Consider the following 264,388-nt stretch of genomic DNA (forward strand, 5'->3'; position numbering starts at 1 on the left):
CAATACTTAGGGAGAATATTCATTCTTCTGTGTTTTCTGTGAACTTTTTGGCATCCTCAGCCATTTCTAAAGCTCATTCTGTTTTCCAAAATGCCAGAGCTGCTGTTTGCTTACAGAGGATAACTTTACTGATACTTGATGTATTTCCAGCTTTGTTCTGTGTCACAGGCAATCGTTGTTGAGAACTGTGAGTTCGTAAAATGTGCTGATGCCGGCCGCTGGAGATGGCGTTTTGTGCTTCTCAAGAAAGTATGTGCAGTAGCTGTCCAGACATCCCACTGGCTTTCTCTTACCTTACCCCGCCACAGAAGTGAACTTCAATCTCATGACTCTTCTGTCCCACAGTGTTTCCTCTCTGGCTGCCAACAGTGCAAAATACCTTTCCTGCCGCTCTGGTCTCCAAACGGAGCGATCAGCTGAGCTCCGTGCGAGTGTCCCAGGCATTTCTGTACGGGAGTGCGAATTCTTAATGGGCCCGGGGCTACTAGCAACAACAACACACAGGCAACCACGTAATTTCACATGACGGTATTTCAGGTTCATTTGTCTACTCAGAATCTGAAATGACAGCTCTTCCTCCTGCAGGATGAAGTGTTCGGGATAAATGTGCGGGGAGACATGGAATGATGATCTACTGGGATGTCTCTATGGAATTAGCATTTGAGGCCCTATCTGTGCCATCACTAAGAAGAGAAAGCATCACGCACAAGATACTTGAATATTGCTTTTATTGTGCACACATATTAAATTGTGGCCTTTTAGAAAATAAGCAAAATTAGACTGCAAATAAAATGACACATCTAATAATTTCTGTTTGTTTTCCAAGAGGCCGTGGAAGGCCACAGGACAGCTGCTCCTATAGGCTCTAAGATCAGAAGAATCAACTGCTTATTGCAAGCTATACAATGATTTGCTGCACCCCTGCTAATCCCGTGTCGCTCTTTTGAAATCAGATGAGTAGTGTTGGATTTCCAGCAGTGCAAATGGGAGGACGATATGGTCCTTAATATTTCATATTTGGAATAAGTGAAATCAAGTGGATGCTGTTTCACTGAATGGCTTCTACTGAAGTGGTATCAGGGTTAGCATTAATCAGTGGTAAATTTTCTCCAGCTATTGTTTTCTTTTTTCTGTCTTTTTCTTCATTATACCCCTTTGAATGTGGCTGAATGTATCAGGGGAGCTGCCAGATAAAGCGGGAAACCCTTTTGACAGACAGACTGGACAGGACAGGGGCTCCTCATTTTCCTATGTCTACCTCTGTTTTTTAAGCACACTGCAGAGGTGCCTCAGCTACCAGACAGCAGCGGCTCCTTAATGCACCCCCACGCTCCGTCGCCTTCTGAGGACAGACGCTGGTCTGCCCCTGCCTCTGCCAGAACTCCACAGCAGCCAACGGAGTTGCCCGTCACCTCTGCTGCGGCGGCCGCTGGCCAGGGCTGGCCTAAGTGACTGCGTTCTGCCAGAAAGCACGAATGACCACGGCTATCATAAGGTGTCTTACGCTCGGCAAGGATGCGAGGAGCACCAGTGTTAGGCCAAAGTCGCAGTCGGAGGAACTCCAGCACCTGCTCGTCGGTGCTTTCGACAGCAAGTTGTTGCCTTGGGCTCGAGTGCCACAGGCGTGAGAATTCCCATGCCATGTCACTTTGCTGGCACTGCAGGTGTCACAGCAGAGGCAAACACAACCAACCCGCACCTTTACAAAGGGAAGAGAGGAAGGGAAGGGGACAGGGCAGCAGCCACTGAGAAATTCCGGCCCTGGCAGCGAGAGTAACCATTGCTGCTGTTGTAAAAGGGCAGACAATTAGCAGATGCACTCAGCAAAGCTCGTCAGGGCTTTCTGACCGCTCAGAGTGTGTAAGCTGGAGAAGTACGCAACGGTCACATAGTGTTCAGTGGAAAATGAGGTCGCTGGAAGGTCTCCCAGGGCCACGGCTGTGCTGGCACGGTAACCTCCATAGCGCTGCTGAAAATGAGACAAGTCTGCGCAGCCACGGGGCAGCAGATCTCGCGTGCGTGGACTGTCTCCAGCAGCACTGAGCGCTCATTGCTTCCTGCAAAGCCTTCACAAGTTTCTCTTTTCCTTGGTGAAACTGAAGCAGCGCGTCAGGAGACGGGTCCTTTGACAGGGAGCAACTCTGCTGCCAGGCTGTGGCCAGGACATGCACTTTTCATGGGAATGTTTTAAATCCAGGTGCCCAGGAGGTAAAACGAGCCCAGCTGCACTGCAGCATCTCTCATTCGCTGGGTGCAGCTCCCTGGTACATCACAAATCAGGTTGATGAGCTATTTCTGGCACACCGAGTCAGAGGGAGAGAGAAGCTGCATCATAGATGAGTAAGAAACAGTTGGCTTATCTGCGGAGGAGAGCAAGCCAGGCGCTGCGTGCCAGGCTTGGGACAACCGCTAGCCTTTGGATTTGAGGCTAATGCTTCTTGACCATTCAGCACCTTGTCTGTGATGCTTTTTTGGGCAGGAAAGACAAGCGGCATGGAAAAACTGGCCAAACTGTACCTTCAGAACAGTGTATTGGGTCCCTAGCAGCGGCACTGAACACCCCTGAAAAGTGATACCCTCCTGGGAGCTGTCCCCAGCTCCTCCGGGAGGCACAACCTGCCCGGGCCCGCTCCTCTCTCAGAGCTGCTGCTCCAGCCACATCTCACGGCTGGGGGAAATGAGAAACTGAAGGGCCCGTGGGAGTTTTAGGGACGAGAACAGCTATTTTGCGTATGCTCTCTGCTATATATAGAGTCTGGCAAGTACACAGGGCTGGAACATGTTGCTTTTGTTGCTAAAAACATCATTTGGAAAGCCCATTTTAGGCAACTGCTGCTGTTTATTGCCAGATACACTAACCAGGTGCTGTAGACCCGTGCTTTGTCCTGGCGTGAATGTAAGAAAAGCTATTGTAACCAAAGCACGTGCTTTTAGAGCTGTTGTTACTTCCCCGGGAGCTTCAGAGCTTCTTCCTACTAAGGAGCTTTTGCCTCCTGGGGGAAGCTTGCAAATCTAATTACATGCTGGGTGTCGGAGCAGTCAGCAAAGACCTCAGGTGGCACCGGCTCAGTTTCAGATCCTGTCCCATCGTGCAGATGAACTGCAGGACTGTCAAGATTTGAGCTGAACCCTGCCTGCCCTTTGCAGACTGATCCCCAGGATAGAAATGCATTTTGCCACAGAGAATTAGTCCATATTTTAAAGCACGTCCTTTAGGTAGGTTGTGCAAGGCCAGGGTGGAGGGAACTCAGCCGTCTGGCAAATGGCAGCGACAGAACTGGCAGCAACCTGAAAACGAGACACTACGAACCAGTGCTGGAGCTGGCGGGAGGGCTGAACGGCTCCTGTGTATCACTGTGTTATTTGCATCTTTCTGCCGTGATTTCTAAGCTACTGCTGTCTTGATAATCCTGGGTGAGCCGGCAACTCACAAGCGGGGCTGTGGTGGGCTGGCCAGCTTCTTCTCCTGGAGGATGCTCCCAAAGAGCCTGGCTGCTGCCATGGCACAGCCCCAGTGGATGGTGATACCGAACCCGCCGTGGCCATAGTTGTGTATCACCTGGGGGAGGAGAGAACAGATCAGTTCTGAGAAAGCTGCGCTGGAGCCCTCTGGGGTGAAGGGCAGCAAGGAGCCATGACAGTGGCCGGGAATGTCCTTAGTGTCTTTGGATTGACTCTTCGATCCGGGAGCTCCCGGTGCACAGCTCAGCAACCCGCTGCTCTTTCCCTCCCTCCAAAAGCCACCGGAGAGGCAGGAGAAACTCCGCATGGTTCAGCAGGGCCCTGGAGCATCCTCTGCACCCGCTGCTCCAGCCACCCCGAAACGCAGCAGCGGGGCTCGCAGCCGTGTTCCTCAGAGCACACGTTGCATCCTACCTAGTGTTTGTTCCTGCCAAGGTAAATTACTGTGCTTCAGCAGGAGCCCTGACTCATCGCTGGGATCAATAGCTACACCTCTCCTGTGCCAAGGCAGCGCAGATCTGATGTGCTGATAGAGGAACAGAGTGATCCATAAATTAATGCAAATGCAGCATTGCTTTGAACCGTGCTCTGGGCCTTGCCTAAATACACCGTTTTCTTTCCAAGACTCTCCAGCTAAAAATTGAATATATTTTCATTACATTTAATTACATTTTGCAGTCGCCATCCCCTTTGGAGCTTTAATCTCTTCTTCCAAGCTGTACAAAGACATACGCATGCAATCGAATCAAGGATTCCCTCTGCAGGTCTGCTGATGAGCATTCAGGCAACAGCGCTAAGGAGTGATGTGGTCCTACATGAAAAGGTGCTGTGCTGAGGGTCCAAGAACAGATGGCACACTGAAACTCATGCCATCCCCAGTCTCCTTTCTCTTAAAAGGTATATTAGCAGCGCAAGGCGATTTAAAGAGCCATTGCCCTGGGGAAGTTTTACATGAGACACCCAGCTTTACCTACACAGAGGCTGCCCCACGGCAGCTACAGCCCCACCAGCGTCCCTCCGTGCCTTCACCATGTTTCATTTCATGCTGCTGCTGAGCTTCAAACTGGAAGAAATCTCAAGAAGCCCAATCTTTGCACCAACAACCTGGTGTCAGTGCTGGAGGCCTGGAGCAGTTTATTAAAAACTGCGTATTGGGTTTTATTAAACAGAGACATGAAGTTGCATGCACAAGGGCTGTACACTTACGGGCTCCCAGCAGAAAACCACCCTACTTTAAATGCTGACACCAAAACACGGTTTGCATGTGCCTTGTGTGTTCTGGGAGCAGCAGAGCCCGTGCCAGAGCTTTTCTCCCATATGGGTTTTTTGGTGTCTATTAAGGACTAAGCTCCAGCTGCAGGTTTTCCTTTGACAGGAGCGCTCCCTGCCCGCTCTCCCCATAAAATCCACCAAAACTTAATATCTTTGCCACTTGTCTCTGACACTGGGCTGAAAGTGGCTCAAAGAGTCACTCGTTATTAGACGGGAGACGGAGCGAGGAGCGATGAACGCAGGGCAGCGCGGCTGCGGGCTGAAGAGCAGCAGCGTTAGCTGGACATTGGTGCTGCACTGCCAAGGTCACAGTGGCTGATGTGCAATTAGCGCGGTGTTAATGGCACTCGGCGTCGGGGCTGTGCACGGTACCTCTGCCTGGAAATGCCCGTGGCGGACGGTCTCCCGCTCCAAGCGAACCCAGGGGCGCGCCGGTCTCAAGCCGCTCCACTCCCCTACGATCTTTGCTTTCTGAAAGCAAAACCACATCAGCGCCTGCACAACAGTTCTCCAAATTACAGCAGCCAAATGTCACCCCAACATCTTAGCTACGTGATCCATGCGACAAGGACTCTTGCAATGAGCGGGGGACAGGGGTTCCCCCATCCCTGCTGCCACACCGGCTCCTGGGATGCTGCAAGGGGCGGCTGGGCAGAACAATTTTGGTTCACAGCCCACACGTTGCCAGCCTGCAGCAGAGCTGGCGAGGCAAACCGCTGTACCAAAGCCCCGCACTGCCTTTCCTGCTGACCCAGGGCACAACGGCAGCGTCAGGACTCGATACAAACCAGCCTCACCACACGCCGGCATTTCTCTCATGCAGCAGCACCAAAAGGCGGGGCGGGGGGACGCACCACGACCGAAGGGCTGGGACCTTCCAACACTTCTGTTCCTATTTTTTACCAGCTATATCAGTAATTCCTTTTTCCTACAAACCTAGTCTCAAAAATAACGCCAGATCCTGACCCTGCCTGTCGACCAGCCAGGTGTACAGAGCCCAAGATGTGCATGATGAACACGGCCAGGCACGCAGAAACACCGAGCCCTGCCACCCCCCCTGTGTTTTACCCTCTCGCTGAGTGCTGCGTGCTGCTGTGGGGGTGCGTGCAAAAAGCCCAGGCTTACTGTATGTGCACGCTTCACCCGTCACCGGCGGGTTTCTCAGCACGGCGGCTGACACTGCATAAGCAATGGCCGCTTTGCAGCTCTCCTGGGTAGCTGAAGGCAGGTGCCGCGTGTTACTCGTATAAGACTCAGATTTTGTGGTTTGTCCTCAGCGTCCTTCCCCGGTGGCCTCAGCTGCGCCTGAGCACCCGGGCTCTCCGTGCCCCCTCCCTCCCCACCTCCCAGCAGCGGGCGCTGGGTCGGGGTCGCCCACCTGGAGAGCAGGGAGCAGCCTGCAGCAGTTCTCCCAGATGGTTTTGTGATCCTGGGCGCTGTTTTCTTCGTTCCAGTTGCCATGCTGATAGATCCCTCCCAAGACCGTGAACTCACTCCTGCACCAAGAGCCAAAGGAGATAAATGGTGGTGAGCGTCCGCAGCCGTCCCTTGCTGGGCCATCACACGGAGGGACTCTGCGTGCGTGTGTGATTTATGGATCCTGCTACACCCTGAGCCTGCAACATATTCCTGCTGGAGAAACTCTCACGCCATGCAGGCAAGAGAGCAGTGCCTGCATGTCTGCTCATGAGCAAGTCATGCATTAAATACTATCAGCACCCCAAAGGCCCTTCTCTGGGCAAACCAAACCGCTAATTTCATCTTCTATCAAGCAGGCCTGCTCCTGCCTGCCTGGGGGAGAGAGTTGGAAGGAATGGGATGCCTGCAGTGGGGACCACAAAGAAACAGATGTCCGTTGCTGCTGCCCCAAAACTCCTGCGGAGTAGCAGAGGACAAGAGCCGGGTTAAGGCGGGGGGGAGCTGGGGGTGTCTGTACCTGCTGGACTCTTCTAAAACCTTGCTTGAGCCCTGGGAAGCACAAAGACAAAAGGGCTGAATGCTGGGGCGTGCAGGAGGGGAGCCCCCAGGGCCGAGCTCTCCAGCGTGGAAGAGGTGTCCTCCATGCCTGGGTGCTGGACCCGGCTCCTCTGGGAGCCAGCCTGGTGCCCAGCCATGACAGCTCAAGCTAAAATAAACACCGGGAGAGGAATTCATATGTAGCTGGGACTGCGATCAGAAATCGCTTGGAATACTTTGCTTGGGGGCTGTGAGCATTTAAAGCTCCTATTTACATAATGGCTTATTGCCTAATCCTGAAATATTAGCACAATAGGAAGTGCCAGAAATGCAGCATTCAAATTACAGCTTAAAAACACCTCTCCATTGCCAAAGCGGGGTAGATGGCTGCTCTCAGGAGGAAACAGAGGCGGGATGAACAGCAGACGTATTTATTTGTCCTGCAGTTTAGCTCCCCGGGTACACGCATACGCTGCTGTCTCAGGTAGATCCCAGCTCCCCTCAGAAAGCTGCTGGTGGGAAGCAGGTGGAAAGTGCTGCTCGCTGAGCTCGGGAGATGGTGCTTTCGGGGCCAGGATCTCACTTCAGCCCTCCTCATCCCTATGGGGACGCAGAAATAAGGTTTTCCCCTGGGACTGCTCCTTGGTTCTCACAGGAAGGTGGCAGGGAGCCCTGTGTGGTGCTAAACTGAATGGGATGCCCCCAGGGGACATCTCACCAACAGGCTAACAGTGCTGGGAAGGCTGAGCTTTTTAGGGTAGGCTTTTATTAAAGTAAAAAGGATTCCTGCCACTAGTTTTAATGGGAGCAGGAATCAGAAGTGCCTTTCCCCACAATGAGCTGCTGTACAGCAGTTTTGTCAGCACCATTGATAAAAAAGATGGGTACAAATGTGAAAACAAAGGATCTCCCCCAAAATATTTGCCCCACTGTCAGAGTTTGGCTCTTTTGAGGACCTGACCAGGACTGCTTTGGTGGGATTTGCTCCTTGGAATAGGACAGGACCAGGGGCATTGAAGCCCCGCGGTGCTGCCTGATCCAAGAGTCCAGGAGCCCAGGACCAGCCCGGACCCGTCTCACATCCGAGTGCCGAGCCGGGGTCTGCGCAGGGAGCTCACGCTCTCTGTGCTGACCATGGGAGCTCCGTCACTTTGCCTGCCCACGTCCTTCTGCTCTTCTCCCACGCAGCAAATAAAAGCATCATCAGGCCAGGTATGAACCCAGGCCTGGGCTGCTGCAACAGGGGTGCTGCAGGGCAGACGTCAGCAGGGAGCCGCGTCCCAGCCGGTGCTTTAGGAGCGCTGACAGCAGAGCATCACTAACGCCAGCCAGACCCTGCCTTGCCCGCTGTCACCTACCCCGGTATGACGTACGGCGAGTTGTAGATACCAGATTCCATGTCGTGAGTGATGATGAAATGCTTCACCCACGGGGCCAGGACCTGGGAGACGAAAGGGAGAGGGTTAGGGAGAGCCAGAGAGCGGGGTCCCCGGCTCAGGGAGGCAGCAGGAGGGACGGGGGCAGCTTGGCGAATGTGGACACCAGCGTCCACACGTGGTGCCCTCCCTTCTGCTCAGGCTCTATGTACACCATGGCGCTGGCTTCCTTGCGCTGCCGCCATGGGAAGACAGGGAGATGGGCGGGCAGGCAGGCAAGCAGAGGAGCTTCCTACCTGGCATGAGTCTGTGTTTCCCCAAATAATCATCCTCTTCTCCCAAGGATTTTTTGTCTTTTTATTACTAGCATTACACCTCTGGCCTCCGAGCCGAGCCTTCACCTGACCAAGAAACAGGCTGGAGACTTGGGGCATCCCCACGGCTGAACCAGGAACGGGATCCAGGTTTTCTGCTCCAGCCTCCCTACACATGAGGGTTTTACATGACCACCATTTGCTGGGAGTCAGGACCTGGTCCCGGTGTGGGTCCAGCCCACAAGTCCACAATTTGCCCCAGAGGGCATATCTCATGAGGTGGCTGACAAATGGCTCCTCCAGAAAAAAGAGGGGGGGACACAAGCCCTGCACCCATCTCACCTTTATGACCTGTCCACGGCCAGGCTGTAGCTCCGGGTCGGGCTGCAGCTCCCCCGCACGCACCCCCGTGCAGTTTATTACAACATCCACACCTTGGGCAAAGATCTAATGAGAGACAGACGCGGCGCGGTGAGCAGTGCACACAGAGCGATGCTTCCGAGGGCGCTACCCACGGGGGGCACGAGATTCCTGCATCAAAGCCAAGCCAAGTACTCGGTCCAACAGTTTGGTAATGAATAAACCATAAGGGCTGGATCCAGGGCATAGCTTCCCCAGCGTGGCTCCTGCAGAGACCCCATGTGTGCAGGCAAGGAGAATGTTTGCAATTTAAGGGAAAGCCGTACTGCCGATGCTTGGCTGCATCTTCGCTCAGTGCCGGCCAAATGTGCTACCCCATCCCCTCTCAGCCATCTCTTGATGCTCAAGAGCCTTTCTCTTTCCTGGTAGAATTTGTTTCCTAGGTCTCGGCGTAGTCTTGCTGCTGTCCCCTGGCGCATCACTCATGCCAAGGGACATCCCGGAGCAGCACATGCCTGCTGGACGCTGCTTCTCCACATCAGGATGGGGCCATGCCCGCTGCCCCAACTTGACCTCACCACTCACCTGCTGGAAAGATTCAACCTTCTTATGGAAAAACTTCACTCCTCTCTGTGTTAACCTGGGAAGAACAAGTTCATTTGTTACTGGCAAATTAAAAGCAAATGTACCATTCAAATTAGCACCTGTAGCTGATACCCAGAGTAGGTACGGCTTGTTGCTCCTCGTAATAAACAGCCGTGGTTCTTCTCGGTGGTTCCTAACATTCTCCAGTCATTAGCTCATTTCCCTAACGGCCCAGAGCTACCGAGGGTGATCAGTCCTGCTAAGCCCTGCACCAGAGCCCAGGTCTTCTGCTGTGGATAGGGCACCCACTCCACGTTAGAAACAACAAGGACAAAACCAAGCCCCAAATACTCCCATAGCCAAAAGCCACGAAGTGCTCAGATACAGCTCGAATTATCCCATTACCTGAATTTTTATCATGCAAAAATACACTCTTGGCCTAACTGTTAAAGTGGGGAGGCTGTTACCCCACTGGGGCAATGAGCCAGAATTCCAGGCCCTTTTCCCCCGCTTCCCAGCGATGCATCCCCGCCTCCCCTCTCCTTCAGCTCATCCCGCCATGCCGTCGCCCCTGCGGGGCACGGGCTGAGGGTGGCTGAGAGCTGGGGAGGATGCTCAGGTCCCTGTGGGTGCTGTCACATGGAAGCCACCAGCACCAGCATTTTCAAGCTGAGCAGGTCAGAGGCACAGCAGGACACGAGGTGGCCGCCTAAAATCGGTGCTGCCTAAACTCAGCCACCAACTTGGCATGAGAGAAGGATCCGGGGCAACACCTGATGCGCAAGGATGAAAATCCACGCTTGCTTCCCACATCCCCGTGGCCAGAGAAACCAGGGGGAGCGGCAGTCTCCCGCACCAGCACAGCCGCAGCCCCAGAGCCGTGGCGGCTCTGCACTCACCTGTTGGTGAGCCACGGCAGGTAGCTCCTGCACTCCAGCATCAGCGCCGTGTTGAACCAGCCGTAGCTGAAAGCAGACGAGGAGAGAAAAGCCATAAGGACCCGCAGCAGCTTTATGCGAGCAGCCGCCTCCTGCCCTAATGCTCCCAACAGCCGCTGCAGCTCTGGGACCCCGATTCCCCCTTATACAACAAGTGCATAATTTTTTTCCCTCTGTTTACAGCATAAAACACCTGCTGATTTTCTTCCCCCAGTTTGACAATAGTAATAGTGAAGTAAGATAGGGGCTGGAATGGTTTCCATGCTGGGCTGCTGCTTTTTTGGCTTGTTTGAGGTGTTTCCTACTTATTTTAAGGGATGAAGCTGTAACGAAGCAAGGCCACTTCTGCTCCTGCAATTTCTTGTCCTCGCCACTCCTTGAAAGGGAGGCATCTGGGACCATCCAGCCATACCTGTCCTGCCTGGGGGAAAGCACATCAGAGACTCTCTGGAAAATGGACTGAAAAATACCTGTAGCCAGGGAAGAGCTCAAGCTCTTTTGGTGTCAAGTTCCTGAATCCCAGGACAATGTTCTTCCAAGACGGGTCCTGCAGTAGGGGAAAAAGGTCCAAGGCTCATTCATGAACCCGAATCGCCATGCCATCGTGGGACAGAAGCCATGGGGGGGGACAGCCCACCCCAAAGGAGGGCGGGCAGGCGGGCAGCTGCGGCACACCATGGCCGGCAAGGCTCTGCCGGCTCCCGCCCTCGGAGGGCTCAGCCCTTACTTCATACCAGTATTGCATCGGGGGCACAGAAAACACCGAGTCCCGGGCAAACTGTCACAAGACAAACTTGGAAGGATTCGGAAGCATTCAGAGCATTGTCTGGGAAGAAGTACAACCCTGCCCGCCCCCGGGCAGCCTCTGAGCTGGAGCCCTTCCCAGCCCTGGCTGTGACTTGCTCCTTACCGGCACCGGCTGCGTAAACAGGTTGTAGCCAGAAATTAGGAAAAGTCCCATTTCCTTCGCTGCCGGTGAGCCTAGGTGCCCGAGGAGGTAATCGAATGTCTCTTTATTCCAGAGCCTGTGATGAAAACAGGAGAGCGATGGCTCTGTCAGGCCCATGGAGCTGTGCCGGGGCAGCTCAGCCCCTCGTGCACTGATGGGCAAGCCAGGGCGGACAGGGCACCAGCCTCCTCCTCCTCATCATCCTCACTTACGTCTCCTGCAGGTTGCCATGGTCGCTCAGGTAGGGCTGCCACAAGCCGGCCGCCCCGTCGCTGGTGGTGTGGGGCGTGTAGCGATCTGCATAGACCTCCACCTCCAGGGAGGGCACCAGGCTGTGGTACTGCTCATGGATGCACAGGGCGGTGGAGAGGCCAATCACCCCGGCCCCGACGATGGCCACGCGCATGGCTCTGGCTCTCTGCAGGGGGAAAACACCTGAAGGGCAGCGCCAGGGCCAGAGAGCTGCTTGGATGAGCCAGGGCTTCCCGGGAGGGAGGGCATCAGCTCCTGCAGGACCCGACCTGGCCTCGGCTCTGCTGCCGGAGCAGAGCTGGGCTGCAGGGAAGGGGCTGAGCTGCTCTTGGTGCATTTGTGAGCATTTCTTGTAAAGCCTCCCAAGTCCTCTTCAACACCCGCCTGCGCTGACCAGGCACTGAAATCATGGTTGAGGGGGGTGTAGTTTGCCACCATGGCAGGGGAACGTTTCTCCATTGCTCGCAGCCCTTGTGCTCGGGGCGGCATCCCTGGCCCTGCCCTTGGGCATGCTATAGCTGCTGGTGAGCAGTAACGCTGCAGCTCAGCTGCCCACGGCCACGCTGCTCTGCCTGGCAGAAAAAGCCGCGGTTGCTTCATGCCCTGCGGCAGCGCGGGGCAGAGCGGCACAGCCATCGGCACCCTCCTCTCTCTCCCTTCCAGCAGCCAGCACGCCGAGGGCAAGCAGCCGGGGAGAGGTGGGTGCACCCACCCACTCGCACTGTCTCCCACGGGACAGCGCGAGCCCTCCATGCCCAGCGACCCAGCCCCGCTCCGGGGCACTCCTCATTCTCCCCAGCCCCTGGCACAGGTGGGAGACAAAAGAGGTGGGGACAGATAAAAGAAATGGGAAACAATGGGGGTTTTCCAGGGAGCAATGCCAGATGTGATAGATGCAAGGATGGCTCCTCGCACTGCTGTTGCCCTGGGGGCTGCCTGCACATGGGGGCGGCTGTGCAACACCCCAAACCCTTCCTGGCACCGGCTGGGAGAACTGCTGTTTGTATACGCCGACTGCAAAGAGGGTCTGCAGCCCCCCTCAGTGCCCTGGCTCTTCCCTCTCGACAGAGCTTTCCTGCCTCGCAGCCTGGAAAAAGCCCTGTGGTCACCGTCTGGGCAGAGAGTGGCCAAGGACCGATTTGAGGAAGGGCTGGGGGTACAACGGGGCAGAGCACCTCAGTCTGGGTCACAACCCTGGACACTCAGCTGCCAGCGCGTGGGTAAGGGGAAGGATGCCAGCAGCATGCCAGACCTGGTTCTGCGGAGCACGAGTAAATTCTAGCCCATAGTTTTATTTGGAGAAGGTGAAGCGCAGCATCTCTGCTCTGAAAGGCAGCCCACAGCGGGACTGACATTTGCTGGGATGGAGGGATGAGTCATTGGGACGGTGAAGCACCGAAGGCAGCGGGAGAGCCACGCTGCTTCCCATCTGCTGTGGTTTTATAACCTACGGCCGGCAGGAACTGGGGCTGTCTCCTCTACCTGCAGCCCCGGGGACTTGCCCCGGGCTGCCCCGGCAGCACGAGCCAAGGAGGTATCTGCCTCACTGGTCAATAAATAACGTACACACGCATTTTTCAGCAGCTTACCTGCAGAGCGTGTGGTCCTCAGGGCAGCTGCCGCAGTTTTCAGGGACTTCGACAGAGCCACCTTCTCAGGGCAGCTTGTTTACAGCCCAGCACACTGCCCGCAGTGCAAGGTCTAAGCGCCAAGGGCAGGGGGATCACAGCCCATCCCCAGGCAACGGGGCCAAAGTCTTTGCTCTGGACCCAGGGAGGTGGAGTCCCTGGCGCCAGACCGCATGCTGCTGGCAGCCGGCCCCGGAGTCGCTCCTCTGGAAAGAAAACGGGGTCGCCGCGGTCCATGGCAAAACACCATCGTTGACACTTGTCACCATGGTGACTGCTGGCTGCCCCAACGGGTCCTGGTGGATGGGGACATGAGGACGGGACACCCCAGCCACCAGATTCCTGTGGGATCTGGGAAAATTGGATGCTTTGGTGTTGATTTTTGCGTGGTAAGAGAGAAATGGCATTGCCTCCCCGCCGATAGACCCTGGGTGCTGTGCTGCCCAGCTTCCCCCTCTCAGGGGTCAGACGGCTTCATTTCTCATTTCTAAGCTGCCTCTCCCTTCACAAAACCCACAACTTTGGGTTCTGGGCTGAAAAGCCAGGTTTCTGTCGGTGCGGATATCATTACCAGCAGCAGAGGCAGCCCTGGAAGCACAGGGCTTAATTGTTGCTACAATTAAGGATTTTACTGTGCCTAAAGCTTTTATAAGAGAGGTAACAAGGATAAAAGAAATGGGAACTCATCTCCCACACAGTCAGGTTGCAGACACCTCTCTGGAGTCCCTGGCCCAGGGTTGCACCCATGCAGCACGACCCACCGCAGGTGATGGGAATTCGGCCCCACAAAAGGCGGAGGAAAGGCACGGGCAGGCGTACGCCAGCCTGAGCAGAAGGGTGCTTTACCCCGAGAGGCCAACGGGGATGGTGCAGGAGGGTCAAGTCTGCAGGTTCATAGGGCTTAAGCACCTGTTACCTTCAATGCTTTTGGTAGCAGAGCACCACTCGCACACATTTCCAACCCCAAGCATCGTTGCGGGGGCTGCCGTCCTGCCTCCCGCCGATCCCATCCAGGCTGCCTGGCCGAGGGTGGCAGCCGGCGAAGCTACGGCTCAGGATCCCGCTCCGGATGCCGTGAAGGAGGCGCCTGGTCCGCCATGCGTGCTGCCTCCTCATCGCCTCCTCCCAGGGATGCTGCCAGGAGAAAACCCCTGGGGCAGGCGGTGTCCGAGCCCCGGGCATCCAGCCCCTCGCACCCCGGGGTGCTTCGGCACAGCAGCGTGGCAGGGACGGAGGGGGAAAGGCAGTCACCCAAGGGCCTGAATTATTAAGGGCTTTACATACAATCAGCAAAGCCTCTTATACTAATTACCCCATTACTCGTCTGCCTCTTGCTTTTGGCACCGCTGACCCCTCGCACTTTCTTCGGTCCGGTTTGAAGGACGCTCCCGGCTTGCTGCGCCCCGGAGCCCTTCAGGTGCTTCAGGGGTGAAGCTCAGACCCTACCGACGCTTTTTGGGGCGGTGGCGACCGCACCCCCACCCCCCCCCCGTGCCGAGGGGCCGGACCCCCGGTGGGGTGGGTGGCCCGGGGGCGCGGCCGCCTCGCCCGGCCCAGCCCAGCGCGGGGTCCCCGGGCGCGGCCCGGCCCGGCGGGGGGACACCGCCCCGCCCCGCCCCGGGGCCGCCCCCGCCGCCGCAGCGCCCTCGCCCCTCCCCGCGGCGCGGCGGCCGGGCGGGCTGCGCAGCCGCCGGGGCGGTGGAGGCGGCCGGCGCCCCGCAGCCGCCGCTGCCGCTATAGCCGGGCCCCGCCGTCGCCGCCGCCGCTACCGCCGCCATGGCGCTGGTCACGCTGCAGCGCTCGCCGACCCCCAGCGCCGCCTCCTCGGCCAGCACCAGCGAGGTGAGCCGGGCCGGCCGGGGTGGGCCGCGGCGGGGACAGCAGGGCCCGGCGGCGGGGGAGCGGAGCGGGGCGGGGCGGGACGCGGCCCCTCAGCGCCTCGGCTGGGCCCCGCGGCCCGCAGAGCTTCACGGCCCCGCGCAGCGCCAGGCCCCTCACGGCCCCGGCCCCTCACGGCCCCCCGCAGCCCCCGGCCATCCCAGCCCCTGCCCCTCGCAGCCCCCCCCGGTGCTGCCCGGCCCCGCTCCGCCTCAGCCCCCAGCCCTTCGATGCTGCCAGGCCGGGTCCGGCCCGGGACCACCCAGCCCGCTCCCCGCTCCGCCCCGGCGCACGCTGCCCGTCCCCTCCTCGCCCCCACGCAGCCCCGTTTCCCCCCCAGCTGCCCCCCGCTTCAGCCCTCGCCCGGCAGCAGCCCGGGCTAGCCAAGCCCCGGGGCAGCCTGCTCCGCTTCGCTGCTGGGCGAGCAGCGTGCTGGGCCTGGCTTCGCGGGGCAGCGGAGCTTGCTGGCCCCTCGGCCCCGTACGTTCTCCCTCCCCGACACCCCACAGCCGCCAGCACCTCCTGCCCCGGGGATGCTCTGCTGCACCCCTGCGTTACCGCTCTGTCCCTGTGCAGCCTGTGCTGCAACGGCGCTGCCTTTCGCCGCACCCGCTGCAGCTTCTGCACCCGCTTTCTTCCCCAAGGCAGCCGCAGGCAGTTCCCCACCGCTGGAGCAGCTCCCGTCCCGCTGTACCCCGTACCTGTGCGACATCCCCACGCCGCGCTGTCTGCTGCCGCTCCTCGCTGCAGCGCAGCCTGCACCATGCTGCTGCCCTCTCCTCCTTCTCGGCTCTGCTGCTGCAGAGCCACGTACACGCCGCTTAACCTGCTGCCCCCGTAACGCTGCGCTCTGCGCGTCCCTGCCCTGCCGGGACAGGCACCCTGCGTGTCCCAGCTCTGCTGCGCCTCCCCTTCACTCTTGTACCCCAGAAACACCTTCTCCTGCCTCTGCCTGGCCTTCCCTCACCGCAGCTCCCACGTGCCATCCAAACACAGCTGCACCCTCCAATTTCTTTTCCTCCTTCCCCATGCATGCCTTTTTTCCTCCTAACCCGTCTCTTCTGTGACCCCCAAAGACAGGCCTGGTGTTTCCCTGCATATCCTCCCTGTGCATCCCTCACCCCCCGCCTCCCCCCGTCCTTTGGTGCTCGCTGCCCTTGGCTTCACTCTGTCCCTGTTCCCACCAGGTAAACAATCCTATTTGTCACCTGTCAGGTCCCTGTGACTCCCCCGATTAGCCGGTCCCGGGGGCAGGCAGGAGGGGGACGGTGCCCAAGGCTCACAGGTCCTCCCTGGGCTGCGGGGGTTCCCTTTGCACGGCCCTCGCCGGAGACGTGACTCATCCCTTCCTTTTGCCGACTGTTTTGCCATAGATCCGGGGCGTGTGGTTCGGGCTCCCGAGGCTGCAGGGACCCGGTGTTTGGACTGCACTGTGTTCATTGAGAAACTTGGAGACAGGACTTGTGCTTTTCCGAGGATTTTTCTGAAGGAATTTTGTTGGGTTGTGGTTTAGACAGAGTCTTAAACGAGACCTAGTGGCCACCTGATCTACATGGATGTCAATGAGCTGTAGCCCTGTTGCAGGATTTAGCTGGTGCAGGTGGGAGAGGAGTCAGAGCAGTATGCCTCTCACCTTGCCACGGACATCTGCGCTAGGCATTGCGTTGTGTAGGAGCTCTGCGTTCACTATTATTTTTTCAGTGGGTTGCCCATACGAGTCTCCCTTTCCCTCTTGAAAATGTTGTCCCAAACTTGTCACCTGGTTTTGTCCATGCCAGGGCACTTTTGCCACTGATGTCCCTGGCTCAGGTGTACTTTGGTGGCTCCCAGAGGAAGACATCAGCTCCCGTTCTGTTTCAATGGTCCCTTCTGGCATGAAATACCATAAAACTGTAAACTGTCCTTTTTCAAATTCAGCGTGTTGTTTTTCCAAAGTTAGTTTCAAAGAAAAATCCCATCAAAAAGTGCTGGCCTGCTCCTTTATGATCTTTCTTGCAAGGAAAATCAGGGCTCTTTGGGGCTTTTAGCCTATGCGAATAATTATTAGAAGATTTTTTTAATGGAAAATGATGACCATACCTCCTTGCTAATTGTGAGTATGCTGCTGCAGCCTCTCTTAACTTATGAGCCTGAAGGAATTTATAAAATGGATGCTGCCGCCTGCAAGAGGCTTGCTGCCGTGTTAACGTAGCGTGCCGTGAATTCTTAGGAGCAGAGAGTAGTTCATACACACTTGCAAACTTGCGTGCACTTGTTAGCTCCGCTGCCATCTCCCTTCCACACCACCTCCCGCTCCGTGCCAGGTCCTTCAGCCTGCCCGCACTCTGCACGGTCCCCAGGGAGGGATGCGGATGCGGCTGGGGGAGGTCTGGTGCCGCTGCCCGTGCCGTGGTGGGATCCACGGTGCTGGTGAGCAGCCACGGCTCCACGGCATCATGTGCGTGGTGCACCGTAAAACCTGCCAGCTTGGAGGGATGCTCTGACCAAAACAAGGCAGAAGGCCTCAGCGTGGCAGACAGCAAGGTTGCCTTGTTTTGGTTTTACTGCAGCTTTTTAATAGAAAATACAGGGAGAGTTGACTTTGAAAGCAAGTCAGCTTCCGCAAAAGATGAGCCTGGAGCAGATTTCAGGGGCCAGCTCTGCTGCTGAGCCTCAGCTGACAACATTCATGACCTCACAGTCACATTTGTTTAAAAAAAAAAAGTTTTTTCTCCCCCTTGTTGCTACGTGACAGACCCAAACAAACAGGAGGGTGACCTTACAAAGGCCAAAAACCTGCCAGACTTTCCCAGGGCTGGGGGGGTCTGCTGGCGGGGGGCACTGGGGCTCGGGGTGCTCCTGGGGCTCTGCCTGCTGCCCCGGCCAGGCTGGCTCTGCGCTGCCACTGCACAGTGTAAACAGGCTAAAAATAGCGATGGTATGTTTCTCGCCATCAGCTGCAGTCATTTTGGATGGTCTTTGTGTATCTCTTTTCCTCCAAATGGCTATATTTCTAATATCCCACCTGTGCGATTGCATTTGGGGTTTTTTCCAGGCATTAGTTGGTTCTTGCAGATTGTAAACAGAGCAGCTCCCATGTGCTCTGGCCTCCTGAGTCTTAACTTGGAGGGGTGGGGAACAGCCCAGGTCCTACATGCACGCAGAACTTCAAGCTTGAACGTTTTATGTGAAGCTGTTTGCTTATTTTTAGCTTCTACAAAATCACCTGGAAACAAGCAACCCTTATGGTGGCCCTTACTTGATGGGGGTTTTAAGCAATGGTGTGGTAAATAACAAAACATTCCCTGAGTGTTAGTGCTGATGGAGCACAGTTTCTTAAAGATTTGTGTCCCTCCAGCTTCATTAGGCTCTGGTGTCCGGTGTGGTGTAAGTTTGAAGGTTTTCCTATTGCAGGGAGACCTGTAAGGTTCCCACTTTGCTTCATGGGTCCGAACCATCTCCTCAGCACAACCTTGCCCTCTGAGGGGATGCTCCTGGCCCTTTCTCTTCTGTCTACTTCTGCAGGACCAAAGGAGGAGAACGATCTTTGAGCTTTTTTTTTTTTTCAGTCAGCTCTAGATGCAATTAGCCCCAAGTCTGGTTTTCTTTAATATGGAATTTAATATTTTTTTTTTTAATATGTCCAGAAGCTACTAGAGAAGTTGAAGGAGGTGGCTGGAAAGCACGGCAATGTGAAAATGTTTCTCTTGGAAAGTAGGCTTAAGTCAGCTAGCACACTTCTGTTTTAAGGAGAGTAAATGAAGTGTAAGGGCCAGTAAAGTCACCTGAGCAGCCAAATTTGCTTCCAGGGAGACTTCTCCACCAGTTTCCAGTGGAAAAGTGGCTGGTTTAATACATGCCTGCCATCAAAGAAGGGTGTTTATGAGGACAGCAGCAGACGTAGGACTTGTTGATGACTGGGCGACCAAGTGGGCATCGTCCTAGCCTTGGGACACATCTTCTGCCAGCACCCAGGTGGAGGTGGCCTTGTTGGCGAGGCGGCAGCTCGGGGACGGCGGAGGGGCCCCGCCGGTGCGTGCGGTGGAGCTCCGCATCGGTCCCAGGTTGGGGTTCAGGTGCTGGAGGCTGGGGCAGTCCCCGCTGGGCAGTTTTGGCTGCATCCACTGGAGGGCACTTGTGCTGTCGCTGCACACCCTCAATTACTGCATTAATTTGTGCCCAGCTCCTCGTTAGCAGTCTTTCGCTCGGGACAGCTTCTGCCCTCACGTGTGCGCTCAGGGGGAGCGATGTGTGTGCGGTCTTGGTGACGTCGAGGTTGGCGATCTTCAAACCAATCTGCGCTCCAGGACCAGCTTGCAGGATTAGGACCTAATAGCTTTAAAATCCCTGTGAGCCCCTTTGTCACCCGGCACTGGGCGCTGATGGCATATACGGCCAGGGAGTCTCATTTATCCCTGGCACCAGAAAGAAAAACCCCATGGAAAGCAGCCACGCAAAGCCTGTCATTGCAGGGGTGGTTTTAAAAAGCGTGGGGATTTTTTTAAAGTTGTCGTATGGAAACAACCAGCATGTAACTTTCTCTGTATCCTTCTTTTCTCCCCTCAGCTGGAGGTTGGCAGTGATGAAGAGCGCAAATTAAATGTGAGGTAAGCAGAGCTATTTGGCTCTAAACATCATTTCCACTGTTGTTAATTGTCTGCCATGTAGCTGAGTCCCGATCCCGCACAGGACTCTGTCCTCAAGCACGTACGCTTGTCTGGAGGGGATTGCATGGTCTACAGAGAGCGAAACGCTGGGGATGCTCTCTCCCTTATCACTTCAGTTTTGAGATGAGTGTATAATGAACTGAAAGTATAAAAGAGGGCTTGTGGGTTTTTTTCCTGGTGGGAAGAAACTGGAAAATTGGTCGTCAGCTCTGGCCGCAGCACTTGAGTGTTACCGCAGCCTCTCTGCCTCTGCTGCTGCTCTCTGAGGTTGGGGCTCTGGGTCGGGAGGGGGGGTACGCTCCTAGGGCGGGTCGGGGGGAGCTCTGCTCATTCCTGGGTATTAACCGTCAGGAATTTGACACCTTTGATACTGGGGTTGCGTAGAGCCGCTTGCTTCATGCGAGGGGGAAGAAAGGGCTGAGATATCCTGCTGGAGAAGGGAAAGGCTTCTCTTGCTGATATTGTGCAGAGATCAGAAGTAGTAACGATAAAGCGGGTTTGGTGGGACCCTGGCCTAATGGGGCTCTGAGTAATTACGTGGATTGTTCACTCTAAACCCAGCTGTTGCAGACAGCTCTTACCCTCTAACCTGTAAACCGCAATCCAAGAGATAGTGTAAAAGCACCACAGTGGTTCAGCAGGCTTGGTCTATTTTCCTTGTTACTGCTTCCTACTTTAATTATCCTGGTTTCAAGTAAAAGCAAAGCCACTCATGCTGCTGCTTGGAGTTCGATCTTGTTGTTTCCATCCCATTTTATGCTTTGAGACCTACTGTTGCAGAGATGTAAAACGCAGACACCGGTGGCAGTGGGTTTTCTGTTGCAGTCTGATGGACTAGGACGGAGTGGAGTTGATTTGAAGTCTGGTTTACCTTGTGGTTTTGGGAGCAGCAAGTGGATGTTAGGGTATGGACCGTCTTTAACCCCGCAAGTGAAGCCAGGGAGCAGAAAAGCAAAGTTGCTCCTTTACAGAGCAGGAAAGCGTTAGGCCTTGCCACTTCTGTTTCCCAGGGGTGATTTGTCGTGGCTGCAGCCCATCTGGGAAGCTTGGCGTTCGGTAGCTGTCCTGCTTGCATGCATGCGGGTCAGAAGCGTATGTTTGGTTGCTGTGTGGTCTCCTGTGTACAGACATTTAATGGCAGTCTGTAATGTCATCCGTTAGCTTACTTTCTGGAGAATGCATTTTGTATCGGTTAAAGCAAAATTCAGGATTCCTGTTTCTGCTCCCAGCTTGGTTGTGGGCTCATTGTACAATTCAGGGCTCAAGCAGGAACCTGCTGAAGTCATGAATAGCAATGCATCCTTAATTCTTGTGCTTTTTCCCATGTTGTATTAAATAGTAACACTTAACCAAGCAGTACGATAGCCTCTTCTTTTGTATGTACGGTTCTTGTGCTGAAAGAGGAAATACAGCTTTATGCCTCTTCACTACAAATGAACTCAATGACAATGTACAGATAAATCGTTGGAACATCATTGGTTTTGTGGCTGCCTTTGGTCTATCTGGCCTTTTTGCCAGCCAGCCATGTGCATCCATCACTGACCAGAGCGATCGTGGGGGTAGATGTAGTGAGGCTGCGCTTAAAGGCAGATACTTTTCTACTGGCCATTGAAAAATGCTGCAGCGCTGACTTTAGATACCGAGATCCCAAGAGCTTCCTCTGGCCTTTAGTCTCTTGGGGCTGCTCTTCCACATACGATTTTCAGGATAAGAATCTGGTAATTAAATCACTAGATAGACCTCGAGAATAGGATGGCTATTGTGCAGAGCCTGTGCTGTGCTTGGGGGGAAACACCGCCAAGGACTGAGGAAAATGTGTGGTCCTAGTGTGGACACAGCGTAGATGATGAATGAAGCTGCTCTTGTGGGGAGGTGGGTAGATCCGGTCCCCTTCCCGATGGCAGCTGCTCCGCATGGTTCGGTGAGACTTTACCCGGTGCCCATGGGGTGGCAGAATTGTTCAACTTCATTGTGCTGCTTCCCTAACAGCTGAGTTTAGGTCTCCTCTGAAAAAAACGCAGGAACGGGCTATGATGATATTTGTGAATCTTTAAATCCTGGTCTAGCCTTGGTGGAGACTTAGGTGACAGCTGTGCTTTGTCACATGTGCCCTGAGTGCAGGGGTCGGCAGTCCAGTGCCTGACTTTGCAGACCTCAAAGATCCTAATGGTTAGAAAAAGGAAGGGTTGTTGGAAACAAGACCCCATCTTGCTGCCAGCTCAAGCTGCGTTACATCGATACAGGATGAATGTGCTATTACACATTTATGTCCTAACTTACTCATCCGCTTGCTGAACAGATTATTTTCATTCATTCCAAAAAATTCCAGGATTTTCATTTGAGACTGCATAGTTGGATCTGGTTATATGAGCTATCTGATTTTTTTTCTTGGAGGAGTGGGTCTGTATCATGGTTTTATAACCAGCCACATGTCTTGCTGCTCTCCGGTCTAGGAGTAGCAGACCTCACTTATGGTTTCTGTCATTCCAAAATGCTTTTCTTTCTGTTTTCTCCCTGAAACAGCTTCTACCCTAAAATAGACTGAGGGGACATGTTCTAGGTTCAGCTTTTCTTTCAAAGATGTTATCTGCATTTTCTTAGACATTAATGTGCTTTAAAGTCTTCCTTTTCTTTCTCTTTCCAAAAACTTCGCAGAAGCCTCGATAAGGTAACATCCACACTGATTCCAGCAGACAGCCAGGAGTCCATTTTGCTCCCCAGAGGGTCAAGATTCGTAGCAGAAGAAAAAGTAAGAGCACAGACTCAGATCTGACAGCCCAGTTGGGCTCGGTGCAGCTGGTGCAGACAAAAGCTTTCATGTCTGATTCTCTGCGTTATCTGCGTCTGCTGAAATCTTCCTTCCTGAACGCCGATCAGCCATGGGACCCTGTGGCTTGATCACTTTTTTTCCCTAATGATGCAGTGTGCCCACAGGACCTTGAGACATCTCACCCAAATCATAATAAAACTGCTGGCATGGTTACATCAAGTCCATGGGACTATGCATTAGCTTAGAGTTAAGCACAATCTTAAGTTTTACAAGATCAGGGCTCACAGAGTTCAATGCGAGCCTTGTGTGCGTGGTGCCTGCCACCTTATCGGAGAGCCATGTCGTGCTTTTTGAGCTCAGAGCAACCTCAGAGAAGATGATATCAAGTGCAAGGGAGACTGAGAGCAGAGCTGAGCTCTTTTCGAGCAGGCTGCTCAGGGAGAATGGGGTATGTGCAGTTTTTCCTACACTGCTTTTTGGTGCAACTCGACGACTTTCATCACTCGCCACTGGTTTGCTCTCTAGCACCGAGTCAAAGGAGATGTTTTACAAAGCCAGTCATGTTGTGAGTGTTGGCTGTTTGTCAGACGCAGTTGGCAAATGCAGCAAGATAATCACTGGTTTTAATTACAAACACAAGTAAGTTTGTTTAGCCAGTCATTCTGTAATCTTTGCCATTATTGGCTTTCCAATCGCAGCCTGAATGCAGTCAGAAACAGGGCCGGGTGAGTGTTTTCGGGCACCTTCTGCAGGGAGATAGAGGTTGAACTGCTGCAGAATGGCCTGGGAGTTAGTTGTCTCCAGCCTCTGATCAAGCCTGAAGATTGTTATGGAAAGGACTGTTCTTGTTTGGCACCACTGAGCCCAGTTTTAAGAGCTGGCAAGAGCAGCTGTGGGAGGTAAAGGTTTTCAGGATTGGGCCTGTGTACATTTGCAGAGCCTTTTAATGGCATACGCTGGTCCGCTGCCTCTGCGTGCCGCGTGGCCACGGCCCAGCGTGGAGACCCTGCCTTGAGAGCGCTGCCCGGAGCATCCCGTGTCCTGCGGAACAGAGAAGTGGTAGAGGAAGAGGAGGAGACTGGGGGTCTTCCTCTCTTTGCTGATGCCGTCCTCTGTACCTTGCTAAGTTACTTAATGTTCCCCAGCCCCTTTCTCCCATCTGCAGCCTGGCAGATGACTATTAGCTCATCTTCTGAAACCCTCAGAGTAAAGCGTTAGGTCTGTTCGGTTTTATTCAGCATTAAAACCTTTCAGCTGTAAGAGTCGTATACAGCTTTTGAGCTCTGAGGAACCTGCGGCTGGTTGTGATGGGTAAAAGGCACCATGTCCCCCGTGCTTTCCACCTTGCTTACTCACCTTTGTGTTTTGCGTGGTTACCTGGTCGGAAACGAACGTGCTCCACCACGCTGGTTTGATAACCAGCTCTACAGTTCCTTCAGTTACTGCTTTTTTTGTTGTAGCTTAATGAGGGAAAGTAATTTTCACTTTTGAAGGTAGTGGAGTTACACTGGGCATTGGTTTGACGTGGTTTTGCGTTCGCTGCAGGAGTTAGGTGGAGCCTCAGGTTGATTAAAACTCCCTTTTGCAGCTCAGTGATCAACAGGAGGAGTAATTGCTGCAGACAAACTCTTACAGAGCATCACCCTGGCTGGCACGCACCAGAGGACTCGTTATAAGGAGGCCGTTTGGTTAAAATCACTGTAATAAACCAGATTCCTTGCTGGCGCTACGGCTGGCCTCTTCAGTATGGAAACATACTTTATCGTATGTTATATTTTAATGCACCAAAAGTTATTTTTTAACACCTCGGTCTTTAACTTTTTCAGGGATTTATGAGCATGTTTTGCTGGAGGCAGCATTGAGTGGCTGGCTTGTACCCGCAGCTTTGAGTGGCCGTGTTTATGGCACTGGGAAGGTGCACGGGGCGGGGGTACACCGGGGCAGCTGTCTTGAGGATTTATTTTTGGGTCAGCGACTCATTACGTACTTGACGAGTCCTGCTCGCCGCAGTATTTATTGTCTCCCAGTTATTTGGTGGGAGATCTTGGGGCAGAAGTTGCTGACTTTATTAACTGTTCAAAACAGGACGCTGAATCACATCCTGGCAAGGCTGCAGCATCCTGCCTTAGCGTGCTCCATACAATGGGGAGGCAAATTCACAGGCTCGTGACCCTCGGTAACTTTCTGGCCCATAGGTGTGGCTGTGGAAGCCGATGGAGATATAATTAGGCCTTTACTTTTGCAGTGGGTTGTGTGGGGACGTTCAATGACCGTGGAGCTGAGGAAGCATGCACTTAGTTGACACTTATTTAAGATCTGGCCTTTCCAGGAAACTGTTGCTGACTTGAAGTTGAGCAACACGAGGAGTTTACTTGGATGTAGGTAGAGTAACAGCAGGAGGCCTGCCAGTTTGAAGATGTGGTGATCAGACCCTTTTTGCAATTATATATAAATCTTTTTTTTTTCTTCCCCCTCCCCCCCCGCCCCGAAACCTCAGCAGTTTGGCAAAAAACAAAACTACTGGCCCTGTTATCAAAGGTACTGGCTTTGCGCTGAACATTTTTCTCTGTAAAAGGCCAGTGTGGTTACTGTTTATTTAAGTGTTAGAGCTGGGGCAGAAAAATATTTCGGTTCCAAATGCCTCTTGATTTTAAATACCTTAATCTTTGATAATCGATTGCCAAGATCTGTGAGTCAGGGATTTCTCATACAAATCAGGGCTGTGGTCTGCCTGACAAGTGCTCTTCAGATGTTTTTGGAGAATGTGAAATGGGCAGAACACTTTCATAGGCATGGCTTCACTTTTAATGAGGAGAGTGTCGAGCTTTTTATTTCCCAAACATTTATGCATCCCTCTGCAGCATTTGAATCCCTGATGCAGAATCACTTTACTACTACACAAGAAAATCCGAAAGCAAAATAAGCCCAGCCTCAAATGGATTAGGATGCAAACTGCATCTGTTAGTCGTTTAGGTTTATCTAGGATCAGAAGGACTCTTCTCTGCAGAGCTTGCTTTCCCTCTCTGAAAGTTTTAGAGTTGCAGTCCAGGCAGAAGTCAACGGTGTTGAGCTTGTGCAGCCCAGACAGATCTGCATCATCTCTCTGTAACGTGAGGTATGAACGTCCATAATCAGGGTGTGAACTGGCAGTGGTTAATGGCTTTGCCGGAGCTGCTTGTCCGCATAGACATCTTCCCCTTGCAGCCAGTGCAAAGGTTTATCTTTTGCCACAAGAGGGGTAGGTTTCCCTGTCTCCTTCCTGGGATGGCAGCAGGAACACAAACCACACCTGCGGAGCAGCTGGCGTGCTACGTGTTCATATCCACCTCAGCTGGTCCTCACCATTGGTATTTCAAGGTATTGCCCATTGCACCAAACTCCTCAAAGTCCCAGTTTAACGTTTGTTGTAGGACCTGGAGTCTGTGCCTGACGCTCATCTCACTACACACAGACCCTGTGCAGAGGGACTCGCCCAACTGACAAACCTGCCAAAACCACACCAGCTCAGCTATGTTTCTTGAAGAAATCCTTGCTGCAAGAATCGCTAGTGAAGGCAGCTGCTGGGGGATCTGTGGTGGTGTGCTGCTGACCGCTGGGCAGAAAACCTCTGGGGCTTAGCTTCGGGGGCCAAGGCATCCAGAAATGCAGGGAACAGGACAAAATGTCCCTTTCAGATTTTCCGGAAAGCTGCCAGGTTGCTTGTTTGCCCTGTCTGCCATCCAAATGGTCACATCCAACACTCGCATTCCTGCAGAGACCACTGCCTGTGGGGCTGCTCGCAGTGTGCCTGCGTGTGGGCATCTCCTTCCCAGCCCAGTAAAACTTCTTGGACTACAGATGTCTGCTGCTCTCTGCAACACCGATTCTGCTTGTAAAAGATGGGTTTGGAGTGGAGGGGAAAAAGAAGGATGATCCTTAGGTTTTTACCAACGCTTTTCTGTCTTGAGGTAGCTTTGCCCCTGGCTGGCAGTCTCCTAATTTCTGGGGTGTGCCTCCTCCCCATGGGGTGCTGGCTGCATACCCTGGGGGGAGCTGGGGAGGCAGGCTGCGGTCTAGCTGAACACTAGAGGGGGTGTCGGGGTTGAGCTAGAACTTTTCTCGCTCTGCTTTGACCCTGCGTGATCCATCTAGATTTATTTTATTTTATTTTTACGCATTACCAATGTGTCAAGTGCTCCCTGGACTCTGCTGCCTTTTTTGGAGTCATTCTGAAACCCAGCAGCTAAGCTATTTTTTGGGTAGCTGTGCCACCACTGCCTGTAGGGTTCTCAGTCGGGCTTCCTATGCTGTTGCCTGTGTCCTGGCTGACCTTCGCACACGCCGCGTGGAAGCCGCTTTCTTAATCCTCAAAACTATTATTCACCATTTCTTTTCCAGTGGCGCCTTTGGAGAGTTTCCACTTGTTTCTCTGGCCTGTCTCTGGGAGACACCACTGAGTGGGTGAAGTGGGGTGACTTCATAAAATAGTTTAAAGGATTAAAACAATGAGTTGATGGGAGGAATGCAGGAGGATCGGCTGATGTGCCGACAGCTCGGCTGGGGAGGAGGACGGGAGCAGGATCGGCTCCTGCCCGGGAGTGTGGGTGGGAGGCTCTGCCTTTGATGTGCCCTCCATGGCAGGAGCCTGGGGGCCAGCATCGTCCCACCTCTCCTTTAGCTTGGACCACAGCTCTGAGACACCTCCCCAGCACTCCTGGGCTTCTGGTCTGTCCTCCTCCCTACCTGCGGTCACGGAATAAGTATGTCGATAACATGGCAACAACAACATCCAAAAACGTGACTTGCAGGAAAACACAGGGATCTTTTGGTCTTTTAGCATGGGGGAAGAAGGGAGCCAGTGTTTTGGGAATAGTCGGCTTCGCTCAGACCACCAGGATGCTGCATGGCAGAGGGTGCACTAGGCTGAAAACGGTGTTGTTGCTAATGCTGGGACCTCTGTATATGCCTCTCGTGCTTCCCTGTGCCGGCTGCCACCTTCCCTAGCCCTGCCCTTTGAGTCCGTGAGTCTAGGCAAGCGTGAGCCGCTCCGTGTAGCTGTATGGAGAAGCATTGCTTAGCCCTCGCCGCAGGGTGGGCGGTCACGGGGCTGCTGCAGAGGGCTGGGTCGGTCCCTAGGCGCACGCTGGGGACACGGATGCTGGGAGTCTCGGTGGGGTTAATACTCCTCTCCTAAGAGTGAGAGAAAGGTTTCTTTATAGCAGCTGAATGGGCAGTCGTGCAAGCTGAGGTTCGGAGAGGATCTGGCCCCGGCCTCCTGAGACAGTGGCTATCACAAAAATGATGTCATGTTTCGGTGGGAATCTCAGAAATGCTCCTTGGGATTCAAACTGTTCGTTCCAAACGCATCGCGTAGCTGGGTGATGCTGTGATCAGCTTGGTGCCTTTTTGAACTCTGCGATTAATGGGATGAGCAAAAAGGGTTTCTTTTTCCTTGTGAAACAATCTTTTATTTTATTTGGCTTTTCACCATCCAAGTACTAGGGATTCCTAGAATTTTCTCTTTCCTGGCCATTTGGGAACTGTTCTGCTAACTTATTTTGCGCAAGTCTGCTGGAACGGGGAGCAAGCCTGCTAATTGGTTTGCTTCCCTTTTCCTGCCCGGGTCGTGCTCTGCCCTCGGAGCTGTGTGCCGCCCCAGCGTGGGGGACGCACGGCTGACCCGGTTCGGCTCCGTGCGGAGCTGGGGCGATTGCTGCCCGAGCCCGATGCATCGCTCACCCCGTGCGCAGGAGCGGCTGGAGGCACATCATCAGCAGTCTATTTATGTTAGGAAATTAGCTTTTGTGGGCTTCATGATTGATTTCATTTTTTTCTTTTTCCTCTTTGTGCTCGAGGAGCGTTTGTATCTGGCGCTGTGAATGGCCCGCAGTGTCTTGAACCCTTCTTAGCATTCTTGCGCTGTGGATGTGGCCCACGCCTTTCAGCCGAACAATACACGCTCAGACTCCCCTTTTGTTGCTGCGCCGCTAAAAACACGAGAGCGAAGCCTGCCGGGTCTTCCTGCCTGCCTGACCGTCTCGATCTCCTTTGAAATAGATGGGGAGATGTCTGCCCCTGCGGGGATGCATTACGAGACCCCCCCAGCAGGGGCTGCTGCCTGACCCCCTTGGAGGCAACTTTTTGCCAGTGTGTGATGGTGCCCTGGCTGCATCTGAGGAAGGGGAGATGTTCTCCGTGTGTCTGAAGGAACGTCAGACCTTGCTGTGGTTCGCAGCTTGTGTTTGGGGTATCTTCTTGGGGTGACTTGTCTTCTGCTCAGGAGGTCTGAGAGTGATGACTTTTTATAGCCCAACAAAGCTGCACCCTAACATAGACATGAGTACGGAAGCAGCTTTCCTGCCTCGCATTTTTTTGTAATAAAATAGTATTTCAGAAGACGAACATTTCCAAAAGTTGCCCTGAAGGTAGCTGCCTCCACCTGAGATGCATCACAGAGAATTCAGCAGAGGTAGAGCACCGCAATCCAAGCGATGCTGGCAGCTCTCGCCGACTTTAGCAGGTGTATTGGGCACCTGCAGTTCTGATCAAGGTCAGTTTATCAGCGTATCACAAAGTCTACGCATGTATGCAATAGCAATTTGTTTTAAAGCAGCATTGCACGTGTTGAAACTGGGTCTCTCCTGGTCCTGCTGCGTGGGGAACGCTCTGCTCGTCCGTCTGCACAGCAGCCCACTCCGTCTTGGGTTAAGCAGGGATGGCTGTGGCGATACTCTCAGCTATATTTGTAAAGGTGATTCCTTTATGTTTCATTTAATCTTTCTGTGTCGCTGGACTCTGTGTGACTGGTGTGTGACAGAGCAAAGGCCACTTGGAAACACACAACGTACTTTTTTTAAAAGCATGAGAAATGACCTGCTGCTGCTTTTAAAGCCTCTCACTTCTGTTTCTCAGGCTGTACAGTAGCATGTGAGCGAGTAGCTTTGAAGTTCATTTTTCCCTGGCGCTGTTTTGTGTCACTCAGACCCCTTCTGAAGGCCCCTTTCTTGGTCAGGAAGCGTTCGTTATCTGATGTGCCTCCTATCAAGCCAAAGCAAGCGGTCAGCGTGCTTTAATTGTCGGCTTGGCTTGGAAAGCAGGGGCCGCGCAGCTGCCGCCTTGTCTTCCTGCTATTTCTCTCCCCGCATCTTCCTTTCTATTTGATGTGCTCATTTCCAGTTTAGTTTATGTTGCTATTTCGGTATGACTGCATGATTGCCCTGTCTTAAAATCCACCTTCTGGCATGTCAAGGGCCTGGCCGGGCTGCGGGAGCATCCGAGGGGACTGGCTCGGTCCCCGAGCTGCGGCACCGCGGCAGAGAGGTGTGCCGGGGAGGCCCCTCTCCAGGGCTGCGTTTCGTGTTCTTGCTTAATTGCCTTGAGATGGCTGGGCTTTTTCCAGACTGAGCAGAAAATGGGGGAAGAAAAGGGGGGGGGGGGGGGGGGAAATGAGTTCTCTTCCTCCTTATCAAAGGGGCTGTGGAAAAGGGAAGTGTGTTTAATTTTGTGGAGCTTGGGAGGCCTGTTTTTTTTCCTCACCTTATCAGTTTGGAAACGTTTTGAGCAGAAGATGCCATAAAACCCAAGGAACAGGGAGGCACTACCATGTTCATGCCTTTGTAAAATTGCAACCAATTTTGAGAGAAGTGAATTTTTTTTTTTTTTTTCCTAAATCATGGACCTGGTTGCAGGAGGGCAGCTCCTCTGGGCATGGGGAGAGGTCTGCATGCAGTGGTTAGGAAGGGCAGGAGAAGCGTGCCTGCTCCTACCCATGGCGTTGATGGATGCTCGGGCGAGGGGGTGTCCTGCTCCGAGGCTGGAGGCTGGGCAGTCTGCTGTCAGATGAGCCCAGAGGCCATCGCTGTCCCCCGAGCGCTCTGGCTCAGCCCCGATGGATAGATGACCTTCTCTGCCCCCGCACCGCATGTATGTTTTGTTTCATTCATGAGGGGGAAATTAAGAAACTTAATTTGACAGAGATTTAGTGCCCGGAGGGCATGGTGGTGTGGCCCTGTGCTGGGGCAAGGCTTCATCGCAGGGCTTTTCTGGAACATGGAGCTCTGCGCCTGAGCTGCGCAAGGACACGCCAGGTCAACGACGTGGGAGTTGCTCAAGATGAAAGGTTAAAGAGAAACAGAGAAAGCTTCAGGTGAGAGCCGATATCTTGAAAGGACATCTGGAATATTATCTCTTTGGGAGAGGAGGATATAAATGCAACAGCCAGGCAGAGGTGAGCTCTGGGTGTTAACTGAAGCAAGCTTTGACCCATCAGGTGCATGTGCCTTGGTCCTCTGGTGATGCTGGGGGTCTGCCGAGGACAGCCTGTGCCTGGGTGTGCGAGGAGCAGCTCCCCTCTCTGCTCCCGGAGCTCCCTGCCCTCCGATCTGCCCCTGGCTGGAGCGCGGGGCTGCCCGTATCCCTGAGGAAAAGGCAAAGCAAAGCCAGGCAGAGTGGAATTCTGCTGGTGTTCACTATGTGAACTCATCACTAAAATATGCTCTAAGAGTAGAGCTGTAAGCAACTGGATCTGAACAGCGCTTGCACTAAATGGGCCTCTTGGTTGTGGTCAGCGGCAAACACAAAGATAACAAGTTCATTACGGCTCCAGAAGTACCGAGGGTTGTTGCAGGTGTGGTGATAAGCCAGGCTCCTTGGGCATCCCGTGCACCGAGCAATCCTACGGCAGTTCTGGGAGCAGCAGGGATACCCGGCCAGACGCAAACTCGGATGTTTCTGTTCTGCCTCTTTTAGCTAGATACTATTTTTTAATTCTTAGACTAGCAAGAGACTGCTGAATCAACCTCAGGCTTGGCTGTGTCTTCCCAGGGAAAGTGGTTTTCTCTCTACTAACTTCTGTGTATGGATATTTATTTTGAGATGAGTTATGTAGCTGTAAGATATATTAATAGAGCGTTTTCTTGTATCCTGCAAGATGATTACGTCTTATGTGAGATTTCCCACTAGAACAGGGAACTCAAATAGCCGAGGCGTACAAGGTTTTTTCCTGGGACACACCACAGCCTGAGCCACAATGGCAAAGCAAGCTGCTTAGGGAAAACTGTTCTGCAGCTGGCTTCCCGCTCACTCTGTCTGTCCAGTAACACAAGCAGCTCTGCCTCTTGTTACGAAACCCAGTATTTTTAACAGATTGCTTCTTGCCGTTTGTGGACCCGGGGGGCGGCGTTTTGTAACGATTAAAAGGCACTGCCTATTGTGTTCTTAAGCAACTTGAAATGTAATTGATGTGTGTTGCAGCCACGCTCTTCTGGAGCTTTCCCAAAGGGGAAGAAATATTTCCTTTTCAAGTTGAGCAGCACGGAGCCAACGGATGGGGCAAGGGACAGTGAAGCAGGAGGCGCTGGAGCCCGCTCGCAGTGGTGCCGTGGCCATTAAGCACCCTCTCCTTGCCAGCCTCTGGGTGCAGAACGGCCCCTGCTTTACGGACAGCAAAACACCATAGCTGTCTGTACCTTCCCGCTGACACCCTCAGCACTTCCCAGATGCTTGTACACATAGGTTTTTACCCGCCTTAGGGGGTTAATGCCATTAGTTTGGTAAGCTGAGGTTATGGAGTGGAAAGGGGACTGGTCTGCAGCTGTACTGGAGCACTATGGAGCTCCCGGGACTGTGACAACGTCTGTGGGCTCTGCGTTTATTTGAGAGCCTGAAGTGACTCCTGTAAAGTAGCTGTGCTGGTCAGGACTCCTGGAAGGGCATCCAAGGAATGGGTGGGTTCTGTTGTGCATGCCAGTGGGGCCGGGTAAAAATTGGACAGAAAGCTGCTTCTCCCCCTGGTTAGGCTAGTGGCGCTGGTGAGACGCGAGCGTGTGGTTATTACGGCTTGTGCCTAGAGAAGGAATTAGTCAGGGGCCTGTAAGAAACGAGTCTTCACTGAATTTGGTTATAGCCAGCCACTAACAAATAAAACCAAGCCGCCTGAAAGACTTTCTTGTTCAGTAGTAGCTCAGTAACTCGCGAGTCACTGAAAATCAAACCGTGGGAGCTGTACAGTCACTGAAGAAGCATGTTAATTTGACAGCTAATGCCTTTGTCATATGTATATTACAGTGGTGGCATGCAGTGTTTTAATTGTAAAGAAACGAACCGGCATGAGTCGTTGCAGTGCTTTTTATCTCGTCCTGTCCAGGGAATATGGACGTTCCACCGCGACGGGCTGCTTTGCTTTGCGGTTGCTGATAGGCGCTGCGTTGCCTTTGGAGCATGCGGGAGGAAGCAAACAAACAAACAAGTCTGGAGGAGGGAAACGATTAGACGAGCCTCAGCTGTTTTTTTCCCCTCTTGAATGGCCCTCTTTCATCAGGATATGTTAGGACAAGTGCTTTTTCAAGCCAGGATATCAGTGGAAGACACAGTGTTCTGTAAAAGTCATCCAGTTCCTGGGTAGCATCAACAGACGCGATTTCTCTGCTCCGCACAGAATATACGGTCAACCTTTTCTTTTCCTTCTTTTCTCTTTTTTTTATGGGTTTAGAAGCAAAAGGATGTGAGTTTTACAGCTAGTTATGAATCTTTTCGAATTTACTGACTTCTGTCTGACTCTTGGGCCAGCACAATGCTTCTGCTGTTCAAAGAAAACCAGTCCAAATTAGTATGTATAAGCCACTCGTTTTTATGCTGCTAACAAATGCTGCTTACTAGGGCATTTATCAGTGCTGCCAAGGGTCAAAAGTTGGGGATGTTCTTTAATGATAGGATTTTTCTGCTCTTTAGGAGATTTTTTTACAAAGGCTGGAGTTTTAGTTGTTTACTGGAACTGCAGGATTTAAAGGGTTTTTTAAAACTGGGTTGGAATACTGTGCCTTGCCTTTTTCTCACTTTTATTTTGTTAGCTGTGTTTTAGAGCAGTTGTGTGAAGTGACTGAGAGCAAAGAGCGTTCCTAGAGCGGAGATAAGGGACGGCGTCGGGTAATGTTGCTGTTTGAGTATGGTGTAAAATACGAGCTTTTGCAAAGAGGCACTCGGATGCGTTACCTCTGTACGGCACCGTGCTGCTCCTATGGAAATGGGAGCTTATGTGGGAATCGGGGAGCACGGGGAGTGCTGGGGAGGAATGGGCAGTCTGAGTCACAGCAAGCTGCGCTTAGTAAGGTTAGTGCGCAGTTTTAGGAAACATTTAAATTAAAAGAGAAATCTTGCTCTCAACAGGTTCTTTGGCTTCGCTTTCCGGTTCGTTTCCATGCAGATGAATACACGGTGACAAAAGTTTTGCGATGTGGGTTGTCCTTTTCCTGCAATCGCTTTCTGCTCCTGCAGCGCAGCTTTCTCGTTTGCCTGCAACTGGGAATATTCTGCTTTATTGTAAAAGCTTTCCTGACTGCAGGAGAGGAGGACATCAGGCGAGATGAACCATCAGAGCAGGAGTTACCGACGCCTTTGGGAAGGAGATCTGTACCTTCCAAGGCTTTTCATGCTGTAGAAATCCCAGTCAGTACTTTATTAGGGATAAAAAAAATATCCTTTGGGATATTTTTTCACTTTCCCAAAGAAATATTTCCCCAAATTCTTGGGACAGGAACACCGTGAATTATCTCCTTGTGCATTATCTAACCATTCCCTTCCTCTGGCTGAAAAAACAGATGTGTGCGCGTGAAGCTGGTATCTCGCCGAATATCCTATACGTTGTGTTGGTGTCGCTGCTTTTGTGTAACTTCTGGCCACTTTTTAACGCTTTCCTGTGAGATCTGGTGTGCGAAGGAAACAAGACTCTTCCAAATTCCCGTTTGCAGAAATTCTTGCCGTTAGCTTGCGTGCCAGGCAGAGCAGAGCCGGTGTTTCGGATCACAAACAGCCTCTGCATGGCTCCTGTTCAGACACAACTTGCTAGCGAAGTGAGTGGTGAGTGCTAGAATACTGTGGGAGTGTAAATGGAGAAAAGCTTGTTTTAATTAGAGTGGAGTTGTCCTGCTGGCATTTTATTGATCTGATATATGGCTTGTGGAGCCTGGAACTTGGGTGAAAACTTTAGTTCACTTTTTAAAAGCAGCTGAAATCTCAAATTTAAACCTGATACAGATTTTTCTGGGAACTTTGCACCTTGAAGATTCAGCTGAAAAACGAGGAAGCTTTGCCTGGGAACCTTGGCTGGGTTCTCAGAGAAGGGAAAAGCTGAACTTGAAGCAAAAGCGGAAAAGACATGAAATTCATGTTTGTCTTCGCAAAAACGCTAAGGTAGAATGGAGCATTTGTGCTCGCTTCCACCTAAAGGCGAAGACCCCAGATAAAGTACAGAATAGACGAGTGCTGGGAGTAGTAACTCCTGTGGGATTATTTTCTGTAGCATAAGTAACTCCCATGTAGCATAGTCTCGTAATGGAGCATTTATATTTAGTAGATAGCGGACAGTAATTAATGATTATCTATGTTTGGAAGTGGAGGGCGGCAGAAAATTGGGCTTTGTAACAAGCAATGTCTCTTGTGATGTTTAGAGCGGTGTAGGAAATGCAGTGTAAGCAGTTACTGTGGCAACTAAAAGGTAGCTTAGTAGATGTTGATTTTCAGCCTTGTGGGAAATGCTAACTTTACCGCTTACGTCCAAGTCTATTTCTAAAATGCTCGCGAGTGCATTATGGCACTATGTAATTAGGCTTGTGCTGGTGCTTACTGTAACTACTGATTTTGTTCAGCCTTCTCTTTAGTTATGTTCTGGGGCCCGTGTGTCATTTGACTCTGTGGAAATATCGTTATGTATTTGCACATACTGCGACCTGCCTTCTTATCAGCAGTGTTTTCCAGGACGGCTGTATCCAGCCAGAGCAAAGCAAAAGCTTTGCTATTGTGTCGGTTGGGTTTTCCCCTGAGGTTTTCAGTGCAGTTTCCTCTCTCTTGAGATGCGCAGGTTTCATCTGCCCTCCCTTCCTCTTTAAATCTACAGACAATTTACGGTTGCATGTTCTTGGTTTTGCATTCCAAAGAAATCTCAAGAACTGAAATTAGTAGGAACTGATTGACTCGGAACCTGATCTTCAGTGATTTTACAGGTCTAAGCCTGTAAAAAGCCTTACCCTCTACTGGTTTTAAGTTGCAGAATTTGATAATCAAATGATAAAGTCATTTCCAGCCCACGACAGCTCAGGCAAGTATCTTCTGCAATGGCCAAGTAATAAAATGTTGGTGGGAAATGACACATGAATAATCCATGAATAATCCTGGAGCCATGCCGTGCAAGTGGCAGGATCAAACTTTGGGAACAGCTTCTGATGGCAAAATCCTACTACGTTTTAGTGAGGGGAAGCCCTTCCTTCCCTAGCTTACGGACCTGAGCACGTATTTTGCTGGTATTTCCTTTCAGTTGACTTCCTCTGTCGTTTGTTTTCCAGCCTAAGCGAGAGCTTTTTCATGGTGAAAGGCGCAGCCCTTTTCTTACAACAAGGAAACAGCTCCCAGGGCCAGCGAAGTCTCCAGCATCCTCACAAACATGCAGGTAGTGGATTAAATCACCTACTGAAATTCCTTTTCCCTCTTGCTGTGCTGCTCATCCCGTCTGTGCGGACAGGCTGATAGCACGCCCGGGTGGGTGGATGACACCTCTGATTGTCATAGTGGGCCTTGTACAACCTGTTGAGTAAAACCAGGTTTTCAGCCCACTTGATTCGAATGGGAACGTGTGATTATTGAGTCTTTGTTTAAACTTTTGTCATTATCTCGGAACTGTAACTGGAGTAGAAATTTATTCTCTGCAGACATTATAGCATTCAGCATGGCATTCTTTAGGCAGGGAAGCCTGCTGAGCCAGAAGGTCTGTGCTGAATATGTATCCCTGTTTTCCGCAGCTGCGGATGAAGAAATGTCAGTTGTGCTTCAGTGATTTGGTCTTTGCCTTCCCCTTTGGCCCGTGGGGAGGAAAGTTGGATGGGCTGAGTCACAGGGCTCTAGCACCTCTTCTGTACTTGTCAAGGTCCTGATTCAGCACGGCAGGGGCTTTTCTCCGAGTGCTCTCCCAGCCTCCAGAAGTCTGAAGCTTGGGACTTTCAGTGCCAGCTGACAGCATTTGTTCATTTGAAACTACCTGTTGCTGGTTTTGTTTGATGTTGCCCGTAAGAGTGAGGAACGTTTTAACAGGATTTGGGTTTCTGGATAGACGTATGTTTCTTAGCTCCTTATATCCCCTTTCCTGGTTTCAGGAAAATCCCCTTTTCAGTTAACTCATCACAATCTGGCCTGTAAGAGTTTATCATGGTTTAAGAACAGACTGTCCTTCTTCCCCCGGTCCCCTCCAGTGTGCCAAACTGGTGGGAAGAAATGGTAGGAAGTTGTATGGTGAACGTACATAAGGATTGATAAGCAGATAGGGGGTTCAGGAAAGCGGATTCTACTTACCCGGTGTTTTCATGCCTTCTGTCTTTGACAGTTTTGGAATAAGCGATTACTGGGAAAGAAGAAATAAGATCATCGGGGCATTTTGAGAGCAGGAGCATGTGGGAAAGGCACAGTGTGGTACTGTGTGTCTGCTGCTTAGTAAACACTCCAAGCACAAAGAGGGTGTTTGAATGCCAAGCTTGGCTTTGGGTTTCTTTAATTGTCAGCAATTTCATATACCCAGCAAACATCCTACGGAAGGAATTTTATCTTGTGTGGAAAGTTATGAGTGCATTACCGAGTTATTAGATGTGAACTTGTTTTGCTTTCTTGTAGATTCCTTGTTCCTTTCACTTGCTTTCCCCAAACAGAAATGTACCCACTGTTCTAGAGCCTATGGGACTTGTTGCATGCATGCATGGGCAGCACTTTGTTTGAGATAGAAGGGATCCATCGCCCAAACCGGGCCGCTCCTGCAGCCCTTCCTCCTCAGGAGTTTCTCATGTTCAGATATACCCTCCATAAGGCCAGTGAGGCTGATCCCACGATGCTATGTGTGTTTCACAAGTCAGTTTTTCTTTTCTCCCTTGTTCTTTTTTTTTTTTTTTTTTAACCAGAGTTGTTCCTCCTGTCCTCGGTGCCCATATCTTTGTCTTCTCTAAGGTGCCGGAACAGGAAGAGTATCATCATTTGTGCCAGTCACGGGTGGTCTCCATATATTTGGTAGCTTCCAAATACCGTAAGGTCGAGTTCTCACACAGCCAGATAACACTCATCCAAGAAGCTTGCTTCTATTAGTATTCTCTGGGACAGCAAAGTTCATTGGCCTCCCTTAAATGGTATTTTTTGACTTGGAAACATCCAATTTCATTAAAGGTCAAGACTATGCTGATTTTTGGTGCAGCAAGTGAGCGACCCTTTCTGATTATTTCTCTGCTTTCTCTGCAGGTGATTTGCCCCAGCACCTCCAGGTGATGATCAACCTTCTTCGCTGTGAGGATAGGATCAAACTGGTAAGAAAGGATGCATTTTGCTGCTCTCCTTTTCTGTTGGAAGTGTTTGAAACAGACCTGTAGAGGTTCATGAAAAGCATCGGCAAATCCGAGGTTTCAGAGTCAGCTGGTTGCCAGCCCTACCGCGTTTCCCTGTCCACTCCTTTTGCCCTGGTCCTTACGTCCACATAATGAGTTGGGTCAGGAGACTGATCTGTCTGAAGTGTGTTTTGTTAGATTTAATTTTCCAGTCAGCTGACAAACACTAATACAGGAGAAGAGACAGGAGCTCGCTGATGCTGGTGGACACTCTTAAGTCAGTCTTGAAATTGCATCCAAATGGGGCTGGGCTTTCTTTTAAAGAAATCTGCAGAGGCTATAAAAGTTGCTGCAGAAAAGTCTGTGTCAGTTTTCCCCTCCAGCATGACTAACATACTTCAGTGAAGGCTTGTGAGTGGAAGAATCCTCTGAGCCTGCCTCTGTTTTCAGTTCAGTGCACGACCAATGTTTTTACCAGCTTTCTAGTTGGACCTCTTTAGAACAAATCTTCAGGTTATGTTTTGTAGTATTTCTCTGAACAGGGGCAGGTAATCTAGGCTAATCTCTCCACCCAATGCCAAGTCAAACTGGCAACCAGCCTTGCTGGAAGATGGACTGTCTCTCCCTGTGTCTTTCATACTGCAGCTAAATAAAGCTCGTGGGTACAATTACACCTTAAAAAAATACTAGGCAGCAATGGAAGTCATAATTGTCCAAAAGCTAGTTTGCAGAGCTTGATGACCTTTTTCTAGGCTGTCCGTTTGGAAAGTGTGTGGACGGACCGAGTCCGGTACATGGTGGTTGTATACAGCAGCGGACGACAGGACACAGAAGAGAATATTCTGCTGGGTGTGGATTTCTCCAGCAAGGAGAGGTATGTCTGAGGCGAGGCTGGGCTTGGAAATCAGGCAGGCTGGGTTCTCTGGAAAGGCTGTCAACGCCAAACTGTCCCCAAGCGGCTGGTTTACACATATCTGCAAATTCTAGCAAGAGAAAGGACATGTGTTGCGTTTTCTGACCAGTTATGAGGGCGAGAGGGTGATTTTTGTTCCAGAAAGCTTTCGGTCTCCTTGGGCTCTCTGGGCAGTTGTGGGCAAAGTGTTCACGTGTAATCCATCTGTAGGGCTGTGCTGTCTACCTCATCTGTGGTAGTTTGCTGTCTGCTTGCTACAAAATGCTCTTGCAGGCACATTTGCAGAACTGGAACTTATTCTATCCACCAGACTTGAAGTCTGTTGATGGTATGATGCAATGGAGCTGGTTTTTTTTTTTGGGGGGGGGGGGGGGGAGTAGCTTAGTTGCCAAATAACATCAAAAAACAATACTGCAAAAGTACCTCCAAAACCAACAAACAAATGTGTCAGTAATGAGCTGTTTCTTTTGTCTAACTGATAAGAGCACATAATATTTTGAAAGGCAAATAAAATATTTTGTTATCTCAGATCCTCTCGCATTATTCCAGTTCTAGGTGAGTAAACCAAGGCAGAAAAGCTCTTGGCTCAGAGAGACAGGGCTGGTTTGGCAGAGCTGGAGTTAGAAGCCAGAGCTTCCAGACTGTTGTTTCTGTTCTCCGATGATTTAACAGGCTCCCGTGTTGTGCTGGTGCAGCGAGTGTGACTTTTGTTTTCTTTTTGGAAAACCTTAGTGGTTGTTTCCATTGCTATAAGTGGAAGGGGAGAGCTTTTGCGCTGCAGTGAGACCTGTAGGGAAACTCCTAGCTGTGCCTTCCTAAAAAGATTATTGTCATGGGCGTTGATGCTGCCTCTTGTATCTGCTGTTAAATTACTGCTGTTAGTGTTACGGAGGAAATTCTAATGTAGTGTTTCCTTATGGCACACTTGGTGTGCAACAGCAGTGAATGTTTGCTATGTCATCTTCAAATCTGAAGCAAGCTTGCAGTAATTTGCTCCTGGTGATTATTGATGTGAGACAGGAGGAAAGATGGAAAAGTTAGGACAAATCCATCCTAACTGTAAGGTTAGCTCCCATTTCAGTTACCGGCTCCCCTGAAAGCCAAAGTTTTTGTTAATTAAGGGCAAGTCTCACGCATAAAGTCGTCAGTTGGCATTAGCAACTTCATTGAGTGACTCCATGGCTCCGTGTTGGGGCTGAAATGTCCCTGCTGAGCTGTAAGTGTTCTCACTGCTGACAGTTTGACTGGTCGGGCGCTTTTGTGGGTTTTATTCCTTTTACACGTGTTTAATAAAAAACATTTTTACTCGCAAAGCTCTAAAGTGCACATTGTCCACATGTGTGTTCAGACTGGCCTGTCAAATCCTTTGATCCGCTGTGGAAAGTGGCTGAAGGCTTAAAAGAGAAAGGAAAAGAACAAAACAAAACCCGAGTTCTTTGCTAACTGGCTGTTGCTGTATGCATCCCAATTTCCTTTAAAACTTTAATATCTCACTAGCTTAATTATTTACTAGTTGAAAGTTACTGGCCCCCTTTATAGTATGGTTTTCTTGCCAGATTGCATCTCTGAAATGAAAGTGTTCTTTTGGGTTAGGTAAACTCATCAAATCCGGTTTTGTCTTTTCTACCAGCCAGAGTGATGAAGGGAAAATCGAACATGCAGTCCTTTGAAAGGCCCCTTGGGTCCTTTTCGGGAAGGGCAGGCGGCTGCTCCGCCACCTACCCAGGCTTGCTTTCTGCCCGGCTTTAGCGAGCTGATCTCTGCAGCCAGATCACTGTGATCTGCTTTTATGCCCTGTTAGGGAGCTGCCTTGAACTGAGCTCACGAGGGTGAGAGAGCAGGAAAGGCGATGGGGCAAATACTGCAGTGCTTTCTGGCAGGCTCTGGAGGGGGAGAGGAGGGCTGGTAATTTTGATTCTTGCTTCTCTTATGTTTCTCCAGCCCTGTGGAGCAATCGGCATGCTAATATCAGAGCAGACCTTTAGACTTCAGCTGCCAGTCTCCTTGTGTGTTATGCATTTGATGGCCTAAGATATTATGAGGAATTACTAGAGCAAGACTTGAGGATTTTAAAAATTGAAGAGTATTAATTATTTAGGATATTGGTGTGACCACATTGTGGCCTATATTTAACATCCTGTATTACAATCTCTCTTCCAGTAAAAGCTGCACTATAGGAATGGTTCTTCGTCTGTGGAGTGATACTAAAATCCATCTTGATGGTGATGGGTAAGAAACCACATTAAAAGGATAAATGTGAATGTCCTTCCCTACTTGGGGGCTGCTCTAGGAGAGATTCTCTATCACCTTGCAAATGAAGTTCCAATTTTGGATTCATGGCTGCAGTCCGCTTATTCAGACAGTGAGTTTTTGTCTTGCTGCCCTCAAGCTGCTCGGTGGAACCTGTGATACCCAGTGAACGTTCTCTGAAATCCCACTCGAGGGCTGGACCTCCAGTTCCTGGCAGCCTACGCCGGGAAGGGTGTCCGCTTGCCATTCTTATTTGGGAGGATGTTGGAAAATCGGGGATACAAATTCTCATCCCTGATTCTTTTTGACTGTGAGTGCCCCTATAGGTGCCTTGCGGTAGCTGTTTGTAGAGTGCAACTTGTGATGCAGAGAAGAGCAGTTTCTGACTGTTTTTTTTTTTTCCCCTCTCTCTTTTAGTGGCTTCAGCGTGAGCACTGCAGGGAGAATGCACATCTTCAAGCCAGTGTCTGTGCAAGCCATGTGGTATGTGTGTTAATTAGCTTTATTGAGAAAAAGACTGTCATTTCTGTGAATAAATTAAAAACAAATAAACTGCATTTCAGCATTCTCCATAATTGGCGTTTAGTGAGCTGCAGCAGAGATGCTGCTTCCCTGTGTCAGCAGGTAGCAGTACTATAAAGGGACTGTGAGAATCCTGATCCAAAACCAGGATCTTCTGCTTCTGTTCAGAGCAGCTATGTGCTCTTCAATATAAGGGAAACGGCACTAGTGAGATGAATAAATATGAAAGACCAACTTGAATTCATCAGGCTGCAAACCCAGTCTTTCCTCTCTCTGCATATTTTTCTAACTGGCTGAAGGAGGAGTCTCGGGACCCATTGCCAATCTGATGGCGTTCCCCATCTTCTGCCTCATTCCTGGGGCCAGGCTGGGGTTCCTGCCGCGCGGAAACTTGCCGTGCCGCCCCGGGTGCCTGTTCACCTTTCAGCTCCTGTCACCCCTCCCATGTGCAGGGATTCCAAAACACTGAAGCAGAGGTGGCTGAATCAGCAGCAGCTGTGCCAGCAAATTCCTCCTCGAAGAGGCTGCTACTCAGCCCCGCAGAGAACAAATGCATCTTTTTTGGCCTGGTCAGTTTGCTGGCTCCTGTTGGAGCCTCGAGAGATCCCTGTCTTTGCGGCATCTGATAGGGAAAAGATACAGATGTAGAGAAGGATGTCGTGCTAGGGATGATTTGGTACAGAAGCAAATGAAGCTCTTGTTCCTGTCATTTTTTAACTCGGCCCCTCCTGTTGGCAACCTTAGATGTGGTTAATGTATTCGGTACAATGACATCTTCGGAGCAGAGCCTTAAAAAAAAGAAAAGAAAAAAAATGAGGAGGGAAGGAAGGAAAAAGTAATGCTAGAATTTGCAAAAACAAATGACCCAATCTGGGCCTTGTCCCTGGAGCATGTCAGGGGCCAAGAATGCTGGTAAATATGTATTTGACTCCTTGCTGAAGGTGGTTTGAAAATTGTCCACGTTCTTTATTTTTCTTTGGTCTGGCTTTACAAGTTAGCTAATGATTAGATCCCAGAGTGACTTGTGCTTTGTGCTTGCCTGTTAATCAGGAGAAGATTTCAGCCTCTGCCTTGGACTGGCTCTTGAGAAGGCCTCCAAGGTGCAATTTGTGCCCTCTTTGAACTCTGATACAATAAATCTGCTGCTCTTAAAAAGCAAACTGCAACAAGCAATGCTGAAAATCTTCTTTTCTCTGTGAAAATCTCTCAGATCCTGCTCTGTCTGTTCCTGCTGCTCACATCTGCACAAATTTGTTCTCCAAACTTGCAGGTCTGCTTTACAGATCCTCCATAAAGCCTGTGAAGTTGCAAGAAGGTACAACTACTTCCCAGGTGGGATGGCCTTGGTCTGGGCCACGTACTACGAGAGCTGCATCAGCTCCGACCAGAGCTGCATCAATGAGTGGAACGCAATGCAGGACCTGGAGTCCACCCGCCCCGACTCTCCAGCCCTGTTTGTTGACAAGTCAGTTCTGAGTTATATTAGAAAAAGTTGGTTTGGCTCACAAGACAAATCTCCCCTTCTCCCGTTTCTTCCTCCAGTGGTTCGTTTCCTTTCTTTTTGTAAATGTCTTCAAACGTTTTTCTTCCGTTATTCTCATAAAAATTGCTTTTAAAACAAGTCTTTGCCACCACTCCTCTGTACTGCTTGAGTTGTGCCATATGTTTACTGCCAGCTTGGAGACATCCTCTCCCTTTCCTTTTCAGGCCAACTGAAAGGGAACGAACAGAACGGCTCATTAAAGCCAAACTCCGGAGCATCATGATGAGCAAAGACCTGGAAAATGTGACTTCTAAGGAGGTAAATATAAAAATTCCTGTTCTCTTATTCTTCCTGCTAGATTCCTTTTCTGGAGAGTGCTGCACTGATGAAGAGACACCATATGACTCGGTGTCACTGGCTTTTGAGTGTGTATTTCCAACTGTTCTGTGAAGGCTCTGCTCTTTGCCTTTGCTATATCTGTTTCTCCAGCAGGGAAATCGGGGTATTACCAACATCGGAGTGTGTTTTTTCAAGACCTTAGTAACAAGTATGTGACTTTCAAGTGCATAGTGCCTGGTTCTCTGCCAACAGAGTGGCATCAGAGGTGATGCCTGCATTACAGTTGGTTGCAGCACACGTAGGCATGTCCAAGCAATGCATCGCAGCCGCTTATTCCTCAGTGTATCCCTGGGAATTACGCAAGCAAAGGCAGTGCTCAAAAGTTGAAGCAGGTGGCTTGAGGCCTCACAGCTGTGTTAGATGAGTGTCCTGATCTTTGCTTGCTCATGGGCAGCACAGAGCAAAGTATATGCCTTCCTTTCTCCTTGTCGGCTTCGTTTTAGGGTTTTATTTTCTTTGCTCCTGAACAAATGTCAGAGGCGCTAGCAAACAACATTTTGCTAGGGAGTTTATGGATGGAGAATCACAAGTCAAGGCTAAAGCTGGTTTCGATCCATCCCACAGGCTGGTGTAAATACATCTAGCCGCAGTGCAGACATACTCGGAGCAAATGGAAATAGTTCTTTTGGGGTTGGGTTTTTGTTTGTTTTTCAAGGGAGGCTATTAACATGCAGGGCTTTCCTTCCTAAAGCTTAGCGCTGAAGGCTTCAGATCCACTCTTGTGTAACAGCAGCGTTACAAGTTGTAGGCGTAAGCTGAGAACTCGTCTGTCTGTGTGCGTGTTCTTAACTCGTGGTGCAGTCGAGATGCTTCGATTTTGCTGCAACCGTTTTCCATAGTGGGTTAAACAAAGTTGTGCTGCTTTGCACCGCACCTTCCTGCAGCTGAGGTGCAGTGAGAGGACTGTATGTCCGTGCCCTGGCCTTTTAAAAAGGGAGAGTACTGGAAATCTCTCTTCACCAGCACTGCTGCCATTATTCACTCCTTGCTTGTAATGGGTTTCACGTTTGTTTGTTAGCTTCTCTCCAAGGTCTTGTTTTTTACCTCTCGAATTATTTTTAAGAAGCAGGCACCCCAAAATATAGGGTTTGTACGCAGATGTTACCTGAAGCTTTATTTACAGATCTTAAATCTGTGGGCCTAGGATACTTGGAGAGATGCCACATAGTGAGATTTCTTGTCTCCAAAAGGTCGAATCCCTCTTGCTGTTTTTAATGAAGGACAGAAAAAGCGTTTTGCAGAGGAGTGCCAACAAATGTTCCGTTGAACAGACATGATTCTAGGTGGCATCCTTTGTTTTCTTCTCCGCAGATACGAAATGAGCTGGAGAAACACATGAATTGCAACTTGAAGGAATTCAAGGAATTTATAGACAATGAAATGCTGCTTATCCTGGGTCAGATGGACAAACCATCTCTGATTTTTGATCATTTATATCTGGTAAGCTGCTATGTTAGGAGCTCCAGAATAGCAGGAGGCTCAGTGGGAGTGATCTGACAAGTCACTGGACTCAGGGGAAGCTGGATTTGGTGTCAAGGCTGACTTGTGCAGCATGAGCAAGAGGTACAGCCCGCTATCCTGCCCTCTGTGCAGACTTTACTCCAGGACCCCTATTGCTTGTAAAAGCCCGCAGTAGAGAAGCCCTTTTTTCTAGCTGCGTTCCTGTTTCTGGGACTTGATATGATGGTTCTTTCCTGGCAGGTTGATCCTGTTTCAGGACATACCATGGCATAGCTCAAGTTCTCTCTATGCACGCTCTTTTTCTGTTTCTAGCAGTGGAGATTTTCTTTTACGACAAACAAAGGGTCTAGCTGTGGATGCTGCCTCAGTGCTCTTTGATTAGGGTCACTGTATTGTTTTTCTCGACGGAGCCTATGAAGTTCTGTTTGCATGGCCAGAACTGTGTAAATAAGGTTGAAGGTGATGTGCTGTTCCAGCTTGTGCAAAAGCAGAGCGCGATGCGTGTTTCGTCTGATCTTTTGCCACTAGATGGTACTCCAAGCAAAACCAGGCACTGCCATCTGGAACAAAGACTTGCTTGAGATGAACACATTTCATGCCTGTTATGCTTGGTTTTGTTTTGTTTTTTTTCTTTTCTGGAGAGACTTAGGGGAAGTGCTCATGTTTGAGGGCAAAACCTGCTTTTTAAACCCTTTTTAGCTTTCTGTTTTGCAAGTGGGGGGGGGGGGGGGGGATTCAAGGTGTAACCACACCCATAACTTTCAGGATTTGCCTCACTTCTCATATACCCGTGATCCCAGTCATGCCACACATCATCGTTTTCTTTCCCTGCATTATTTATCTCTGTGGTTAAAAACCCAGAGTGGCCGGGGGCAGTGATTTGGGATGTGCTCTGTGACATGCTGGCCGAGAACTAACTCCTTAACTGAGGACGTAATGGCCTTGTCCCCTCCTTCAGGAGGTCCCTGCCTGTTCAGGACAGGGCATCTCTGTGCTGAGCTGCAGCGCTGGCTGCAGTGATGCCATGCTGCTGTTTCAGAGGGTGTTACCAATATTTCAGCGAGGCTGGGGGATTGCGGAACCTTAGGAAAGAGGGAAGGTCTCGGGCTCCTTTGAAACATGTGGTTTGTGGCTGTTGCAGGGGTCCGAGTGGAACGCCTCCAACCTCGAGGAGCTGCAGGGCTCGGGGTGAGTACTGCACCTTTCAGGCACCAGCCTTAGACTCTGAAACCTCCCGTCGTTTGCCTTTCACTTACATTCAGGTCTCTTGAGCTGCTCTACAACGTTGGTGGACTGTAGGGATGAGTTTGGGCCCATTCCTAGCCATGTGGGTAACTTACCGGCACGACCTTGGTCAAGAAATCTTTCCTACCTCGTTTCTATCAATCACATGTAGAGTGGAAATAACAAAACTTCTCGTTTGTGAAGTACCTCAAGATCTCTGAACCCCCCCAGTGTGTAGCAGCCGAGCGTGAAATGGCCATACATGTTGTTGTGTCAGGTGTGAATTCCTGCAGGCTGCAGAAGAGCAAATATTGCAGCGCTAGGCTTAGGAAAAAAACTCTATCTAAACGGAGCAGAACTTCCCGTGGATGAGCAATCTCCATCTCACCTGCCCAGACAGGCAGCTGCAGGGCTGTCTTTCACCACGCTCTCATCACTGCACCACTTCTTGGCTTGATTTACTTTCACGCTTTTTGGACGAGTGAGAATTTTGTGTATAAATATTTGTTGCTTGCCCAAGGCATACACCAACCCTGATGTGAGAAACTGAAAAATATTGCTCAACAGCATGACTAAAAATATTTAATTTGGAGTCCTTGAGAACAGATGTCTGAACATCTTTGAACAAGTAAATCAACCAGTGCGCTAATACTTCTGATCTACGGGGAAGGCATCTTGACATGCAATGTCTAAAAGTCAAAGCTGGACAAATTCTGAAACAAATATCCTGTGTCCTTGATTTGTCTGAATGATAGGAGGTAATAAATCAATATGGGCATTCGTTCTGCCCAAGTACATTGTAATCCCTGCTGTAATATTTGGCAGGAATCAAGAGATACCATGTGACTTTCATTTCATATTTTTGGTCAGAAAGAAGAGAAAAGGATGGTTTTGCAGCTAAAGCCTGCAGTTGAAAATTGCGATTCCCAGGGTGTGTTCCCAGCTCTTGCCCAAACGAATCACTTGCAGCTGATGCGCTTTTCTTCTTTCAGCAGCCCAGGAGCTGTGTGTGGCACACAGTGAGGAGTTTCTGATTAGGTTACAAAGCCTCGGCAGATGGGATAAAATAAACTCCCTCCTGTGCCCAAGGTCTCTTGTTGCTTTGAACGGGATGTGCCGGTGGTGAGAGATGGGTGAATGAGCAGGCCCCGCACCTCACGTGCGTGACCTGTGGCACTGGGCATCCCGGGGGGTTCGGGATTAGGGCTGTAGACTAAAATCTTACAGTTCGTGTTGTGTCAGATTTCATGGACTTCACAAGGTGTGCCAGTTCCCTTTCATGACCATGGCACTTGAACTTTATTTTTCTTTTCGTTCTCCACAGCATTGACTACATTTTGAATGTGACCAGGGAAATTGATAACTTTTTCCCCGGTTTGTTCGCCTATCACAATATCCGAGTGTATGACGAGGAGACAACAGACCTCCTGGCTCACTGGAATGAGGCGTACCACTTTATAAATAAGGCCAAGTAAGTGAGCTGGGAGACACAACTTGGTGTGAGAGCACATCCGAGCCACGGGGTCTGACACTGCCCTGCAGGTTTCATCCAGCGCGGAGCTGGGCCCCCCCTGAACCCACACCACCACTGAAGGAGGCAACAGGGCATTTGCGTTACTGCTTTTGCCAAAAGTTTTCTGTGTCCCTGGAACTTCCCCGTACCACGTCTCTTCCTGTACTGGCATTAATCTGTTCTTAGCCTATGATGTTTTTTATTATTATTATTTTGTTTTGCTTCCAAAAGGAAACGAGGACATTTCCTCTTCTCAAGAAGTCCTGGAAATACTCCAACACGTGTCTGTGTTGCACGAGCCCCAGCTGTCTCTGCACTCAAGAGACGGTGACAGAGCCCATCAAACTTTGCTGGGCTCTTACACTCAGGTTGTTCCTGCTTATCCCTCTATCCAAAGACTCGGGCAGGCAGGAGGCTTCGTGGTGGTCTCTGAAATGGCAGCATGATTGAAGTTGCCCTTCTCTAACTCCTGACTTTTCTGGAGAGAGATTCTTCTCGTGGCCCACTGAGTCCAAAACATTTCTCACCTACTGAGCCGTGGTGTTAGGGTGGTCAGGAGGACAAAGTACTGTCCCTCCACTGTGTAAAATGGTAACAACAGATACCGTAACCAGAAAGATAAGACATATTTTCCCGTTTGTCCTTCTGCAGAAAGAATCACTCCAAGTGCCTGGTGCACTGCAAAATGGGTGTGAGCCGGTCAGCATCTACTGTTATAGCTTATGCAATGAAGGAGTTTGGCTGGTCACTGGAAAAGGCCTATAATTACGTGAAGCAAAAACGCAGCATTGCAAGACCGAATGCAGGCTTCATGAGACAGCTTTTGGAATATGAAGGCATTTTAGATGCGAGGTAAGGTGACAGGATGAGTGGAAAGGTGACCTGCATGAAATAAAGGAGCTCATTGTAGGCAACCTCTCGTGTTTTTGTATCACAAAACATTAATTGATTCTCCATGGAGTTTCAGGCAACAGGTTCTTCTGATGTCTTGCACACATGCGTGTCGTGCTCAAAGGTGCTGTCAGAGTGTGCGTGGTGCTGTCGTCTGAAGGGTCCTTTTTCAGAAGGGTAGATGCAGAAGCCTGGGCTAATTGTGTTTTTCTAAACCTTTTCCATGCCAGGCCTCCCTGAATGGAAATTAGCTGTCTTCTAGGGCAATCTGCTCTGGTTTAATTCAGTGAGGGTTTCTCTGCATTTGGGAAGCATGTTCGTATTTCTCAGCAGCCAGTACTGTTCAGCGAAACATTGTTCATGTTTTATGAGGCAGAACTGAGCTCAGGCAGTGTTGGAGGCAAATCATTTTAAGTTCTGGGTGACCATGCCAATCACAAGTCTTTGTCATTGCAAGTGTTGTGGCATCTAATAAGGGTTTCTGCATGCTCCGCTTGGCCTCTGCTCTACTGGGGGAGGAGGAGGAAAAATTTTCACTGTGGTTCAGCAGGAGCTGTGCCATGAGACGTGCAGAGATGTTGGTTCAGAGTGTTTTGCTCTGACAGAGGGCTCTGTGCCCCTCTGCCCTGAGGGACTCCTCCCCAGGGCTGTTCCCATCGTGGGGCTGCGAGTCTGCTGGGCCACAGAGACTCTGGAGCGGGCAGGCAGGAGGGACAAAATCCTGATGCTAGAGATGGCTTTGTCCAAGTGGGACCGCAGGGTTGGACCCAGCGGTCAGCCTTTCACTTCCAGGTTGTGGAGAGGGAGGGACGTTCCTAGAACCGAGTATCCTACAGTTCAACAGTAGTCACTTGTGTCTTTGTCCTTTCCCCCAGCAAGCAGCGCCACAATAAGCTGTGGAAGCAGCAGGCAGAGAGCAACCTACCCCAGAACACAGATGGCACCACGGGGTCAGGCGACTTCTTACTCGAGAGCTTAGACATCGACCTAGAAAATCGCCTGGCTGACCTGGACACACCTTCGCAGTCAGCGTACCTGGACAACCGCGCCGGCACAGATGTGTCTGTGGGGTTTAATTACTGCTTCCGTCGCCTCTCGGACACGCTGCTGGAGAACAAGATCCCCAGTGACAGGGAGGGCTTTTTCCACGTGGAGGAGCTGGAGCGAGATGTGCTTGTGGAGCGCACTGCCTCGCTGGTGGGACAGCCTCCATCCGCACCCTCGGAGAGGAGGCTGCTGGAAACAGCAAAAGCCCTGGAGGCAGCGGAGCCGCTGGCAGAGCTAAGCAGTTTCAGTGAGAAGGAGGTGAAGAAGAAACTGGACTTCAGCCCCAGGAAGGGAAGGATAGTGCTGGGGCCCGGGGACCCAGGGGAGGACGGTGTCAGGGAGGAAAATCCAATGGAGAAGTGGAAGCGGCGTTTGTCCATGCACAAGGAGGAGAGCAGGCTTAATAGAGAGAACTTGAATAACAACAACAGCAAAAGGAGTTGCCCAGAGGATTTTGAGGTGCGTATGGAGTTGAAATGTAGGTGATTAGCATGGCTGACTCTACTGCAAGTGAAACTGCTCTTCTCATCTTCATAGCACAGTTTCATTTGACTTGGATAAAGCCTTTCATTCCATGATGAGCTTCTTCCTTTTCGAAGTGCTTCTGAACATGGCTTTGCTTGCCCAAGCTATGGATTTAGATGCCAGAGAGAGAGCGCACACATGTGAGTGCCCTATAAACTGCTTTGGGCAACTCGCTTGCATGACCATCACTTGAAACGGTAGGTATTCTTCCATTGAAGATACTGTCTGCTGAGAAAGTACGTGGCTTTTGTTCCTGCTGCAGGGCCTTAAGAGAAGTGGAAAGGGGCTTCGTTTCAAATCCGTGTGGCTGTAAATATATTTTGTGGTCTGTGCCTCTCGCTCTGCTTATTGCTGATGTCTTGTTCTGTGCATGTTTATCTGTACCTGTTTTCTTTTTGCAGCATGATGCCGTATTTGGGATCCTCAGTAAGGTCAAGCCTTCCTATCAGTCTTGCACTGACTGCATGTATTCCTCGGCCAGTTTGTCTCCTGACTCCTTCGGGGAGCAGTGCGAAAAGTTGAACCCCGGCACCGCGCGTCGCAGCACCACCATCTGCACGCAGCCAGCCCTCCTCTCCCACATCAATTCCAACTTGGCGGACCACCTGCCCAGCAAGGCGCACTCAGAGGAAGCAATCAGAACTAAAAATAATGAGGCTCCGCTTCCTCTGTCAGCAGGAACTGGTACTTTGGAGGCTGGCACTTGCAAATCACTCGATCAACACTGCAGCATTTTGGAGAAAGAAAAAGATGCACCAAAAACCCCGGTCAAAACTCTGCGGCCCAGGAGAAACTCACACTGTGACAAGAGCCTCCTTAACACAGAAGTGGTAAAAGAAGAGTCTCTAGCCAGAAAAGATAGCAAACCTACCAAGGATCTGAAGTACTTGTTGTTCAGCAAAGACTTGGAAAAGCCGAGTGCAAACAGTTACTTGATGCAGCATCAGGAGTCTCTTATTCAGCTGCAGAAAGCAGGCTTGGTTAGGAAACACACCAAAGAGCTGGAGCGGTTGAAAAGCCTGCCCTCGGATGCCTCGTCGCTGCTCAGAGAGAGCCCCCTGAGCAGAGTCGACTCCGGCATTGCGGAGGAAGGCGAGGGTTTGATTTCACATCACGGCCTTGTACCTCTCCTGGGACCAGCCCCGTTGATACCCGAAGATGCAGAAAACGATGTGGAGAAGTTAGAGGCGAAACGCGTCTTGGAGGGGATCTCTCAGAAAACCTCCACGCCTGTCGTGTGTCGGTTGGAGCACACGAGCAGTTTCACCAAGGACTTCCTGAAGACCATCTGCTACACTCCCTCCTCCTCCCGGAGCTCCAACCTGACGCGCAGCTCCAGCAGCGACAGCATCCACAGCGTGCGGGGCAAGCCTGGCCTGGTGAAGCAGCGAACTCAGGAAATTGAGACCAGGCTGCGGCTGGCTGGCTTGACTGTGTCTTCTCCTCTGAAAAGGTCCAATTCTCTTGCCAAGCTAGGATGTCTTAACTTGTCCTCTGAGGACTTATCAAGTGACATGGATGTGTCAACCATAACGGACTCCAAAGAGGCCGTTTCAAGCGAGTCTTCCGTGCTCTGTGAGCCACAATCCACGCTGAGGAGTGCAGACATCGCCTCCAAACTGGCAGCGAAGCCAGCGGTTGGAAACTTGAAGAACACACCTTGGATGGGCAAAAGTTGATGCCTTCTGCGGGGGGAGGAGGGGGGTGGATTTGGGAGGTTTTATGGCATTTATTCATTGCACCGATGCAGTTTTGTCATCTGACTTGCAGTAGTTCATCTGATGCCACCTCTTCTTTCCCTCCTTGTACTCTAAGTGGGGAGAAAAAAAACATAATGGGTCATGGTGAATGGCACAAGGGAAAATAAAATGTATTGCATGGCTTAGAAGAGGACTTTGTGTGTGAATTGCCTGTTGTCCTGCAGGATGCTATTTCTAGTACTGTTTGCCAAGTATAATAATGTGTTTTTGTGTGTGTGTATATATAGATAGATATTTGTATCTATTTATCTATCTATATATATAAAATGCTGAAATATTCTGTTTCAAAGACTCAACAAAATAATTAGTCATGACTTTTTTTTTTACAGAACAAACACAAGTCTCCAGTTAAAACAGGGCACTTGTGGAAAAATCCTTAAAATGGTGACATGAACACTACCTCTGTTCTTGCTGACTTTTAGTCTTGGTTTGTTGTTTGGTTTTTTTTTAAAAAAAAGGCTTTTCCCACAATACTTAGTGTTGTTTGAAGGTATTCCCTTAACGTTAACTGTAAAGGGCCTGGAGGAGTATGGAGACAGAGGCTTTACCGCACCGAGTGACTTAGCTGTGAAGTGAAGGAGTATCGAGCTGTGTTCGTGTTGACTGTGTGACTTGCTGGCGTTAGTCCGTCTTCGCTGCGTGACCGGGTGAATTGTCATAGTCTCATGTTGGTGCCGGAGTGACACCCAGGCTGTGTCGTTGTCGCAGGCTTACGCTCCCGTGGAGAGGCGTCTTGTTCTTTGGGTGTTTTTGCTGTCGTCGTGGTTTGTAGTGTCCCAGTACTAATGACGAGCCTGGCCAGTAAGTGACCGTGGACCCTAGTGAAGCTTTGTGTATTGCTGTGTCAGTGTCGTGGATCCTGTCTTGGGGACCCTTCTTCATCGGGCTGTTGGTGGCATGCCAGGGCAGCGAGATGGCCGAGGAGGGACGGCTCTCCTGGTGTCCCACGCGTTCAAAATCCCAGTAGGCAATAGGTGAACGTGTGTCTTTTCTGATTATTGCTGTTGGTTTTGGTAGAACGGTTCCTGCGCGTCCTTGATTTGCCAGCAGCCTGGGAAGCTGTTGACGAAGTCCAAGGGGTTATTTATGCTGGGTGTCAGGAGGCTGGGTGGCCCCGGCGTGGGGAGCCGGGGCGTACGTGTCCCAGCTCTTGCAGGGCTGCACCAGCCTCCTGCCAGGGGTGACAGAGGCATAAATCCTGCTCTCGGGAGGGTGCATCCTCTGGGGCGAGCAGTCAAACAGAAATATGGGCTCGCTCCAATGAAAGAGAGGGATATTGAAGGTGCGGGCGAGATCTCCTTTCAGAGGAAAGCTGACGTGACCTGCAGGGGTGACAGCGGGGCTGCCCATGCTGTCCCTCGGTGAGCCCATGGTGCTGCATGCTCTGCAGCAATCGTAGCCGAGAAGGCGCATCCCTTCCCGTGCCGGAGGTCGGCTCTCGGCGACCGGTCTCAGACCGGTGTCACCATGTACTCCTCTCCTTGCTGCCCTGCTGTGGGAGATGCTTGAAACACAGCAGTTCACCAATGCTATATGAAATGCACGTTTTCTTAGAATATTTTGGGCAGCCAGCAAGGTCGAGAACTGCTCTGGGCGAGATGCCTTGGCCAAGTCAGGAGGGAAGAGCTTGAGAAGCGTGTAGGGGACGTGCTCCAAACCTTGGTGCTCTCCGAGTCCCATCTGAAACTGTGCTGGCTGCTTGTGCCTCCGGGGTGATATTTTGAAGCAGGCTTGGGGGTCAAAACGGGCCTTGGGCGTCAGTGATAGCAAACGGATGGATTTGCTCGTTTAGCGACCAGGCTGTGAGCAACAGATCTCCATCGAAAGCCATTCTTAAAAAATCCCCTCCCTGAGGTGAGGGAGAGAGCAGGGCTGCAAGCAATCGTTCTCAGAGTCTGTAGTCATCAAAAATCCACTGCCTTGAGAGAGGTTCACCGTCCGAAATGCCCAGAGGTTCCCTTTTTTTCCTTAAGCGTAAGACCCCACATTTTTATATTAACAGTGTGAGGAACTGTAGGGACTGGCAATCAGTAAATAAACGTCCCTCCTTAAAGAGTCTTAAATTTGATGTACATTTTTAGCTGGAGGCACGCTTCCTGTTTCACCCGTGAAAGCTGGTTTGAAGCAAAAGCTGCTGCGCGAGGGGACCCTGGCAAATGTGCACAAGCTTTTGCTTTTTAGTGCTGAGAAAACACTGGGTCGTCTTCAGAGTAGGACTGAAATACCCTCTACCCGATGGCGGCGTACCGTGGGCGCGTGTGCAAGTCCAGACCTGCAATAAATTTCCTAGCTTTGTATCATCTTTACTCTCCTTGCTTACACCCAGATTCTGATTTGTGAAAAGGAGCAGGCAGTGGGGGCACACGGGAGGCCCCGGGGCCGTTTGATGCCCGCGGGGCTCGGAGCAGCCGCCTGCGAGGGCCTTTGTGCCTCCTGCCCGGCGAACCTCTGCCTCGCAGCGCTGCGCTCAGGTTTGATCCCAGCACAGTTCGATCGTCAGCCTCGGCTTGCAAGGGCTGTTTGCACGGTTATTTTTCTCTGCTGTGTGTTACACCGGCACCTTTCTCAGCGCTGCAGACGCTTCCCATTGCTGCCCAGCCAAGGGAAGAAAGGGGGTGGGGGGGTCGGATTTGAATACATTCAGAAAAATTCCGTTAACTGATGCAAGCGAACATACCTATTTCCTTCCTGTTTTCTTGAGTGCCTGCCAAGTTCTGCCGTGCACAAACCACTGCTTTCCCGGGGCATAGCTCAGCGCTGACCGCCTTCCCCCTGCCCGTCCCTCGGACTCGGCTCTCGCTGGACCAACCCCACCGCTCCGCTCGTTGGGCTTGGGGCTCAGTCGCTGCGTCGTCGCGACGCTGTCGGGATAGAGGCACGGTTTAGCGGGAGTCGGTCTCGAAGCCAACGTGCGCTAGAAGCACTAGTGTGCCATTTTGAAGGTTTTTGTAGCCAAACCTACGATGCTTGCAAACTTCATTAGATTTGTTGCATGAGAAGGTAGATGTGTTTGTCCTCTCCCACGTATTGTAATTGTTCTTTTACAATTGAGTGCCTTAATAATAGTTTACAAATACTGTGTATTTATGCTGAGCTGTTAAACTCTGCTGTTTGCTGTTCTCTTTTTTTTTGGTGTTTTCGGTGGCAGTGAGACCGTTACTACTTCTGCATATCAACCTCCCGGCCCCGCTGAGCTCAGCACCGCTAACCACTTCCCCTCTGCTCTCTCTATGGTGAAACCAAAGGGCTGCGTCGAGACGCGGCCGTGCCGGCTGCAGCGCCCAGTGCCCCCATTTATCTATGCATTGCTGCAGAAACGCGGATGGGGGGAGGGGGGGGTGTCCGGGGAGATGTCCCGTCGACGGCCGCGCTTTGCTCAGCGGATTGCCAGGTGTGAATCCACACCCAGTCCCGTTCTGCCAGAAAACCCCGAAATGCACAAAACTGGCACCTTATTTCCAGTCCAGGCTTTGTCGGTCTGTGTGATAGCAATAGCCGTCCTCCTGGTTGTCCTTTCCATTACGCTGGTGGTTGGCTGGGTCCCATCCCGCCGTCGCCCTTGCAGGCATCGCCTGCTCTCTGCCGGGGAGCCGGCTCCCGACCCGGGAGGTGGAGACCGTCCTGGTTAGACCCTGACCACAGACCCGGAGAGGAGGGGTGGGTGAGTAACGTGTAGCTGTTCCAGTGCATTGCTGTACTCTATGATAACAATGTTCCTTTTATTTCATGGTATTTCTTAATTCCGGTTTTATATTTAAATATGCAGTATCTTTTGTACTGTACGTTCGCGGTAGGGGATGCATAATGCACTTTTTTTTTACTTTTGTTTGTAAAAATGTACTGTATATTTTATGTGCTTCTTGTGAGAAAAATAAACTTTTTTGTTTTCCTTTTACAACTGAGTTTTGCAGCGTTTTTGGAGGTGGGGAAGGATCAGCCCGGCCGTGGGGAACTGGCCCCGCGGGGGCAGGAGGGAGCGGAAAGAAAAGGAGGCGACGGGTGCGTATCATGGGAGCAGCAGCCCGGCTCCCGCGGTCCCCTGCCCCGTGTTATCTCTTCCCGGCTGTCCTGGCTGCGCTCCCCTTTTTTGGGGTCCTGGCTGTTTTCTGCCGCCCCTGAAGGCCGGGTCAGGAGATGCCTTTGTCCCTCTCGGTCGTGTCCGTGCAGCGCTGGACGTGTTTCAGCTGCCCCGCTGGGATGGTGAGCGCTGCAGAGCCACCCGAGCCGCGGCGTGGGCTCACTTGCCGGTTTTTTAAGGGGAGAAGGGAACAAAATAGAAATATGCTTAATTCCTGGAGGCAGGAGTAGAACTGAAATTTGTAATTCTCTGCCTAGCCTCTTTTCAGAGACCCCAGGCTGGGTTTAAGGAGAAGCGGCTCGCGCTGCGGTGCGCGTTCCCCGGCACCGAGCGGATGTTGGCAGCGGAGCCGTTGCGCGTGTGAAAGCGACGCCTGCACTGCGCTGAGCCCTCCCTGCGCGGCGCACGGAAAAGTACTTATTTGGAGAGGGGCTTGGTGCTACCGCAGCGACGTGGGCTTTTTGATTCCCACAGACCTGTGCTACAGTCTCCTCCGAAAAGCAAATCCCCAGCGTGAAAGCCGAGGAGCTAAATCCTGGGATGCGGCTTCTCTGCCCTGAGCTGATCCTGCTGCCGCCCCACGATCCACCCGAGGTGGGACCAGCCCTTCCCGGGCATTCACCAAATTTTGCCTTTAAAGGCAAACAGCGAGCATCTGTCTCGTGTGCCTGCGAGGAGTCTTGTTACTGCCTGGGATTGTTCTTGCTCTCAAAGCTGCTTCAGGGAGGAACATGTCAGTGTTTACCTTGGCAGGGTAGCAAAGCGCAGGCTGGGGATGCTCTCCAGCTTTGGCGCACTTGCTAATTGCCTCAAAGAGTCGTTAACCCCCACCAGAAATATTTGCTTTTTAGGGTTCTTCTGGGTTGATTTGGCTTGGAGTTGGCAGCTGACTGTCACCCATCAGTCGAGCGCAGCAAAGCGTGATTTACTGCCTGCCCTCCCTGCCCCGCGCTCAGCCCGGCTGCCCCGAGGAGCTGCAGCCCCCTCGCCGGGTCCGGCCAGCCGAACCTGGGCAGGAACCGGCATTTGCCGCTAACTTCATGATGCTCGTTTGCCAAATCCTCACGTGCACAGAGCTCAGGCCACAAACGCATTGCGGCGAATTAAGTGACTTAAGCCCTACCGCAGCCTTAGCAGAGGCCAGGTTTGATTCTGGAATGATGTGGGTGCAGCGATGCGCTGTGTGAGAGCAAGGGGCTGGGGAACGTCTGCCTGTCGCCTCGCAGCTGAGTGTCACACTGGAGCCGTACGTGGCACGTGCTGGCTGATGCCGCTTCGTGTCGCTGGCACGTTTCTGGGCTGCACGCACAGCTTTGCAGGGACTCACGCTGGGAAAATAATCTGTAAATGATGGAGGACGGAGCCCTGGGCTCCCTGGGATGGGTTTGTGAGGGTTTTGGTCTTCCCCTTACAATCGAGCGCGTCTCCGGTGGAAGCGTGGCTCTTCCCCCAGGTGCAGGAGCAGGGTGCTGAGCCGGTCTGGCGCTGCGCAGGCAGGTACCCGCTGCGGGAGCTGCAGCATCAGGAGCTGGAACTGGCGTCTGACACCTCCCTGATCAAGGACAGAGACCCTGGGCTGAGTCGCCCCGGCACGGAGCACTTGGCTTTGTGTCAAGGCCTTCCGAGAGTTGCCCAGACATGCTTACATGCTGACACACGAAGGAAAACAGTGGGAGCGAGTGTGTGTATGTACATACAACTTTTACACCCTGGGGTTAACTCTCCAGCGCTGAGCCACAGCAGAGCTGGAAAGCTTGTGCTGTGCTGGGAGCCCCAGAGGCTCCCGCACGCCAGAGCTCCAGTTTGGGGAGACAACAGCTTTCTCGCTGTAGCGTGCTTTTGATGTCCTTGGGACAGAGTCTGTCCCTTAGCCAACGCCATTTTGGGGTCAGATGTTTGCTGCTAGCTCATTTAATTCACGCTTCCCATGGCTGATTCACAAGACGATGCTCCTTGCTCATCTTGGCTTCCCAAAGGTGGAGATCTCCCCACCGTAGCTGTTTGCAGGTTTGCAGCTCAAGAGTTGCACATGAGAGGTTACACGTTGGAGGGGCACCACGAGGCAGGACCGTGAAACGGCTGGAGGGGGCCCTGTGACTGCTGGTGAGTTTGTGTGTCTTTTTTTTTGTTCTTGTTTTGATTGAAAGTTGGTTCTTTACGGAGCGGTTCTTGTTATGGCCGAATGTTACATCCTGTTGTGATGTTGCTATGGCAAAGCCAGGCAACATCTGGAGCAACACAAATTCTCTCTGGCGACTCTCGGAGGGTTTATTTATAGCCTCGCTGGCGAAAGGAGATGCCTGAGCATGAAGCCTCCGTGGACAGCCCATGGTGGGAGCAGCCTGGCACGGGGTGCCCTCCCGGTTGGGACTGGGGTGACAGGAAGGCGGGAGGTCTGGCCGGGCCCCTCGCCTCACCTGCCCGGTGGAGGAGCCCGCAAGCGGTACCGAGCAGTAATCAGAAAGGAGCAGATCTCCTCAAGGACCCTCCGACTCCGTTCTTTGCTCCTGATGGGAGGAAGATAGCTCCCTACCAGCATTTCCAGTTTCACGTTGGGGTTGGGTGACCGCAGGGGGGGTGAGCAGCTATTGTAATGATGTTATTGGGGGACAAGATGAGGTTTGGCAGGTGAGTGGGGCTGTTTTTAGTGAACAAAGCGATGCACACAGAGAGGGAACAGGAAGGATGCAAAGGGCCACCGCTGCACTTCGACACCAGCAGCCTGCTGCAGCAAAGAGGAGGAGCTGCTGCTCCGGCAGTGGGTCTCCAGCTGCCTGCAGCCCCAGGATGATGCCTCTCTCTCTATTTACACTGAGTCATGGCTCAACGGCCATGCTGGCCTCTAAAGAGGTAGAAATGTAAATATTTTTCTAAGCAGAAACTGAGAGTCGGCAGTGCCGATGTGAGAGGAGCTGGTTCCTGCAACGGATGGAGGGGCAGGGGACGCGGGGCTGCAGCAGGCGCAGGCCGAGCTGCGCTGCCCGTGGGGCTCCCTCCTCATCCAGCCATTGCAAACGTGCTGGCGTGCCCGCGGTGGCAGGTCCTCTCTGTCTGTGCACATACGCACGCGCGCGTTTCGTATCAATAGCAGCAGCTCTGCTGCTTCAGCCATGGGAGCTGCTTGGCCGGGGAGCAGCTGATGAGCCCGTCGGGTTTGCTCCAGCCTCGGCCCTCGCTCTGGGCGTTGCATATTCCCTAAAAGTCTCTTCCTCTCTGGTTTGAAGGATGGGTTGGGGCAATGCTGGTGCAGCTGCCATTTCCTTTTATGCAGACGGTTCAGGAGCAGAAACCGCGTTGGTGTCAGGCTTTCCCGAGTGTTTAATAAGCAGCTCGCAGGAAAGCGGTGGAAAATGCTGCAGAGCAGGGCAGGGCAAACCCAGGTCCAAGGACCCAGCTGTGCAGCTTCCACACCAGCCCTGGGCTCTATGATCCCCATGCAGGGCAAGCCAAAAAAACCAAGACGGTATCCCTAAATCAGGATGGTTTGTGAGGAACCCAAAATGTATTTGGCTTTGGCATGGGGGGCCAAGGGCATTGGCTCAAGGGGAAGAACCCCGAATTATTGATCAGGTCATCGTGCCAATGTCAAGCGTGCCTGAGTCTGGCGAGTTTATCCCACAGAGAGGTGACTTGGCTTTAAAATTCATCACTCACGCAACTGTTGGTAAATCTTGCTGCCGCATTTCACTACCTGGCGGGATTGGTGCCGCGAGGTCCCTCCTCACCGCCGGCATCAGCAGGGAGCATCGCCTGCTCCTGACGCGGCTCGGGAGCCCGGCCGCCGGCCCCGGTCCTGCTGGGAAGCGGTTGTGTTTGTTTTGGGCAGCCTCAGCAGGGATTTAAAACTTCCAGTAGTAACAAATGGTGTTTTGTCTCGCTGCAGAGTCGCTCTGCAATGTGCATTGATAAAAAACCGTCCCTGTGAGGGGGCCTGGTTGGCTCCTGGGCTGATAAGGGCTGGCATAACCGTTGTCCCTTGCTCCTTGGCAGTGGCCGGCGCTCGCTCCTGAGCCGGCTCGCAGAGCAGGGGACAAGATGGTGGCATCGCGAGAGACCATGGTCCAGGCATCACCCATGGTGGCATCGCGAGAGACCATGGTCCAGGCATCACCCATGCAGCCCGTGTCGGCTGTGCTCAGAGGGCTGCTGGGGTCCCTGGGGGTTCTGGATGAGGCCCCGGCAGGATTTTCCAGCCCCACCGAGTGTCGGGGGGATGCCTTTAGGCTGGGGCTAGCAGGCAGCTCGCTGGGGGCTGGTTGCAAACTCTTTAGGCTGGCACGGGGGTAACTCAGCCCCTGCTGGGAAGCAGCTCCCAGCTCAGCCCCGGCACCGCAGAGGTGCCCGTGCAGGCTGTGCCGCTGCCTGCGTCTCTTTAGGGACCGTCTAGGTGTTTTGCTGCATCCCACCTCGGGATGCTTCCCCGGATCGGGCTCAGGCAGCCGGCACCTCGTGCACCATAAAAGGCAAAGCACTGGGCAAGAGCTGCTGGGGTGGGAGCCGTGGCGGCCGCCGCGGCTCGCTGCAATGCCAGGCATCCCGGCTGTGTATAAACGGATTAGAGCCCTCCAGCTCTCCTGCTCCCCCTCCTTCTGGAGAGTTTACAGGAGCCCGTTTGGCAGAAGGATTACCCGAAGGGAGGAACTTTCTGCTTGGAGGGTTGTTTAGACAAATGCCCAGAGCGTTAATAGGGATTTTTGATAAGTTATGTATTGGAGTCTCCTAAGGGAAACTTGTTTCTGAAGCTGCTGTCGGGCTTCTCTGTTTATCTCGGGTAGTCTTTTTTGTGTCACAGCAATTCCCTTAGCAATAACATATTCCCTCAGATCATTCCAGCTGATCCGTCTCTGCCCTGCATGCTCTGTGCAGGCAGTATCTCTCCCCGAAACACTGGGACGCAGCCCAAGGCTGCGCGCTGCTTCCAAGGAAGGAGCGCTGGGGGAGACGCTCTGTGTCCGTCGGGAGCAGGGCAGGGAGGCAGGGAGGAGTGCCAGGGGCACGGATGCGGGTTTCCAGGCTCTCCGTGAAACCCACGGAGGAGCTGGCGGAGGTGATCCTGCCCAGGCGAGCTGCAGCAGATGACCTGGCAGTAAATCACTCTGGAAGCAGCGAGATCAGAGGGAAGCCAGGGAGGATTGGTGCGCGGGACTGTAGGGAGTTATTGCTGCAGCAGGTTGGGGAAAAGAGGCGAGTCCCTGAAGAGAGATGCAGATGGGTAGCAAGTCCTGCCCGTAAAGTGCTATGGACCAGCAAATTAGAAGCTGGGGGGTGCTTTTACAGTTATTCAGGTGGGATATATTTGGGTAGGGACCAGCGTAGCATCAGCTCTGACAGCTGTTGTGTTAGGAGAGAGCCTCCTGCCCTGCCGCAGAGGATGGGCTCCATCACGCCAACGTGCATTTTCATCTCTGCTGGCCATGAGGCTAAAAAACGCCGATTCACATGACCCAGGCACGGAGGCTTCCAAGCTGCCTCCGTCTCTCCCAGTAGCGGAGGAAGGAGAAGGCGGTGCTGAAAGTCTGCCGAGACCCAAGGTGGGAAGAAATCTTGGCCGGGCAGTTTCAAAGCATTTGGACCAGGAATTACGGTGACTGAATCCCGGCCATGGAAGCCTCCACCTGGCAGTACTATGGATATTTACAGGATGACACAAGTAAGGCGAGGGGGAGAGACTGCACTGCTTCTCGAGGAGCCTCCTCGGGGACCTGTGAGGATTATACTCTGCTGCAACTCGGCCAGGAGGGCCTGGGGCACAGGCTGGAGAGGGGGGACCTTCCTGACCCCGGGAGTGACGTGCAAGCCCCTGCCAAGAAGTCAGAGATGAGCAGCGGCGGGCAGAGAGGGCAGCAGGGGCTGGCAGGGGACCTGCGCTTGGAAGACCACCCCGTGTCGAAAGGGTGCAGGAGAGGGGAGGAGGGAGAAGCCCCTCCGAAGGTGTACGAAATGGAGGTTGGGCACAGGCGAGCGGGCACCGGCAGGATGGTGACACCGGTGGTGTACAGGCTGGAGGAGAGTGAGTACAGGCGCCTGATCGAAGAGGCAGAAGCAGAACCTGAGGAGGAGTGGGAAGTGACAGAGCACAAGGTACCCGTGATTGAGGAGGGCTACCCAGGGGACGGGAAGGCGGCAAGTCCGAGCCTAAACAGGCTCAATGCTTTCCAAGGAGTCCTGAGGAGGCAGATAAGCCGTTCGGACTCGGAAAGCAGTGTAGAGAGCAGGCAAGTGAATAAACTGACCCTGAACTCTCCCTCGGAGAGAAACAAGCCGAGTGTCCCCATCAGGTCGGATAGCTTCGAGCGAAATGCCATGCTCATGGATTACATTTTGCAAAGCAAACAGGAGGCAGCAACATCTGTTTCCTACGTCCCCAGAGAAAGCAGCAAGGCAGCTGAAAGCTTCAGGCAGGCGCTGAGCTTTGCCCCCCAGCCTGACGGCGCTCCGGACCTTTGCCAGAACGGCCAGACTGGTGAGGAGGATCTGGCCAGGAAGCCCGAGCCAGACAAGCAGGTAGCGAAGAGCCTCGAGAGAATGGTCTCTGCGGTTGCAAATTATGCTTCGGTGGCCAGAGACACTGAAAGGCTTTCGAGACAGAGCAGCAGCCAGCTCCTTGAGAGCAGGGAACAGCTCGGAGGTGAGGCAGATGCAGGGATACTCGATTCATACGGCCAGAAGAAAAACCCACCGGCCCCTCCTGTCAGGTCCCACAGCAAAGAGAGCCTGGCTTTGAGTATGAGCAAGACTGTGGCAATGACGGAGGCGCTGCTGGAGCCCCGCGGCGATGCAGCGAAGCCTGCCAAGGAGCCGTGGGCAGCTGCAGGCACGGAGCAGCTAACTGGAGGCAGGACTGCAGGAGGAGGGGGCTCGGAGGAGCCGGAGCGGAAGGGGAGGAAGAGTCAGGAGGATGAGAAAGTGCTTAAAGTTGCCGACGCAAAGAAAACCTTCGAAAAGCCCAAGCCGGCAGAGGGGAAGGCAGCGACACCACCACCCAGCGCTGCCAGAAAAGGTGAGGTGTGACGGCTTTGCCGCGGGCCGGCCGGCAGACCCCAGCTCTGCCTCGGGCCGGCCGGCAGACCCCGTCTCTGCCTCGCGGTGCCGCGGGGCCCGGGTGGATCTGGAGCACGCCGCAGCCGAGGGCTGGGCAGTGAGGGGAGGTGGGAACACGGCGGTCCTGAGGCTTTTCAGAAAAATACCCGCCTTGTCATAGCCAAGCGACAGACGGGATGCGCTCGGGGCGCGTTTAGCGATCTATGGTCGTAACGAGGCAGGATGAAAATCCAGCATTGATTCGAGTCTACTAGCAGCCTGGTAAAAGTACTTCTTGCAGTGAAACTGTTTCCTGAGAAAGGGATTTGCTTTTTAAGACTCTCCTGTATATAAGTATAATATCCAGTACTCCTATACTGCTTTTCATGAATCGATACAGTGCAGAAGCGCCCATACGATACATTCTCTTACTGTCATGTGTGCCTATTTGTCTCTGTCTCTCTAGGCATTGGGTGAGCCAATATAATTTTATTTTAGCTAGGGCATAAAAAGGAGGCATTATTTTCCTTAGGTTCTTTTTCTCCTGCACTGTGACTTAGCTGAATAAGCCTTTCAGGAGAATGACATCAACTTGGAAACCCTTACACTGAAAACCTATGGATAAATGAACTTTGCTGAAGTTTTACTGGTAAAGCAGCAGTTATGCAGAAATAGGGAGAGATTAGAAATGAGTGTTTGTTTGAGAGTTTGGATCCTGCAAGGACATATCAGACCCATGCTGGTTAACTTACAGCTTCTGTTTATTGACAATCTGCAATTGTGGATTCCCTTACAAGGGAAAATAAATGTTTTAAGGCACAGGAAATCTGTGCTAGCTTTGAATTCAATAGCACGGTTACTTAAAAAAATAGGTGTGATTATCCCACAGCGCTTGGTACCTTGCGCTGTCATTTACTCTCATTCACAGAAATCACGAAACCAAGTCAGAATATGAACATTGCCACAGAGTTTGTGTGTGTGTCAGTGATGATAAAAAGCCTACAGCGATGAAAAATAGATCCTGTCCTCTCAGAAAGCATCTGAAGACACATTATCATTCTCACGATGTAAAGAAATAAGGTTGTGAAATATTTGTCACTGCAAACGATCTGCCATCGGACAGACTTAGGCTCTGTACGTGAAGCAGCGCTAGTACGGGCATTATCGGGGTGTCTGGATCTGCGCAGCCTCTCCACTCCTCCTCGAGTGGGAGATTTGTCTGATTAAATGGTACAGCTAATACGGTGTGTTTTCATCAGCCAGATCAGACGGAGGGATGTTTTTATCAGCGACGAGGCGTGCGTCCTTTGCAGGGAATAGAAGGAGCAGGTGGATGCAATAGGTGATCTTACAGAGGAAGGGGATTAGAAGGGATGACAAGAAATCGTGTTGCATCCCTAAGGCAATACTGGCTACAGCTAAATCACTCCTGACAGATGTTTACCTACTTGTTCTTCAGAAGAAACAGGGAGGGAGGGCCAAGACAATCTATTTTGGTTCTGAACTGTGAAAATGCTGCAATAAAGAAGAGTAGGAATAGCTTCTCATTCTGCTATATCTGTGACACAGTCTGTTGGTTTGTTTTTTTTTTAAATCTGTTTCTGAACATGTACCTCCCCAAATCTCATACAGCCTAACTGAACACGAACATCTCGCGTATATTTACCATTACATGATTCCTTTCTTATACCTCTGATTTTTCCAGCACCTTTGGTCCAACTTCATCCTAGACGGCAGGGAGAGAAACAGAACAAGATGGCAAAAGGATTCAAAACGGGTTGAATAATGAGGACAAGGCTAGGATATGTGAAAAGTGTAACACGGAGCGCTACAGGAATCACAGCGCCAAGCCTCACATTACCGCTCACTGCTCAAAGCCCCTGCTCATTACGTGGTGCCTGGCTGGTTTTTTCTGCTATTCAGAATGATAGGAAGTGTCAATCTCAGGATATTAATGTTGTAAATAAAATACAGCTTGCTTTTTTCTTTTTTTCTTTTTTTTTTTTTTTTGCGTGTGTGTTCTGCTTTCTTGTCTCTCTCTTCCTGGTTAATTATCTGGCATAGTGGAGATGACAGCAACAAAGAAAATCCCATCTGTTGCAACTAATTGCTCTATTTTTATTTGGTGTCCCAACATTTTAATTAGGTATTGGGACCACCTTCCCTTTATCGCAAAAATGGGAGAAAAGAAAGAAAAATATATTTCAAAAAAACATATATGGAGAAGAAAAATACACAAGGAAACAGACCAGCTCAAAATTAATTTAGAGATTTCCTTTTGCTGTAAAAACTGTGGACAGCACGTATTTCTCTGCCTTTCCTGTAGATGAGTTGGTAGGGATGACATCTGTATTACTGCAGATAACATGCGTGAGAGTGTGTGTATGCAGTAATAAATGTGCTTTATGAAATGTATTTTAAATCATTAATAACAATAGCATAAATTATTAATACCCATCCTGACCTAATGTTCGCTTATTATTGCTTGTCAGTCTCCAGCATCTTCCATCCACGCCAAGCGGCACAGAAACGATGTCAGTGCAAGTGCTCGCTCGCCGCGGCGGATTTTCATGTCCCTTTGGGGAGGGGGCTTGCGATCTGACCCCAATTTACCGGGTCTGGAAATAGCACAGGGACCCGCTCGATGTCACGCAGAAAGGTGGGGCAGAGCTGGGAATAACACTAAGGGGTGCCGACTCCTAACCCCTCTGCTTTAACTCATATATTCCTCTTTCCTCCTTGCCCACACGCTCTGATACATTCATACGCTTCTCCCTTCCTGGCTGTTGTTTTAAAAATCTGATTGAACATCTTGCTCTCCTTATCTTCATTCCATAATTCTACAGCTCCCCTTTCTGGCCAAGGATTGAATAAGGCCAAACGGAATGGATTTTGCTCTCTCTCTCCAGACGAACACTTTCCGGGATCTGGGGAACAGATGAGCACAGGGCAACACCTCCCTGGGCAGGACACGTAATCCCGTCCAAGAGGCAGAATTGATTAGCCATGATCAAGAGCTGTTACGTGGTGGCTCTTAGTACAATTCTGTCTTGGCTGCTGCTCAGCATTCGATGGTCGTTGAAATGTCCCTTAAAAAACAGGCTTTCAAGCAGTTTAATAAAGCTACCCTCGCCATTCAGTATGTGCCCAGCGGACGCTGACAAAACAAGGCCGAGAGTAAATCTAATGCTATTCCACACACAGAAATGGCTTGCGTTTGGGTTGTTTTTTTTTTTTCATTGCAATCAGTTCAGATTTCCCTGCATAAAAAACCCACTGCATTCCAGTAATGTTACGTGAGACGTAAACTCACATCACTGGTTTCAATGGGAGCAGCTCTTCTCAACGCTGCTGGATCTGGCTTTGCGTATCTAAATCATGAGAGCCATAGAAGAATAAATATAAAAATATGCAACTTTCAAGCGGGAGAACCTAGTGCTTCCTGTAAAGTTATTTAAATATAATAATAAATCAAAAGGCTTCAAGCAATAAATAGATAAATAGCGGACACAAATGTCCTTCAAAGTTGCGTACCTTGGATATCTGCAAACCCGCGGTCTGAAACAGTCACGTCCGGCATATTTTGCGTGACTTAGAAGTTGAGCTGCAAAATAACAGGACTTTAAATTGCTGATCTTTCTAAACCCTCTGTAAGCCTTTTCCTTCATTCAGAATATACTTAGCAATGAGGATTTAAGCAAATTGAAATGTTCGAGACAAATTCATCCCTCGAGTGGCTTTTCTGGTTCTGAATGACTGGGTTGCCGTGAATCTAAGATTGCTCAGGGACTCGAAGCCGAATTGCATAATATCAGCTGAAGGCCAAAGAAGCCACCAAAATTTCTCCTAGAAAGAGGTGCCTCAGGTGTTTGTACCTTTCTTTACCTTTTTTAACAAATAACACCGCACTGGCAAGGAAGGCTGTGGGGCATACCGAACGCGTTACTTATAAGGCATGTCAAGATCATCATAGGAACAAACCAGCGTGATTTATTGCAGTGATGGAATTGCTGCATATTTGCAAGCAAGCTAAATTTAGCTGCTGACATAAGTTTCAGAGGTGGAGTCTGTAGACATGGTGCTGTTTCCGTATAAAGGCTGTGAGATAGACTGTTTGCCGCAACCGTGCATCGATATAGCAGAGGGTAAAATATGTGGGATGGATAAAACCAGCAAAATGTATTTTTGAATAAATTCTGAACCTTTTCTGCAAAATTTAATAATCAGGCGAGTTGGTACTGATAAAATAGAAGGACAAACTTTGTTGTGTGGTTCCTTGTAGCTGCAAGAATTTGGTAAGAGGATATTTTCCTTTACAAAAATTAGAAGTTGTGACATATTTTGACAAGTTGTTAGGCTTACATCACTCTGGCTATAATTTAAGTACTGTTTGTTAGAATGATTTTAGTCAGCTGAAGTGATGAAGATTACTGTTTACAGTGGAACCAAAGAGCATGTGTAAAACCTTAGCCATTCCTTCCATTGTTGAAGATTTCAGCCTGAAATTCATGTCATTTCTTCATCACCGTGTACGGTGAGCTGTTCCGATCTAAACGGCTCATTAAGCCAGGTCAGGATCGGAGTGAACTTTGGAGCATTTCCATCCAAACGTTGAAGGAAGCGCTAGCAAAAAATTCCACAGGTATCGTTTCCTTCTGAGTCCATCCTCAGTGACTCTTGAATGACGTGTCGAGTCTGCTGTGCTGCAGCAGTATCCATCCCTGCAGAGACAACGTGAACCAGGAACCAACCGTCCCGGCGGCAGTTATTGAGAGGATTAGGTTTCAATCACATTGCTCAGGACAAATTTCACTTTGCGTCCTCTGCGCATCGCGCTCTTTTTAGATGGATACCAAAAAAAAAAAAAAAAAATATCTTCCTCGGTTTCTCTTCCCAGCTGTGGGGTAGTGCTGGGTACTCTGCTGCCTTCGCTGTTGTTTTTCAGTCCAGGCTAAAGCATCGGCTGGTACATGATTAAAATATCATTTCGAGCTTGCCCACTGTTTTGAGCTAGAAGGAGCTATACATATGTATATTTTAAGTACCATTTTATAGGCTTGCATTAATAGTTTTTTGTAAAGTTTTAAGCCACATGCGCAGGTTCGAGACTCCTAATAAATTAATGGCCGTGGGACTGGCAGTCAAGACACTCAGCTCTGTCACTGACTCATTGTGTGACCTTCAGCAAGTCACGTACCTACGCGGAAAATATGAATCACAATCTAAACCCACTAAACTACAGATTACCTGCAGGTCTGCTCCCAGGCTGCCAAACTGCCTTTGTTTTCTTCTTTTTTAGCTTTAAAGAGATTGTTTGAGCGAGGAGGGTGGAGAGCAAGTGTGCTGGGCTGGCTTTCAGAAGGAAGGTATTAATTTCATGGTAATTGGTGCCGCGGGCGGTACGTGACAGGGATGCAGGCTTGCAACTCTAATCTTTGGGTGTATAATTTTTTTATCAAGGTGTTGCTCAGTACGTAAGAGAGACTTCCTCGCTTATTGAATCAGTGGTTAAACTAGTGTCAAATGTTGGGTAACACTTGTTTGTTTCATTTGTAGCTACTGTGGCATTTGATGTTTCCATCAGCTGTAATCGGTCAGACCAGCAAGACCCTGACAAATGCAGCTGAGAGGCTTCCTGCACCTCTTAACACCCAGCTATCACTTAACAGGGGTAGTTCACAGCCCTGTCACAGCTTCATGGGGGAAGGAAGAGGCGGGTTCTCAGCTCAGCCCATCGCGACACATATTTCTCCAAATTCTGAAGGATTACAAGGGGAGTTACGGGTGTGTCGCGCCCCTGAAAAATTAGGCCCCTTAAGCACCTAACCGCATGCAAATGAATTTGCAGATATTGGCCAAAACGTATAAGGAAGCTTGAGTAGCTTTTGGTTTTGGCCATGTATGGTAAACAGTGTGCAACGTGGGCACTGATCTAGCATCATTCATCCGCTCTTCAAGTTCCCCGGCGGAACAGAAACAGGCTGTCTTTGAGAGTGGTGTTGCCCCGCGCGCCTGGAGGCATTTGCTACAAAGGTACCTACCGTTTTACTGTGTGCTGTGTTAATAACCGTTAGCCTCTTTCACTGAACAGGGGAGATAAAAAAACCCTCTTTACAACCGCGTAAGCCAGCATCCCCAAAAGCGGCTTTACTTTTAGCGCAACGGGGAGAATCTTCAGTTTCAAGCTACCATCCTGCGCTTCTCATTAAAGTGTGATTTTTAGCAGGGGCTTAAGCTCCCCTTTTGTCCCCGTCTTGCTGGCAGTGCCGTTTTCCACGGCAGCTACAGGCCCCAGCACGCCGGCATGACAAAACGAGGCGACACGCTTGTTTTTCTTGCAGAACTGTTGGTTCTCCTCAGCGCTGCCTGTGCCGACAGCCGGCTCTGGCTGCGCCCCGCTCGGCCGAGGGCTCGGGAGGAGCCGCGTCCGCGGGTTCGTGCCTCGTTCATCGCATCGGCCCTCGCAATTTTTTGGTTTTGCTGCCGTCGTGCCCCAAACCCTCCCTGTGCTTTTGCCAGTACACCCCCACCTCTGCTCGCACCCTGGGTATCTGAAGCAGAGGACGGGAGGGCCGCCCCGGCAGGGAGTCGCAGCTGGGCCTGTGAGGGAGGAGGCTTGAGGCTGGGGAGCAGCGGGGGGCGCCGACCCGGCAAGGGGCAAAGCGCCTGAGGGGAGCCGGGCTGCCGCGTCCCCGCCGGGGCCGTGAAGGGGCGAGGGGCGGGCGGGGGGCCCGGAGCGCGGCCCCGGCCCCTCAGGGGGGTCCCGCTGCCGCCGAGGGGCCGCGAGGGCCGCACTGGCCGGCGGCGGGGAGGGGACAGCGACAGAGAACGCCCGACCACGCGCGGCGGCGAGCGCCGCGCCGCCATTGGCTGGACGGGCCGCCACTCACCTCGCCGCCCCCGCCCTCCGCCGAGCCAGGCGGGACGGGAACGCGCGGCGCCGAGGCGGTGCCCGTGTGATGGGGCGTGGCCCGCCGTCGGGAGGGGCGGGGCTTCGCGGCGGCGCGGCCCGCCCCCGCCCCGCGGCGGTCGGTCAGTCGGGCGGCGGCGGCGGCGGCAGCGGCAGGAGGCGGAGGCGGCTCCGCCGGGCTGAGGAGCGGACGCGGGGAGGCGGCTCGGGATCGCGGTGCGCGGCGCGGCGGAGGCGGGGGGGAGCGGGGCGGCAGCGGGACGGCGCCCGGGTGGCAGCTGGCGGGGCGGGCGGGCGGGAGGGAGGGAGGGCGGCGGCGGCGGGCGCCGGGGCCGGGCAGGGCAGGGCAGGGCAGGGCGGGCGGGTTGGGGTCCGGTCGGGCGGGCTCTTCCTGCGCGGGGCCGGCCGCGGCCGCCGAGCCCTTCCTGAGGCGGCGGCCGCTGTCAGCGCCCGGGCCTGCGGCGGGAAGCGCCCTCCCCGCGCCGGCGCTCGGGCGCCGCGCTCAGCCCGGGGCTTCTCCCCCGCTCCCCTCCTTATTAGGTAGCGGAGCGGCTCAGGGTCGCCGCGGGTTCCGGCATCCGGCCGGGGCTCGCAGGTTGCCGGCAGGGCATGCCCGAGGCGGGACGGCCCCGCCGCAGCCCCCGCCCGCCGCACACCTGGTGCCCGCTGCCAGCCCCGGCCGCCTTCTGCGCCCGAGGAGGGGGCTCCTTTTGTTCGGCAGGTTTTTTCCTTCCCCCCCCCTTTTCTTTCCCTCCATGGCGATGCAGCAGCCGCCCGCTGGCACCGGCGTGTGTGCGCCTCGCCCCCGGAGCGGCGCGGCCCCGCTGCCCCCCTGAAACGTTGCAGAGGACAAAAGATGACCGGAGGGTTCAGTTTTGGGTTGTTTTTCTTTTTTTCGTGTTGGCTGGGTACATGTCACCCCGATATTAATGGCTCTTACGAGTCTCGTCGGGAGATGCGTAAAGTCCCGGGTGGTATGACATCTTCCTGGGGTTTGTTTTTCTGTGCAGAATTGTTTCAATAGCAATATGTCGAAGGCTAGAATTTAAAGGTTAGGACTTATATCCCTGCTTTGTGAAATTAGCTGCTTCTCTGCTCAGGATACGTGGAAAGGCGTCCGACGTGCAGCCGTGCAAACGTTCAGCTGTAGTACCCGGGTCTAGACAATGTGATGCTGTGGCTGCGCAGGAGACAGGTCTGGAAAAAAAAAAAAAGGGGACTGAAAGCTGACTGGAAACAAAAGTAGAACTGATTGATGCAGTTTTATTGTTCAAGATAAGTGATATGCATTAGTGATGTGGCTTTTTTTAATAGCTGTACTTTCAGTCTTGTACATGTTTGTTTGAGCACGTCTGTTCAGCCTATTCATGCAGATGGGCGTGTGGATTAGTACAAGCAAGACCAAGGATGTTGGCAAAATGAAAGAGTGACATTTTGAATATCCTAGGCCGTGGCTGGTTTTTCAGTTTGCCGATACCGATTCTGGTGTAATTTTAGGCCAGGCTGTATCCAAACTACCTGCCGCTGTCCTCTCCCTTCGTGTGCCTCTGTCAGCGCACGCAGGAGAGGAGCTCTGCGCCTGCTGGAAGTGTGGGAAAATGGTGTGAACTGGCACGGTCCGTCCTGTAAGAAGCGCGTTCGGATGTGCTGAATGTGCGACGGCTAGGGAAAACAGCGGGTATCTTGTGCGCGAGGCAGGAGAGGATATATTCGATTTTCATTTGAATAACAAGCATTGAATCATCTTTTCTGCTCAAGGGAAAAACCAGATGGCTGTGCACTCACTGAGACATTTTATTGCAGCTAATATTTGTGTTTGCTAAAGACTGTACACAAAGGTAGAAGATCAAATACTGTTGTGATAAAGTCAGTGCATGTTTATTTTGTGTATATATGCTTTTAGTATTTTCAGTAGCCATAGGAAGACCTGATACACCCGGGTAATGTCAGGGAGCGTTTGCTTTGTGTTAGTTTTAATATAGCCCTTCATAATAGTAATTTTTCAGTGGCCACTTGTAGCCTTTTATACAGATTGCTTTAATCAGCATTTGTGTGTCTCTCTTTATGTTCTCTGTTGGCATTACTCTATCTTCTAGTGAGCTGCCTTTTCAAACATCATTGGATTTTTTCAAGTTAAATCTTCATGCTTATTGCATCTGTCACTTCTGGGATTCACTCCAAGCAAAAGGCAGAGATTCAGTTTAATGGCAATGAGAAGGAATGCACAGAAGGGTAAAATATCAGCTTTCCTGAGCGATACAGGAAAGACGCTGAGAGATCTGCCCTCGGTAACTGTTTCGTGCATCATGTTCAAGTTTAATACTAGACTTTAACGACAGCTTCATAAAATGGCTCATTAAAGCACAACGTTGCATTTTGATCGTTAAGGGGATTTATGTTATTGGTTTTCATTTGATTATCGATTCGGAGGAATATGACTTGGATGCCAGCTTCCTATTTTGAAGATAAGAGCAAAACACTTCCTGGCCTGAGCCTGCAGCTTGGTGAGGTCATCAGCGCACCACTCCCAGGGCTAGGAATGTCCTTTTAGGCAAACTCACAGGCACATTCTCATTTGACTTTTAAAGTATGGGTTGGTTTGTTTTGATTTTCTTTTACTGAGGCTTTTGTGATAATCTCAGTCCTTCTCTGAGGATGTGTCAGAACAGAAACTCACTGAGGATTTGAAGTGCCCCAGTTTAAGCGTTTACAGGGCATGTGAACAAGAATTAAATGTCTGTGTTCTCTTCTAGCTCTTTCCCTGTAGTCTCCCCCACCTAGTATTTTTGCTCTGCTTATATTCTGGTTGTTAGCTCTGACATTAGTCTGATTAGAAACTGCTTACAGCTTCAGTTTACAGTCACCCTGGTTATGTAGCCACATGTGAAACGTCAGATTGTTGGTGGCTGTGGGCTGACAGGATGTGAACTGATATTTTTTTATTTTTTTTTTTTGTCCTGATATGCACAAATGGAGGTGGTGGTGGCAGCATTGCTGGAGTGAACGCCAAGTTGAAACTAAGGCAGAAAGGTTAGCTGAAGTGACTCAGGAAAGCTAGCAATGAAAGTTGATTATTCTGGATGTGTTGAATATACCAGTATAGTTGGGAATTGTTTACTGGGCCCTTTCTTTCTATTTGTTAATAGGATTGTTTTGTTCTATTTTTCCTCATGTGAGTAACTATACTAAAAATGGATTATTTGTTTCTTTTTGAGGTTATAATCATTCAGTACGTGACTTTATATGTGCTTTTAGATGATAGCATCGGGCATGTAAAAAAAATACCAGGATGGCACTAGAATTACCCAGCTTCTCGGCGTAGCAGTGACGAGCCCGAGGGGTCCCACCGGCAGGTCTGGCTTGGCGCTGGAGGGCTCTCTGGTGCCGAGTCTGATGGTCCTCAGAGGAACAAACTGTCTGGAGAGGTTCCTAACGGAACGTACCAGCCATTAGTTGTATTACCAACCCGTAGTTGTGTATGTGCCTGTACGGCTTTGTGTAGGGAATACAAATCTGATCAGAATTAATGGCTGGATGTGGAGGTAATGACGTAGCTATAAAGTAGAAGGTGACTGTTGGGCAAATAGATAATTTTACTTTACACCTCTGCCATGCAGTTCTTCATGCCAGTAAGACAGACGTAATCTCTTTACAGCAGGCATCTTCGTAACAAGTCACAAAGTGCTCCTGAAATGGAAGAGGCTTTTGTAATGGAACACCATAAAAGCTCTAAGGTCCCACTCTGCAGGTCAGGAACTAGCAAGGAACTTGACAGAGAAATAATGAAAACGGTATCTGCTGCTGCCTCGTAAGGGGGGGGGGGGGGGGGGAACCCCTGTTGTTCTTTCGAAGGCTGCCAGCCTGCTGGGCTCATGGCGCTCGTCGATAGAAGAGGTCTCCTTGGTTTAGAGGTGACAAAGTAAAACACGGGCTCTTTGACCATTTATCCTTTGCTTTTCTTCGTTAATGAGTTAGATACCAAGGTAGAATCACCTGCATTGGAGAAAGGACGATAGCATTTCTTCAACGTTATTTGCTTTGTCTTATCCCAGTTTTGTTGATGATAACAATAAATGAGATATAATACGCTTTTTGGTATGAGCATGTAATGACTTTTGAGGTCTGGCTTTCAGTGGGAGAAGCTGGACGTGGTTGAATCGGTTATAGTGACTCTGACATTGAGCTGGGCCTCTCAAGCCATTATAATTAGATTTTTCTTGTTTTCCCTTTTAATAATTTAATTTGAAAAAGGAGTGGAGATAAAATTAAAACAGTGGCGGGATCTGACTTAAAGTGATTAAGGTTGAGCCTGATGCGGTCAGGCGCGCTGAGATGAGCTCGCAGCTTTCATCTGGAGTGCTGCTGAGCTGCGCTTAAGGCCAAGTTAAACCATGATCCTTCAGGAAGGATCATGGTTTCCCTGTGGCTCTCCAAGTCGTGGCCAGCCATAGCATCTTTGTATGTAATCTATGTAGGTACAAGCCTATATGTAATCTATGTATAATTCTTCTTAGCTGAATATTAAGACAACCATTTCTGCAGTCTTATCAAATATGCCTGAGCAGGATTTCATAAAACTGGATGGGGATGGTGTGCCTAAAACTACACCTTGAGTACATCTATGTATGAATCTAGGGAATACGTTCACCTGCAGTTCCTGCTATAAGTAGTCCCTGGAAAACGGACTTCAAATCACTCTGGTTGGAGTATTTAGAAATGTGGGAACTTCCCCTCCCATCCCCCTAGTTCTGCATATAGTTGCCATAGAGACTGTGTTCTGGAGTCCTTGAAAATCCATTGTTTATCTCAGATAAATGTATAAACCTGCTGTATTGAAACATCACATTTGGAAGCATCCTGTTCCCTTGCAGACCTGATAGGGACTTGCCATCCTACAGTGCCGCAGATTTGGATATTGGACATGCGTCAGGCGCAATCAGACAAACTGATAACGGGTATAATTAGCACCACCAGGGATTAGCCGGCAATAACAAATTCAAGCCATAGTAAGCACTCTGTCCCTTGGGAGCCGGGCAAACTGGCAGTGCTGGGCAGATGATCACTTGATATGGAAGACAGTCATCAGCAAAGGCTCGATGGGGAGGGCCTCAGCTCAGTGCTGGTGTTACCTCTTGAAATTTTTTTTTTTTTTTCCTTTAAGTCCTTAAAAACTTCCCGGTGTGTTAGTTCGTGCTGGAATCTTGAACTCTGATGGAATTGGGGTATACGCTTGGCACTTGCTTGGCATTTTTCATCGTACGGTGGCCAGTCAGCATTACAGTTGTTTCTTGCAGTTACCCATGTGAAACAGATTGCTATCCTTGTTCCCACATTGGACATGTGAGGTTGTGTTTTGCTCAGGGTCTTGCAGGTACTAGTCTGGGAATACTTCTAGCTTATAATACTAAGTGTACTTGTTGTTTTACAGATGGTTCGTATATTTGTACCAGCACACATGGTGGGATGTGTGTATGTGTATAAATGGCCATTCTTACACTTAGCTTTTCAACTGTTAATTTCTAACTGCAGTACTTACATTAATTATACTGTATGTTGGAGGCTGGAGTAAATAGGCACAAGGCTGTCTTGTTCAGACCAGGAGGTGGATTAAATTTTTTTAAGTTTTCAGTGAATATATATTTTTTTTAAGGTTCATTTTCATTTTTGGATCTGCTGAGATCGGTTTGCAAGGCAGGAAAAAATCCTGAGCCAACTTAGACAAACACGAGTTGCCAGACGTACTTCAGCCATACATACTTCTGCTTTAGCACAGCGTGAAGTGTAGGCACAAAACACTTCTAGCTGAGTGTCGTCGTGCCTTCCAGCATCTTTTTCCTGGCCACTGCTGCTTTCTGGAGCAATTTGTTCAAGTTCTGCGTGGTGTTTTAAGGTGCTGTTGTTTAAAGGAGGGCTGCCCTGGTTTGGCCTCCTGTTGCCCCGTGCTTTGGATGCACGTGTGTTATCTCTATACACTTCACTTTGCTCCCTGATGTTTCTTTGGGGGTAAAGGTTATCTTTTTGTTCTTTACATGCAGTGCTTGCCACATTGATCTTCTCGTCTAATAGGGGAATTCTTAAGCACTATGAAAGATCACATAAAAAGCAGCTGGGGCTTATCTCAGCGTAATACTGCCTGTTGTTTTGGCTGGTCTCCTCCAGAACTGCTGTAAATGCCACAGGGACTCTCAAAGGGCTGGAAGTGTGAGTTGCACGTGCAGTAACATGACTGTCAAGCCAACAGGTAAGTAAAGCTTAAAGGTCATCACACACAGGCTGTAATTCTTCATGCCCCTTACTGAAAACAAGTTCCCCAGCTGAGAGCAGCCAGCTGCAGGTCCCGTCCCCAAGAAATCGGCCTTTGCCCAGCGCGTATCAGGGTGCGCTTCTTCCCGTCAGGTAGGCAGCGAGCTGCTGGGGGTGTCTGGGACAGCAGGTACACCCCTCGGCCTTGGCACAGGGAGCCTGTGGGTGTAGGGCGGTGTTTTTTCTTCTTGCAACTGAAATCTTTCTTCGTAGTGTAGCAGGAATGTTTATTAAAGCTGCTTGCTAAACTGAACGCACTTTTCCTAAGTCAATTTTTTTTCTTGCCTGCCTAGAGAGGCGAGAAAGGCGGTAGTCTGACACCCGCTCGCCCAGGTTGCTGCCCTCTCAGCTGCGGCATGCAGCGGCCGGGGCTCTGCTGCAGCACAGGACAGCAGCCGTGGCCTGAAACGGATCAGCGACAAAGAACATCTGTAGGACAGAGGAAATGTGTTTGAACTTGGAACCCTTTGCTGAAACAGATGTTTGAGGGGCTGTAATTGGTACCACAAGATAAGGATTTAAAATCAAGTTAGCAGATTGAACTGTCTGGATTTGAGTTTTAGCCTCCTCCAGTCCCTCCCTCCCTCCCCCAGCCCTGATTTCAAATTGCATGTTACGGAAACGGGACAGAATGACAATGGTACTCTTTGAATTATAGGCTGCTTGGCCAGAAGAGCTGGCAGGACAGCAAATGGAAATCTGGAGAAATACACACCAGTTCCAACTGTGAGAATGGAGATTCATTTTGCAGCTTATTTGTACAGCATTAAAATCTGAAACGTGTTTGTGTCGTCCGGTCTGAACCTTCTGTGTTCTTCTATGCTGAGGATATTGTCTTGTCTTTGACAGTTAACCATTGTTGGTTTTATTTCGAGAACGTCAGACGTTCAACATGAGTGCCTCGCCTGTTGGATGGGTGTTACTGAGAAGTGAAAGTTGCTACACTGGGCTCTGATTTAGCCAGCATTTGAATGAAGGTGTTTCTTAGGATATGCTAATGAAGCCCATTACTACTTTTTGGAGTAGGGAGTCTCTCCATTCAAAATTGCAGTGTGATGGACCACACTGGTCTGTGCTGTTAACTCTAGTCTAACCATGACATTGTCCAGGTCTCTGGCCCATCACGTTTGCCATTACAGGGCTGGAAACAAACTTCAGGTGCCATGACAGCAACTTGTGGCTGCAGTGCTGGTCCAAGAGGCGATGCTATTGCGCTTGGCCATCCTCCTCCTCTCTGATGGCATTCCCGAGGCAGCGCTGTCTTCTCAGCGGGCTCCCGGCAGGTCTGGGTGTCGTTGCTCCATCCAGCAGACCAGCGGAGCGGTTGTGGTCAGGCAGGGCCATCTGGAGAACGCTGCATCCTCGCCTGGTCAGTCTGACTCACACTTGGCCGGTCTATTTGTGAGCCTCGGTTGTGCTGATCTGTTGTTTCTGCTTTATTTCTAAGTTGTGAGGAATTTGTGTCCCAGCTAACTTTATAGCGGAGGGCTTTCTGCAGGTCTTGGTTTCCTGATGGTGGCTCTCAGGCTGTAGTGCTACAGCACTCTTGAAGAACTGGGACCTGCGACCTTTTATGTACGAGACCATTTATCTCCTTAAAACATCTGTACCACTTATAGTTTCTTCCTGTGGATATCATGGCATGTTGTAATTGAGGAGGAACAGAAAACAGTTTATCAGGTCCTTTGGAGATTTCTCCTTTTGATAAATCTTCTTGTCATTTTTCTAAGGAATGATCCAATTAACTGTAAGCAAGGAGAAGCAGTGTAATGTTTCCAATATGTCTTAAAGCCACTGGAGTTTAGCAGGAAATGTGCTTACCTTAGAAAATACTGTGTTAATCAAATTACCGTCATGTCTGCACCCCTTCTTGACTTTTACAGAGTGGGAAATCCTGCCCGTGTGTTATTCTTTCTGTGCTTTAGGCTTCCAGCACCGGGGTGCTGCGCTCTGCTTGGCTTCTAGCTTCAGTTCATCACTGAAGAGGACAGAATGGATCCTGTGTCGGGAGTTGAGTTTCGGGTCTAGTGGCTACCAGTGAGCTCCTCTGTAACATACATAGAAAGACTTAGTTTGCTGTTTTATTTCATTTGAGTGTGTTTGATTGCTTCAAGTTGTAGGAGAAAACGCAGTTGTTTTCTGCTGTTAGCACTTCGTCACGTTAGGAAAAAAGTGGTTGTGCCTTAGCTGGTTAGTTGGGAAAGGTGGGACCTGGTGGTGATTTGGTGAGAAATTAATGAAGCTACGGTGGGGGAAGAGATCTTCCTCCATTCGTAACCACCATCCTTAGCTGGTGCTAAGCTTTTGCCCCAAACCAGTTTTTTTTTTTAAAAAAAAAAAAAAAGCTTGTGTGTCTCAGGAATATGCTCTGGAAGAAGCTTGCATGTAACCTTCAAGAGAGCAGAATTCAGCAAATGGGGGTAGCAGCTCTGAACAGATTGGTACTTCCTTGTTAGCTCTGTTGCACTGATAAGAGAACTAGGTCAGCTCTGGAGAAAGCATTTTATCTGCATACTTCTCTGAACTGGAACCCTGGCGCTTGGCTGTTGTAGCAGGCTTGCTGACTTGCAGCTCTGCACAGGGGGCTGTGCTCTCCGTCTCGTGTTTTCTCCGGGGTCAAAGTGTGGTCTGAAGCCCTGTTGCTTTCCTCTCCGTGGCATGTGCTGCTTTTACTGTGGGGGCGATGCAGTCGGTCCCCAGGGGTGTAAGTAGCATCTTCCATTAGGCTGGTGTAATGTCTCTGGCTGGAGTTCATAGGGCTGTTGTTCAGCTCTGCAAGTATATTGCTCTGTCTCTTGGCAGTGGATACGGTGTGCGAAGAAGCATCTCTGGTGTTTATTCCAGTGGAGCAAGTGGAGGAGCACGAAGGCTCTTGGAGGGGAGCATATGAGAGGCTATGGCCTTTTGTGGTCAGCTGCTGGAACAGCGGTGTCTTAAGGTGGGATTCTGTCTACTCCAGTGCAGGGTTTCCCTTCCCTTATCCAGTAAAGCTTGGCTGGTGCCCACGACTGTATACTGTCTCCGGTGGCAGCAAAAGTGGAAGCTGAAATGCAGAGATGCACTGAGGCATCTGGGATGCTTAATCCACAGGTACCCTCGTCCTCTTTCCCCCATGTATTCTCTATGTTACTTGCCTTTACAAGGTTTTGTCTTGGGTTTCAATGCTTTTTTCCCTCCCCTCTACTTTGCTCTCCTCTTTCTTCTGTTTTCATTTTTACCAACCTTTTTTGCTCAGCGTGTGTTGAACTGCCATCATCTCAATATCCGCCAATACATCACCCATCACCACCTATGAGGTTGGCAGCTTTAGTGCCAGCTGAGAGAAGATGCTGTAAAAGACATAAACCCAAAAGAGGAGGTTGATGTGGAGGCTGCTGCGCTGGCACCCGTTCCTCCTGCTCAGCTGCCTCGCCATTTCAGATCCAGGGTTTGCGTAACTGCTGTAGTGTTTCTCTTTGCTGGTTACCCGTACCATTATGGCCGCCTGATAAATTATTTTGTGTAATGATTTTTGTGTGCATTCATTGCTCTAGCTTTATGGTAGATGACACAGATTAAATGAAGCCAGACAATGCTCTCTTTCAGGGTAGTGACTTTCAACTGCAGTGTCCTTTTGTCACTGTAAATTATGGTAAATGATGTAATTTTAGACTGTAAAGACACAAGCTACAGAATGGTATGAGTAGTAAGATCCCCCAAGAAGATGAATTGCATACCTGGAAATCTTTAAGTGAAAATATCCATTGCATCCCTGTGTGCGCATGAAAGGAGTGTCAGCCGCAGCACGGGAGATGCGCGCTTGAGACAAGCATGCGCAGGGTAGACACGTGCTTCTTGATGATGCCTAGAAGATTTAAGCATTATAGGCACTTCTGACTTACTGTTCTTCGTATTATAATGGTCTTAGTACGATTGTTTCAGGGTACAGCTCTGAAAAACAGAATCGTATCAAGTATTTCACAGGTTTGAACCAACACCTTGCACTTTGTCCAGAAGAGCAATTTCAGCTTATTTTAAGTTTGGGTTGTGTTACATTTTTGAATGTGCTGGGCTCCCTAGTTGAGATACAATCGAATTCTCTGGTAGTTTGTGGTTTAGGTTCCCATCCCAAAATAGAATCTTGCCAGTGGTATAACAGCTGGAAATTTCAGTATTAAGTTCATATTCCAGCTTTTTGTCTTTAAAACGAAGTGAAATCAGATGGCAGGGTCTTGCTCAACCTAGACTAAAGTAACCAAAGACTGAAAATAATCTGTGCACAAATATGATGTATTTTGGAATTGTGACCATCTGTAGTAGTGTTCACCCTTGGTTTAAATAACTCCGAACATCTGAAAACAAAAGTTCTGTCAGCAATGGGCTTAATATGAATTGATTTGAAATGGTATACCATAGAGGGAATAGCATTATGTTTAAAAGTAGAGGACTGCGTCAAGGTATTCGTGGCTGTTCCTTTTTTCTGCCAGAGGTTTCATGTGAAGTTGTAGGGTGAGCTGAAATTCTTGCGGCCATGTGATTTTTTTTTTTTTTTTTTTTCCCCCTCCACTTCCTCCCTTGCCCAGATATTGCAAGACTTACTATCACGAGACTGAGTTCACTGATTCCCTTGATACTTGGAGAGGGAGATGAAGTCCTCCTTCAGCCTTGCTGGTGGCATACTGGTTCTCCAACATGCCAATGGTGGCAATTTACTGCTCTTGTGGTCTAATGCCAGTTGTGGCCCTGAACTTGCTGTATGACACTATGCTTGCTGTAGGCCTTGGTCTCCCGTGGTGGTTAGGGTGCTCCTTTGGGGCTTGTCAGTCCATGCTCATTTGGTTTCAAAGAATGGGTGGACTTCACTGTCCTTGCTATCTGCATGACTCAACTGGTGGAGCCAGCAGCAAGCACTTGCCTCCCCCACGGATGTGTCTCTCTTTCCTTCCTTTCCCAAAGGTGTGCTCAAAAATGCTGTCCTTAAAATGATCTGGCAGACTTTTTCTTCTAGGTGAGTAAGTCTTCTGAGACATTTGTAAGACACTGTCCTGTGCAGTATGGTAAGGCCGTAAGGTATTTACGTGAAATATGTGTGCAACTAGACTAAGCACAAGGCAGCGTATGTCCAAAGGCACGTATATATTATATTGGATATTAGGAAAAATTTCTTCACTGAAAGGGCAGTCAGGCACTGGCACAGGCTGCTCAAGGAAGTGGGCAAGTCCCCATCCCTGGAGGTATTTAAAAGACGGGTAGATTAGGGACATGGTTCAGTGGTGGACTTGGCAGTGCTAGGTTAACGGTTGGACTTGATGCTCTTAAAGGTCTTTTCCAACCTAAACAATTCTGTGATTCTATGGATGTGTGTTTGGGCTTGGGTACAACGTGCCATGCACGCGCACGGGTTACAGAGAACCCGTGGAGGTTGCACAACCAAGCACTCTGAAGTTAGGAAATGCCAGAAGTGAGTGATTAGGAAATAACCTGGGTAATATTTGTTCCCTTTTTCACATGCGGCGGGGTACGGCTGTTAGCTCAGTCCCTGCTCCACCAGCCCCTTGCTCTGTTGCGCATGAGATGATGGCCACAGCGGTGGGATGGAGTCCTCCTTGCCGGTGTGGAGCAGGAGGTGCGATGGGATGGTGGTGTCTTTATGGCCTTAAAATGTCTGAATGCTTATATCCTCCATTCCATATGCGGCTCTGTACCTTATCTACCATATGATGTTCAAAGTGCTCTGAAGAGCGAATTACTAGATTCCTTGTGGGCTTTTCTCTGGTACTTATCTCCGTGATGGCCAGCTGCTCTGCAGATGTGGCTCAGCCCTGCTGTGAGGGAGGGTGTTTTCTCCATACTGGGGGCACATAGGCCTCAGGTTGAAACACCCATGGCCTCATTATTGACTTAGGATTATAAAATACTTTCTATTTTTCTTTTTTTTTTTTTAAAAAGGTTTCAGCTCTGAGCACTCATCGCTTTTGCAGGTGAGGCCCAAGCATCTCAGCCCAGGTGTTCAGAGGGACCTTGGGCTGCGCAGTCAATGCGCTGGTACTCGAGAAACCTCTGGGCTTCCCCGCATCAGGCGCCCGTGGCGTGGGCTGTCCCGTGTTGCAGTGACACCGGTGGGACTGTCCCCTCTCCCTGCCAGCCCCAGCACCCTGTCCAACCCATAACAAATGAGGCAGGTGCCCCCTGGTATTAATCATCATTCATAATGGGTGCTGGTGGCATTGCCTATAGTGTATCTTTTTTTTTTTTTTTTCCCCTCCTTATCTGATTTGGTGATAGTTATCTGAGACCGTACATTTATTCCAAAGCTGCCATTGAAGTGTATGCAACCTCTTCAATAAGGCTCTAATTCTGAGTTTGGGGGCTCGCCATCAACAGCTGCAACTTCTCTTGACATTTTCCACTTAAGGAAGAGCCTTTCCAGTCCCAAGTACCAACCTTTCATAAGTGCCGTTCTCCCTATCGAGCGGGTTTGTATCTCCTCGCCTCCCCTTTAACAGTAGCCTACGGCTGCCTGTGACTTAAACTAGCCTTTTATTTCCAATGTCTGTCTGTCCAGAAGGGATCACAATCACACGGGCTGAGCAGGATTTTGCCATTAGTGGGGGGTTTTCCTGTAAGTGTTCCCTAGCAGGATGCGCTTCCTCTTGCATAAGCAGGCTGAAAACCCTCCGAAGCCACAGAAACACATCTGTTGGATTCTTGAGACAGATAAATCCTTTATAAACAGGAAAATGGGCAAACTCATGGTAACTCTTGTGACACATCATGATGGGAGATCAGAAAGAAATGGAATGAAAAGTATCACTGTGCAAGCACGGCTGACGGCATCCTGCATTTCTAAGGTCCTTTTAAATGCTGACACAAAGGCCAGCGGCTGAGCTGTACGGCAGGCACAGGCGGTGGGAGATGAAGTTAAATATTTGCTAAAATTCAGCTGGAAGTCACTTGACATTCTGGTGGGGGAAGAAAAGTTTTGACGGCTCTTTCCGATGTCCCCCCCAGGACGTGTAAGGTGCCGTGTGTCGCGGAGCGGAGCAGGATCCAGGAGATCAGTGCAGTCGTAGATCTGTCAGCACTTCTATTGTAGTGGCCTTTGCAGGGTGTCTAACGCTTCTGTTTTAATTTTGCTGAGGGCTGTAACTCTGGCAAAATTTAAACTCCTTTCAACTCCCAGTTGTGAGGTTTTAAATCCTCCAAATTTGTACTTCACAAAAAAAAGAAAATATTTCCTGTCTAGCAAGTGTATGGAGATCGTTCCAGCTCCTTAGCTAAGATTTATCAGCGCAGACAATGATCTAATTAACTTCCTTTTTTAAAACTCTTGCTCCAAGTCCACTTCCTAAGAGTAAATCCCTAGCACAGCCCCGTTGGCCATGGATGTGCTTCCTTGCCCACTCGGGTATTTCCAAAGTCATTTTCCAAAGGACCCAGGTCATACTTTTGCCTGTGATAGAGGCTGAATCAGTCTTTCCTTAGGGTGAATCATCTCAGATGTTGGTGTCTCACCTGATAATCCAACCAGTGGCCAACCTGGGGGCTCCTGCCTGCAGCCTGCCTGCACCGATGGCTGCACGTGGCCCCGTTGAGAGAACCTGTGGCAACCAAATTCAGCTGTGGTTTTCTTGCAGATGGTGGAGGAGGGGATCCTTTGCAGTACTGAGAAACAAATGAGGATACTAAATGCTCTTCACGTTTTAACTAGAGGCTGGGGTAGGGAGAAGATGACTTTTTTTTTGGTGCTCAGGATCAAGCTCACCCTGTTTTGTTTTTCACCTGCTCGCTTTCTGCGGCTTGCTGAAAGATCCGCAGTCGCTGCTCTTTATAACTACAGCCTGCACATTTTCTTCCCCCCCTTTCTCTTTGGAGAGCAGCCAGATCAAAATGGCTGTGATCCAATGCCAAGAATCACTCCCTTTGCTATGGAAATGAGGACTTGGAGGCTGCTCGCCATGTGTTCATCAGAGTTCCTGCTAAGGATGATGAGCTGTAGGTGGGGAAGAGGGCAGCGAAGGTGTGCTCGAACAAATCCGTTTGGAACAAATAAGGCTATTTTTGGATACATCTGACTCTTTGCATTTTTTTAAAAGTCATTTATAGAAAACCGAAAAATTATCCTTTCCATCAGATGGTAAAAACGAGGGAGATAAAGCAGTGGAATTTCACCATAGGATAAAGGGTGTTTCTCTTCCCTTAGAGTGGCAGGGGTGGCAGACCTCCCAGTATCTGATACTTGAGATAAGCATTTTTTGCTGGTGTTCTGGTATTGATCAAGTGAAGGAAAGATATAATTACCCAAGCTATACACATAATCCTTCCTTTTAGTTATCATATCGACATTGCCAGCATTAAAGCGGACAAATTGCAAAAACCCTGGGTATATGATACATTGACACAGGGCAATTTGCTGCGCGTTAACTCGGCAAGGCAAGTTTAAGCTTTCGCTTTACCTCCTTCTCAACCATCAGATTTTAATCGTGATGCACAGTGGGATGGGAACATTGCCGGTGGGTGAACAGTCATGAAAATTGACTGTGCACAGTAGCAGGGTACTTTTCCCTTCTCCTAGATGAGTTACACACCCCAGGCAGATGACTGAGTAGGGTTTTGCTGCAAAAAGACCTGCGAGGTGTCTTTTCAGAAGGGAGAGGGCTGAGCTGTTTGCAAGCTTCCTGCGGTGTTGCAGCACGTCGGGCTTTGCAAGAACACCCCTGCTTCTTCGGGGTGGCCTGGTGTGACCTCGCGTGCCGGGGAGGGGGGACGGGGGTGATGCCGCTCGGGCACAGCGCTCGCTGCGGGACTTGGCAGAATCGAAGCCGCGGGTGCGAAGGTCTGGGCAGCAGAGCCCTGCCTGCCGTGCAGCGCCCAAACAGCTTATGGCTGGGAGGAGCCCTCTCGGGATGAAAATGTCTGACAGGTATCTGAATGAATCGACGCAATAAATTAGTAACTGGGTGTGGAACTGCATTTTTTTATGATGTATCTTAATTGGGCCTCGGGCAGCTTGATAATGCAGTGTGTTTCTTGTCTTTCGGGGATCTTTGAGTTGAAATTCACCTTTGGGCGTGATTCGGTGGGGCTGGGGCTTGGCTGGGATCATGCTGTGGATCCACCCAGGGAACGGGGCCGGTGCCCTTGGCCAGAGCCGTGCCCTGCCTCACCCTCCCTCCCCGCCGGGGACGGCCACGCGTGCGTCCCCGGGGAGCCCACCCAGCCACCGGCGCTGGCAGCGCTCCACCTCGAGGCACGACGTACCATCTGCTTCGGCAGAGTTTCTCCCATCCATTTTGGATAACTTAATCTCTTCCTTTGCCTGAAAACCAAAAAAAAAACCCACCTGCATTGCACTGTGAGTGGAGCAGTTGTGTCGTCCCCCCCCTCAAAACTGGCTGCACTTAATTAATCACTGCCAGGTGATTATTTATCTGTCCCGTGTGCGTAATGGTTTGCTCCTAATATTTCATAGTCCCCTTGTATGAAAGGTGCTGTCTGCTCTACGGCTTCAGCTGCTCCATCCCGTTCTGGAGCTGAACGTGAACTCTCGGGGTGTTGCGGTGCGTTACGAGCATAAACGGAAATCGGTGTCTGGATCTTGCCCTCTTACCTGCCGGCTGGCGCTGGGGAGCAGCTCCTGGTTTATGACTTCCCATTGCACTTTGGTGTCACCGGGTGCGTCCAGCATGGAACAGGCCTTTTATTTGTGCTGTAAGTGAAAGAGCTGGCAGAAAGTGTGTTACGCAGTCTATTAACTGATGTTGAGTGCAGAGGAAGCTTAAGTTTGTCTGTAACATGACAGTAATCGTTAATAATTTATATATAGCTTTTTTCACGTGGACTTAAATACCCCAATCATTCACAAAATTTTGCATTTAAAAACTACACCTGTTTTCTTAAACTGCGTGAGTTCTTAATAAAATGGCATTTGTGGCACTTCTGTAGCTTTGAAATAATAAATTGGGGAGATTTAACAGGACATGAGTATAGAAACGGTACCGTGAGAAACGCGGTGGGGAAGACCCACCTACTCGCAATGGCTGGAAATAAACGCAGAGCCCTTCACGCCTGTGCCGCCAGCTCGTACAGTTCAGGTCACCGGTGGCTGAAAGCCATTGCCAGCTGCGTGGCCCGTGTGAAAGGGGTCGGTGGCCTCCACCCCACGCCCGGGGACAGATGTCCCCATCGCAAAAACGACCCCGTAATCAGTGCATTTATTATCTGTGTCTGCAGAGAGGCTGGCTTTTCCCCGAACGGGTAACTCGCTGCCTGGGCTGTGACCCTCGGTCTGGGCTTTGCTCTTGCCATTGTGCTGGTGGCTCTGGTGGCACGTCCACCGCGGCAGCGGGTCGGTGTCGGCAGCAGCTGCCCACGCTGGAGACGGAGCCGCTGTGGAGATGGCCAGTGCCGATTCCCAAGTGCTTCAGTTGGACGCGGTCGGGGGGGAGCTGGTGGAAAACAAATACTCTATTTTTTTCTTATCTATGTGGAAACCAGAACATTTCACTCCATAGCTGTCTGTTATGTTAATTGTAACATTTTTCTCCCCTTCAAACATATTACGTGACTGCTTATTTCCCAGCTCTGATGAGTGCTTTCCTCTAGTTATTCAGCTTTTTGTTGCTGTTAATTTTTTTTTTTAACCTCCGAGACTACAAAACAGCAATCATTCTGAAGTCTCTCTTTCCCTACGCTTTCATGCAAAGCCTTTGCAGTTAGAGACAGACGTACAACCTTTTATCACTCCTGCTGCAGACAGGCTGTGCAGAGGGAGTCGTGCTGGAGCCGCGTTCGGAGTCTCTCACTTGAGAGTGTCAGGCTGGTGGGTCTGGAGCAAGAAGCTCCGTGGAGCTGAGCAGTTTTTCCCAGCCTCTGCATGTGCTTGGGGACCTACTGGAAGGCAAGATAGGAGGTGGACTCTGCATATTTTAATTTTTTTTGCTTCCCCTAGAGACTGGGGCAGAAATATTTTTCTCATATGTAAAAGCAGGATGCTATATGGAGGTTCCTCGTTCTCCTGCAAGCCTTGGTTGAGGGAGAAAAATCTTTTACAATGGGAAAAGTCCTTCCCAGATGTGAGGGCTCCGTAGGTTGCATACACGGAGGGCAATACAGATGCTCGCTTCCAGGGTTGGTGTTCGCACACGGTGGTGTGCCCATGTCTTCTTCCAGGGCTCGGGTGCTGGAATTTTCCACGCAGTCCCTTTCCCTCTATTTTAACTCAAGCCGTCTTGAAAATTATTTTTCTCAAGAGAAGGAGAAGTGCTACGGACACACTAAGTTAATTTGAGTCATTAACTTGTTTCCATTACTCCTATCTGCCTAGGAAACTAATTTTATTATTTTTTTAGTGAGATTTTGGAGTTAGAAGAAAGAAATGGAAGCTAGCGAACATGTGGAACCACTTCACAGGAACACTGGATTTTGAGAGCTTGCATTTTTATTTACATCTCCTGGACCCTGTCTGACTTGAAAGTAAACAAGTTCAATCTGAGACCAGATTTATCCCCGAAAATATGGGGAGACTTGTCTAAAAACTGCTTTTAGGATTAGGAACTTCCTTTACTGCAATAAGAGAATACGTTTACAAGGGGAAAACTGATGCTTAACTGGCAAATTCTTTCTGTAAAACACCCTTGGAAGCGCAGTTCAGTTGTGTTTGGTGCAAAAGAGCCTGAAACTTTATTTAAAAAAAAAAAAAGAAAAGGCTGGCTGAGAACTTGGCAGGTCTAAAGCAAGGTGCAGGAACAGCGCGTGAAGCCGTATTTCTGCGTCACTGGAAGCGGGGTGATGGTGCAGATGAGAGGGGCCTGCGGAGGTCCTTGGCAGGCATCTTCTGGGCAAGCAGGAGGTCCCTGCACCTGTAACTGATCTCCTTCTTTTGACGTTCCTCTTCTCCGCAGACACAATGAGGCGAGTGGTACGACAGAGCAAATTTCGGCACGTGTTTGGCCAAGCGGTGAAAAATGATCAGTGTTACGACGACATCCGCGTCTCCCGTGTTACTTGGGATAGCTCCTTTTGTGCAGTAAACCCCCGATTTGTTGCAATAATTGTAGATGCTAGCGGTGGCGGAGCGTTCCTGGTGCTGCCTTTGCACAAGGTAAGTGCTTTTTGAAAGTTTCTCGCTATTACATGCTCAGCTTTGTTGTCATTTCGGCACTTGTTTATGAATAAGATTAAGGCTGTGAAGTCTGTGCTGTGTTGTGACAAATGCTGCTCAGTAGTGCCATGTAAGAATCCATTTAATGTCTCTGTAATCAGTCTGATGCTTCCTGTACATTAAACACAGTAAATAAGCGTTTGCTTGACTAATCTGAGCCAATTCTTTATGGCAGAAGCGTCTCCGTAGAATCGTACTCCTAAAGAAGCCTCTTTTATGGTAGCAGCGGTCAGGTTTTTCCACTGTCAGGGATTCAGGTCTTTGAGCTCTGCAAGTGTCACTTAATTCAGGAATGCACCTGAACCTCATTACTCCTCGCAGCCCGGTATCAGAGGGATGGGCAGGAACGAGCTGGTTCCAAGCAGGGCATTTCCATGGGCCTCGTGGTCCTGGCATCGGAGCTGGTCTAGGCTGCTGCCAGCCCCTTCAATTACTCCTTCTCTATACGGTATAAGACAATAATCTCGGTAAGAAAACAGCTCCTCCAAGTACCATTGCAGCTGTCCCGTGGTTCTCCCAGATCACAGGGCTGTGTCTAGGCTTTAGCCAGATCTTGTTATCCCCTGCTACCTGACATACTGAGGCGAAGGGCTTCATCTGATCTTGGGCAGGGAACACCCCTCACGTTCTCTGCTGTGCAAAGTGCCGCTGAGTCTCCAATAAATAACCTTTCAGTGAGCCCGTATATATACTCTGCTTCTTTCCCTTATACTTTGAATTTATTTGTAGAACCCCAGGGGCGTGCTTTGCAAAACACACAGAGAAGTTAGGTTCCTGTCCCTCAGCCGTGAGAATGGCCGGATCAAAGATATGGAGGGAGGCTGAAAAGATGGGTACAGAAGCCTTCCTGGCAGTCTCTTACAATGCTGTGGTATAAACCACACAAATGAGCAGGAGCGGTGTCTCAGACTGAAATAAATTCCTGTTGCCCCTGATTCTGCATGGAAAAATCGCAGAGCATCTTTCTTCCACCCTTGTTGGAGAGCGGTGCTCTCATCTCCCTTTCTGATGCTCAACCGGCAAATTCTTGTGATGACAGTCTTTTTCTGTAACATTAATTACTTTCTTTCTGACCCTCAAGCTTCTCTTAACTATACACTTAAAATGTCCTCAGTCTGTCATCAGCCCTGTCCTTTTTTCCTAGCTCCGTTTGCAGATCTGCCCTGTTTATATATAGAAATAGTGACCAGAATTGAATATAGCATCCCACATGGCGAGTGCATTACAGGGACAGAGGCAGCAAGTTCTCACTTATGCCTCGGTTGTGCTAAGTGAAGCAAGCCAAACCCCGAGCCTCCTTAAATAGCTCTCCACTTTTCTCATCTTATTAACAGCCCTTCTTTGCAAGTATTCTGGTGTGCGCTCATCTTCGGTCCACGTGTCCTGCCCTTGCCCAAGCCACGCACGATGGCACAGATCTCGATTAGAAATTCCTTGCTCAACACAGCACGCAGTTGCGCTCGTGTTGCATCACGGCGCAATCAAATGCTGATGGCGGAGGATGCGCACCCCTCTTTTTCTCTCATTTCTCCATGTTTTCTCAGTCCCTGGCAGAAATGCCTGCTAATCCGGAGCTAGGTAGCCTTTTGCATTTTTAAGTGCCATCTTATGTTTGTTTGGTTTCTACGTTTATGCAGTTGTTCTCCTGCCCTCCTCTGCATTTGTCATTGCCTTTGCGTTGTCACTGATGTTCCTGTCTTGTCTTCTACAGCTACTTAATATTTACATATGACAAGGTTTCGTGCAAAGCTGGAGGAACTCTCTTCCTAAGCCCCCCAGCCTGACACGTTCTTTTGCAATGCAACACGTTGCTGGCTTTGCTCTAACCAGTTCCTATGTTCCTCATTTATTTTTACAGCCTTGGCTGATGAAAGTGTTCCTTTAGTTCCTTCATCACCCTAACATTTTGATTTCTGTTTGAGCCCGCTTAGCAGAGGTATTCATTGGAGTTCCCACAGCAAGATCCTTGCTGTTATATTTGGGGGGGGAAGGGTTAATTTTAAACCATGGTTTTGGTATGATTTTAAAATTGACCCATAAAAATACACTTGCTGCATGTCAGAGCCTTGAGGAGGCTGCCAGGGTCTGCAGGGGAAATGGCCCTGCTGCAACTTCATTGCATCGTGCCCGCTCGAACCTGGCGCTGTGCGGGTCACTCTGAATTACTTCTCATGTGGCTTGACCTTCCGCGAGGGGTGAGCCGGGCCTGCGCTTCAAAGGGCCTGAGTAATCACAGAAAAGGGAGTTTTTACTCATTTTAAATGGCTTTTTCCTTTCCAAGTTTCAGCAATATTGTGGGGTTGTGGCGGTGGCTTTTTGCTGCCAGGCGGGCGGCTCCCGGCTCCCTCCCCGGCCACGGGCAGGGGCTGGGGGTGCGGGGTGTGATTTTGGGGCGGGACGGGCGCCCCGGGACCCGCACCCAGCGCCCGGGGGACACCCGGGGACACGCCGGGCTTCCCGCCCCCGCCCCGCCGCGCGCGCGCGCGCACCCGCTCCCGCCGCAGCGGCACTGCGGCGGCCGCGGCTTTTTACCTTATATGGTCATGGCAGCGCTCGGGGCCGCCGGCCGCCGCGCTGATTGGCGGAGGCGGGGCGCGGCAAGTGCGCGGCCGTTAACCCCTGCGCCGCCGCCGCCGCGCGCCGGGCCCCGCCGCTCCTCCGCCCCCGCGGGGCGTGGGCAGGCGGCGGCGTGAGGGGTGTCGTCCGTCCCCCGTCCCCCCCCCCCCCCCCCCCCGGGTGGGGGTGTGCGGAGAGCCGGGGTGCCCTCCCGCCGCCCTGTACCCTCCATCCCCCGGGGCTCCCCGCAGAGCCCGGTGCGGAGCAGCAGCAGCCGCCGCCGGGGCTGGTGCAGCTGAGCCGGGGCTGGTGGCTGTGGAAATGCTTTGTCTGAGCTTCCTGTTTTCTTGCCTGCACATGTGCAGGGCCTTTGCCAGGAACTCGCCATTCCCATGCTCCAGCGAGAGCCACGGCTGCTGTCTGAGTTGCTGAAATATTGCAATTCCCACAGGTTGCTTGGTCTGCAGGGAAATGGCCTCCGTTGGAATGAACCATGTATTTTTAAAAAGCTGAAATTTATGTCACTTAATGGTGTGTAAATGCTAAGAGTCAAGCTAATCAGCATTAGCTGTACACACCAGGGAGAAACACTGAAAACTTGCCTGCTTATTCTGGGCCGTGGGTGACTGGTGCTGAGCAAAGCGTTAATGTACAATATTGCTATTAAACTGGAAGCTTGCAGACTTAAGAGTTGATTTTCTTTGAGCCTTATGCCAGGTAAAACAGCGGGTGCACAGGGAAGGAACCTCAGGATAAAACTCTTCCATCAAGTGGTGCACGCCTCACCCTCTGCTTGCTGGCGGGCACGTGCTGCTAGATGCGATGGAGATCACCTCCCGCCTGGCAGGTAGTCGCCGTTAGGGAATTAAGGAAGAGTCAGGCAGGTAAGGGAAGACGCCATTCTGCTCGCATCCGCCGGGGATCTCCGGAGTGAGCGGGATGGGTGCGTGCCGCTGCCGCGGTGGCTTTCGGCGCGACTGGCGGGGCGGGCGCTTTCACAACGGCGCCGTGCCAGGGACGAGAGTCGGTCGCTCTGCCTTGCCCCTGCGGCCCTCCCGTGCTCAGCCCGGACGGGGCGGGTTGCTTGGCGTTGGGGCGGTGGGCTTGGCATCTTTGCTTCTGCACATCATCCCCAGCGGAATGGACTCGGGGCTGCAGGTTATCTTCTGGGATGCTGTTGGGAAGGGCTGTGCCCCTCGCTGTGCCGTGCTCGGTGTGCTCGTCTCCCTTGGGACGATGCTTGAAACTGCGGGGCGATCTTCCCTGCCTCTGCTGTCAAAGGAGAGGGGCTGTGGGGGATATACTCGCCCGGCTCGATGGGTGATCCCTGTTTTACAGCCCGGATGAAAATTTTGTGGGTTTCTCGATGCGCTGGGGAAAGTGACTTGCAAATACCTGGGCTTAGTGCGTGGTTCTGGTGCTGGGTCTACGTTACAGCAGAACTGGATACAATTTTTTTTTTCCTTCCTTGAAAAATCTTTGCAGTTTTTATCTAAAAAGAAAAAAGCTGCTGCAAAGGGTTCCTTTTCGTTGCAGTTCATCGAGAAAGATGCCTTCAGCTGAAAGTCACGTTATGTAAGGCCTTTAGGAGAGGCTTATTCAGTCCCCTTTGGATATACCTTTTATTAGATTTTCCATTTGTGTGCCTGACTTCTTATTGCGCTCCCTTTACATAGGCAGCGTTCCTACAGAAGCTGGGATCGGATGGGTGCCCTCGGAGGCAATTAGCGTGTGGGTGGGTGAGTGCACACCTCGGGAATGATCTTCTTGAAGGAATATGTTGTTCTGCAAGTGACATGCCTCAGTGTTCAACCATGGCATATGTAAGTTGTTCATCAGCTGTTCCAGATCCTCATTCCTCCAGGAAGGACTGGGGGGGGGGGGATCATCCTTTTCTGAATTGTGTGTAAAATAAAATCAGGAGGTACTGCTGTGATGGGTTCATTGAGCCTTTCCAGCAATTTTAGTTGGAATGTGGATGGAAGGATTGAATTAAAATGAGTTACTGTCGTCTTGACTTCGGCTGCCGTGGAGCCCCTGTCGGTACTGGTGCTGTAGGTCTTTCTCATTGCAGTGTCCCTGTGAGAGAAGTTTGCAAGGTTGAAGACTATGAAGGATATTTCCCCCTAAATTTTGGTCAGACTTCCATGAGCTCCAAGTAGTTTTGAGTGTTGGGTAGGGGAGATTAAAATTCAAGACAACTCTGCAACAACTGAGTAAAAAAGCAAGACATTGGTGGTTTTTAAAGATCTAAGTTACCCATGACCAGCGGAACTGCTAAAACCTGGTTTCTTGCAGATTTTTCCTACGTCCACTCTGCATAGAGCAAGTGTTCCCCAGCTCCCTTACAGGTCCTTTCTCTCTCGGCCCGTTGGCACGTGCCCACCTCCCACGGGTGCCTCGCTAGCCCACCGGGGGTGCCCGTGCCGCTCAGGAGGGACCCGGGCTTGAGTTATAACTGCACCTTCCCTCCTGGGGCACTGATTTGGATTTCTTTCTTTTATTTCACGTTGGGTTTTTCTCTAAAGCTGATTTAAAAAAAAAAAAAAGTTTATATTTATCACTGTCAGTTTGATTCCAATGGATCATCAGGTTCTAGTGTACTAGGGAAGAGAGGGCAGGCAGTGTGGCTAATGAATCTCATTTCTCTAGGAAAGCAAGCAGCAAATACTCTCCCCTGTCTTACAGTCAACCAATGGTTTGTACAAATATTGCTGCAGTTTTAAGGCCTTATCAAAACATTTTCATTATTGAACAGTTTTGCCTGCAAGCAGCTACAAAAGAGAGATTGCACTTGTTGCACTACGCGTGCTCCACATCAGCCTTCTTGTCTGTGTGCAGTGGTTTAAACGGAGTGTAAGGAGTGGAGTAAGTCCTCATAAGTTGTGTATTTGTCCAATATTCAGGTGAAAAATAACGTTGCTCTACCAGCAGCATGAATTTCTGTGTTGTCTGCATGGCATAATGTCACTGGTTTACATAGAATACAAATATATATATGCAAACCATCCATATAAGCACACTTAGAGCAGGGCTGCAGGTGGGCCTGAAACGGAGGGTAAAATCCTGCTTAAAACTTCTAACTAAACTGCAATCTTGGAAGCCCAGGGACAAAATGAGTTTAACAGAAACAGCTGGAATAGAATGGCTTCTCCCCGTCCAGACTTTCTTCTGTCTCCTCCTTCCCCGTCTGCCTTTTTACTGGTCCCAGTTTGTTCCACTGAGCGTGGCTGATGCTGGAGTCCCGGATCATCTGTTCCCAGCTCTTGGGGATGAGCGTGTTCGGGGGACACGAGGCTGTGGTTCCCCGTGGATCCTTTCTGGGCGCTGCCTCCTTGCTCAGCACCTCTGCCCTGCCTGGATGGGTGCTCATCTTCCACCACCCCCTGAACTGCAGTGGGGTTTTACCACTTTATCCCAGGACCCTAAACTTTTAGGACACCGATTAGTTTTCCTTCGCTTGGAAAGGTAGTATGCCTATTTTACTAACAGGGGAAGTAATTGCCATTGAAATCATACTTTAGGGATGGAACAAAAGAGCGACTGTATATCTTGTTCGTTGTAATGTAATTTCTGGGCACTGGCAGGTCTCTCTGCTTTGAATCTCTGCATCTTCTGCCCGAAGGGCTTCCTCAGCTGAAAGTTTGCTGAGGCTGAAATTTAATTTTGAAGTGCGTTTAGAGCTTTCCTCTAGAAACTGGGACGGACATCAGCTGAAATGCTGGAGTTGTGCTGCACACCCAGCTCTGAGTGATAGGAGTTAGCAGTTTGGGTTGGGTTTTGGGGGGATGTTTCTGTTGGTTTTTTTCCTTTTTTAAAGCCAGCATGCGAATAGCTGATTGCTGCAACTAATTCTGTGAGGGATTCTGCAGATAAGCAAGACTTTTCCAGGATAAAGCATCCTGCAGTTGCAACCAGCTCTTGTATCTCCATTCTCCAGTCAGCTGCGAGCACCCGCTGCAAACCATGAAGTCCCCCAGCTGCTGCAGCTCCTCTGCCAGCGGCGTGAAACGAACCTCGCCGTTGCTGCCTGCTCCACCCGGCTGCCCACGCGCCCGAAACCCTCCAAACTGTGCTTTGAGCAGTGATGCCAAATCTGCTGGGCTCGCACAGTGCTGTGGTTTTTACAGCCCTGCTCTTGCTGCTCGGGTAGGGTTGGCTTTGTGCAGGATTCCTGTCCATCACCGCGTTTTTCTTCCCACCTCTTTATGCATCCGTTTAGGTCTGGGCACTCCGGAACACGGACCTTTGTCTCCGTTCTGTAGCAGCCTGTAATGTCTACTGTAATGTCGCAGCCCTGCAGCTGTCAAGGTGATAAAATGAGAACAGGAGCGCTGCTGAGGAATTTTTGGAGGTCACAAGCAATGTTTATCATGGTCCAGGTTGAAAGCAGTATGCAGTTACGAATGCCTGAAAGTCTCTTTATTTCATGACATTACAGTAGACCTTTTGGGAGTAACACTTTTCATAATCTTCCGAATTAGTTATGGATGCCTTGATTGGTTTGCTGGGTGACTAATGTCTATTTGTCATGGTCATGAGAGAGCAATGTGCTTTCATTACATCCTACTGCAGTATTTTCTCCCCACTGCCTCCTGCATGACCAGCTGCTGCAACCAGAGGTGGAGGCTCGGTGGCCAGAGCACATCAAAACTTCACTCAACTGGAGTTTGTGAAACTTGAGTTTGCTGTAAGGAAAACAGACAATTTAGCTAAGAAAAAAAGAATATCCTCTTTAACAGAGAAAAGGTACCAGTCAGTTTGTATTTCAAACTTTGCAGTTGTGACCCGATTTCCTTCCTCAAACTTCTGCAAAGCGAGGGTGGGGGAATTGCTTTTGCTTGTGCAACTTGATGCCACTTCCCTATTTTAAATGGCGATCTTAATGAGCGCAACCATGGCTTGAGGGAAGCAGCTGTTCTCCATGGCATCTCTACCATAATCCATGAGCTGTTTCCTACAACCAATTGCCCGTTTCTGGCAGAGAAGTGGTCATAAGACAGTCAAATTAATTCATAAGACTACTACTTTTAGGAACAGTTTTCCTGTGCTGCTTATCTGTCCCTTCTGGATTTAATAATTTTTTTTCTTCTCATCTGTCTGTTTTTTCTGATCTGGGATACATGAAGGCACTGAGTGAATTCATTTGGTAAGGTCAGCTTACCACCTCTTGAAGGACCTGAATATTGAGGGTGCTTCTAGTCAACGCCATCCAGCATATTAATACTAATCCTCAAATTCACCTTGTTGGCTAACGTTTTTATCAAATACAACTCTGAGTTTCAAAAGTTGTTACTGTGATGTGTTGCTCAGCCAGAGTCCTAATGGATTATGAGGAGGATTTAATTTCTTGAAGTCGTACTGAGTTAATTTTAAGCTGTGTATCAGCACTTGAGACTTATTTTAAATCCTTAACTAATTAAAAGATTACATTTTAAAAATAAATAAATAAATCTTCAAACCTGGGAGCATTATGGTAGCATGAAAACGCACCCATCTGGCGGCAAAGTTGCAAACCTCATGGTGTTCTTGTGGGAGAAGCATTCCTTTTAAAAGGAATAGTGTTTAGAAACGTTGAATTTGGTAATTTTACAGGCTGGCAGTTTTTTGTTTTGTTTTTTTAATACCGTACTGCAGGCTTCCTGGTCTTTCTCTTTTGGCAAAGCCCCCCAAATATTGTTTTTAAAGCTCTTCTGTGCACAGCTAATCCCGCACGATGCCAGGAATCAGGATCCCCTGCTCCGGAGAGGGGAACGCGGCTGGGAGGAGGAAGCCTGCGGTGCAGCCTGCATGGGCAGCATTTACAAAACGGGCTTAGAGAGGTGGTAAAGTAACACATCTGAGTTAAACCCAGCTCCTTTCTTACCCTGCTGGGTGGCTGAGGGGAAGGTGTGCTGGGTCAGGCCCTGGGGTGGTGACATGAGTTATTGTCCTTTGACAGCCCTCCCGATCCCCTTTGAAGGGTCACGCTTTCTAATAACAGTGGTGTTTTTTAAAGTGGAGCAGATCAAGTGCCTTTAGAAGCATTGCTGAGGAGAACTCTTGCTTTTTCTTACGTGTTCAGGAAAGCACCGTGGCTTCCTCTGTGCTATGAAGGCGGTTTTGTTATTTCTGACCACAAGTCAGTAACTTCTCTGAAAGTGGTTGGACTTCTGCTAGCTGAACTGCAGCTTCGAGCAGCAAAGCAGCCTTTTGGCCAGTAAGCCCTTCTGTCCATTTACATCCTTATTTCTTCTCATTTTGCTGTTTCGATGCTATTCTTTGTCGACCCTGGTGAGCAGCCGCGTTGGTCCTGTAGCGCAGCAGTGCTGTGCCCGAGGGTAGAAGCTGATGCCACTGGGCTGCGCGTCTCCCCTGGCGTTGTCTTCCTCTGCCAGCCCCTGGGGAGCTGTCGTGTTTGCAGGCAGCGTGACATCTCCTTCTCCTGTTTGTACTCTGCTTGCTCGGTTTTGTAAATTTTTGTGAATAAATATGTTTGAGGTTGCTTGAAGTTATTGCATCTCCCACACTGCTTCTACATAACATCTCGTTTTCCCCATCCTTACTCTGTTCCCTTGTTAGAAATGGTTTTTGAACGTCACTATCCACATCCAGGCAGGAAAAAGGTGCACTTTAGATGCTTCTGCATCATCTGTATTCACCTGTAACATGGTACAAAGATATTTCTGCTCAGTTTGGTTTAACTTCCCCTTTGTGCATCTGCAATTTCTTCTTGATCCAGATGGCTCTGGCCCGAGAAACACATGCTGTCCTCGTCCAAAACAGCCGTGCCTGTGCATCCATCTCAAGTTCCTCAGCTTGATGACAAGACTGGGTTTTATTCTAGCTTAGTGACAAGACTGAGCTTTACTCCAGCTTGCTGCTTCGTCCGCCGAGGGAAGGGGACTCGCTCCTCCGTGGCAGCTGGAAGCCCGTGGCCGCGCTGGTCCCTTCTGCTTTCGGGCGTCGGGAGCTCTCTCTTGCCACGGGTTCACACAGAGCCTCTGTTGTCTGGTTTTCCTCGCTGCCCTTGGAGCACTGCCGTTTAGTGAGCTAATGGAAGTACAAGATAGCTGGTTTAAAAAATGAGCTTCGTTTTAGGTGATCAAAAGCAGGCGGTGGGGTTGCCTGGTCCCTGCGGTCAGCTGGCTGTCACAGGCAGTTGGCTGCTGCTGCTCGTACTGTTCAGGTTCATCGTGATCAAAACTGAAAGGTGAAGTTTGTGGCTTAATTTGTTCAAATTGATTTTTTTTTTTTCCTCCCTCCAGTAATGAATTACTGTAAAAAATCTAAACTAAACTGACAAGCACTTGTGCAGCCTGCAAATAATTACCATAAGCTCCTCTTAGAGGATTGCTCTGAGCCCTGCGTAGGAGCAAGAACAGGTAGTCACTGACATCTCGCAGTATTAGTCGTATTTTTTTCTTTTGGTTTAGGTCTATATTTGTATTTGGCCTGTAATGTGACTTCTGAAATATGTTCATGCGCATATGCTCTGCATGGTTCTTTTTTAATTAGATAAATTGCAACGGATGGGCTATACATGTCAGTTGGGTGTATTAATTTTTAATCCTATTTCACATTATGGCATCCAAGAGGGATTACACAGACTTTAATTTTTGAATGTCTGGTTTATGGCTTTTCATCTACAACGCTTTCACTTTTAATAATTTCAAAAGCGTTTGAATCACTGAGTCTTTTTTGAAACCTAAATTTGGCCATGGCCATTTAGGAAAGAGTGGTTATTTTGTTTCTGTTACTTAGTCTTTTTGGGTCTGTATCTTGTTTTGTTGCTAGTAGGGGTCTTCAGGTCAGTAGTCTTCAAAAGCCAGTATCCAGCATTATTCTGATCCTTTGTACATAAGACAGCGTTGAATAGGAACAGCCTTCTACATGGAGATGGGTAGGAGGCATATATTAAGAGATGTAACCTCCAAGGTTGGGGAATGTCATCACCGAATGGCAGAAGTGAAATGCCAACCGTTTCTTCTGCATGTTTAAACACGAAAGAAGACGACCCCGTCCCAGACCTCTCCCTCCTGCCTCTCTTCTCCCATCGCTCATAAAAAGGCCATCGCAGCATTCCCTGGAAACAAAACACCTCGGAGGGGGACCCAGGTTCTGGCCCTGGGAGCGCAGGAGTCTCCTGCTCACCCTGCCACTATTGCTGTGTGTCTTTAGTATTTTAAATATTGCTTCCCATGTGTGCAAGACTTGACCAAGAGAGAGAATGATGATTAGCTAGAGTGATTATTTCCTTTCGCACAGAGGAAGCTGGGTACCAGGTGCATCGGCAGTTTGGGGGGGTCAGGTGCTTCAGGGTGTTAAGGGGCTCCATCAGTGAAATGTAGACCCAGTTGGCAAAGTTGGTGTCTTTGCAACAACTGCATTGGCATCACTAGATTTGTCTCGGTTCAAATGGGAACATCTCGTTAGCTTGATTTCTTGGAAAGTTCATCTATGTAGTGAGCTTGACTTTGGAAGCGGGCTGGTGGCCGTGGCCCTCCGGTGATAGAGGCGCAGGTGCGGATCAGGGGTGGGTGGCTGTGGCAGTCTGTGTTGGCAGTATTTATTCCTAAAAACGGTATTTTACTCTGCACAACTGTTTCCTAGAAACTTTCCATCTAAGCAAAATACTTCTATGATGAAAACAAGCAGACTTGGTAAATTCAATGACCAGCAGCACCCTTCAATTAAAATTTTAGCTTGGTTATCTTTAGCTGTTGCTGGCCGCCGTTGTGAAGCTCAGACAAAGCCAGAGCTTCACCGTGCGGGCAGAGCCCTCCTCCCGAAACACTGGGGACAGACAAATGGATGGCGTTGCAGCAAACACTGAGATACAGGCAGCAAAGCATCCCTGCATCCGAGGGGGGGGCAAAGCCCTCCCGTGCTGAACCTCTGAACCCTTGTCCTGCACCAGTGGGAGTTTCCAGCTAGTTGGTGCTGGAGAAGAGTCGCTGGTTCATTTCCTCTACTGATGCATGGTGATGATTCAAATTTAATGGAATTGGGAATACTGAAAGAGTTAATGGAGAATTAGGAAGCATCTTCCTCTGCTCTGAGAGATGTGCTCTGTGCTGTCTGTGTATTACAGCTCTCTTCCTTGTTTTGCCCCTTCAGACAGGCAGAATTGACAAGTCCTACCCAACAGTGTGTGGCCATACAGGACCGGTGCTGGACATAGACTGGTGTCCTCATAATGACCAGGTCATCGCCAGTGGCTCTGAGGACTGCACCGTCATGGTAAGTGTATTTAATTTGTCTTGCGGGGAGGCATTTGCTTCATGCTCAAAATGCTGCTGCAAATGACACTTGTATTTGTAAAGAGATCTCCTGTACCGACGCCGAGGGCAGAGTCCTTGCTGATGTGAGAGTGGTCATGGGCATTCTGCAGATCACATTCTGTCTCGGCTTAAGAAATGATGCTATCTTGGCTGCAGGACCTAGGTAAAAATTGGAGCAGAAATGGCAGAGCAAGCTTTATTACCGGCGTAACAGCAGAATTTGGACTCACCCAACTGGCACTTTCTTCTCACATTATGTTGGAGAAGGTGCAACCTCAGACTTCTGAGAAGAATCTCTTCAGTGCTGAGATGGCACTTTGAGTAGTGCACTTGGCCTGTGTCTTCCTGGCTTTGTCTTCAGTTGCTCTTCCATTTTTCCTTCCCCTGGGGATTTGTCTGATGTTTGGGAAGAGGAAAGAGAAGAAAGAGTGCCAGTCAGTGGTGAGGTGTTTTGATATGTACTGCTTTTCAGAAGACTGAGGTGGTTCCTTACCTCAAATATCCTAATGGATGTAGTGGTGTGTGTTGGTAAGAGGTGGGGATTGGAAGGGAACGAGCCCATCAGGCTTCAGAATTGCTTCATCTCTTGATTTAAGGGTGACACTTTCATTTCTCCTGTATCTACAGGTTGTGAGTAGATGTCAAAAGGGGTTTTTTAAATAAATAAATAAAAAATAATCCGAATTCTGCACCTGCAAACCTTGGTCCTGAGACCTATTTTACCTCAGCCAGAGCCCACTGAACAATAGGCGACCTTGCTCCATGATGGATGTGGAATCCTGTGTATGCAAACACAGCAGAATAAGTGAAAGAAAATCCTTGTAAGATGAAATAATGCCAAATAACTTCAGTGATCTTTGGCCATATTTAGAAATGCTGTAGGCTGAACGTTATATTGAAATCTTATTATAGATCATGTCAGATAAATTCCTTTGCTTCTGTTCATCGTTAAAATGTTTGGGAGGGGATTCATCCCAAGAGGCTTATCCTGGGACAGCTCTTGCCTGTGATCTCTCAGTCTTGGAAGCTGAAGCATGTTAACAAAATGTACTATATTTAATATTAAACAAAACAACAAGCTTCTGTGTTTGTAATGTTCACTACTGGGCTAGAACTAAGCTTTGAAGGATGCAGGAATATTCCTCCAGAAACCAGGATCCAGAAGGGCTGCGAGTCGGAAGGAATAGTCTCTGAAACGTGAGCATCAACAGCATCAGGCGAAGCTGCCTTCTTGGAGGCAAAATAAGTCTCTAATCCAAGTGCAATGAGAAGTATGTTGCGAGGCTCCAGAGGGATTGAATTATGTAGAAAAACCAACAGTGTTCGATTACAAGTTGTCCAAATGCTCCTAATGTAGACACAAACTGTCTGTGAGAATCCGAGCCTACAACTGCGCAAACAAGCTCCGCAGGGCGTGGGTTCACGGTAGGTTGTCTGCTCTGCGGTTGCTGCTTATTTGCACACGCTGAAGCGGGGGGCAAGCTTCCCCTCCATCCCTGGAGGCAACACGCGTGTGGACAGACACCGCGGTGTAGCTGGCTGCCAGTTTGCACACTGGTGTTCGTGGGTGGTACCTGTTGGTGTGACCGTGTCTTGAGTGGAAGGGAGCAAGCAGCTGGGAAGGTGAAATGAGTCAGTCCTTGCTGCGCTTGAAGGAACAAGCATACGCAACTCATGATTTGGAAGATGTTAGGTGCATGTTAGCTGGAGGTTTAAAATGCAGTGAAGCTGAGTGCCGGCAGTAGCGATGAAGAAAGCAAAGAGGGCTAGCTGAAGGCCTGAGTTGAATCTTCTGTTAAGTATCGCATAACTTCTGATGGGAAATGATGTATCCCAAATCATTTGGGACAGTTGTTAACTGGGCTGGACAGAGCTAGAGTTTGTAAAGAACAACCCTGGCCTGGGCTATTTGGAAACAAACTGGATGATCTAATAAGCCTTCCCATTTTTAATTGCTTTTCTGTCCTGGCACGGGTAATTTAGCATCCTGTTTTCTTTGGTTTTCTTCAATAAAGGGTTTGGAGTCCTGCTTCCTGAACAGCCTGTCACTGAATAAACTCATCTTACTTTAGAGGACAAGTGGTTGGTTGGTTGTCAGCTCTGAACTCTTCATTAGCCACCATGAAATGAGAAAAAGTTATGTGACGGAGGAGATCATGTGGCTTTCTGCAGAAGTGCCAGCTGCTTTTAAAAAAATACCTTATGTTTTTAAAGACCATCTGTGCCTTGGCACTTGAGGATTTAGGATCTTAGCCTCGGCCACAACAGATCTCATCAACGTCAGCTAGACACATACTGAAGGAGAGAGCATGGCTTTGAGATGCTATCTAACCAGTGTCTCCGAGATGAAGAGGGCTGATTCCCTGCAGCCATAACTTTGAACTGTCTGCAGACTTTGTGTTGCACAAGGAAGGTTAACTTGGCCCTTTCAAAAGCTCGAAGCATTTTCATATCAGATTTGTAGAAGGTGGAAATACCCTGTGAGCTGCATATAAACCTTGAACAGGTAGGGTACTTGAGATCATTAGACTAGGGGTTGAAGTAAGGGACTGGGAAAGAAGACATCTTTTTCTGATGCTTTGTAGCTTGGACAGCTTTAGAGGTTTTAGCTATTTGCAGCTGCATCAAGATTTGTCTGATGAAAGGCACTTGATAGGTGTGACCTGGCAGTGTCAGGTGATACACTCATTACTGCTGTCGCATCTGATGCATTCAGAAATTATTTGGAGGTAGAGAAGAAAAAGATGGTGGGGGGCAATGCTTAGGACAGGTCACCCTTGCAGGACCACCTTTGTGCAGGTCACGGTGCCGGTGGGTATAAGCACATTGCTGTCGGATCCCAGCAGAGGAAAAAGTAGAATGGACCTCTCCAAAACACCGCCTGCTTTCTTCTCTGGGGGAGCGTAGGCTCGTGGAGGAGCGAGTGCTCTTCCTTCATCCCACACTGGGTAGTCCTTGGGGCACGCGTCGGCCTCTGTCCCCTCCTGCCCTCGCCAGTTGGAGTGCGAAGCCAACAGATTCCTTTTGAGTTGGCAAATGCAACTCGCTTGAAGTGGTTCGAGCTATAATGAAATACTTGTAGTCTGCAAGTGTTTAAGTATTTCCTCTTTATGCCTTGTTCTCAGTTCTTCAGAAGGTGGCCCATTTCATACGTCCGATGTAGCAGAAGAGCCGTAATCAGGCATGCGATGCCATGTAGGTAATGGCAGTAGCCTCTGCCCCGTTTGCTGTTTTTTTGCCGAATTTCTGTCGTCTTTTGCAGAAGAGCGGGAGGGGGAGTCTCCATCTCCTCTGCTCTGAATTGCTCTCAGAAAGGCTTCCTTTGCAACGGCGTGGCATGCAGATACCTTCTGTGGCCTCTTCTGGTGTTCTCTTTGAAGAATGATTTCCTTGTGCCAGCAAATGAGGAATTACTTAAATATTCATGCTTGATATTCTGCTGAGTGGCTGTAATGTACTGCAGGTTTTTTAATTCAGCTGGAAAATGTTTTATTATATAAAGGCTTGTAGATGGTATCAGCTGGTCTTTCTCAGGTATGGAAAATTTGCTTCATCAGAAGGTGAATACTAATGAGTTTGCATGTAATGGCCAGAGTAGGGTTCATTTGAGCAAATTGTTTTAAAAATTAAACCAGAGCCCTTGCAATGACCTGGGTCACCAACCTGTTAGCAGACAGTTAAGATGTGGTACCAGGACAGGATGAACCAGGACCAGCTAGCTGTGGAGAAGGTCTTATAGCCATCAAAAATGGATGCACAAAGTGCCTTTTCCTGCAGCGATGCAAGAGCAGGGACGCAGATAAAACCCGGGGCTCAAACTCATTTAATTCCTCACGTAATGTGAATATAGGAATTGATGTTGTTTCTAGAAATTGACTTAATCTTCTCTGCAGGTTGGTGCAGAGCCAGAAGAGACAGGTTTTGATTCTCTTTAAAGTGTATAAAAAAAAAAGCGCTGGAAAAATTTGCTTTATTTTCTTTCTCGCGTGCTGTTTGTGCAAAAACCTTTCCCCCTCCTGCTCTTCCTCTGAGACCCAAACCTCTACGCAGCACCGTGGCGTGACTTCACTTCCTCGAGCACAAACAAACCAGCCATGTCAACGTAAAACCCCCACACAACCGAAAAAAAAAAAATACCCAACAACCCAAAAACCCCCACAACTGGGAGAGCTGACAAACTGTTACGGATGTCCAATTAATCTTGCAATATCTTAAGGTTTCCTTTGTGTGCTGATCCTGAGTCCTCACCTTCAGCAGGCTGGGTCCTGCATCCAAAGCGAAAGTTCCTTAATTTGCCCTGTGAATCTAATTTCATCCCACGCTGAAGGCAGGCACCCCACCCTGTGCAGGAATGAGTGGGCCAGGTCGCTTGGGAGCATACCCTGACCTTTCACACTCCTAGGTTTCTGGGTTTTTTTGGTTTTGGGGGGTTTGTTTGCGATACCAAGCAAGATTATTAGGTCAATAGTTTCTGTAATCTGCAGAGGATTACACTGGTCTGCAGCTGCTGTAAACTATAGGGGCTTCCCCTTATTGAAAAAAAATCTGTCTGTCCTCCAGAGGCTTTTAAAAAAATCCTTTTCTTTGGTATTTTGCCTCTAATACCTCCCTTTCCTCTCCCACCCCCTGCACTCGCTGGCTCACGTTTAAACTTGGTCCTGGAGTTTTCTGACTCACAAGTTACTTTGCTACGAAGCTGCGCTTGCACAGAAGGGTCCCTGCGCCGTTCGTGGCTGAGACAGCGCAAAACAGAAACGGGGAATCTCGGGGACCCGGTCCCTTTGCTCCGGCTGCCCCTCGGCAGGGAGGAAGGTTGGTTGCAGCTGCAGGTGTAGAAGCTGCTCTGACCCCTCTGCTGTCCCTGCGTGCTGCTCCTGGGTCTTTTTGTGAATAAATTAATTTTTCAAAGCTTCCCCCGCAAAGAGGGTGAGGCTGAGTGAGTTGGGGCAGGGCGCTTTATCGCACCGTTTCTCTCAGGGGGAGAAATGGCTGTGTTCATCAAGGCTTGCCATTTTTAAGGGCTCCTCAAGACTCTGGAATAACCAGATGTCTGGCTTCCTGCTTAATCCTCGGCGTAACATCAACTTGCGTAGGTCAGTGTTGGCTGTCGTGGCCTTTTCATCTAGTGGAGAAGTGGTTTTGGTGTTTTTTTTCTGTTTCTCATCCCCATGTCAGCTGTGCCCCAGCATCTGCCTGCCAGGCAGAGCTCGTGTTGAGCATCCTCTGCCCCTGCGCTGGTGTCCCCTAATGCTCTGCTGGGTACCTCCCATACCTCTGCTTCAGAGCCCCTGGCTCTCCTGCATCGCCTCTTCTGCTGGGGTCTCCCTGCTCTCCTGTGATCTTTCCAACTTTCTTACTGGTTTAGGTGATACCTGTTTTCTGCAGCATTGCATCAGTGCTTACAATCGTGAGGGGTTTGGAGGCGGTTCATCTGAGAGACCTGCATGCCGTTACAACGTGAGGTGCAGGTACCAGTTTTAGCAGACTGATGTTCAAGTTCCCCTGTCAGCAGACGCGTTTTAAACTGTTGCTACTGTCAGGTTGTTATTCCCCAACTGGCAAGAAGAAAGCTGCTTCTATAAAAATTGACGGCTTTGTAACCCAGTTTTATCCTGTAATGGGCAGGTGAGATGATCTGTTGCAGTTCGCAAGGCTTGTTGTGTTTCAGCACGGTCCTCTGAGAGCGTGCTGTGGCTGCAGCCGCTAGCAAAGCCGGTGTTGAATTGGAAGCGAGCAGGACGACGCCCTGCTTCTTCAGGCTGACCAGCTCCACTTTGCAACCCCATTTTTAAAACGCGATTGCTGGTAAAAGCCTCAGTTTATGTCATCTCGTTGCTAGCACTGTTCCATCAGGCAGGAAGAGAAAGAGGGATTTTTCAACCCTTGCAGAGAAATTCCCTGCTGAGGTTGCGTGCCCGTCGCAGGTCATTCCTCCTGGGATGCTGAGGGCGCTGGGAGGGACGGTGCTGAGAGCTGCATCAGTGAAAAGTGAAATCATTTTAGGAATATTTAGAGGGGAGCTGGTACGCACTGAGAATTTTTGCATTGCAGTGGGTTTTGTTTAAGCAGCAGCCATCCCTGTGAGAAGGGAGAAACTGGGATTAGCACAAAAATCCATGTCACCCTCATGCATGTCTGTCTGCCTTGCTTCCGAAATCCGCTCGGCTCTCATCTGCTGGCTCTGACAGCTTGCTTGGGCATCGTGGGCAGGGTCTGGCAAGCCCTATTCTCTTAAGTCCAGAAAAAGCAAACAATAGAAGGCGAAGCAAATGTGCTCTGATGCTGCCACCTATCTATAGGTAGCTATAATTGCTCACTGATGGACTTTATTTGATTTTTTTAATGCACTATATGTAGGTCAAATTGAGTTCAAAGATGATTGTCCGGTGCTGAATTGCAGGAATAGTTTTGGTAGGGCTGATCCTGCCTTGGGGCATGGGGTGATGGGTTTTGTCTCTCCCGTCCCTGGTCCCTGCCAGTTGCAGAAGCCGCCTCCTTTGGTGCATAAACCTGCTCTGACTCCACAGCTGGAATTGCAGTGCCCTCAGGTCCTTGGGGGTCTGTTCCTCCTGAAGATGCTTGCAACAGAAGGGTTGTGTAACCAAGCAGGCAAGAAGCGAACAGGGGAGTTTCCTGCATTCAAAGGTAGTTTCTGCAATGCTAACTTGGGCTGCTTTAACCTTTGCCTGGACCAAACTGCTCTTCCCCAGTTAAACGGCATCTGAAAGGAGGCTCTAAACATAATGTGAAAACTAATTGCCAGTATTTCTAAAGAAATAAAAAGTAGGCACCAGTATAGTTCCAATATTGTCCCTCCAAGGGACAAGCATAATTTGGAAAGACAGCAGCTTGTTCAGATGGAATTTGAGCTGCAAGGGAAATTTTTTTGCATCCTTCTCAGGCAGCATCTGAGATGAACGGATCTCTGGACACAGCAATAACGGGGCGTTTGCAGCGTAAGTAGCCGGTGGTTATGTGCTGACAGCCTGAGCTAGGAAGGATGTCACGCACAGATCAGCTGAAGGTTTATTGGTGGCTGGGAATGATTCCCTCCCCGATTCTCTCTTCCCGCTTATATTGAGAAGCGACAACTCAGCCTTCTGCCATGGCATGGTACAGGATGCCAGAAGCAAACAAGTAACGCACTCTTCAGAGGGCACGGCCCTTGGCTAACCATCTTTCCTTTCCCCTTTCCAGGTGTGGCAGATTCCCGAGAACGGACTCACCCTGTCCCTGACAGAGCCAGTGGTAGTGTTAGAAGGCCATTCCAAGAGAGTCGGCATTGTGGCTTGGCATCCGACGGCACGCAATGTGCTGCTCAGTGCAGGTACGGTGTGTCAGGGCTGTGGGGTCAACAGGCATCTCTCCCTCACCTTTTGCTTGCACACCAGGTATTTTGGAGAAGAGCTTGTCGACTCCTTTTCCTTCTTTCCTCTCCCAGCTGCTTTAGGGCCAGTGAATCACAAGACTAATGGCAGTCCCTAGGAACACGGACGCATGGCTCACAGCCCCCTCCTTATCTTGGCCTTTTATTATCTTCAGTTTACAGGGACAAGAACCAGGAAATTGTCTGGAGGCATGAATTGCAGTATTAAAATTGTTCCAGACTTTATTTGATCTGGAAATTTCATCCACTGATAACTATTTATGTCTGCACTCTCCTCATCCCTGTTTTCATATACTTTTGTAAAAGGCCCAACTGTGTCTCCTTTTCACTGATCCCTGCAAGGTGTCTCAGAGTCCGGCTGTTCCTTCCACAAGCTTTCATTTTCAGCATTTTCCAAATTGTCTCCTTGACTGGTATGGTCTATGCAATGAGATTCTTTTGACCACTGAAAAACAGTCACATCATTATGGAAATAAAATGGATAAGTCATTATCCATTAGCATGGTCTGAGGCTTTCATAGCATGACCTTTAGGTTGGAGCCCAAGAAAAGAAGCCAGTCCTTTCAGCTGGACTGTCAGATGAGCTCTGCATTTTCTGTTGATACAAATACCTTCTGAGGTACCAGTTTGGTTTTGGTCTGGTTTCCCCAAAAACGCTTGGATTTGCAGACCTTGTGGCAGTTAATGTAATGAAACTCAGTGTGAGAACATACAAAAGGAGAAGGTGATTTTTCTGACGTAGCTTCCTCAGACTCCTGTACTCACGAGCACCAAGATGTGTGTGTCCAGGCAGTCCGGCCAGGATTATTCTTACGAAACACAGAGGAGAAGGGATGCTGTCAGGTCATTGCAGTCTCCAGGGTTCCTCTTGGTGACAACAAACTGATTTTGGATGTCTTTCATGCCCTTTGGGAGTTCAAAGTGATGGTTATCTTTTGCCTTGTTACATGTTTTCACCCCTCTGGAGCCTTAGGAGAAATTGCTCTGTCACGCATTGTGCTTTTCTTCCCTTACCTGGTCCTCCAGTCCTGTTCTTTATTTTGCTGTCATCTTATCTTAGGCTTTATTCTTTGTCTTCTTGCTGTCTGGTCCTTGAACAAAACCACCCGCCTGATGGTTGTAGTCCTTGTGAAACTGCTGACCTCAGCTTTTGCTGTCTGCCGTTCTTTTTTCTCCTTGTTCTGATGTTTCTCCTGCTGTCACTTGCCTATGTTCCATCCGTGCTGCTTTTACTCTTTCTGCCGCAAATCCCTCTGACCTGAGAAGGCAATGACTGGCTGCCAGCCAGTGTTCTCACGTAGAGTTGTAAGAACATCGCCTCTTTGCCCTTGGCATCTCTTGCTCTGTGGTCCTGCAGCTGAGCCGAGACCCAAGTGCTCCTACACAAAGCTCCTGCAGTAGCAGTGGCCAGGGCACCCTCCCACACAGCCCCCTGTGGGCAATACGTTGGCTGGGGTGGTGGCCAGCTGTGGGAGCAGTGCCCAAATACTCCCACATAAAGTGCCTTTGTTTGGGACAGCTACAGCACCTCTGAGAAGGTGCTCAATGCTTTCAAGGGAGGAGCTTTGTGCCTTCTCTGACTGCTTGGTCCCCGCTCTGAGCCTGTATTTATCATAGAATCACAGAATGCTTTGGGATGGAAGGGACCTTTAAAGGCCATCCAGTCCATCCCCTCTGCCATGGGCAGGGACATCTTCAACCAGATCAGGTTGCTCAGAGCCCCATCCAGCCTGGCCTTGAATGTTTCCAAGGATGGGGCATCTACCACCTCTCTGGGCAACCTGTTCCAGTGTTTCACCACCCTCATTGTAAAAAATTTCTTCCATATATCTAGTCTGAATCTACCCTCTTGTAGTTTAAAACCGTTACCCCTTGTCCTATCGCTACAGGCCCTGAAATTTGTATTCAGGCCTGTATTGGCCCTGCATTTGAGTGAGGATGTGCTGTCTGGGGGTCCACGTACATGATGGTGCACAGAGCATGTTTAAGAGATGGCATCTGAGGCTTTGGAGCTGCAGCAGGTTTTATTCTTTGTTCCCTGCTGCTGGGTTTTTTCTGTATACACCAGTGTTGTGACTTTAGCTGTTATTTTCTATTTTAGGTTGCGATAATGCAATCATCATCTGGAATGTGGGAACAGGTGAAGCCCTCATAAACTTGGATGACATGCACGTGGATATGATTTACAATGTGAGCTGGAATCGCAATGGCAGCCTAATCTGTACAGCTTCCAAAGACAAAAAAGTTCGAGTTATTGACCCCAGGAAACAAGAAATTGTTGCTGTAAGTTTGCATGATAATTAAAGAAGCAACTGGGTTTCACTCCAACAGAGAGTTAGCAAGAGCATATAGAGAAAGAACCTTCTTACTTAGTATATGTACCATGTTTAGTCGTGTTTTTCAAAGTAAGGAAAAAATTACAGAAGGGGTAGCAGTGGTTGAAGGATTTGTCTGGGTTTATTGGGATTAGTGTTTGAACTAGGATTTTAGGGCTCGGTTTTAAAACCTGCAGGAGTGTAATTCCAACTCTAATCCTTTTGTATAATTACAGTTCCAAAGTTGTGTATGCAAAGCAGAGATTTAGCAGCCTGCATATGTGTTGTAGCTTGCAAAGAAATCTTCCTTCAGCCTTGCTAAAGTCTGATAGGCAAAGCCAAAATGAGCCAGGAATGACCACTTCTTTTGTAGTTCAGCAATTGGTTTCTTCCCTCAAGCATCCGGCAAAGATAGTTGGATGTTGCTCCATGTAGTCGGCGTCCTGCATGGAGGAGCGGTATGTCCTGCCAGCGATTCTGTGCAGCTAGAAGAGAAGCCGCCACCAAGTGGGCTTTTCTGTTCATTGCTAGAGGCTAACCTCTAAATCTCTTTCAGGAGAAAGAGAAAACCCACGAGGGAGCCCGGCCCATGCGTGCCATTTTCCTCGCCGATGGAAACATCTTCACAACTGGCTTCAGCCGCATGAGCGAACGGCAGCTTGCCCTTTGGAATCCCGTAGGTTCCTGTCCCATTACTACTTTGCTGTTGTAACATCCGTTGAGTTACTAACCCAGACCTGTAGTCACCCACTAAATTCATAGTTCATATGCTTGAGCATATTCCCTCTTCCATCTACTGCCTGCTCCTGTGCAGGCTTCCCGTGCCAGAAGGTATTGCCGTTATTTAGGCTGGATGCTCGCTCAGTAAAGGAGATGAGTTCTCTTGTACCAATCCCTGCCTTACCAAGAGCAGCGATGAAGCTGGGAGCTGCACGTCTGAAGTGTCTGAGAAGATGTACACAGAGAGCAGTATGTGAAGGTCACTTCATTCGATACGTTATATGTGCAGAGTGAGACAGCAGCAATCCCATCACACTGGCACAAGGCACTGGCTAACGTGACTATGTCACGTCTTTCCCTTGACTTTGTGAATTTTCTTGGGTCGTGCATTTATTACATTTTGTGATTAAAATGTCCTTGGGGAATGAATAAGCTTGTGAACATGGACAGCATTTGTTATTGTAACACACAGATCCTTCAGGGTGGTGAAGACACTGCTGCATGTTCACTAGCTACAAAGAACTGTTAATAATTCAGATCCTATGTTAACTTGAGCTTTTCCATTCTTCCGTAACATCCCTGGCATTTTTTTATTTCCAGAAAAACATGGAGGAGCCAATAGCCCTTCATGAGATGGACACCAGCAATGGGGTCCTGCTGCCGTTCTACGATCCAGATACCAACATTATTTACTTGTGTGGCAAGGTAAAGAGAAGCTTTTGGAATGACTGGGTGTGTTTAGAGGGAGATTCCTGTTGAATGAATGATGCCTGTGAAATGTTTCCCAAGTGTCTCGATTGAGAAAGGTAGAACCAAAAAATTAGCACTGCAGCAATGGTCAGGGCTGCAGACAAATCAGGCTGCTCTGAAATCGGTTTGATCCTCACTCTGCAGGACCATACGGAGAGCCTGTGAAGGTCTGGTATGTAACTGGGTGCTTCTTTGAAATGGATTTAGTTAGGTAAAGCTGCTCTTAACGCAACAAGTCAGATACCATCATCAAAACATCTCTTGTTAGTGTTGACCCGAATGATTGTACGTTAGTGTGGGAGGAAGGTACATTTTAGATGTTATCCTCCTTGTGCTTGAAGGTGATGGAGCATGTAGCAACACTCACTGTAATTTTGCGGGGATAAATAATAGAAAACTGGAATCACGTGCTCCTTTCTAAAAGCAATTTGTAGGTATTAAGTGCTCTAAAGTGCCTAATTCTGATGCCACAGCTTTGGACTTCCTACAAATAGGAGCCAAAGACAAGATGAACAAGTAATTACAAAGGAGGATCCATACAAGTATGTTCAAGAATCCCATCTTTGTAAACAGCTAATGAGAAATACTTGTTTTATGTCTGCTGCCTCTTCTGCTGTTTCAGAGATGCTAGTGAGTAGAATTGCCTGGAATCAAAGAGAAACTGGTTTATAGCCTTGCTGCCTGACTGTGGCAGAAAATTTAGCTTTTTCACAACAGGAGATGTGGAAGTTGACCCCCCAGTGTTGAAGCACAAGCTCAGGTCAATGCACCACGGTATTTTGAAGAACAGCACTTACCGCTGAGAAACTGTTCAGCCAATGTACTTGGGTTACAGTAGGGATCTGCTTTATGGTAGTTCTGCTGATGCCATATGGATAGTGAGAACACAGCAGTGCGCTGTCTGATAGCGGCTGCCGTGAGCAGCCCGAGATGAGACATATTCAACTGGTAAGCAATGGAAGTTTTAGCTTGAAAAAAAAAATAGCTATGAACTGCATTGCTCTGTGGCTGCATTCCTGGAAGGAAAGGCTACGGGGGGAGACTAATGGCTGCCTAGCCTAGCAGGGAGCCGGAGTGCGGGCACGGGGAGCGCTGGCCTCTTCAGCCTCTGGAGTGGTCCTCCTTTCATTTCTTGCAGGGTGACAGCAGCATTCGCTACTTTGAGATCACGGATGAATCCCCCTATGTTCACTACCTCAACACCTTCAGCAGCAAAGAGCCGCAGAGGGGCATGGGGTTCATGCCAAAGAGGGGCCTTGATGTGAACAAGTGTGAGATTGCCAGGTAAGGAGAGAGGCTGTCAGGGTGGGTCGTGTCGTCCCAGCAAGCCACCCCATCATGAGCTCAGCCGTTCAGAAATGGAAAGTCCTGCTACTGCCCCTGGACAGTGCAAAACACGTTCCTGCAGCGCACGTCAGCCAGCTTTCTGCAGGCAAGAGAGGAGTATGGCAGGAGGGGAAGGGGCTGAGAGCCCTCTGTAAAACCCTGGTGTGTGCTCCCCGCTGGCAAACCAAGCACTGCTGGGTGTAGGACCCCGCTGTTGGAAAGACCTCTCTGCCACACTACTGCTTCTGCAGCGTTTGTTGGGACCTGTGATAGGAAGCGATACTTGTGCTGGGCATAACATGATGTAACCTCAAATTATGCTGGGACTTAGGCTGAGTCTGTTCTAAATGAATGAGTGATATCTAGCAGAATACATTGTCTGCAGAAAACTTGGCATGAAGTTGGTTACAGCCTATGCTGTCAACAAATTGGTGATAAACTTTTGGTGCCTAAGCCTGATAGCAGTCTCCAGCTTGTACGCAGCAAGCAGGTTGGAAGCTGGTTTCAGGAATTTAGAGAGTAGTTAAAGCAGCAGTGCAGTGACCACAGTGCAGCTGTGATTCAGAAAACATGGCAAAGGGAGAAAGCATCGGGTTGCCCAGAGAGGTGGTAGATGCCCCATCCTTGGAAACATTCAAGGCCAGGCTGGATGGGGCTCTGAGCAACCTGATCTGGTTGAAGATGTCCCTGCCGATTGCAGGGGGGACGGACTAGATGGCCTTTAAAGGTCCCTTCCATCCCAAAGCATTCTGTGGTTCTATGATTCTATGATCTCAGGAAAGCAAATTTGTGCCACTGCAGTGGCTCCTGGCACGCTGCTGGTAGGGAACATGCTGGATGTTGCCCCTGAAACCTTTTGATCCTCCTTCGATTATTAATGAAAGCAGGAGCCCCTGAAAGGGAGCAGAGCCTGCACTTGCCTGAAGCACGTGAATATTTGAGCAGCGGTGCCCGGTGGCCAGGCTGAGGACATTGGCGTTTGTGGCACTGGCCCAGAGCAGGACTGCAAGGGGTGACCGGAGTGTGGAGACGTGTGAGTGGTGAGCAGAAGGCTGGCTAGTGTGTACCTGTACGTCACTGGTGTGGTGCTTGTCTGGACGGTCCGAGCAGTGGGCTGTGCCTCGCTGGCAGCCCCTCCTGGCCAAAGTGTGACCCTCTGAAGTCACCCAGTACCTAAGAGAGGAGCTCTGCACGCACCCAGGTGGTTTCGTCCAGCCCTCGCAGGGCCCTGCAAGTCCTAGCACAGCCCAGCTGTGACTCCGTAGGGTTGCTCGTTTCCCATCGCCTCTGTCTCCCGGTACGCTGCTGTGCACGAGCGGCAGAACCGAGGCCTCCTTTGCACAGCGTGTTGGCTGTCCTCACGTCCAAGTCGCACCTTTTCTTTCTTTTTGAAAGGTTCTTCAAGCTTCACGAGAGGAAGTGTGAGCCCATCATCATGACGGTTCCTCGAAAGGTGAGCACTACATGCTGGTTATGTGGTTTGAAGCCAACTCGTGCCTTCCAGCCCCAAAGCACTTGATCAATTCATCTCTTCTGGCTTGCAGTCGGACCTCTTCCAGGATGACCTATACCCGGATACAGCTGGCCCAGAAGCAGCTCTGGAAGCAGAGGAGTGGTTTGAGGGGAAGAATGCTGATCCCCTTCTCATCTCCTTGAAGCATGGGTACATTCCAGGCAAGAACAGGGATCTCAAGGTGGTCAAGAAGAACATACTGGACAACAAACCTGCCGCAAACAAGAAAAGTGATCTCATAAATGCTCCAAAGAAAGCAGCTGATGCCTCAAACTCTGTGAGTAAAATCCACAAGCTTTTGGGGATGGTGGTCTGAGATGTGATTACCAGGGTGCTGCATCTTCAAAAACAGTTAAAACAAAGCTCAAGCATGTATGACTCAAGTGCCTCGGGACTTAGGTGCCAGTGGGTGACCTGGAGTTTAGGTGGTACTGGAGTTGTGCCGTTCCAGGTGAGGCTGTGGTATATGTGGAAGATCACTGGGAATTGTGACACAAGGGAAAGCTTGGCTTGTTACTCCAGCCACCCACCTGCCTGGGGACAGCTTCCATGCACCTCTTTTTTGTGTAAAACCCAGCACAGACAGTGGGACAAATGAACCTCAGACTATGCAGGGCCAGAAGAAGGTCGTACAAGTTCATAATTGGGGGCTTTAGCTAACGTGGGGTATAGTAAGCTGCAGAGATTTGGAAGTGACAGCTGTCAGTCAAGTAGGTCCTTAAATGCTGTTAAAGAGCAGCTACTGGTCCAGTACATCCTTGAAGTTGGCATTGCTGCCGCTGAAAATGCTGGTCCATGCCCTGAGCATCACAACTGCCACAGTGCCTGTGCCAGACGTGTAGTGCATGCTCACCCCGCTTGCCTGTGCGCCCTGGTGCGCTTATGGCTCTTGAGAATCCCATTCAGAGGAGCCGCTTGTTTGGAAAACTCCTGTCTGCAGAGGGTGTCCCGCCAGCTCTCCTAACAAATACATGTCTTGTCTTGTCTTCTAGCAAAACGAAGCCAAATTGGATGAGATTTTGAAAGAGCTGAAATCTATAAAAGACACGATCACCAACCAAGACGAGCGCATTTCCAAGCTGGAGCAGCAGATGGCAAAGATTGCGGACTGAGCGGGGTGAGCGGCGCTGGCCCCGCTGCCAGCCCAGGCACATTCCAGTTCCCCAGTTCGGCAAGCAGCAGCCTGCAGCATTCCAGTACGAGCTTTCCTGTTCTCCTAAATTCACGTCAACGAGAGCCGATGATTAAAAGCCAAGCTTTTTAGTGAATTTTTTTTTTCCTGATGTTTTAATGAATTTCTGTGACTGTGTCAAATAAGTCAGAAAGAATAAGTGCTACTTTTACAGTCTTTTTTTTTCCAGATGTTATGAATTCCTAAAAACAAATCCATTCTGACTTTCAATGTTGTGCCCAAATATCTTTTTCTAGATTTAGGGACCAATGCCACATTGTTCTTAACCATTTTTTAAAGTTGCCAAAAAAAAAAAAAGTTGCTTTTTATTTTTCTTATTTGCCACTTTGCAGTATTTGTGTTTTAAATTTAAAGGGACAGCACTGCGTGCGTGTGCGCGCGCGCGTGTGTGTGTGTGTGCGCGTGGTGGGTGTTTATACTGTTCAGAGAACAAAACTGAAGCTATTTTGTATAAATCTTCAATTTCGAACAATCAGATCGGTTTCCTTTGCAGTGTGGCCGAGGCTGCTGCTGAGACCCCTCAGAGATCGTACAAGCTGCCTTTCCTGCCTCCCTAACGTGTCCCCATCACCACTGTCTGACAGTTTAAAGAAAAAAACCGTAGTTCTGAATGAGGTGATTCATCCCACAAAATGCCTCTTCTCCTTTTACAGAACTTTTAAACTAGCATCATGCTGCCCTTTTAAAATAGTCCCATGTTTTGGATTCCTCTAGCCCTGTCCAAACGGGCATGTTTTATTTGCCAGTCTGTCTTTATTTTGAGGCAGAAGTTACTTTCGTGCAGGAAATGTGTTTACGTTTATCCATGGAGTACAAAGTGGAAGGTGTGCCATGGGAGATGCGAGCCGTGGGACACCGGCAGTCACCAGGTTCTCCGTGGTGTCCGTTTCAGCTGTACGCGTTGCTGTAAATACTTGTTTCTGCACCACCACGCTCTTTGGCTCATTGACTTTAAGAAGCTTTTAAAAATCTGTGAGCTTGCAATTCTCTGGCCCCCCACTTTATGCTGATGTTAGAAATTTAGACTCTTGCTTCCAAAGCAGCGTTAGCAGTAGATAGGTGACTTTATCGTGACGGGTCTCCGGAAACAAAATGCCTCTGCTATTTTTTACAGTATTTTTTTTTCTCTTTCCATCATTCCTGCCTCACCACCCCACCCTGCTGTAAAACTTTGCAGGAAATTACTTGTTCCCGGATCAGATGAGTGACGTCCGTCCCCAGACCCCCTGCACTCCCAGGCCTTTGGAGTGCAAGGGACTGGGGAGGGTGGTTTTGACCCCAGTTTGGAGAACTGGTTTCTCACACAGTCCTTCGAGATCCTCAGGGGAGAGACCTCATGAGCACGCTGGGCTCGTGAGCTCCTCATGGAATTTCTTGGATGCCTCAGCTCAGCAAACCTCTGCTCAGGTGAGGTCTCCCCTGCCAGGGGGGCTGCCTGTGTGAGGGACGGGGCAGGCACGGGTCCCTGCTCGCAGGCTGCGTCCCTGGGGCGTCAGCAGGATCCGTGCCACCCCGGCAAGCTGGGCCAGGCTGGATTGGTGCTGCCTGTCCCAGCATAGCCCGTCCCCACAGTGCCAGGGAAATGTCGGCAGCCCGCGTCGAATCCAGAGGTGCGCAAAGACTATCAGGTGTCCGAGAGCTATCGGCTGAGGAGCCTCACTGCCTGTCCCAGCTGGGGATCCATCCTTGACGCAGCTCACTGCATCCCCGATGTGCGTGCACGTTTGTGTGCTTGGGAGCCGCCGCACCAGAGCAGCGTCCCCCCGCCCAGGGCATCCCCGGCGGCTGCCGCTCGGCATGGGGGCGCGTCCCTTCATCCAGGCTGAAGTGATCCTTTTTTTTTTTTTTTTTCCCCCCATTAGGTTAGCTAGAAATCTTCGAATTCTCCATTTTTTCCAATGTTTGCATGTTCAGAACTTAAAGATTAAGGATTCTCTGTTCTGGAGGGATGTCTGTGTGTGTGAAGGTGAAATCACACCGTCGGGACAGCCAGGCGACGTAGCTGGAGAGGCACGAGAATGGGACGCAAAGAGACAGAGGATGTGTTATAATTGCATAGCATGAAACCTTCATGAAAAGTGGGTTTTCTTTGTTTTAAGTGGCGAGCACAGCGGGAGGGACAAGCGTCCCCTGCCCTGTGGCCGTGACCACTGATGCTGGATTCACAGTCCAGACGCTCCGGGTTATTTGAATGTTTGGTGATGTTTTTGTATTGCAGTAAATGGCTGAGATGATGTGTATTTTTCTTTTTTTTTTTCTTTTTTTTTTTTTGGGAAACAAAACCAAATGTAATGCTCCCCCAAATGGTGATCTCTGTGTCGATTTGTATGTGTGACTTCAGGGTTGTGTGCTCGGGGACCTTTTGTTTTATCTAATTGGAGGGAAATAAGTTTTCTGAGGTGCTGGATTGAAATGCCCAGAGGAGATCGGTGTGTGGTAGACGGTCCGAGGAGGGCGGAAGAAAGGCCGCCCTGGTTTTTAGTTTATAGCCTGTATTTTATTTAAATGAACTGATGCCTAGCCAGGCTCAACCGGAGTCAGTGCCTGAAGCTTTTTGTAGCCGTGATATCCCAGAAGAGAACCAGCGAAGTCCTGAAAGATGCGCTCTTATAGAGCGGCCATAGTATCTGTCCAAATATTTGCTTCCATTTTCAAAAGATAAAAGTCATTGATTATAAACTTCCTCTGGTTTGCTTTTTCTTTGACTCTCTGCGTCCTGCACCCACTGCTGCCCGTTACCACGTTCGCTTTAGGTTTTATCAATAACCAGGTTATTAAATGATGGCACTACCCTTAACCACAGCGATAGAAACCCGAGCCTGTGGGGTTGTGGCTGAGCGGGGCCGGTCCTCTGGGACTCCTCCGTTCTCGTCTGCTCTATCCCGGGAGAGCCGGGGCCCATCCCCGGGGTCACACGTGGACTCGCTGGTGATTTCCCTGCAAGCGAACCCAAGAGCTTGGCTGGATGCGGGACTCGATGGCACGGACTTGCTGGGGGGGGTCTCAGGGTAGCGGGGACCGGGGTGGTGCGGTCTCTGGAAGGAAAGGCACCAGCTGGGGGCTGCCCTGGAGCTGGGGGAGCTCATTCTGCTCTTCCCCAGCTGAAACCTGCTTCAAGGGCGCAGGTAACCCTGCAACAGCAAAGAGCCCAGGCTGGAAATGGTATCGCTCAGTCCCCGTCCAGGTTTGAGAACCTTCCCCCAGCGCAGCCTCCGCGGTGCTGCAGCGTTTCACCCTGCATTTCACAACCGCCCTGGTACACCCTGACCCCAGCACAACCCCGAAGGCCCGGCCGTGCCTGGGACGGGACAGGGATACTCTCGGAGAGGCGATGCTCCCTGGCCACCCATGCACGCCCTGGACCCATCCCAGGGGATGCTCATCCCGCAGCCGCTCCTGCAGACCTGAACGCAATTTTTTGCGTGTGTTTTCCGAGTGATCTGGGGCTGGCAAGAACCAGGACGCTCTTCCAGCCCCCATAGCCAGCAGACTTGGAGAAGGGATGGGGTGAATCCGGCCCACGGCATGGGGAGTTCACGGTCCTGCCGGGGGGCAGGCGGAGGCGGTGGGGCTGTTTACAGCCCCCAGCAGCAGCCGCAGGGCGTTTGCTGCGGATGTGCTCTTGCAGCACCCTTCCTGTGACTGCACCTCCCGCCTGCTGCCGCGCCGGTGCTTGCGGTTAGGGCGGGGTATTTCCCAGCCCGTGCAGCGCCGTGCAGCCGGGACAACGCTCGGCGGCCCCTGCAGCCCCTCGAGAGCTCCTTGGCTGCAGGTTGCCATCTTGGGGATGTTGATGCCGAGATAAGGGCCCCGGCCTGAGGGCTCTGCAAATGCATTGAGCCAGGCCCTCACCCTCCTCCTCCTCTTCCTCCTCCTTGTGTGCGATAGCTGTTTCCTGGTGTTGGGGTACCTCCGTGTCCCCTCTCGGGGCAACATGACCTGCCCCCCCCATCCTGTTCATGCCCACACCGTGCCCAGGGCGGCTGGTAGCCCTGGCACCAGGTTTGCCGTCACTTCTGCTTTCGGGGCGGCGTGAGCCCCAGCACGCAGCTCGGCAGAGCTGCCGGTGGGGCAAAGCTGGCCAGGGGGCTCCCACAGGGCACCCAGCACGCTGGGGAGGGGTGGGAGGCTCCTTTTTGGGGGGGCACCCCACGTCCTGACCACCCTTCCTGGGGGTGCACGCAGCCCCCGGCCCTCGGTGGCCCCGCTCCCGGCATGACGTTCTTCCCCCGCTGGGCTCTCCGAAACCGCAGCCGCTCTTCCGCGCCCGCCTTTCCTTCCCTGCCAGGGCAGGAGGCACAGGCGGAGGGTGGCCTGCAACGCCCCTCGAGCTTTGGTGGTTGCCCGGCCCCGGGGCTGCCCTCGTGCCCCCGTGCCAGTGCAGCTGGGCCCTTGCTGGTGATGACTGCCGGCGCTGCAGCTCGGCGTCCCGCGGCGTCTCCTGGCAGAGGTGAGCCTCGGTGGGGGGGTGCCGGATCGGGGCTCAGCCCCCAGGGATGGTGTGGGTGCAAAGGGGATGCTCGGGGTCCCCCTTGGGGCGTGTGTGGGTCCCCACGGGGTGCCACCCTCCATGCAGTGCTGGTCCCTGGGGTTTTTAGGAGGCAGGTGGGTGCTTTGGGGATGTGGGAGCCTCTCAGGGATGCTGGGTGCTGGGGGAGCATCGATCGGTGTTTGAATGCTGTTGGGTGTGGGGCCTCCACCCACCGGCGCTGCTGGTGGGCGGTTGGTGTAACAAGGGGGGATTTGGAGTGGGTTTGGGGCGGGTTTGCTTCTCCTCCTGCTACACCGCAGATGCACAGGCACATGGTGGCCTCTGCCTGGGAGCCCCACACCAGCCCAGCCGGCAGAGGGGGAGGACGGGCACCCCAGGGGGGTCGGTTCAAAAGTGTATGACATCCCTGAGGTTTCATTTCTGCATGGGAAGTCATCCTGCAACTGCCTGTCCCACAGCAGCTGTCTCCATCACGGCTTATTTCCCATTTCCAGACACTCAGCTTCCGTTTCAAAACTTTCTTCTCAAGTGGAGCCGGCGGGGCTGAGCTCCCGCAGGTGGAGGCAGCTCGGCTCTGCCGGCCGCGGATGGAGGAGGTCGGTGTTCACATCCTCCAGGCCCCCAAAACACAGAGCCCCTCTCCAGAAGAGGAGGAGGATGCTTTGCTCATGTGCGATCCCTCCTTGGGGCCATTTCCAGCCTGAACGATGGAGCTCAGCATCCTCTCGCAGTGAGCGGGGCCCCGATTTCATCTGCCCCATCTTTTCCCCCTGCAGGTCCCATGGCACCAGGCTGGACCGTGCTGGTGATGCTGGTGCTGGTGCTGAGCACCCTGCGGGTGTGCGGGGCCGTGCCGCCGCCGGAGCCGGGGCAGCATCGCGGCCTGCAGTGGGTCTGGGGGGTGGCCGGGCAGGCGCAGGCTGAGCCCCTGCCGTTCTCCCGCAGGAAGAGGGCTGATGGCGGGCAGCAGCCCAGCGCCACCGCCGCCACGCCGGGGCATGGCCACGCCGCCACTGTGACGCCCAGCAGCGACGACACCGATTCCCCCGAGCCCGACCTGCTGCTGGGCTCTGTGCCACCAGCAGAATCTGGCTCCAATGCGAGCCTGCACAGGGTACTTGTGGTGCTGACCACAGCCGATCCCTTGGATGAGACCGATTCCCCTGATCCTGACCTGCTGCTGAGCTCTGCGCCACCACCAGCACCCAGCACCAACACCAGCCTGCACCGGGCACTGGCAGCGCCGACCACAGCCGATCCCCTGGATGAGACCGATTCCCCTGACCCTGACCTGCTGCTGAGCTCTGCACTGTCGGCAGCACCCAGCACCAATGCCAGCCTGCACTGGGCACTGGCGGTGCCGACCACAGCCGATCCACAGGACGAGACTGATTCCCCTGATCCCGACTTGCTGCTGGGCTCTGAGCTGACGGCGGAGCCTAGCAGACAGGCAGCACCCCAAAACATCACCACCATCCCCAGCCGGCTCACGTTGCCCAGCGAGGAGGGGACGGTGGCCGGTGACATGGACAGCAGCTCCTCCACGGAGCCACACTCGGCGACCTCCCCAGCCCTTGGCCCCATGACCACGGGTTACAAGAAAGGCAAGAAAGCCGGAGCCTCCCCCGCCCCGACTCATTCAACCCCTTGGGACAAGAAGCCCAGGGGGACCGCAGTGCCGGTCCCCTGGGACCCCAGCAGGGTGATGGGCAAGTGCCTGCTGGCCATCCTGCTGCTGGCGCTGGTGGCCGCCACCTTCATGGTGTGCACGGGGGTGCTGGGCGCCCTGCTCTGGCGGCGGGCGCGGACGGCACACCGCCAGCTCAGCCACACCGAGATGGTCTGCATCTCCTCCCTGCTGCCTGACGGCGAGATGGCCGCCAACGGCCCCAAGCCTGGCCTGGCCCGGCGGCCGAAGCTGCTGCTTGACGGTGGCTCCGAGGCCGACGGTGACAACCTGACGCTCAGCAGCTTCCTGCCAGAGCACTCCTGAGCTGCGGGAACAGGGGTCCTGCATCCCAGAGCATCAGGGGCCTGCAGCTGCGCCGTGGGCCCGGTGCCGAGTCCCCTGTGCTGCTGCATGTGGAGCCACAGGCAGGTGACTCCCATTCCCTTGGGTTTGTGTTTTAACTTGCACTGGCGTGATGGGAAGCTGCTTTCCTCCAGGGCAAGCTCAACCCTCAAGGTTGACCCCATTAAAGTGTTAGCAGGACATGGTGGTCTCTTCCTGGTGGGGACAGTGCCCGCCAGCCCCCCGGCCCCCTCCCCGCTCCCCCGCCTGCCCACATCCCTCTGCCGAAATTTCACTTCTCCATCCTCCCCCAGCAGCAGCCCCAGTCCCCTGGGGGGGAGCAGAAACAAAATGCGTGGCCACCCCATGCCGGGCAGGGGGCCAGACCCCAGGGGCTCGGGGACCACAGCCCCCCAGGACCCCCTCCCCGCCTGGGGCTTGGCCTCGTGCCACGGTGTGGGAGCGGAAACAGTGGCAGTGCCGGGGCGGAAACACCGGGGGCGGGGGGACGGGGACGGGTGCACTTCTGGCGTAACATGTTCCTGCCCTGTGGTCACCTGCAGCGAGGCAAAGGGACGCCTCCGGGACCGCTGCTGCCTGTCAGGGTGGTCCTGCGCGCTGATGGTGCGCCCAGGGCTCGTCCCCGGTGAGCAAATGGCGGTCACAGGCTCTCGGCCTCGTAGGGCGGTGTTGGCCCGGGCTGTCCCTGCCTGGTTGTGGCTGGGGCAAGGAGGGATGGGGAGAGCAAAGCCATGAGTGGCCACTGAGGGTCCCACCATCTTGCCTGTACCCGGGGACTGAAGAGGACTCAGGTTTGCTCCCAGGTCCCACCCCTCCCCGGTGTCCAGGTGTCAGTCACCCCTCGAGCCACCAGCCTGACCCCTTCCCTGTGTCCGGCCCTGGGGGAGCCACCCAAGGGAGCAGAAGTGGCCCAGGACTGTCCCTGCCCTGCCAGGCCTGGTGTTTCCACGTTCCCATCCCTGTCCCAGCCAAGCTCAGCATCCCCATCTCTCCATCCCCATCCCTGCCCCACCAGGCTCAGCATCCCTGTCCCCATATCCCCATCTCTTCCCCAATTTCACTTGTTGTCCCCATCCCTGCATCCTTATCCCTGCTGTGGCCAAGCTCAATGTCCCCATCTCTCAATCCCCACCCCTGCCCTGCCAGGTTCAGCATTCCCACATCCCCATCCCCACCCCACCGGGCAGCTTACGCCTCCCTCGATGTTTGCAGCGCACACTTGGGCAGCAAAGCGTTTCGGTGCGCACTCGAGGCACCGCTGCGCCGCCCCGTCCCGAGCTGAGCCCTGGGTGCGCAGCTGCCTCAAAAGCCGCTTTCAGGGGCGGCTGTCCCGTGGGCGGGTTGGCAGCGCGGCGGCTCACCTGCACCCCGGCCTCCCTGGTCCTGCCGTCTGTTTACATTCACACTGTGCTTCGGATATTTTCCATCTGGGGCCGAGCAGCCTCGCTGGCCCCGCTCCCTCCTGCAAATGTAAATGTTTACGGGTGAGTCAGAGCAGGCGAGGGGATCCGCAGCCGGCAGCGGTGGCCGGTCCCCGGATGGAACGCCCTGGCCACAGGCTCCTGGGTGATGCCACCCTGCTCTGACCCCACGCATGCGGATGCCAGCACCCTGCCATGCCAAAAAAAAAAGCAGATGCAGGAGTTCATGGCTCAGCCATAACGGGCATGGAGGCTTATGTGCCCCAAGGCTGTCAGGGCCAGGCTGGGGAACGGGAGCCTGCAGGGACCACTGTCACCCCCAGCCCCACTTTCTCTCGGAGGAGAAGGGATGCTTCCATCATCTGGCTTCATCCCACAGTGGCTCATCCAGCCTCTACCCCTGGCCCAGGCGAGGGTGAGGCTGGTGGGTCCTGAGAACGTGGGTGGGTGCAGGTCGGAGGGATTGTTCCTGCTCTCGCCCAGCCCTGTGCCTGCCCTGCCTCTGTTCTGGGAGCCCGACGAGCAGCGAGGATAAACTTTCCTCCACCGCCCAAGCATGAGCCGGCTGCCAGGAGCCGGGAATCGCCCTATTTGGCATAGTCAGGAGGTCCTGTCGGGCTGCCATCTCCCAGCTCACGGCAGAGGAATCTGCAGGAAGCCAGCGCGCGTGGCCACGGTGCCGCCCGGGCTCCAGCCGGTGTCACGGCAGGATCCTTGGGGCACACCGCCCCGGCAAGCCTCTGTGCCGTGCAGTGGGAGTGGGTGGCTGTGTGTGGCACGGGGCTGGGCTGTGCATGGTGATCTGCACGCCGTGGTGCAGCTCCGCAGGATCAGTCCCCTCTGGGTATTTTGCTGGCACAGCAAAGCACAGCCCCACAGAGCAAATTACAAGCAGAACAGGGCTGAAATGTCTCAAATTGCAGGTTACCTCGGGCTGGCTGTGCCGCAGAGCCGAGCCCTGTGTGTCCCCACGTTCCAGCTGCCCCAAATTACAAAGCGGGGCCCAGGCGGCACAGCCCTGCCCAGCGCCGAGGGGCCAAGCCCTCCCCAGCCGCAGGCAAAAATGGCATCGTAATGGCCAGTGTGCGCTGGCACCAGGGGCTGCCCGTCCCCACACCTCCGCCGCCCTGGGGAAGAGCCCGGAGCAGAGACGGGGACCCTGGATGGAGGCAGTGGGGACCACAGCTTGGGAAGGGTGGGGACAAGGAGGGATGGGGACCCTGGCCAGGATGGGATGGGAACCCTGGACAAGGAGGTTCAGCCCAACGCCAGCATCAGTGGGTGCACGGAGCGGGGAATTGCAGCCCCATCCCCGTCTGGGCTGCAGGAGCGAGTCCGGATGCCGCTGGCACTGCTCCAGGCCAGCTCGGCTCAGCAGCACGGCCGCCCTCGCACCCCTCGGCCTCCCCTCGCCTTTCCCCCTTCCCCTCTAAGATTTCAGGGCTGATCACTTAAGGCCGGGAAAAGCCGTTCCAGCAGCTGCATGGAGCCGCTGGCTGCAGACAGACGGACGGACCTGTTATTTCTGGGAGCCGCGATTACGTTTGGCGACGCCGGGAGAAACCCAAATGGCGCCGGTTCCCCTCTGGTTTCCCGGTGCCCGTGGCAATGGGAAGGGGCACCCTCACCCCCAGCCCCATGGTGGTCGCAGTCCCCAGGCGCTGGCAATGGCTTTTTTGGGGGGATCTGTCCAGGTCCCCGGGGAGGCGTGCGGAGGCAAATAGCAAGAGGATGAGGTCACCCACCGGCTGCAGCCTCTTGAGCAACTCCAGCCGAGGCGGAGGGGACCGCAGCGGGGTGGGCAGAGCGATGCCGGGCAGGGGGCCCCAGGCGATGTCCCCGGATCCCCCATCCAGAGACCGTGCCCTGGGGAGCTGTGTGGCCACCGCTGCTGCATGGGCCTGGGGAACTGCAGGGGCAGTTTTCTGCATCCCTGTCTGCATCCCGAGATGCTTGTGCTGGAGCATTTCCAGGCTGGGGTGTTTAGGAAATGGTCTCCTGAAATGAAGGTGGGGGGGGTCCCAAGCCCTGTCTGCCCCCGTGCCACAAGGCCAGCCTCCAATAATGCCAGGGCACCGAGCCCGACACCCTCCCCACCCCCCTCGGCCCCCGGGCGCTGCGTGGCCTTGGTGGCTGTGCCCCACCGGCTCGTGCCTGTGCCCTGGTGGGATGGCCGGGTTTGGGCTTGCAGGGCTGGGCACGGGGGCAGGATCCAGCCCTGGGCTGGGGTGCTGGGGCCCAAGCACACAGTGAAAGGCAGCTGGGTAGGAGCTGTGCCCGCTTCCAGCATGGCATCACTGGAAGGCATTTTGGGGGTGCCAGCACCCCCGTTCCACCCCGGTGGCTCAGCCACATGGCCACAGGATGGAGTTTTACCTCCGTTCTTATGGGCAAAAACACCCTTGCAGCAGACCTCCCTTGTGACCCTCTTCCCCACTTGCACCCCAAAAAAGCGTTCCCTTCCAGCAGCACTGAGAGGATGATGGTGGGCACCGGGGCTCCCCCCTTTGCTGGCGGAGCAAGAGGCTGGGAAGCCCCCCCAGCCCCCAGCTGGGTTTCAGCTGAGAGGGGGCTGGGGGCTGCCTGCCCCTCGCCGGCCTCCTGCACTCCCTCCCCAAACCGGCCCTAATGAGAACAAGCTGGTCCCAGGCTGCGGCGCAAGAGGAGGAGAAGGAGGAGGAGGAGGAGGAGGAGAAGGAGAAGGAGGAGGCTCCATCCCAGCAGGCAGCAGAAAGAGGCACAAGAAGGCGAGGTGTGTGGGACAGACCCCGTCCTCCCGGCTCCCTCCCACCGACGCGGCGGCTGCAGGCAAGGTGAGGATCCCGCCGGCAACGCCAGCCTGGCCCCCCAGTCTTGGGGTGGCTCCTTAGTGGGGCTCGGGCTGCCCCATGGCCAGGGGTGCTGCGGCAAGGGCTGGGCATGGTGCCTGCGGCAGGATGCGAGATGGAGCTGGCCGTGTGGCCGTGCGCCTGGGCATGGATGCTGCGCCTGGACAACATCAAAATCGTGACTTTCCTGTGTGTTTGGGGAGCGGAGCGGAGCGAAGCGGAGAGGGGTTTGCCTGCGTTCGGCCAAGCTGGAGCTGGGGACGCGCCGTGGGTCTGGGGGTGGGGAAGGATGGGGATGGGATGGGATGAAGATAGGGATGGGGATGGAGGGCTGGTGTTGGCTGCAGCGACAGGCCCTGCTCTTGGCACTGATTTGGGCTTCGGTCAGCCCCTCCGTGGCCATGGCTGCTTGTCAGCTCCGCTTGCTAATGGCGAATCAATGCCTTCACCTTCCCTGGGACCCTTCTCCCTGCTGCAGCCAAGGGGCCCCTCTCTGCAGTGAAGGCAGTGGAGGGGGAGGATGGAGGGGCTTGTCCCAGCACCCCAAAAACCCTCGTCCTGGCGGTGCCACCATTACTGCAGCGAGCCCAGAGCCCACGGCAGTGGCAATGCCACTGGGTTGGGGGTTCAGGGGTCTGGGGGTGCCTCCCACCTCCGCTGCCATTTGTTTGCTCTGGTTTAATGCAAACCAGATTTTGCAGCCGGGAAGGAGCCTGAAAGCCAAGTCCCGCTGCTGGAGTCCCTCCCGGTTTGCAGTGCTTGCCAGGTTGGGTTTGTCTGGGGGGAAAATGGGAGGTGGGTTGGGATATGGGGCGCCTGAGGTTGGGGGAATTGTCCTGGGGGTCCCCACCAATGGACCCAGGGAGCTGGTTCGCGTGACCTTCCTGTGGGGCTGTGCAGAGGGGAGAGCTCTGGGAATGGCTCAATGGTGTTGCACAGCCGAAACACGCTGCTGTCCCCCGGGGATGCACCACGAGGTGCTGGGGATGGTTGCACCCCTCTCCCGAACCCCACAGGGGTGCGAAGCCTGGCTGGGAGCTTGGCCCGGCTCATCGCTCTGGGCTGCGTGCGGGGATGGGAAACACTCGTCCCATGTCCTACCACACACCATGGGCTGTGGCTGCCAGCATGGGGCAGATCCAGCCCCATCCAGCACAGAGTGCGGCATGGTGAGGGGATGGAGCTGGCCTCCACCCTTCACTGGGGATGATCGGGCAGCCGGGACCCCCTGTTCACTGCACCCCAGCTCCAGGGCTGCCCCTTTGCAAAGGCTCTGGGTGGTCCCGCGCCCCATCCCAGCACCGCAGCGGCACTGGGGTGAAATCCTGCCGCCAACCTATTTTTAGCTGCGCTCAAGCTGGGAATCGTTTGCAACGGTCCGTGCTGGGACAAGCGGTTGGGAAATGCCGCTCGCGCCGGGGGCTGGCCCATCTGCAGCGTCGCCTGTGTCAAAGTTTCCACTGGAAACCTCAATTTTTCAGGAATTTTCTAATCAGCCAAATGACCGTTGTCTGAAGCTGGCTGTTGGCAGCGGTCCCAGTCCCCTCGCCCTGCACGCAGCATCCCCCAGGCTTGAGCAATTCGATTCAGCTGTTTTCCATCTATTTTTACAGTGCGCCGTTGCAAAACAAACGCAGACCCTTGCTCAGCGTCGGGGCGAGGAAACCAGAGCTGCATTTTGCTTTTCATAAGGAAATTCAGCCGGGTGAATACCCCAGCTAACCGTCGGTGGGTCGACGCTTGTACTTGTCCCTCCCTGTCAGAGCCACAGGCAGGGCTTGGGGTGGGCGCACCATGGGGTTTTGCTTGGGGCAGGGCTCGGGGGTCTCGCTCCATTGGGGTGTTAATGTTTCGCCCTCCCCTCTGCATCCTGCAGGCCGTCGTGCACGAGCCCCAGGGGAGATGGCGGTGCGGCTGGCGATGGGCGCGTGGCTGCTGCTGCTGCTGGCGGCAGCCCCAGCACGCTCAGCTGCGCCCCGGCACACCGCGGTGCTGCCCGATGGCGGGGGTAGCGGGGACGGTGAGGAGGTCTCGGCCACACCACCCGTCCGCCGTGTGACTCCGGGGACCGGCCCGACAGTGGGGGACGTGGCGGGGACCACAGTCACCAACAGCTCGGCGCCGGGCAGCGTGCTGGACGGGCTGGTGGACTTCTTCAAGGAGTACATGCTGCTGGCGGTGGTGGTGGGCTCGCTGGCCTTCGTCCTCCTCTTCATCATCTGCGCTGCCGTCATCGTCCGGCAGAAGCACAAGGCGTCCGCCTACTACCCCTCCTCCTTCCCCAAGAAGAAGTATGTGGACCAGCGGGACAAGGCAGGGGGAGCCCGGGCTTTCAGTGAGGTGCCTGAGAAAGCCCCCGACCCCGGCGCCAAGGAGCCCCTCGACAGCAACCAGCAGCTGCAGGCAGACATCCTCACCGCTGCCCAGAACCTCAAATCCCCCCACAAGGCACCACTGGCCAACGGGGCCCGGGCAGAGCAGAAACCTCCCCCCGAGGAGGAGGAGGAAGGAAGCAAAAAGTTAGGTGACGAGCAACCCGCCGAGCCCCCTCCCCAAAATCCAGGCACCGAGGAAGCGGCGGGTGTAACAGGAGCAGGGGGCGAAGGGGCCCCCAGCGCAGCCCAGGACGGCTCCCCGGCCCCCCCCAGCATCTAGGGCAGGGACTCGGTCCCGGGTGAGCCCGAGGAGCCGCCGGCTCGGGGGGACGCCCCGCGGACACGCGATGGACCTGATGGTTTGTTGCTCCATACGTACGTGGCGGCTCGAGGAAGCCCCGATGAAGTCCCCCCCGCTCCCCCCCCGAGCCCACCGACCCTTGCACCGGCGGGATGCTGTGGCAAAGCCATGGGTTTTTTTGGCAGATGGTGGTTTTGGGCAGTGCTGGAGTGCCGCCAGCCCCATGTCTCCTGCTCTCCAAGGGGCTTTTCCCATCCCCAGGCACTGTGTGGGTGCCCCCCTCCCAGCTCCAGCTCCGCCCCTCGCCCTCTGCCACACACCGCCAGCTTTCTCCCAAATGTAATTTTACTCATTAGCAGCATCCTGGTCCCTGCTGGGCGCCTGGCCGGGAGCTGCATCCTCCGGGCAGAGGCATGGCACCGCGGCCGGGGGGGGTCTGTGCAGCCACCCCGCTCTGAGGGGAGCGGGTCGGGGGCTCGACGTGACCCAAGGCACGGCGGGCTGGCTTCGCTGAGCGCTGTGACCACCGAGGAAATGACGATGGGACGACCTTGGCCATCCCTGCCCAGCTAAGGGGAGCAAGGAAGAGGATTTAGTGGCAAGGACCTGTCCTTTCATTTTTCTGCCCCAAAGCCTGACCCAAGGGCAGCCCAGAGCCCAGCTGGACTTTTGCCTTATTTTCTTAACCCCTTCAGCTAGTAATAAAGACGTTTCCTACGCAGACCTCCTCTCCTGTGTGTTTCTGCAGCTTGCGGGGCGGCCAAGGCCCGCTCCCCATATCTGTTTGCTCCCCAGTCCTTCAGAGCCCTCACAGCATCGTGCTATGTTGGGGCGCAGCTGGTTTTGGCCTCAGCCCCACGGGGTCCACACGTGCCCCCAGCGCCCGGCAGGCGCAGCCGGCCTGGCCGTGCTTCGGGGTGAGGGTTATCTGTGTGGGTGAAACCCCGGGAACCGGGGGAACGTGCTTATCGCTCAAAAAATCTGTACGTCAACACACCATTTCTGGGAAACTTTTATCTTGCGGCCCGCAGCCGAGGGCGGGGGGGCCGCGGTGCTGCCGCACATCAGCACCGGGACACAGCTGTGCCCGGCGGGGATGTCAGGCAACCCCGGAAGGCAGAAGAGGCAACACATCCCCGTATCCCTGCATCCGTGCGTTCCCACGTCCCTGCACCTGCACATCCCCATATCCCTGCAGCCCCATATTCCTGCATCTGTGTATTCCCACGTCCCTGCACCTGCACATCCCCAATATCCCTGCAACCCCATATCCCTGCATCCGTGCACTCCCACGTCCCTGCATCTGCACGTCCCCATATCCCTGCAGCCCCATATCCCTGCATCCGTGCATTCCCACATCCCTGCACCTGCACATCCCCATATCCCTGCATCCCTGCAACCCCACATCCCCCTAACCCCGCATTTCGCCCCAGCCCCGGGGCAGGCAGGGATGCGTCCCCACGTCCCTGCACGGGGACCACCTTTCCCCTTGGAAGGGCGCGCTGGCTTTTATCTCCCCTCTTGCACTTTGTCGAGGGGCTCTCGCGAGCCCAACGAGCCCGTTCTGCCCCAAAGCAGGCGTCTGAAGTTTCCCTGATTTTTTTTTTTTTTAACTGGGAAACCGCAGGACTGTTCCCAGGGAGCAAGGCACATTCCTCGCTGCAGCAGACAGGGGCTGTGCCGAGGGCCAGCGTCCGGCAGGCGGGATGGTGCCAAGCTGAGGTACCGCAAGAGCGGTCTTGGGAGGAACAAACCACAGCGGCAACACGTGGCCTGCTCCGCATTGAAAAAAGAATAAAAATGTTGTGGACAGACACATCAGAACGAGCCACTTATTTTTAAATGTGGTTTTTAATGTTTTTAAAACACCTTAGGTATGAAAAAAGGAAAGTAAGGTTTCTTGGGTGGTTTAAAATCTTAAGAGCAGGCAAAGTTTTCAAATGTGTTTTCTGTTTGTTTTGGAAATCTATGGGAATGCTCCCCTGGAAAAGAGCAACCACCAGAAGGCACAGGAGGGCACGGTGGCCCGGAGCAGAGGCTAAGCCGTGCCAGATCACCACAGAACGTTTCATTTTCCAGCACTGGTGTGCCCCCAGCTCCCGGGGAGCCAGCTCGCACGCTCAGCCTGCGCACCCTCAAGCAGCTGAGATCGCCCACGCTCTCCCCACAACCCACCCCTCGGGCACGGCGCAGCTGAACCGCGCCCCGCGCCATGCGGGGGCATCGTCCCCGGGGGGCACGGCCCGACCCCTGCTCCGCCGGCAGCCTCCCCTCAGCGCTGCGCCCCAGCTGCGCTCCTCCCCTCCTGGGTTCAAACCCGAGGGTGCGTCTACTCTCTTTTAACAGAGTACTTGGCCAAGCCAAGGGTTGACTCCTTACATAAGACACGCCAAAATTAAGATTGTTCCTCTAATGGGAGCTTCAAAACCAAAAACCCACAAGCATCAGACGTGACAGGATCGGGGTCTGCGCTCCCCGGAGCGGTGGCACCCAGCACCCAGCTGGCCAGTGCCCCCTAGAGCCCGCCGAAGCCTCCCGGCACCCCGGGGAGCAGGAACTCGCACACGGATTGCCAAATGAAACTCCGACACAGCCGTAGTTTGCGGGCAGACGCGCCGCCCCACGTTTGTATACCGCACCGATACACAGACTGATCTGCAGTTCTTACATAAACATTAAGACCAAGGCAACGTTTCCCCGCTAAATTCTGTCAAATATTAGGCAAAACTATACATCTTCCAAAAAAGTGCAGCCCTTCCAGTACGGGAAGAGCAGGATTTTTCTCTCCAGAGAGAAGCCACTGAGTTCTCTGCAGCTGAGCAGTTTTCGTTCTAACATTTCAAACACAGTCGTGACGGGACACCGGCTGCTGAAATACCCACATCCCAGGCGCGCAAGCACTGCGAGAGTGGCTGTACACACACGAACAGTGAGACGGTGTGCGTAAGTTGTGCGTATCTTACAGCTTCGTTTAGTAGTGCACAGGATCCTACTAATAGCTAGAATAATTGCACTGCAAATTTAAGTGGAATGAGAACAAGCGTTACAGTCCGTTTAGGCATTGTTTGCTTTCTTCTCTGACTCTTCTTTGTTTGGATCCTGCTTTAACTTGTAATCAGCCAAGGCAGCCTTGATTGCGTCTTCAGCCAACACTACAAACAAAACAAGACAAGTATTTCAAGGACAACAAAAAGTTGTTTAGAACAAAAAACGCCGTAAAAACAAGAGCAGCCAGCAGTGAGCACCACTGCAGGTAGCGCCCGTCAGCATCTCAGAAGCAGAATGTCAGAAACTGAACGCTTATTATCAGTCTGCTGAGCTAGAGAGTCCAAAAGCTGAGAGAGATCTGAAAACTCTTAAAATAACCCTGAAATCTGAACGTAGGCAAGTTTCTCTTGTGGGCCAACCTTAGCTGTTCCTTGTGCAGAAACTTTATTTGGAAAACAACGTTCAGAAGCATCTGCGCTATTCCCAGAAGCCTCCCTCTCAAAGACAAGTTTGTGCTTGAACTTTCACCGTGTGGTCCTTTACTTACTAGAGCAGTGCAGTTTGACTGGAGGAAGGCAGAGTTCTTTAGCGATATCCGTGTTCTTGATTTTCAACGCTTCGTCAACCTGAAAGGCAGTTAGTGTGCAGTGACCGGTCGCGTGAGGTACAACACAGGCTACACAGGCGTTTGCTGTCAGAGTGCTTTAAGGCTCCAGAGCCAACAGAATCCACACGGAAGAACATCTCAACTGCCAGGGGCAGTGAGGGATGTCGGAATTAAGGCATCAGACTGAGCAGCGGTGGGAATGAACCAAGGCGTACCAGCGTTACAGACTAAGTGCCACTGGGGGGATTGTTCTGTGCTTACCTTTTATCACGACACAGAAATGCATTTCTTATCCGGCAGAAAAAAGTATAAATAAAGACACTCCATAACTAAACTTTCTCTCAGAAATCATGATCAGCGTGGTTTTGCTTTCTGCCTAAGACACAAAGTACGTCCCTGCAGATTAATGGAGGTTCTTGGAAAAGTTAACTATTGCTCTAGAAGTCAGACCGCTAACAGGGCTGACAGTCGCTGCTTTCTAAGCTACTGTACCACACTGCACGAAGTCAGCGCTGGGATACCCAGGACACTGCTTCCTACGCGGTCCCAACAGAGAACGCAAGCAGGTCTGAAGCTCTGAAGGCTTTCCGCGGTGTCACCTCTGACTCCGGCAGGAGCCCTTACCGTTTTCCCTTTGACCCACTCCGTCGCCAGCGAACTCGACGCGATCGCTGACCCGCAGCCAAAGGTTTTGAAACGGGCGTCGACGATCTTCCCGTTCTCGTCCACTTCCACCTGCGAGAGCATCAGTGGCACCTCAGCGGCTGGCTGGGATCCGCCGGGCGCCCCAGAGCCACCCTCTTGGGCCCAGGCAGGGCCCTGGCTCCCACTCGGGAGCGGGACAGGGCCTGCCCAGGCCGCGGGGGACACTTCAGGGCGGCGGGGGGGCGAGGGAAGGCCGCGCTGCACCCCTGAGGGGAAGGGGGCAGGTTTGGGCCTGGCAGCAGCCCCAGGCGACCCCCTCCCCCGCTGCCAGCGTGTCCCCAAGGTCACCTGCAGCTTCATGACGTCGCCGCAGGCCGGAGCACCCACCAGGCCGGTGCCCACGTTCTTGGCGTTGCGGTCGAGGGAGCCGACGTTGCGCGGGTTCTCGTAGTGATCCACCACCTGCCAGGCCACCGCGTCACCAACACCCACCGCGTGTGTCTGTGTCCCCACCGCCACCCCACCGCCCCTCGCCCCTCACCTTCTTGTGGTAGCCCAGCCTGGCGGCCGCCCCCCCGCGCCCCGGCCGCAGCAGGGCCGCCCTCGCCGCCCTCAGCGCCGCCATCTTGAGCCTGGCGAGGCGGGGCGCGCCCGCGCCGCCCTTTTATAACCTCGCGCGGCACAGCCACGCCCCCTAGGCCACGCCCCCGCGCTGCCTCAGGCCTGGCGCGGCCGGGCGCCCAGGTTTTACCCCGAGCGTGGTGCGGGACGCGGTACAAAGGGGGTGAGCGCTGAAGGGCGCCTGCGGGGGACAAAACCCCGCGCTGTCGCTAAAACGATCAATAAACGCTGTTTCCAGTCACGACGCCGTGTTTATCGCGACACCCGGCGCATGTGCGGGCCGCGGCGGCCACACTCAATATGGCGGGGGGACGGCGCCGCGCACGCCCCTGCCCTCATCGGAGGCCCCCTGACAGCCAGGCCCCGAGGTGCCCGCGGCGCTGCCGGCGTCTCAGCCGAGAAGAGAAGGGGTCCCGCCCCGGCGGCGCTCACCGCAGCGCGGCTCCGGTGCGCGACCGAGCGCTGGATCCTGCGGGAGGCGGCTCGCCCCTCTCCTCGCAGCGGTCGCCCGGCGGCAGTGCGCGGCGACGGGACAGGCGCGGCAGGGACAGCCCCGGCAGGCGGCGGAGCGCGGCTGGCTGCGAAGGGAGCTGCATAAGATGGCGGCGGCGGGAGCCGAGGCGGCTGCGGTGGCGGCGGAGGAGGAGAAGCGGCTGCCGGAGGGCGACCCCGAATCGGGGGGCGACTCAGAGGATGAGGGCGACTCGGACTCGTCTGGTGACGGTGAAGATGAGGAGAAGGAGAATGAGGCCGAGATCCAGCGGCTGGAGGAGCAGGTGGGGCCCGCCTGGGCCGGCGGCGGCGTGGGGAGGGGGCGGTGGGGCAGCACCGCGGCCTCTGCCCGGTCCCGGCCGCTGGCCCAGGGCAAGCGGTGTTGGAGGCCAGGCCCTGCGCCTGTGGCCCGCCCGTGGTGCTACAAGAGATGCGCCGGCCCCGGGCGCTCCGCGGGAGCGGCCCCGGGGCTGTGGGGAGGGCTCGGCCCGGGGAACAGAGGCCTCTCCTCCGGGAAACCTCGGAGTGGGGTGAGACCCGGCCTCCGTGGGGTCTTCCTTTTTGAGACTGCCTGCTGAATGGCCGCGGCAGTATTGGAGAAAAATCCATGGCTGCTCGTGTAGTTTGATGCTGGGAACTGTCAAGATGTGAATGTTTGGAGTCTGAAGTGGAAACGAGGCATTTTGGGTTTTTTGAGAGGGAAATTAGAGAGGAGAGCCCTAGTGGGCAGTTTGTACTCATCGAAAAAAGCTTTGCTAGCTGTCTGTTTGGGTTTTTTTTTGTTGCCTATGAAGAAATTAAAACACGTTTGGCTCTGTTGAAGAAGGCTTTCTTCGTTTTGCACTCCTGGGTCTGTTTCTGCAGCTGGTAGCTGCTGTACTCCTGGTGCTGGCATTTACACGGCTGAGCAGTAATCTTTAGAGCTCGAGCTGTAGGCTAAGCTCTAAGCTTAACTTTAAAGCTCTGTTAAACTTGGAAGCGTTTTTTATAAATGTCTGCTTGTGACCCGAAAGCATCTCGCAAACAGTAGTGAAGTTTGGTGCAACTCTGTGCAGGAAGGTAGGTGTTGTCTTGGCTATGTGAAGACATGACGAGATTTGTATGCCCCAAAAGACAGTATGATGTCCTGTTCTGCTGAACGTTTTCTGATTTCTTCATGTCTGTTGCTCAACAGTGCTTTTAAAAAATAATTATTTTTTTTAAAGCTTTCCATCAATGCTTTTGACTATAACTGTCACTTGGATCTGATAAAGCTGCTGCGCCAGGAGGGAGAGTTGGTAAAGCTCAGAAGAGCTCGTCAGAAGATGAGTGAACTCTTTCCGCTTACCGAAGGTACAGAGCATTTTCTGCTCATGTTGCAGCCAGTACTGCTTAAGCATCATCCATGTAAAATACTGTTGTTTCAGTAGTGAAATAATGTGTTTGTGCCAGGCTTCAACAACATTGTTTGAGTCCAGAGAAAGTTAAAAGAACAGGTTTGGGACTTTTTAAACTCTGAACGCTGCTGCTGTTAATGGCCAGCATTGAGCTTGGCCTCTGGCAGATGCAGCGTAGCGAGCCTGTTGCAGGAATTCGAGTTCTTGCCCCTTGTAACTGGGCCATCCTGCCCCGTCCTCTGCCAGAGGCTGCTGCGGTAGAGTGGAACTGGCGTGGGGGGGTGTTTGTGTGTGCCCAGCTACTCCGGTCACTGGTCTATCCATCTGTTAGCTGGGGGAGTTACTGCTAGGATGCAACCTGCTGTAGCCTGGGGACAGGCATATGTTTGTTTTTGCTGCCTTTTTGCTGTGGGGCTGATAACATACAGCTGTGGGATGGCAGCACTGAAAGGGCTCCAGTCACTTAGCAAATGTGACTCAGAGCCCAGACAAACTCCTGCCAAAAGTTAAATTTCGCAGGCAAGCAGCAAAAAATATTATGTCGGTGGAAGTAGCAGGTAGCCGTCGAAATGGGTGTTTCTTTTTTATTCATAACACAGAGGCAATGTAAATATTGCAGAGGCTGTTCTGCCAGTGTGCTTTTAGCCTTGGCAAGGGAAGGTTTCCTTCTATGCGTGTGGAAACTTGCAGCCTCTAAAGCCGTTTACTGTTTGTTGTAAAAGTGTGAGGAAAGTTGTACCTCTGGATGCCTCTTTGGTTACTGGTGCGTACTGATCCTCTGCCCACGGTGCTGATAAATTGCTGCTTGCAACTTCTCTTGTTAAATAGAAGTGTGCTTGTTTAGTACTAATTTGAAAAGGCCTCTACCAAACTTTTCTTTTAATTGTGAGTAGCTGTGGAGGCTAAAATTGCTCTCTTCTCTCCCCATTTTGAAGTCTGTTACTAAAAACTCTCATAAAAAATTCAACAAGTGGATTTAACTTACTTTCTCTGAACATTGGTGATGTATTCCAAACTTCTTCCTTTCAGAAATTTGGCTGGACTGGTTGAAGGATGAGATAAAAATGGCTTCTGAAAGCTCCGAGCGAGAGAAAGTTTATGAGCTCTTTGAGAGAGCTGTGAAAGACTACATCTGTAAGTTGTTAATATATGCTATAAAATGTATTGTGTTGCATTCAGATTATGGCTTTCTTTTTCTAGAAAAGTTTCTTCCTTCTGTTATAATGCAGAAATTGGGTCAAAAATATTAGTCTGAGGCAATCCTCAGTTTTTCTGAAGCATTGGAGTTAAAGGCCATTCAAAGGCAATGCTTTAAGTATTATTGCAGTCTTTAAGATCTTCTAAACAAATGTTGTAAACAAGTTTTAAATGCATGTTTCGCACTTCTCTAATCTCTAAAAGCAGCAGGTATTGCGCTCCCTTAGGGAATGCTTTCTCTGTTACCCATTATGGCTTAAAACTTTTAGCTTAAAGCACTGAGTAATTTTGGGTGTTGTGGTGAGGTGCTGAAAACACAAAGCCTGAAGAAGCAGAGAGGGCTTGGTAGCATTGAGGCGAATCCCTTGCATAAGGGAACAAAATGTCACGTTACAGCACCGGCATAGTTGGCCTCACAGAGTGTTGGTGATTGTTCAGGAAGAAGGAATGGAGAGGTGGAGAACTGAGAGGGAACTGAGCAGATCCTCTGGATCTGCTGGTTTGGGGTTTGGAAAGACAAGTTCTGGAGCCCGAGATGTGCAATCTGACATCCGTTGGTTGGATAGTCTCTGCTGGGGGTCCCTGAACCTAATTTGCTCAGATACTGCTGTTGGTGGGAGAGGTGCCAGGCAGCTAACGCTCTTCTAGCAAACCCTCCTCCTTCGTAGTTACGCTGCTTAAGTAGTTGCTGAACAGGCAAGTACAGGAGCCTGGAAAGAGAAGAAGGACCTACTTTAGTCTGAGTTCTGTAGGACTGCAACAGCTTTGTGGTCCTAGCTCTGCACATGTGCTCAAGAAAAGTCAGGTTGCTGTTAGGGGGGTCTTGATGCATCTCTGATGCAGCCCGTGTACCAGAGGTGGCATATGGGAGTCGGTCTGTGTCAGGAACGGCCACAGGAGTGACTTCTTTCAGAAGACAATTGTAGTAGCTGGGACTGAACCAAGAGCATAGAATAAAATATAAATAAATACCATAAAATAAAATACCATTCAGGGGAGTAAAGAAAAATTAAAGAAAATTGGTGGGTGTTGGTCTATTTGTGGGTGTTTGGGAAGCAGAAAGATGCCTTTTTTATCTTTGAGGGGATTAGGTCATCTATTTCTCATAACTTTGTTTAGGTCCTGAAATCTGGTTGGAATATGCCCAGTATTCAATAGGTGGCATTGGTCAGGAAGGAGGAATTGAGAAAGTTCGCTCAATATTTGAGAGAGCGCTAACTGCGGTTGGACTGCATGTGACAAAAGGAACAGCTTTATGGGAAGCATACCGTGAGTTTGAGAATGCCATACTGGAAACGGCACAGGTAAGGCCGGTCTCCTGGACTCTTGTGAGAAACAAGTTGCCATGTAGTTTCTGAAGTCATCTTGTGCTGCCCCCTCATCAGTCTCTTCTGAGAAAAGAGGTTGTAATGGCACACAGTTGCTTCTTTTCAGCTGTAGAAATTGACCCTTTGGTCTAGGAAAAACATTTGGTGTATTTAGTTGATGTAGTAATGGATTTGTGTTTAAATAAGATCATAAAATCTCTTATCCAGGAGCAAAGTTCCACACTACTTCTTTAGCTTGAGCTGACAAGAATAGCTTTAAATTGAGTAGCTTCATTATGAAACAATGTTCCTGCCAGCAAATATTTTTGCACATAGTCAATCATGTTTGTATTTCTAGACTGTTTTCTACTTCAGCTTTTAACTCATTCATTATTTCACTCTTTTTGTGACTTTGGGATGATGGTATGTTATCCCTGGAACATACTGTTTGACATCTGCAAAAGTACTTTTGCAAGATGGCCAGAATGTGAATATTTGGTTTTTTTGTCACATAAGATATGGAAGTTAAAAGATGTCCCTGCCCATAGTGGGGGAGGGGGTGGAACTAGATGATCTTTAAATGTCCCTTCCAACCCAAACCATTCTATGAAACGCTCTAACAAAGGAGTAATGGGAGAACACCCTTTCATCCACAGACAGAAAGCTAGCTGGAAGTTTTAAATCATCTGTGCATGCACCAGGGATTTATTGAAAAAACTATTTGGCAGCCCAGTGGGGTTTGTGAAATGGCATGATAGCATGCGGCTTACTTTTTTTCAGGTTATCACTTCCCTATGCATATGTCAGCTTTCGGTGAGGAATGCTTTTCACATTCATCCAGCTTCTGAGTCTAGCAGCTTCCAAGTTTTAGCTTTCGCAGCAGCAACCTGAAGTACACGTTGGCTGTGTCTGTTCTTCAAGGATCGTGTAGTCATTTGGAGCCCAGACCCCCAGCCCATAAACAATACCCCATCATGTTCATCAGCTCAGGCTCGAGGGAACTGATTACATTTCAATCCTTTTGTTTGTAGCCAGCTCCTGGCAGCGTTCCGTCGCCTGAGCAGCAGCAGATGCTCTGCAGCCAGCTTGAGAAGATCCACATGCTGTTCAGGCGCCAGCTGGGGATCCCGCTGTTAGGTAAGAGCCGGTGCGCTTGGCGAGATGGCATGGATAAGCTGTGTTACGGCGATCCAGGCATTAGTCACGATTATTCTTTTGGTAGAGCCACACAAACTGCAGCTGTAGTATTTGTGAATTCTTTGTTCCATGACATTTGCCTGTCTTTAGGGCCTCTTGAATGATGCACAGATCCCTTTTGTTCAGAAATATTCTTACTTATTAAAACTTGTTTTTTCTGTTTTTTCAGTACATAATTTCAGGCTATTTAAAGTACAAGTGATGAGCACAAAACATGACTATTAGGGACTAGGAATTCAGCTGTGATGATCACTACATAAGAACCTTGCTTGGTAGGGAACAGTACACGCTGACAGCTGGACTGTCAGAATTCTACCGTATCTGCTTCGTTCTTTGAATGCCTTGAGTCCCTTTTCTTGTGGCTTTGCTTATAGGAGAAAGTTAAGCACAATTCTTTGACTTCTTCGTTTGCGTATTGAAAGAATTTGGGTTGGTCTCTTTTCTTTAAAGCCTTGGGAAAATCTTGCCGCTTTGGTTTTCTAAATCAAAATCAGTAGCTTTAATATAACTTGTCCTGAGTTTGTGTTGTAGTGCACTGTATAAGATGAAATGTCTGAACTCTATAAGCATGCGGTAGTGTGACAGTTAAGATACAAGAGTGTAAATAGAAATACAAATATGTTAGAATAAAATATAGGTTGAATGTTGACTATTTAGCCCAGTAAGTTATTGATGGGGTTTCATGTCTATTTTAATAGATATGGAGGCTTCATATGCTGAATATGAGGAATGGTCAGAAGATCCAATACCAGAACCAGTAATAAAGAATTACAAAAAAGCTCTACAACAATTGGAGAAGTGTAAACCGTATGAAGAGGCACTGGTAATGCTGTTACTTATACCTTGCTTTAAAACTAAAAGTTAATTTCTTCGGGGTGATTTTTTTTTTCCTCAAATCTTGGTATTTTTCTAGTCACAAAGATAAAGCAGCTGTGTATTGGTAGGTGACTCTCTCAGCTGTGAGCAATGTGAGACAAGAAGCCTCACAACTGGGTATACTGGAAACTATTGAATCTATTGACTGTGTCAGGCCACCCTAAGGTGCACATGAGTACTCTGGCCATTCATTCCAGCATTGATGAGCACACTGGGCTAAAAGGAATAAAAAGTAGGGATCTGAATGGCTTCAGAACCAGGATGGTATTTTTGAGATATGTGAAAATCAAAAGCTGTTGATATTTAGCGGCCAAGCTCTTGTGTGAAATTTTGCATGAGACCTACTCTGAGTGACAATTGAACTGTTTGAATTGTGCTTTGTTGAGAAGATTTTAATTTTTTTGTATTTCTGTTTTATAGCTGGGTGCTGAAACACCAAAACTAGCAGAATATCAAGCTTACATTGATTTTGAAATGAAAGCAGGTGATCCAGCTCGCATTCAGTTGATCTATGAGAGGGCTTTGGCTGAGAACTGCCTTGTGCCAGATCTTTGGGCACGCTACAATCAGTATTTGGTAAGGAAAAAACCCAGGTGTTTGCCATTCTATTTTCCTGTTTTTTTTTTTTTATCTTAGTGGCTGATAGATGAATGACCAGTAAGTTCTACCTCAGTCCTGTCCATTCATATTTAAATTTTTCAGAAACTGATTTTCACCTCACCTTTTGGCTTCTTCCTGTTGTCAGTGGTGTGTTTGTTGATCAAGTGAGCATTTGCTCACTTTTTCCTCCAGTTGTGTGTTTTCTCTGCAGAATTAAACTGAGTGTGGGCATCGAGGCTTGTGCTGTCTGGCAAAGAGTTGACTAGTGTAACCAGTGGTACTGTAAGGCCTGGCGTTGTCCCTGGTAGCTAGTCATCCAGAGGCATTGCTTTTGAGGATGTCCCTCCTTTTCTTCTAGCTTTGGTAGGCAACGCAGTTCAGTGCTGTCTGAATCACTGGGGAGCCTGCCTCTCCTTCAGGAGACACAGATAAATTAATGACAGTGCTTGTTTGAGGGCTGCCAGTGCTCTCCTGAATATTTTACAGTGGAGAACAAAGAACTAATTTACCAACAAGCCAAAGAAAACCCAGATGTTTAGTCTGTATTTCCATGTGGGCTAGTTAGTGCACTTTGAAAATCGTATCGAACTTGAGAGGCAGGGTTTTCATGTGGACAGAAGGTTGGTCTATTGAGAGATCAGTGTAACTCACTACAGGAAGCTTATCTATCATCTGGGTTAGGTGAGAGATGGATTGAGAACTGGCTGAATGGCAGAGCTCAGACGGTTGTGATCAGTGGCGCACAGTCTAGTTGGAGGCCTGTAGCTAGCGGGGTTCCTCAGGGGTCAGTTCCGGGTCCAGTCTTGTTCAGCTTGCTCATTGATGACCTGGATGAAGGGACAGAGTGTAACCTCAGCAAGTTTGCTGATGATACAAAACCGGGAGGAGTGGCTGATCCACCAGAAGGCTGTGCTGGCATTCAGTGAGACCTGGACGGGCCGGAGAGCTGGACGGAGAGGAACCTAATGGAGTTCAACAAAGGCAAGTGTAGGGTCCTGCACCTAGGGAGGAATAACCCCATGCACCAGTACAGGTTAGGGGTTGACCTGCTGGAAGGCAGCTCTGCGGAGAAGGACCTGGGAGTCCTGGTGGACAACAAGGTAGCCATGAGCCAGCAATGTGCCCTTGCGGCCAAGAAGGCCAACGGTATCCTGGGGCGCATTAGGAAGAGCGTGCCCAGCAGGTCGAGGGAGGTTCTCCTCCCCCTCTACTCTGCCCTGCTCCTTCTCTGGAGATATTCAAAACCTGCCTGGATGTGATCCTGTACAACCTGTTCTAGGTGAGCCTGCTTTAGCAGGGGGTTGGACTGGATGATCTGAGAGGTCCCTTCCAACCCCAACCATTCTGTGATTCTGTGATCTAGGCTGAGTTGCTCCGTCATGTCTTGATCTTATCAGCTTGAGACAGCAGGTTGCAGGTGGAACGGTGCCTTACTCCCTTGAGTAGGCTGTGTGTGCGCCCTCTTTCTTGTATCCTTTCCTCCCCTTTTCTAAACATACTAAGAACAGCTGGGAGTTTACTTGGTGTCTTAATTATATTTCTCTCATTGGCAGAAAATACCGAACTGGCTTGTTTAGAAGCAGACAGCTAGGTATTGCAGACTGAATATGGCATGGAGTTCTTGTTTGTGTTGCTCCTGAGCATATCCTTTCTGTTTTGAAGGTGTTCACTGGGTTTTTAGACGGAATTTAAAATACCTACCTGTTCTTAGCTTTTCAAATAGAAAATGGAAGTACTGTTTTAAGGTGTTGGCTCTTTATAAGCTGGTACGTCTGAGACGGGCTCTCTGGCTAATAGGAACTGAAAACTTTGTTTCATGATTATTTCAGGACCGGCAGCTGAAAGTGAAGGAGTTGGTCTTGTCCGCTCACGACCGTGCTGTTAGGAACTGTCCCTGGACAGTTGGCCTGTGGATTCGATACCTTTTGGCAATGGAGAGGCACAGAGTTGATCACGGCATTATTTCTGGTAAAGAAAGTCCATCTCAGCAAGACTTCCTTACACTACAGAACCGCTCTCTGCGCTCTGAATAATGTGTGACAAACAGCGACCTGTCGGACGCTGTAGGATTTGTTTTCATCCTGCTGCAACAGTCTTAAAGCTGAGGAAATGTACAGTAGCGTGCTTCTAGGGCAAAGCTGCTTTTGTTGAGCGGCTTCAATTCTGAGCGAGCAATTTACTTCAACTTTGCATGAACGTTCCTGAATTAAACTGGCTTTTACATTCATTTCCTAAACCAATTTAGCATATGTAGGATTTCTTATGTTTTCCTGTCTTCCTAGAAATGTAAGGTATATGTACTTTGTGCTATATGCTGTAGCTTGCTAATTTTGTCAAGATTTGAAAATATTTGTTTGTGTGACTGTTTTCCCCATTTCTTTCAGAAATGTTTGAAAAAGCTCTGAATGCAGGTTTTATTCAGGCAACGGACTACGTAGAAATCTGGCAGGCATATCTTGATTACCTGAGAAGAAGGGTGGATTTTACACAAGGTATATATGATATATGTGTGAATAAATATTTAAACTGTTTTCTATGTACCTCTCTGAAACAGTGGTATTACTTTTTTAAAAATTTAACAGTAGTTTCATATCTTTCACCAAAATTACTTTCTGGCCAGTTAGTGTCTATAAAATATATGAACTTGGTTGGTTTAAAGCAGCTCCTTGCTGACAGAATAGATTGTGCTGTTGCAAAAATGCCCTGCCTTATATTTTAGGTACTTGATGTTTTTTTATTATGCATGTAGTGAGTTTTACTGAAGTAATAAACTTTGGCTCCCCCCTCCCCCCAATAAAATTGTGGGTGTTAGGGAAGAGGTTTTAGTGGATGGGAGATGAAAACTAAATTATTATTTTAAGGCAATTCTTTTTTTTTCTGAAGACTCAAGTAAAGAACTAGAAGAGCTGCGGTCTGCATTTGCACGTGCTGTGGAATATTTGAAACAAGAAGTGGAAGAGCGTAAGTTAAATCATGCAATATATTGTTGTTCAAAATAATTTTTATAAGACTAGTTCTCCACACAGTGTTTAACTTGTCTTCAAGTGTCTTGAATGTTTTAAGAAAGCTACAGATAAACATTTTATCTACAGTGTAGAACGTGTTTAATAAACACTTTATTTCCAAGAGCCATTCAGAAACAGTATGTATTTTTATTCCCAGGATTCAGTGAAAGTGGAGATCCATCCTGCACCATCATGCAGAACTGGGCAAGAGTTGAGGTGATGTTTCTACCTGTTGTATTTAAATGGCTGGACTAGAGAAAGTTGATCGTTTTAACATTCCAACCACAGAATGCAATCCTCTTGTACTTTGGCATTTTGTCTGGGTAACTTCAATGAGTAAATCTTGCTTCTTCCACTCCTGTGTCTGGACTGGTCAAGCACATAGTGTCGCTTCAGGCTTGAAGCGTGACATCCCAGGAAAGAAACAGCATTCTCTTTGAGAAAGTTGTCAGGACTGCTAGCACGTTTATACTGCTGTGACTGCAGTGTGGTACAGAGATCTGTGAGCAGCTTGGTTAGCGGGCTAGCCACAGTGGCTTGGAACTGAACGCTAAGTCGGTAAACTGCCTTGAATCCTGCCTAATTTAGTGCTGCCTACACTAACTAGTTTCAAACCAGTACAGGTATCAACGTGCTGGTGCAATCACTGCCTGCGAGCGGATGTTTTATTTTCCTTCCTTTGCCACAGGCTCATACAAATCAGGATAAGTCGTGATATTTCTGTGCTATAATTTCTCTGGGCGTAATGCATGGGATGGCTTGCCGAAGTCTCGGGCATTGTAATCCTGAACAACATGGGTCTGAATCTGAATTAATTACTTTCGCTTTCTGTCCACTTAGTGGAGGGAGAAAGTAGGTACATCCAGGTGTGATTCAGCTTATGCTAAAGCAGTTCTAGTAAGTTGGCTGTCTAGCGTACTCAGGTACCTCTACAGTTAGATCAGGGGAATCCCACTTGGGTGTCTTAAATAATTTCCCCTCTTCCCCTGCTCCCTTTCCTAAGCACTTCTTTTAGACTGAGAACTGGGTTTGTGTTTAAATGCTCTATTAGGTACACTCATGAATAATGACAAAAGGAAAAATTCCAAAGCAACTATCTAATTTTTTTATAATGACCAAAATGAAATGTGTGCGGGAGCCAGAAACCAAGGCTGATGTCACAGGTAGGCAGGGAAAAAGTATTCGGTAGTAGGATTGCATTAGGTGTTCACTTTGATCACTCTAAGGAGCAGATGTATCTGCCTGGGTCTGTGTGCATCATCTGTGGTGTTTTCGTGGTTTGGGGGGTGAGGGGAGGCAGGGGGGTAATGGTGTTGAGCAAATAATCCTAAATTATACTGAGTGCTTTGGGTGCTCTGTTTCAGGCCCGCTTATGTAACAACATGCAGAAAGCCAGAGAACTCTGGGACAACATTATGACTAAAGGAAATGCCAAATATGCTAACATGTGGCTGGAGTATTATAACCTAGAAAGGTAAGCGCTTGGCTGGTTGGAAGAGTTAATTAACTTTTTAGTTTCCTCAGCGGAGTGAGACAAGACTTAGATGCTTAGCATGGATATACTTCATATGGGTTCATAATGCGCTTTTGAGGTTCTTACAGCAGCTCTGCAGTATATTTCAGAAGTATTACAGCAACAATGTGTAGCGCGAGCTCAGTGGGGAAGGAGGGAAAACATATGCGTAGAATGTAGTTAACCGTCCTGTTTTGTAATCTGGATGTGGAGGATTGGCTCCTTACTGCCACGGTTTCCCTACTGCAGAGCCCATGGTGATACTCAGCACTGCAGGAAGGCCTTGCATCGGGCTGTGCAGTGCACAAGTGACTATCCAGAGCACGTCTGTGAGGTGCTGCTCACGCTGGAGAGAATAGAAGGTAACTAACTGCACGTCGTCTCGTTTTACCCAGTCTAGTTAATGTACAATGATACAGAGTGAATTTTGATCTAGTGTTTTGTGTTGTCGGGAAGGCGTATTTTCTTTGCACTACTGTATAATACACAAGCAGCTCTTCTTACTACTTTTCTGGCCTGACTTGGCACCTGCTGAAATTACTGGGTTTTTCCATGCCTTTTTGGAGTGTCGTATTATAAATGACAGGTTTCTGCCCTGCTTGGTTTTTGTTTTCTTTTTTTTTTGAAGGCTACTCGCTATATTTAGGACTTTCATGTGTAATGGTTAATATTAAGAGCAAGTTCCATATACTCATTGACTCTTACTCTTCTGGAATTGTATTTTCAAATTATGAGAAAGCTAAATACGAGGCTTTCTTTTTTTATCCTTTAGGAACATTGGAAGACTGGGATGCAGCTGTTCAAAAGACAGAGAACAGATTAGCTCGAGTTAATGAACAAAGAGCAAAGGTCAGAACTTTCTGTGAACTACCTGAGCAGTTTATAGGAGATACCTGTATTAAGGTCATGCTTGTCTGAATGTCAGATTTCTACTGTTGGTTCCCATAGACAAGCCTGAATTGTCATAAAGCCTCAGAACTATTGATTTTAGTTTAAAACGGTGGTTAATTTCTTCTGATGCTTTTAATCTTTTACCTTTTGACCCTTGGATGGATGCAAGAGTAACATGCACTCCAGGAAAGCTATAAGAGAAAAAAAAATGGAGATGTGCTTTAAATGATGATCCCATTAGTGCTGTGTTTCATGGAGCATAGGAGAAAACTCTCCAGGTTCAGCATTCTAGAAAATAGCGTATAAGAACGCTCTGCGATCTACAGTCACTAGAAAAAAAAAAAATCTTCCCTATTTGTAGGCTGCTGAGAAAGAAGCTGCTCTGGCAAAGCAAGAGGAGGAGAAAGCTGAACAACGAAAGCAGGCTCGGGCAGAAAAGAAAGCTTCTAAAAAGGCTAAAAAAGCCCGGATTGGAGACAAGCGCAAAGCAGATGATGATGATGAGGGTGAATGGGGACAAGAAGAAGAAGGTAAAAAACAAACAAACAAACAAAAAACCAAAACAACACAAAAAACCCCACACACAAAACAGAAAACCACCCACAAACGAAAAACCCCTGAAACTTCAGACCTCTAGCAACAGAGTTATCGGTTGCCTCCCTTCAGTTGGAGGCAGATGAGGAGGTGCCATCACTGGTGTCTTCAGACCTGCTGTCTGTTCATGGTCTCTTTCTTCTAGGAGATCTTTGTGGTAGTGAAATGAAAGCAAGGCTAAATGGTTCTGATCAACAGAAGAATATGTTTGTAAGGACTTCTGTAACTTTTTTTAGGTTTTTCTTATTTCAGAGATAGTGATTTTATTTTTCTTCTTTGTTTAAAATAAAAAAGTCATTATCCTGACTCATCCAATGACACTGAAGCATGTGTCTAAATTGGGTTGTTCAGTATTGTAGCAGTCTCTTGGAAGGTGGTAGCAGAAGATTTTAATAGATTGCTGCCCTGGGAGTTTTGGGAGCTTTTACATTTTTGTGTTTCTTACTTTAAAAAAAAAAAAATCCCATTAGACAAAGAGAATGAACATGAATCAGTAGTTGTAACTGACAGAAAAAGGGGAAAAATAGCCCTGTTGCTTTCATCTAAATAGTTGCTGTCTTGGTCAAATAATCTGTTGTTACTCATTCTTAAAAACCTGAGGGAGACATTTATTTTGTGTCTTTAAGACCTGTCATTGTATTTGTGGTTTCACATGCTATTTCCAAACTCCATAGTCATAATGGAGGACAGCTTAATTTCAATGGTGGGTGAAATAGTATAATTTTTTCTAGTAAGGCTTTCAATTTCATTATTCAGCAGAGCAGCCCAGCAAGAGACACAAGGGAGACGGTGATGGCGTACTTCTTGAAGAAGACATGGAGGTCGAAACCGGGCTGTTCGGAAGAAGTGGACCTGAAAAGCCAGATCGCCCAGCAAACCAAAAGGAAAAGGCATCTACCAGTCGAAAAGACATCCCCAAAGTTTTACATGACAGCAGTAAAGATAATGTCACAGTCTTTGTCAGCAACCTTTCCTACAACATGGCAGATCCTGAAGTGAAACTGAAAGAGCTCTTTGAGAGCTGTGGGGAGGTAGTGCAAATCCGTCCAGTGTTCAGCAACAAGGGGACTTTCCGGGGCTACTGCTACGTAGAATTTAAGGAAGAAAAATCTGCTCTCCAAGCTCTTGGCTTGGATCGTAAAGTTGTGGAGGGAAGACCAATGTTTGTTTCTCCATGTGTTGACAAGAACAAGAATCCAGACTTTAAGGTAAACTTTTATTCTTTCAAGTAATAGGTTGAACAGTGGGACTCCGTAGGAAAGCTGGCACAATATGTTGCTTCCAGAGGGCTGGCATCTAATGAATTCTTGTTGTGCTAGTTTGGAATGGTAATGTTATGTCTTAGCAGTAAAACTGTTTTCTGGGAGTTCTTGCATCTTATGGTACTTTGCCATAAACCAGGATTGACATTAGGAGATTTCTGCAAACCTTGAGTAAGCTGATCAGAGCAGCTTGTTAATGGTGTGAGGTACCCAGGTTCTTACTTGAGCATCTCAATCTGTAAAGTACTTTTTTTGTTGAGTCATACAGCTTTGGGCATTTATTACACAACCCACTCCTTGTTAATGGTCTGTACTAGATATCGGTTGTATAATCAGCTGTTTTCTGCATTACAGAGTTACTGTACAGGAAAACTTAATGGTTCAGATAATGACAACTGAACAAGAAGACGTTATCGATGGCCCTTCTCGTTGTGAAGGAGACATAGGCGTTTAGAAGCGTCTCTGTTCTTAGAATTACTTGCAAGTCCTTAGTGTATGCCTGCATGTTTATATGCAAATCTCTTTCAAGACAGTACTCATGCCTTGAAGGTGTTTTTGTATCACACAAATATGAAGTACTCCGATAAGCTTTTGGAGGTGTAATAGACTGAAATCCTTGGAGTCTCTGACTGGTTTGGTATCTAATGGCCTTTTTTTCATTTCTTCAGGTGTTCAGGTATAGCACTACCCTGGAGAAACATAAATTATTTATATCTGGTTTACCATTTTCCTGCACTAAGGAAGAGCTGGAAGATGTGTGTAAAGCACATGGGAATGTGAAAGACATTCGGCTGGTCACCAACCGAGCTGGGAAACCCAAGGTAGGCATCCTTAATGCACCCTTAAGAAATCCTTCAGAAAGCAGCTCTTCGTGAGGTTTGGATACAAAAAAGTAAGCTTTGTATTTTAAAAGTTGCCAACCTGGCTTTGCATTAAAACTTGTGGAAATACTTGGACTTATGCAGCCCAGTGTGCCTTTTTGCCAACAAATAAGTAGGAGGGGAAGAGGAATTTTTCCAAAATACTTCTTAAATTGCACAAGAAGAATATGGGATGGAGGGGAAAATGTTTACAGCACTTTCAGTATAGTAAAAACAGGCATTAGTAAGTCTGCAAAGAATATTTGTTTTTAAAGTAACTGACTAGATAGGGTTCTCCTGGTATAAGTGAGTCCCCTCCTCCCTTTCTATAGTTTCTTGAGGCTATTGTTCATAACACCTGCTGCAATAATAGATTTGCCAGTGAGAAATGAGCCACCTCTGTCTGACAGGGCTCATTATTTACATCCTGGAATAAATGACTCCTTGTTAAATAAAAGACTCTAAACTAGCTGCTGCTCTGCCAAAATTCTACCTGACACCTCGGCCATGTCTGCATGTTGGGCACTTCTAACAGGTGCCATCCTGGTGATGAGGTGCGTGTATTTTTAAAATGTATTTTCTAGCTCTTGGCAATATCTCAAGTACAGTTCCTGTTGCATGCATACCTTGTAACGAGTGCTTTCCATGTGTACCTCAAGTCTTGCAAGCCATGTTCTCAGCTTAGTTTGAGCTGGGATTCTGTCTAAACCACAAATAAATGTACTTTGAATGCTATAGAAAATCTGATGTGTTTCCTGTGAAACTGGATAATCCAAAAATACAGCTTAAGGGTTTGAATGGCATTTAGAAGACTAACAATAGTAGAACTAGGAGGTAATGCCTCCCAACTCGTGTACTCGCTGTAGGAGCCTGCTGTAGCAGATGCCGGGGGTGCCCTTTTGTGCATTTGCTGGAAATAAGACCCCGTTACTGACGGTGCACCAGCAGCAGTTAGCAGCTGGTTGCCAGCGTGGTTCGCAGCTGTTACTTCGTGAAGTCAATGCAGATCCACTTCCTGCAAAGAATGCTTTTGTCACCAGTCCCTGTCCTCAGGGCAGCAATGCCCGTCTCTAAAGAGACACTGCGGGGCAGTTCTGTTAGAGCTGCTTAAGATGGGTATGGCTGCTCTTGAAACCAAGGTGGCCGCGATGGCCCTGTGCTAGCGGACTTGATTCCTTAGGTACAAGTTGTAGCTTAGTGAAGAACCACAGGAGAGTTTGTGTGGATCTTTCTGTTCTAGCTCCATAGATTGATTTATCTTTTCTTCCGCTATGAATCCAAATCTGTCCAATACCAGATTCAGCCTGGATATATCTATAATATACATTCAGAAGCGAAGACTTGCCACTGATGCAGTACTTCATGATATTTACTTTATTGGGATCTTGGTTTTCTCTTCTTTTTTTAATACCTCTTCCACAAATTAGGGCGTCATGAATGAGAGTCAAGAAATGCAGGTTGTAGATTTGTGGTGTTAAGAATTCTTTTAGCTAAAGAATACTGGGCCTCTTAACGATGTTTAGGTCTGCTTTCTGTATGGTTTTGTTGTCAGTTGGCCAAATTATTAGCAAAAGCTGTCATGCAGAGAAGGAAGCCCTAAAACTAATGTAGATTACCCCTTTTCCTTACTTAGGGCCTGGCCTACGTGGAATATGAAAATGAAGCTCAGGCCTCGCAGGCTGTGCTGAAAATGGATGGCCTGACCGTTAAGGAACACGTCATCAAGGTGGCGATCAGTAACCCACCTCTCCGAAAGCTGCCAGACAAGCCCGAGGCCGGCAGAGCCTCGCAATTTGCAGTACCACGGCAGGTTTACGGAGCGTAAGTATTGGTGAGGGAGATCGCTTGGCAATGCTTAAAAAGAAAACACTGGGTTTCTTTATATGCTACAGTGTAGGAGTCTTCTCTAGAATATGAGAGAACGTTTAAAAGGTGCTGAACCGTAAAAGTTTGGGTTGCTGGATTGATGAGGAAAAGCAGGTTTTCTTCTTCTTTACATTACCAATAGAAACAGGTCTGTAGTGACTGAGAGTATCAGGTGTTAGACATCCCGTTGGATCTGACATTAGCACCTGAGCACTAATAACTTCCACGTCCTCTCCTTCTGGAGAACCAGCTGTTGTTCACAGTGAGCGTTAAGGTTGCTCTTTCGTCTTTCAGAGTGCTCCTGCTGCTTAGCATTGCGTTGGCGCTGTATTGCACGGGCCTTGTAGATAAACACGGAGCTTCGATTTCTGGGGACTGTCGGGCAGTTGTTTTCTGCGAGGACTTAGGTATACTGTTTCAAAGGGCACCCATTGAAAGCTTTGCACTACTTATTACCGAAACAAATGACAGGAATAACATTTAAATGAGCGTTCCTCATAGTGAACAAAGTCCTCCTTGTTTTTCCAAGCTAAAACAATATGTTCAAAGAGCACTGGGATATCTTTAAATGTCACTTTTTGTTCTCCAGGCGAGGGAAGGGAAGGACACAGCTTTCAATGATGCCTCGTGCGTTGCAGCGCCAGAGTAATCCTGTGGCTAAGGCTGAGAATGGGATGGTCCAGAACTCACCAGCAACTTCATCCGAACCCCCTGAGGAGCCTAAAAAGATGTCCAATGCTGATTTTGCCAAGATGCTACTGAAAAAGTGAGCAAAAAGTCTGCAATCAGCGGGTCTGGTAAAATGTGAAATGCCTTTATGGAAGCCATGTTGTGTCCTTATGCTAGCAAGGAGAGAACGCCAGTCACAATCATGTGTAAATACTGTTCTGGACTACTGCATTCATCGGGATCAGTGTAGGATGGTACAAATCCAGTTTCTTCCTCTGTTTCTAAGAGCAATGAGTTATACTGTGTTCTGGTAAAATGGCGTTATATGATCCCTCATATTGAGGGTAACGAGGGGGGAAATATTTCCTGTACGGGTTGGTTGCCACATCAAGTTTTACGAATACTTTACAAATACTTCTTGTTCATTAACGAATGAGATGCAATGTGAAAGCCTAGGGATAACCTGGTCAAGCTCCACTGGTCAGTTCAGATTGTGATTGCAGTCATTCTCTCTGACAACAAACCCATTTTACACCCAAACACACACACGCAGGGACATTCATCTCCTTCCATTAAGAGTTAAATGGCAGATGCTAGTAACTTCACCACAATGGCCTATTTTAGTACTGGGAGAGTTTCTATACATATGTGTGTATATGTATATACACAAATATACATATATATGTATTCAGTTAACGTTCTGTTTGAGTTGACCTGTTTTTTATATTGTGTATTTGTAAAAGACATTCAAATTATTATTTTTAAGTGTCATGAGATTATACTTGGATCTGGTAATTTTTGTTTCCCATGAAAGCTGTACATGCTGTTGCTGAGGACCATTTTTTTTGTTGTTGTTTTTGCTAGCTGGCTCATACGTCTTTTGCAGGTGGTTTCTGTATGGTTTTGTACAAATGTGAAGTGCAAGCTGACGTTTCTTGGTTTATTAAACTCAAGTTCTCAAAGGTTTTCTATAAATACTGTTGCTTCTGTTTAAATGTGGGTGTTGGAATTGCACTTATCCTATGGCAGCTGGGTAATACTGCTGTACCTCGCCTCTCAGGTGCACTGGGATGCATGGTGCCACTTACATACCTTTAAGTAGCTCATTCCATCTGGTATGAATATCCTGAAACCACTTCAGTAATCGCCTCAGACTTTCAAATAATCTGGTACGTGATCTTGGATAGGAATATTACTGCTTGTCAGCTAAAACTGCTGCTAACTCTGGAAGTCAACACACGCAGGGGTTGAATGTGAGGGGGGACCCCAGCACCAAGTTCACTTGTACAACACAAGCACTGCTGCAAATAAACCCTGTTTTCAGTGCTTACATTCTGTGCTGCTTTGACTTGGCTTTACTTCGATAGGATGAGTCCACTTCGTAGCTTTGAACCACGTAACATCGGCAGCGTTCCTATGGCTGCTGGGGTTGGACTTGCTGCTTCCAAGCCCCCCCCCCCCCAATGCCCCCCGCTGCAGCGCAGTCGTACGCAGCTGAGGCAGCCAGGATGTGTACCGTGTCACCTGCTACTCCACGAACTGAGCTGTGACTGCTTCTTAGTTCATTACAGCAGAAAAGTGTTTTGAGAACAGCCTATTCCAAACAAAGACTTTAATATTAAAATAGTTTATTCATCTGTTACTAAAATAACATTTTTTTTTTTTCCCTCCTCAGAGCTCTAAAGTGCAGATTGTATTTATACTCCCCTTGCCCTGGAAAAACAAGCACACTTTGTAAGGACAGAACCACCTTCCTCATTTATTGTTTGCTTTCCCTGTCAGCAGTAATCGGTACATAAGCATGGAGCAGTGCTGTAGGATATACGTAACCCCCAGTCTTGTCCTGTTGTCTGCTTGTATAAAACTTGTCCTAACTACCTGGCAGGTAAGAGAGAGTTAGAAGGGAAGAAACTTAACACTGGCCTGGGACAGTCTTAACAGCTTATGCTGTTTTGCAAAGGGTTTAAGCTTAACAGCACTCCAAACTGGATTGAATCGAAGTTTTCTGAACTTAGAGGTGTTGGGATCAATTATGCTGTTACACAGCTGGCAGGGAGGGGTGTAGGCAAGCTCTTCTATGTTAGGCTGCAGGTGCTTTTACCTTAAAAGCAGAGAGAAGGTTCACTGCTTTGAATTGCATGGCAGCTTCCAGGTTCTACGCTAACTGCCACTGCAGCACAAAAAGGCCTCGTGTGATTCTTAACGCATTTATCACAGTAATAATGTGACCTAGTAATTAATTGTGAAAAGTCCTCTTGTGTAGATTGAAGAAACTTAAGTTTTTTGCAAACTGGCTACACGCAAGCAGCACAACTGATAAAGGTTGTCTCATGGTTAGGTATAACAGCCTTTGCAGAAGCAAGCTCTTTTCAAACCCTGAACTGAAAGGTAGGACAGCTGCAGCTTCCCGGGGACCCTGCTCGATGAGGTGGGGTCTGAGGCAAGGCCTCGGGGCGCTTCAGTAGTCCTTCTATCTGAAGTACAGCAAAAGCACCTCACAGTTCATTTCTTCTCTTGTTCCAGTCACATCATCTGTAATCTTACACCAAGTACTTCCCACTTGTACAAAACTCAGCCTGGGAAAGGCAACTGAAAGTAAACGTGCAAAGTGCTACTGCAAACAGAAATGGGAAGGGAGAGATGCCTTTGCTGAACTGGAGTTCAGCCTCCTTCCTGATCAGCCCTTGTACGACTGACAGGAAAGAGCCTGATGAACTGGTCCGGGGGAGTGCTGTTACTGCAAGGGTTGTGCTAGAGGTTTTTTTGAACAACGGGGAAGAGGTAACACAAAAGCTACAACTGAGTTAAGACTTTGTCTTGCCTAGCAGCTCCTTGACAAGGTGAGACCGTGCAGCTGACCCACCAGGTGAAGGGTTGTGATTGAAGCGGCTTCTCAAAGCTTAATTTTAAGGAGAAATTAAATTCTACTTCAGCTTGTTGAGCCCCTCTGACAACTCTCCCCACCTCCTTCCAGTAGCACAAGCAAGTTATAGTGCACAGTCAACATCAACAGTTCACATTTCAGCTTGGCATAATGTATATAAATAAATTATATTAATTTAATCAAATGTAAGACACTTTAAATAAATGAAATGCTAAAAGAGTGACACCTCCTGTCGAGTTATTTCCCAGCAGGAATACTGAGCGGCTTGGCGTGCTGTTCTCCCATGTGTACGTTGGCTCCTGAACGTCCCCAGCCCTCAAGTCTTGACGGGGATAGTTTGTTTGCAGCCAGCAGTGCTGCCATCTGCTTCAGGTAAGCCCACAGAGTATTCTGTGGTGGCAATGAGCAACATGTCCAGAGTCGTCTCAGCACACTTGGCAATAAAGCGTATGAAAGGCCTCACGTCGCCCTCGTTGGCTACTTCTAAGACGTGATAATACTCGGCCCGCTGCTCCTTGCGGATCGTGATGGGCGGGTAGCCTGCCTGCATCAGTATGAGGTTCATTAACAGGCGCGAAGTCCTTCCGTTGCCATCTACAAATGGATGGATGTAAACCAACTTGTAGTGGGCTAAGGCAGCAAATTCCACAGGGTGCAAGCTCATGGCGTCTTCCGAGTTAATCCACTGCACAAACTCCTGCATCTGTTTCTCAACGTCCTGGGGATGCGGGGGTATGTGATGTCCCACAAACACCTGAGTAGTCCTGAACCGCCCGGCCTCCACCGGGTCGGCGTAGCCCAGCACTCTCCGGTGGATCTCCAAGATGTCACTGATGGTTACGGAGCCTATCCGCGATACCAGCGTGGTATTGACATATTTCAAAGCTGCGTGCATGCCAATCACCTCATTTTGCTCCACTAAGCTTTTTCCAGGAACAGCGTATCTGGTCTCGATGATGTGTCGTATTTCTGACAGCGTCAGAGTGTTTCCTTCAATAGCAACCGTGTGGTAGATGTGGTGATAATAGGACTCCTCCATCACTCGGCGCAGGGCAGAGTTGCCTTTGGGGATCGCCATCACTTTTTTAACCTTGCTGTCAATAATGCTAAAATACCTCTGATCTATCTCTTCAACTAAAGGTAGCGTCCGGTCCCGATTGATCAAAGCCTTCTCGTTGCAGGGAGAAATGGTCAGAGCTTTGGAGTACAAATAGTCGGCTTGAAGAATGTCTTTTTCCTCTTCGGAAAAGATACCAAATTCATTCAGGGCATCCACATAATCGGGGTCCATTTTGAGGGCGTACACAAACAGTTTGTGGGCTTTCTCCCGCTTTCCTTGGCGCTTCATTTCGAGGGCTTGGTTCAGAGCCGCTTTGGCTTCTAACTTCACTTCTGAAACGCAACAATAACAGTTAGATAACAGGGCAGTGAGTTTTACTGAAAACGTCTGGACACCATCACTGTCCACCGATACAAAAATGAAATAAAGCAAGCCTACGAGAACTTTATTCCAGCCTTTGCCGGGCTACAAGCGCGGAGGCTTATGCCACGTTTACAGGCTGAGTACGCGGCAGCAGAGCTGTTCCCGGCGGGAAGCGTGGTGAGGCAGGATCTGTGAGCAGCACGGCTCAAGCTGGCCGCAGGCGTGTAGCCAGCCCGGCAAAACCCGCTTTGGCCACCAGGCTGCTTTGTGTTGGAGGACACAGAGTCTTAAATACATTCTCTTGGCAATAACGGCAGTTCTCTTGCTAGAAGCACAGCCCACAGCTGCTAACAGCACTTCTATCCCTTTTTTCACTGAACTCTCAAACATCTTCCCAGCAATAATAGCTTTAATGCGAACAAAGATACAGTGCTGGAATTGTAATGATGCCTTTGAATGTTTTCCAAATTAATGTCCTGGCCAATGAAGGCAACAACCACAGCCTGTCACTGCCAGAAAGGCTGTTCTGTGGCAGCCAGGATTTCAGGATTAACACTGTGTATCCCAGGTTACCGTGTATTAAAACACCACTCCGTATTCCTTTTACCTTAACAGAATTTACTAGTACCAAAAGCATGAGGAAAAAGTTCTGAGAGACAAAGCAGCGACAGAACGCCAGCGCATCGCCCTTCTACAGCGCAGGGCAATGGAATGCAGTCGGGCTGCTGCTGGCAGCCAGGCTGGCGATGGCGTGTCTGACCTCTGAGTCATCTACAGCTGACGTTAATTAGCAGTTGAGCAGTGAGAGTTCGTTATCGTTATGGGGTACAGGAGATCATCAGGTAGAGGGTATGGATCTCCAGATGTGAGTTGTTACACAGCAACACAGCTGCCCGCCCGGGGACACTCTTACCTGGGGAGGCTTTGCCTTTCAGCACCAGCAGCTCCAGCCCGTTGGAGGTCACGCTCAGTCCGGTTGTTTGTCCTGCGTATCTGCTGACCCCCGAGGAGCCCGTGCCCAGTTTACTTTTCAGGAAGGAGAGTCCTTTGAGCACTGCGCGGCACTGGTCTTCCACAGCAGCCAGCGGGAGCAGCAGCATCACGAGCGAGCCCAGCAGGAGCGCGAGCACGGCCGCCCACCTGATGCGGACCCACAGGGTTATCCATTTCAACTCGGGATCTGTCGCCATAGACACGAGATTCATCCTGCTTCCAGCGCAGACACGAGGAACATCTCCTTTCCTGCTGCTCCCACCTGGGAACAGAAACAGCTTTAGCCAGAGCTCCGTGCCATGGGGCAGGCGTGGTGCTGGGGACGTGGCACCCGAGTGGACTTGAGCATACGTGCTCCGGGTTTCGGTCACAGCTGTTAGGGGTTATCCCAGGCACCCACCTTTCCCTGCCACCTCTAAGCACATCGGGGCAGGGCGCCTGCAGCGTTCAGTGTAACACAGATCCTCGTAACACAGATCCTTATGGGATCCGCTATACGTTAATGCAACAGCAGCAGCACGACGAGACATTGATGCCCATGGGCAGCGTGGGCACCGGGCTCTGCCAGCCCGCTCTGCAGGGATGAAGGAGCTCTGTCCCGCACGCCTATGGCACAGCCACCCAGCTCCCAGCCCCCTCCAGGCCTGCGACCCCCGAAGCCAGAGGCTCCGGCCTCCTGCGCGTCCTCCCGGTGTGGAAATCCCTCCCCAGACCCCCCCCCCCCCCCCGCTTCCCCTTCAGCCGCCGCTGCTCCTCCGGCACGGCTCCCTCCCCAGGTCTCCTTCCCCCAGCCTGGCCCCCCTCACCCCAGCTCCTCGCCCCCGCCCCGGCCCGCAGCCCCCCCCCGGCCTCGGTCCCCCCTCAGGCCAGCACCTCCCCGCCACCGGGCCCGGCTCCCCGCAGCCCCCAGCCTCCCCTCAGGCCGGGGTCCCGCTGGCCCCACCAGCACCTTGGGGCGCCCCCTGCCCCAGGTGCCCCCCTCACCCCCGAGGTCCGCCCCCGGCCCGCGTCCCCCCATCACCTTTGCCGCCTCCCTGAGCCGCCGGCTACCGGCTACAGTAGCCCCGCCCTCTGGGACCCCGCCCTCCGCGCCCTGCCATTGGCTGAGCCGCCCCTCTTCTCCTTTTCTATTGGTGCTCACAGCGGATCCTTCTCTCTTATGTTCCGCCCCCTTTCCTGCCCTCGGCTTCCTGTGGCGTCTTCCGGGTAGCGCCACGCCCCCGACGGGGGAGAGGCTCGTGGAGGGTGAGAACTGGCGGGCACTCACGCCAATCATAGGAGAAATAGCCAATGAGAAGGGAAGATGGAGGAGGGGCGGACTCCTAGGCGTTAAATAGCAGGTGGGCACGCCCCCTGTTGCTACGCGACGGCGGCGGCCTAGCGGGGAGCAGGCCGCCATCGCTCTCCTCAGGCCCGGGCCCGCGGCCGCCGTCGTTCCCCTCAGGCTTGGAGCAGGGCTCCGGGGAGGCCCAGCCCGGCTGGGCCGCTTGAGGGTGCAGGGCCGGGAGAGGGGAGCTGCCTGGCTGGCGCGGCCTCCTCTGTGGAGAGGCTGGGGATGGCCCGGGGCTTCCACCAGCCGGGCTCTGTTGGGGCAAGGTGGTGTGGGGAGCGCAGCAAACCGTCCTCAGCGCTCATGGCTTGTTTGTTTGCATGGTAAAATACCTTTTCTGTTTGATAGAAGTGTTCTTGTCACCGATCCCTGGCCTTTCTTTTTTTTTTTTCCTTTGCCTTAAGGCAGCAGAGCGTGCCAGTAAGCAACGTACCTTGGTGCTCCGCAGCAGGGCTGTGCCTCTCCCCTCCCTCGGCTGGAGACTAGGAATGGGGAGAGATTTGACAAAAGCTGAAGGAAAAGAGAATGTTTTAGGGAATTGCAGGTAACTCCCTCAGATTTCAGTACCTAGCAAGATGATAAGACAGTTTTCTACCAGATGCTTATGCAGCAAATCATCACTGGCAGGGAAAAATAACCTGGTTTGTCAGAAATAAATTGTGGGAATTTAAACTATTTTTCTTCTTTGTGGCTGACAACAGTGAAAAAGCAGGTACGGTAAATACAGCTCTTGTGTTGTGAGGGCTTGGAGCCCTCCCGCGCGACATGCCCAGAGGAATGCTAAAGAAGATGGGCCTGGATTGCTTCCCTGCAGACGGTGCACACCGTGCTTCTGTGCGGCACACGTTTTAACAGCCGCCTTCAGCTGCGATGGCTCTTCTCCCTGGAGGGTATTTCAGGGGGAGGTTTTACCAGCAACTGTCCCTTCTGCTTTTGCTTTCTGTTATAGCACTGGCTGGGGTGGAGGAATAAAGAATGTGTCTAAAACTTGCTTGTGATACCGGATTGGGTTTGTTGGCAAGAACTTAAGAAGAAAAAGGAGCAAATTTAAATTATTTTAGTAAAATGAACAAGTGTTCTGAAACATGAAGTTCAAGAAAAGCGAGTGCTGCAGTCAGAAAGAGGAAGTCAGGCCCAAAACGTGCCTGCCCCACAATGCGCCCTAATGCCTGCCCCTGTGTCAGCCTCTGCACGGGCTGCCCGTTGCGAAGCCTCGGAGAGGAGCCAGCTCTGAGTTCCCTCCCAATGTTTTGAGCACAAATGCAGTATTCTTTCCTTCTTGGATACTGTTCCTCACAGCCTTGCGTTTCCCTCAAGCCTGTTGGGAATACACCTTTCCTGAGCAGTGTCTTGAAACCAAACCTTTCAGAGGAACTGTTGCTTTGGTGGTCTCTTTGCGTGGGGGACTTCCAATGACGAGGACAGGCCACCTTTGTGCCCGAATGATCAAGGAATACACTGCCAGCACTTAAGTAAGAGCATAGTATGGGGCATGCTGTCCCATAGTATGGATGCTGTCTGGATCCTGATCCAGGTTAGCTTTCTTCTGCTTCCTCTGCAAATGATGTTGCATTACATGGAGGTTTCCAGAGACAGTCTTCCTTTTCTTGCTTGTTTTCAGTGGGAAAGGCAGTAACCACTCTGTCAGTGCTGGGGCTCTCTCAGGTGTTTATTGATTTTACCAGGATTGACAAAAGCATCTTGATGAACTCAGTTCAACCAGCGTCCCTAAAAAGAGACTGACAGCAACCTCAGCTCTGAGACCACTCAGCAGCAAATGGAGCCCAAGGCGATTCCTGCAGCACAAAATTATCATGTCCTCCAGCCATTTGGAGCCTGCCAGAGCCCTTTAATGCTGAAAGATAAGTTTGGGGGATAATTAGCATTTGAAGGATGAGCAAATCTATCTGCCCTTCAAGAGGAAGCTTCGACAGAAATGTGTATTTTCTTCAGTGCCAGTGATATCACACACAAGCCTAATTACGCAATAATTACAGTGAGGATGTATTTTCCTTTTAAAAATGGTGAGAAGCACATTTAGAATCTGTTCACCAATTAAATCTGATCCAACAGAGGAGAACAACATTGATAGCCAGGAATGCCTGGCATCTCATCCCGGCTTCGACACCTCTCGGTAGCCTTGGAGCAGTACTTCTTCATGACTACTGTGGTAGAAGCCAACAACGCCATGCCGTCCCTTGGCAGTGCCAGCAGTACTGCTGATACTTGGCATTTCTACAGCTCTTCCTCAGCATGGATCCGGGCTAGCTCAAGGGTTGCCATTGCCAGTACACCGTACATCGCAATTATTTACGGTTTTGTCAGGAATAGCAAGGGGATGTCCTGATGTAGATGGTAGGAAAGAGTAGGGCTGTGAAACGCTGGAGCTGTAGCCCTGGTTTGGCCTGCCGGGGCTCCGTGGCAGCTCTCGGCGTGGTTGGACGTGGACGTGTCTAGAGCCATGGTCGTGCCGAAGGGTTCCGATCTGGACCCTTAACCTCTAGGGGGAATTTGCATTTGAAATGGTGCCTTTGGTTACGGTGGTGCAGAGGGACACTGGAAGCATTACCGTTGTGTCAGGGGAGACGACGTGTAAGATGCTGGTTCTTATTACTTAATATTTGAGGCTGAATCTGGTGAATGTGGAAGTGGAAGGGTCCCTGCAGCCGGTAGATGGCACTGACTCATTTCGCCGCTCCATAGAAACGTCCCAGTGTGCTGCAGTTTCTCTCCTGGACCTTTATACCTTCTGCTTTTAGAGGTAGGGATCATGAAAAACATATTTTAAGGTTGAGTAGGGCTCTGGTTTCCTTTTGGAACTGTTTGTAGCGGGATAAAAACTGCCTTTTTGTGTGCTAAGGAGGTTTTGGGGATCTACTGCTGCTGAGGTGTAACGGTGGCGGCACAGACCTTGCGTTTCTCTGAAGCTTGCACAGTGCTGTGTCTGGTGGTGGCTGTTAGGCTGATCCTTGTGATAATCTTACCTGACATAAATTTTGAAGATGTGATAAGGCAGCAACATTAGTGTTGTTTCTTTCTGGCTTTCCTGGGCCACATATTAAAAGAAAAAAAAATCTTTTCAAAAGGGAGGGCTTGTCTGCCCTCCCCTTCCAGCCTCGAGTCCGGCCGTGCTGCAGGCCCAGCATCCCCTGCAGGCCTTGCCATGCTGGGGGTGCTGGTGGTCTCTTTTTGTCCCCCTCCAGCCCAGGTTTCATCTTTTATTTCCTGCGCTCTTGGGCAGTGTCGTTGGGGCTTGCTGGCGACTGGTTGCCCTTGAGTTGTTGGGTTGAACCAAGGCAACGAGGAGGCAGTGAGCTGCTTGAGGAGCATCACTTGGGAAAGGCTCCTTGTCTGTTTGAGGGTCGTCTTGTCAGGAAAAGCTACTGGATGCAGAGACAGAACTGTATATTGAAGTGTGGGATTTTAATCAATGAACAGATGGGCAAGTAAGAGATCACATGCCTGGTGGTAAAGCTGTCACCCAGGTCAAAGCAAGGTTGTTGTGAAAAACGGTTTTGACATTCTCTGCTGCAATGTTTGCAAGGCAAACGGAAACCACGTCCTGGATCCAAGCACTAGTGAGCAGTGCAAAGACCAAAGGGATTTTTAATTACAGAGAAAATAGAAGGGTAAGCAAAAAGCAAGAGCTAGATTGCACTGTGGTGATTACTTCTTCTAGCTGGAAACCAAAGACACCGAGTGAGGGGGTTCAAGGCTAAGTGAATGATTTAAAGCTCTTAGTGCAAACACTGAGAAGCACAAACAGAAGACTGAGTAGATAGCTGAAAACAAAGCTCTGAGAGGGTGCAGGAACAGAGGGCTTTGTTGGCTCTCTTAACAAGTAATGAGGAATGAGCTTCTCAGACAGATTGGTTTGCGGCACTGGGAATAAATGGACAAAAGGAAAACTTTCAAAGCAATACTGCAGCTGAGCGCGACGTATTTCAGCTAAGCTGGGACAGAGCTGTTCTAACATCAGACCAGTAAGCTTGTTTCAACCAGCAGGTCCCAAGCAAAGCCACTCCGCAATGTCTGGGTATAATGAGGAATGCAATTTAGAGGGAAGAAGGAAATAAGGAGTCCCATCTGTGCGGAAGAAAAGCTCTTTCATTATTGCACTTGTGGTCAGCACAGTTTTTCAATCAATCAGCTGCGCGTTGCTGCTGGTTTGGAGGTCTGGAAGGCTGTGGGGCACAGAAATAACCATCCCAAGCGAGCGGCGAATGCTGCTGAGCTGGTACTGTTTCCAGGCAGGGGCAGAGGTGGAAATGGCAGCGCTTGGGATGCCTCCCTGTTCCAGTACTTGTGAAGAGTTTTCAGTCATGGTGCTGGGAGCTGTGGAGAACGGGGACCAAACCTGAAAACTCTTGGAAAAAACCAACATAGTTTGTGGGAGAGAACGTGTTTCTCATGGCAGTTCCTGTTCTTGCTGGCTGTCCTACCTTAGACTAAGAAAGGTCAGCTTTATGGAAGTTGAGGGCTGTAGAAAGCCGCAGGCATACGTGATCCCAAGGTTGAAGAGGACATTTCTCGGGGACCTTGGTCTGTTTCTACCACCAAGCCTCATTAGGGACTTCTCGGCCATTTACTCGCAGTCCCCAAACTCCGTGGGAGTCCTGCCGCAGAGGGGACTTGGGAGAGGGGTAAGGCAAGTCGCTGCATGCTCGTCTCCAGCCTGTCCTTGAAGCTGAGGTGGAAATGCTGACTGTAATAAGAGTCATTTTGGACTCACTGCCACATATACTTGACTAATGTGACTCCACGCCAGGCAGTCTGGAAATATATTAAACCCGTGAGCCACTGCAGTGATGATTTGCATGTCAATAAGAGAAGGGAAATTGCCTCCTACAGTCTCCCCTCTGGGTTTTGATCCTGTGAAGTGCCAGGTATCCCCAACTCCAGTCCATTTAATTGATTCTAGGAGGCAGTGGAGACCTCCTGGGATAATGAGGGCTTCTGGGGTAAGATGCTTAGCTAATCTCTTGCTTTTACCTCCCTGCTCCTCTGGCTGAGTGGGGCGGGGGGTGTTCAGCTGAAAACGCACAAAAGCGATGCTTGTTAAGAGGGATTTAGTGTCAAAGTCTATGTAGGCACATGTTCCCACTGTCCATCCTCTAGCACGCTGCACAGAGCTTCATTGGTCTCTGAATATCAGGGAGCACAGAAACCTGCTTAGGACCTGGCACAAGGATGAGCAGCTTTGCGATAGCCACACAGGGGTGAAAACAACCTCCTGATCCTTTCCAGGTGCCAGAGGAGCAGTCGGATCAGGGCAGCGCTCGCAGTGCGGCCTGGCAGAGAAGGGTGGAGAGCTGTCTGTGCCACAGCAGAGACCTCTCTTCCAGCAGGCACGCTTACTGGGGACGCGTTTGCAAAATGCATCATTTAATAGTTAAAACTCTGCGCACTTGCTGTCTCCAGGGCTTGTAATCTAGGACGAGGAGGGCTAAAACAAGCAAGAAGGTAGGTGTTTTGTAGGAGCAGATTACAAAAGGAGCTATTTTACCTTGTAAGATTGTCAGCACGCCCCCTGCTAAGGCAGTGACAGCTCTCAGAGCTTAGCAGGTGTCCCGCAGAGATTTGGGAGGGCAATACAACAGCTTGTCAGACTTGGAGGTGGCACTTCTCGCTAATGCAACGGTGGGACAGACTTGACTGAAGGTGGTCCTTCCCGCAGGTGGGGAGCCTGAGGCTGGCACCGTTTGGGTCTCTGGGGACCTTTGCGTGTGCTCGGGGAGATGCCTATGCCATCGGCTGGAGGCGGTGGTGGCCCTGGTGGCCACGGGCACCACGCTTGGACTCTCTGTGCTCAGGGATCATCTTCTAGTCTTGGATACCCTCAAGCTCTTCCCTTCTTGGACTTTAAAAACCCACCTGGTTTAGATCTGGGAAGGACTTGATCCTCATTACTCTTTCCTTTTTTTTTTTTTTCTTGGTGGTGTTCACCTGCCCCCATCCTGCCTGCTTTGGTGTGGGGGACCAGAATGTCCTTCTGCTGCCTGCCAGAGGCCCGGGTACAGGATGCGGCCCGGGGAGAGGCAGAATCTGAGAGTGGTCTCGGGACAGCCGTGTGCTATGGAGGGCCACGGGTGGCTGCTGAACAGGGGGACATTTTTCCTTAAAGGTGCCAGGAGAGGGGACGATGCTCAGTCACCATGGCAACCACAGCCAGCGCAGGGATGCTGGGGAGGCTGCGGTGTGTCCTGGCAGAGGTGCCGGGGGGTGCTCGGGGGCCTGCGCGTGAGCCCGGGCTGGACTGGGTGCTGGAGGCCAGCGTGTCCTGGTCCTGCGCCGATTTCCAACATGTCAGTCTCTTGATCAGTGCGGACTGCCTGCGAGGGTCCCTGCTCAGCCGGGACTGCCCCGAGCAGTGTTTGATAACAAGGTGCTCCCACAATGCAGTCTTTTAAGAGCTATTTAAGTTCCTAAATCCCAGGAAGCAAAGCAGGGGCTCTGGAGCAGAGGCCTCGGTAATTGCCAGCTGCTCTGGCTTTGCTTCTCCATGAATCTAAGTTTCCAAAGGCTCCTGGAGCCTGGGATATTCAAATGCCTCTTTATATGTGATGATTGTTAAAAATACAAACCAAAGCAGGTGGACGATCCTTTATAAATCACAAAGCATCTCTGTGGTTAGTAACATTGACGTGGAGATCTGATCTCGGGAACTCTGCTCGACTGTTTTCTCAGCACCTACACTCAGAAACAAGCAAGGCAAGAGCTGGAAGAAATGGATTTGCAAAGCGACCTGCGCTGTTCTCAGCAGAGCTCAGACGCTGACTCGCGAGCCCTCTTGCAAACACGGAGAAAGAGCATGCGTAGTTCACAGCTTTCCATGGCTCTCTGTTAATTTTCCTGCATGCTGCTAAATAAAACGCATCTTCTGAAATTCCTCCAAATTAAAACTCAGGCTCCCCTCTCCCCCCGCCAGTAACAGTGCAGAGAACAGCCCCTGCTTATTACCAGCAGTGGAACTCCATCTTTATCAGGTTCCTCCAGCACTCTGCAAAACTCAAGAGTTGTTAAATGTTTCACTTTATACGGCTGGATTTAATTACTTTGGAGATGGAATGTGAAATCTCCTGTGTTGGGCTTTATGGCTTTCAACAGGAAGAGGCTGAGCTGGAACAGGAGTTGCGTGTAAATCTCTCTCTGTGCTAGTATGTAGGGCAAACACCGCGAGCTGCTTTTGCAAGCTCTCGGCATCGCATGGAAGCTCCGTACGTGTGCAGCTCTTCTCTGCTGATGCCAGCAGAGCCCCGGCACCACGCTGGGCTCGCTCCGTCTGTTCCTGGGCCCTCGCTGCTCTCTGCCTGTTCCCAAAAGAGGTGATGCCAGGGTGGGCTGCGGCAGGCTCCTCTTTGGGCCGGGTGAAGAGATGGGAAAAGCTGAGCGCGGTGTATCGATGCTCCTGTGCCAGCTCCATCCCAGCCTTGTCCTGCGGGACGTGGGCGCAGCGTGCTGGCGGGGCAGGAACGAGCTGAGCCTTTCCCCAGGAATGCAACGCAGATGCTGTGGAAATAAACACAGCGCAGCTGGGGCACGCACACATGGGCTTGTGCCCTGTCTGGCAGCTCAGGTGATTTGTCTAAACCCGTGTGCCGTCTTAGCGGTGAGGAAGCCTTTCTGATGAAGCACTGTTGTTATTGTTTCTTGCCTCATAGCCAACTTGTTACCTGCTTTCTGGGACTTGAATCTCACGCCTGCGCCCCTCTGCGTGCCGTCCCCTACCTGCAGCTCCCCAGCCGTGAGTGAGCGTCAGCCCCTCGCAGGCTCCAGCTCTCTGCCCTCCCTTGCTTTGGCTTCTTGCTCATCTCCAGAAGCTGCAGCTTACATCTGTGCTCTTTGTAGCTAATGAGCAGCTACTGCCAGGTGAGCCTAAACCCCAGCCCACGGTGTTGACAGCTGGATGCAGTTCAGGTCCTGAAAGCGGTGGCACATCTGTTGCTTTTGCTGGCTGGGTCAGCACCGTGCCTTCGCACAAAGCGGCGAGGTGCCTCCCTTTTCTCAGAGGTCTGTCCATTTTGGAAGCAATTATAAGATTGCCGTTTCTCCCAGACATTGCAAATGGCTTCAGGCAAGAGCTAAGAGCTCTGTGGAATTACTTCAGTGGAGCTGATGCTTGCTGAATGTTTCCGTAAATGGCCAATGCTGGGTCATAATTCAGTGCAGCTCCTCCGGGGACGGAGCTGTGGTCCGGGCAGTGGTGCTGCACGGCGTAGCTGTGTGCTCAGTATGAGTGCAAGCCAGGGCAATGCTCTCTACTTTGGTGGGGATCAGCGTTCAAGGGCTTTTTACTCTAGAGGGAAACAGGAATGTTTCTCCTTGTTCTGCATTCATGGATCCCTGGCTGATGGCATGTCTGTGTCATATACCCAGGGCTTCCAAGGAAGAGAAAAGCCTGAGGATGGAGCTGTCCCGTTGAACTGTGGTCTGGGAAGATGCCTGGTGATTACCTGGCCTCTGCTCCGGGGGGGCTGGGTTACTCGTTAGTCCGGCTACCAAATTAGTGCCAGATTGTGCAGAAAACAGCAGCTCGCCTGGGAACCCTTGAATGTCAGGAGTAAGTAGTAGCCTCATCTTTTATATTACTTTATTTGCAGGCATTTAATTGAGGCTCCTGCTGACATTTGGGTTATGTGCCTCGCCAGCCGTGGGCAGCAGGCTGGGCTGGCTCCCTGACTTCCCAGAGCATGAACCTGCTAATAACCGGGCTTCTGCAGACCCCAATCTTTGCTGCATTTTTGTTCTTGTTTAGTTATTACATTTAGTCTCTAGTGACTACAGAGCTGACAGCTGGTAAAGATTTGCATATGGCATGAAATTAAGTGAGTTCATTTTAATGTCTAATCTGTGCAAAGCTGAAATTTGGTTTCTAAAAGCCTTGCTTTGCCTTATCATTGCTGGCACATCTGCTTCATGCATTAGCCTTTGATTTCTAAAAGTTTATTTTCCCTATATTTCACCAGGATGAACAATTAGAGCAGATCTTTGCAACCTTCTGTAAATGCTTTAACGCCAGAACTCGGGATCCTCCGGGGCGTGCAGCAAGCGTTCTGCCTGGCCGTTGAGGAACGTCCCTTGCATTTCCAGCTCTTCCCAGCAGCAATCTGCCCTGAGAAGCTCCCCTAGCCCTTGCTGCCATGGCATGTTCAGCAGCATCCGCTGGGATTACACAATGCCAGCCATAAACGAGCTCCTTCCAGCCAGCGCCTCTTAGATCAGCTTCCCTCAAGTGTGCAAAAGTTACTTCTAAGCCTTTGCTTGTCCTCAAAGCGGGAAGCCGGCTTCAGAACTGGGCTGCGCCATTTCTTTCGGTTTCTCTTCGGTCTTTTCTTGTTCCCCTCTTGTGTGAAGTGTTGAGAGGGAAACCAGCTGTGCCCAGCATGGGGCATGGCAGGGAAATCGCTCTTAGACCTCATCTACGCTCAGGGAATACAGACACAATTTCTCAGGTGCGGGGAGCCCTGGAGCAGCAGGTCCTGCAGCTCGCAGCATTCCCACCTCTCTGTCCCTGAGATCAGAGCATGCCCCGCCAGGGCTGTTTTGGGGCTCAGGGATGAGGCAGCAGGTTGGAGTGATGTACAAGAGGTCAAAATAGCACAGCAACTACTAAAGCCGAACCAGTGACTTGTCTCATATCTAACAGGGCTGTTTACTGGTATTCTAAGTGCAGAGAAAATGCTGGATGGATGTTGTAAATGTTTTGTAGGAGCTGTTTCCTTCAATGTAAATGAGGTGGTGGAGTGGCCTTCCCGTACGCTGTGCTCGTGGTGCCTGGCTTTGGGAGAAAATGAAAAAAGCATCTGGCAGGAGTGTTTGATGTCTGTGAGATGTCGTTTCTGATTCAGATCTCCACCCCAGTAGTGTTTGGAGGATCTGGGAATGCAGATGGATCACCTGCAAGGAGGTTCTTGAATGTTTCCAGTTGGGAGAGAAGTGAAAAACACTCTGAATCTCAAGAAGTGAGTGCTGAGAAGGCGTCCATCCAGCTGTGGCCCTGGAGCAGAGCTCTTGCAAGCAGGTACTCTTACACAGACCAAAATGGCTCAGGTTTGTTCATGCGCTGAAGGCGAGTTCAGATCCAGACCGCAGAGAAGGGTGATGCTGGGGCAGAGTTGCTGGAGACAGAGGGGTGGGAGTGGACTGAGCTGGGCTGGCCAAGACATTTCCCAGCGGGCTCCCTCCAGCATGACCGTGATTCAATAACGCTGAAGTTCAAGAGAGCGCTTGACTTGCTCCTTTCTCATGTTCTGCACCAAAGTTCTTGGCGTCATTCAGACATCAGCTAACCAACTCCTCGGGATGTGTCTCCTTCTCCTTCACCTGCCTTTTCAGGTGGGGCAGGTGGAGCCTGGGACGGTGAGAGGACAGACTCCAATCATACAGCCGTGAAGCTGGGTCAGAATTCCGCTATAGCGGAGTGCCCTGCCGCAGCCCCGGCCTCCCTGCGTGCCCCGGGTATGTGGTCTCTGCTTAAAAAGAGGCAGAAAGCAGAAGCAGGGAGTGGATTTGACAAGAGCACAGTAGTCTCAGGTTTGTGTAATGAGCTGGCATTGCAAACCTTGTGAATCTAGAGATGAGAAAAGAGTACACTGCAGTTGTCTCTATGGGAGGTCTGACCTTTCTGAGCTTGAAATTCAGGACTGAGAAAGCAAAATCCTAGCTTTTTGGCAAATGATACGAGTTTTTCCTCCAGACCATCTGGAATGGAGTTTGGGGTTGGTTTGGGGGTTGGTTGGTTGGTTGGGTTTTTTTTGCTTTAAAGTGTCTTTTGTTTTGCAGACAAGACATCTAGAGACTGGATAAGGAATCAGGCAGGGGCGGGAAAAGCAGGAGGCCTGCAGCTCTTGCACAGAAGCCATTTGCAAACGCTGTGATTCTGCCGAACAGCCTCTTTCTCTAGCCTCCCCAGCACGGCCAAGAGAGGAGCTGAAGGGTTCCTGCCTGCTCTTCAGCGTCAGCAGGGTCTGGAGGGAGCTCTGTCCTGTCCCTGCCACGCTCAGCCCTTGCAGGGTGCCACCAGCGCCCAGGTTTGCCCTTTGCTGACTGAGGAACCAGACCTGCGTTTGAAGAGTCTCCATCGCTCGGTGCTCCCAAGCGACTTGGGCTCTGAGCCCTGGCACCTCCGTGGCGCCGGGGTAGGGCCAAAGGGCCATGGTGAGGGAGCTGGATGTTGGCATCAGCAAAGGCCCAGGGGAGTCCGAGGATGGGCAATCTTGTTCGTGGAGGGAGAGCAAGTTCTAGCAGAGACGGGTTGTGCCTTTGTCTCACCCGAGCTGCGGTGGGGTCATGCACACCTCCCCTTTGCTGGCGTTTATTAGCGCTGTCTCTTGAAAGATCCTGGCATAAATAAGGTTCTTGGCTCAGGCAGCTGCTCATTTGAAGAAATCAATTCAATTAAATTGGACTGGGTGGAGGTGCAATATGGGTGCAAAAGGCTGTGGCAGAGGGCTGTAAATCCTGCTTTCTGCAGCGCTAGAGCTGTCCCTGCTCTTTCCGTCTTCCCCCGTTCTCTGAAATCAAACCCATTTTCCAGCTCCTTTCCTTGTCCTTGCTTCTTCAGGAGGAGAGGAGGTTGGCAGGGCAAGAACTGCAGAGCAGGAGAGCCGATCAATCATTGCTGTATTTTGCACGAAGCCACAGGGGCTGCGTGCTCCCACCGCCGGCAGCGAGCGCTGTGTGCGAGGCTCCGCAGAAGCGGCCGCCTGCCCGAGGAGTCGGCACTTCCGAGAGCTCCTTGCCTCATTCCAAAGAAATACTAATTTGCTAGGGGTAATTTATTTTGCAGCCGGTTTGCTGCTTGAGGGGCAGTAAAAGCAGACAGGTTGATCTCAGCTGTGTTTGAATGCAGGTTCCCTGCTGGCTTCTGTGCATAACTGCTGCTGCGGCTGGGTTCCCTGCTCCACGACGACTGAACAAAAACACACAAACAGCTCCTGGGTTAATGAGATTAAATGTATCCAGTGGAACATCTCTATTTGGAGTGTGCTTCTTGTCCAGGCGCTATTTAAATCTGTGTTTGAAGTTGTGAGGCTTTGCAAATCTGCCTCTCTGTGGGCACCATCTCTAAGTTTTGGTTCGAAGCGGGGTTGAAATTTCCCCCTTGGGCTCATCAAAGCCTTCTCCGGTGCTGAGCCGTGCCGGCAGCCAGCCGCCGGGCCGATCCCCCAGACCCGGGGGTGCTGGTTGTAATGCCGCTGGTAGCTCCCTGCGCTTGTTTGGCAGCTGAATGGGAGGAGTGGGGATTTTGAAATAAGCACAGCAGGGAAGAAAACCCCATGATCTAAAGCAAGCAAGTGAAATCTCATTTTCTCCTTGAATTTCAGAGGGCTGAGCAGCAAACAAACAATTATTTCCTCGCGACTTTGCTGGGTAGATCTATAATTCCTGAGTGACAGGGGACTAGTGCTCCGAAAGTGAGCTGCTGGCTGATGGATAACCTCAGCGACGGCGGGGATGATGATCTGCTGGCACAGAGCGCTCCCACCGCCTGCCCTGCGGTAAATCAGCGCGGCGGGGAGAGACCTCCTCAGGGCTGCGGAGATGCCTCCATCCCTCGCTCCTGGGACCCTCGCGGCTTGCGGGTCCGAGGTCTGGCAAGGCGGAAAATAGCGATGCTATGAAGCGATGTGTGGAAGGAGCAAGCGATTCCATGTTGTGTTTTTCCCCCCCTTGGCGCACAGTTTTATGTACTGTAAAATTTGTTGTGTTATTGGAAACAGCATTTTGGCTGGGGTTTGTACAAGGGAGTGCTGCTAAATATAAATACAAGGCAATTGTTACTTCTTTCAAGCATAACTTTAATTTTTCTCTAATCTCATGGCACAGAAATTCAGATCCTGTTCTCTTGTGGGGAAAGAAGATGCTATTTCCCCTGCCTCTCGCAGCAGGCATTTTATAAATTGGAGACAAACCGAGTGGTTCCAGTGAGGTTGCTAAGGGTGGGCAGGGGGTCAGGTTGGGAGCAGGGCTGTGCTCTGAGGTCCCGGGGGACGGCTCCTGCTCCCTGCTGTAGCCAGCAGCAGCCTGTTGCAGTTTTAATTTCCAAGGAAAATCAGAAAAAGCCCCCCCAACCCAACTGGCTCTCTTCTGGTATTCCAGTGATGTTCAGGTCAGTCCTCTGCCTAATTAGCTTGTAAATATTACTGCAAGTTTTTTTTTCTCTTTTTAGGCCAAGCACACCGCGTTAGTAAGTGTAAGGAGAAATGCATTATGCAAACCATGAGGGAAAAGCATCTGTTTCCCTCTCTCCAGCTCCCAGCACAACCTGCTGCTTAAATGGAACAAAGACACAGCTCTGAAAAGTACCTCTTCTTGTTGGGGGAGAGAGAGAGAGACTTTAAGATGTCGGTATTGAAGTTTCTCTGAAGGACCATGCAGCTGGGGCAGAAAATGTGTTGGGAACCACGGCAGAGGGTGGGAAACGCACCCTCCATGTTAGCAGGGGGGATGCTCGTGGGGTGCACAGGGCAGGACCAGGGTGAAATCCCCCAGGAGATGCATCAGCCTTAGTAAAAGTGTTTGACGGTCGCACTCCAGCAGGAATTAGGGAGACGTCCGTGTGTCAGCTAAGTTACCTGCGCCTGACAGTCCTGGACAACAGAGCTGGGGTCCCCTGGGTGCTGCCTGCCCGGGCAGAGCATCCCTTGCTGCTGCCCCTGCACTTGGTTTTCATTGGGGAGCTGCTTAAAATGTGCTCGGCAGGGGAAAGCTCGGCAGGGCTGGGGCTGAGTGTGGAGACTGAGACTGGAGAAATGCAATTTAGCACCATAGCTTCTGATTAAAATGACTTCACGGGGTTGAGAGGGGCGTTGGCAGAGCCAGAGCTGGCAGCACGCCGTCCGTGGGGCTGGCGGTGCTGGGGGCAGGCAGGGACGGAGCTTGGCCTTGGCCTTGCGCTGGCCTCCCACCCTCCCGCCCTCCTGCCCCTTTCCCATTTCAGTTTTGATTTTTCCCAACAAAGCCCTGAGTTTGGGCAGCTCTTGGCTTCTGAAGTCGTTGGAGAAGCTGTGGTATTTCTTGTTTTTAAGCTTAAAATAGCCTGGAATCGTCTCTTCATGTTTCCTGGAGTCTACTTCGCTTTCCAAACTTAAGCAAGAGTCACTACGATGCAAGCAGGAATTAAAAGCCATTGCAAGCCCCAGATTGAAGTCCATGTGCATTTTACGGGCCCGCAACAGCTAACGCAGGAGCTGTTCCCCGATAAGCATTATTTTGGATCGCTATGAAAGCCACATCAGATCAAGGCTTTTGGCCAGACTCATTTTCTAGTGGTTGTTACAGGCTGAAGTGAACTGCCTGGGGATGGGCCCCAGGGTGCATCAGGAAACAGAGAAAGCAGAGGATCAAATAAAACGAAGCATGTTTTGAGTCCCTGAAAACCATCTTTAGAAAGAGCTTGGCATTATTATTATTTTCAGTCTAATGTTGTTTTCTGCCTAAGTAATGTCGGGGAAGTGTCTTGAATAGCTTCCTAATTTGCGAGGGTCCCAAAGGCATAACGTTCGGAAGGAATTGGATTAACACTTATGAAAAATAAATTACAAGCTGAGTGCTCGTTAGATGATTTTGAATTAATTTATTGATCTGAGGTTGGAGTGTTAGAAAATAGAGGGGAAAAATAACTGATGGCACTTTATCCCCAAACACGCGGTTCTTTACTGAATAAACAAGGGGGTCGAGCTGCGGTTTTCTGGCAACCCCTTCGATTTGAGGAGCTCATCGAGCTGCATGGAGGGGCAGAGCTGCTGGGCTTGGGGCTACCATGGACCCATTGGGGCAGGTGGAAAAGCCCGAGGGACTTCCCTGGCTTTGGCAGCCTGCGATGGCCCAGGGGAAGAGCAGCACACTGCAGGATGCTGTGCCCTGCTCCATGACGCCCAGCAATAAATCTCCCTCCTGAAGATGCTGTTGGGTGGTAGAGAAGATGGAGCCAGGCTCTTCTTGGAGACGCAGAGCGAAAGGCAAAAGGCCGGTGGTAGGAGGGGATGCTCCACTGGGCATAAGGAAAAAACCCTTTGCGGTGGCGGGAATCACTGCTGGGACAGGGGCCGGAGCGGTGGTGGGATCTCTATCCTTGGAGATGCTCAGAGCTCACCTGGAGAAGGTCGTGAGCTGCCTGATGTACTGGGAGGCTGGCTCTGCTTTCAGCCGGCACTCAGGCCAGATGATCTCCAAGGTCCCTTCCAACCTCAATTAACCTGTGGTTAATGAAAATAGCTCCAGATACAAGCATGCTTTTACCCAGCTTGGGCTCCAGCTTGCCCGTCCTTGTTGACCACGGCAGCTAGCCAGCACGCAGGAGCAAGTGGTGGAGTACCAGAGTGCAAACCATCCATGCCCTTGTGCAAAAGGCACCCAAACAGGGTTGGCTTGAACAGCAATTTTTTTTTTTCCCCAAATATTTGTGGAAACTGTAACAGGCATTTGCCATTCAGTGTGATTTTTATTGCTGCTTTCTTGGTCTGAGCAAGCTGTGCCCTCTCTCGAGGTGCTCTCTGCCTGTTGTGGGCCTGCAACAGTGAAATGAGTTTCAGTGAAAGCTGGAAACTTGGCAAACTTCTGCGGTATAAAGTGAAGCTGGTGTTTCTTTTTAAAGGCTGAAAGCAAATACATCCCAGAACTGACAGTCCATTAAAAACAAAGATAACGGAGTCTCTGGGTGCCTCTCTGCTGGCAGTCGTCTGGCTTCCCATATTTACTTGATAACGTGATGGCTAGCGCAGCAGGCACCGATATCTAAAAATAAACGAGGGAGCTGTTCCTTTGGGCTCTGCGTTAATCTGGTTTGGGGGAAAATGGTCCATAGCGCAAGCTCGGGAAATCACACTACTGTTTTTTTAACGTAAAGTAGGATTTGCAGTACCGTGCCGTATAAATGAAGAGCAGCCGTAAGGAGATATTTATCACAAGGCATGTGGTGTGTTTTTCCATATAGGTCAGTGCAGGTGTGTGTCCCACCACACTGCTCTTACTGGTGTTACTGGTCCTGCTCTCGGTGAGGCTTTGGTTCCAACGCGCTTGTTTAGGGCTCCCTGGCCCAGGGTCAGTGTGATCCCTCTTGCCGTGGCATCGCTTGGAGCCAGTCAGCGGTGCCCACCCAGCCTCACCACCGTCCTACTGGTTTGTACTGGAAGCAGTGGGACGGGGTTGCTGAGGGTCGCTGTGCGTGTTGCCACCCTGGATGGGGGAAAGGGCTGACCCGAGGAGCTTGGATATACCGGGAGGATTTATTTGCCCTGAAGGCTCCTGTGGCAGCGATCTGGGCGTCGATGGCTGGACTCTGCTCCCAGCTGCCAGCTGTGGGCTGTGGCCATCGGCAAGGTGGGCGCTGCTTGGCACGGGCTGGCCCCGCGCTGGCACGAGCTGAGTCCCCTGGGGTGCGTGGGGACCCTCGGTGGCCGGGTCAGCCGGGACGAGTGCGGGATCCTCCACCCGCTGGCAGCAGCCTTGCTAATTTACACCCCGCTGTCCGCAGCACGGCCCCCCTGGACCATAACCCACTTATTAAAGTCAATTAACTCATTAACTCTGCACGGAGGGAGCTTTGTCTTAAAAAATACAGAAAGTGACATTTTCACTCTGAACTGGGTCAAAAGCTTTCCTTTCCTTTTTTAATTTTTTTTTTCCCCACTCTTTCCTTCCTGGGGACAGGTTTGGACTTTGTTTGGCAGTGGCAGCCGGCGGCTCGGCTGCGGGGATCTCATGCTTTTCCTCGGCAGCGGACATAAATCCTCCCGAAGGCAGGGGAAGGAGAAATATGCTGATGCTGAGCCGCGGCCGTAAATCCCGGTGCAGGGAAGGCAGGACCATGCCGGGAGCTCTCCCACAGCCACTGTCGCTGCCAGGGCTGTTTTGGGGTCTGAGCCTGGGTGCGAGGGAAAGGAGGATCCTGAAGGAGGAGCAATAATTCAGATTAAAGGATTTGCCAACGTCTAATGAAACGAGAGCCTCCAGGCTTCCATTAATTAACAAATTAGCTCATCAAGAGTCTCCCTAATTTGTCGAATATAAAGCTGCCCTATTAATTAAACAAGAGGACAGATTTTAATTTGCCTGGCAAAATGGCACATTTAATTGATAAATGACTCATTTAAACCGTTCTTGGTGAAAGTTTCCAGAAGAAGCGATGGGGGACGAGTGAGGTGTCAGCGCCGGGCTCCTCCGAGCGAGCAGCACCCGTGCCCGGGGCGCGAGCTGCTGGCTTTGCCCCCGCGCTGTGCCGTGCCCCCTGCGTCGCCGGGGCTTGGGGACCACCGCGCGTCCCTGCCACTGATCCCACCGCCTCTCCTCCTCCTGCCAGCCTGCCCTCCTCTCGAGAGCCGGGCTCTGCTAGTGCTTAATTGACCCATCCGCTAATTGGGTCTGATTACATCCAGCCCCTCGTTCCTCTTCCCCTAAACCCCCTTAGCTTGCTGTTTTCCATGGCTGGCAAATTATTTAGCAGGAACTCCGCACTGACCGCTGGCCAGCGGTCCCTGGGGTTCCCCAGGGTTGGGGAGATGCCGGGCTGGGGGCAACGGACTCCACGGCACACGGGAAAAGCACTCGGGGCCAGGGGTGCCCAGGGAAATGCTTTGCCTCTCCCTCGGGAATTACAGCCCTGTCATTCCTCCTCGAAGGCAGCTTCAAAAGACCCGCGCCGGTTCATGCTCCCTGCTAGCAATAAAAGCAGCTCACCGCGGTCACTTGGCCTCGTGGCCGGAGTTTCTTATCCGCTTGAAGGACAGGGGGATGAATCGGAGGTCGCCTGACATTCAGATGATCTCCGCGTGGGATTAATTGCTCGCACAAATCTCCCTGGCCAGATGTGCTGGGGAAGCAGCATCAAGCTGGGGTACCCCGGGTTCTCCTTTACCAACCCTTTTTTTTCCCAAAAAAGTAAAGAGAAGTCTTAACAGGAGAGCGGGTGAATTATGTGGAGTCCTGCCCGAGTTTTCAATTTAGCTCCATTGATTTATAAGGTCTTTTCAATTACTGAATCCTTCTTGGCGGCAGCGTGCGGAGCAGCTGTACGTGAGCTTCATACTCCATCGGGCTGGGCGCTGTGGCGGGGACCTTCTGCATCTGCTCCAGGCCAACCAAGGCACAAATAATGAGGATTTCCTCTGCAACATTTAGTAAATAAAAATCGGGAATTCATTAGCACAAGAACTTGTCTTATATGAAGAAAAGACTGGAGGAAAATGGGAAGTGCGGGAGTTATCATGAACATAATATATGAAGCAATTTGAATTCAGGAGAAGGCAATGTGAAATCTTATTAAATTTTTTTTTATTGTGTGGGCATGGTTGGGCGATTTCTGAGGGAGCTGGAGATTAAAAACATATGCGGACAAGAAGTGACCTTCCCTCGCTGCTGGGCTCGGGCCATCCCCGTCGCGTCGTGGCTCTCGGATGGGAGCTGCCGGCTGGGGAAGACATGAGGGGTCAGGAGCCCAAAAAGCTCTGAAATCCACCCAAAACCAGAGCAGCCCACGCCTGATCATTTCACTTTCTCTTCCTAGTGAGTGCTGGAGTATTAATAACCTTTTGGTGTAAAATTACTGCATTTAAAAAATTTCATTATGTCTCTATGTCACGGGACATAAAGCAGAGGCAAACCTAATTAAATTACTGAGAATTAAATTGCCGGCCCTTCCAGCAAAGCCTGGGGGGAGGTGGTTGATCCCTCCAGCTTTGCAAGGGATCCAAATTACTCGGCTCAGCTCTTCTCCCACCAAAGCCGGAGCCAAGCTGCCCGGAGCCATAGGGAATGAGCCTGGCTCAGCCCCTGCGCCGGCAGTGGGGAAGCTGGGGCAGGAGGGAAGCGATGCTCCTGGCAGATTTATTTATTAGGGTCCATAATTAATAGTGAAGACATCCGCGGGAGAGGGAAGCCGTTGCTTCCATGAGGACAGGGAGAAGGCGGGACGGTTTTGGTGCTATTTAAAGGAAAATCTAAAAAGGCACCAGGCAGCAAACACTGAAGTTCCTGCAAGCTCAGCAGAGCTGGGTTCCTCCGTCAGCGTGGATGCGGCCGGGGGGCTCGTGCGGGGGAACGGTCCCCAGCCTGGCTCCCGCCCTGCAGCATCGCTGCTGCTGACTCGGCTTCCCCTGTCCCGGGGCTGGTTATTGCAAAATACCTTTGTGGGCCTTTGATGTGGCCTATTTTTAAAACTCCAGCAGCAATTTGCTGAGGATTTCCTGCCATTTTGGGAGAGGCCAGGAGCAGAGGGGGCCGAACGCGGCCATTCTGCCCAGCTCTGCCTGCACCCAGCAGAACGCATGCCGGGGCTAGCTGGAGCAATGTGGCCAGTGCCTTTCGAGACCCCTTTGCCGAGCCATTCATTGCCCACCATTGCCCGCCAGTTCAGTGCCGGGGCAGCCAATTCAGTGTCATTGGGAGCACTGTCCGTTGCAGGAGATGGGAATGGCACCACGACGGTGGCACATCACACCACATCCGTCGGGAGAGCCCTGCATCCATCTCTGTCAGAGATGCCAGGGCTGCCTGGTGAGAGGAGAGGTGATTAAAATAAATCTGCTTATAAATAGCAAGGTGTGCTCCCTGTGATAGGGGACATTCCCTGTTGCAGGGGGACGCAGGGTCAGACCTTCCTGCCCAGCCTCCTCCTTCCCCATGCGTTTGAGAGCCAGAACAGACATCGCCGGGCTGCCGCCTTTTGCTGGCCTCAGGTTCATTGGCACAGCTGGTAGCTCGTCCCCACAGTCCCGGGGTGATGGAGTGCAGCCGTGACACACAGGACCCACAGCCCAGGTCCGTCCAGCTCCGCTGACCCCATCCCACATGCTCTGGGGTGGAGTTTGAACCCCCAAACCCCGCCGAGGGTACCAGGGGTACCGGGCATGGACCCTTCGGGCTACGTGGTTCAGCCTGGAGGAGCCTCGCTGGGGCTGTTTGGTCTCGTGGGGGAGCAGGGAGGTTTGGTTTTCCCTTTCGAAGGCAGATAGCTCTGTATTGATGCTGTTCCTCATCTCTGGAGAAGGGGCTCGCTGTTATGGCTGGTAGAAAGCAGCTTTTCAGCTGTCCCAGAGCAGGTCCGTGACCTGACCTCCACCAGCGGATCCGCAGGAATTTCAGCACCAGCCCTGACGCGTGGATGCGATGCCGGTGCTTTCAGCTGCTCCTGAAACCCCCTCCTGAAGGCTCCGCAGGGGCTGGGTGTGCCGCAGCCCTTCAACAGAAGCGAGGAGCAGGGTCTTTAATCTGCTGACGGGTTGTGCCCTGCGAGATGAAAATTAGGCCTGGGCTGCTCTGAGAGACGGTCTCTGGAGGTGCTGCAAGCGGGGCTGTAGGGGTTCAGATAAGATGATGTCTCACCCCCGCATCCCTTGTTTCTCCATATTTGCTCCATGCATTCATACCATGGGGCTGGTAGCAATGCTGTGGGGCTGGTACTGGTGACGTGGAGCTGGTAGCGATGCTGTGGGGCTGGTCGTGATGCCATGGGGCTGGCACTGGTGGCATGGGGCTGGTACCCTTGCCCCTAACCATGGTCCATCCCGCTGCTCCGATGGTGGGAGATTAGGATGGAGCCACTCCAAAGTCACCTGCTCCAGCTGAAATTTCAGGTGCTTCTTCACTTGGTACTTTTGGGCTGGGGAATAATATTTCTGCCCGCTGGGGACTACCAGCCATAGTGAATAAACATCAGCTCTGCAAGGAAAAGCACTTGGGAGATAATTACAACTTGTGATGAGGACGAGGGCTCTCGAGTACGGTATCACATGGGGCGAGTGGCGGATAAGCCTTGTGGTCCCCAAGGAGCGGTGCCTCGGCGAGGTGCCCAAGGCCACCGCATCCGTTGGGGCCAGCACCAGTGTGGTGATGCTGCGTGGCCAGAGTCAGTCCCTGAGGGCACCCGGTGCGTCTCTGCTGCGTCTCAGGTGGGTGTTTGGTTTGTGAAATGCCTTTTCGCTAAGTGGCAGTGTTGGAGGGAGCTGTGCTGTCCTCTGTCATACCTGGAATGACATTTTAAAACTAAATTTCCAGACATTTTTTGTATGCATATTTTTATATATAGATATAAAATATATTTTATATCAGCTCAATATATCTGCAGCAGGGTTGCAGGGTCACCCCGTTCAGCACCCAATGTGCACAGGCTGGGATGATGGGTGCAGGGACACCCCACCGCCACCCATCCATCGGGGCTCCACATGCTCTTTGCGCACCTGGAGGGGGCCGATCCTGCCCGGAGAGGTGCCCCAGCCCCGGGAGAGGCCGTGCCGGTGCCGAGTGTGGCAGGAGGTGCCCTTTCGTTGACCATACATGCCCCATAAACCATGTTTTTAGGCAATTGTGAACCTGAGCAATAATGTATGGGGTTCCTGTTTTCTGCCCCAGTTGATAATGGAGACAGTGAATGTAGCTCATGTGTTATTCGCCGCTGTGGTTTAATACCTGTTACTCAGAGGGCTCAGGTTAGAGCCCTTTCTTCCAAGGTAAAAAAAAAAGCACAATGGAAGTAATTTAAATAGACAGTTTATGCTGTTGGTGTTCCAGCAGCTATCACCAGCTCTGTTAGGTGCGGTATGTATTATTTATGAGATTTCATTAATATGCAAATCTGCACCACTTGATTGGCTCTCCTGGAGCGCTTCCAAGACCCTTATAAATTATCTAAGTGCCTGGCTGCCTGGCCCCACTGCCACACTGGGGCTGGAGCGAGCGGGGGGGCTCTGGGGGCTCTGCTCCTGCCAGCCTGGCATCTCCCCTAATCCCCCATTTTTCTCTCCTGCTTTTCCCTGCTCTGGTCTCTTTGCAGGCAAACCCAGGAGCTGGCATTGCATTTTCCAAGCTATAATATTTAGGGGGACTCAGGCTCGTTGGATGACCTCTGCCTCTGCCGTGGGGTGCAAGCGAGGCAGTGGGAAGCTGGAGGTCTCTCACTGCAGAGGAGGAGAGGAAAAATCCCATAAAAAGCCGGGGCCGGCACTGGTGCTTGGCAGTTTCTCTCCTGGTCCCTGACGTGGGCAGAGCAGTTTGTTTTACACGGGCTCCTACCGGCACACAGCGGGGAATTATGCCTCATCCCTTGCATCCTGGATAAAAGACGTGATGCAGATGCATCTGCAGGTTAATTAAGAGCGAGCAGGTTGCACGGCGCAAACCTCGTGCTTCCAACCCTGCAGCCATGGGTAGAAACCTCCGCTGGCTCTAATGAGGGATGGGGGAAACGTCCCAAGAGCCCAGCTCCCAACATCATCTCTTTGCTAATTTTCTGCCCAGCTGTGAAGGTGTGAGTAGGACACGGCGAGCGGCCCTTTGCCCAGCGCTGGGCTGCTGGCCGGGAGATTCCCAGGCTCCGGAGGACACGTGGCTTCAGGAAATTAAAGCTGGATAATTGCAGAAGACCTCTGGCAGGGCATGTAATTAAAGTGAGGATTTGACAGCGGGTGGATGAGGGGGGCTCTCCCGGCTGGGCCAGGGGGTTGGCAGGATGGGAAATAGCTTCTTCTTGGGAATAAAAAAACAAATACGTAAAACATCCCTTCTGCAGAGGATAAAACGCGAGCAATGATCGTCCTGCTGCTCCCCGGGCAGCCCTGCTTTTTCCCTTGCTCCTCCTTTAATGCACACAGATTTGAGAGTAAAAGCCCATGGCAGGAGCGGTCCTGGTGTGCTGGGAGGCTGGCAGAGCCGCTCTGGATTTACACCGGGGGAGCAGGGAAGGATCAGGGCAGCCCTGGTGCCAGGGGATTAGCAGGATCCCGGGGCAGCAGGGCGGACCTGGCCTCCCGCCAGCCATCTGGGCGTTGGAAGGATGAGTTTCTGGGTGAGGAAGGATGGGTTTCTCTTGGCATGGGGAGACTGGAGCTGTTGGTTTGCCGGCTGGGACCGAGAGAAGCTGCTCTGAGCCTCCGAGCCTCTGGCTCCAGCAGCGGGGTCTTGGGCTTCAGACACCAAAGCGGGTGTGCAGGAGCTGGGGACTTCAAAATCTCATCGGGGGCATTTCAGGCCCCAGCTGGGTTGTAGGTTTGATCTAAAGACGAGGAAAACCAGAGCAACCAAAACCCAGCCTGCGCATCCTCTGGCGGAGCCGCTCCCCGTGCCGCTCAGAGCCAGCCTGGGGACGGGACTCATCCCCTGCCCACCGGGCTGCCGCAGTGAGGACGGCTCCGGTGCCCTTCCTCCATCCTCCTCGCAGAGCCCGTACGGGTGGTGGCGAGGGTCCCCGTGCGTCCCCATGCTGTCCCCGGGATGCAGCTCCACTTGGCCAAGGGCAGGCAGGAGAGGAGCCAAGACACGGTTTTCAGTCGGGGGCTGCGGCGTGCGACCCCGTTAATTCCCTGGCAGGAGATGCTCGTAGCCTGATTAAAACTGTGCTTTAATGACGCTGTCCCTCTTGCTCCCAATTAACTCAGCGGCACTGTCAACAGCCTCCCCGCCACCTCCCTGGCCTGGTGTCGCAAAAAGAGATGGGGGGAGGATGAAGGGAGCCCAAGCCCCAGCAATTATCTCGGTGGCCAATTTAATTTGCAGGTGACAGCGAGAAGGCAGCAGCAATCCCGACATCGCCCGCCCCACGCCTGCACTTTGGTGTTGCTGCTCAGCTGCTGGGGCCCCACACAGGAAGAAACTGGGGAGAAAAGCCCTGAAAATGTCACTTCCCCGTGAGGGGGGGCTGTGGGAGACACTGCTGGAGCTGCCCATCCCTGCCTGCATCGCTGCCGGGGGCTCCCGGACTTGGTCCTCGCCCATGCTGGGGGGCTTTCCCGCTCTGCTGGGGGATGTGTTTACGATAAATTCATCTCTGTCAAATGAAAATGGAGATTTTCCCACCTGGCAGATGCCACTTCGACTGCAGGTCTCACGGCGGGTAAACGTTAATTGCAGCACGCCTTTAAATGGGAAGAAAAAGTGACAGGGCTGAATTACTTCACTCTGGTTCCCTGATGCCAAGCCGTAAATCACGCCCTGGAGTTTATAGAGACTTTATGTGTCTTGGGCCAGGCAGGATCAAAATTTTCTGAAGACTAATGACACGTTAATGATAGCCTGCCTCAGAGATAAAATTAGCAGAGGAGTTTTTTGCTTCTATTAGAGTCAAACCTGGGTTCTTTTGCCTTCATATTGGTCTCTTACACAGAGAAATCACTCGTGGGGTTGGATGAAATGATGCTGAGTTCCTTCCAGCGAGGGACAGCGAGCCCAAAGTGTCACCGGTGTGTCTCCAGTGCGGTTATGAACTGGTATGTCCATTAGCTCATCGATAAACTCGCCAATATCTGAGCAAGTTGTTCATTTATGAATGTTTTGTGTGACATCCCCTTGTCATCACTGCATGGGCTTGATGTGTAGTTAGCCTGGCTGTTGCTGGTGAGAGCTGACTTTGTCCATGGCAGTGGATGGGCAGGGTAGTTGTGCCAGCCGCTCGCTTTACACCCTCTTTAACCCTTGAAAATTCACATTTGCCCACCCCCAGGTCACGCAGCCTCATCACGTCCCAGGAGGCCGGCACCGGGTAGGCAAACCCACCTTGAAGGAGCGTCACTGTCGGGATGCGGGGATATCCCCATCTTGCTGCCACCCCTGCAAGACCCGTAAGGGTGCAAGACTTGTGGGTCCGAGCTGAGCCCTCCTCAGCTCATCACCTGTGTGTGCAGAGCCAGCCAGGCCGCAGCCATCCCCTCCACATCTCCCGGGAGCCGCTGCGAGCTGGGTGACCCATGCCCGTGCCCCAGAAATTGCTGTGCAGCGCGTCCTACCCGGCGGTGATTGCCAGCGGTGGGTGTTAAATTACTGCGGGCAGCAGAGGTGACTCGTTTCGATCCCACTCCCGGGGGGCTGCCAGCCCTGATCCCCACCCTCCCGCCCCTCCAGCCCCCCGCTCAGCCCTGTGGTCGTCTTGACCCAGCCCTGGTGCATCCCAGGCACCTGCCTGGCTCCCGGTGTGATGCCATGCTCCGGACAAGCATGGGACAAGCATGCTCCGGACAAGCATCTGGGAACAAAGCTGAAATTATTTTTTTTCCTGTAATCAAAAATACATGATTTGTGCTGCTGCTCTGTGAGCATGTGCTGTGAGTGCCAGGACGTCCTGCTGCTTGCGGCCGTCCTGTCCCACTCCCTGGGTTTCCCCAAATCCCTCATCTGCGGGGATGCTCTTGCCTCCTAGTACTGTGCCAGATTTACAGGCGCCGCGGGATCCACCGGTTCCGGGCAATCCTGAAAATGCTTTTTCAGTGCAGGATGCAGCCCTCTGAGATCATAAGAAATGTTTCAACCATCACCCTGAGTCAGAGGGGGAAGAGCTGTGTTTTCCAGCCGGGCTGTAAATGGGCGCGTGAGCCTCTGGGATGCAGGGAAGGGGGCTCCAGTACTGCTTGTGTTGCCCTGCCCTGTCTGCTCCAGACAGACGGATGGGTGGGTGGTGTTGGATGAGGCTTGGAATTGTCAGGATGGATGAATGGATGGATGGATGGACAGACAGAAAGGCAGCGTTGGGTGCATGGCCAGGAGGGTGAGTCTGAGCGGGTTCAGAGCAGTCCAGAGGGATGGACAATGTTGGAGCAGTCTGGACAGATGGACAGACAGGTGGGCGATGCCAGAGTGCTCCAGCCAGAAAAAGACACTGACCGCCAGAGCCAGCAAAGGTGACGGTGGCCACATGTTTCCTCTTCCTCACCCTAAATCTCCTTAGCAATAGATGATGGATTTTATTTCTAGGCTGTGGTTCCCACCTGGACGGAGTTGACTCCGCATCTGGCTGGAGCTGCAGCAAATGGCTCCCGGGGCTTTGACGATGAGAGCCGTAACGAGGCAGGGATTTAGGGCTGCCATCGGGAGAGGCGAGGGGGTCCGCTCCCCCCAACAGCATCACCCCTGGGTTAGATTAGGCTGTCTGCGAGGAAACTTAATTGATTCTTTAGGTTAAAGCCTTTTCATCTGCACAGACAAGCCAAAGCATTAATTCTGTATAATGTGACATGGAACATTTGTGTGCAGCTCTGTGGCACGGAACATTTGTGTGCAGCTCTGTGGCACGGCTTTCCCTCCCCATGCTCCCTTTTGGGCTCTGACTTGTTTTCTTTCCAAGGCAAATTCTGGATCTGGCTTCCATCAACAGCACTAATTAATCCCTTTCAATAAATCCCAACATTTATTTATTTTTTAAAATAATTTTCAGATAACGTGTGCATTTCAGGAACAGACTTCTCTCTGTCGTGCCAGTCCCGGGGGAGGATTGCATCCAGCGCAGGGCTGAGCTTTGGACATCAGGATGCTCGAGCCATGTCCGGCCGCGGGAAGAGGCTGAGGGGGACCCCGGTGAGGGGGCGGCCGATGGGGCGCAGGTGTCCCCGCAGCTCCCCCAGCACCACCGAGCCACTCTCTCATCACTCCAGAAATAGTCCCACCGCTGGCGCGGGCTTAGGAATAAAACATATTTTGCTGTTATTTTTACCAGGGTGGCGGGAGTGCAGCCCCAGGGACCTGCACCAAGGCCACCCCCCCAGCCAAAATGAGACCGAAAATGGCATCATTTGCTCGGAGCCGGCAGCTGGAGCAGCCGGGACCTGGCAGAGATGCTGAGCCTTCCTGCAATGAGGCAGCTGCCGTGCTGCTTCCCAGCTCGGTGCCCAGCAGCCCCTGCACCCACCCCCACCGGCTGCCGGCGGGATGAGGCCATCGGCAAAGTTGGAGAGCGTCAGCCAATCACTTGTTTCTGCAAAGCCTTGCTCCATGGAGCAGTGATTGCCCAGAAATCAATTGCAAGGAAAACTGGATTTATAGATAAAAAAAAAAAAATCATAAAGAAGAAAGAAGGTTTTATTATCGGGGTTTGTGCAGTTGAAACCCTTTGCTGTTATTAAGACAAATCCAGCTGGTGGCTTAAATAATTGGGTATTTCCTGAGGGGTTTATCAGCCGTGTCACATCGATGGTTCTATTTTTGCCGTGAGATTACAGGAATACTCGCCTCTATCTGTACTTTGTATCTGGCCGCTGCAGTCCCTGCACAGGGGACACCGGCTGTGGGAGAAGCACAACCTGCGGGTTTTTAGGGCGATGCTGAAGTGCAGCATGGAAGATGAGCCTGCATTAAGCTTCGGCAGTTTCATAGCCAACGCAAGCCATTAAAGCGCTGTCGGCATCGTCCTTCTCCCCAATGGGGTGCCCAGCATCCAAACCCAGAACCCTGGCAGGGCTGCGTTTAACCCCCCTCCATCCTAAATTCCCCCAGGGCCAGGGGCTGGTGGCCACTGTGCCACCAAATGAAGAGAGCAGGGACCTCAGGGGAGGGCAGGGATGCTGACACCGAGCCGCATCCTCGCACCCATCCAAGTCCAGCCGAGCTTTGCACAATCACAAATGCCCGAGTCTTCCCATTTTCCAAACCCAGAGTTTTTTTCTCCTGAGATGCAGACGCAAGCAGACCTGGCCTGAAGTGGTTTCCCACAAAAGATGTCACGTTAAAAAAAATCCACTCTGAGTCAGAGAAAAAGAGACAAATGCCACATTTTTCCGCAGGAAAGGGCTTCGGGGCAATGCAGCACCCAGAGAAAACACTCAGTTCTGGCAAAATTAACAATTTGGGAGTAAATTGGGGGTGCAGAGCGGGGAAGACCTGTGCTGGTATCAGAAGCTGCCTGACCACGAACCTGTTTTAAGGATAATACAAGCACACACACATGCACAGCATCCCCTGTGTGCCAGCTTGCTCTGCCCATAGTGAGCCGTGGAGCCATTCCCTCCCACCTCTGCCGAACAGCTGGGGAATAAAAATCCTTAAAATTAGATAAAGACCATGAAACAAAGGTGCAGCACTGCGCTTGGAAATTCAGCTTTCTCGCCGTCATGTTTCCAAACCATCTTCCAGGAGGGGAAGAGCACAGAGGAGTTTGCTGCGCCACACCGGCGTGCAAAAGGCCCCAGGGAAATTTGTTTGTGAATGTGAATCCCAAGGGATTCGGCCGTACGCTGTCTCCGAATATTTATGGGAAAGTGCTCGTTGGGGCTTTTTCCAGATTTATAGTGATGTCCCAAGGTGAAAAATGTAATTTTATGGTCACCATTGATCTTGTACAACAAAACACATGGAGAGGATCCTGCGGGGAATTCAGATTAATTGATGGAGGCGGTAGGAACTGATACATAACCCGCAGAAAGAAGCCGAAATCATTGTCATTTTAATCCCTTACTCAGTGGTCTTGTTTCGTGGTCCCTGCCACATCCATATGGCCGAAGCCGGGATGAAGGGTTCGCCGGACCTGCCAGTGCCTGCCGCCTCTCTTTCCTTGGTGGGAAAGAAAATAACCTCATTTTCCCCTTAATTAATGAAATCCAGCCAGAACCAGACCCGTTCCCTGGCACAGGGATTTTCTGTCTGCTGTGAGAAGTTTTAAACGCGGAGTTTCTTAATTTCACTCATGCTTTAAAAAAAATGGGAACCCAGAGGGGGGGAATTAAAGGAACTTCTTTAAAAAAAAGTGTCGCATTAAGATGTTCATGTTTTTAACCTAAAGCCTTGTCCTGCGGATGAGCACGATGGAGATCTCCTATCCTGATGCCCGGCCACACGCCCGCCCAGGAGCACACCAAAACCTCATGTGTCTCTCGGCTGAAGGTTTGTCCTGGAGCATCTCCCGCAGCTCGGGGTTTATTAAGGGTGGATCAGCTGTGTCCATATGACAGCTTATGGCCGTGCCATTGCATTTCCAGAGATTAGAAGCATGAGAGAGAACTTAAATGACAAAAACGGGCTCGAATGAGCCATCCGGCAGTGGGACCGTCTCCTGGGGGGGAGCAGAGTATTTCAGAGCTCGGAGGTGTCTCAGCATCACTGAGAGGTGCCAGGTTTACAGCAAGAGAACTAGAGAGCCTCCAGGGAAATGCCGTCCAGAGACGAGAAATAAAAATAATTTTGAGAAGACAAATAAAAGGAATTTTATTTCTCCAGCCACTCTGAGCAAACAGAAATACCCCACTCTCGCAGCAGGGTTTTGGGCTGCGAGGTGGCTTCAGGACCCTGGGGTGGATGAAGCTGCTGTGCTGGGATGATGCCGACGTGGAGGCACCTCCCTGGGAGCAGACTGTGGGACCACCCGGCCTTGCTGCCTCGTCCCTGTGGTTGCCATTGCTCAGCAATAATGTGTAACATCTACGTGCATCACCCAAATTCTCCCTGTGCTGCTCCATGCTCAGGCATGGCTATATCCAGTGTACCCCCACCATGGGGATAAAAAGCATCTCTCCAGGCTCATCCTCAGCATCCTCCCGTGGGAACGGGCACTGCTCAGTGCTCAGGTGCTTTTTAGCCAGATATCCTAAGGAGATGAGCACTGTGCACGTGTGCCTGTCCATCTTGCTTTTCTCCTCCACCAACTCACCAGTCTTTTTTCAGTTTAACTTGTTCTGTATTGACCAAGAGAGGTCTCAGAGGCAGCGCCGGTGAGGGGGGAGAAAGGCTCTCACTTATCGCACCCCATGCAACGCAGGTTCAACCCTGGTATGAGATATCAGAACAGCCCCCAGAGAAATGCGGGGAAACACGTGGCTGGGGCAATGATTCTTGGATACACCCCAAGGGCCTGCATCTTTTCAGTGAGATCAGCCTTAAAAATCCAGGGGCTGAGGTGTGAAATTTAAAATGCACTAGATGATATAGGTTTATTCTCCCCAGGCTGGGCTGGTTGAAGGCAAATCCCCTGGAAGCTCAGCTGCAGCCCAAGGAGTAATTCACCCTCTTGCACCCTCGGGAACTGATCTCCCTGGAAAGCCCCAGCATGTGCTAATTAACCCTGCAACCTCAATAAAAAGGGGGCAGGCTCTTTCCAGCCTGGTTGGGCCCTGTGATGAAGTTGGTCTGGAGGTTGGTGCTCAGCTGGGGGGAGCTGCTGCCCTCCTGGGACAATCCCCTGCGGTGGTGGGGGCTCACACTGGCTTTGCTGGGGACAGGGGCTGTGACCACTGTGGTTCCCCCTAAGCTGGGGGCCTGGAAGCAGCTTGGAGATGCTGATTTGGAAACCAGGTAGGAGAGACCCTTCCTGAATGTCCCCTGTGAAGCAAAGGTGAAATGCAGCTGGGTTGAAGTTTTTGGCTCTGCATAAAGGCCCTGAGCTAATGGCCAGAGCTGGGCTGTGAGCCTGGGGGCTGTGGTGGCCACCCTGAGCATCCTTGAGGCTGTGACCCAAGGAGCATTGCTGGGGCAGGTGCTGCTGGTGATTCCTCATCCTGGACCGTGAACTCAGGTGTGAACCTCTGTGGGATCCCTGTACCAGGAGAGGACCAGAAGGCTCCTAGGGAAACCTGTTGCATGTTTGAGCCTGGGAACAGTGGGATAGACCCCAAATATCAGCCCCAGGACCTTGGTTTGTTTTGGCAGCTATTGGACGTGTCACTGTTTGTGGTGGGGGCTGATTTCTGAGTGCTGGCAGAGTGGTGCCCGCAGAGATGGGGTGAAAGCAGGTCGGGGTGGATGCCAAAGGAAGACTTTGTTACGTGACAGATGAAGCGCATCTCTGGCACGTGGGAGATGTGCCCCTGAGCAGGGCTCTGCAGGAGGCAATGGAGCAAGAGCCTGTGCTGCCTCTGGGGATGTGCCAGCCGGGCCACCAGCGCATGCCCCTGTCATCGCTCACCTGCAGGGCAGCAGCGATATGTATGGGGAGGAAAAAGCAAAACCCAAACCAGTCCCATGGTTTTATAATGAATCAAGCTGCAGGAGAGAGAAATGCAGACTAAAGCTGTGCAGGTGCCCAGTGTGGACACACCAAAGCCTTTAGCTCCATCCCAGGGGACAGATGAGGTGAGCCTGGCTTGCGTTTGGATGATGTGCTCCTTGCCAGACTAATTGCTTCCTTGGCAGATGTCGGAGGGTGTGAGCAGGGCTGGGTCACCCCCATCCCTGGGCGGGGGAAGCGCTGCCTGTGGCTGCAGGCAGGGAGCCCAGGGCAGGGTGCCCTGTGATGCTTGGGACGTTTCAATTCCTGCTTTTCATCTCAGCTGCAATGTCCTCTAATTCCCACTGAAGCTTACGGCGTGCCCTGAGCCCCTAAGGAGCCCCGCGGGATGAAGCGCTGTGTGTAGGAGCCTGGTGCTGCTCCTTGTCTCTCTCCTTTTGCAAAGGGAATTGCTATTCCCCCTTGGGTTTTATGGCTCCAAATATTTTTTTTGTTGGTGGAAAGCTGTAGGAAACTTTTGCTCTCACCCCTTCCCATGTGGCTCTGGGCAGAGGCAGGGCCTCCTGTGGGAAAGGGGTGAGGCCGGTGGTTCCTGCTGAGCAATCAGCATCTGCTCATCCTAAACTTTCCTTGCTCTCTTGGGGACCGACAGCAGTTCCTGGTGAGGAGAGACAGACCCCGGAGTGCTGCTGGATCCCACCACCCGAAGCACCGGTGTTCCCTATGCCTCTGTGGGAACCACCTGAGACCTCAGCTGGGATTTGATGCCAAGAGCCACATCTGCATCTAAATCCCTGGCTGGACGATGTCCTGTCTGTCACCTGCTGGGGGGCTCGAAGGCAAGGAACAAGTGACTTGATAATGCTGGAAAGGATGTCCTGCGCTGGTGTTCAAAAATAAAACAAAGTGCCCATGCTCAGCAATCCCTCATCCCTGTACCTGGAGCTGTCAGTGGCCCTTGACAGCTCCCACACAAATCAGAAACTGCCAATAAATCGCCCAGCACTGGCACGTCCATCGTTCCCCCAGCTCGGCCGCTCTGCCCGGGGGTGAGCTGCCGTCCTGCCCCCACGGCAGCTTCTCGGCTCATTTTGGGATGGAAGCAGGTGGGTGGCAGCCGCTGCATGGGGCTGTTGATGGCGCAGGGTCCTGCTGGCAGCAGAGCTGTGCACCAGGAGTATTTGCAACCCGTTGCATCAGCCCTGCTTTGCAAAGGATATTTCTCAGGTGCTGGGGGGTGAGAAGGGGCAGTGCTGGAGCCGTACCCCAGCTCGTGGGTGTGCATCGCTCTCCTGCATGTGCCACTCTCGTGTTTCTGAGCACGGCTTGAGTACCTAACAGTGCTCTGCAGAGCCCTTGGGGATGCTTTGCCTGAAAAAGGCGCTGTATAACCACGGCTGATATGTTGGCTTTAAAGCACCCTCCTTTGCATGGCAGGATAGGCCCAGTGTGAGTTGAAGGAGTGTTTACGACTACGTCTCTCACGCTTAATGGGAGCGTGCCCTGCCCCTGCAAAGCCCGACTTGGGCACGAAGGCAGCGGGGGACTGAATTGCCCATCCGCTGTACGAGCAGGTGGATGGTGGTGGCCAGGGTGGTACGGCTAATGCAGCTGGAGGGACAAGACTCCTTCCCTGGAGGAGGCATCCAAGAGCTGTCCCAGGAGGAAGGCACGGCCTGGGGACAAATGCTGCAAAACTGGAGACAAACGAAGGTGGGGAAGGTGCTGGGAGTCACAGCAGAAGGGCGGTTTGGGGCTGAAACGGCAGCTCTGTGCAAGCCTTGCAGCCTGCCACCGGTGCAGGGGTGTCCTGGCTGGGCTGGCCCTGTCCTGCCCGTCCCATCCCGGAGGTGGTGTGCCATGGGCCACGGTGCCTCCAGCCGTGCTGTTTCCAGCCTTGGGACTACAGCGGGTTTCGGCAGCATCGTCCCAGCACAGACATGGCTGTGCAGAGTCCTGCTGGGTTCCCGGGCTGCGTTGCTATTTATAAGCCCTGAGTTGCACAAGGTTGGGACTGTTTTTTCCGTGATCGTATCGAATCAGTGAAACGGGGAAAGCGAGCAGTCTATTTGACATCCTGTCTGTGGGCTTTTTATTTGTGGAATGAGTTCTCATTTCCACTTGGATTGTGAGGCAGTAACGGGATACGTAGCTCCTTACCGCAGTGAGCTGTGAAGCCAAGAACAGGAGGGATGAGCTGCCCATGGCCTGCTCATGGGAAAGGCAGGGCAACAGTTATCGGTGGGGATAAACCCAGCCCTGAAATGGGGCAGGGTTTGGGGCTGGGAAATGCAGTGGGAGCCCCGTGTTGTGTCCTTGCAGCTGAACCCATCTCCTTTTCCAGCCATTTCGTGTGGGTTTTTTTCTCCACGGCCCTGCCCAGGGTGAGGGAAAGTGCTGCTGAGTGACGGAGAAAGCTCCCCCGGAGAGGGAAAATCTTCACGCAATTTCTTCCACGTTAAGTGTGACATCTGCTTCGGGATGACTCGGGCAGGTTCCCACCGCCCGCACAGGAGAGGAGAGGAGGGTGGGCACCCATACCCGCTGGGCTGGACCTGCTGGGCTCGGTCCTTTCACCCTGGCTCTGCAGGGAGGTGTTCGGGGGGTTATAATCAGCCTAAATCAACCAGTTCCCGATACTACTGAATTTAGAGTTCTAATTGCTTTGCTCGGTGTGGGTGGCACTTGGTGTGCTTGCCAGGGACATGATGGATGCCAAAGACTCTGCTGGCTTTGGTTCCCGGCCTCGCCGTGGGAGCTGCCAGCCCCGTGCCCGTGCCCTGAGCTGTCCCCCACGGCTGCTCTTGCGATGCCATGACGTTTCTGCATGGTCACCGTCCCTGGGAACGGGGTGTTTGTCCTTCTGCAGCCCACTGCTGTTTGCAGTGGTTTGCTGAGCAGGCAATGCTGAGCACCTCGGAGGAAAACCCCAAACCGCAGCACAGGGCAAACCTTGGGATATGACATTTTATCCCAAGTCAGCGTGTTTTTTAACTTCACCATCTTGCTAAGCACGGGAATAAGTGCCTGTGAGCAGGATCCTGCCTTGCCCAGTGGAAGTGGCAGGTGCCTGGGAAGGGACTTGGTGGCAAGGGGATGGACTGATCCTGCCCAGGCATGTTGCTTAGCTCCCACCCCAGTGCTGTGGAGTCTGCAAAGCTCAGCCTTGCTGGGGAAACTGAGGCTGTGACAGGTCTTGGCTCAGGACCCCTTGGTGCCGCCGGACTGTCTGTCGTCACAGCACGGCATCACAGCAGCATTGTGCCCCGAGGTCAGCCCTTGGCAAGGCCACGTGCAGGAGCACCCGTGGCCAAGTAATCCTGGCCCCACCAAGCCCTGCAGCGGTTTTTGGGAGCCCCCAGCTCCCACCGCACTGCCTGTCCCATGCACGGGCTGCATGCCACCCAGCGCTGCCTGGGCCGTGCATCTTTTTGGGCCTCATCCAGGAGCTGGCCCGTAGCCGCACTGTTTGACTCCAAGCACACTGAAGAAGATAACATTAGTTTGCGGTTATTTTTCCCCTGTTGCTGGCTTGGTCTGCAGGATGCTTTGCAGGCTGTCTTTACAACCAAGGATAATTAACTGACCTTAATTAATTACCCTTAATGTATGAACATCCTTTCTGCTAGGGAGACAGGTGAACCGGCTGGTGGCAAACCCAGGGCAGCTCTGGTGCTGTTTGAGCCGGCGCTGGTGTGTCCTGATGGGGCAAGTCCTGCTCCTTCCCCGGGCTTGTTCTGCTGGCAGGAGGTGGCTAAAATGGGGCATCGCCCCCAAACCTCCTTGTGTTTCCGAGGCAATGCCTTCACACCCAAACCACGGGGACCCAAAAGCTGCACTGGCTCTTATCCCAGCTGAGTTAAATGCCGGAGGTGGGGCAGCTGCAGCTGAGGAGTGCGGGGGCTGCGTGGGAAGGGATTTTCTCGGTGCCACATCAAGCGCAGAGTTATCCAAACCTCCTGCTCCACGTGGGTGGGGGCTGCGGTGCTCAGTGCTCCCAAAACGGGGGCTGCCCCGGAAAACCTCCCGGTCTCCTCCCCGTTTGGGGCTGGGGGCCAGGGTCACCCTGAACCCCATCTCTACATCCAGCCTTGCCCACCCCTCCTGCCAAGGGGAACCGGCTGCCTCTCACAGCCCCTCCGTGCTCCCCAAAAGGCTTTCTTTGCATGTGTTAATGGGGCTGGGGGGGTGATGGAGCTGCTACGGCAGGGCCCTGCCGTGGGCTGGTGAGCTGGGGCTGGGGGTGCTGCCTGGAAGCAGCTGCTGCATCCTGGTGGTAATGAAAGCCATCAGGGAAACCAGCCCCCGAGCAGCCGCAGCGGCGTTTGGGAGCCAGATTTGACGAAGGGAAGTGACTCAACGTCTTGGAAGGAGTTGGGGGCGGTGGGGGGGGTGGGGTGGCGGAGGACAGCGGGTGACCTGGGGTGGGGACAGCGCGGCGGGGTGGCTGGCAGCCATCTGCCTCCCCTCAGGCTCCCTGGTCAGGGCCAGCATCGCTCCGGAGCCCTCTGTGCTTCGCTAGCCCTTGTTAGGGTGGTGTGCTCCCAGCCAGGGGGACGGGACAGGAAAGGAGGCCCCTTGGGATGTGGTTTGTTGCTTCCTCGCGCTAGGTCGCAGTAGTTCCCAGCTCCCGGCGTCACACCCTCTCCCAGCTGTTGCTCGCGGAGCATCGTGCTGCCAAGAAAACCCCGGCGATGGATGCTGCCGCGACTCCTTCCCCCTCCCCTCGCCCTTAAAACCAGCGGGGAGTGGCACTGTGCCTGCGCCTGGCCCCGCAGCACCGGGGTCTGCACGGGGATGAGAGCCCGCTCGCTCCCGGTGAGCCTTCAGTGCCGGGGTGAGCAGCTCCTCTTCCTCACCAGGCACGGGGTGGCCCTGGCACCCCGACTTGGTCCTCCCCAGCACGGAGCAGCGGGAGAGCGTGGCATTGCATGAGGTATTTGGAAAACTCTCTGGAAGGCTTGAGAGGGGGATACTGGGGGGACTGGGGTGTGTTCCTGTGGGAGAGGACAGGACGGGTCCTTGCCGGCAGAGCCAGTCTGTGCAACCCACCCCAGCCAGGACCATGTTTCTCATTTATTTTTTATTGCTTTTGGGAGTGAACTGCATTTACTGCTGCCGTGAGGGGGCTGCTTCACCTGGGCGCTTTGGGGTGCAAAGGGTTTGTGCCCCACTGGGGACCTGGCGCATGCCACAAATGCCACAAGCATGGCATACACCGCATCGCTGCTAGCACCCAGCACCCCATGGAGCTGCTGCCCCATCCCGAGGGTCCCGCAAGCCCCTAGGAGCGGGACACCAGCGTGCCGGTCATGAGCCGCCTGGATTGGCACATCACCGCCTGGTGCAGACATCTGGGCTTTTTGGGTCTCTTCTCCTTTCTCCGGGCCGAACTCGCCGATCCAGACGCATCAGCAAGTTTCCTCCTGATTCAGCCATGGGGGATGTTGCAACGCAGCATTGTGCAAAGGCAGGCATCGGCCCTGGCTCCAATTCCTCTTTTTCAGCCCCTGGTTGTGGGAGCCTGTCCCCAGCCATGTGCAACAGGGGTTAATGTCCCCACCTGTGTGGGGCATGGTGGTGGCCGCAAGCTCCCCGGAGGCATCACTCCTCTCTGGGCATCGCCCGCTGTCCCCTGGGTCACAGCTGGGTGGCAATTCCCCCGTTGCAGTGCCGCCGGCTCTGGGGAAATCAGGATTTCTCCTTTGTGCGTGGCTGAAGCCGAGAGCTGGAAAACACATCGATATTGGTGATGGCGAGCAGGCGGGGGCTCTGCCCTGGGCTCACTGCTGGCTCCAATTGAAAGTCGTGCTCCTGGCGCAGGTGCCAGGTGCAGGATTTTGGTCCAGCCGCTGCATGTGCATGTATTTTTAGTGTGTATCTCCCTCTGGATGGGCTTCGCTGGCTCGGGGTGGAGGTTAGTGGCTGTCCAGGTTCAGCCTGTGCCCAATTGCTGGGTGCACGGTGCACACCGCAGGCAATTGGCACCTACTCGCAGGCACAAGGCCGAGGCCAGGCTGGCGCTCAGCTGCTGCCCCTCTGCTTGGGGTCCTGGTGCAAACGGGCTGATTCATTGCCGGGAACTCGCTGCCGGATCCAGACCCACATCAGTGCGTGGGGCTCAGCTGGACAAACAGCTGGGAACAGGCAGGACCTGGCGAGCGTGCCGGACGAGGCGGCACGGCAAGGGGGGGACGTGCTCCCCTTCTGCCATGCACCCCAGGGACGGTTTGGGTTACCCCTCTCCTGTGTGTGCAAGGCTGGGGGCATCCCAGGCGGTGGGGCAGGGACATGGGGGTCCTGGGGAGCATGGATGTTGGGCAGCCTGGGGTGGAGATGCCCCATCCCTGATCGCAGGGGTCCTTCGGCTGTGCTCACCCCTTGCCGGGATCAACAAGACCATGGCTTTTTTGCACTGGCGAGGGATTCCCAAACCCTGCCTGAGGAGTCCCATGTGCAGGCAGCGCAGGGGCTGTGGTGGATGGGACACAGCACCGAGGGCAGCCAGCTGCCCCGTCCCCTCTCCGTGTCCAGCTGAACCGTGCAGGAAAGTGCCTCTACCCAAGGTCCTGAGTCCCCACATCCTGCTGCTGAGCACCGCTTCCCCTTCCCAGGCGCTGCCCATCTACGCACTGAGCCCAGCAGCTGGTCTATGCCACCGGCTGTGGGTTTTTTTCTTGTCCTCTCATCGGCAATATGTGCGTGTCCCTCTCAGGATGAGAAAGCTCAGCAATATCCACGGCACCCTCCGCTCGGATGCCAAAGCGACATAACCCTGGGGTCATTTGCGTGCAAGCCCTAACGAGGTTATAGAAAAAGCAGAGATGTGTAATCCAGCCTCCCTGCGCTCAAAACCCACGGGGATATATCAAGCTCAGGTAAATACCTCTGGGTTTATATATATCTATATTAATATATATGTATTTTTTTTATACATATTTGGGAGGGATGGGTTTTGCTGCAGCCAGCGGGAAATCATTGCTTTGCTCAAGGGATTTGCAACTGGTTGAGGTTTTTTGCTCCCCTGTTATTATAAAGTGAGTTTGGGGTTTGGCACGGCGGAGGACGGCAGGCGGCAGTGACATCCGGGGTCCCAACATGCAGCATGCGTTGGGACCCCGGAGGTCACCGCCGCCTGCCGTCCTCCACTCAAACCCCCTGTTTTTTCTAATTCTCCATAAAATCCCCAGCTTTTTTGGAGATGGGTTTTACAGCCTGCGGTGGTGGGAGCCCCCACGGTGGCTTTGCATGTGGGAAAGCTGCACGGAGGGGAGAGGAACTGGGTGTGAATTTAGAGGGGGGGTGTCCTTATAGCGTGGCAGTGTCACTTCGGAGGGGACAGGGAGAACAGGGGACTTTTCATTGCCGTGCTGATCAGCATGCAGCTGGGAGCGCGGCACGCAGCTGCGAGCCGGGGGCTGGAGGATGCTCCTGTGGATCTGGGGTGAATTTCTCACTTGCGGGGGCTGAGCTCTGCCAGCCCCAACCTTCCCCCATCCCCGGCACTGTCACGTCCCTCCCTCCGGCAGCAAGAGGGACAGACCAGTTTCCTTTTCTTGGTTTCCTTCCTCTTTGTACCCTCGAAATCCCGAGCAGTTGAGAGCAGCTGGAGCAGCCCCGCAGGTGGCACGCAAGCTGCTGCCCTTTGCCTCTACACAGTGTCCCCAAGGTGTGTGCTGGCTTTGTCCCCGAGCAGTCGGGATAAAGCCCAGGCCGTGGTTAGGGACACCCTCGCTGGGCTGAGGCAGGTCCTGGAGCCCTAAAGGGGATGCAGTGTTTCACGCCCTATCCCACCTGCCAGGGCTGGCCCGATGCAGTGGGAAGGATGCTCAGGAAAAGGGACTTTTATTGGCCTTTTTATTGCCTGCAAAGTGCCAGGAGAGCCTAGAATTAATAGCAACCTATATATAAAAAAAAAAAAGAGAGAGAGAAGAGGAGATGAAAGAATTTTATTATCTCAGAAGCAGCTCGAGTCATTTTAAGCAGCACAGAAACACAAACTGCCCTTTTTGAAGAAAATCTTTGCCTGTGTAGGTACAAACGCTCAAGATTTTCCCCTTTAATTCTCAACCCTTCACAAGCACAGGAAGGACGGGGAGCGAAGGGCTGGGCTTTTACTAATGGGGTGGCTCTTAACAACCCGGGCACTTTGTGCCAGGGAAGGACGGGTTCCCTTGCAGGGCTCCTGCAGGAGTTTTGCCCTGCACAACCTTTTGTTTTGAGGTTAAACACCAGTTTCTGGCCGGATTGGGCTGCACTCTCCATCAGGGGGACCCCACACCGTGGCCGGGGGCAGCTCGTGGAGACCCGTCTCATCCCGACCCTACCTGACCTGCACAGCCTGGCTGGCTCTGCCCAGATAAACACTGACTCATGCTGTTATTCTGTCCCACCCTGGGCACAGCCAGCTTTTTTAAGGCTGCTTTTTCCAGCTATTCCTTTTTTTTTTTTCCCTGTTCACACGGGCGGGGGACGAAGCCTTAGCCGGTATGCAGGGAGCAGCTGGGCGTGCCGAAGGCTGCCAGGCACGGGGTTCCCGGCGGAGCGAGGAGGTGAGGGCTGCTCCATGGCGGTGAAGTGGGGATGTGCCTGAGTGCCATGGGTGCAGGTAAGGCTCAGGCTTCCCCGCTGTCCTGCAGCCAGCCTTGGGGCAGAGCTTGGTGCCTCAGTTTCCCCTGTGTGGACTGGCTTTTCCCCCTCCCTCTGCTTTGGGGGTCCTCTGCCACCGGTGACTTGGGGGAGCTGCCAGCCTGAATCCTCGCTGGCAGGAGCCCGTGTGCTCGGCATCAGGCTGTTGTGGATGCCCAGCATGCTGCTGCCTCTCCCATGGCATCCTGCATCCCTGTCCCCTCCCAGATCCCTTCTCATCCGGCTGGAGCTGGACAGAGGGTTCAGGGACGGGTGGCAGGGCTAGGACCGCAGCCAGGGAGCAGCTTTTGGGCAGGCCAGGGCTCGGGGTTTTGCAGTGGTGTGGCCTAGGCTCCCTTTTGATGGGTGTGTGGCTGGTGTCCGATTTACACCGAGGGCTGGGGCTCCATCCTGGGCATCCTTGTAGGTACTGGGTTGCTGCACAGCATCTCTCCCTGCAGCAGCTGTTGCCATGGCAATTGCTGGCTAAAATAAGGGTGAACTGGAGCTCGGTACCCGGAGTTGCTTTCCCATTCCTTTTGTTTTCTTGCTCCCCCCAAGCTCTGGCAATCCCCGGTGCAGGACTGGGAGCTGCTGCCGCGGGGCCGGACGCTGGATCCCGGCGGGGACATCCCTCCCATGTAACCCCAGGCTGGAAAAATGTGGGTTCTGGAGGGATGGATGGGGTGGCCTCAGATGCCAGCTTGGGACGGCTCATGCATCCATCTTCCCTAGGGGCATGTTCCTGCTGACAGCGATGGGAGCTCGCTGTGCTCAGGATCCAGCCCGCAGGGTGGGACTTGAGCTCAACCAGAGCAATAAGCCTCCACGGGACTGGGACCAGCATCTGCCATGGGGAGGAATCCAGGGCCGCAGCAGGGCTCAGAGGGGACAGGTGTGGCCAGGTCCAGGGGGACATCGAGATGCTGCTTCACCCCGTGCCCTTCCCAAAGCTCCTCAGATGAGCGACCGTGTGTTTCCCCCAAACATCTGCCTGCAATTCCCATCTCACCGAGCGAGGCCCTTCTCCCACGCGTGCCGGAGGAAGCGGGTTTGGGGTGCGCTGGGACCTCGGAAACCGCTGCTGGGAAGGAGGGGAAATGCTCAAATGAGAAAAAGGCAGAGCAGCTGCCTGGGGGCGGCAGCAGCTGTGCAGGCAGGGGTGCAGGCAGGGACACAGGCAGGGACACAGTGCACCAGGGCTGGCAGTGGCAAGCAGAGCCCAGCCTGGTCATCCGCCTGCTTCCCAGGGGAATTGTCTGTCCTGTTCCTGGGCGTCCCTTGCACCCTTAGCACCCCATGCGTGCTGTGGGGGGGCAAGCACTAACCCGAGGACACCCCCAGTTTTCCCAGTGCTGGGAGAGTGCTTGTGGGGACACTCGCCCAGGCACACGCTGGTCCCAGCCCGATTTCATAGCACCATGCAGGTAAAAGCGTGATGCACTTTGACAGCTCAGGCAGGATCTTGTGTGCTCAAAAGCTGGTCTGCTTATTTTATTTGATTTTATTTGATTTTATTTGATTTTTTTCCCCCAACCTGTATCAGTACCTCCAGTAAAAGCATTGCCCGCAGGCGTTGGGGGAGGCAGAAGGCAGCACTGGCAGCCTGCCTGTCTCTATAAATGCCTGGTGCAGGCAGCTGAGAGCTCGGGCAGCACCCGTGCCCGGGTGGTACCCGCTGCCAGGGGCTGAGCATCCCCTGCCCTCCCTGGGCATGGCCGCATCCCCTGCATGCAGATCCGGCCGACCTCCCCCCATTTCCCCGTAGCCCCGGTCACATCCGTCCCCCACCCGTCTGGTCTGGCCGCGGAAGAGCTTTTCGCCCAGAAAAGCTGGATTTGAACATTTTCTGCTGTTCTCTCCATTTCCTGTGGCCTTCCCAAGAACAACATCCCTGACCTCATCCTCCCCCGGTGCGCGCCGGGATGCTGCCGATGTGCAAGCCGCCCGTCGGGAATCCCACCCCGGCGCCCACAGGCCGGACTCAGCCTTCCTCAGGTACCAAGACAAATACAGCTGCAGGAATGACGGGGCCGTCAGCAGCTGGCTGGGCTAAAAGGCTATTTTGGGTAGATCCTGTGCTCATTTTTGTTGAGGTAGGAGGACAGAGATGAATAGACCGAATGGGGAGTGAAGTGGTTTTGGCTCGAGCGGGGTATTTTCAACCCAGAAAGGAGCACTGATACATGCTCACAGTTATGTGGCTTTTTTTTTTTCCAAACTTTGGGGGTTTTGCAATGAGAAGTGGGGAGGTTTCACGTGGCCACCCCTCAGGCTCTCCGTTTTTGGGAGGATTTTGGGGAGGCAGGTGGAAATTTGCTGGACAATTTGCTGGTGGGTCTGGGCTCCAGCCCTGGTCCCTATCCCACCCCCAGTGCCCAGAGCCATCCCAGGAGGTTTATGGTGAGTTTGGCAGCTGCCTGTCTGCAGCCTTGGGGTTTGCAATAGCTCAGCACGAGCCCTGGAAAAAAACCCTCATCTGCCAGAAACGGAGCCCTGCTGCTCCCGTCGCTCTCCAGGCATCGTCACCCCCTCATCCTGAGGAGGGACAAGGGCCATCCCTCTGCCCGACCCAGCAGAGGTCTGGGGCAGGTTTCTTTTACATTGTCTGCCTTGCCCATCTTCAGAAGGGCAAATGTTAAAACCCAATAAAGAGAAAGCAGGTGGGGGGGAACAGCAAAATAAACAGAAAATTCAAATAAATAATCTATTAAATACAGCTTTGAAATGTCAAGCTGAATGTCATCGCGCTCACTGGGCTCAGTGATTAAAAAATAATAATAAAGAGATTTTACATTAAAAATATGAGTAGGCACAATGGGAAGAGGAGCCTGTAATGCTGCAGGAATCCTTCCCGCCTGCCCCGGGCAGGGGACCGATGGGTGCCGCAGCGAACATGGGCTCTGGCTGACCTCATGGCGGTGAGGGGCAGCGGTCTGTCCCCAGGGGTCCCTTGCTCACCCCACGGTGACATCAGGGTGGGAACGGCAGGCGGGTGGCATTTCTTGGGGGTTTCTCCCTGGTGGCAGAGCGAGCCCTGGGATTGTCGGGGCTCTCCAGCCAAGGGCGGTGGGGTGGGGTGGGATGGGATGGGATACAATGGGGTGGGATGGGATGGGATGGGATGGGATGGGATGGGATGGGATGGGATGGGATGGGATGGATGCAGGGCTCTGGGCTCCCCCACCTTTCTGCAGCTTTGCCTTTGGAAAGGTGATGATATGAAAACCGCTGGTCCATAAAGGCAGCGGTCAGGATGGCTCATTACCCCGGAACATTAATAGTCAGCGCTGTAACAGCCAGTTCTGCTGATACTGTTACTTCCACCGGATCATCAACTTTAATTCATCCTTTTGACGATCAAGGTTTTGCCAGGGCAAGGCCTCCTTCCAGCTCAAACTAATTCACCAACCTTGTGCTAAAACCTTATTTATTCTGGCTGCTTATCGTCTCCTGGAGCGCGGCAAGGCGGGAGGCGATGGGGCTGTGATTTAAGCCCCCGGCCAGGGACTTTGCAGCAATGGGAGCAGCAGCAATCGCAGGAAGGAACAGGAGGAAAAGGGAGCCCAGGGAGAAACAATAGGTTACAACACAAACACTATGGGGATTTCAAAGCAAGACTGGCAGGGAGGGTGATGGCCAGGGGGACCTTTGAGCTAAAACTCCCTGTAAACAGGAGGGTCCAGCCTGGATGGGCAGAGCCACGTCTTTCCTGCAAGGACAAGGTCAGGTGTGATGCCCTGAGCTGGGGATTGCACAGAGCTCGCCTCTCTTGCCGTGGCTTACACCGGCATCTCAGGCTTTGCTAATTGCCTTTGGTGGCTCTTGGCTTTAACCCACCGTGACTGTTCACAGGGGAGTGGTTGAACCCATTTAACACAGGGCTCTAAGTGGCTGGTGGAGACTGGCTTCTGATGGTGGCAAACAGTGCTGTTAGTTACCACAATTAACATTTTAAAACACGCAGGGCACCAATTTAATCAGAGAAATAACCGTATGAGAGTCCAGGCACCTCACGCATATTTATAGCTTTAATTATTTATAACAACATTACCGTGGGCTTGATTGTAGAGTTCTTTGCATGTACCTACTGAGGCTGGCTTGTGTCGGATGCTTGTACTGAGCATACAGTACAGGATTTCTTTACTGGGTTATCCCAAAAGCTACTAGGATCGCGGCAGGTCCCCGACTTCACCAGCTCTGTGGTGGGGGGTCCCCAGGCCAGCACAGCCCCCCGAGGCACGGGGCAGCACCAGCCTGCTGGGGAGACTGCACAGGGTTAAATAATTGCGGCGGTGGCTGAGTTTCTGTTTCCTCTGTATCCCCACATCCAAGGGTGAATGGCCTTTGTTTGATCTCGGCTTTAATATTACAGCTCCGTCCCTAGACCTGCGCGGAGGCAGCTGCCTTTGTGCCCTGGGACGCTGAACCACCGCCTCTCCCTACATCCTGACAGGCGTCCAGCTGTGGAGCCGTGCTCACCGGAGAGGGAAGGTGAGAGGGTGCAACACCGGTTTCACCAGGCCGGGTGCCTGGCATCAGCAGGGTGTGCGGTCTGCCGCATGCTGGGTTTTCAGTCCAATTTGCTGGGTGCTCGGGAGAAAAAGAGAAGAGCTGTAATATTTTGCAGATTGGAAGATCTCAAAGCTGTTAATGAGCTGTTAATGAGCATCATCCTAGTTTTTCCCCTGGAAGTAGGCGGGTAATAGACGTTTTTTGTAGGATGAGGCTACAGCCACATCCTGGTGGAGACGAGGGACTGAATCATGTCCTGTGGCTCAGGGAACTGATGTCTCTCTTGGGTGGGGGGTGGAAACCCAGTGAAGAGCTGCAGGAGCATCTTCCTCCGAAGCCAGCAGCGGGGTCCCCATGGGATCCCCCATACCTGTGTGCTCCATCCCCTCTCTCCACGGCCTCTCGTGCCCATGCGCATTGTGGGGTCGGGATCCCTCCCATGGGCTGTGCTTGCTGTGATTAACACCATGTGTTTGCTCAGCAGGAACACGCAGAGAAGCGTTGCCAGCCAGAGAGCCCAGGGCTGACCAGACTGTCATTTATTTACAGATAATGGCACTTTCCAATTTGTCCAATTACTTGGATGATGTCGATAACTACAGTGACTACCCAGATTACACCTATGAGGAGCCTGGCAGTGTGTGGACAGACCCAACCCATGACCCAAAAGACGTTGCGAGGATCCTCTCCGTTGTCATCTACAGCGTGTCCTGTGTGTTGGGCATCCTGGGGAATGGCCTCGTCATCGCAATCATAACTCTGAAGATGAAGAAGTCAGTCAATGCCATCTGGTTCCTCAACCTGGCCGTTGCTGACTTCCTCTTCAACATCTTCCTGCCCATAAACATTGCTTACACGGCCATGCGGTACAACTGGATTTTTGGGACAGTCATGTGCAAGTTAAACTCCTTCCTCCTCATCCTCAACATGTACACCAGCGTCCTGCTGCTCACCACCATCAGCTTCGATCGCTATGTGTCGGTGGTTTTTCCCGTCTGGTCTCAAAATCATCGATCAACCAACCTCGCGTATTTAGTTTGCTTGATTATCTGGACTGTCGGCATCATTATGAGCTGCCCATCTCTTGTCTTCCGAGACACGGCACAAGCCCGCAACTCCGTGATTTGTTTTAGCAACTTTTCCCTCTCCAGGAATAAGTCTTACCAAACCCTGGCACTAATGAGACATCGAACAGTGAACATCACCAGGTTCCTCGCCGGGTACATCCTTCCTATAACCATCATCACCTTCTGCTACGTCGCCATTGTCTTCAACTTGCGTCGAAACCGCCTTGCCAAGTCCAAAAAGCCCTTCAAGATCATCGTCACCATTATAGTCACCTTCTTCCTTTGCTGGAGTCCCTACCACCTGCTGAACCTCCTGGAAACAGAGCCCAACATGATCCCGCACTCTGTGTTTGAGATCGGCATCCCCATAACCACAGCGCTCGCTGCCTCCAACAGCTGCATGAACCCCGTCCTCTATGTCTTCATGGGCCAAGACTTTAAGAAGTTTAAGGTCACCATCCTCTCCAGGCTGGTGAATGCCCTCAGTGAGGAGACGGGCCACTCCAGCATCGTTCACAGGAGCTTCTCCAAGATGTCTTCAATGACTGAGAAAGAGACGACAGTCGTCTAAACTCAACCTGGGTGCCTGCAGGAGGGCCATAGTCCTCCGGTGTTGCCCATGCTCACCACTATGATGGTGGCCACCCTTGCGGTGGCCCCTGGTGTGGGATGAGCATGGTTCAATGCTGTCCTATAGTGTATTATTTGACTGGGCTTGCTGCCTGGGGGCTGGCAGGTGTTGGAGACCACTGCTCTGTGCACGTGGAGAAGACACAACCTCCCGTAGTCTTTCTTTGTGATTGCAAAGATGATTGCACCAAACTATTTAAGAAAACATTTCAGGGCATTCCTGTCTAATCTATGCATTTCCTGGCCTGGCCAGGACATCGTTATGGGGAGACTGGGCAGAGGATGTGTCTGGGAAGGCATCTCCGCTACCACGCTCCCGAGATGTGTGGCTGGGTGGGCACCCATCGTGGATGCTACCTGCTATGGCAAAACTGGTGACACTCTTTCTATGTCCTATGTATGCATATAGCGACTCATGTTAAAGTCCTAAAGTATATTGGTACTAGCACAATATGTTTTTAACCGTGTTGTGAGCACTTTGTACCCAGCAAGACCCTGGAAAGTGTCTTTATAAGAAGGGTTTGAGTATCCCAGCCTTGAAAACTGGGAAATCTCATGTCTTCTAAGTGATCCAGACCCAGGGCCACATGCCAGGGTGGGGGACTGGGCCCATGCCTAGGGTCACCGACATGGAAAACTTGGAGAAAAAAGAGGGAAAGATTCATTTGAAGTGTCTTTTGAACAAACCCCACTTTGATGGGTATGTTTCACATGGTACATTTTGCAGAGCAGTTTGATGCTTCGGGCCGTGAGTCCCAGCAGCTCCTTGCCAAGTGCCTGGGTGGCACCAGGGAGCAGGTCCATGGTGCTGGTCCCCAGGCTGTACGGTCCTGGGGGAGGACCTGCCTTTCCCTCCCGGATCCAGGTGGACCTGGGGACTGGCTCCATTGATGGCTGCTCCCTGGTGTGATCAGTCAGTCCTATGGGAAGATTTTGGCTCTTCCCCACCAGGCAGCAAGTAACCTGCCCGTCGCTGGTGGGAGACTCTGCCACCGCACACAAATCTCCGTGGTGAAGGATGGGCCGAGCCACTGCCTCTATCCAATTTCATGCACAGTTAATTTGGGAGATCCTTGACCATTTGGGCTTCTTGACTGTGACAAGTGAGCGGACACCGGTGTCACACTTATTTATATGTTGGTTTCTCTGTGTCACCCACAGCCTCTCATTCCCAGGAAAGCAAGGAACAACCAAGCCCTCCACCTGCGCCGAGTGCCGGAGCAGAGCCAATCCCTGGCACTGGGTTCAGGCAGTCCCCAGTGGCATCGGGGACATTTTGGGGGGTCCCAGCCCATGCGATGCCTGGGGGAGCTTTCATGCAAAGCCTTGCACAGGGGCCGGTACACTGGCAATTGAGAGACTGCTCACAGGTGCCCACAATGGCTGAGATATTTAATTATAGCGTTCTTTAAAAAACAAAAAATGGAAAAAAAAGTGAAGAGGCAGCTCCCAGGAAAAGACACAGAGCTATTTACAGGCTCCCGTCAGCAGCAGATCATGCCAGACACAGATAGAAACTGAATCACAAAGCCCCAGTAATTGAGCTGCAGTGCCGAGCTGCGGGAACGCCGCCGATAATAGCAGACGCTGCGGCGGGAGCTGGATTTCAGACAGATTATCAGGCGTCCCCTTCGCCCCCGACACAGCCTTGCTGATCTACCTTGATCTGCATAACCTCGTTAGCATCGGCGTGATGGGGAGAGAGGGGAGCACCTGCACCCCACGAAGCTCTCGGTGCGCTCCTCTCCCATTACACGGGAGCAGAGGGACGAGGCAGTGCCTGCAGCATCCCTGCCCAGCGCTGCCAGCCCCTGGTGCTGCCCGCATCGCCCCTGGGACAGGGATGCCGATGGATCCGGTGCGTTTGGTTGCAGTTTTGGTGCTGCCGGCTGGTGTGTGCTGGGGCATCTTTGGCCCCCACAGCGGGGCAGGGAGGTGCCCGTCCTCGCCAGTGTTGTGAGGGATGCTGCAGATCCAGTCTGCTAAAAGTGGGGTGCAGAGGGGTGGGGGATTTATCCTGAAAATAAAGGGTGTCCATCCTGAGCCCAGAAGGGGAACACAGCAGGGTGATGGGGATTATAAGGGACATTAATGGCAGCTTGGTGAGTGCCACCTGTTGGGTGCTGCTCTCAATAACACAGGGTGGCTGCAGGGCACCCAGCCCCCAGCCACAGGCATCTCCCTGTCTCCCGGGTGCTGGGAACTGGCAGGCTGAGGAGTGCTGGCTGCTTCCCCAGGGAGCAATGTCCTGTCCCTGGGCTGCACCGCGTGCCATGGCTGAGCCCGGGGCTGCTCCCGCTGCCAAACCGCCTGCGAGGACCATCCGCACTGCTTTCTCCCGTGAAACCTGTGTGCTCCGTAGCCTTGGAAGAAGCCGTGACTGAGGAGGCTGCAGGGAGGAAGGCTTTGGCAGTGGGAAGAGGCTCCCCTCGCTCATGTTACACACAGTATTTAATTACCTGCTGAAAGGTCACAAGGTCCCTATTAGCAGTCAGACAGGACAGATGGGATGGACAGGGCAGACAGACAGACAGACGTTCAGGGAGGCGAGGGGGACACGCAGAAATAGCAGAGACAGAGCAGGAGCCCAGGACCCGTTTGGGGGATGGGGTGCACCGCAGAGCCAGCAGCCACTGATACTTCTTGGGCTCAGGGTTTGGGGCAACAGAGGAGCTGGGGCAGGAACGGCCGGTGCGCCTGGGCTCGCCTTTCCCTGCCGTGGGACGGGTTCGGGGGCAGCGTGGGATGGGGGGAGCCGGGCAGCCCGTGTCCCTCGAGGACCCAGTGCCGTACCATTGCTCCTTGGTCCGGCGCCGTGATGCTCCCAGGCCGTGCTGGAGCGGGGCTGCTCCTCACTAATTTTCGTGGCTGGATTTTGCAAGCCCATCTATTATTACTGCAAATAGCTTTCCAAAAAAAAGTGATGACTTGGTACATAACCTTGGGTTAAATCATCATTATAATGACAGCTTGGGAAACCTAATATTTGAGTTCGTCTTTGTAGCTGTTTGCCTATTTAATAAAAAACCTGTTTTACATACAAATACCCCCGGTATGTGCTCAAGCCCGTCACGTGGAGCAGGAAAGATCCCAGGGCTTTTTAGAAAGCAGTCGCTTTCTAGTGTGCGTTCCCGATTCCCGGCGTTGAATTTGGGATTGCAGGAAAGCAGTCAGGAGCAGAGGGGCACAGGGATGTGGGGCTGGGGCTTTATGGCCAGGAGCCAACGACTGAGACGGGAGCGTGTTGCTCCAAGCCCCTCATATGGGAGATCTTCCAAAGATGCTGTCTGTGGGTTTCCCCCTTTAATTTGTCCCTGAGGAGGCCAAATGGCTCTTTAGGGGAAAAAAAAAAGTCTCTGTGCAAAAAAAAAGCAGCTGAAAGAGCATTGTTTCCCCTGTGCCTGAATGTGGTGCTGAGCCCGGCAGTGGGGGCCGGTGTCCGCTCCCCCCACCTGCTTTGTTAATCTGCGCACCGAGCCGCCGCCAGCCTCTCCCCCGGCTTCGTGTCAGCCCGACGTGTTCCCAGTCAGATAAGATCTGGCAAACGCTCTGTTGTACTGATTTGAAAGAGGAATTATTAATACCGGCGCTGAGATTGGTCTCTGCCTGGGAGCTGTCTGCATCTTGCCCAGCGGAGGCTGGTTCCCCCATCGCCTCCTGCACCCCACGAGCCCCCCGCAGACCCACCCTGTCCCTGGGGCTGTTTGAGGGGACAGGACAGCGCGGAGGGGCTCGGCCCCTGCACCCCAGCAGGCTCCTGGTGCTCTGCCCCTCCAACATCCATCCAGACACCCCGACATCCATCCAGACACCCGGGTCAAGCAGCGCGTTGCTGCTCCATCCCCTCCCGCTGCTGGTTCCCCCCATCCCGGCAGAGTTTGGGATGAGGATGAGGAAGAGAAGGGAAAAATCCCCCGAGTTTCGCCCGCTGGACCCTGTAACCCACCAGGCATTGAGCGAGCCTCCCCGGGGAATATCGGTGATTTCTGTTCCCATGTCGGCCATCAAGGCAAGCAGTAAACAGATCAAACAGAGAGCATTAAAAATGCATATATACAAAACAGAAACAGGGCAGAAATATTCATCATAAAACTTCAGCAGCAGAACTGCTCAGCGCGCACGAGCCTCTTCTCCAGATTTTTCTTTCCCTATCGGCAGCGTGGCAAAGAAACGCAGCTCAATATTGCCTCAATTCCTCTGATATTGCCTAAATGCTACAGGCATACCCCGGCATCTCGCAGAGCAGGCGAAGATGCATCCTTTCAGTTCTCCTTTTTTTTGCAGTGCCAGAGATTTTATTCATCCAGGGGAGGGAAGCTCGCCCTGCTGTGTCGGCTGCAGTCCCCTACAGCGATAGGAAGGTCCAGTATATTAAACTGTGGGTCCTCGGAGGCATCCCACTGACCCCGGTTCACCCCGCTCCTGCAGGGACTGATAAACTGGCCACTCAGCTGGGAGACGTTCTTAGCTATGAATTAACACCATCCTCTTGATTAATGCCGGCAGGAGGCTAATGACACCGCGGCCAACTCGAGTGACGTGCAAAAACTGTAATTAGCTTCCAGAGAAGGGGCTCGGTGGGAGCCGCAGCTCCAGGGCTGGGTGGCACAGCCAGCCCCGCTCTGTGCCGGCACGGTGACAGCTGCCTGGCTGGGGTCTGCAGCCCCTTTTGGGGAAGAAGTCGGTGAAATTGGTAACCGGGGGTACACCTGGGTTTAGCGTCTAAGAGTCAAGGGGTGAATGGGATCCAGAGCTACCACCATCCCCATGAGACTTGCAATTAAGGCTGTTGTGGGGATCATGATTTTAGGGTAGGTCGGAGCTGGCCGGGAAAAAAAAACAGCAGGTTTTGGAGCTGGGACACTGACCCCCAGCCCAAGACCCCCATGCCCAGCCCTGGGACCCCGACCCCCCGCCCAGGACCCACATCCCCATCACTAGGACCCTGATCCCCATCCCGAGGACCCTGACCCCAGGCCAGGACCCCCATGTCAAGCCCTGGGACCCCGACCCCCAGCCCAGGACCCCAGTCCACCACCCTGGGACCCTGTTCCCCAGCTGCAGCCATCCCACCTCTCCCTACCCCACAAGCCCATCGGGGTCCCACATGCCCCACATGCTGCAGGGCTCAGGACCCCCAGACCTTGGTACTGGTGCTGAAGCACGCCGGGAGCCCGTGGCAGGACCGGTGCTTGCCATGTGCCAAAGCTGCCTTGTGCCTCTCCATGTCCCCTCCCCACTGCTGCCTCCCCGTAATTACCCATTGCTCGCAGGGCCCCGAAACTTGGGGCTGAGTCTCATTTCACACGAGCAGTTGGGAAATTACTCCACAATATACTGAAATCATTTCTGTGGAACACATTACCGTCCTTAATGACTGTTCTTTTTCAATTAGCTGTCACTGCCCTGAAATAAAGCTGTGCTTTCCTTCTCCGATAAATCACTCCCTTTATTTGGAATTGGAATTAAGAAAAAAAAAAAATAAACACGTTACCCTTTCCCTTTCCTCGATGCCAGGCGGGTTGAAGCCATGTTTAAATTATCTCCGCTGCATTCAGGCAGATTGTCAACTGTAAATTTTACGGAAAATAGTAAAGCCAATAAATAAACATGCTTCTTTTGTCAGGGATGAATATTACTGCTGCTCAGATTTATAACTCACATTTCCCCTACATCATAGAGCTTTTGTCAAGGTGCTGTCGTAGCTTCTGTATTATGCTGCTGAGGTGGGTTATTTCCCTCTCATTTAAACAGCAGAATGAATTTCGTGTGTGATTTAATTAGGGAGGAAGGGGAGCCCCTTCCCTCCGCCCTGCTCTGAGGCCCCCAGCATCATTTGCATCGCTGGGGTCATTGCCCAGAACCCCCTGAATTCACCCCAAAGGGGCATCCACTGCCTTGGCCGGGGAAGGGAGCTCCAGCCTGATCCACTCTCGGGCATCATCTCCTCCAGCATCATCTCCTCCATTGCAGGGACTGGCCTGCTGGGTGCAAAGCCCATATGGAATTGGGGGAAATGCAGGGAATTTTGGTGCAGACGCCGTTGCTAGGGCAACAGCTGAGAAACCCATCCAGCCCGGGAGGGAGGATGCTGCAGCCTCCGCCAGCGCAGGACCGGGGAGGCAGGAAAACACTCCCAGGGGTGAGATACTGGTGAAAAAAGATGATTTTTAATGCAGGAAGCTGGGAAGGGTGGTCAGGGTCAACCCCTGGCAGCCCCCAGCCCCACACCAGCGCCGCGCGAGGCGGCTGCTCCCGCCCAGGGATCCTCAGGCCTCGCCGAGGCTGAGTCAGGCAGAAAGATTCACTGGTTTTAAAAATCATCGTGGAAATGCTGAGCGTTGCCTACCCTGCCTGCACATTTCAGTGCTCTCCAACGAGCCAGGCTAATGGCATTACGGAGGCAGCCGAGCAGGGCGGCTATTACATGTCAAGAGCTTTGCACATGAAAATGATGCAGAAAGGATGATTGGCTTCTCTTTCCTGGGGTAATATAAATTTTATTATTGCATGCCAGTCCCATGTGGTAAAAAAATAGCCTGGCATTTAATAAATAAATAAAAATAAAACAAAACATAAATTTTCAGCTTCTGCTCGCGGCTCGGCTGTGTGTGCGGGGTGAGCAGCCACCGGCAGGACAGTGAATGCTGCTCCTGCATTAGCCGGGACGGAGGCGAAGGCATGGACCCTCGTAAGCCAGGGCTGCTTGTGTGTGTGTGTGTGTGTGTGCAGCCAGATGTGCCGCACACGCTTACGGGGAGGTAATGACTTCCAATTGCTCCACTTCATTGCAAAAAAAAAAAAAAAGTATTTGCCATGAAATAAAGGCATTAAGCTTCAGTGATCCTTAAAGTCACAGGGGAAAAAAAGAAAAGGTAAGCTGATACTGCTGGTGCTCAGGGAGCCTCCTCCGTCCTTTTGCTATATCAGCTCTGAAGGGGTTTGGTGGAGGCGGCGATGCCCCCCGAGCCATGTGGATGGGGGTCCCCCCACGCTGGGGGTCCCGGTGCTGGGGGCAGCCCCCCCCCCACGCCTCCCCTTCCACCTTGCAAGCTGCAGCCCGGGACCCAGAGCACGGTGGCTGCAAGCAATGTTGTCTCTTAATTGTTTTATCTTGGAGATTAATTGGCTTTTGGGGTTTAATTTACTTCCGAGGTGTGGAAGGGAATGCTGTCCCTTCTGCAGAGGATGCCTGTCAGAACAAACCACACCCAGCACGTGTCTCGATCGCTGCAAACCCAACGCTATAAAAAAAGGGATTTCACCAACTTTAGCTAAGAGGGCGATCCGCCAACAGAAAAGGAATAAATTGCGCCGAGCCTGCTCTTGCTCCAGAGCCGAGGAAGGACGGGAGGCAACGGGAATAAAGCCTGCAGTAAATCTCCCCGCTCCCACCACGCACCCAAATAAACCTGTCTTTAAGGACACTACAAAGCTAATAAAACTTCCAAGAAGGAGCCACTTTGGTTGCATTGTCGGTGGTTTAGATGCAGGAATAACGTTAATGTGATTAAAAGCGGGGGGAGAGGAGCCATCCGCCAGTCATTCCCACGTCCTGGGGGACATCCAGCCCCTGGTCTGGGATGGGTGGGGGGTGCCGGAGTGCTCGGGCGGCCCCACAAACACACGGGAAGGCAGAATAGCAACAAAAACTCTCCTTTAATAGCTGGATTGACCTGAGGATTTGTTCTGACCGAGGTAGGCAGCCCTGGGGCCACCATGAGCAAAGGAGCACGGGGTCAGCTCGATTCCCGCTGCTGGGACGGGGCTCACCCACTCTCCTGGAAAACCTCCAGCCATTTGTCAAGGGAAGAGTTAAAAACAGGGCAGCTGCTCCCTATAAACACATTTGCCCACCACTGCCTCCCAGCAGCCCCACAGAGACTCTGCGTGCAAAGAAATGGGGACTGGGAACCTCCCAGCCCTGGCATCGCTGCCCCGTCCGCTCCGTACGCATGTTAGAAAAATATATTTTATTTAAATTCTCCTTTTTCTCCATGGAATTTTCTTCTCTCTCTTTGAATATAGATTGAGTGGTGTCTCTAGATTTCGACCTGTGCATGTATTTCTATCAAGATCAAGAGTTAAAAGCCAATCGTTAAATACCTAACTCTAGAAAAGGCTGCGTACAATATATGGCTTTTGCACCTACATCCAAAGGGGACTTGCAGGTTGGAAGGAGGGGAGGGAGCTCGTTTGCGGCAAAGCCAGGCTGGGGACGGGCTGGGAGGGCGGCGCAGGGTGGGGGACGGCTGGGGACCGCATGCAGCTCTGCACAAAGCCAGGCTGGCGAACGGCATCTTCCCAATGCGCACAGAGATCCTTTGGTTTCGCTTGCTCGTCAGCAGGCAGCGGGCGAGGGTGCGGGCAGGGCAAGGGTCCCGTAGCAGGGACGTGGGCAGGATTTGGCCAGAGGGACACCAAAAAGCTCAGCCCCAGGTTTTGCTCACCACTGCTGCGTGGGCTTGATGCAGTGGGGCTGCAGCACGGCTTCTGCTGGCAGCCCCCTAAACTGCTTCTGAGGGGCTCTTCTGGTGCCAGAGCTTTCAAAATGAGGCACGGATGTGCTCGTGGGTCCTGCAAGCTCTTCTGTCTGGGGCCAATATCCCCCTCTCGAGCATCGCCCACACGCCTGGGGGTGGCTCCCACCTGCAGCCCATGGGTGGGGCCGCTGCGGCCCCCTGGGTGGGGATCATGGGCCCCCCTGGGGCACCGGGGCTGGAGCAGTGACTGCATGGATGGAGTGGCAACGTTGCCCGGTGACGCGGCTGGGGACGCCAGCCTTGCCCCAGGGACCCCCCTGCCTCCAGTCTCAGGGAGGGTCCCTGCAGAGCCAAGGGAGGATGTGCTGGGGGGACATGGCCATCTCGTTCGGCGGCACTGCTCTCCCCGGCGCAGCCCTCCCGCTCTCCATAACCTCCAACCAGGATCTACGGGAGCATTGCCCATGCGGTGCCAACCCGTCCGGTCTCTCCTCCTTTGGGAAGGCCGATGGGCTCCATCCAGGGATGGGCAGCAGCCTTCCAGGGATGGCCAAGGAACGAGGGGAGTTTGGGGATACCCATCCCAGGGGAGCTCAGCTCCTGTGGCACCACGGCAGTGTGCCAGCGCCCGGGGGGTGCGTCAGGCACGGCACAAGCAACACAGCATCCCCGCCAGCCAGCCCAGAGGGACGGGCACAAATATCCCGCTGTAGGGGTATTGCCAAGGAGGGCAGCGGCAGCCAAAATGGGAGCAGGACGGAGCAGGAACCCCGCGGCAGGGAAGGCACCGTGCATCCCCTCGGCAGTGCCACCGTGCCTGGGTCCGTGTCGGCTAAGCAAGCTCAGCGATGGCTGGGGACCGTTCGTTGCTCATGCAGGGAGTTGATTAACAGCTAATAGCAGCAGATGGAGAGTTAAAAGAAAAGCCACCCACTGGGTGGAAGTAGGCAGAGGCCAGGGAGACCGAGCCTTTCCTCGCCACACAGGGTCAGGTCCCCCCGCCACCGTCACCATCATCTCGGGTAGTAGTCATCCGGGACTCCCGACAGATTTCGGAGTTTCAGAGCCGTGTCCACTGTTTTGATGTAGCCGCTGATCATCTTCCTCATCTCGGGGGTGTATGGGTCATACTCCAATTTTCTCAAGCCAGATCGCTTAAAGTTGCCGTCCTTCTGTCCCTCGACGCAGAGCAGCCTGTCCTCGCAGGCGGTGATGCCCAGCAGCCCCACCATCCGCTGCAGCTGGACAAAAAGGTCCCGCTTCAGGTCCTCAAAGTGCACCACCAGCACCTTCTTGCCGTAACGCAGCCAGTCGAGGGTGTGGGTCGCCCACCACGGCGCGTAGTTTGCCACGAACTCCGGCCACTCTGGAAGGAGCAGAGGACACGGTTAGTGGGTGTCCCCCCTGTCCCCCATGTCCCTTGCATCCCCTATCCCAGGGCCACCACCTGCGCTCCCTGATGAAATCTTTCAATTATCCTTCTCGCTAATTGATCTTCCCATAAAAATCAGGTGATAAAAGGGATAATGAAACATCAATAATAAGCCACAACTCTCCTGGCAGTGCTGTATACATCTGCCTCATGATGCATAAAAGCTCTGGGTATCTGCCTCTTCCTCTTGTCCTCCCCCAGAAACCAATGCCTGATTAATAGCTTAACTGTATTTAATTCCCCAAAGAATCATTAAACACAGTATCTGTTTCATTAAACAGATACAGGACAATTCACCTTGTGTAATCATATCACATAAAACTTTGCTTTGGAACTGCTCCAGGGATATCGTAAAATTAATGTCACGGAACCAAAGGGGGGTTTCACAGCGCCCGTGGCCTCTGCAGGCTCCAGGCAGGGCTGAGAACGGGGTGAGGGAAGGAAAATCCTCCCCCAGCACCGGCAGCTGTGGGCGAGGCTGGGGAGAGGGCACAGCTTTTTTCCAAAATTGCCCCAAAATTAGCTCCTAGGAGAAGGAAACAGTTTGAAAAGCCGGGCTGCAGGGAGCAAGGGGGTTTCTGCAGGGAGGGCTGGGGATGGGAGCCCCACGCCCCATCTTAATTACTCACATTTAATCACTTCTTTTTTGGTCCTCTGGATGATTTATTTAACCACGCACCCGAGCGCTAATTGCAAACCTGGCACAAACGAACTGTCCTCGTCGAGCACTTGCTTCCCGCACCGGTGGGAGGGCAGGGTGGGTGCTGATGGTCCCACAGGGACCCCTGGGCTCCACGGCCGGGGCCCTCCACGGGCTGAGCCCCCACATAGGGCCAACGAAATGGGGGTCTCCAGCCCCTCCCTCGTGCCAAACCACAGCTCTCAGCAATGCTCCCGGCCCAATTAAAGTCCTCAAGCAATGGAAAATCTCCATCTTTCCAGACAAGTCGTTCCAATGGTTAATTAACCTGATAATTAACCCATCAGCTAATTACACCATACATCCTCTGGCAAGAATTTGGTGCTGTATTTTGATGCGCATCCAAATCAGACCATGCTGGGGTAGAGGGAAGGGTCCCCTCTGCCTGCCCCCCCCCCCCCCCTCGGGGGCACAAGGCATGGGACAGCCATCGGGGCGGGGGGTTGGTACTGGAAAAACTCGGGAAGGTTCCCGTGGTGCTGGGGCTCCAGTGAGGGGATCGTCCTGCATTCCCCCTCCCGGCTGTATCTGCAATTTGCAGTTGTCCTTTGGGATGCAGCAGATGGGAATAAAATCTAGCAAGAGGCTCAGATCCCAGCATGACAGGGGCGATGCCAGCCCAGGGACCTGCCCAGGGAGAAAAGCCACCAAGGAAGCAGTGGGACATTTCTCTCCCCTGGTTATATGGGACAGGGCAGTGGGGAGAGCGGGGACGGGCCGTCTCCGGCGCTGCAAGCACATGGCGATAACGAAATCCAGGCACATAACAGCAACAACAGCAAAAGCTCCCCTTAAATAAACTCTGAATTAAGGGTAGCAGATGTTCAATCAAGCTAAATATTTTAACTCTTTCCAATGAAGTCAATTCCACAACAGCAATTTGTAAATTGCTATAATTAACAAGCCTCCACAATATGCCTGTGCACGGGAAAGGTAGTGTCTCCAGAGCAGCCGGGCGCACAGAAATAACACCCTGCCACCGCCTTGTCCATAGGGATGGGCTGGCGGCTCCCATGGGCGAGAGGGAGAGTGCGGCAAAGGGGCAGGGGGCTTCCCCTAGCCGGGGATTTTGCAGGCACTGCCCTGTGCATCAGCTGGGTCCGCTCTCCTGCGCCTCTGCCTTGGGGAAGGACAGATAACCAGGGCTTGGAGGAGCCCTCCTACCTCCTGCTAATTAGAAACTCAGGCACGTGTGAGATCGCACTGGGAAGGCAGAGCCGGAGCGGCGCTGCCCCATGGGGCTGCCCGTGCCAGGGCTGGCTCATCCCCTCCTGACAGCCGCCCTGGGCAGGGTGGTCCTGCTGGGACCCGGCATCGGTGGCAGCATGGAGATGCTGCAGCCCCACACCAACGCATATGCCCACCAGGTGATGAATGGAGATGTCTGATGGATCCTGTGGGTTTTTTTTAATCTCTCCTTGCCCTCCACCTGCCCAGCCAAGCATTCAGGCCAGCTGCCTTTGGCCTCAAAGAGCTGATCTGAAGAAGGGGCAGAGTTTGGGTCCTTGGGCTCCTGCCCACCTGACCCATTCCCTCCCCGCTGATACCAGGCTGCTGTCGGACTTGTGTCCCCGGGCACTGCCACCTCTCTGCTGCTGCCCTTGTGACCCAACGCAGCACCAAACAGCTGAGCATCTCCGCTTCCCCATCCCGTCCCATCCCATCCCACCCACGCGGGAGCCCTCAGCCATGCTAGGCAATGCTGCAGGTCATGCCAGGAGATGGACATGGTGACCCCAAAGGGGTGGCACAGCCCTGGCTTCCCCCATGGGGACCAGACTCAGGCTCTGCTGGGCTTTACCAACAGCTTTATAGCTCCAGCGGTCGGGCTGGAGCTCGCCCACCTGGGTCCCGTGGGAGTGGAGCAGAGGCAGCCAAGCCCTCCAGCCTACCTTTGCCCTTCCAGTGGGCGTGAGCCGCGAAGCCGATGTGCCCTCCATATTTGCGGTTGAACTCCGCCATCAGAGCCTTGTAGGGGTTTCGGATGAGCAGGATGGCCGAATCGAAGGATTCAATCTCCTTCTGGCCGCTCTCGTGGGTTTTGATGCAAATCGTCCTCCCACTTCGCCAGTGGTCCCTCTCACCCTTGAACCCTGCCGGGACAAAGCAAGCAGGCGCTTGAGAAGCAGCCGGTGACGATATTAATAAAATAATAAAAGTGAGCTGGGGAAAGGGAACAACAGGGGGATATCAGGTTGCAAAATACAGTTGGATAAAAGCAGTTGGGGCTTGAAGTAGAATTTGCATCCCTCTCCCAGACGGAAATAATTTATTTGCCTGAGTTATGAGTCAAGCCATGATGTAAAATTCATGTACGAGAGGGTGGGTAGCGGGCATGGGGACTGAGCAGGGCTGCCTCCTCCCCAGCCGTGCTCAGCTCTTCTCAGTAAGATGGTCTGCAACAGCCTGATATTGCACAGCCCAGCTTTCCTCCAGGGCAAACACACTGGCATTAAATAACTGCATACTGCATTAATGTACCTTGTGCTCATATTGGCAGGGTCAAAACCATATTTTTATAGCTATAATCTCCCTGGTCACAGCATTTAAACCCTCCCAATAAATTAAGAAGGGTAAAAAACCCCATGCTCATGGGGCTGCAGATGAGGCCAGGTGCTGCAGTGATGCCATGGGGGGTCCAGAGAGGGGACGGCCATCCCCCATGTCCCCTGCATGGAGTATCGGGGCTGAGCCTGGCATCGCTCCCAGCCCCTTTGCACCCCTGGCCCCTGCAAAGCACAACCCTAACTACCCGGGAACAGTGTGTTGGTGGTGGAGCGGAGCTGAGGGGGGAGATAAGCTGTAAGTAGCTGTATTACATCAATTATAGATGTGTAATTTGCTTTCAGCAGCCATGCCATGCAACGCAGGGACGTGATGGCTAATCTGCCAGTTGCCTGGATACCTCCGGGCCCTCCGACGCGCTCAGCCTAGAATAAAGATGAAACCTGCACTAGGTCGGATGAGCAAAACCTCGCCAAGGCTTTCACCTGGTGATGCTCCTGTCCATGGGATGCGCGATGCCGGCTGCACCCCGGGTGGGTGCCAGCACCGGGGGCTGGTATAGTCCAGGCTCCCTCACTCAGTGCAGAGCATCTTCATCTCTGAAAGGCTGAATTTGGCAAATCTCGAAGAAATGTGCATCGCTGCCTGCAGTGTTGGGCAAGCGGGGCGTTAGGGGGTACTGTGGGTGCAGACCTCGGCCGGCTGTATGGGTACCCGGGGTACAGACCCCATCAGCTACATGGGTATCCCAGCTACAGATCCCAGCTCCGCCACAGCCAAGGAAGGAAGAAGGATTTCCTCTCAGAGCCACAAAAGGAGAAGGAAAAGCAGGAGAAAACTTCAAGGTCTACGAATAAAACTACTGTAAATGGCTATAAAATAGGGGAACTGGTCTTTTCTCTCCCCCTTGCAATATAGTGGGTTATTGGGAGAAGCCGACTTCTGCCTGAAAAAGCTTCATGCCTGCCTCAAGCTTTTTTTTGCTTGAAACTTATCCTCGCTGCTTAGTTTGGGGTCCTCAAAGCCCACATGCTATTGGCCCTGGCACTGATACGGTGGGCACAGCGCTGCTGCTTTGCCCTGGGAACGACAGCATCCCTCCTCCGTTAAATATTTACTGGGCAAATATCTGTGTCGCCCAGGATGAGAAGATGGATCTCCACCAAATCCTTCAGCCTGAGGAGAACAGGCAAATGAGATCAGCTCCCTCCTCCATCCCCCTGCCATGAGCTCATCAGTGTTTTTTTACACTGTGAATATTCATTAACTTGGGTGTCGGTGTTCCCCGGGTGCCCTGACATGTCGCTATTTTTATCTGCAGCTACTTAGGAGCCACGTGGGGACATTTGTCCTCCAGGATACTGGTGCCACCAGCACCACCCGCTCCCAGATCCTGAAGCTGGAAGGCTGCATGAGCCCCTCTCACTGTGCAGCCGTGACTTTCGTTTGCTTCTCACTTCATGCATCCCGGGACAAGAGTGCCAAGCCTGCAAACACCAGCTCCTGGGGAAATCTGATCACAAAACCACATAAGCCTTTTCTTGGGTCAAAAATGCAGGAATTGCCTTGTTTGCCAGGGTCAGAGCTGCTCCAGTTCCTCCTCTAGAAAGTTTCAACCCCTATGGCAGGTTAAAAACCACCAGCGTGATGGACAAACCCCAGTTTTGCCCCAAATCAGTCCTGGCCAAGGTTAGTGGGCAGCATGGCGAGGTTACGGGCAGGGCACATGTGACATCAGGTCCCTCTGATACCCTTTGAACCTGGACACATCCAGCACAAAGCATCCCACAGAGCAGCATCGGTGGTACCCAGCTCGGCCCTCCCCTTCCTGCAGACCCAAGGGATGGCACCAGGAGCTTCTCCCAGCTCAGGTGGGACTGGTGCACCCTCAGCAGTGACCCCCCCTCTCACCTTTGTTGTAGAGAGACCCGTCGAAGTAGTAGCTGCCGGTGTAGAAGCCGGTGGCTAGCTCAATCAGGTGGCGTGCCCAGGTGTTGCCGGCGCCGGGGAAGCTGGCCAGGGCCACCAGCTGCTTGGCATGGGTGGGGAGAAACCTCCTGTCCATGCAGCGGTTGTCTGCAGCGAGAACCGGCCAAGGCACGTCAGGGCTGCGGCACGGTAACGTGCTTTTCCTACAGATATCCCACTTCCTTATGGCATGCTGCTGCCTCCTGGGAAGATGCTGGGGCAGGGCGTGAGGAGGTTGCTGCTATAGGGAAAGGTGCCCTGCCCAAAGCATGTAGGGACACCGCGAAGAGTCCTGAACACTCCAAAGAGTCCTAAACACCCCAAAAAGTCCTAAGAAGAGGGCAGGAGGTGCTCTGCCATCCCCGGCTGCTTGCTGCCTGAGTGATTCGGGAAGAGTGAGTAACACGGGTGCATTTGCCAAGTAATGCTCCTGCTTTTTGTAGCAACGAATGCACAAGCATTTCCAGCATGGCCTCAAACACCAAAGCAGGGGTCATGTCGAGACTGAGCTGCTCTGAAGCAAAACCACCTGAATCTGAGACATCACTTGCTCCGTTCAGCCCATTCCCCTCCCTGCTCTGCCAGTAACAGGTTTCCCCTCACCCTGTGCTCCCCTGTCCCCATCGGCCCCACCACTGGGACCTGCAGGGCGGTGGGGGACAGGAGCCCTCTCTGTGCAGCCTCCCAGGGACTTTCTCCCTGGTCACAGCTTTTTTCCACCATATTTTTCCCGGGAGCTTGTCCCCCCCGTGGCTAGCAAAGCTCCAGCTCACTGGTACTGCTGGTGACAAGGAGGGACAAGCGCTGGCAAGGAGGGATCCTGCTGGAGGCAGATGGCAAACTGCTCTCCCCTGCAGCTGAGTCAGGCAGTAATTAAAGCTGTTTGTTCAGGGGAGGATTGATTTCCCAGGAAATTAAAATAAATGGTAATTTTTAATGAAAGCCAAATAGATGCTGCAAGCTCACGCTCACTTTCTGCCGGCATCCCTGGGAAGGGGTTGGGAAACCGGTGATGGCACCTCTGCCGGAGTGGTCCCTGCCTGTCCCCCTGCCTGGCAGCAGGCAGGGCGAGCCCGGTGCCAGCTCACCTTGCACTTGGGTCTGGTAGACGAGGAGGTATTCGGTGGTGCCACAGCTCTCAAACTCCTCGCCGGCGCATTTCTGGGCACAGAGCTGCTCGTCCTCGCGCTCGTGCAGGGTGAAGAGCGTGGTGGGGAAGCCGCAGCGGCAGGTGGTCCCGGCCAGGGCTGACAGTGGGTACTCCTGCGGGGACGGGTGGAGGGAGGGCAGCCAGCAGCACTGTCCCCGTCCCCCCAGCAGACCCTTCCTCTGCCCCCCACACCCATCCTCACCACCCCGGTCCCACTGTGCAGCACGGGGCAGTTTGCAGCATCCTTCCAGCTGGCTGCAGCACCCCTCGAGCCAGTCACACAAGCACTTCATTGCAGACACCTAAAAACACCCAAGCCCCGACTTTCCCATGGCACAGCCAAGCTGCCTGCTGGCACAGGCAGCAATGCACTGGGTGCTGGTGCTCCTGGCAGAGCCATGGCATGTCATTTGTGAGTTTGCCACCCGCACCAAGGTTACTAAGAGCCCATGGATGGCCCTGTGGCAGCCTTGCCGGCGTTTCCAAGCCCAGAGTTACGAGGCCCATTCAGTAGCTGACAGGTAATTTACTGCCAGGCTGCGGTGGCGCCGGGTTAATCGAGGGGCTCCGGTTATTTACACCTCCTGGCCCCAGCTCTCTGGGCAGTGATGAAAAAGTGGAGCCAGCAACAGAGCAGCTGCTCGTGGTGTGATGGTTTATTCCTCACTGTCCTCTGCCGGGGAGGCCACAAAGGGAGGACAGGACTGTCCCCACCTGCAGGCCTTTCTCTTCCTCTGCCTGATAATTTACCTAATTTTAATTAATAAATACTCCAGCAATGCCCACCGCCAGCCTTTCCCCTGCCTGCCTATAGACATCATGCCCCAGGAGCAAACTGCACTGCAGCATCCCTGGACCAGAGCAGGACCCTGCAATGCTCCTGCCCAGACCCCGCCGGGGCAGCTGCGGTCCAGTCCCTCCCCACAGCAGAGACACAGACAGTCAATATGATCATTTGTAGTTTGGATACACATAATTATTATAATAAACTGGATTAAAATTTACCCAGTGTGACCTTTACTGATGATGAAGATTTAGATGATTAAGCTTTTGACCTGCACCCCTCCTGGCCCCCCAGTACCTTCTCGGTGCAGAAGTCCACGCACTTGTCCACCGACATGTTCAGCATGAGCTGGCTGACGGGCAGGGCGATGGAGACGTTGTCCGGCTGGTGGAAGCACCCCCGAAATATTGCGCTGCCGTCTGCGAGGGAGAGAGGCCACAGCAGCGCTGAAAGCGATGCTGGCCTGGCCATGAGGAGTAGGGGCTGCATCCCAAAAACAATGCCACTGCCACCTTGCGTGCCCCAGGCTTGGGAGCAAGAGCCCCTCCGTGCCCCAGCAGCCCCATCCCTGTCCCCCACCGCTCCTCTCCAGCCGCCCATCAGCACAGCGGCTGCTTTTCTCCAGCTCTCATCACCCTCCAGCTGTGAAGCCAAGTTTGCTAACAAGCTCGCCCGGCTGCTTACGATGCAAAATCGGAGCAAAAGCCCTCGCAGCAAAGTCAGGTTTATTTTTTCCTCCCTATTTTTATCAGCTCGGTGATCCCAGGCTGTGGGAGGGATGGAGCCAGCAAGGAGAGCAGGGCTGGGTTTAGCCTGGTTCCCCCCGTCCCAGCATTGGTGCCCTAAGGGGTCCCATCCCGGGTCCTCGCCCACCGCTGCACATACCCAGGCACCCTCGGCCCCTCTCTGGGGCTGCTACTCCACCAGGTGCCTGGTGGTGGGAGCTCTGAACGCTGCCACCCTCTTTCCCATTGCTTGGGGATGATGACAGAAAAGCAGCAAACGTTGGTATAGTGCTGCCTAATTGGGAGCCAAACAAGCACTTCTGATGGGGAGCACCCTTGGCACTCTCTGGAGCTCCCGTGCATCCTTCATCCCGCAGCCAGCTCCACCAGCAGCACATGTTGAATACAATGATGGTCCTGTTTGGCCATCAGGAAAGAGGTCTTCAACCAAAGTCCCCCAAAATGTCCTGAATTCCTGGTGAGATCCTTGGGGCTCCCCGTTTTACCCAGCCCTCCTGGCCAGCAGCCATCCCTGCAGGGGAATCCCTACGGTTCACAGGAGCAAAACTAATGCAGCTGCAGGCCTGAACCACTTTCAAACCACCTCTCCCGAGCTGTGACCCAGCTTACGCAGCATGGGGACACTGGGGCTCGCCCCCGCCGGCACCACGAGGGGTTCCCCCATTTTGGGGCTGAGCCGGGAGCCGCATCGGTGCCGCTGACTTACATCTCCTAGCAGACTCCTGGGCCAGCTCCAGGCGGTAGATGGAGAGGCGGTTGACCCCACCGCAGGTGTTGCTCCTCTCTCCCTTGCACTCCATATTGCACTCGGACTCGCTGGCGTTCGATGCCTGGACCTTGTGCCCGCAGTAGCACTCGGCGCCGAATTCCAGCCCTGCGTAGAGGTAGCCCCTGGGGAGAGGGAGACGAGGGGGCTCAGCATGTCCCCAGGCATCCCCCCGGCTCCACGGGGTTTTGCAGGAGCATCCCTGCTGCAGCCAGCTCACACCCAGTGCTGGAAGGAGCACTGCATCCCAAGGATGCATCGTTGTACTAGATGATCATTGTGGGTCCCCTACAACTGAAACTTCAATTCAATTCAATTCAATTCAATTCAATTCAATTCAATTCAATTCAATTCAATTCAATTCAATTCAATTCAATTCTATTCTATTCTATTCTATTCTATTCTATTCTATTCTATGGGAAAGGGTTCCATGGGCCACAGAGATCATAAAGCAGGAGACAGCAACATTTCTTACAGGCAGGGAGGATGTAACGGGTGGTGGCAGAGCAGGAATAAGTGATGGGGACTTTGCTGGGCTTTAAAGTGGGAGAGCTGTGCTGCTCGATACAGGTTGGATTTGAAAGGGGGAGGACTGCAGCACAGACGAGCGCTTGCCAAGTGCCAGCAGAGCTGGAAACCCACTGGAGAGGGGCAGTGCCGGACTGGCAAGTCCCACCGTGGGGCTGCCAGTGCTGCGGGGGGGCTCTGGCATGGAGCAGCCCTGCATCGGCACCACCGAGGATGCACTGCAGCAGTCGGCTCGGCTCACGGCACGCATCCGTCACAGCAAGCATCCTGCTGAGGTGGATGAACCCGATGCAGGGGATGTGCCACTGCCCCAGGGATCGGCAATGGCCCTTTGCAGCAACATCCCCAGGTGCCGCGCGATGCTGCACAGATGGGCTTCGACTCTGGGGAGTTTGAAGGCAGCAAACTGCCTGCAATGCCAGCTGCCCCACCGGCACAGACCATGTTTAGGGCACATCCTTTGTGTAATGCTGGGGAAAGGAGAAAACTTCTGCAGCAAGGGATCCGTGTGTCTCCCCCACTGCTCACAGACACGCTTTGACATCTGGGAAGGTCTGGGGAGGGTGTTTTGGTGGGGGACAGCGTTTTGGTGGGGCCACCCCTGGGTGGATGGAAGTGCTCAAGGCCACCCCAACTGGAGCCCTTACACTCCCCTGCCTTGTACAAGGATGGAGCCCATCATCCCCCCCGACCTTTTTCCAGGGGAGGAAACGGGGGTCCTGGAAAACAACAAACTGGGGTCCTGGAAAACACCAGAGAATTTAAAAAAAAAATCAAAAAGACATAAATCTAAAGGAAAAAGAAGGAAGGCGGGAGGAAGGGGAGAGGAGCAGCCAGGGCAGGGAACTGAGACAGCAGAGAAACGCTGGCGGTGTGTGGGAATTGATGAAGACGCGGTGCCCGTCTCCCACCCTACCGTTCGGCACAGTTGTCCTGGCAACGGAAGACTGTCATCTTCTTGTAGTCAAAGAAGGACACGCCGCGCAGCGTTCGCCGTCGAGTGTTGTCCACGTAGCAGCCGATGTATCTTGCTGGGGGAAGGGTAGAGGAGAGGGGGGTAAGAACCAGCCAGGGCTGAGCCCCCCAATTCCCACCCTCCTCTTTTGATTTTCCCCTAAATAAGGATGGGCAGCAATGTGCCCTGTTCGTGTGCTTGAGAAACACGTGCTCTGGGTACAACATGCCCCTGCAAACCCTGCAAGGAAAGGTAGGTAAAGCCCAGAAACACGCACTACGGATAGAAAGGATGCTGTGGCTCTGCACCAAGGCTTCTCCTCTCCGTCCTCTTCCTTCCCACCGGCCTCAAAACAGAGCAAGGTGACTCCAAAAAGAGATGAGCTATGTGGTAAAATAACCCATCCCCTTCACAACAACACAGCAACACAGGGGTGGGCAGAATGGAGAAATACGGTTTAAAACAAATTTTCTTCAGCCAGCAGCTCATTTTCCCCAGCCCCAGACATCGATGCGAAGGATGTTTGCCCAGTGCTAACACTTGGCAAAGTAAAGTCTGATGCCTGTGCTGAGAGCAAATGAAGATGCTGGTAGACAGGGAATAGAGCTGAATAAATAGTTACGATGAAATCATTTATTTGACAAATGTAGCCTTTCCCAATAATCTGAAAACAAACAGCCATGTCCTTGCCTGCGTGCCTTTTGCAATGCTCTGTGTCGGCTGTGGGCTCGTTAGGGGCGAGCTGGACCACGAGCCATCCCCGGGCAACCCTGCGCCGCCAGCGCCTGCCGTGTCCCCGCTCAGTCTCCTTGTTAGGTGCCCTCATTAGTGCCCTCATTAGTGCCCCGCTCCTGCTCCCACCTGAGCATTTGCTGTGGGGAAGACGTATTGCTGCCGACACAGGGATGCGGCGCTGGTGCAGGGATGCTCAGCATCCACGCTGCCACTGCTACCTGAGGAGGACGGGGATTTTGGGAGCCGGTGGGATTAACCATCCAGTAATCAGCTAAGGAGGTGTCCATTAATGTGTTCTGGCAGAGGATGTGCAGGCCGGCCACCCAGCGTGGGTGCCCCAGGGAGAGGGGAGGGCAGTCCCGGGGACCACTGGCCGGGTCTTACCGGCCCAGGGGCAATGGCAGAGCTGGCTTGGAATCCTAAACCAGTCTGGGTCACCTCGCTCCCTGTTTCAGGTACGCATCCTCGATGAATATAATGGCAATCTTTCGCTTTTCGTTATCCTGAAGTATCTGCTCCACTCTCAGGGTATCTTCTGCAGGACAGTGGCACGGGGCAACCCTGTCCTGGAGAAATCCTGGAGCCCATGAGGTGGCCACTGGCCTCTGGCTTTGAGCGCTGCTGCAGAGTCCCAATGTGGGGACATAAAAGGAGAGGCTCCTGTCCCTTCAGGGCCACCGGATCCCAAGCCAAGGAGTTGTTTTTCACAGCACCAAACCCCCCACCAGCTGTGCTGCCCAGGGCTCTGGCCCCAGAACCCCAGCCAAGGGGCTTTGGGAAAGCACTGGGATACCCGGCAGCACAGGACTGGGCAGGAGCAGAGGTGAGGGCTCCCCTGCTCTGGTCAAGACTGAAGCCATGGCTCTAGGCAAGCAAGGTGCACCTTCCTGTACATGATTACCACCCCATGTCTCTCCTTCCATCTCCATGTCTCCATCACAAACCAAATTATCCCTCCAATAGCAGAGCATCTCCACATGTGCCACTCCAATACCAAAGTACACTATGGGATAATACTTCTCACCTCCTGCTTGCATTTTGCATCTGTTGGGGGGGTCCCTGAACCAACTCCACGTGTACACCCCATCGATGGCATGCCCCACATACCGATCCCCACTCTCCCCACCACCCCGCACAGCGCAGACCCCACCAGTGCTGCAAACCGGCTTCCCCAAGCCAGCCTGGAGGAAGGTGGAGGAGAAAGATTGAGAGAAATGTGCCTGATAACTTTAACCACCAAAGAGTCATAACTCATTGCTCCCAATTACTCTCAGCATAACGTGGCATTTCCACAGCACTGAGCAGGTTTCGGCAGGTCAGCTCATTTTGATCGTGACAGATCTAACCGGTGAAGGATTACTCCAGCCATTTGCACAGAGCCAGTGACTGATGTGCATTACCTTCAATCCATTGCTCTTGACATATGCGTGCTGCAACTTATTAGGAAGGCAACTGGAATAATTAGGGAGATATGAGGACAATAAGTGAAGGAGTGAGCAGGGAGAGAAGCTGAAAGGCACGTGGTCGGGTTAGGCACAGCCTGCAGGAGGGTGCTGAGCAGCAAGAGGGGGACCTGCCCCAGCACACAGCTCTCACGGGGCCAGGAAGAATTTCAGAGCACATCGGAAACTTTGCAGCAGCAAAGAGGCAAGGGTTACGGATGCGTTAGAAACCACAGAAGCGCCTGAGAATGGTCACATAAGAATTAGAGTTTCTCCCCCCTAAAAGGTGGTGGGATCAACAGCCCACCTGAAGTGCATCTACACTGATGCACGGGCAATGGGCAACGAACAGGAGGGGCTGGAAGTCACTGTGCAGCAGAACTATGATATGGTTGCCATCACGGAAACATGGTGGGATGACTCGCACAACTGGAGTGCTGCAATGGACAGCTATAAACTCTTCAGAAGGGATGGGCAAGGAAGGAGAGGCGGTGGGGTAGCCCTGTACATTAGGGACTGTTTTGGTTGTCTAGAGCTTAACGATGGTGACGATAGGCTTGAGCGTTCATGGGTAAGAATCAGGGGGAAGGCCAACAAGGCAGATATCATGGTGGGAGTCTGTTATAGACCACCCAACTAGCATGAAGAGGCGGACAAGTATTCTATAAGCAGCTGGGAGAAGTTTCAGGATCGTTAGCCCTTGTTCTCATGGGGGGACTTCAACTTACCAGATGTCTGCTGGAAATACAATACAGCGGAGAGGAAACAGTCCAGGAGGTTCCTGGAGTGTGTGGAAGATACCTGCCTGACACAGCTGGTGAGGGAGCCAGCTAGGGAAGGCACCCGCTGGACCTCTTGTTTGTGAACAGAGAAGGCCTGGTGGGTGATGTGACGGTCAGAGGCCGTCTTGGGCATAGCGATCATGAAATGATAGAGTTTTTGATTCTTGGAGAAGTAAGGAGGGGGGTCAGCAGAACTGCTACCTTGGACTCCTGGAGGGCAGACTTTGGCCTGTTCAGGAGCCTGGTTGACAGAGTCCCTTGGGAGGCAGTCCTGAAGGGCAAAGGAGCCCAGGAAGGTTGGACATTTTTCAAGAAGGAAATCTTACAGGTGCAGGAGCAGGTATTCCCCGTGTGCGAAAAGACGAGCCGGTGGAGAAGAAGACCAGCCTGGCTGAATGGAGAGCTTTGGCTGGAACTCCGGGGAAAAAAAGAGTTTACAACCTGTGGAAGAAGGGGCAGGCAACTCAGGAGGAGTACAAGGATGTCATGAGGTTATGCAGGGAGAAAATTAGAAGGGCCAAAGCCCAACTGGAATTTAATCTGGCTACCGCCGTAAAAGACAATAAAAAACGTTTCTATAAATACACTAGCAACAAAAGGAGGGCTAAGGAGAATCTCCATCCTTTATTGGATGCGGGGGGAAATACAGTGACAGAGGACAAGGAAAAGGCTGAGGTACTTCATGCCTTCTTTGCCTCAGTCTTTAATAGTCAGATCAGTTTTTCTCTGGGTACCCAGCCCCCTGAGCTGGAGGACAGGGGCGGGGAGCAGAATGAAGCCCCCATAATCCAAGGGGAAATGGTCAGCGACCTGCTGCACCACCTAGACACACACAGGTCCATGGGGCCAGATGGGATCCGCCCCAGGATACCGAGGGAGCTGGCGGAGGTGCTCACCAAGCCACTTTCCATCATCTATCAGCAGTCCTGGCCAACCGGGGAGGTCCCACTTGACTGGAGGTTAGCAAATGTGACTCCCATCTACAAGAAGGGCCATAAGGAGGATCCAGGGGACTACAGGCCTGTCAGCCTGACCTTGGTGCCGGGGAAGGTCATGGAGCAGATCATCTTGAGTGCCATCATGCGGCATGTACAGGACAACCACGTGAGCGGGTCCAGTCAGCATGGGTTTATGAAAGGCAGGTCCTGCTTGGCTAACCTGATCTCCCTCTATGACAAGGCGGCCCCGCTTAGTGGACGAGGGAAAGGCTGTGGATGTTGTCTACCTGGACTTTAGTAAAGGTCCCCGTTGGGTGTGGGCACAGGGTGCAGGCAGGGACCCCCTGGGCGATGTGCCCACGCTCGGGGCCAGCTGGTGACCTGGCTTGTGCGAGGAAGCGAGTCGTGCCCCCACAATGCCGCCCCGGCCCGCGGGCTGCGCTCAGGGCTGCTCCCTGTCCTGGCAGCAATCACTTCAGGTCACTAATGACCCCCTCTGGGAAGCATCCCAGCAAATCCCCCAGCCATGCTCTCCAGAGCGGTGCCATTGGGACCCAGCTCCTGTCTGTCTGGGGGCAACACCTCTGTCCTTCCTCTCTCTGCTCGAGCAGCCCCAGCCCCTTGCCAGACTCTCCCGGCACCCACCACCGCCAGTTAGCAAGCTAAAGGCAGAACAGAAGTGTTTTCACAGGGCTGTGCTGCAGGGTGATGCTTGAAACAAAGATCTGCCCTTGATTTTCCAGCTGGTTGATCAAAAGCCTCGTGCCAGGCACTGAGCCCTCCGAGCCCCACGACGCTCCCTCTGCAGCCGTCTGCCCCACAGAGCACCAACGGCTCGCTGGCAATGGGCCGGGGGCTCACCCCAGCTGTATCAATACAAGTCTGGCATGTGAGAAGGGAAACGCTCCATGTGAGCATAGGAAAGGGCAGGTGGATATTGGTGGCAGCAGCTTCAGGAAGGGTGGCCCATGCTGACCACCCCTGGGACAACTGCGCCGGTATCGGAAGATATAGGGATGTCTTCGGCTGCGTGCCTGGGGCGGCTGGTCCCCCCTTCCTCATGGCATTGCTTGCTCATGTGTCATGGGGGAGCCCAGCCCCAGCTGGGAATGGCTGGAGACGTCCAGCAAAGGACCAGAGATGGATGTGGCAGAGAAGAAGTGATGCCAGGCATTGCCAGGCTGGGGCCAGTGCTTCCTCCCCCTGCTTCACCGTCCAAAAATGCCCCCAGATTTGAGGCACGAGATGCGCCTTTGCACGGGGATGCAGACGAGCCGAAGCTGTTCCCTGGCAATCGGGGCTGCCGTCGACCTGCGCCTTGGCTTGACCCTGGGGCTCCACCAGCGTGGCCAGGAGAGGGAGGAGGAGGAAGAGGAGGAAGAGGAGGGAGGCACATCACCCTGTCAAGCCAGAGCCACACATCACGCTCGCTAAACTAGAGCTGATTTTAGGAGCAGTATTCCCTCTGGAACAATTTCACGTGGCAGAGCCTCCACAGCCGCCTTGTTAAGCTGTCCCCTGCTTAATTACTGCTGTTAAAATCTGCCTGCTCCTGCCAGACGGCCTGGGGAAGCAGCGGGCACTTCGGAGAGGAGCAGGGGAGCAAGGCGGGTGCTCAGCACCCATCCCCTGAGGCTCCGTCAGCCCCGTCAGCTGGGCTCGGGGGATTTCTCAAGCTGGAGAATTTCTCCACACCATCCTGCTTGGGAGCTGCCAAGATGCTCGTGCGGTGGCACCGCATCCCCTCCAGCTGCCAGGTCTGCGCTGGCTCCCATTAACCGCTGCCCACACCAAGCCTTCCCACACGAGATTAAAAAGTGGAAAGACGATATTCCTAGACCACCTACGAGCAGCTAAAGCCAGTGATGCCCGAGCCCAGCATCCCTTCCCCATCCCTCGCAGCCCCCGCCGTGGCCCGGCACGGGGAGGCGGCGGCGCCAGCAGAGGTTAATCACGGTGGACGTGTTGCATATGGCCAGGGACAGGAGCGCTGCTTGGGGTTTTTATGGTGACTGACAGCTTGGGCTCGCGAACCATCTGGTGAGGATTTGCTAAATGTCAATTCACATTAATGGAGCAACGCGGCCACACGCGCCTCAGAAACACTCCCAGAGACCCCTCTGCACAGAGGCACGACAGGGAAACCCCCTTTCATCTCATTTTAGCATGAGAAAGTCCCTTAAGCACCACAAGTCATTTTTCCTCCTGCTTCCAAGTCTGGACCGTGCATCTTGCCCAGAGCGAACATGAGCACAGACCTGCTGCGGGGCCAGTGGCCAAGGAGGAGCCCCTGTGCCCCAGGAGCAGCCTGGGTTGGGGGGACCAAGCCTGGTTCAGCATGGTGACCCCTGTGAAATCCCCAATTTGCCACAGCGTTGGGGGTTCCTGCTCCTCTCTGAGCCTCACATCCCTTGCTCCATCAAAAGTCCGGGGAGCTGCAGCTCCCAGCCCGGGATGCCTGGGGAATTGCATGTGCAAAGGCCCACGGGGCGGCTCCTGAGCAAGCCCGGCTTTGGGGCACAGGCTTGCTCACACAAAGCAGCCTCCACGGGCACCAGGGCTCCCCAGTTGCAGTCCCCCACGAGAGATTTCACCCACCCTGGGGCTCAGGAGAGGCGAGAGAGCAGCAACAGGCAGAGAAGAGCCCAGCAGCATCCCAATACCTCTCCAGCAGTTCCCGCTCCCAATTCCCTTCTGAGTTTCCTCGACCGGTCAATGCTGCAGCTCCTGCCCTGAATGCTGAGGCATCCAGCATGCCACTGCCACAGCTGCGCAGTGCTGGAGTAATAAGCTGGATTGCTCCTTCTCGCCAGCCCACTTTATTAACGACAAGAAATCATAATGGCTTTCACAGCAGCTGAAGGTGTGAGATGCTCCTTCGCCAGGGGGGCTGCAGAGCCGGCAGAGAGGGGACGCGGGGTGGGTTTGGGTGAGGTTTGCTGGCACTGGGTGCTCATGGGTGCCAGTGAGGGAGGAGATGAGCTGAATAACCACTGGGATGCAAAAGCCCTGATGGGCAGCTCTCAGCCACCCAAATTCAGAGCGAGCGTGCAACTCTGTCTGCGTACAGCTGCCTTCAGGATAAATAGATGACATTTTAAAAATCAATGAGAACTACTACATTCGCTTATCCTTGTTCATTAATAACGGTCCCACTCGACAATACCCCACGCGCCCCAGGCAGCAGCCAGGCAGGGATCTCCTGGCCTGAAAGGCCAAACCCCCAGCCCTGCCTGTACCTGCACCTGCCTGCACTTCAGTGTCTGCAAGGCAACTGCAGCCAGCCCTGCACGAACACCCCAGCAATGCAAACAACAGGCCACAAATCTGGTTTTAGTGTTCATTAGGGCCAACAGAATTAAAACTGAATTTGGCCCGTGGCACAGCCAAAGGATGGGATGAAGATGGGGTGCAGCCTCTCTCCAGCTGCCACTCCCAAAAGCGCCTGTCCCAGCAAGGTGTGACTCGGAGCTTGATGATGCACAAGTGGGAAAGAGTGAAAATGGAAGAGTGAAAGTGGATTATTGGCACTTGGGGAAGGAGGGAGGAGAAGATCTTTCTGGGAGCATCCTCTGGACCAGTGGTCTCCAAAGCGGGGTGCTGCACCCCAGGGGATGTGCACGGCAGTCCCTTGGGGTGCAGGAAGAAAATCTTAGTGCTCGAGTAGCACATGCATATGGTTTATAAATAAATAAATGCAGGTTTACTGGGGGTGCGTGGTCAGAAATTTGTTCCTGGTAGGGGTGCACGACCAAATCAGCTCAGAGACCACGCACGAGGCGCATGAGGCTTTCCCTGGGAGAGGCGAAGAGGAGGGACCCCCACCCCGACACGTGTGTCCCCAGCCCTTACCTCTGTCCTCCTCCTTCTCACGGCCGCTCCTGCCCCTGAGTGCCCAGCTCCGGGCGCTGCCATAGTCTCCAGCTTTGCCCCTCTCCGCTAGTTCCTTGGAGGTGCTTTTGAACCAGGGTCCGTGCCGCCGTCCCCCCTCTGGCATCGTCGCCGCCGCCTTGAAGCCGCGGCTCAGCTGCATCACCCCCAGGTAGGGCAGCCCCGGTCCCTCGCCGGCCCCGGGGCTGTGCTGGCTCCCCGTCACCGTGGGCTCCCCAGAGAAGCCCGAGTGCAGGAAAACCAGGCTGCCGGCTGCCAGGTAGAGAGCCAGCAGCGTGAAGAAACGCACAGGTTTTCGCCGAAAATACCGCTGGAATTTTACCAATAATTTGGCCATAGCGTCTTCATCCCTTCCCCGGCAGCAGGCGCCGCGGGGGAGCTGCTCTCCGGCTCCAGGGATGCTCCAAGGGGGGTTCTGCCCCACCCGGGCTGGAGGTGGCTCCTGGGGTGTACCAGGGGAGCAGATGGATGCCCCGAAATTGCGGCGGGGGCTGCAGGGTGAGGCCGTGCAAAGCTATTGCCTGACCCTAAAAAGCCCGGGAGGGCTGGGGAAGGCAGCGGGGGTGGATTTTGAGGCTCCCCCACAGTGCACAGGGGGTTTCTCCAGCGCTGGCTGTCACCGCCGTCCCCAGTTTATTCTCCTCCTGGCAAAGCCCCCTGGCCGTGCCCCGGAGACTCGGCTGATGGAGGGATCATGTTAAGGAAATCGAGGGTTTGAAGGTGATTTGAAAGCCGATCAGCTGACACAGCTCTTCTCGCTCGCCTTTCCGCTCGGCGGCACTGGCTCTCGCAAGCATCTCTCTAATGGAAACGGCACTGTTGCCCTTTCAGACAAAGAATGAAAAGTCCCTGGACGCCTCTTGGGGCCTGAAATGCTGACTGGGACCCTTTGTCTAATGAAGCCCCATTCATCTCACTCCCAGGGCAAGAAATCTCCACCTGCAAGTCAAAGAGAAAGGCACACTTAGGAAAGCATCCCAGGACGTGGGAAGGATCGCAGTCCCCGTCCCCCCGCAGGGTGAGGAAGGATGCCCGGGCTCTCCTTTGCCTTTCAGCCCCACAGAGGGGCAGTTCAACCCCCCCCCCCGGCACAAGGATGTGGGACAGGCAGGAGTCTGTGCAGTGGAAGCAATTCTGGCTGCCAGCAGCCCAGGGTTAGGGACAGGGATGCGGGGATGAGTCCTGACTCCAGAGCCCACACGGCTCTGCCTCATCGTGCAGCAGAGGTGCTACAGGATGGCTCTGGGACGTGCGGAGGATTTCTGATTTCACCCCCAAGAGGATGAGCTGTGCATGCACACATACACGCACGCATCCACGCATTCGTGCATGCAAGCTCATGCACATACACTCGTGCACATGCATTTCACCCCTCCATCTGAACGCCTCTATGCACCAGCCAGACCCAAGCAAAGCCCCTGGCAAGCGAGCACCTGCCCTGGGAGCTGGGTGGGCACCAGGGCAGGAGGCTGCTGCAAGCAGCTGCTCCGGCACCTGGGCATCCCACAGGGCTGGGAGGCCCCATGGGAGCACGACGTCCCCACGTCATCCCCACCTCATCCCCAGCGTGGCTCTCCCACATACCCCCATGGCTGCATTTCAGCCCATCGTACTCCCAGTGAGGCTTTTGCAAACATTGAGCCCAGGGCATTGTCTATTCTCCAGCCAAGATCTAAGGGCTGACCATCCCCATTTGCACCCTGCCAGCCGGAATCAACACGGTGCTGCCCTGGGAATGCCATGGCCGGGGCTACCTGGGGCCATCCCTGGCAGCTCTCGGCACGGGGAGGGCAGCTGAGCCCGGGGAAGGGATGGTCCTCTCCAGCCCCCCCAGGGGCTTTTCCCTCGGGGGGATCTCTCTCCTCCAAACCCCTGAGCTATGGAGGATTCGCTTCAGCCCTGCCCGGGACAAAGCCACGCCGCATTGCACAGTAGATCCACCTTCACGGTGGGAAATGCCACTGCCACCGCACCCTGCCGGCACATTGGCGGTGACGGGGATGGCCTCGTGCCCGGGGTGTGCTGCCTGTCATGGACCTGTCTTATTTTAGGAAAGGAGACGAAAATAAATGGAAAGACAAAGTGCCATTAGTTTAATGGCCTCTATGTTCCTGCCATCTGTCTTCAGTTGATTAAATAAAAAATATTGGTGGAACATATGGCATGAATTATACATAAATATTTTAATTTGGGTTCCCAGAGTGGTTATTCAAATACCTCTGGCTCTGCCGGGTGAACTTTTGTGGAGCTCAGGGCTGGGCAGGCTGCGCGGAGTGGATTGGTGGTGGGGTGCAAGTCCCTCAGGCTCCCCCAAACCATCCCCTCCCCAGCCATGCTCGGGGCCAACGTGGCCTGAGCAAAGGCTGAGTAAACTCAGAGTAGCAGCCAAGCAAGGAGACTGCTTGCTATTCAGGCTTTTGCATCTGCAGGCACCTCCGTGGTGGGAGGAAGGCGCAGGCAGCACCCTGGCACAGCCAGGGCGGGTGGTCTGGCCCCCGCCGTGGTGGGTGAGGATCCCCTAGCCCAGCAGTCCCATGGACCCGTCGGTGCTTGGCCGCTCTCCCACACTCCCTGGCCAGCGGCCAGTGGGGAAGGGCCGCTCCGTGGGAACCCACATCTTCCCTTCCCACGTGAGCTGCTGCTTTGTGCTTCAACCCACCTTCCCGGGGCTTTATATGGGCGCTGAATACGGGGCAGTTTGGGACACTGCTGGGGTGCAAACGGGATGGCCCCGGGGCTGTTCTCGGTCCCCAGCATCCCCGCTGCCGCCCACCCTCCTGCCTGCCTGGGCCTGGTCCTACTGGGCTACGGCAAGGAAGCACGGCATATAAAGAAGGGGCTTAAATTACTATCATTAAGCCATCTGGAGCTCATCCTTCTCCATCATGAACTGTGGAGTCGCAGGTCAATTACTGCACATTTGCATATATTCCATTAATGCTTCTGCTAATTGTCTGGAGGAGATAATGTGCTCGGCTTATGGCTCCCTTGCTGGCTACGGTTTACAAACAGCGAGTGCGGCAAATAGAGCTGGCACCGATGCTCTCCATGTTGGCAGAGGCCTGGGACATCGGGGGGCTGATTGGGGGGGCCCCACCCTACTGGTGGCCATCCGGGATGGGGGATGCTGGCAGCACCTCACGACGCTGCTCCTTGCACCCCAGCAGCCCTCCCTGTGTTGCCAGGATGGATCCACCCCGCCAGTGCAGCAGCGTTGGGATGGAAGGACCAGCCACCTCGGCTGGACTCCATGGGTCTCCGTCCCACACCACAACGGCGAGTATCCCCCAGGGGTTGTATCCCACCCCTCCGCTGCCTGCGCCCCGCACTGCCTGTCCAGGCTCTGCCTCCCCTGGGCAGCGGGGCAGCTCTTGCCGGGGGTTTGCTGGTGCCAGCCCAGCCTGCGGCATGGCTAGAGGACAGTAGTGACACACTTTACCAGCCAAACTAACGAAGCTAACAGGGACATTAACCAGCCAGCGCAGTGCAGCAGGCAGCGTCGTAAGACTGGGCTTTCGTCAGCTGCTGCGGGCAGCCAGGTACAAAGGCTGTCAGAAAAACTGCTGTGGGCCGGGAGCCACGTCTGCTGCCTTGGCACTGGGACAGCCAGGGTGCAGAGGAGATTTATTGCCCAGTTCTCACTTAGTTATTACCCACTGTGCTCAGCTGCTCCCAGCTGCGGCTGTCAGCGGGGCTCTGCTCGGGTTCCAGGGAATGGCTCCAGCCCCAGGGAGTCGTGTGGCTGGGAAGTTCCCCCCTGCCAGCAGTGCCGGGGCTGGAGCATCCCTCCCTGTCGCTCCGGACCCCCCTGGCACCTGGAGCCAAAGCACAGCAGAGCCCAGTGGGGACATTTCCTAGGCACTTTGCACTGTTACAAGCAGGCAGCGGGTCCAGCTGGGATGGAGGGGACGGGGCGGGGACTGGCTTCTCGCCTACCTCCATCACCACACTCCTGCCAAGAGCTGAAATCCTCGTCCCAGCAGCGGGATGCCCGATCGAGCACCGCTCCGCACCTGGCCCACCTCCGTCTGGGGTGGCAGCAGTACCGAGGCCAGCAGAAAGCAGGCGAGCTCTGTCCCGTGGGTTTGGGGCTCTGCAATTACTTGCTGCAGGGCCGAAGAAATCCTCATTAATTTGCAAGGTTTATCTTCCCCCCTGCCAAACAGAGCCAGCGTGCGGGAAAGTGGGCACAGGTCCCGAGGGGGCTACGCCGAGTGGCGTGAGCATCTCAGACCGCTCGTGACCAGGATGAATGAAGCGCCAATAAATTATACATTTGGGTCTTGTCTCCAAATTACTCTGCAATTATTGAGCACCAAGGTTCAGTTGCCTTCAAGCACCACCTCACATCTGACCACGGCAAAACACACTGAAGGGCTCACGTGGTTCCCTCAGCACAGGAGAACAATCAGCCCATTAAAAACAGCAAATTAACGAACACAAGAGTTCCATTAGGAGGAAAAGGCGACCGAACTATCCAATTTCATCACATCATTAGCATTTCTTATCAGAGGGACAGGGAAAGAATAGGGCTTTAAAATACAGAGTGATGGGATGGAGTCTAATGACCACACCAGGGCAACGTGCCCAGGGGCCCTTGTCCTGCCGGAGGGCTGCGGCACAGGCACTAACCTTGGTCCCACGCCTCAGGGCAGCCCCGGCATGGGGGGAAGCATGGTCCTGCACCCTGCTGAGCACCCTTGGGTGCACAGCACAACTTCTCCCTGAAATGCTTCTGCTGAGACCTGGAAATGCGGCGGTGTGCAGGACCCAGTGCATGGCGGGCAAGGACACAGTGCACGGCATGCTGCTTGGACCTGCTGTCACCCAAAAGCCACCCACTTTGGTGCGGGGACCACATGCCTTCTCAGAAAGCCCCGTGTGCCTCCATCCCCACCCTCAGCTCCACAGGGTGCCAGCAACGGGTGACTGCTGCCGCCGCAGAGCAGCTCCTGCAGCTTCACACCCTCGTGCTTCCCTGGCGCAGGCAGTGGGTGACGGCACCAACCAGTGACACCAGCACGAACACCCAGGGGCACTAGCCACCCTTGGTGCTGGCATCCCTCAAGCCTTTCAGCCTCCATCCCTAGGTGGGAGCTTGGCATTGCTGCCCGGGCAGAAGTTGGGCAACTCGAGCTCCGGAGTAAACCTGCCATCTTCTTCAGCCCCGTGAAAATGGATTTTCACCCTTTCGCACTCTTTAAAACAGAAGCAGCAAACAAGGTGCATCAGGCTGAATTTAAATACCGTTACTGCTGGGAATGAAACTGAGCTAAACTGGGACACTGAAAATCGAGGTTTCTGTCACAGCAGGGCACGTCTGGACCATTTGATGCATCTCCCCTCGAGCACCCAGCACCCGTCGGCTGCCTCTTCCAGGGGCAAGCTGAGCGCGCCGAGCAGTCAGCTGCCTTTAAATCGAAGCAAAGTTTATTTATTCAGCTGCTCCCTGCCTTAATTTCACTGAGAAACATGTTTGTGCATCCCCTCCGCTGGGAGGAGTGCACAGGAAAGGTTCAGGTGTGCTTGAAAACAGCTGAGTCGGCAGCTTTCAGGTGTTGAAGTGAGCTCGCCCCAGGGACCTGTGCCAGGGTCGGATGCTCCCCAGGCATGTTCTTCCCTGGGGAGCTTTTAAATCCCTTCTGTAGGCCAAGCCACCCAGATATGCAAAGGAAAAAACCTCTTATTTGCGATTTATTGGCCTGATTTGTAAATCCAGAGCGGGACTTGCTCATCTGCTGATAGATTTCTGTGCAGGATTTCTAAGCATGTTGGAGGGTTTGTAAATCTTCCCCCTCGCTGGGAATCGATGGAGGGGTTTAGACTGAAATTAGGCGGCTGACTTTCTCGCTTATGGTTTTTAAATATTCTGGAGAAGATTTATTGACGGTCTCAGCACTTGCCCAGGGCGAGGGGAAGCCGCAGCCACGAGCCCAGCTGGGCACAAGGCACCGAGCTCAGGATGTATCACAGATCCTTTCATCCGGAGGGATGAGTGTGCCCTGGACTAATTGATTAATGTCTGTAAAAGGCCTCAAGATCTGCAGAAACGGGGCCGCCGTGCTAATTGCATAGCCTCCTATTAGCGCTCCCTCCACTCCCCAGAGGATGAAACCTGCCGTGCAGCAGCCCCGTTTCTGCAAGGGCTGAATTATAAATAAACCCCGGAGCGATGGGCTGGATCCTGCCCCAGGTTACTTCAGTGCACTGAGAATGACCGGCCAGTGCTACGCAGAGAAGCCCAGCACATCCCAGAAGAGCTATTTTATTTAACCAAGCTGCTTTAAGCAAACTTAGTCCCATTTTTCAATATTACATTTGCTGTCGAGCCACCCAGGATCACAAATTCCCACAAATGCCCCAGACCCCCGTCCAAGGGATGCTGGTCCCCACCCAGACCCCGCAGCCATCAGATGGCACGGGGCAGGGATTTACGATGGGGCAGATGAGGGGCTTGCGAAACAAATCCAAGCTGGGGTGCGGGAGGGTTGTCCAGCCCCTGAAAGCAAAGAAATGCAGTTGCCTTCAGGCCACTGATTTCCAGGTAATCCCACCTCTGCAGCATGCAAAAGCTTACCGGGCTCCGCTTGCTTCTGCTTGCTTTACAACAGCCCAAGCAGAGCTGAAAAGGTTTTTTTTTGCCTGGCGCTCTGTTCCTCCACATGCAATTACATTAAAACCCATTGCAGGGCTCTTGTCAGATGAATTCCCCTTGCAAGTGTGAAAGTGGCTCATAAAGAAAACTGTTTTAAGCCATGAATCATTTAAAAAGCACACGCCACGATGCCGAAGGCAGAGAGGAAATAGCCGTGTATTCCGGAGATTCAGGCAGGCAGAGGATACTGGGGAATCAGTGGGATGATTTAGATGAGCCGGCACAGGAGAGATGCTGCAGCCGTTGTACCTGGTATCCGAATCCCAGCTGCTGAAATGCACCCTATGTTACACCACTGTTATTATTTTAATTAATCTGCAACAGCCCTAAGCACGGGTGTTATCTCCCTCCATCAGCATTATCCCACCTGCCAGTACCTGGGTTTCCTTTGGCAGGGCGGGAGCGTGTTTGTGGAAGGAGCGGGGAGCTCCCTCGTTTGCTACCGTGGCTAATTGCGTTTGGAGAGCCAAGCACAGGGCAGGTGCTGGGGAGCGGGCAGGATCTGTCTTTGCTTTCAGCAATAGAAACGTGTAACCCAGCACAACCCTCGCCTGCCGCATCCCCGCCAGCCCCCGGCATCCCTCCCCCAGCATCCCTGCTGCCGGCATCAACCCCAGCCCCACATGCAACGCCAAGAAACTTTTCTTTCCCTCTTATTTCCACGTTTTTCCTTGCAAGGCCAGAACGGGAGCTCCATTTGGATGTGAGCAGTGTCAGGCCTGTGTCAGTGGTGGCACACAGCGGTATTTGGGAGAGGTCACCCCGGGGAGGTCTCGGTGACACTAAGGGATGCTCCCTGGACCACCGCAGGGTCTGTGTTCCCTCTCCCCCTTCTTGCCATCCTTGCCCGTGGCACCCTTTCGGCACTTAAGCCCTGTGAAAAAGGTGATTTAACGTCATTCAGATGACACTGTGTATCTGTAAATGGGCTTAACCTAATGAGTTTTAATACATATTATGTTTGAGCTATTTTATGCCCAGTCTGCAAAATCCAGTTATGGTTTTCAATAAGACTTAGCGAGCCGAGACATGCACCGGAGGGGATGCGCGCTCACACGGGGCTGCTCCAAACTGGGCGAGGAGGAGGAGGAGGGCAGGAGGAAGGCAGGGGCTGTCCCCCAAGGAGACACAGCTGGATCCCAGCCAGCTGCTGGCTCAGCAAAGCCACCCCCAGACCAAGCGCTGCCTGCAGCTGCCTCCAGCAGCCCAGAAGGATGAGGTTTAAGATATAAGGGCTGGCCTCTTTCAGAGGCAGTGCCGGGGCTAGCCAAGCCAGGGAGAGCACTGCCAGCTGCGCTGCAGCAGGCAGGGCCAGCCGCTGTCCTGCAGCGGGGAAGGCAGCGGGCAGCCAGCCCAGCAGCCAGCCCCTGGTGGGTGCACGGCCCCCCGTGTCCATCCATGCGGGCTGCAGCTCTGGAGGAGGCACTGCTCGTCGTCCCCAAAGCCTTCAGCCACTCCTGCAGCTGGCTGGGCCCTATCCTGGCACAGGCAGAGGGGACAGCACGGCAGAGCATGGCTGCCTTGGCGTGCACGGACACCTGCGCCAGCCCCGCCGCGGTGGCAAAGCAACCCTGAACCACAGCCACCAACACATCCAGAGCCTGTGGGCTCTTTATTTCAGAGACAGCCACGATGCTTCTGTTTTTCTCTCTTGTGCTTGAAGATGAGGAACAAACCCTGCAGCCAAATTGGAGTGGCCAAGTGGCACAGTTTTATCCCGAGGTTTTGAGCACCGGAGCCAATCCTGGCTCCTGGATTCACAAGAGGTGACAAGACTCAGCTGCCACAGCAAAAGGGAGATCCCCCAGGGGAAACCCAGATGCACCCTACCAGCAGCTCCCACAGGACCAGCCCCTCGCGGTACACATAGCAGCCTAAATCCCATAGAGACCATGATGGGGTCCATGGGGGCCATCCCAGGGAGCTGGGAGGTGTGACCCTCCTCAGGGAGGTGGCTCAGCACCACCAGAACATCTTCCATGGGTGCTGCAGGAGGGCCTGGCACGTTCAGTCCACAATTAATCCCCATGGGCCTCCCAGGTGGGGAAGAGCCAGAACTAATTTGCCTGTAAAGCCCACGCTTAGCTCCTGCACGTCTCTGCCACGGAGACTTCACTCAGCCCTTGGTAATCTGGGATTATACGCAGCGCTGGGGCAATTAAGAAAAACAGCTTTTCAAGCAGCAGACAATGCCTTCTGCAGCCTATTTAAATTAATATAGTGAGAAAGATTATTTCTTGCAGCCCTTGGTTTAAAGCCTCCTTTCCCAGGGGGGCTGATTTCTTTCTTTTCCTGCACACCCAGCAGCATTGCCTCCTGCTGCATGCGGGAGATGGAGGCCCAGTTTGGGAAGAGATCTGCCTTTCCCATGAAGACTGCAGGCTCCAGGAGGGACCGGGGTTACCCTGAGCCCAGCCTGGCACAGGGGACAGACTGGGCTGGGAGCGGGTGGCCTGGGCAGGGGACTGCCCCTGCTTGTCCCCATGGGACGGAGGCGTTGCACCGCGACCGTCTCCCCCCAGCTCCCACGGCAGTGCTGCCGGACCCCTGCACATCGCAGCTCACCGCAGGAAATCCAGCACACCACAGGCTCTTTCTTGGAGCGTCGCACTGGAGTGCTTCCCAAAATGACCCAGCTGAGATGGAAACCCCCAGACCCGCTCCAGGGGCAGCATCCCCCACATCCTGGGGGCAGCGGTGGGCATTGCCCAGCCGAGGGTGAGCCCAGAGATCACTGCAAATCCACAGAGAGAGCAATCGGCTCTGCAGATCACATCCCAACCTTCTGACGTATTCCCCTGGGTCCCCCCACATTGCCAAATGTGGCCGATCATGAGAGAGCCACTCCCTGCTCCCCCCGGGTCCCAGAGGTCCCCGTCCCACCTGGGGCAATGGACGTCCCCGGCAGCGGGGTGGACGTCTCACTCCTCGCTGAGCAGCGCTGAACAGCAGGTCCCCCTGCCCCATGCTCGCCCCCCTGTCCCAGGGACCGGCACATCGCAAAAGAGGTATCGAAGCACAGAGATTTCTATCCCGGAGCAGAGCCAGCTCCCTGCACGGCTTGAGGTGATTGAGGACTTGGTAGTCCCAAGGGCGACAGGAGGTTAGAAGAAGCAAAGATTTTCCTGGGGTCTGCTGGCCAGCAGGGACCGAGGTGGGAAAGATGCTAAACCCCCAGGGAGGCTGTATCCCCTGTGGGGGTGAAGGTGGGAGAAGGGGATCCTGCCTCAGCCCTGGAAAGCATGACCTTGGGTGGGAGGCTGGAGGGCTGGGGGTGCCCTGGGGACCCAGCCCAGCCTTGCGTGGGGCTACGTGGGGACATGGTGGCAGGCAGAGGCTTGGCTCCAGCGTGAGGCTGCAGTGAGCATGAAAAGCAAATAGTGGTGAAGGAAACCTCAGAGCACGGTGCGGCTGGAAGCCGGTGATGGGGTAACCCCCTCCCAGGCTGGCCAGAGCCCGTGGGCTGGTGGCCAGGGTGAGAGTGGCTGCAAGGGTGTGAGAGCAAGGGCAGCTTGCCATGGCGCTGTGGGGCTGGTGGGCACCCCGGTCTGCTGCCAGGGCTGGGGAAAAGATCCCCCAGGAAGGATGAGGCTTTTGTCTCTGGGAGAGGAAAAACAGCCGCACGCCCTGGCTGGGCTGCGAGAGGACGAGGGCACCATGGGGGCTTCCCCGTCCACCCAGCCAGGCTGCAAAGGGGCAGTGCTGGGACCCCGCGCATCAGGGACCCTAAAGCCGGGGGGGGGATTTGGGCAGGGGTGAGCCGTGCCGGACCCAAGCGCCTGCAGCCCTGCTGCCGCAGGCTGGGCTCCCCTCCTTGGGCACAGGGCTCTGGGAAAGCCATCCAAAAGCTGAACAAAACCCCATGGGGAATTTTCCCTGGCCGCACACCGCTCCCCGCCAGGCCTGTGCACGAGCGCCACGTACAATAAATAATAACAACTGCTAGCGAACCCCGGCTCAGAGGAGCAAGGGCCAGCCGGCACTCACCACCCCACCAGGCAAGCAGTTTTCCAAGCCCAGGGAAGGGGCAGCCTTCGGATAACTCGGATAACTCAGCACAAGTCCCTGGAGAGGGGAAGGTTACGGCACTCGCAGGGTGGGAAGGTGCAGGTGGGCCAGGGCCAGGCTGGGTGGGGGCACCCCGGGGCCAGGGGCTTGGTCCCTGCTGCCTGACTGTGCTTCCCGGCTCCGGATTGCCGAGAAACTTTATTTAATCCTGCCTTCACGGAAGAAACGGTTTATAACACTCAGCTCAAGGTAACCTTCACGGAGCTCTCCAACTGCTTCTGCTTTTCCCACACACATTTTTTTAAACTTTACATTAAAATATTCCAATAAGTTGTCAGCATGGATATCAAAAGAAGAAAACAGATAGGGGAGGTGTATTTGGGAGGATTATCATCTCTCCCCATTTCCCTTGCCGAGATGTTCCTGCACAAAGTCTCGGGAGGAGGAGGAGAGCTCTCTCCCTGCCTGCCTCCCGCTCCTCTCCGAAGCAAGAAACCCTTCCGAAAGCAGCAGAATTCAGAGCGAAAAAATCTCCGCCAGGGCGAGAATTACTAACAACTCCTGCAAAGCATCCTTAACCCCTGGGGAGCCGGCAAGCTCTCCCGCCTCCTCCCTAACTTCCCCGCACAGCCAGCCCGCACCTTCCCACGCACATCCCCACCGAGCCGACCCCCCCCCGCCCCTCGCTCGGTGCCGGCCGCCGGGGTCCCTCCGCCCCGGCCCGGGGGCTCCAGCCGCGCCCCCCCCCCCCCCGCCGCTTCATATGTTGAGCTTTTTGCCTTTTTTTTTTTTTTTTTTTTCCTTTTTTTTTTCCTTTTTTTTTCCCTTTATTCCCCCCGTTTTTAACCCGTTACCCCCCCGCTGCCCCTTCCCCGCAGCCCAACTTCGCGGCGGAGCCCTCCCCCCCCATCCCTCCCTCCATCCCCTCCGCCTCCTACCCGCACCGGGCGCTCTCCCAGGCCGGCCCGGCCGCCGCCGCCGCCGCCGCCGCCGCTCCATCCACCGGCCGCCCCCGGGAGCGGCGGGGCCGGGGGTGGCCGCCGGACGCTCACTGCGGCTCGGCCCCCCCCGCCGGGGCCCCGCACCGCCGGCCCTGCCCCGCCGCCGGGGCCCCGCTCATGCCGGCCGCGGGGGGGGCCCGGCCCGGCGGCTGCCGCTCCGCTCTGCCCGGAGCCGCTCCCGCCCGCCGTTACTTAACGTCTCCATCCAGCTCCGCTGCGGCTCCGCTCCCTCCGCCGGCCTGCAGCGCTGCCTGCCGCTTAACCCCTTCCCTCCCGCCTCCCAGCTCCCCCCTTCCCCCCTCCGCTTATATATTTTTTTTTTTCCTTATTTTTTTCTTGTTTGGGAATGAGATTGGGGACGGGAAGCGGCTCCCGGCCAGCCCCGGCCCCACCGGTGCGCTCAAGGGCAAGGGGTGCTGAGGGTGCGGAGGGTGATTCTGGTCCCCCCGCGGGGACCCAGCCCTGGCCCCAGCGCTGCCCCCAGCCCCCGCACTCGGGGCCAGCCAGAGCTTTGTTGAATGGGGCTAGCCAGGGGGAAAAAAAAATATATATATATGTATGTATAAAGTGTGTGTATATATATATATATATGTATGTATGTATAAAGTTACAAGGGAAATGACAAGAGGAAATGGCCTCAAGTTGCACCAGGGGAGGTTTAGATTGGTTATTGGGAAATATTTCCTCACCAAAAGGGCAGTCAGGCCCTGGCACAGGCTGCCCAGGGAGTGGTTGAGTCCCCATCCCTGGAGGTATTTAAAAGCCAGGGAGATGTGGTGCTTAGGGACATGCTTTAGCGGTGAACTTGGCAGTGCTGGGTTAACGGTTGGACTTGATGATCTTAAAGGTTGTTTCCAACCTAAACGATTCTATGATTCTATGATAATTGTGTCAGATCAATGAAAAATTAATTAAAAAACTTCCTGACTCTGAGAGTAGGAAAAATTACTGTTGTAAAGGGATTTTTCCCTCCCCCCTTTATTGGCAACTTTAAGTATTGGGGGGGATTTTTAGGGTGTGTTGGTGGCAGCTGGAAACCCCGTCGCCCGCCCAGTGCTGCCTCTGCCGCGGCGGCAGCGTGCCCAGATGCCTCCTGCTCCCCCGGCACGCCAGGCCGCGGCACACACCGAGTCCCTCCAGGCCAGGAGATAGATAATTAAAAAGGGATCTAGAGAAAATACCCCTGCCTTAATGTGGTTAAGGCAGCAATCTCCAGTGGCCACGGACCCTTCTCGCACAAGCATCCTTGCAGCAGAGAGGGATACGGGCTCGGAGGGCAGCATTTTTCCGGGTGCCGCACCTGGCTGGCCCCGGGAGGGGGGGGGGGACCCCAAGCAATGTGCCCGCAATGGGGGCCGCTTGTGGCTGCGATTTGCTGGGGTTTGTGCATCCCAGCACCCCGCTGGCAGCTCCCGCTCCCCGAGCCAACAGTGGGGAGGCCGGGAGTTTCAGGAAAGCAGCAGCTGAGGGGAGGGATGGATCCTGCTACTGTCCCCGCCGAGGGAAACTGCAGCCTCAGCTCGGTTTATGGTGGACACGAGAGCATCCATGTGCGAGGGAACCATCCGAAACTGCCCCAGGCAGGCGCAGGCAGGCGCAGGCAGGCTCACGGACCACAGGGGCTCGTTTCCATAGGAAACCAGGCTGGCGAGCGCTGCCTCAGCTCCAGGCTGGGGGCTGAAGAGCTGTTTGTACTATTTTTATCCTCCCAGTACTAGGTAGGTTTCTTGGGTTTGGCCATGGAAACGCCCCAGCAGCACTCCCTCCCTCTGGCCAAGGCTGTGGGAGACTGGGGGGGACTGGGGGGAGATGAGACCTGCCATCGGCAGGGCACGGCAGCAGCAGCCAGGCAGTGCCCTGCCCGCAGAGCCCCACGCTGGGTCGGTGGGTCCCACCACCTGATGGCTTTCCCTGCTTCCAAAAGGTCCCATTTTCCCCACAAAACCAGCAATTCTGTCTTGCATTTTGTAAAATCAGGGATACCTTCTCCGCAGGTCCCCAGCGAGGTGTTTGCAGTTCCAGGTCTCCTAATGGGATGCGCAGTGCCTTCCCTCTGGACGAGCATCCCTCGGAACAAAGTTTGCTTCCTCCAAAAACCTTGCTGGCTTCTCTTTAAACCCTGTCTTGCGCCTTGGGGAGCTTGGGGCTGGAATATGCAGGGAGGGCATATATATACATATATATATGCACGGAGGGTGCCGCAGGCAGGCGAGGGGCAGCGCGAGGGAAGCAGCTGAGCAATGCCAACCTGTGGGTTTTTGCAGCACGCACAGGCCGGAGAAACGAGAATTTGGCCGGCTCTGGCAGATTAGCTGCTCAACAGCCATTTTGATGGGTGCGAGGGAAAATTTAGAGTCGTCGGTTTAAAATCGCACTCGCAAAAATAACTTTCAAAGACTGTTTTATTTTGCTTTTTCTAGACTAGGTTTGCCCCAAGAGCGATCAGGGATCCTCCTGAAACATCAAATAGATTTTCCTTCTTGACTGTGATGTAAACGAAGCGACTCCAAATGGCACTCGGCAGCCTGAGCTGCTCCCAGTGATGCTGCACCAGAGAGACCCAGTTCTGCAGGGCTTTAAGGGTGCTTTTCACCCCAAAGGCCTCAAGGTTATTGCCAGGGGACTTTTGACATGGCCTTAAGTGTCCTCAAGTACTAATGTCACCAAACAACTCCCCACATCAGGGACGTCGGGTTTTGAGCCAAAAGTGACTGCTGAGGTTTCTGCAGACAGCCTTATCCAGGGGAGCGGAGCCCCCAGCGCTCTGTGCCCCGGCATTCCTGGCACTCCTGGCACTCCTGGCACTCCTGGCACTCCTGGCACCGGCGTGACTTTCATTGCATAAGGGCTCAGGGCAAACACCAGGTCCCCACGGAGGTGGGGACACTGGAGCGGCCGTCCCCTCCTCCCCGCCAAGGCAGCAGGCTGCAGCCCTCATTTATGGGTCTTTTCAGAAACTTCTAATTACCCAGGCTGTCTCAGGAGGGCTCGTCAGCAGGATGCGGTGCATTATAAGAGTAAAAAAGGCTGCATAAAATCTCATTTTGAGGAGTATGAAGTGCCAGCACAAAAAAACTGTAAACAGGATGTCTGAAAAGATCTTAAGCATAAAGGTCAGAATCTACAATTTAAATGGGTCGCTTGTTGCTTTCTTGCTCTATGCCACTAATGAGCTGGGATGCAGGAAAACAAGTTTGGTTTTGAAGCCACATATTGGTCCTTTTGTGATTTGAAATGTCAACTTTTTAGCAGCAAATTTTTTACCCAGGGGGTGCAGGGGTGCAGCTAAAAGGGTTTTCTCTCCCTCTGGTCCCCGGTATCCCCAAGGCAGCAGCAGGAGGGGACCAACGGAGACAGGGATGCTGGAGCCCAAGGCCTTTGCAGGCCAGTGATGCTGCAGCAGCATCCCAGCCCCGGGGGTCTCTGACTGCCGGTGCCGGGGCCATGGCATGAGGCTCTGCCTTCCTCCTGAGGATGAGGCTGGTGCTTGCAGACGTTGCCAGGCACTGGGTTACTAAGGCGGTGGCATCCAGGGAATGGCAGAGTAAGGACCCTCATTTGAGTCATTTACTTATTTAGAACCTCACTGAGCCCCCAGTGTACTCATCCAGGGGCTCCCACCTCCCAGAGGGTGGAATATGTGCCCGAAATCCCAGCTTTCTTGAAGGTTTCAATGCCTGGGGGAGCTGGGCCAGGTTATCAGGGAGCAGCTGATTAAAAGTCAATATTCAGCAAATCTCATCCTCGAGGTGCTTGTCTCCACTTTGGCCAACCTGAGCAATGCAGGGCAAAAAAGAGAGAGCGAGCCCAGAAATAACGAATGCTGCAAATTAATGAGCTTCTGCTGGCAATGCGGATGCCTTTCCTCCTTTGTCCTTTACATTTTGCATTGTTACAACTTTGGCAGGAGCAAGCCAAAGGAACTGAAATGGGGGCAAGTCAGGGTTGCCCCAGTGGTTTTTAATTGCATGCAGGGGTGAGGTTTGGGGCCTGCAGGGGGTCGGAGGCAGGAGGTGTGTGTGAGCTGCAACGCCCCAAGCATTGCTCACGTCCCCAGCACCATCCCAGGCACTGGAAAGGACGGGCCAGCCCTTGGCAGCTGGGGAGGAATATTGTGAAGATGCTCTGCTGCCTTTTTCGCATGGGGAGCCATGCACCATGGTCCCCCTCCAGCAGCCACAAGATGCTCGAGGGTCCTTCCCAATGCTGGCATCTCCCCAGCCCCCTGGGAAGCAGCTGCGCGGCCACAGTCCCCTGGGACCACCGTGCACATCTCCCGGAGACTGCATCTCCCAGTAACCATCCCCTGAGGGCTCACACCTCTTTTGCCCTGATTTTTCTTAATTAACTCATTAGGATGCCAGCGAAGGTGATGCGAGTCTCCCAGGAGGAACCTGCTCTCCCAGTGCAGGCAGGGATGGCTGCCCAAGCCCTGCTGCCTGCAAGCTCAAGAAATGCCCCGCGGCTGCAAATGAAGGGGGTCAATTTAGGGTAAGAGAAGGAAAAAAGGGATGTTGTAATGCTGAGACAGGCTTCTGCGGACACTCGCCGGAGACGCGGAGCCGGGAGGATGGACACGGGCCTCTGGCATCTTGGCATTGTTTTTGTGATTATTTGGAGTGGGTGGGAATTAATTAAAAAAAACCCCAAACAAGAAAGAGGCAACCGTGTAGATTAAAGCTGGAAGGAAGAGGATTAAGAGACTGAAGGGAAAAGAAGTGCAGAGAATGCAGATGGAGGGGAGATTTCCCCTTTCAGCCATTCTGCCTTCAGAAAAAGGGGAAAAAAAAAGATTTTGATAAGCTCTTTAAAAAATTCATGAGGTTTCCATTTCTCTGTTTATTTATTTGTTCCCCAGGATAAACTCCTGAAATACAACATCTCATTTGTCAGCAGGTCCCGGGGGAGAAGGGCACAAATCAGATTGCCCTACTAATAAATTATAAAAAGCCAACACTCTGCGACTGTGCTGCCATGCTGGCCTGGGGCAGGAGGGGACATTTTGGGGCAGGAGAGGATGGTTCAGGGCAGGAGAGGACAACTCGGGGCACATGCAAGAGGGTGGGCAGCAGCTCTGCATTGCGGGGCTCTGCGGGCAACGCATTTCTGGCTGGATCTGGCCATGCCCCCACCATGCAAACTGGAAGGGGGTTGACAGCCCCACAGCCCCGGGAGGGCTTAACGGGGCGGCGTGGGTGGGAGGTGGTGGGGGGATGCATGGGGTGGGAGATGCTGCTCTGAGCGCCGGTACGGCTGTGGGGGTGGGGGTGGCCAGTGCCCCCCAGTGCAGGGGCAGAGCAGGAGAAGCCGCGGGGCACCGGCCCTGTCCCGCCCATGCAGGTGCTGGGCAGATGGGAGCCGGCTTTGGTGGTCCCCGGGGAGCTCTGTCGCCAGGGAGGAGAGGAAATGTGGGCATCTGGGCTCTCCAGCTGTGCACGGCGAGATGGGAGCTGCCACTGGCCCCCCCGGCTGCATTCAGGGACAGGCTCAGCTATCGCACCCCACGGTGCAGGCTCCCATGGGGCAGCACTGTCCTCATGCAGTCCAACCCCAAAGCACCCTCAGTGAGGGCCACTTGCCCCCTAAATACAAAGCAAGAAGTGTTGCAGGAATTCACCAGGATGGGGCATTTTGCAATCGATGGGGCATTTTGGAATCAATGGGGCTGCCACCAGGCAACTTTGGGCCCAGCACTTAATTTTTCTGAGCTAGTGCAGTCTAAAATGCAGATGAAAATACCTCCCGGGGTGTCCTGAGGCTTAATGAGTATCAGAGAGCCATCCTGAGAGCAGCACTGCAGTCCACATCCCCGCAGCCTACGCGATGGCACAGCCCAGCACAGCATCACCTGTTAAAGTTCATAGAGAGGTTTAATTTTAATTTCTTTCTATCAGCTGATGGATCTGGTTTTGTCTTTCATGTGTTTCGTATCTTGCAAACTGCCCATTGGAGCGCAGTGGGCACCATGCATGGGTGCCGGGCTGTGGCTGTGCCATGGTGGTGCCGCGATAGCCGCCATCACCAAACCCTTTCTCACAGCCCCCAGCGAGCAGCTCCTCCAGGGTGAGAATTTCTTCCTGCCCCACAAACTTCTGACTTTTGGGGCAAAAGTGTTTGAGAGGGAATTTTCATGCCCAATGGAGGGTCTGCATGGACCTGCCTCTGGTCCCCCAGCAGCACCCACCCTAGGGGACCTGCTCTGCACAGAAGGAACGGTGGCAGCGCACCCAGGACTCAAGCCGCTGGGATGTGGGGAAATAAATCATCGGGGCTGAACCATGCCTGCAGCAAGTCCTGGGGCAGCACGGGTCTCGAGCACAGGTCATGCATGATTAAACGCCCGGGGGGACAGTGATGGATGTGGGAAGGGCTGGGGCAGGGGCCCAGGCGATGCTCTGCCCTCCGCCCCATGGCAGTGGCCGGCCCCGGCCCGAGCAGAGGGCAGCTTCGCAGATCTTCAATCACAGATAGAGAGGGCGTACAGCAGGGCTGTAAATTTGCTGGCGACCAGTTTGTCCCCCCCTCCAGAAGCGCTGGGACTCAGCCTGCGGCCAGGGCTGCTCCTGGCCATGGCCCTGGGGGTGGTTTTGGTCTGTCCCCAGGGTGGCCAGTGGGTCAGGGCATCCCCAACCTGAACGGGTCCCCATATTCTCGTGGCATCGGCTTCCCCGCTGGCAAACGAGGCAGCGCGGGGGCCGCTGCAGGGGAGGCAGCGCAGGTGGTTTGCCGGGGGAGGAACGGAGAAACCATCTGCGCGCGCAGATTCGTCCTGATGCTTCAATGGAGGAGAGGATCCGGAGGCGAAATTGCTTCGAGTGGCTTTGCTGTGGGATTTCAGCATCTTCATTTAGCGCTGGCTGATAAATGAGCTGGCTGCTCCCCCGTGCTGTGCCAGCCGGTGCCGAGCGCTGCTGTGGCAGAGCAGCAGAAGCTGGAGATGCTCCTTGCCCTCCCTGGGTCTGGTTTGCACTTGAGATGCCGCTGGATGGGGAAAAGATGGGGCACGGTGAGGCAAGTCCGGCCTTATTCCTGCTGGGAATAGGGGAACTTGTGAAAATGTTCAAAAAAATCCCCATTTTTCACCATCCTCCCCCAGCAGCTCCCACGTGGTAATGGTCGGTGATTGCCGCTCGCGGAGGGATTTGCTCTGACCTCTTCCTTGCTGGCGAAGAGCATCCAAGGGCTGGGGTGAGGGCAGGGGGACGGCTCCTGCGGGGCATCGCCCAGCCCTGGTTGGGGATTTGGGCTGGCACAGGGATGGAGCGGCCGCTTGGCAGAAGCGCAGCTCTCCTCTCCTTTCTTGCGAAAGAAACAAGCTTTGTCTGTGCCATCCAGAGCCATTCCCCTTATTTCAAAGGTGGCCATTGTATTATTATTATGATTATTATTATTATTATTATTACTATTATTATTCTGCACCTGGCTGGGAGCAGAGCTCAGCAAGGGCTGCCCTTCTCCAAATGATGCCTGGGAGACTCCTGCAGATAATTCCTGTCAATGTTAATGCACTGACGGGAGAATAAAGCCCCTAAAGTCCAGGTCTGCTTGGGCTTGCTTCTTCCTGGTCCTGGTCCCAGTCCTAGTCCTGTTTCTGGTCCTGGTCCCAGTCCCACAGGTCTTCCACCCGGGAGCCCACATGGGAAGTAGCTCTAGACATTGCAGCAGGAAATTCCCATCGCAGCTATGGAAAAAACCTTACCCCCATGAGAGACCTGCAGCCCTGGGATGGGGACACCGAGGACAGCTAAAACGCTGTGGTTTTGGGGCTGGAAAGCTTTTTTCAACTGATGCATGGCACAGCTTGGAGCTGCTCACCACCCAGTTTTTACACCAGCCTTCCTTCAGTGCCCATCACAGCCCAAGCTTGCCCCCGTATCATCTGCCGTTATTATTGCTTTCTGCTGTTGGCGTTTCCTCGTTGGTGTGTTACAGATGAGCTGAGCACACGCCGTCGTCTGGGCGCGCTTCTCCCCTCTGGTAAGAGAGAATTAATTGCTGGTTTAAAAAAGAAAGGAAGAAAAAGAGAAAGGACTTCCCAGGCAAAGCAGTGCCCACCAACCGGTGGAAACAGGGCTTGTAAGGGAAAGAAACACTTAGATGTAAGTATCTATAGATTCTATATATATGTATATAGAGAGATGTGTGAGGACCAGAAGCTCCATAGTGATGGCACCCAGTGCCATCCCAATGTCTAGTAAGGGCTGGACTCACACCACAGCCTCGCTTTCCTACCTACACACCTATTTTCAGGAAAAAAAACTGGTTTTGAGCAGCCTGCCCCTCTGCTGAGCTGGCTGGTCTTGGCCAGAGCCGTGGCATCGTGGGTGGGAGGCAGGAAGGGACACATGGCCATCGCTGCCCGGTGGTCCCCAGGCATGGGTGGCACTGCTGCAGGGTCCCACAAAGCCCCAGCTCTACAAAAGGGATGAGGTCCGAGGGGCTCCCCAGGGGTGGCCGCCCCATCCAGCCTCCCCTCGCTATGGCTGAGCTGCCGGCAGTGCCGGATCCGGAGCCCACGGAGCGCTCGGGCACTCGGCAAACCCGTGCCAGCTGCTCCCTGGCCGGAGGGCTGCTGGCACACAGCCTCCCCGGCCATGACCGATGGCAGGAGATTACTGTAGCTTTGGAGCAGACACGTGTAATGGCTGTGTCCTAGTTTTTGAGAGCAGAATTCAGCATAAAAAAAAAAAAAAAAAGCCACAGTTGTGGTGAGAGTAAATATAGTAACTGGCTCTCACACCGGCTCTTTTGGAGTGTTACTAGCTGTAAAGCCATACTAGGGTCACATCCTCGCAGGCTGGCATGTCCCCTAGGAAAATGGAAAACCGTTTGTTTGTCCCACACCTTCTCCTCCTCCCCAGTGGAAAAGCATCTCCAGACACATTTCTGGTTGTGTCTGACATGACCAGGCGGTCGTTTCACCTCCTTCGGGATCAGCAGCCAAGCCATCCCCTGGCCCTTGGGAGATTCACCTGGCAGTGTCCCCATCTCTGTCCCTGTGCCTGTTCCTGTCTTCATCCCTGTTCCCATTTGTGTCCTTGTCCCCATCCCATTCCCATTCCCCTTCCCCATCCTCATCTCATCTCATCCCATCCCCATCCCCATCCCCGTCCCCATCCCCATCCCCATCCCCATCCCCATTCCCATCCCCATCCCCATCCCCATCCCTGTCCCCGTCCCTATCTCCATCCCCATCCCACCCCTGTTCCCATCCCCATCCCATCCCTTCCCCATCCCATAAGGCACAGCTCATTGCCCTTGAAAGGGAAGTGTTAATTGCACCATCGTTACTAATTACTAATTGAGAGTCCCTAACTCACTCGGAGCAGAGGCTCCTGGGAAGGCGCAGGCGGGCTGCGCTCTCCTTTTGGCACATCTCACCCACATCGCCCGCTCCAGCTGGAAGCATCAACCAAAAATGTACATGGCAGCTAAATCTAACATCCTCACCCGGACACCCAAATTGAAAGAATCAATTAAAGCCACTTAGTCACTGACTGGTGGCAAAAGGGAGCTGGACCGGCAGGGAGCGGCGGGTGCTGCTGGGGTGCAGCCATCGTCCCCCCAGCATCACCCCACTGGGATGCTGTAACTCAGCCGAATGTGGATTTACTGCCTCTGCTCCATTATCACCAATCAATATAACAGTTACTACTTAATGGACTAAAATTGTCATTCTAATGTCCCAGATCTGCATGTTACGGCACGGCTAATTGGTACAGAACTGATTTGGGGGCTTAATGAAAATGTAAATTGAGGCACATTAATCAAACAATTATTTCATAACCATGAGACTGATGACGCTAAACCTAATTAAGAAATAAACAAAGTTAATCAGTGAACAGAAAACATTTACTAATCATATAGATATGTTGCAAGAAAGAAATATGAGGCAATAATTTATTAAAGATTCCCAAACCTGCTCCTCTTCTTAATAACCCAGTGCTCTGGCTTCCAGGAAGCACCATCTCGATTTTATTAAAGCATTTGTTCTGCTTTAAGGTCTACTGGGCACCAGAGAACAAAAAATATATTACTCTGCAAGATGAATAATTACATCAATTTAAAATAATAGGGCCAGGGACTGAACGGGGGGGTGTGGGTGACACCTAACATTGAGACCGATGCATTTTGGGCTTAATTATCAGCAGTTAGTGCTTTTCCAGCTCAAAAGTTAATTCCAATTCAGACATAAAAATTGCAAAGAGACATAAAGATGAAAGCCAGTGGCATTTCTCTTTCCTCTGCCTGTTCATAGCTTCTTGTCAAAACCTGCTTGTCTGGCACAATTTCTGTACATAAATGGGAATATTTCTCCCCAAACTTCCTTCTGCCCGGTGCTGATTCCCACTGTGAAGTGATTTGAATTCCTTGCAGCATTGCTTGTGCTTCCCGCAGCCTTGCAAGACCCTGCTGAGGCAGCAGGCTCCCATCACCGAGCATCCCGGGGGTCCAGCTCTGCTTTCGGCAGAGGGGGACCACCCAGTCCCCCGCTGGCTCCCCGTGTGCACCGGTGAGATGAGACGGGAGCCGCCAGCATTTGCTGCACCCTCCCCGAACCAGCCCTGACAGTGATTCAACATGGAGCCATTAGTGCCAGCGGGGATGGAAAGCAGATGGCGCAGGGTCAGCGCCGGGGCTGCGGGCAGCTGCCTGCCGAGGGCCTGCCTTCACCTGGGTCTCAGTTTGGGTGCTGGCAGCAGGACCCTCGGTGCCCCCCATGCCCCAGGGCACCCACATCCGGAAGGGTCCCCCTGCCCCAGGGAGCCACATCCCCAAAATATTCCTCACCGTGCAAAGCTGCGGTGCTGCACGTCCCAGGGAGGATGGAGGGCTGGGTTCTGGTCCCCGAACGGGAGCGGGGCTGCCGTGACATTTATCAAAGCTCTCCTTTGAAGGGGGGCAGAGGAACACAGGTGCTGTGGATGTGATTTCACACCCCATGCAGCATCACTGCTGTCGCTCCGGGGCCGGGGAGGTGGCACCTGGTGGCACCCACTGTGCTTTGGGACATGCTCCTGGGGAGGTGGAATGGCTTCAAGCAAACCATTTCCACCACTGCTCTTTCACAGGAAGGTTTTTATGGGTTTTCACTGCAAATCTGAAAGGAAGCAAATTTCTGAAACATCACCATTTCCCAGCAAACCACCACTCACAATTACGGGGCAATTCAGTCTTTCTGGGGCTGCCCCATCCCAGGCACACACAAGCCTTGCTCTCAGGGCAAGGTGAAACCTGCCAGGGAAAACGGCTCAGCTCTGCTAAAAACGCCTTCTGCATTTTCTATGGCACAAAGTTTTCCCTAAACCCCAGTATTCGGGGTCCCAAAGCTGCTTTTCAGTTTCCCCTTTGGCCCTGGAGCAGCACTGGGACTTGGCCCTGGGGTTTCATCCATGAATCCCTCAGCTGGGCAGGATTCCCAGTGCTCATGCCCCATTCCTGCTCCTCTCCTGTCTCTGGGATGGACGAGAGGGGTGGGATGGGGCTGAGAGGCTGAGCTTAGAGGGCTGGTAGCAGACCCCCAGCGCTGCCCTCAGTGCCCCCTCAAGCCCACCACCGCTCCTGCCACTTTCTTTTTTTGTCTCTCTCTCCAGAGCTGTTATTAAGCCCATTTTCCCCACAGTCAGGCTAAGCCGTTTATCGAAAGCCTCCATCATTAGGTTAATGATTCTCAGCAAATTATTTCATACACAGCCCGGTTCATCCAGAAAATGGAGCAGTAATGTTGACATCTCGATCAGCTGCAGGAGGGACGGCTGCCTGAGCCACGGGGTGCTCGGCACCGTTACACCCCCGTTTGATACCCCACGATGTGCAACGTGCCTGGTGCTGCTCAGGACCCCGATCCCGGCTCCATCAGCACATCTTTGCCCTGCAGAAACAGAGCCACCGAGGAGCAGGGGTGGTTTCTGTCTCCTTCCGTTCCAGCCTGGCACCGGGCATTTTATTCTGGCACACGACTTATTCATCAGACTTGGAAGCGTCTGGCTCTGTTTGACACCGCAAGGATGGCTGGAGCGGACAGGAGGGGGGTCATGAGCCTGCCACCCCTGCAGCTTCATAGGAGCATTGCAACTGGGGGGGGGGGGGGGGGGGCACCGTGAAATGGGGGGCAAGAAGCAGCTTTGCTTCAGCTGCAGCCTCTGTGCTCCTGCTTCCCAGGCTGGGGGCCAACCCGCCGGCTCTCCCACGGCTGCCGCCTCTCCGCAGGGATGTGACACCTGCATCTGCATCACGCGATGCGCAATGCCGGGAGCATCCCCCTGGCAAAGCCCCGGCCTGGGAGGAGCCCTGGGAGAGCAGGAGGCAAAGCTCCAAGGACAACCCAGGGTGGCTCTGCTCTCCTCCAGTATCAGGGGCACCCCTTGGACCACAGTGACCAGGACCTGGGGACAAGGTCTATTTGCCCACCAGCCCCCTGGATGCTTCTCGTCCTGAAACCACCTTGTGTAATCACTCATGTCCCCAAGGCCACGACATCAATTGCATCGCATAGTAGGCAGCCAGGAGGAGATTTGCTGTGCCAGCACCACATCCTGGACCGTACAACTTGGCTCCCATGGCTTCAAAATGCAGTTTGGTTCTCCTGGGAAGGGGACATGCCCCAGGGGTTGGGGTGGCATTGGTTGGGGTGGGGGAAGGATTCAGTTTTCAGCTTTCTGGGCCCAAACGGCGGCTGCTGTTGCTGCTCTGCAGCACTGGCCTCGTTGGCATTCTCCGACGGTGCTGCACGCCCGGTGGGACCAGCAGCCTCTGCAGAGCCTGAATTATTCAGCTCAAGCAGGGCCCATTTGCTGATGGAGCAAGCAAGGACTCATGAGCAGGACTGAGTGCTCGGCTGTGTTGGGAAGCTGTTCCTTGGGCAAGCTCCTGCGGCAGTGCCCTGCCTCCCTCCCTCCCCGTGCTGCACGGGGCTGGCACGCATCCCGGTCCCTGGCCTCCCAGCTGGTCTGTGGCACTGGCATGATGTGGGAAGAAACCCCAGATCTGCTGGCTGGATGCTGCTGTCATGATCTCAGCAGCAATAGATCCAGGGTACCACTTGCACCTTGCCCTGGTAAGTATCTGTCTAAAAAAAATAAATAAAAAGCTGGGAAAAAAAAGACATAAATAAACTGCTATGTTTAAAAATGTCCCTTTCCACGCTGAGGAAAAAAGACAAAAATAAGTTGCCACGTTTAAAAATGTTCCTCTCCATGCTAGTGCTAAAAAGCCCCCCCGGTGCAGATGTGTGCCTTCCTCCCTTCCACAAATTCATCCGCATTTAAGGAGGCGCAGTTTTAGGTCACCACATTCCCAATCAGGCAAGGACTGACCTTTCCATGAGCTAAAGCAGAGCGATGGCTTTTCACCCTGTCGTAGGTCCTGTCCCCCCAGGTCTGGCTCCCTGCCACCATTGTGACATTTCTAGTGGCAACCATGAAGTTCAAGGTGGCCTTGGTGGCATCTTGGCACATACTGGGTCGTCAAGCCCCAGTGCTGCTCGAAACACTCTCAGCCATCCCCCAGGATTTATTGGGATGTGCCTATGATGGATGGCACGAAAGGGCTGAAAATCAATCCAGGCATCTGCCAGCGTCTGGCCTGAGCTGCTAATTGCTTAAGTGCCGGGCGAACATCACTCCAGCCTGATGGAGCTGGAAATGCTGCAGCTGGGAAGAGCGGCTTTTAAAACCATTTTTGTCAGCCTAATGCTATTAAAGTGCCCAGGAAGGAAAGGGACGGCAGCGGCCAAGCCTGGCTCCATCCACCAGCGGTCTCCATTGGGGCACATGTATCCCTGGCACCCTGGTTGTTCCCGAGGCCCTGGAGGTGGCTGGCGAGCCCTGGCTTGCAGCTGAAGACAGTTCCCCCGTGCAAGGACATGTCGCCAAGCCTTTCCCGTTGTCCCCAGGAGAAGCCCATGGCAATGCTCCTGGCTCACCTTGCTTTACTCTTCGGAAAGTGGGTTGAATGCTCCTGGATTTGAGCTTGTGGAGTATCCAAGTTTGTGGCTCAGCTGTTGTCACCTCTGCTGTCTCCCTGCGGATGCCGTCCCCTCCCCTGGGAACAGCGTGCAGATGGGCACAGCCTGCCAGGGCTGCTCCCCAAACCACAGGCGGTGCCAGGGAAACTGCACCTCCAAATATCTGCCAAAACTCGGGGGGCACCAAGTGCTCCTGCTGGTTTTAGTCCCCACCTTTGCAGACCTCCTGCTGCCCAGACAGTGCTGAGCAAATGCAGGGAGGTCAGTGCGGACCAGTAAAGAAACTGGTGGTTTCTGATTTACTCCACAAGGCTTTTTTGAACAAGCATAATAAAACCACTGTGAATTGGACATCTCAGGGGAAAAAAAAAAAAAAGATGAAGTGGAAGAAGGGAGCCGCTCTTCAAGCGCCGATGGCAGCTGAGGCTAAAGAGAGCTGTCAGGTCGGGGGGTGTAAGTAGGGGTGATGGTGCAATCCTCGCTGCGCTGCTGGGGCAAAGGTGGAGGAGAGCAGCGGGGGAAGCAGAGAGGGTGCAAGATGGACCATTTTGGTTTGGGCAGGGGAAGGATGGGTGTACCATACTCCCGGGGCGAATGTCACCCACACCCCAGAGACAGACCAGTATCCCCCCGACCGTGGCTCTCCCACACTCTTGACTGTGGCTGGTTGGTGCCAGAGCAGTAATTTTTAACTCTATTTCAGCATAATTCCTTGTCTGAATTAAATGTCAGTGCACTCCCCCTCCTTCTCCATGCTGCCTTTCTCCCAAGCTCCCCACGTACGACGTTGACAAGTGTTTCAAGTTGATTAGGAAAAGAGGACACAGGAGATAAACTGTGACAAATAAACATTGCACCACCACCACCGGCAGCTGTTCCTGTGGATGGGTGGCCCCAATGCAGCTGTTGCCCCCACCTCCCCGCACTGTCCCCGTCACGCTTTGCCCCAGGGATGGCAGCCAAAGCCCCATCTGCCAGCAGCTGCTTCCATGAGCACAGAAAATTTTGCAACACCCTTGGTCCCCCCTTGGCTGCTGCAGGACCGAGAGATGCCAGGGACCGGGAAGGTGTGGGGTGGCTGACACCGTCCCCCGCGGCACACAGGCTCTGCGGTGCCAGCAGCGTCCCCCTGGCAGCTGGCAGCTCCCCAGCCTGTTGATCAGCATCTCCCCGCACCGCTGGCAGCACCATCTGACGGGTATGCAGATTGCCAGGGCACAAATGCCATCCCCGTGTCATTTTTCAAATGATTAAAAAGGCCCAAGTGCAGCTCATATTTCAGTGTTAATGTTGCTGCCAAATATTATCACGTTGACATTGCTTGTAAAACAAAAGCAATCGATAATGTTATATCTCTGGGAGAGCCGCTCTGGCACAGGATTAGCTTCACATGCACTGAGACATGTTACCTGCACCCGCTGGCTCAGCACCGGAGCTCCGCTGTGCACCCCTGCACCAGGGACCTTCTGGGCTTTCTTTTCCCTTTTTCTGGGCTTTTAATTCAGCAGAAGGTTAACACAATTTGCTTCGTGCTTCTGCTTTCTAATGAGAGCTGCACTGAGCGTGGCTGCAGCCCAGAGCAGTCCGTGGGTCAAGATGATTAATGATGGGGAGCCCACTAGGTGTTTAGAAGTTAACATGTGCTTCTGTGGCCAGGAGGAAAGGTATTTCCCCAGGCAGGGAGGAGAAGCCATCATTTGGGTCATCCAGCCAACAGCAAGCAGAGGCGAGCCCATGCTGGGTGCTCGGGACCCATGCAAGCCCCTGTCGCACCCTCCTGCTGCTTTGAGCAAACACAGCCATAAAAAACAAACTGTTTGCCTGTTGCATATAAAAACTGCGCTCACGTCTCGCTCTGAATTATTCACGCTTGGCTGTTTTCACTAATATTAAAAAGCTGCTGTGGTGGGAAATGTTGTTCCTTTTTTTTCCAGACATTGTTCCAGAGGGTTCTGCTCAAGCCCTCCACCGAAGAGCAAGCTGGGGCTTGGTATTTCTGTTCCCCGTGTCCAAGCAGCTCAAAGGGAGGGGGAGAGGAAGAGGAGGGCCAAGGAAGGGGGCCCAGAGCATTGCGAGCTCTTTCTCCTTGTGCATGCAGGGCACATACACATGATGGACAGCACAGGTCTGCTGTGTGGGAAGGGTGTCCTGTGCCACCACTGCCTCCATCTGTTGTCTTTCTCCTGACCAACATGTCTTCTCTCCTGGTTGGCGTAGCGGGGAGGTGAGGACCAGCTCCGGGTACGCCAGGACCCCATGGCACTGACCAACACAGCAGGTCCGGCGGGTAAGAGCATCGCCCTGCAGGCTCAGCCTTGCAAAACCTGCCCTCCAGGCCAGCCTTAAAATGAGGGTGAACCCAGGTCTTGTCATGCAAAACGGGGCAGGGGGCAGGAATAAGGTCACAAATCCTGGAATCATTTTGAGCCTATCTACAGGCCAAGCCTGGAGACAAATCCTGGTCTTTGGGAAGACAGCAAGGCCATGATTCCAGCTGTGGGGATGTTTCCTGGCAAGGGGAGATGCAATCCGGGGGGTCCCAGCTTCTCCCCGCGGTGAGAGGAGAAGACTTCCCCCCTCCTGAGATGACCCCCTGCTCCCTCCGCTGCCCGTACTTTGCTGAGCATCCCCCCTCCCCTGCATCACTCAGCAGAGCATCTCCACCAAGAAGTGGTTTATTTGGGCAGCAGAGCCTCTGCAGCAGGGTGGCAAGACGTTTCTGAGCAGCTCGTGAGGAAAACAGTTCTATGATTCTGTGATTCTTTGATTCTATGAAAGGATTACTTTGGGGTCACCCTGAACCCCCTGCCCGGAATGCAGCGACTCATACATTAAAACATATGGAAACGGGTGGAAAAAAGACTGGTGGTTCAGGACTTGCTAGAAACTGCTGCATGGAGCAGGCTGGATTCAGGGGCCTCAGGTATAAATACTGTATATTCAGTACATATAGCATGTTTTGATCTACCTTCCTCTGGACTGGCAGAATAGCTTTCACTTAGGCAGGTTTTCCTGCCTAGTTTTCCTGCCTAGCTGTCTCAAAAGGCTTGCTTCTCTGAAAACTTTCCAGCTACTCGATCACAGCAAGTTTGCAAGGCTGGGCCATTAAATACGCACCGAGAACAGCAAACAGCTGGGGATGAAAGCGATGCCTGTGCATGAACTCCAGCGAGGTGAGGGCAGAGCTGGGTGTTCATTAACACCCTGTCTTTGGGGAGCAGCAGAGCTTTGGAGATAAGGCACATCGCTGGGACTTGCTGAATTCAGCCCCCGGAGTTCCCACCTACCTTTCACAGCTGAGTAGGAGTCATGCATATCTGAATAATTTGGATTTTAAAAGGAAAATACGCTTTGTTAGCAGACTGAATAAAACCCTGATTTGCTGAGGCTCTTGAGATCTTGGCTGTACTGCTCAGGGTTTCCATGGCAGGGCTCTTATCAGGTAGATAACGATCAGCTATTCAGCTCTGCCTATCTGCCCCTTAATTAATAATGCTGACCCTCATCCCGGGAACAAAGAGGAGTGATAGAGACACCCATGAATTTCTTAGGCTCCTTCTCTCGAATTCAGCCCATCCTGTTTACAAATACCCTGAATGCTTCTCCTCAATGACAATTCCCTTTGACCCAACAGCTATTCTTTTTTTTTTTATTTGGCTTTTGATTGGCCAGAGCTTTTCTTTTCCAGTTTTGACCTGATCAAGATGACTCTTTTTTGCTTTGACAGTTTTTGGAAGGAGCTAGTTTGTTGGGATTTTTTTTTTTTTTCACAGCTCTGCCAGAAAACCTGAGAAATCAGTTATCTTTGCAACCCTAATGGATTCAGAGAACCTGCTCAGCTCTCTAAAAGCCGATAGCTGCAGTTTCCATCTTGACTCCAGCTACTTAATTCAGCTCTGAAGGCAGGAGCCAGGCTCCCGCTGCCCAATCTGCCCAGGGCATCACCGCAGCTCTCCTGGTCCCTGCCCAGCCGTGGCCAGAGGAGAGGGCAGCACCACGGGCAGCCGGCTCTGCCCGTGACCTTCAGAGAGGGGCTTTGATTTATTGCCTAGCATCCCCAAAATGTACCCAAAAGATGCTCTCTGCATGCTGCCTACTTCATGGGGTGAGGATGCAAAAATGGGTTTGCATTTCCCTCCCTAGCGGTGACATGCTGGCAAAGCCTTCACGACGTCCCGCTGCTTCTCAGCTCCCATGCTTCCTGCCAGGCCCACATTCTGCAATAAACTGTTCCCAGCTAATATTAACTCCACCTGGATTACAGTAAAACACAGTTTTCCACCTCTGACTCAGTGCAGCAGCATGATGCAAGGGGCTGGATCAGCATGGAAGGGACTGGCGGGTGCAGGGGAGCCCCTTCCCACTCCTGCAGGGACCATGGGCTGCTCCGGTGCCACGGCATCAATTTTAGTCTTGCAAAGGGTTCTCATTCAGAATTTTCCATTATTTGTTCACTTGCTTTCTGCCAAGCCAGGCCCACTTGCAAGCACATGTTTTAACCCAAATCTCATCACAGTTTTGAGAGTCTTTAAGATGAGCTGTAGTATAATTAATCTGGACCGATTACCTTAATAGAAGTGCCAGCAAGGCAAAGACCAAGTAAAGACGGCCCACCTCAACCTTTGCAGACAAATGCTTTTAGGAAAGATGAGCTGAAAGCCATGGCCTCATTTCCAGCATCACCACAGGGGCTGTCACAGCGCAGTACTGGCACCCAGCACCCTACCTCCAACGCCCGGCTGTCCCACTGGGCTGCATCCCACTCGGAGGGGATCCATCCCAAACACCCATATGAGCACACAGAAAATGCTGCTCATTGGAAATGCAGACCCCAGGGAAAAGCTGTGGCTCCCAGTAGCTGAGATGAGCACACTGTGACAACCAAGCTTTGATCGAATAGTATTGGTTGGAAAACAGCAAAACCATGGACCTGAAGCCATGGGACGGTGGGAGTGCAGTGAAGATGTATGAACTGTATGAGATATGCACTTCGGTCACAACAACCCCATGCAACGCTACAGGCTTGGGAAGGAGTGGCTGGAGAGCTGCCTGGCTGAAAAGGACCTGGGGGTGCTGGTTGACAGCCGCCTGAACATGAGCCAGCAGTGTGCCCAGGTGGCCAAGAAGACCAGTCACATCCTGGCTTGTGTCAGGAATAGTGTGGCCAGCAGGACCAGGGAGGTGATAGTGCTCCTGTACTCGGCACTGGTGAGGCCGCACCTCGAGTACTGTGTTCAGTTTTGGGCCCCTCACTACAAGAAGGACATCGAGGTGCTGGAGAGTGGCCAGAGCAGGGCAGCGAGGCTGGGGAAGGGTCTGGAGCACAAGTCTTATGAGGAGCGACTGAGGGAGCTGGGGTTGTTTTCTTCTCCAGCTGGGAGCTGGAGAAGAGGAGGCTGAGGGGAGACCTTATTGCTCTCTGCAACTCCCTGAAAGGAGGCTGTAGTGAGGTGGGGGTCGGCCTCTTCTCCCAAGTAACAAGTGACAGGACGAGAGGAAAAGGCCTCAAGCTGCACCAGGGGAAGTTTAGGTTGGCTATTAGGAAAAACTTCTTCACTGAAAGGGTGGTCAGGCACGGGCACCGGCTGGTGTGGTTGAGTCTCCATCGTTGGAGGTATTTAGAAGATGTGTAGATGTGGTGCTTGGGGACATGGTTTAGTGGTGGGCTTGGCCGTGCTACGTTAACGGTTGGACTCGATGATCTTAAGGGTCTTTTCCAAACTTAACGATTCTATGATTCCATGATTCTAAGATCAGACCTGCATGCACGTTTCTAATTAAATGCCTCTCCCAGTTGGGTGACGTTGGCCAGCATGGGCAGGCAGGCTGGGTGTGCGATTAGCAGGTACACAATTTTATTATGGTTGAGCCTGGCATCGATCCTGTTCCCACATGCCAGGATTGTGGGTGCTGTGCCAGGCTACCCGTCCCAGATTAGCAGCAATACCACAACATTTAGTGCATTCATTATTCCGACGCTGTCAGATGGAGGCAGGTACACCTTCTGGGGCCTCTGCCTATACAAGAAAATCAGCATTATGCCCTGTTAATATTCTAGCTGTGATTAATCAAAATACTCCACTCCCTGTTCCAGTTATGCTCACTGTTTGCCTGTACATCCTTTACTTTTGTTGAAGTGCAAGCAGAGTCTATTGGAATTGGGGATTTATGGTAGCTGCCAACTACTCCGCTCTCCAACAGCAATAAGTTATATTTCTATTATGCAGCATGCAGTAAAAAAAAGCTGATATTTATTCTTTGGATTTTTTTTTCCTAAGAAAGTTGCCAAAACTCACACAACCACTAAAACGTGGCTCTGTATTTCACAGACAATGTCACCGCAGCCACCGGCATGGCAGGGATGTGGTGGTGGCTCCATGAGGTGGTTGGGAAGCAGAGAGCATCGCCCGGGCATCTTCGTTGGTCTCTCCTGCTCCAGACCCAATGTTACCCTGCAGAAACAAGACAACCCAAAACCTCAGTTTCCCCCAGGGAAAGGCTTTGTGGGCTCTCCAGACCCCACCACAGACTGTCTCTAGCCCCACGGCCGCTTATAAATGGTTCTGCATTGGGCCAGCAGCCCAGAGGAGATGCTAGCCCCAGCTCTGTGCATCTGGGTGAAAGAATAACAGTTTATTTTTAGGCTGAGCACTGACGGGATGAAAGCCATTGATCTGAGCTCATAATTACATCGTTATCTGTGCCCTATGAGATAAAGAGATTTCTAGCTGCAGGCTTTTTGAAAAGCTGGGCTTGAAAGCCGATAGAAGAGGGATTTATTTAGTTGAGCTTCGCTATTTTTTAAGTGAAATGTTAAATAGTAAAAGTTTGCTTTTATTTATTTTCTTTATTTCCCCAGAAGATGGAAAGCCGTGGAAGGTTTCTCTCCTGCTCAGTGCAGCAGGAAAGCCTCAGTGCCCTCCTGACGCCCTGGGATCATGCAGCACATGCGATCAGAGTTTCATAACATGTTCTTTTTATGAATTACACCCCAAGGAGAGAGGTTAGAAGAGAGCACTATAGGATGCTGCATGGGTTGGCTCATTGGGTGCTGCCACGATCTCCTGGAGCAGTGTGCATCCTGGAGAGGAGCCGTTTGGCCATATGCTGTATTTTGCATCTCCCGCTCCAGGAGAGGAGCAAGAGCCAAATGTTTTGTCAACGTTTTCAACCTGGTGCTCGTTCAGCCAGAGGGGTCTGCTCCACTCACTGGTCCTGTAGCTTTTCTTCTCGGATTGTACTGGCCACTCTCCAAGACCAGCAAGGGACCTGCTTCCATGTCAACTGCTTAGCGTGCCTGCTGTCACCCGTGTTTTACAGCCCTCTCAATGAAGAGCAAATCTGTATTGATTTCAGAACAACTAGAGCTGTAAATTACTGGTCATGACTGGCTTGGCCGGTACCGAGATGAGAATCTATTGATTGCACTGAAGGCCTAAATCTAATTAGCACGCAAGGAAACTGGTTGGAACAGCAGACCGATTCAGATGTTCTGAGATGTAATTAAAACTGCAAAGCTACCTACAAAAGGAGAACATGCAAATAACAGTCCTGATCAAGCGCAATTTGCAATCCAAGGGCTTCCTTTTCAGAGAGGCTGAGAAGAAAATGGGAGCAGAAATATCAATCAGGGGGAACAAAGGACTCTCTCTTATCCCCATGGGTTCG

At 52.5% G+C, this 264,388-nt stretch overlaps 10 protein-coding genes and 1 long non-coding RNA gene across 30 annotated transcripts; 7 read left to right on the forward strand and 4 right to left on the reverse strand.

Annotated features, from left to right (window-relative positions):
• Positions 1-711: 711 nt before the first annotated feature.
• DAO (D-amino acid oxidase) lies at positions 712-13,212 on the reverse strand. The gene is made up of 11 exons (XM_009472431.2): positions 13,054-13,212; positions 11,425-11,630; positions 11,174-11,288; positions 10,734-10,810; positions 10,225-10,290; positions 9,326-9,380; positions 8,723-8,827; positions 8,049-8,131; positions 6,113-6,230; positions 5,107-5,205; positions 712-3,559 (listed from the first exon to the last, which is right to left on the reverse strand). The coding sequence occupies exons 2-11, from the start codon at positions 11,616-11,618 to the stop codon at positions 3,428-3,430; spliced, it is 1,044 nt and encodes a 347-aa protein (XP_009470706.1). The 5' UTR covers positions 11,619-11,630; positions 13,054-13,212; the 3' UTR covers positions 712-3,427.
• Positions 13,213-14,777: 1,565 nt separating this feature from the next.
• On the forward strand, positions 14,778-55,581 carry SSH1 (slingshot protein phosphatase 1). 6 transcript variants are annotated; one of them, XM_087754418.1, is made up of 15 exons: positions 14,778-14,934; positions 19,516-19,556; positions 35,700-35,803; positions 37,627-37,691; positions 38,462-38,583; positions 40,783-40,851; positions 41,290-41,355; positions 42,665-42,859; positions 43,102-43,195; positions 44,588-44,716; positions 45,879-45,925; positions 47,286-47,432; positions 48,126-48,326; positions 49,241-49,871; positions 50,339-55,581. In XM_087754418.1, the coding sequence occupies exons 1-15, from the start codon at positions 14,869-14,871 to the stop codon at positions 51,614-51,616; spliced, it is 3,255 nt and encodes a 1,084-aa protein (XP_087610544.1). In that variant the 5' UTR covers positions 14,778-14,868; the 3' UTR covers positions 51,617-55,581. The 6 variants fall into 6 exon arrangements, with proteins under 6 accessions (XP_087610544.1, XP_087610549.1, XP_087610548.1 ...); XM_087754423.1 differs by lacking the exon at positions 50,339-55,581 and adding an exon at positions 49,950-50,326; XM_087754422.1 differs by lacking the exons at positions 14,778-14,934; positions 19,516-19,556 and adding an exon at positions 32,580-32,808.
• Positions 55,582-61,361: 5,780 nt separating this feature from the next.
• On the forward strand, positions 61,362-117,855 carry CORO1C (coronin 1C). 3 transcript variants are annotated; one of them, XM_087754373.1, is made up of 11 exons: positions 61,362-62,775; positions 87,891-88,090; positions 99,806-99,928; positions 107,167-107,296; positions 109,458-109,639; positions 110,228-110,347; positions 110,992-111,096; positions 112,280-112,425; positions 113,863-113,920; positions 114,012-114,257; positions 114,973-117,855. In XM_087754373.1, the coding sequence occupies exons 1-11, from the start codon at positions 61,377-61,379 to the stop codon at positions 115,090-115,092; spliced, it is 2,829 nt and encodes a 942-aa protein (XP_087610499.1). In that variant the 5' UTR covers positions 61,362-61,376; the 3' UTR covers positions 115,093-117,855. The 3 variants fall into 3 exon arrangements, with proteins under 3 accessions (XP_087610499.1, XP_087610502.1, XP_087610500.1); XM_087754376.1 differs by lacking the exon at positions 61,362-62,775 and adding an exon at positions 68,687-68,828; XM_087754374.1 differs by lacking the exon at positions 61,362-62,775 and adding an exon at positions 69,788-69,921.
• A 1,473-nt stretch (positions 117,856-119,328) lies between these two features.
• On the forward strand, positions 119,329-121,876 carry SELPLG (selectin P ligand). The gene is made up of 2 exons (XM_087754628.1): positions 119,329-119,622; positions 120,441-121,876. Exons 1-2 carry the CDS (start codon positions 119,388-119,390, stop codon positions 121,655-121,657), a joined length of 1,452 nt encoding a protein of 483 aa, XP_087610754.1. The 5' UTR covers positions 119,329-119,387; the 3' UTR covers positions 121,658-121,876.
• Positions 121,877-125,797: 3,921 nt separating this feature from the next.
• On the forward strand, positions 125,798-129,344 carry TMEM119 (transmembrane protein 119). Of its 3 annotated transcripts, none has more exons than XM_087754283.1 (3): positions 125,820-125,930; positions 127,559-127,673; positions 127,822-129,344. In XM_087754283.1, the coding sequence occupies exon 3, from the start codon at positions 127,848-127,850 to the stop codon at positions 128,598-128,600; it is 753 nt and encodes a 250-aa protein (XP_087610409.1). In that variant the 5' UTR covers positions 125,820-125,930; positions 127,559-127,673; positions 127,822-127,847; the 3' UTR covers positions 128,601-129,344. The 3 variants fall into 3 exon arrangements, with proteins under 3 accessions (XP_009472268.1, XP_087610409.1, XP_087610410.1); XM_087754284.1 differs by lacking the exon at positions 125,820-125,930 and adding an exon at positions 125,984-126,212; XM_009473993.2 differs by lacking the exon at positions 127,559-127,673 and having other exon boundaries at positions 125,798-125,930.
• A 1,873-nt stretch (positions 129,345-131,217) lies between these two features.
• ISCU (iron-sulfur cluster assembly enzyme) lies at positions 131,218-133,559 on the reverse strand. 2 transcript variants are annotated; one of them, XM_087754285.1, is made up of 5 exons: positions 133,403-133,559; positions 133,210-133,323; positions 132,841-132,951; positions 132,157-132,235; positions 131,218-131,773 (listed from the first exon to the last, which is right to left on the reverse strand). In XM_087754285.1, the coding sequence occupies exons 1-5, from the start codon at positions 133,484-133,486 to the stop codon at positions 131,676-131,678; spliced, it is 486 nt and encodes a 161-aa protein (XP_087610411.1). In that variant the 5' UTR covers positions 133,487-133,559; the 3' UTR covers positions 131,218-131,675. The 2 variants fall into 2 exon arrangements, with proteins under 2 accessions (XP_087610411.1, XP_087610412.1); XM_087754286.1 differs by lacking the exons at positions 131,218-131,773; positions 132,157-132,235 and adding an exon at positions 132,242-132,477.
• A 486-nt stretch (positions 133,560-134,045) lies between these two features.
• On the forward strand, positions 134,046-152,517 carry SART3 (spliceosome associated factor 3, U4/U6 recycling protein). Of its 2 annotated transcripts, none has more exons than XM_087754279.1 (19): positions 134,046-134,258; positions 135,180-135,306; positions 136,380-136,484; positions 137,667-137,851; positions 138,886-138,991; positions 139,750-139,874; positions 140,348-140,503; positions 142,357-142,495; positions 142,912-143,019; positions 143,411-143,488; positions 143,690-143,748; positions 144,897-145,006; positions 145,295-145,407; positions 145,818-145,894; positions 146,298-146,466; positions 147,290-147,738; positions 148,461-148,613; positions 150,286-150,473; positions 151,108-152,517. In XM_087754279.1, exons 1-19 carry the CDS (start codon positions 134,082-134,084, stop codon positions 151,286-151,288), a joined length of 2,805 nt encoding a protein of 934 aa, XP_087610405.1. In that variant the 5' UTR covers positions 134,046-134,081; the 3' UTR covers positions 151,289-152,517. The 2 variants fall into 2 exon arrangements, with proteins under 2 accessions (XP_087610405.1, XP_087610404.1); XM_087754278.1 differs by having other exon boundaries at positions 134,047-134,258; positions 147,287-147,738.
• A 1,718-nt stretch (positions 152,518-154,235) lies between these two features.
• On the reverse strand, positions 154,236-157,556 carry FICD (FIC domain protein adenylyltransferase). 2 transcript variants are annotated; one of them, XM_087754281.1, is made up of 3 exons: positions 157,509-157,556; positions 156,408-156,749; positions 154,236-155,463 (listed from the first exon to the last, which is right to left on the reverse strand). In XM_087754281.1, the coding sequence occupies exons 2-3, from the start codon at positions 156,697-156,699 to the stop codon at positions 154,388-154,390; spliced, it is 1,368 nt and encodes a 455-aa protein (XP_087610407.1). In that variant the 5' UTR covers positions 156,700-156,749; positions 157,509-157,556; the 3' UTR covers positions 154,236-154,387. The 2 variants fall into 2 exon arrangements, with proteins under 2 accessions (XP_087610407.1, XP_087610406.1); XM_087754280.1 differs by lacking the exon at positions 157,509-157,556 and adding an exon at positions 156,888-157,161.
• Positions 157,557-157,863: 307 nt separating this feature from the next.
• On the forward strand, positions 157,864-167,491 carry LOC148056057 (uncharacterized). 2 transcript variants are annotated; one of them, XR_015703993.1, is made up of 4 exons: positions 157,864-158,140; positions 158,222-158,361; positions 166,194-166,377; positions 166,784-167,491. It is a non-coding gene; the product is annotated as an uncharacterized LOC148056057 (long non-coding RNA). The 2 variants fall into 2 exon arrangements; XR_015703992.1 differs by having other exon boundaries at positions 157,864-158,361.
• A 25,479-nt stretch (positions 167,492-192,970) lies between these two features.
• CMKLR1 (chemerin chemokine-like receptor 1) lies at positions 192,971-203,740 on the forward strand. Of its 6 annotated transcripts, XM_087754921.1 has the most exons (4): positions 192,976-193,381; positions 195,161-195,323; positions 201,449-201,567; positions 202,138-203,740. In XM_087754921.1, exon 4 carries the CDS (start codon positions 202,141-202,143, stop codon positions 203,224-203,226), a length of 1,086 nt encoding a protein of 361 aa, XP_087611047.1. In that variant the 5' UTR covers positions 192,976-193,381; positions 195,161-195,323; positions 201,449-201,567; positions 202,138-202,140; the 3' UTR covers positions 203,227-203,740. The 6 variants fall into 6 exon arrangements, with proteins under 6 accessions (XP_087611046.1, XP_009470768.2, XP_087611047.1 ...); XM_087754920.1 differs by lacking the exon at positions 195,161-195,323 and having other exon boundaries at positions 192,971-193,381; positions 202,073-203,740; XM_087754923.1 differs by lacking the exons at positions 192,976-193,381; positions 195,161-195,323 and adding an exon at positions 196,921-197,053.
• A 7,185-nt stretch (positions 203,741-210,925) lies between these two features.
• Positions 210,926-242,804, reverse strand: WSCD2 (WSC domain sialate O sulfotransferase 2). 2 transcript variants are annotated; one of them, XM_087754795.1, is made up of 9 exons: positions 242,692-242,804; positions 231,052-232,029; positions 223,264-223,378; positions 221,760-221,944; positions 220,605-220,726; positions 219,462-219,636; positions 218,317-218,481; positions 215,793-215,993; positions 210,926-213,134 (listed from the first exon to the last, which is right to left on the reverse strand). In XM_087754795.1, the coding sequence occupies exons 2-9, from the start codon at positions 231,425-231,427 to the stop codon at positions 212,782-212,784; spliced, it is 1,692 nt and encodes a 563-aa protein (XP_087610921.1). In that variant the 5' UTR covers positions 231,428-232,029; positions 242,692-242,804; the 3' UTR covers positions 210,926-212,781. The 2 variants fall into 2 exon arrangements, with proteins under 2 accessions (XP_087610921.1, XP_087610922.1); XM_087754796.1 differs by lacking the exon at positions 242,692-242,804 and adding an exon at positions 237,668-237,976.
• Positions 242,805-264,388: the final 21,584 nt, after the last annotated feature.

The sequence above is a fragment of the Nipponia nippon genome, unplaced genomic scaffold (genome assembly GCF_047370975.1).
Source record: "Nipponia nippon isolate SJK-2023a ecotype South Korea unplaced genomic scaffold, ASM4737097v1 scaffold_18, whole genome shotgun sequence".
In the NCBI taxonomy this organism is placed as follows: Eukaryota; Metazoa; Chordata; class Aves; order Pelecaniformes; family Threskiornithidae; genus Nipponia; species Nipponia nippon.

Excerpts from the sequence above, each read along its gene's own strand:
- DAO (XM_009472431.2), bottom strand. The coding sequence starts at position 11,618 with ATGCGCGTGGCCATCGTCGGGGCCGGGGTGATTGGCCTCTCCACCGCC. Across the intron at positions 10,811-11,173 it reads TGTTTACGCAGCCGGTGCCG|GACCCGTCTTGGAAGAACAT; the intron begins GTAAGGAGCAAG and ends CCCCTACTGCAG. Across the intron at positions 3,560-5,106 it reads ACGGGCATTTCCAGGCAGAG|GTGATACACAACTATGGCCA; the intron begins GTACCGTGCACA and ends CTCCTCCCCCAG.
- SSH1 (XM_087754418.1), top strand. The coding sequence starts at position 14,869 with ATGGCGCTGGTCACGCTGCAGCGCTCGCCGACCCCCAGCGCCGCCTCC. Across the intron at positions 43,196-44,587 it reads AAAATGTGACTTCTAAGGAG|ATACGAAATGAGCTGGAGAA; the intron begins GTAAATATAAAA and ends TCTTCTCCGCAG. Across the intron at positions 49,872-50,338 it reads GTTGCCCAGAGGATTTTGAG|CATGATGCCGTATTTGGGAT; the intron begins GTGCGTATGGAG and ends TTCTTTTTGCAG.
- CORO1C (XM_087754373.1), top strand. The coding sequence starts at position 61,377 with ATGGAAGCCTCCACCTGGCAGTACTATGGATATTTACAGGATGACACA. Across the intron at positions 99,929-107,166 it reads CTGAGGACTGCACCGTCATG|GTGTGGCAGATTCCCGAGAA; the intron begins GTAAGTGTATTT and ends TCCCCTTTCCAG. Across the intron at positions 111,097-112,279 it reads TTATTTACTTGTGTGGCAAG|GGTGACAGCAGCATTCGCTA; the intron begins GTAAAGAGAAGC and ends CATTTCTTGCAG.
- SELPLG (XM_087754628.1), top strand. The coding sequence starts at position 119,388 with ATGACGTTCTTCCCCCGCTGGGCTCTCCGAAACCGCAGCCGCTCTTCC. Across the intron at positions 119,623-120,440 it reads CGCGGCGTCTCCTGGCAGAG|GTCCCATGGCACCAGGCTGG; the intron begins GTGAGCCTCGGT and ends TTCCCCCTGCAG.
- TMEM119 (XM_009473993.2), top strand. The coding sequence starts at position 127,848 with ATGGCGGTGCGGCTGGCGATGGGCGCGTGGCTGCTGCTGCTGCTGGCG.
- ISCU (XM_087754285.1), bottom strand. The coding sequence starts at position 133,486 with ATGGCGGCGCTGAGGGCGGCGAGGGCGGCCCTGCTGCGGCCGGGGCGC. Across the intron at positions 133,324-133,402 it reads GGCTGGGCTACCACAAGAAG|GTGGTGGATCACTACGAGAA; the intron begins GTGAGGGGCGAG and ends GTGGCCTGGCAG. Across the intron at positions 132,236-132,840 it reads AGTGGGTCAAAGGGAAAACG|GTTGACGAAGCGTTGAAAAT; the intron begins GTAAGGGCTCCT and ends ACTGCCTTTCAG.
- SART3 (XM_087754278.1), top strand. The coding sequence starts at position 134,082 with ATGGCGGCGGCGGGAGCCGAGGCGGCTGCGGTGGCGGCGGAGGAGGAG. Across the intron at positions 137,852-138,885 it reads CCATACTGGAAACGGCACAG|CCAGCTCCTGGCAGCGTTCC; the intron begins GTAAGGCCGGTC and ends TTTTGTTTGTAG. Across the intron at positions 143,749-144,896 it reads AGAACTGGGCAAGAGTTGAG|GCCCGCTTATGTAACAACAT; the intron begins GTGATGTTTCTA and ends GCTCTGTTTCAG.
- FICD (XM_087754280.1), bottom strand. The coding sequence starts at position 157,017 with ATGTCTCGTCGTGCTGCTGCTGTTGCATTAACGTATAGCGGATCCCAT. Across the intron at positions 156,750-156,887 it reads CTTAGAGGTGGCAGGGAAAG|GTGGGAGCAGCAGGAAAGGA; the intron begins GTGGGTGCCTGG and ends TTCTGTTCCCAG. Across the intron at positions 155,464-156,407 it reads GAAAGGCAAAGCCTCCCCAG|AAGTGAAGTTAGAAGCCAAA; the intron begins GTAAGAGTGTCC and ends GTTGCGTTTCAG.
- CMKLR1 (XM_087754920.1), top strand. Across the intron at positions 201,568-202,072 it reads GTGCTCACCGGAGAGGGAAG|GAACACGCAGAGAAGCGTTG; the intron begins GTGAGAGGGTGC and ends TTTGCTCAGCAG.
- WSCD2 (XM_087754795.1), bottom strand. The coding sequence starts at position 231,427 with ATGGCCAAATTATTGGTAAAATTCCAGCGGTATTTTCGGCGAAAACCT. Across the intron at positions 220,727-221,759 it reads CCAGGAGTCTGCTAGGAGAT|ACGGCAGCGCAATATTTCGG; the intron begins GTAAGTCAGCGG and ends TCTCCCTCGCAG. Across the intron at positions 215,994-218,316 it reads CGGGTCTCTCTACAACAAAG|GGTTCAAGGGTGAGAGGGAC; the intron begins GTGAGAGGGGGG and ends TTGTCCCGGCAG.